The sequence below is a fragment of the Pleurodeles waltl genome, chromosome 10 (assembly GCF_031143425.1).
Source record: "Pleurodeles waltl isolate 20211129_DDA chromosome 10, aPleWal1.hap1.20221129, whole genome shotgun sequence".
NCBI classification, from domain to species: Eukaryota; Metazoa; Chordata; class Amphibia; order Caudata; family Salamandridae; genus Pleurodeles; species Pleurodeles waltl.
In genome coordinates, this window is record NC_090449.1 from 1,020,601,210 (window position 1) to 1,020,889,567 (window position 288,358).

General features: G+C 44.3%; 1 protein-coding gene across 3 annotated transcripts; it reads left to right on the forward strand.

Moving 5' to 3' along the window:
• Nucleotides 1-451: 451 nt before the first annotated feature.
• On the forward strand, nt 452-164,073 carry MTURN (maturin, neural progenitor differentiation regulator homolog). Of its 3 annotated transcripts, none has more exons than XM_069211940.1 (4): nt 452-816; nt 83,993-84,115; nt 110,319-110,404; nt 150,604-164,073. In XM_069211940.1, exons 1-3 carry the CDS (start codon nt 655-657, stop codon nt 110,367-110,369), a joined length of 336 nt encoding a protein of 111 aa, XP_069068041.1. In that variant the 5' UTR covers nt 452-654; the 3' UTR covers nt 110,370-110,404; nt 150,604-164,073. The 3 variants fall into 3 exon arrangements, with proteins under 3 accessions (XP_069068041.1, XP_069068040.1, XP_069068039.1); XM_069211939.1 differs by having other exon boundaries at nt 110,319-110,365; XM_069211938.1 differs by lacking the exon at nt 110,319-110,404 and having other exon boundaries at nt 460-816; nt 150,604-163,782.
• The last annotated feature ends 124,285 nt before the right edge of the window (nt 164,074-288,358 follow it).

Sequence of the window (288,358 nt, forward strand, 5' to 3'; positions counted from 1 at the left end):
TGCGGAATTCTGCAGAGTAGAACTACGTGAGCTCCGCCCACCCCTACTAATGAGGTTAAATCTTTGCCCAAACAGTATGGACAAGAGTAAAAATAACAAAATAATGAAGCAGTACTTTCAAAAAAATGTGCCACGTAATGCCATATAATTTGCCTTTTCTTGCCGCATAATTCCAGTGGCCCTGGTAATAATGAAGATAATACACTGTACACGTCCGCTACCTCTATATACGTGATTTACTTTTTGGGGTGGAGATGTGCTAACTGATAGCCGTATTATCACTGCAATAATTTTTGCTTCCAGAGCAGCGGAGACCCAGGCCCAAATGACCTCACTTTTCCACGATCTATTTCAATGCTGCGCACCATAGTCTTTCTTCTTCCAGAACGTGTGTATTTCTTTCACGCCCATGACCAGCCTTCTCTTGTTCTCGCCAGGGGAGTCTCCCCCGCAGTGTTGTGCGTAGTCCGTCTTCTGTGTCGGCGGCCCGCCCCGCAGTCCGCGCGTGATCCGCCGTCAGGCAGCGCGGGTGCGCGCGCACAGAGACTCCCCACCGCCGCCCCCACCCACCCGGCCCGGAATGTAAACAAGCGCCTGCGAGTAACGGTCAGCGATGCTGCGCCGCTGCTGACGGACCCTCGCCCCCGCCCGACCATGGACTTCCAGCAGCTGGCCGACGCGGCGGACGCCTGGTGCTCCGGCACCCCCTTCCAGCTCATCGCCGCCGAGGAGACGGAGCGGCGCATGGACTTCTACGCCGACCCCGGGGTCTCCTTCTACGTGCTGTGTCCGGACACCGGCGGCGGGGAAACCTTCGTGAGTGGCCGCATGGCTGACACGGGCGAGGGGAATGGGGTGTTAAGGCGCGGCGGCGCCTCTTGAAGTGAATTTTAATGGGCACGCTTTGGCCCACGGATTAAGCTAGAGGGAGACCTACGAATATTATTATATCAGTGCATATATATAATGGTTTTATAATGATTACTTGTATGTCTCTAAATGCATACCTATGAGCGGACCACTCTGCTTTGCAGTGAAAGGAAGTCGGACAAATCATTCAGCAGATGTGCCCTAGCGCACAAGGAGAGCCAGGACAGATAGGGCTGGGGCACTGACCTTGCCAGGCCTTGGCTGTTGGTCCTATGTGGTCCAGGGCCAGTCCTTAGCATGGGCGAGCTGGCACACGCCGCTGACTTTTAGAGCGAATCAGGAGCAGCATACAGCAGTCTTCCCTGAAAACTGTAGTAATCACTGTTCTGAAGACTGTTTTTCCCGTTTTTTTTTCTGTTCACCCCCTCATTTCCCCCATCTCACCAGTTTTACGAGCACGCTGGGTAAGGATAAGTGGGAAGAACGGCCAAATTCTAAGTTAAATTAGGATGCTGTCGGAACAAAGACCAGCTCTGATGAGACCTGCCCCCCTCACCCCAATTATAAGGCAGAGAACCAAAGGCCAATTACGCCAGTTATAAGAGGGAGAACAAAAGGCATCCCATCTTGCGGAGAGGACAAGCTTTTATTTAATTATTATCCCGATCGGAGACATTGTATTATTTATGAGTAAGAGGAGGCCATGGCAATTGCCATGTGGAGTGGTCATTTGCCACCAGGAGGATATGATGTTAATGCAGGGTGGTCTATTGCCATATACCCTGGTCTGATACTCTGTCATCGAAGGGTGATTGTTATTATGGATAGTCTCATTCTCGGATAGTTCCATAGGTGTTCATTTCTGGGCTTGCGACATCGGGAAGGGTGTCATAAACCGTGATGGGTTGTCGGATATAACCTCTTGGGTACTAAGGGATGGAATCGTGACACCTCTGTTCCTTAACCGTTGCTTTTCATCGTCACTAAAATCGGGGAAGGCCTGTTGAATCTGCTGCCCTCAACAAATAACGTGTGCAATGTCTGCCACCTGGGAGGAAATGTTATTGCTGGCAATGAGGTTTTAAATATTAGTACTGCCACCTAGGATGGTCAGGTATGCAATTTTTGCTACCAGGCTATCCTACCATCCGTATACCACATCAAGGATGATGTTACACAAGAACATTAAAATCATGGAGGTCCTTGTGCCACGAGAATTAGTTCTTCCTTTACTGTTAGTTGGACGGACCTTGTATTCCATCACTTGGGAACCTCGTGTCATCATTGTCATCATTGGGGTTCCCTGTTAATCATTTTATTATTTGGAAAGCCTGTTGTGATTAAATTGCTACCAGGGCAGTTTTGCATGCCACTTGTAAAGGTCCTGAGCGTCATGTTAAAGAGTGATGTTTAAGTTGCACTGTGCCATGCTTCAGAGCATCACTGTGCTTATAAGTGAATGAAATCTGGGAAGCAGGTCAGTTACTTTCATGGTGATCATTACTATGAATCCATTTTGAACATGAGGACGATGTCCTGGAGACGAGCATGATTTCCTATTGTTGGTCTTTTGCAACTGTGCCTCCTTGTATCTTGTGATTTTCCTCTTCCCTCAATGATTCAACATAACGATTGTTGGGACTGGTTAATAAGCATATTGTGGTGCTGGAGCACTTTATCATTTACCTTAGTGCAGTGGAACCAACCATCTCTTACACACGTGAGATCTTTACTAGCAGTTTTAAAGCCATCCTATTGTCATAGCCAATAATCTGTCTGATTTTGAACTTGCTGTTGTTTGTACTGTATGTTTATTTGGCACGACGGTTAGCAGTAGTCCTTTAATCAAGCCCCACTAAGACTTAATCATGGAAAAAACAACCTTTTTCTAAACCTACTGTTAGGATAAGGTTTAGGGAAGTTGGTCTCATGAATAAGTCTGAGGTTTGTACAACTGCGGGTATTGGAAGATATCTACCACTGCGCCATTAAGGAAGCACTAGTTAGATCCTACTCAAAGTTGAATTCATCAGAAGTGGTTAGTGAGTTTCTATTTTGTTGTAACTAGGCAGGCTTTCTACCCGTAGAATTAAGCTGCACATTCACATCTGCCAAATTGTTTATTAAAATGCAATAGAATCAGTACATCACCTTGCATGACCGCAAACGAATATGTTGACTTTTTAGATGACATTCATTTTACCCGATTTTAAGGTTTTATACTTTGTCAGGTTGAAATAATCCTGTTCAAACACGCTTGATCTGATCTATGACTGTAGTCAAGGGCCTCTCGTGGTGGGCTCATTTTGACTGGGCTTCTTTCTTTTAGTAAGCTTCACATTTAGCCTTCAGTCCACGCAAAATCCAGATCGCGCTATTCTTTTATCACCTTTTGACCAATTAATCATATTGAATGCTGCTTTGTGTGCGAGGCTGAGGTAAATTTTGGCAAAAGTAGGCCTGATGCTAATCTTGATTCATGGTTTTACTTATTTAGTGAAGAGCTTCAATAGCTGTGGTCGACTGCTTTAGTAGAAAGCAGCATTTGTAAGGTAGATAGTTTTGAATTCGATATTCTGTGGAAAGGTAGACAGAAATGACATTAAAGATGGGGTGATGTGACGATTACAGCCAGCTCCATAATTTTTTGTTGCTACATTGTTCAGAGTAATTTTATGTTCTGGCCTTGTTTCTGTTGGAACTCATGGTAATGGAGATGCAGTAGTCCACGGAGGATAGGTTTTAGCCCAGATTATTAGCGAAGAATAATTAAGGAGCCTTGTGATCTTTTTAAGTGGTTTGAGTTTAAAGATTGTAGACTTTATGGTTTTTGTTTATTTGAGGGTGAAGGGTGGATATTGGTTAAGTGTAATCCCTGGTCATAAACACGTAAAGATGGAAGTGGTCCAGTGGCATGAAACCAGAATAGAAAATAGTTGTGGCATGCTAGTTTATTGGAAAGTATCCATCAGCATACACATTGAATTCGTTTTCATGGTTGCTTCTGCATTTCATCCGTCTTGTGTGTATTGAAATCCATCCGTAGTTGTAAAATCCCAGTGAATGAGGTGAGTTTGTTGGGCGAGTGTTATGATAATTTATAAAAAATAACAAGTTCGTCGAGATCCATTTAAAGATAGTTTGCTCGAAGGTTTTGGTTTTAATAGTATAGAAGAACGTGCAGTGCATGTGCCTTGATGTATGTGAAATAATCGTTCTCACATTTGGTGTTCCATGTCGTATTTGAGAAATTTGCAGGATTCCTTAGTAGCACGTCTTCTAGATTAGTCTGTTAATTAGTAAAACAGGTTTCAATAATGCATGTGAATGTTGAGTGGTGATAGTGGAAAAGAGGTTATTTAACCTTAGCATTTCACTGTTCTGTTACATTGATGAGAACACTTCCTAGTAAGAAAAGAAATATAAAACTGGAGTGTACTTCATCTGTATATGATGATGGGTACGGTTGAAACTTGGAATATATTATTACAAATATATTTCAATTAAAAACAAAAACCGGAGTGCACTTTGTGCACAGCGCCCAACCATTTGTTTCGTACAACCCAGCCATTCTTGCCACTCGGCCTCACCTCTCGTCATCCCACAGCGACTACTTCTTCCGTTTGTTCACAAAACACGCATAGTCGCTTTTGGATACAAATGCAGCAGCCCTTTATTATATAAAACATATTCCTTGATTCTTCCATCCGTACACAATCGATCACAACTTTTTTGTCGTTTGATTAAACAAATCATGTATTTAGACAGTCTAGCACCGGTCTGAGGGAGAGACAGAGTAGATCTGCGGCTTAATCCTACCACCAATTTGTCCGTTCCTGGCCATGTGACCCCGGCCGCCAGCAGGTGCCCTATACGCCTTGTCAATCCCTGTTTTCTCCCAAGGGACCATGCCGTTTGGCATTCAAAGGCCCCTGGGCCTGCAGGTGCCCCTTTCTGCCCTTCTCTGGGGTGCCTTGATCCTCCTGTTCATTTTACTGCACCTCCACATTCACGTGCGACTTCGCCCTGCCTTCGCATCCCCTCGTACCAGAATTTGGTGTGGATGGGTTAGCCTTTGTGTTCGTTGCTGCCGAATGTGCGGCTGGGGCCACTTTGTTCTCCTTCCGGTTGCCATGCCCAACCTGATTGTCTTCTTCATGCGTAGCTAGGTCTGGGCCTTCGCTATTACCCAGTCATTCTTTCCACTCAGTTGCACCACACGTCCTCCCATAGCAACCACCCTCCTTGTGTTCACAAAACATGCGTAGTCGTGTTGGTGAAAATGGTTGCAGTCCTTTATTATATAACACATATTCCTTGCTGGGCCCTCTGCTCTTTTGGCCAGTTGGCTAATTCCACCTGTTTGTTTTTGTGTGTGTGTTACCATTTAGGGGAGAGGACCACCACCTCCCCCCCCCCCCCCCCCCAAAAAAACCTCCAAACTATTCTTTACCACTTCCACCCTAAAATTATTCTTTACACAATTTTTACCTTTACCCACCGTTTACTGCCACCAACAATTAAACTGTAGAAATGTTCTTAGAATTCTTAAACGCTAAAATTACCCTTACCACCTCTAAACCTTAATATTTCGTTCTTACCACCCTTTGACACTATCCTAAAATTACGTTCTTACCACCGCCCAGCCCCTAAAACTATCCTTACCACCCTTTACCACTACCCGCCCCATAACTATAAACATATAATGCATTTACTATGCGAGGTTAAGGCACAACAGCGTGCCCTTTGTGGTAAGGGTATTGTGTGGTACATGGTATTTACTCCCCCTCCCATTCCCGGACCTTAGATAATCCACTTGTCTGAGTGTCTTACTTCATCGGTGCAGTTCGAGAGAGATTTTCTTGGCATGGGGGCATTCTGTCTCACCCCTGCCGCTGTGGAGTCTCATATTTTCACTGCTGTCTTGGGATGGTTCCTACCATTGCTGGCCTTGAGGGGCAGGTTGATGCATCGACACGACGCCCGAGAGCGAGCTCCACACACCGTCGCTGCCATCGCCTCGGGGCTCAGTATTTACTGATCTCCGGAGAGTATTTTGGCGCCTGCCATCTTTAGGGTTTCGTATCTTGTCTATGTGGTCGGGAGGCATTGAGGACCTCGGACGTTGTCATTGATGTGACGGATGCTTTTTGCACACTCTCGCCATCAGACTGAGGTTGCATCCCATTATCCACTCAAAAAGCATTACTCGCTCAGCCTAGCCGATCACGAGCACCATTATCCACGGCGATATTTGCTTAGTCTCACTCGACGAAGTGCTTTCCAGGAACGTGAATTATTTATTGGCTAGCTGCAGACTGTTGTTCCTGTGAAAGGTCCAAACGCCAAGAAGCGTGTGTATAGCTGCGTCGGGTTGCATTCTTTTAACTGCATTGCCGTTTGAACTGTAAAAGTGCAGGAAGGGAGGTTCATGGAGGAAGGGTGAAAGAAAGAATGGCGGGACGGCACAGGAAACCGCGCCAGGGAGAAAACAGGATGGATGGTTTATAGACTAAAGGACCCTGAGGAGGACCGGAACTTTACCCATCCTTATGCTTTTGTATTGAACTTGAAAATGCGCGGTGACTTACTAACTCTCATGCCTGACGTGTGACTGATGGCCGACCCCTTCACCAGATGGCTTTTCATCAATCTCGTCTACGCCATTCTTTCAGAGGCCATTATATTGTGACCAAGTATACAGGCCTTTCAACGTCACTTCCCTAGCGTGTGTCTTCTAGTCTACCGATCTTTTCAACCTTTTAATGTCAGATCTGTAATGTGGCTGCTTCAGCCCCTGGGGTTAGCTGCGTTTGGGATAACCGTCCGGCTTGTGGACTTAATTTAACCCAGCCCCGTAATCTGCACTGAAGCATGGCCTTTTTGCACCAGTGACAGTATAAAACTTAGCTCCTTTTTTTGGTATGTATTTGCAAAGTAATAAATACATAAAGAAGTGACCCATATTAACAACTTTGTGTTTGGTATTTCCTGTCTGATTCCCATTAAATGCAAAAAGAACAAGTGATGGACGGAATGCTGAACAATGTCAAACATTCACCCCTAGTACAGAGATCTGGGCCTAAATCCATCGTTTTTTTTTTTTTGCTGCCCATGCCGTTCCAGTTTGGACCCAGCCATATGCAAATCAGTCTTGACCCTGTTCCCCATGGGAACAGTTTAGCCCGAACTGCCAGGCCAGGTCTTCACTGGACTGGAAACCAGCATCCTGGTACCGGTTTTGGGGTTACAAACTGGGGTGGCATGGTGAGCAAAAGAACGATGGATTAAACCCTGATCTGTGACTGGGGGTGAGTGTTTGCATTGTTCAGCACTCCGTCCATCATCCTTTTGTGTTGCTAAAGTTGCCCTAAGTGGGAAGGGTAGGCCCAGACGTGGGTCCCTTGCTCACTGTGCCACTGGATTCAAGCTAGCCTGGCTGATGAAGGGGGAAACCCTGAAACCGGTCCCAGGATGCTTGTTTCCGGTCCAGGGAGGACCTGGCTTGGCAGTTCGGGCTGTACTGTTCCCATGAGGAACAGGGTCAAGACTGATTTGCATACGGCTGGGTCCAAACTGGGGTGGCATGGTGAGCAAAAGAACAATGTATCAAACCCAGATCAGTGACTGGGGGTCACTGATAAAATCATGCTATATAAAAGCAAAAACACGTTTTTGTTTTCGAAAACACACATTGCCACCAGTCTTTGCACTGAAAGGAATAGCTTTATGTACAGCTTTATGCACCTTGTGAAAGAGCAGAATATTAGCCAGTGGCTGAGGTCAGCTGACCTATTGCCTAATCCTCTGTGCTGAAGAGCAGAATAAAACTCTTGAATGGCACAGGTACCCACTGGCTAAAGGGCTGGCCGTAATCCTCCATACAGAAGTATATTATATAATAATGAGGTTATACGAAAATCAAAAGTCCTAGAAAGTAGTTGCCACAAAGTAAGTTCTGGATGTATACAAGCCGTCTAATCAAAAAGATTGTAATAAAAGTGTGCTCCAAGCAGGGGCAAACGCAAGAAAGGTAAGGAAAGCCATCGTATAAGAAGCATAAAATGAGATTAAAATGACAGCCAAAGATAAGCAATGTACTGATCCAAGGCCCTCCTTAAGTAATGGTATTGTAAACAAAAGGTGTTTGGCAGCAACAGCTGAAAGCTATCCCTAGGCTACACCTAAAAAAACAATACTGACAGCGTAAACGAGCATTGGCATTGCAACTAGATCTGGTTTGCATTTTCACTTTTAAGACAGACCTGTTGACTTTGCCAGTGCTTGTTTACATATAGTTGGGGGTGTATTTCTCTGAATGATACAATGCCATTACGTATCCCACCATGCATGATATATCCACAGTTCCTTGCGCTCTATATTGCCAAAGATCTGCTTCTATTTACTTAGGAAACCTGTGGAATGTGTACTTCAGAAATAATCCCACGAATAAGCTAATTATACATTTTATGTGACCACACAACCTAAGCTGAAGTCAAGCAGTCCGTTTTAAAAGGACAGGCGAGTGAACGCTGTCAAAGTAGCTTTCAAAACCCCTGCTAACCTCACCAAATAAAATTCTAGATCGCTTGTTATTGGTGATTGTTTGTTTGATGCAGAACGGTTGATGCGTCCTGTTGAATTCTCTTCCCTGGATGGCTCCTGCGAAGTATTGTGCATGCTCCAGGACAAAGAGATATATTTTACGTCTTCTCTGTTGAAGTTCACGGTTAATACTTAATCATATTGCTACAAAGATGTTTTTGTTACAGCAACATTTTCAAGGAAACTAAGTTCTGAAGAATGGAACCTGGAAAACTAATCACCTCTTAATGTTTTTGTTTCGAATCTTTGGATATTCTGCTCAGGCAGCTGCTTTTCACGGTGTCTGCTTGCATTAGTGACGTCATGTATTACTGCAGGTGAATGCTGATGCCAGAATTGCAGATGGTAAAAACATTGAGTACAGGTTTTCATGAAGTGTTGAATGCTCCTTTTACGACAGCTCCCGATTGCGCTTCTGCGGCTAGAATATTGTTTTACGTTATTCTGTAGGAAAAGTTTGTTTCCATTTCTACAGGTGCTGCATTTTTCCATATAGATCTCTCTTCAAATGTAAGACGACATCTGTATTTCCGGATTATGGCCTCTCACTGCGAGTGGTTTTGATATTTCACACTCCGTCCATACAGACTCACAACCCGTAAGAGGTGTGACCTCAAGATCTCAGCCTCCCATTCGAGAATATTAAACCAGTCTCTTGTCCGTAATCTGACATTTTATCGCGACAGTACAACTAGTGGGAAGTATCGGGGCCCGTTAGTGTCGCTAACCCACTCTTGTTGTCACACTACAAATGGAGAATCTTGAGGGGGAGCGGGTACTGTCGTTCCAAAGCCATCCCCCCAATAATGCTATTTTTGATGCTGAAGTCCTTCATGGTAATGGTGACCACGGGCTCGGAGTCCTACTTCTGTTTGGGCAGCCCCTTCGATGATGGGAGTGTGGAATCCTTTCATCCTCTGGCCTGCAGATGTTGTATTTTGAGGCAGACCGTTTTTTCTTCATCTGATTTCTGATGCTTCATCACCCTCCTTAGGCCGAGCTCGTTGTCCGAAAGTAACGTGAGAATGTGTGGGTTCACTGGCGCTGTGCTGACTTCCCTACTGCACCCGTGGCACTTTCGCCCTCTGTCTGGGAGTCAGTGGCGTAGTAACTCTCCAGGAGACGGTACTTACCTTAACAGGATAAGGTCAACCCTAAAGGGCAAGCTCAGTTTGTAAGTTAGAAAAAAACAAAAAAAACAATCCTCACCCGAAATGGTCCGTGTGTTGTAACGTGGACATCCTGCATTTTACATAAAGAAAAACAACGTTTCTCAATTCAAATACTTTCTGTACGTTCTAACTAACTTGTGTTGTGTAAGGAAAGGATTGGCGTGGTGAGCCGGCCTCACTGCTGCTGCCTCAGGGCTTGATGGATTCTAAAGGCGTTTTGATTAGACAATAATCACACCTTTGTTAGTTCCCCCTGCAGGGCCCGTACTGACGCCTGGGCGCTTTGGATGCCTGGCGAGTTTGTGGCTAACACATTCCACACTGCGAATACCTACGCATGAAACGGTTCACTGGCTATGCTGAAGTCCAGTAGCCAGAGTGTCTTGAGGCGTTGAGCAAGCAATGAAATGGGACCCACAGCTTCTGCATTAATTGTCAAATACAGCAATTATCATGGTGTAATGGGCACCCGTGCCACTGCACCTGCTACACCAGTCGCAGCCGCGCCCCTGGTGGCAACATTCCTGTTTCTTTGTGTGCCTTTCCCTTCACAGTGACATTCTAACCTGTCCTTACTATTTCCATTTGTTCCCTAGCTTGTCAATCTTGTGCTCGTCTGTCCCATCCAGCATTGCTACTACCATCGCTTAAATTATCTGGCCATAATTAAATTATCTGTTCCCATTGCTTGCTTTTCAAGCGCTACTTTTTTCATTTTGTGTGAAGAACTGTGGGGTTGTTTTAAAGTGTATATATCTTTTTGTGCACAAATAACGTGTAACATTTTATACATGATACTACATATATAGACTGAATTAATATGACTGGAATTGAAACAAATTTCATATGTGGGTCATGTATGGACCTGAATATATATTTTTTCCTTAGTTAGGCCGCATGTCAGTATAAACTCCTTTTTGAACAAGATGGATGCAATCTTTGCAAGCAATAGTAAGCTGTTGACATAATGGTTTATTTCCACTGCAGTATTTAATAAGTCTCTATTATTAATTGTTTCAGCTACAAGCCTTACAATAAAAAAAAGCAGTATACATAAAACAAAGGAATAAACACATTTTTAACAAATACATCAGAGCAAATATCATTAAAATAAAGAAAAACAGATAGCGATGTAGCTCCACGCAAGGCAATTCACTATTTCATAGAGCCACACCCCTCATATGCATATACAGATACAGTACCCTTGTCCAGGCATTAAATACAGCTACCAGACCCAGCCCCCGTTTGTGCAAATATACTCAGTGAAAGGGATACACGGGAAAAAGTGCTTGTGCATATAGCAGTCAACTACAGCAAAACATAACATAAAACGCAGCTACAAGCCCCCATTTGTGCAAAAGATACTTTAGGAAGGGGATACACGGAAAAAAGTGCTAATACATATAATAGCTACAACAAGACATTAGGTTCAACTACTGTAAATGGCTTATTGCACTGCAGTAGTTGTCTTGCTGGTGTGGATCTTGCCATGGCGCGGATGTAAGATTAGAACAAGTATCTGTAGGAAAGTCTTACGAAACATTTAAACAATATTTGTTTGAACATCTCCTGATGACATTAGCAAAGACGTTGGTAAATAGATTTTTTTAAAAAAATCAGATGCTGCTTATGTGTTAGTGTAATGATGTTTTATTTTTGTTTTTCTGATTAGCTAAAGAGATGATACTTTTGCTGACCTCAATATTATTGTGCAGCTTTCCTAATTTAGTATGCAAGAATTGTGTATAAGAACCTCCTTGATTTTGGGGGTGAGCCAGAGATTTTCCTAAGTTTTCCTATGCTGCTAGGGGCAGTGTCCGATTTTGCTTCCCATTAAGACTTAGAATATTTTCTGATTTTTACATACTTTTGTATAGCTTTGCCTCTGTAAGGCTTCACAGCATTTACTCTCCCTTGTATTTTGAACTTATTGTAATAAAACCCTTTAACTTTTCATTGATCTAGAACTCAATTATTGAGTGGACCCCATTAGTTAATGAACTGTTTTTACTCTGCTAATTGATGTTTGGGGAGGTGCCTGAATGCAGTACACACTGTCTCATGAAACTGAGGTTTAACAGTCTCCAACCCAGGAGTAAGCTGTGGAAGAACAGTTCTGAGGTACATTTTGGGTGTCCAAAATTTTGAGTACGTTTTTCTCCCACAACTCTCATGAGTGTTTGTTTTTGAGTCATCTCCCTGGTTTACATCTTTGCCATTCTCCTCTCCCTGTAGCGCTTGCCTGTGTGCTTCTCCCCATTGCCTTTCCCACCCCACCTGCGCCCTCCATGTTGCTTCAGTATCTCTCCCATCCTCCCTTGTGATGCTTATCTCACCGGACTGTGTATCTGTCTCTTACCCTCCCCATGTTGCTTTCATGTGCACCAGCCCCATTCCTTACACGGACCACTGTGCTGCTTTGCTCCCCTCTCTTCCCCCACTACCACCACCATTGCGTTGAGGGTGGTATGATGGAACCATGCATGTCTTTAGAAACTCGTCCATTTTTTGTGAGTGTCAAGATGTCCTCTAGCAAGGTAGGGTTTGAGCCATGTGGCACCTTCACTGCGCCATGTTAGTTACAGACCCTTACCTAGTCTGGCTATGGTGTCTTGTGCACATCTACAAGTCCAAGTCTTGCTTGGACTATGGCCCAGAAGGCTTTGAGGGCGTGGTCCGTAAAGCTGCTTGCAGCCTGCCAGTCAACGCCATCCAGTGTGACTCCTCGGAGGTACATGGTCCCAGTCAAGGAGAATGTCATGGGACCGATCCAGGAGCCCCAAGTCCTTTTACCATTCAAGGTCCTCGGGACACTCTGGAAAGAGGCACAAGAAGAAGTAGTAATCCAAACTGACTTTGTGTTGGTGACACAATGACTTAGGGTCATCGGCCTTCCAGGCACAGGTCCCCGGAATCAATGCCAGGTCTGATTCCACGCCTCTCTCAATTTCTGGGATGCCCAATGGAGTCTCACAGATCTGATTCTGGTCATACCCAAGTGACTTTCACTGGCGCCCATCACAATACCGATGCTCCCTGTGCCAGCCCCATTCTGATTCTGGACACGCCGATGGTGCCTACAGATGCCAGATCGCTGCCTGAGCCTTATTTTCAATAGCAAGGCATGGATGAAGAGTGGGAGGGTGTCACTGGACCCTATAGAACACCAGTTAAACAGGATTATGGACTGGTATGAGGAACTAGGGGAGGCCAGTGAACTGGTCACCTCTCCAGATAGTGCTATTGGCGCTCCCCCCTCCCCACCGACCACAGCAGCTACAGAATAGGGAGCTTCCAATGAAGTGGTGGTACGTAGGGCAGTATGGAGGTCCTTGACATTCAACTACCCTCGGTGGCTATCAAGACAAACCTCTTGACTGAAGTGCTCCATCCTGGTGCTTTCACTTCTGAACACCTCTTCCCCTTTAATGAGGCACTTCCTGACATCCTTCTGGGAACTTGGTGAGAAATTGGTAGTCCAAGCCTCAACTTCCACAGCGCATTCCCTCCCACTCCCCCAGACAAGGAATCCAAAAGACTGGACCAGCTTGGGAAGATGTTTTCTTCCACCAGAGGTCTGTGAACACCTCATGGTTATTGGGCTGTTTCGCGCACACCTTGTGGGATACGGTTTAGCAAGTGCTGCCACAGGTCCCGGAGGAGGCCCAGGCCATCATCTCCTTAGTGGTGAAAGATGGGAGAGACACAACGAAGTTCACCATTTGATGTGGCCCAGCCACACAGCTGACTTGCTGGGCAAAGAGGTTTCGTCGACGGTGGCCTTATACGTCACCACGCCTAGTTGAGAACATTTGTTTTTTTGGGGGATGCCCAGGCAAACCTTATGGACATGCCCTTCGGCACTCGTTTGTTTGGCGAGAAAGCAGACTGCGCTAGAGCGCTTTATGGATTCTTATGCTGAAACCAAGTCCTGGGGCCTCTCGGCGACCCCTGGTCCACAGCCTGCTTTTCGCCCTCTTTGTAGCCACAGAAGGGGTGTACCACTGCACTAGTCCTATGCCAGCCACAATCCTGTGCAAGCTCCCCAAACGATGCAAGGAAATGGGTGTGGTGTCTTCAGACCTAGAGGTCTGGAAGCCGAAAGTTGTCCTTCACCCAGCCCTGGCAGCTGCAGCCTCAAAGCCCTCCTAGTTTGGTTCTGCAGGACCATGCTTGCCTAGTTGGCGGTAGAATTCAACATCCTCTCCTCCACTGGCAGGCCATTACATCAGATGCTTGGGTACTGCAGATAATTCGTAAGGGCTATGCCTGCCTTAACAATCCTTTCCTCCCCCAATGCTGCTAACATTCGCCTGGCTGGCGGATGATCACTTCTCTGCTCCGAGACGAAGTTAAGGCTCTTGTGGGCAAGGAAGCCATAGAAAGGCTTCTTATATCGTATTGTAATAGTATTTATATAGCGCTTACTACCCCTGATAAGGCGACAAATCGATTTTCGGCGAGTAGCACACTATCCGGAATCCAAGAGGAATTAGTGGTTGATTAGTCTAGGGAAATTTGAGTTCAGTTTTAGTATTTTTTTTATTTTTTTTTATGAGTTAATTTGAGAAGAGGATATGTGAGTTTATTAGTTGCATTGGCTAGACTAATGGAGGGATAGAGGAGGGAAGAATCCAGAAGTTTTTTAATTGAGAGTTTACAGTAATGGGATAACTAAAGGAGAGATGGAGGAGGGTAGAGTCTGTGGAAAGGGTTAGGGAGGTCATAGTAGCAGGAGGGATTTTGGATGAGTCAAGGTGAGATAAATGAGGGAGAATTTATTAGGGTTGTTTGGGAGATCATGGTAGTAAAGTGAGGTTTGGGTTAGCTAGATATGGAAGAGGAGGGAAGAGCTTTGGCAGGGTTATTTTGGAGATGAAAGTAGTAGAATGGGTTTGGGATGAGTCAGAGTGGGGATGGAGGCTAGATTGATAGACATATGACATGGTGATGGTTAGGACCAGTAAATCTTACAAGAGTACATTTATTTTGTTTATAAAAAAAATATATATATTTATACTTGTTCATTATTTTATTTTTTTACTTTAATTTACTTATTGATTTTATTGTATTTTTATTTATGCACGTGTGTGTGTGTGTATATATACATATTTAATCGTGAGTAAATATACATTTGTTAAACAGGTTTAAAGAGTGTGTAATTTGTTATGACACAGTAGAGATACATATTTCATAAAGAACTATACAAATCTAAAATATACACATTCAGATTAAAAATATTTAGCAATACAGGCATATGCAGTCCATTGCTGTTTGAATTTGGTGGTTATGAAGGAAAGAGCCAACTCTTATAGTTATCTGTGGATCTTATATTTTGGGGTAATGAATTCCATAGTTTGGCTGCTTGAACGGAGAAAGATGTACCACTGTAGGAGGCTGGCCTGGCTTGTAGTGGGTACCAGAGGTACTTACACCTTGTGCCAGGTCCAGTTATCCCTTATTAGTGTAGAAGAGGTGTTTCTAGTAGCTTAGACTGATAGAAGCTAGCTAGGGCAAAGCAGCTTAGGCTGAAATAGGAGACATGTAAAGCTCCTACTATACCACTGGTGTCATATGCACAATATCATAAGAAAACGCAATACACAAAAGTACTAAAAATAAAGGTGCTTTATTTTTATGATAATATGCCAAAAGTATCTCAGTGAGTACCCTCAGTATGAGGATAAGTTATATACACAAGATATATGTACACAAACCAAGATTATGCAGGTAATAGCAAGAAAAGTAATGCAAGCAGTGTAAAGTTACAGTAGATTGCAATAGGAGCACATAGGTATAGGGGCAACACAAACCATATACTCCAAAAGTGGAATGCGAACCACAAATGGACCCCAAACCTATGTGAGCTTGTAGAGGGTCGCTGGGACTGTAAGAAAAAAGTGAGGGTTAGAAAAATAGCCCACCCCAAGACCCTGAAAGGTAGGTGTAAAGTGCACCTACTACCCTCAGAGAGCACAGAAGTCGTGATAGGGGATTCTGCAGGAAGAACAAACACCAGCAATGCAACAACAGTGGATTTCCGGACCTGAGTACCTGTAAGACAAGGGGACCAAGTCCAAGAGTTGCGACAGTGTCGAGAGTGGGCAGGAGCCCAAGAAATGCCTGCTGAGGGTGCAAGGAAGCTGCCACCTTTTGGAAGAAGCTTGGTGTTCTACAAGGACGAAGAGGACTAGGAACTTCCCCTTTGGAGGATGGATGTCCCACGTCGTGAAGAAGCTTGCAGAGGTGTTCCCACGCAGAAAGACCGCAAACAAGCCTTGCTAGCTGCAAGGTCGCGGTTAGGGTTTTTGGATGCTGCTGTGGCCCAGGAGGGACAAGGATGTCGCCACTTGGATGAGGAGACATAGGGGGTGCCCAGCAAGTCGGGGAGCCCTCGCAGAAGCAGGCAGCACCCGCAAAAGTACCTGAACAGGCACGTAGAAGAAAAGTGAACCGGAGTCCACCTGAAGTCACAAAAGGGAGTCCCACGACGCCAGAGGACAACTCAGAAGGTTGTGCACTGCAGGTTAGAGTGTCGGGGACCCAGGATTGGCTGTGCACAAAGGGAATCCTGGAAGAGTGCACAGGAGCCGAAGCAGCTGCAAATCACGCGGTACCCAGCAATGCAGTCTAGCGTGGGGAGGCAAGGACTTACCTCCACCAAACTTGGACTGAAGAGTCACTGGGACAGAGTTGCTGAGTTCCAGTGACCACGCTCGTCGTGCTGAGAGGGGACCCAGAGGACCGGTGATGCAGTCTTTTGTTGCCTGCGGTTGCAGGGGGAAGATTCCGACGACCCACGGGAGATTTCTTCAGAGCTCCTGGTGCAGAGAGGAGGTAGGCTACCCCCAGAGCATGCACCACCTGGAAACAGTCTAGAAAGCCGTCCGGATGAAGCGATACAAGGTTGCTAGTAGTAGTCTTGCTACTTTGTGGCGGTTTTGCAGGCGTCCTGAGCAGTCAGCGGTCGATCCTTTGGCAGAAGGTGAAGCGGGAGATGCAGAGGAACTCTGGTGAGCTCTTGCATTCATTATCTGAAGAATTCCCCAAAGCAGAGACCCTAAATAGCCAGAAAAGAAGGTTTGGCTACCTAGGAAGGAGGATTGGCTACCAAGAGAGGTAAGAGCCTATCAGAAGGAGCCTCTGACGTCACCTGCTGGCACTGGCCACTCAGAGCAGTCCAGTGTGCCACAAACACCTCTACTTCCAAGATGCCAGAGGTCTGGGACACACTGGAGGAGCTCTGGGCACCTCCCCTGGGAGGTGCAGGTCAGGGGAGTGGTCACTCCCCTTTCCTTTGTCCAGTTTTGCGCCAGAGCAAGGCTGGCGGATCCCTGTACCGTTGTAGACTGGCTTATGCAGAGATGGGCACCATCTGTGCCCATCAAAGCATTTCCAGAGGCTGGGGGAGGCTACTCCTCCCCAGCCCATCACACCTATTTCCAAAGGGAGAGGGTGTAACACCCTCTCTCAGAGGAAATCCTTTGTTCTGCCTTCCTGGGCCAGGGCTGCCTGGACCCCAGGGGGGGCAGAAACCTGTCTGAGGGGTTGGCAGCAGCAGCAGCTGCAGTGCAAACCCTGAAAAGGCAGTTTGGCAGTCCCCGGGTTCTGTGCTAGAGACCCGGGGGATCATGGAATTGTCCCCCCCAAAGCCAGAATGGCATTGGGGTGATAATTCCATGATCTTAGACATATTACATGGCCATGTTCGGAGTTACCATTGTGACGCTGTACATAGGTAGTGATCTATGTACAGTGCACGCGTTTAATGGTGTCCCCCGCACTCACAAAGTCCGGTGAATTTGCCCTGAATGATGTGGGGGGTACCTTGGCTAGTGCCAGGGTGCCCACACACTAAGTAACTTTGCACCCAACCTTCACCAGGTGAAGGTTAGACATATAGGTGACTTATAAGTTACTTAAGTGCAGTGGTAAATGGCTGTGGAATAACATGGACGTTATTTCACGCAGGCTGCAGTGGCAGGCCTGTGTAAGAATTGCCAGAGCTCCCTATGGGTAAATGGCTGTGGAATAACGTGGACGTTATTTCACGCAGGCTGCAGTGGCAGGCCTGTGTAAGAATTGCCAGAGCTCCCTATGGGTGGCAAAAGAAATGCTGCAGCCCATAGGGATCTCCTGGAACCCCAATGCCCTGGGTTCCTCAGTAACATATACTAGGGAATTATATGGGTGTACCAGTATGCCAATGTGAATTGTTAAATTTAGTCACTAGCCTGTTAGTGACAAATTTGGAAGTAAAGAGAGCATAACCACTGAGGTTCTGGTTAGCAGAGCCTCAGTGAGACATTAGACTTATGAACACCTGGGTCCTGGCTAGCAGGATCCCAGTGACCCATCATAACCACACTTACAACATAGGGTTTTCACTATGAGCACTGGGCCCTGGCTAGCAGGATCCCAGTGAGACCGTGAAAACACCCTGACATATACTCACAAACTGGCCAAAAATGGGGGTAACAAGGCTAGAAAGAGGCTACTTTGTCACAACCACTGATACTCTTTTTCTTGTATGGTGGTGTTCTAAGGCGAGGTGCCAATCTTGAGCGGAGGTTTCTTTGTTGAATGAATTTGGTTATTTTTTTTCTGATTAAAAAAAACGGCCCTGTTCCATGTGCAGCTTTGTGGGTGATACAAAGCAGCTTGAAGGTGGATCTTCTGGCAACAGGTAACCAGTGTAGTGCTCTCAAGGCAGGGAAGATGTGGGCTTGTGGCTTTACATGCAATAGTGGGCTGGCAGTGGAGTTTTGAATATGTTGTAATTTTTTCATAAGAGTTGATCCATGGTAGAGGCCATTGTCATAATCCAATTTGGATAGTACGGTAGCCTGCACCTTGTGTAGAAATCCGGGGTAGGGAAAGATGTGTCGCAGAGCCTTCAAGGTGATGAAGCTTGTTCGTGCTAATTTGTCCACTTGGGCATTCATAGTTAACTTGGAGTCCATGGTAATTCCGATGTTTTTAACTTCCTTGCGGAGGGGGTCTGAGATCATCAGACCAGGCGCACAGTGGGTCATTTTTCCAATCACCACATTTGAGTATTTCCGTTTTGGAGCCATTTAGTTTGAGATGGCTCCAAGTCATCTACTGATCAACAGCTCTGAGGCACCTGAAGATTTGTGAGTTTTCCATGTCTTTGGGGCATTCCAGTTTAAGTAGTGTTTGTGTGTCATCTGCATAGCTGTAGCATGCAAGCTGAAAATCTTTGATCAGTTCTGGTAACGATATCATGTAGATGTTGAAAAGCAAAGGTGAGATGATCGATCCTTGGGGGACCCCTGCTTTTGTGAGATAGGGTTGGGATGTGATGGGGGAGAGTAGATAACATTAGTTCTGTTTTGAAGGTAGGATGTAATTCAGTCGAGAGCAGTCTCCTCTATGCCGGCTTCGTAGAGTCTTTTAATGAGGCTGTCCTGGTCAACTGTATCTAAGGCAGCTGAGAGATCCAAGAGAAGTAGTGCAGCAACTCCATTGTGGTCAACTGTGTTTTTAAGACCGCTCCAGATTGCTCCGAGGGCTGATTCAGTGCCTCTTCTTTGGCTGAATCTAGTTTGGTAGTCTGAAAGTATGAAATTGTATTCAATGAATTGTAACATTGGGGTGAATGCTGCTCTTTCTATAAGATTGCCCTGGAAAGCTCCATTTGTGATTGGTCTGAAGTTGTTGGGGTCCTGTGGGTCTAGGTTTGTTTTCTTTTATAAGTATACCTTTTTCAGGTCTTCAGGAAAAGTTCCTTTAGTTAAAGAGTTGTTGATGATTCTTCTTACAGTTGTGGCAGCAGATGTAGATAAAAGAATGTTCTTGAAGATGAGTGGTGGACAAGGGTCCGAAGGGCAACCGGAAGGCCTGCTTGCTTTGACCAAATCCATAAATTCACCTTGTGATATTTGTTTGAAGGACTGTAGAGGCTGGGTTGGTTTATCCTTAGAGGGGATTTTAGGAAAGGAGTTGGCACTGATTTTTTTTTTCTGCTTTAAATAGGGGTCCAACGTGTCTGCCTTGGTTGTGTAATGAGTTGCCAGTTTGTGAAATCTTGAGTAGTGGGATGACCTCATTCCATGCAGTTAAGTTTTTGAAATTCATTGAGAATGTTAAAAAATTCTTTGGTTGCAGATTTAGCATTTTGTATTCTGGGTAGTAGCTTTTTTGATTGATGATTTGTATATTCAGTTAAGTTTGTGTAGCTGCAGTTTGTCTTGAATGTTGTTTGTTTTGAGCCAGGTCCGCTGCAACCTTTCGATTTGTTGCTTTATCTTTTTTAGTTCTTGGTTTCTCAAATGTGTTTTTCTTTTGTCCTGTTTAGTTTTTCTAAGTGATATTAGGATATCAAAAGCTTCCTGTAGCCACTCAAAGTTTTGGAACCGAATTAATTGTATCTAGATTTGTGTTGTGCATTTCTAACTCAACAAAGTTGAGTTTGCTCCATGGTTGGTAGGTGCATGTATATAAGTAGTTGTGGGGTGTGTTGATTTGGGGTGCTTTATGTCAGAAAGTTATCAATTGGTGGTCTGACCATGTGATTGGCGTGTTGTTATGAATGGTAACCAGTTCAGGCTTAGCAAAAACTACATCTAGTATGTGTCCAGCGATGTGTGTGGGATTGTGTACAATCTGATGTTGGTTCAAAGTCGACTAGGCCAGTGGCGATAGCTTTTGGATGGGGCATATTGGGTTTGTCAAACCAAATATTTAGGTCCCCAAAAATGCATAGGTTTGAGTATAATGTAATAAGGTTTGAGACTGTGTCTAGAAAAGTATCTGGGAATGTTGACTTGTTAGGTGGCGGTCTGTAAAGGAGGAGAAAGTTACAGGAGGAAGTTGGAGTAGAGTGGCATCTGGTGAGGAGGGCTTAACAACCCTGTATGGAAATCTCTGTTTTACTGAGATTCATTGCTTGTTTGAATATTATTGCTAGTCCACCTTCTCTCTTGCTTATGTGGTTTTGTGTGATGGTTTGATAGCCCCAAGGAACGGCTTCATGCAACACTGGGGCCATACCATTTCCCAACCATGATTCTGTTATGAATAGTAAGTCAGGTTGTGTGTCTGTGTGCAGGTCGTAGAGGTGGTGCTTGTTTTTTGAGAGTGATCGAGCATTTATAAGCTGGCAGTTTAGAAAAAGTGCGTTCATGGTGGTGGTGTTTTGTTTAGGAGAAGGGTGAGCAGTATATTTTGAGCTTGTAGCCGGTGTGTTAGTTGTGATAACTGTGTGAGGGTCACAATAGTCCTGTTTTTCAGTATAGTGTTCCTCTTCCAGCATGCTCAGGAGGCATTTTGTTGGGCCTGTGTGTGTCGGTTGTGGACTTGGTGGCTGAGAGAGACACGAGGGGTGTACTTTTTTTTTTGTAGGTTAGCCTTATTATGCAATAGACAAGGGGATGCAAAGTTGTTAAGAGCGGCATGCTGTGTATATTGTTTGTTTAGTGTGGAAGGAGTATGGTTAGGGGTGGTGGAGGAGCATATGGATCATAATGTAAGGCTCTAAATTGTGCAGTGGATGAGAGGCAGGTGAATGAATGTTGCTGTGTTGGGGTGCTTGTGGTAGATGTTTGTGAAGAGTGAGAAAGTAGGGGTAAATATAGGTCAGGATTTATATTCTTTGTGTAGTTATGAGGGTGGGAGTGGGTATGATGGAAAGTATAATGAAAGTTTGTGTTATTTTAATGTGCTGATGTATGTGGTCTGTATTGTTTTTGTGGAATAGTTAGAGGGGGTATTGTAGTGGTTTTCTGTGAAGGATTTGTATGGGAGTTAGTACTAGTGAGGGGAATTAGAGTATTACAGGGAATGTTGATGTGTTTTGGTGATGAGTGCATGATGTATGTAAGAGGGAATGATGTGTGTCGGAAGTTTGTGTTAGTTGTAATGACTGGAAGAGGTAATATGTGTGGTGGAGTGGAATGTGAGGATTGTATGGTTGTGTGTAATTGGTGAAGAGAGTGGAAGGGTGTTGGTAGATGGTGTGTTGGAACCTTGAGTTTAGGTATTGTCATGATAAAAGGGGATCTTTGTGGAGCAAATGGAGGATAGTGCGGTTGGTGTGTATGAACACGGTGTGTACAAACAGTAAGTGTGTACCTGGATGGCTGAAAGTAATGTATAAAGTGGTTTTGTGTTGTGTGAGCAATGAAGGTGTTTTACTGTTGTAGTTGTGTGTGTATAGGTGTGGTATATGGGGTTTTGTGTTGGTTGATGAGACGTTGCAATCTGTATGAGGTCTGTTTGTGATGCAAGAGTTGGATGTCTTTGCTGATAATGTGTTTGCTTGTTGATAGATGTGTATGGAGTAAGGTCCCTTTTTGTAAATGGCAAATTGGGCAGCATTTCTGTCCCTAGGCCCCACCAGGCCCAAATGGGCAACTGCCCTTTTCCTCACTGCTCTTAACTCTGCGCCTGGTCTGAGACTCCCTGAGCCCTAAGCTTAAATAGCCCTACTATCCAATAGAAACCTAGACCTAACCTTAGCAATCAGATCTGTAACCCTAAATCTCACAACCAATGGGAGACCCAACCCTATTCACCAATCATACTCCTAATCCCGACATCCAATCACAAACCCAACCCTAAAAACCAAGAGCAAATAGGAATCTCAACCCTACTAGCAATCATATCATACCAATTATATCAGAAGTAGGCAGTGGCTGTACTTCCAGCTACTTTCTGGTACCCAAAAAGAACAAGGGTCTTCGTCCTATTCTAGGCCTACAGATCGTAAACCTCTTCCTCAAGGAGTAGACATTCAAGATGCTCACGTTGGCTCAGGTCTTGTCTGCCATAGACCTGGAAGACTGGTTGGTAGCTCTGTACTTGATGCATATTTTCATATTCCCTTCCTGACTGCCCAAAGGCGTTACCTGTGGTTCAAGGTAGGCCACGAGCACTTTTCAGTTCAACATGCTGCCATTTGGCCTTACCAGTGCCCCTCAGATATTTACCAAGTTGATGGCGGTGGTCGCAGCTTATCTGTGCAGGTCAGAGATGTCAGTCCCACCTCCAGACTACGGCGAACCTTCTGCATTTGCTGGGGTTCACTATAAAGGTGCCGAAGTCGCACCTGACTCCCTCTCAGATGCTATCTTTCATAGGAGCTGTTCTGGATACAGCACAGTTTCAGGCTTATCCTCCCGAGCAGTGAGTCCAGGATATGTTCGGCTTTGAGGCCAATGTTTTGGCCTCTATACGTTGGTTATGGGGAGACTGACTCTGAGGCTGCTGGTCCTCATGGCTTCCTGCATCTTCCTGGTAAATCACCACAGATGGCATATGTGGGCACTTCAGTGGGACCCATAGTTCTCTCTACAGTGCACACCTGAGCAGGCACGCACACTTTGATTTCTCTCTGCGCAGAGACCTACAAACACTGTGCACCACAGAGTATTCCTCTGCATTTGGAAAGTGTTAATTGGAGGCTTTGTAAAGCTGCCTTAGTTGAAGCTGCGCTGCTGAATGCATTTAAAAGACATGTTTTTGTATTTAAAAATGCTAATCGAGGAAGTGTTGACAACTGCAGTGAAAGCCCATCCTGAAGCAGCAGTCCCAGAGCCTTCAGTGCAGAGTCCAAAATGTGAAATACCTTGGGGAATTGTGGCAGTTCCCAGATATAAACATTCTTTGGAAGCTAGGGCAGTCATGTGTCAGCCATCAGTAGCTTCCCAGAGGCTGTAACTTTATACCTAAATAAAGCCCATCAGTTTTGGACACTGATAGTTTTAAAACTCACCAGCAGACAGGGCTGTGTATTTTCACAGCTGAAACTCTTCTTATTTAAAAAAGTGACAAAATAGTGCCGCAGGTGCAGTGGTGTCAGGGCCCAGGTCTGCACGGTACCCCCTGGTAGCTCCTAAGTGAAGGTGTGATTCAAAACTCCTCTGATTTTCATTGTTGCATATTTTCATAGTTTAAAAAAGAATCTGTAAAATTGATCTTCTCAATCCTACTACTTAAGTAATTATCTTTTCAGTGTCTTCCATCCAGCGTAAGGGCTAGTTTACACGACGAGGTACCACATTCCTATATCCTTATAGTCAGGGCAACTAGAATTATTTGGCCAGGGTGCACCAAATTATGTGGCAAGGTGGTCTGAATTATGCGGCAAGAAAGGGCAAATTGTGCTGCACAATCCTGCACATTTTGTGATAGTAGTGCTTCCTTATTTTGGCATTTTTCCACAGTTTAACAGTGTCTGGACAAACTGATCACTTGATTAGTAACAGTTTAACAGCCGGATACAGCAGTAAATAACAGAAAGGGGGGGAGGGGAGGGCAGTCAACCTTTGCAAGTCTTCCGCTGTATGACAACATGCGTTGCTGTATTTTTAGTAACATATGATCTGTTTGAACTAGACATAATTTTTTTTTTTATTTTTTTTTTTTAAATCGGCAGACTATGTAGCAAATGATGGATTATATGGCAAATGCGGCTAAACCACAAATATGTGGGAAATGCTGCAACTGAAAAATTGCCTAATTCCAGTGGCCCTGCTTATAGTCTGCAAATGCTTAGGAAAAAAGCAAGAACCAGAATCCTTTGCAGCACTCTTCATATTTTTTTTTTATTTTTTTACTGAAGTTGACAACTGTGAGAGAATCAACAGATATTTTTAATCACATTTGTAATTTTATAACTTTTTGCATGCTGATTAGCAGCTTCTGTGTACTTTGCTGGATATGGTGTAAAGCCAAAGGAAAAGACTATAGACCTGATTCGTGCAATGGGAAAAGTCATGTCGGATGCCATATATCTGATCTGTTTATTATAAAAAGTTATTACAAATGCAGTAGGGCTGGCTTGATTAGTATGAAAAGCATTTGTTAAAACCAATATGCTTATAATGGGGGATTGTTATAATATTGTCCTAAAGCCTGTAGGCAGACCTTGCATAGAATTTCATAGATTGCCTTAATAGGCAAGGGGTTTGGTGTTGGTGACTGACTCAAACTAAATTGTGGAGCTAGAAGATTTGCACTATGATGATCCTTGGTAGGGCGCCTTAGTGGGGGATTTAAATAAAAAAAAAAAAACACAATGCCAATTTTGCATAGATTTGCAATTGTATTTATGGGTGCCTTGCAGGAACATTTATGCTTAGTGTAGTTGTCCTGACTCCTATTACAGTGACGAGCCACTGGCTAAAGCTATAGACCTAATTGGTTCAATGGGAAAAATTATTTCATATGTCTGTTTCGTCTCTTATGAAAATTTCTGATACAGGCAGTAGACCTGACTTAATTATTATGAAATACAAACAAATGTGTCAAAGCCAATAGGTCCTTAAGTGTGGATTGTTATTGCACCATGTTAAAGCCTGCAGATGTATTTTGCTGTAGGCAATTTCACAGATTAGTTTTTAGGCATGGTGTTTTGTGTTGATTACCCCTTTGACCAACCTTAGGGGTACAAGATTTAGACTGTAATAAACCTTCCTAGAACCTTATCGGAAGGTCCGGCAGTCTTAGTTGTCTGCCAAGATCTAATGATAAAAAACATATATACCACTGCTATACATATCAGTGATATACCACCTCAGTCGTTGACTCTTGTCATGCAAGTGACATTAGTCTGATCACATGTGCACAGCCTCATGGGAAAAAAAGTGCACTTCAGTGACAAGGATAGAGGGCCAGTGCTTTAATTTTCTGGTTACAGGCCCTTTTTCATCCGTTTCAATCTCCTTTTTAATTTCATCATTAAAGCATGCTACAGCTCCAAAGACCGTTCTCATTGACTGCTTTCTTGTTGCTGACTTTATCTGCAGTGTACCGCAACTTCTACAGCCACTGTATCTAAACCACCTGACCATCATGGAACAATATTGTCAATAAGGTTTAATTGTTTTACCATTGCCAAATGGGCACCCCACTGGTTTCTAAATTTGGCAGTCGGGTGGAACTATAAAACGATACAGTACCATTGCAGGACAGCCACTCTCTGCTTTTAAGTTTGTTATTGCAAGCATACGTCTGACATTTTTAGGCGATAGCATGTTTTCATTTTTGTACTTTTATGTTTTTTATTGATCTTCCTGCTGAGTTTGTGCATGAATCTCTTTGCACTTGTGTAAATGGGTGAATGTAAGAGTGTGTCAGTGAGGAATGGATGCATGAGATCAGGGATGAGTAATAGAATACACCTATGATGACTTAGGGCCTGATTATGAGCCTTGCGGTGGCGATCAGGACCACTGCTGCTGTGGCGGCATCCAGCGCGGCCCTGCTGACTTCGACCTGGTTCTCCGCCAGCCTTTTTGTGGCGGTATCACCTCCATGAAAAGGGTGGTGGAGACCAGTTGCAGGGGGCCACAGAGGGGGCCCCTACACTGCCCATGCAATGCACTTGGCATGGGCAGTGCGGGGGTACCCTGCCCAGCATCCTGTGTAGGCAGTGAGCATTGCAAGGATGCTGGTGCACCCTGCGGCGGCAACCGCATTACGAGATGGTGACAATGCTACCACCACTTTCCCCCTGGGCTGACTGGTGGAAACCATGGGACAGTGGGAAAGTCGTAATGGGCCGGTGGGGAGGTAGCCAGCATGGCGGCAAACTTCCAGTCTGAAGTTCGGCAGACTGCTTATCCCGTCCACCGAACTCATAATGAGTCAGTGATCGGTATAGGCACAGAATAAGGAGGCACTTTCATTTATGAGCCAGACCTTTTAATGTTGCCAATGCTTGTTGTCAGCCTTCAAGTGGTAGCTAGTCAATTTTCTTAGTTGGCCATTTGATCACTCATCCTCACACACAAGTTAGAAAATTATGCACGCAAACATTCTGTTGCCGTACACAAGGAAGCAAAATTAGAGGAAACATTGGTGGGACCTGAAGTTTGAGTGTGCGCAGCATCAGGGAAATTTCTCTGATCTGCTTCAGATCTTGGAGGGAGCTGCTAAAGACCTGCAGTAGAGGATTTTGAACCGCGCCCAACCAGACCTTACAGTACTGACAGATGCGTTACTTCTGGGATGAGGTGGCGATCTGGGAGAGGTGGCGATCAGAGGACTCTGGTCTCGAGCAGAATCCAGACTCCACATCCACCTGTTGGAGCTCTGGGCTATCCGACTAGTATTAGAAGTATTTCTTCCCTCTGTCAAGGGGAAGTTAGTGCAGGTGTTCGCAGACAACAGCCATGCGGTACTGCAGCAAGCAGGGCGGAGTCGGGTCATAGACCTTTTAAGAGGTCCTGCGTCTCTGGACCTGGCTGGAACAGCAGAGCATAACCTTGGTGGTTCAACACTTGGCAGGTTCTTTGAATGCCAGGGTGGACATTCTCAGCTGGCGATGCGCAGCGGATCACGAGTGGTGCCTCCACTTGGACGTAGCTCAAGGACTCGTTCAGCAGTGGATAGAGCCTTAGTTGGATCTGTTAGTCCCTGAAGAGAACGTGCAATGTCAGTAGCATTGCATTGGAGTTTCTAATGTGCCAATCACTCAGCAACGCTTTTCGTTGGGAGTGAAGCTCAGGCCTGCCTCTCTCCCTGATTTTCTTCTTTTTATTTCATCTCTTGCCCAGCAGGGTTCTGTTCTTGGCACTCTTAAGGGTTATCTGTCTTCTTTATCAGTCAGCCGTAGAAAAGCTGATCAGTCCTCTTTAAGACACTTTTTGTAAATGGGTTTCTAAAAGAGCTTGCACATATGTTTTTCCTCCCTTTATACCTCAGTGGGACCTGAACCTAGTTCTCAAGTATCTTATGTGTGCTCCTTTCGAGCTGCTACACAATTGTCCCCTCTGGCTGCTCACCACCAAGATAGCCTTCCTAGTGGCAATAACCTCTGCCCGGAGTGAGCTGTAGGCCTTGTCATCTAGGCCTCCATATATCATTGTATATCCTGATAAGGAAGTGCTTTGCACCCGTGCCTCTTTCCCTCTAAAGGTGGTGACCCCATTATATTTGGGACAAACTGTTACCCTTCCCACCTTCTTTGCTCCCCCACATACCTCTGAGGAAGAGGAGCAACACCACCGACTGGACCCAGAAGGAGCATTGTGTTGTACCTTGCCTGCACAAAAGAGTTCCGGGTGCATAGTTCCTAGAGAAGTTGTTAGATTAGATACTTCTGTACCCATGCTTTCATTTTTAGCACAGTGAACAAATGTTATCTTAACTATTTTATCAACAAAGATTTCACTATTGAAAATTGAGGCAAGATGAACTGTTAGAGTACACAAATTAATTTCAGATATTGAAAATCTGTTTATACAACACAACTTTAAATCTCAAAATATTTTATCCATTATTATATTCCTGACACGCATATTCCCTTACTATGTATTTACATATCTATTTATTACTTTAGTCCTACTGTACAAGAGGGGGAAAATGAATTACTCTTGTAAGCTTTACTCTATCTTCGCATCACCCTATACCTCTGTCATTCTATCCTCCATCCCCTCTCTGACTCATCCCAAACCCATTCTAATACTATAATCTCCAAAATAACCCTGCCTAAGCTCTTCCCTCCTCTACAGCTCCTAGCTCACACCAAACCTCAGTTTACTACTATGAACAACCTTACTAAATTCTCCCTCCATTATCTCACCTTTGACTCATCCAAAACCCCTTCTACTACTATGATCTCTCTAACCCCTTTCTACAGACTCCTCCATCTCTCCTTTACTCATCCCAGCATCATCCTACTACTATAAATTCCGAGTTAACACTGCTGGATTCTTCCCTCCTCTATCCCTCCATTATTTTATTAAAACCTACTAACAAACTCACATATCCTGTGCTCAAATTAACTCATACTAACACTGTACTCCTATTTCCCAATACTATTCCACCACTAATCCTTTTGGGTTCTGGAGTAGCGTGCTGCTTGCTGAACAACTTTTCTACACCTCATCCGGGGTAGTAAGCACTATATAAATACAATTACAGTATTTCCTGACAAAGTGGAGCTTCGCACCTGTGCCTCTTTCCTCTCAAAGGTGGTGACCCCATTTCATTTGGGACATTGTCACCCTGCCCACCTTCTGTGCTCCCCTGCATCCCTCTAAGGAAGAGGAGTGACTCCGACTGAACCCCAAAAGAGCATTGTCGTTCTACCTTGACTGCACAAAAGAGTTCTGGGTGGACAACCAACTCCTATGTGGGAGCAAAGAAAGGTTGAGCAGTACAGAAATAAACCATTTCACGCTGGTTTGTTCTCTGTATAAAAACCTGCTACGCTGTGGCAAAGAAGCAGCCTCTTGAGGGCTCATGGGCCGATTCCACCAGAGGAAAAGCTACAACCACTGTGTTAGCTGTTGGAGTCCCAGTCCTGAAGGCCTGTCAGACAGCAAAGTGGGCGTCTCTGCAGGACTTCCTGGTTTGAAAATTTGTCCGCAGCCCACCACCAAGCGGCTATGGCTTGGGTATCTATTCAGAGGTAAGGAAGCTAGAAATCTCTATCAGATGAAAAAGTTACTTACCTTCGGTAATGTATTATCTAGTAAAGACTATATTAAGCTCCAGATTCCTTATGCCCACCCATGCCTCCCTACCCTGTGGACTCAAATCTTGGGCCCTGAAAAAGGAGCATCCCAAGCCTTGCAAATGACACACATTTGTCATTTTGCTTCATGGCTCTGTTCTTCTGTTGTGGAAAGTAGTGAAGAAAGTAACTGAAATCCACACGCACCACAACGTCACATCCGGTGCCATGTGGTACTGAATGGAGGCATCCAACGGCGCATGCGGGTGTATTGCTCAAGCAAGTTTCCAGATCCAGCCTGACGCCTCTGAAATTCAGAGGTAATGACTCTGCATCTAGATATAGTCTTTACCAGATAATGCATTACTGAAGGTAAATGGTCTGTGGTAACAACATATGGTAAAGATTCAGGCGTTGTAATGAATGCATGGTAATGGTATTGTTTGGTTCCAGCCGTGTTGTAAAAGATGTGTCCCGTCAGGGATGCTGTGCAGAATGGCTAAACACCATTGGCAGAGCCAATAGGTCACAATGACAAGACCTGTTGGCGTTGCCAATACTTGTTTAAGCTGCTGTTATGGAGTGTTACAGTAAGATTGTAACAGTGCAGTTGCATGTGATTTGAGAGCTTCATATCGTGATAAATTACTCTTGTCTCATTCACAAATAATACAATGCGTGGCACAACTGAAAGGGTTGTTATTTAAAAAAAAAAAAAAAAAACTTGACTAGTGAAACAGTCGGTTGGGTGAATGTTTTTTTTAAATTTTGAAACCTTATTGGAATTCTATGGCAGCCACTTCTAGGTGTCTGCTTTTTTTGTGGGATATATTTTTGATAATAATAATTTTAAAAATGTAACCATCACACCAGCTTATCAAGGTCAGATCTGTTGACATTTCGAATGCTTGATCAACATGAAGCTCTTTTATTGCCGTTATTTATAGGTAGGTATTTTTGAGTGAGCTATAATCGGTGCATGCCTTGTATGGCCTTACTGACTGAAATTTGTTATTTATAAAATAAAAAAACATTACCCAAAGATCATGGGGGTGCACTTATTTAGAAGCATTTTGCTGTCTTGTATTAGTCTGCTCTTAAACTGCAACAATAAAATGTATATTGTGTCCAAACACGCTAACTTCATTTCGCTTCCATGGGCACCCTATGTTTGTTGATTCTACACCATTTCTATATTTGTTACTTTTCCACGGCTGCGACGGTAATAGTGCAACTTTATTCTGTGACGTACGTCGACAAAGAGCCACTGTAACATTAGTCATGAGACGGAAAACAGTTCCATGTTACTCACCATTGACACGTTATTTTTAACGCTAAAATGAATAGCATGTGGGTTTCAGTAGCTACGAGATGGTCTACTAAAAAAACCCTCTCATTTCCAGGACATGATTATTTTATTCGTACAATCATTTTTCTTTATCCGTTTTGCTGCTTCACTTATGTTTAGCCAGTATGTTTTATTATTAAAATGTGGATAGGCAAAAAAAAATTGGTTCAGTAATGGAGATATTTAAAATATCCTTTCATATCTGGTTTGTTATTGTACTTTTGATTGTCAATTTATCAGCCTTTAAAATGATTCCGTCACTGTTGTCGTCTTTGAAACGAGTCATGCTCGACTTCCCAACAGTGGGGTATCAACTCGTGCTTGCACTTGATGCCCTACAGTAAAACTATTAAAAATCAAATCTGTGACTGCAATGGGTCGAGTTCAGCCCCAGCACCAAAAAACACACGTAGAAGTTGCTCTTAAATGTTATTAAAATTTGAATGCTAAATACATTTTTCTAGGGAAGAAGGTATAAGGGCCCTTAGTCACCCACAATCACTGAAACTAGTTATTGAGTTGCTAATCTTTTAATACATTTTTTATTTAACACTTGTGTGGGAGTCCCTCGCTTGAAGCCTCCCCTTCGAAACAGGAAGCAATATGACGAATTGAAGATCTGCAGACCACATTGAAGTATTGTTTTTTTTTTTTTTTTTTAAATAAACGAATGCCAAGTTAATCAAGTAAATAGAAGCCTGAGTGAAGGAGTTTATTAAAAGCTGGTAAATGCTATGTTCCTCTTTATTTCCACATCTTTGATTGCTTAGGCCCCCGCCCCTCCCCCGAAATCCAACTATTTTTAGGTTGCAGCCTACCAGGCGGCGCAGCTGTCTGTTTTTTTATTAAAGACATCTTGGAGACATTCAGAAAGCTGAACTTATTCATGTTGCAGTTCTTCTAGGTACATGGCTTATCATGGTCATTTGTTTTGGGACTGCATTACTTTGGGAAACCCTATTCTTTGTCTTGTGGTAGTCAACTGATGGTAGACCTATCACTCCACCCTTACTTTTCAGGGATTTTTGCTATTCTTCTTTCCAATTGCACCTTGATCTGACTTGGTTGGTTTTCTCTTTTGGGCAAGACTAAACAACCTTCTCAACGAGGCTTACTTTTATATACTAGGTCATTGTGTTTTTGGCCATTGGTTTGAAGTCTACTTCGCATGCAGCATTTTCTAATGTCAACTGGTGGCGACCCTACTGACTGTACCTTACTCTTATTGATTAGGTCTAGCTGAACTTCTTCACAGCAACACTACTCCTATTGACTGCGTTTTGGACTTATTAGCCTCGAAAGAGTCATGCAGGTGACAAAACGCCTGTTGGCTGTGGATGGATTTACAAATATTTGTTTGCAGAAGACTCTTACTTGTCAAACATCATTGTGACTCATCTAGAGTGCTGCAGTATCTTTTGTTGTTCTGGTAGTATATTACCTCTGTAGCAAATGGGCAGATTTTTCGATGCATACTCGGAGTGCTCTGTTTCTTCAAACAGTCCTGTAAATCTTGTTCGTATCCTGCCACGTTTGCTGTGCATTCAAAGACCGAGGTCAAATGTCAGGCGCTATCTTCCCAGGAAGCTTGTTTACTTTTCTTTCTCGGACTTCAAAGTGAGAGGACTTGTGTGACAGGACTTGTGTGACAATCTTGCTTGATTCAAGGGGTACAACATAGTTTTATTCTAGCACCCAACACAGTTTAAATGAACTGTGTATGTATTTCGGAATTTATCAGAATTAGGAACACAAAGCGCCTTCTTTTTCTGTTTCTGAGCTTTGTTGGAAACAAAACATTTTAATATGTTCAAAACAATTCATTACACTAGGGGATGCAATTTCCACACGTTGTCTGTGCACTGTATAGGTTTGTTAGTAAAATTGTATGTCTGTGCAAATGTAATGGTCATTTCAATTGAACATGTGTTGTCTGTAATGGCAATGTGCTACCACACCCCAAATACTCCACTCTGCCAATGCACTATTCGCCACTCTACACCACTGAGCTCTTCGCAGTTGCACTCCACTCCACACCACTCCAGTCTAGGCCACACCAGTCTACTCTGCCACACTGCACTCTATGCCAATACACTCTGCGGCAGTGCACTTTACTCTGTAACGCTCAACTCTGCACTTCACAACAGTCCTCTGTATGCCACTATCTACTTTGCGCCACTGCACTCTACCCCACTTTACTCTTTACCACTGCTGTCTATGCCAGTGCACTCTACACAACTGCAGTGTACGCCACTGCACTCTGCTCTGCATCACTACTCTACGCCACTGCTGTCTACTCCACTGCACTCTGACATTGCTCTGCATCATTGCACTGCGCGCCGCTCTGGGCCACTGCGCTGCGCGCCGCTCTGGGCCACTGCACTCTGCGGCGCTGCTCCACTTTATGCCTGTGCACTCTGTGGCGCTGCTCCACTTTATGCCTCGGCGCTGCTCCACTTTATGCCTCGGCGCTGCTCCACTTTATGCCTCGGCGCTGCTCCACTTTATGCCTCGGCGCTGCTCCACTTTATGCCTCGGCGCTGCTCCACTTTATGCCTCGGCGCTGCTCCACTTTATGCCTCGGCGCTGCTCCACGGAATGCCTCGGCGCTCTGCACTGCTCCACGGAATGCCTCGGCGCTCTGCACTGCTCCACTGAACGCCACGGCGCTCTGCACTGCTCCACTGAACGCCACTGCGCTCTGCACTGCTCCACTGAACGCCACTGCGCTCTGCACTGCTCCACTGAACGCCACTGCGCTCTGCACTGCTCCACTTCATGCCACTGCGCTATACTCTCCTCTGCTACTCTACACTACCCTACACCACTGATCTCTATGCCACTCCACATTGCATCCTACTATGCACCATTCTAATATATGCAACTACATTCTGCGACCCTGCTTTGTACACCGCCGGATTCAGTGCCACTTCACTCTACGCTACTATACTCTGCAACTCTCTATGCCAATGCACTCTACACCAGTTCACTCTACACCACTCCAATGTTATATATTAGGCCGAGTGATTCTAAATAAGCTGGAAAATTGGGCAACGGAGACTGTTTATCAAAAGTGCAGTATGGGTTCCGCCCCGGGTTGGGCACAGTTGAACAAACTCTTAACCTGACCCAGATAGTTCAAAAATACATGAAGGTAAAAAAGGGTTGTGTACATCTAGCCTTCATGGATCTGACCTGTGCATTTGACACAGTTGACAGAGTAAAAATGTGGACTGTTATGTTAAACATAGGGGTGGATAAAGGTATAATTGTTCTACTTAGCAGATTACATGCTTGCACCTCGGCGTGAGTTTGTTTTTTCCCAGGAGGGTGATCTAACGGATAAATTGTAATTGGAAATTTTTAGTAACTGTCCGCGTAATGCAATTTCAAAGAGCCATAGAAGCTCTTTTTAGATTTTCGTAAAAGCTGGGGCATAAACCGGTTAAAGAGATGTTGACTGTTTTAAAAAGTAAATGTTCTTCCATTGCAACATTTGGAGCAGGAGTCTGGGGCTATGCTGATTTTTTTATTTTTTTTTATTTTTTAAGTCTCCAAGTAGTTGAAAACAAGTTTTTAAGAAGGTCATTAGCAGCCCCACAATCTGCCAAGGCAATGTTTTGTCATGAAGAAATCGGTTTGAGGGTCATATCGGATTATATGAAATTTCAACCTGTATTGCTATGGCTTATAATTTGGTCAAATCCTGAGGCCCACTTGTGTAGAACAGTGATCCAGGACTGTCTTTCATTATCACGGTCGATGGACATACCCTGGCTTAGATACGTCCGTTCTACTCTTCTCCGTCTTGGGGCAGGGGAGTTTTTGCTTGCCCCGGACTCTTTAGTGGGATGGAATATTAAAATGATTAAGGAGACTTATTGGCACCTAATTCATGACCCAAAATTAAACCTGGCCACAACTAGGGACACGGAGAGGATGCCGCTATACCAACTACAGCCTATGATATACTTTGATATTCTTATCGTCACATATTTGTACTTACTAGGCTACGCTTGAATATTATACATTATTTAGTAGCATTCCCTACATGTGGCACCAGGTTTAAAAAAACTTCCACCATGTTGCTGTGATGGTAAAACATATCAAAGCACTGTGTCCTTTTTTGTACCCTTTATATTATACCTAGAAGAAGGTTTTTTACGTCCAATTTTTATATTCAAGGGTATTAGGTCTAGCCATCTTGCTTTTTCTTATTTACATAGTTTGGGAAACAGAGATAATGCAGGCTGTGTTAAATTATATTTATATTTTTATATATATATATATATATATATATATATATATATATATATACACACTGCTTTTGGTATTCAAAATTCTTTTTAATGTTATTTATTGTATGTCTGAGAAATTTGTGTGTGTGTGAGATATATATATAATGTCTTTTATGGGTTTTATTTGAAACCGAATAAAGTATTTGATGAGTACTCCAATGAATGCCACTATACCACTCAATACACCCCACACTCTGCCAGTCCACTCTACAACACTCTACTTTACTCTTCGCCATTCTCCTCTACAACACTGTCACTCCTCTATGGTACACACCTTTAGCCATGCTAAACAGCAGCTTTCCTGGTGTATAATATGACTAAACACATTGGCGAAGCCAATAGTTCCTGAATAAGTGGGACCTATTGGCTTTGCCAGCGCTTGTTTGATCTTGGTGCTGTTTGTGTTCATGAAAATAATAACCTTGTTTTGTACAAATGCTATGTAAGTATTTTTTTTTGTTGTTATATGCGCACACACACACACACATCCCCCTCCCCCCCCCCCCGCTCCCAAGTTGTGGATCATAACGATAAACAGAATTGTTGATTTACATAAGGAAAATAGCTAAAGCATGACTTAAAAAAATGGTCATCAACAAAAACTGTGCTGTGTGAAAACATGCTGGTCCGTCTTCCTATTTAACTCTGACTTGGCAGTGCAACTGTGATTGTCCTTGTGTGATGAACAGAAAAACACTTTTAGAAGTACTACTGAGAGGGGTTTAGGAAGCACCCCCTACATGTTGGTTTCCTTGTACAACATTTAATTGAGTAGAAGTTGGGTGTTCCACTGAAAAAAGTATTTGAATTGCACTATTTGCATTGTAGAAAAGCTTATGCTTATTACGGCAGGACTTGGTTAGTTATGAAGGCAAGCCATTGATGAAGGCCAGAGCTCAGATCTGTTTATTATATAAAGATACTAAGAAAATGGTAGGCCTCTCACACTCATTGTGAAATGGATATAACAAACCAGTATCCCTTAACACTGTGTTAAAGCTTGTAGGTCTGTATTTTGTTTCAGGGAATCTCTCAGGTTGCTATAGTAATAGGTTTTTTGTGTTGGTTACTTCTTGTGATAAATCCTCAGGGTAGAAGATCTGCATTTTGAGACTGCATATTATGCTTTTTTTAAACAAGGGGTTCTATAATATTTCACTTCATCTAAAGAAATTATGTGTCCATTTGTACTTTTTACGACTATAAACTAATGGTTGCTTTGTGGCAAAGATTGTGGCCCATCCAGTAGGCCGGAGATATTCATGAGGACAAACCAGTGATAAAAGTTGGAGGCCTGATTGGTTCATTGGGAAAATCATATGGTAAAGCCAACAGGCCTTTATTGGTAGATTGTTACTACTCTGTACTAAAGCCTGTAAAATGGTATTGCATTTCATGACTTTTCATAGATTACTTTAACAGGTAAGAGGTCTGGAGTTGGTTTACTCTCTGGCAAAACCCTATGGTAGGGATATGGATTTTGCTCTGTGAGAATCATTAAGCTTCTCAGAAGTGACTCTTTATTGTTTTTGCGAACTCTAATTTTGTGCATATTTCTTATTTTATTACTGTATATGTGATGGCTAACTTGCAGGAAAGTTTAGTTTATGCTCTGTATAATTGACTTCACTTTGTCATGGTGGTGAGTCTGTGATAAAAGGGCATAGGCTTGATAATTTCATTTCAAAGTTATATGGAGTACCATAGTTTGTTTGTTTTAATACGAAATAAATTAAAACAAAAGCAGTATGGCCTGCCTTATTTATTGTGAACATCATTCTGTTCAGATAAATAGGCTTTCAAGGGTGAATTGTTATAATGCAGTGTCAGTGCCTCCAGCCAGACATTTTGTTACATGGAACCTAACAGATTTACACAGTAAGCAATACTTCTTTTGATAAACTCTAGGCATAGTGGGTTTGTACAGTGACAATCCTTGATAGACTTTCCTAGGAGGACCTGGGAGGTGTAGTTGTCTACCAGGCTGTAACACACGAGAATGCCTTTGCTCCAGCCACTTACTCACGGTGTCATAGCAGGGCGGCAACCCCTTCAATTATTAGCATAGTGTTGTTTCCACCTCAAAGGAACTCCTTCGATGAACAAACGTGACAGCAATGACGTTATTTATTGACACAGAAATACCTGACGCGTTTCGGATCACCCGCTCCTTGATAACAGGTTCTAAAAACACACTCATTCTTGCCAGTATTTATTTTAACAACACAAAGGAAGGACTAACTGCTATTCTTGTACTAGTACTTAGCAATTGAAACTCAAGTCAGCCATATTGGAGTGGAGCAGACATAGTACATTCCTAGTGTCTCTACTATAATATTGTGTTGATACTAATAGATACAAGGTACCCAATTATATTATAACTAATCCAAAATCAACTTCCTACTATATCTATATACACTCAATTAAATGTAAATAAAAAAATTAACCAATGAAAAAATAACTAATAAATTAGTATAATACTCATCTCATATGTGGATTATACTGGTCAGGATATAATAGCTCCTTGCATTTCTTGCTGCTCCATCTTCTTATAATCCTTAGAAACATAACAATCACATGATAAATAATCAAATAATATATCAAAAATCACACTTAACATATACAATATATAATTCATTGACTTGTTAATCCCTCCTACAACTATACACTCAAACATATAATATCTCTACAACTAAGCCGACTTCAAATGTTCAAAAAGTTCCTCATCTTGATTAAGTATTCAACTAACACACCGGATGGATTTAATTATAAACGTAGATTCCAGTTGTCTTAATTCCAATTCCCTATTGCTTTATCTTATACCTAGAGGAATATTATCCAAATGCACAACATTTTAACATGTCTGTTTTTCCCGTGAACCTCATCAAAGTTTCTTGACATTGGATAACTTTTATCAACATTTGTGATAGCCCTCATGTGTTCACGCACTCTTTTCTTGGCCCTGTGTATTGACTGCCTATGTAATATTGCACGGGCAGCTAAGGGCATAAACACAGTAATCTGTGTTGCAATTAAGGTATTTTTTGATAATAAACGGCTTTGAATTCTTTGATAACTTAACTTTAGAACAATTGTTACTGCCTTTACAAGCTTTACATTTCCCGCATAAAAAGAAACCGTGAACATGCGTACCTTTGCTTACATTAGGTGATTGTATCAAACTCTTACATAACTGGTCTTTGAGAGACGCAAACCTTCTGAAGGTAACTTGTGGTTGTTGACCAATAAACTCAGCTACCACATCATCGCTTCTGAGAATCTCCCAATTCTTCAGTAAAATATGTTTAACTTCCCAGGCCTGAGTACTATATGTAGTAATAAACCTCATCATCTGGCTATCTGACTGATCTGTGCCCTTCTGGGATACCAAGAGTTTCTCACGGTCTAGCAATAATGCTCTCTTACAAGTGCCCTCAATCAATTTACTTGAGTAATCTCTTTCAAGGAACCTCTTAGCGATTTTTTTGCAGGAAATGCGAGTGATGACTATCTTCACTACAGTTTCTCCTAGCTCTTAGGAGTTCACCATAAGGGATACTATGAATCACATTTTTTGGATGACAACTACTAGCATGTATGACTATTTCCAGCTGTCTTCTTGCGAAATAAGGTACTGGTTAATTTTGTATTCCTGACAGTTTCAAATCCAAAAATTCAATTTCTGAGCAATGTATATGTGCAGTTAGTTTCAAATTCATATCATTGATATTAAGTTGTTTAACAAATACTTCCACCTGTTCTTGACTACCTTTCCAGATACAAAAGATATCATCAATGTACCGAACCCACAACACCACGTGTTCATCAAACATGGACATATTGTAAACCACTTGCTCCTCCCACCAGCCTAAAGAAAGGCCTGCGTAACTTGGAGCAAAGCAAGTACCCATAGCAGTCCCTTGCACTTGTCGGTACACTTGGTGATTAAAGACAAATTTGCATTATATCAAGTAGCATTTCAGTATGCTGAAAGTAAGAGAGAGATCTTGCTCTAAGAAAATGTCTACATGCCAGGATACCCAAGTCATGCGGGATACAGGTGTACAAACATTCCACATCCAATGTTAATAATAAAAATTGCTCCTCCCACAGTATCTCATGGATCCTATTCAGGAAGTCCCTCGTGTCTTTGATATAAGATGGCAGTGCTTCTACAAATGCTCTTAAGAAAAAAATCAATATATTTAGATGTATTTTCCAAAGCACTGCCCCTCGAAGAGACTATAGGTCTGCCAGGTGGGTTATTGGAATCCTTTTGTAATTTAGGCAATAGGTACAACACTGGTAATTTCGTATGAGGACACATTAAAAATAAGAATTCATCCTTAACTATAATTCTATTATTTGCCCACTCAATTAATTTCTCCTTGTACTTATCATTGGCTTCATGATATCTCTGTTTGCTAGTTTTCTCATATTTGGTACCATCTCTCAATTGTTTCAAACCTTCCTCTAGATATTTAGATGTGGGCCAAATAACACATTGCCCTCTTTATCGGAGGGCTTAATAACTACATTCAGATTTCTGCTCAGCTCCTGAATCACTTGAAGCTGATCACGATACAATATTTTCACATTTTGACGGCCCTGTTGTTTATTCTTGCTCGCATTTAATTTCTGGAAATCCCTAACAACATATTTTTCAAACACATCAATAGCTGCACATTTTACTTGGGGATAAAAGGTCGATCTAAATTTGAATCTTTTAATGCCTGCACAATCTAAGTTCGTTTGGAAACCTTCTCTCCCCAAACTAGATATTGGGTCAGAGACCCACCCACTGTCACCTGTTAGTTGTCCCATAACTTGAAGTGTCTCAATATCAGCAATTTGTAGCAGGGGTGGTGATACCTTTTCCCCTATTGGTCGTTGTCCCTCATTAACCTTAGTGGCGTACCAGTAATTTAGCTTTACCTTCCTGATAAAATAGAGTAGAATAGATCTATTCCGAGTGTAATCAAATAATGATGGTGGACAAAATGATAAACCAAGGGATAAAACCTTCTCCTGTTCTTTAGATAAACTTACATCTGATAGATTAATGACAGTTCCTTCTATGGGTTTGCAGCAGTCTGACCTCTGGTACGTATTCCCCATGTGCTTTCTGTGTCTCTTTGTCGTAATCCGCTTGGTCTTGGATCTCCTCTTCCTCCTCTTCCACGAGCTCTGGAACCTACTGTGCTTCTGCCTCGTTGGGCTTTTACTCTTCCCTGGGCCAATAGGTTGAACTCCTTTAAAATTTGGGATTTTACTCCCTCAGATTCAAAATGACTTGACACATCACTTTCACTTGCATCACTCTCAGCAGATTCTCTCAGTAAATTCTCCTGTATGTCGTTAGATTCCACTGAAGAGGCCTGTACATTCCGCGCTCCTTGTTGTACTCCTTTATTTGCCTGATTTTACCTCATATGTTCATATGTGTGCAAAGGTTAAGATTTGACCCTTTTCGTAATCACATTCATCTCTGTGGAATTTACGTTGTTTTTTAGCCATAGCTTCACACTCTACTTTATCTAATCTTACTTGCATATTTTCCATCTCAGATTTAAATTCATCCACACTGCATATCTCTTGTAATGCAAGTGTATATTTCTCTATCTCCTTTGCAGCCTTCTCCAAATAACGTCATTGCTGTTACAGCTGTTTGTTCTTTATCGAAGGAGTTCCTTTGTCTGCCAGGCTGTTGTAGTGTATATGTATGTGTGTGTGTGTGTGTGTGTGTGCGCGTGTGTGTATGTGTATGTATGTATATATATATATATATTTTTTTTTTTTAACTCCACATTCATAAACCTAAATAGTGGGTCTTTGGTTGACCCCTCTTCTTCCTGTTCAAGTCTCAATCACATTCTGATTCTCCACATGACAGTATATTGCATGGTATAATGGGTTATCCAATTTCTGCCATTTTCTGTATTAGCCTGTGAGAAACAACATTTTGACTGATTACATCTGTCAGTCATTTCATCTGCAGTGTGCTGCATCATGGGTAACCACAGTTTCTAAAATAGGTGTTCATCTTGCAATGGTATTGTTAATGGTGTCATCGTTTTTCGCTGTTCTAAGATGACCCCTATGTTTAGAAGCATTATGTTTGCCAACTTGGATCAGTACAACAGCATTCAAAGAGGATCACCCTGTGTGATTTTTACTGAGCACCATTTAAACCTGTCAGAAAATCAAGCTGACGATAAACATTTAAATAAACTTATGGGCTGGAATATCAAAAAGCCAAAACGCTCCAGCAAGGCAGTGTCTAGTTTCTGCCAACTATGCCTTGGGTGTAAAACCACTTTCGGAATCCCTGGTTTCTTGCAGGGTTTAAAAAAAAAAAAAAAAAAAAATCAATCAACCTCTTATTGAAGAAATCCTCTACACAAGAGGACAAGGCGGCTCAAGCAAATAGATCCCATCGCTGGATGCTATCAAATGATTACAAAACCCTGAAAGCATAGTGTTGTCTAGAGGCTGGATGATCTTTGTACCTATTTTTTTTTTTTTTTTTAAACAAAATTTAAAAAATGTATGCAATTTTCGTTTTGGTCATCTTCCTGCTCTTCCGCACACCTTGCCTTGGCTTCGGAACAGCAGCTCAGCCTCCTGCTGACTATGTAGGCTGACTTTGGAGGACATTGTTTATTTACTGTGTTTGCCCTAAATTCCTAAGGCAAAGGAGAGCCCTCTTCTGAGTGACTTTAATCAGTGGGGTATTTGATCTTGCATGCAAGCTGTCATCGCTTGCTTTAACTCTACAAGTACAATCTTGAACTGTTGAGTCACCAAATTTCCAATAAGAGCGGATCAAAAACTCAAGGAGTCTCCAAGGTCTTCTGTCATCTGAACAATTCCCACTTTTACTGAAAGTAATATATTAACTTTTGTACAGTACTTTTAAGCATCAGCATCTCTGTTTGTAGTCATGGAGTAGTGTGTAATGATTTTTAAGATTTTGTACCTTTACAGAGCTTGTCATATGCTACTATTTTAATGGCTTATGCTTACTGAATTATTCATACTAAGTAGCTGTATCATATTGTTTCTTCATTTCTAAATCTGACAGCTACATTGGAACTTAAAACCTCCAATACACTAAGAACAATGCTATTGCATGATGTCCGCTTGCTGCTATGTTTGATTTAATTTTTGTATTGCAAGCATTTGCCAACCAAGTGTAGGTCACAATAAGTTTCATTTTTTTCTACTTTTAATTGATCTTCTATATGCTTGTTGAGTTTTGTGACTGTTGTACTATGGAAGGGTAAATGGGTGGTTGAATTGTTGTATGACAGAAGTGAGTGTGTTGAATTATTAAGAGCTTAAACTCATCAGTGATTGATAAGGCAAAGTCATAAGCCAGATATATTGGCCTTGCCAGTGCTTTGGTCTTGGGGGTATGCTTATAATCATACAGCTAAAAGGAGTGAGTGAGGGAGTGAGAATGGGTTACAAGGAGGGTTGTCTCCGTACTAACCATAGTCAACAAAAAAGAACCGAGGAAGTCTCCTGACAATATTTAGTACCCACAACTGTAAGGAGAAATGGTCCTGATTTAGAGCGGACTCTCACCCACATATCTTTGTGGCATGCTTCGTCAAGTCCTTACCTGATACAGTTATAGGCACTGAGGTAATTGCGTCCCACTTTTGGAGGGAGTACTGTGATATTGTGGGGAAAAATCTCGATTAGGATCTTGGAAAGGGTTAAAATTTATTCTTTGGGTAATACCCTGATTGATTATTTATTGTTATGGCACCCATGGATTGAGGGGACCTTTGTGGAGTTCTAATGGTCCCTGCAAGCATGGGAGCAATTAGTACTCCACACAAGCATTTCTCCCTCTAGTTGCAGGTACTAGATACTTTCAGAAAGCTTCCTACATTCTTGTTATTTAATATACATGTAATTAGCCAGAGAGTCCATGAGAAAACCATGGGTGAGCCTAAGAAATTATATACAACTACTTTAGACTAGCCAAAACTTTGAATTCGTCGAAGGGATATTTTTGTATATTCAGATTCCCCCTCAAAAATCCTGATTGAATTTACAAAAAAGTAGAAATAAATTTGAGGTGGTGAAGGAAGACCTTGAATAGGTTTCCATCTTTAAGTGTTTTGGATGATTTATGAAATTAATCTAATCTGACTTCATCTAGGCATTGTTGATGGAGAGTTTATATTCTCCTAGACATTTGAGGTTGAAACCAAGGGCCTGGTTTGAGTTTGGTGGGTAGAATATTCATCACATTTGTGACAGAGTACCTGTCTGCCAAGCTCTAAATCAGGATCAAATTATCAGTCTAGGTCTTGTTCTCCAGCTCATTAATGTAATAAAAATGTAAAACATGTGCACAATTCCCATCACAACAAGAAGAATCAGCGAGAGGCTCTGGATTCATAAACCTCCCCTTCAGAGCTAGTTTTCATGTTGCAGCCCATCCTTGAGTTGAACTTTCCAGTTGGTAGTGAGCCTGCACAGCAAATTGAGCAAATGAAGAGCTGTCCATTGAGACTCTGTTGTTTGTAGTATCTGTCTTGAAGTTAATGAGTAGGTTCATCGGCGACACCTGTCATTGAAGTACTGGTGTCTGTCACAGAGGTGCTGCGGCCTGTCTCTGAATTGCTCAGTGCCGTTCCTGAGCAGCCTTATTTTAAAATTGCACTGTGAAGGTCAGGGGAGCTTCTGGATGGAAGGGACTGGGAGCACTATCTATTAGATAATCTGCACGATAGTCATAGTACCCTTTACCTGAGGGATGGACTATGTTGTCCTCAACAATAACTGAGGCAATGTATCCCTAATAAGATTCAAAACATTTCAAAATGCATTCATAACAAAGGCTGACTCTAAAAGGGTTAAAGGATAGTAAATTTAGAAAACAATTAAGGTTTATTAAAAATAAAGTGCAATACAGAAAGGTAAAATATAACACTCTCAAACAGTTGAAGGTCACAGGCTTTCAGCATTTAAGGTAGATGCTGCAATGAGAAGAATATGAAAAATAGACTTAAGTTCAAAATGGTCAGCAAATGGATAGGCGGTTGGGCAGGATCCCTAGTAGATACCCAAACAGACCTGGCTAACCTCCAAATTCAAGGGTTTTTGTATTAGATTTCGTTATAGAAAGCAATAGAAACTGCATAGCCAGCATGAGGTGAAAATGTAGTGATAGAACAAATCTTAATTCAACATTCTGCAAGATGGTATGACACTATTATAATAATAATACGTCTTGGTACTATTACCCCAACATGAATAATACTAAACCCCTTCTTACCTATTGTCGTCAGAGGTGTTAAGACAAATATGTTTACATAAACAATGAAAAGGCTCATGCGTGAATGTAATGCAGTGTGCAAGGAAGAAGCACCTTCAAAAGTATGAAGTATCTAAGGACGTCCTCCAGAGTTCTTCGAGGACGACATGCCATTACAAAGCAAACTGCGCATTTTGCTGCGTGAGGTGGCAGTGAAAAATATGAACACAATGAATATTATGAAACAGCAGCCTTGTTATTTTAAAATGGAGCCAATGCCTAGTTTAGCACAGTTCAGGAAATGATAGTTCCATATATCCAAGTATATTTGTTTTATTAGTAAACAATTCTTATTAATTAGTGCACATGATTCTAATGAAACAAATTATTCCACCGGACTTTTCTAGTGTCCATCTCAAGACATGGCTGTTTGAGCAGGAGCAGCACACTGCCCCCCCCCCCCCCCCCAGCGCCTTGAGACCCTCTCAGGTGAGTAGTGCGCTTTACGAATACTCTGTGTCCAAACGTGACTTCAAAAATGAACTTTCAGAGTATGCAAGTGCTGTTTGGCTCATTCTCTGATAATTTTGGATTTTTCCGATTCTGTAAATTAGGACTATGATGATTTTGAGTGGATTTTTTTTTTTTTTGGAACTACTATCAGTAGATAAGTATGCTTCTGTATTTCTGTATTGCCAGACTTTGTAAGACCGGCGATCTTAACACTTCTTCTCTCTAAACGAATTTGCTGGAATTTGAGGTGCCAAATACAGCTGGGCAGGCACATTATGCTGCTTTAAATGCTGACCTGTGGACCTTCAGGTGATTGCTAACAATTGCCCAATCTTCCAGCTCGTACTGCCGGCCTAAATATGTGCCTTCAAAAAAAAAAAGTTCCCCTTTTCTGGAACACTCCAGTGTTTTTGTTATTCATCATTCTGGCTTCCAACGAGTGCACAGGACCAAATAGGTGCTTATCTCTATGCTAAATGAAGAAAACAGAATTTATTTAGATTCCTGTATGCCACCAATTCTGATATTATTGGATCTATCCATAGTCTGTGGCATGGTCTCAGATAAAACTCTATTACATAGGTTGCATGCTGTGGGAGGTCAGGCTTCGAAGTAGATTCACTCTTTCTTCTGATAGAAGAAAAAATTTGATGATCCCTCAGCATAAATACACTCACTAAGGTCTTCATGCCGTGTCCCGATTCTGATCCCTACTCTTTCTAATCAGGTTGTAGCAACTGTGGCAGCCCCCATACAATTGTTTGTGTTGCTGTATTTTGGCTGTGCTGATGACACTCAAATAATAATTTAAGTGAAGATTCTGTTACACTGAAAGTAAGATTCAGGGAATGGATGACTAAGTATGCAGCTTTTTAACCATTAACTCGACCCAAAGTCTAGTGTTTTTTTTAAATTTATTTATTTATTTTTAGGCTTCATTATGGGATGGAAACTGGTGGCCCCCTCAGCTGAGCCCATCTCGTATACCTTTCATTACAGCTTGCAGTGTAGGTCTCATTTGGCACAAATTTGTGTTTCCAGTGACACATCTCAAAACTGGTTTCCTCCTGCATGTTCCTTCTCAAGGCCTGGAGAAACCTTTGCCTATTATACTTAGAGAGTTCAAAGACCACAATCAATGCTTCAATTGTATCCAGGTTGTTTTATTGTAACTTGATCTAGGACTCCCTCAGAACCAATTGGCTAAGCTGCAGTTAATACATGATGCAGCTGCATGTCTTCATTTTGGTTTTAAGAACGTTGAGTCAGTCAGTCAGGCAAAAGATCTTTATTTGCTACATTTCTGTAGCATAAAAAAGCAAAATACAAAACTTAACACCTTAAAAAAGAAGTTTGATTCTATGTTCCACCACCTCAGGTTTCTTTGTTGGTTGCCAGTGAATAAGAGCTATATGTTCAAAGTGCTGTGACCAGTGCTCAAAGAACTTTGTTGACATGCTTACCAGTTATGCTCCTATACACTCATTGAGATAATCCTGAAGGCTCCTTGAGTTAACGGGACTAAAGTGGGAGGGCCCACATTTAAATTTTTTGACCTGTGTATTAAAGAATACGTTCCTCTTGTTATTTAGGCCAGCTACCTCTTCACTGGCTTTAAGGAAACCTCTTGAAGTGTATTTATTTAATTGTATTGATTTGGTCAAATTAACTTTTTTTTATTTCAGCATCCCATATTATAATGTGTTGTGTAGCTTCAGCCAATGGGCCCATATTGTGAATGCTTGTCACGCGGTCCTCTGTACATATTGGACAACATGATATTTGTATGATTAAGATTTTAACAGGCTCTGAATATCTGTAGCTCTGAAGAAGTCCTCTTGAAAGGGCGAAACGCATTGGCTAGAAACATGAGTTTTAAGAATTCAAAAAAAATCTTGCGATTGATCACTATGGCTCTTGTGTCTTAATGGACTGAATGAAGAATCATTAATCTTTATGGACTGCCCTGTACTATGTGGATACAAGTTACAATAAACGTCTGTTGGTTTGTGTGATACTTTGCAGTGCTCTCTATGTTGGTTTGGCTTGTAACTTCACTGCTTTAGATTTTTTTTTTTTTTTTTTTTTTTTTTTTTTTTTTTAGTGGCTTGCAGGCCATCCACCTGGTATACTCTTGCAAACAGGCTTTTTGATAGAGTGAGTTTTCAGTGGATTCACTTTAGGCACAGATGGTACATATCTTACAGTCTGCATTTTTTTATGTGCAGTGAAGGGACTTGGTGTTAATACATTTAAGTTATTTAGCTGCTATCTCAGCTAGTTTATTTCCACACTACCAGAGCTTTTTTTTTTTTTATTATTATTATTTTTTTAATAAAGTTTCTGGTAGTTGACATCTGATGTAATGAATTGCAGAATAAATTGCCCCTCTCACCAGACCTTTTTTGGTAATTGCTTGGGACTTGAATTTGGTCTTAACTTACCTGATGGGTTTTTCTTTCCAACCATTATATTTCTGTGACCTTAAATCCCTTTTCCTGGAAATAATGTTGTTTACATTTTTTTAGTAATATCTACACAGCATAAAGTAGATGATTGCCACCGTCCATGGATACTCCAAACAAATAAGTACAAAAAGTACATGTGCTTACAGAAAAGAGAAAAAAAAATACCTCACAGCATAGCTAGATCACACACTAAATAATACACACCCTTCAAACATCATGACTTCACTCAGTAGGCTTGCTATGCCAAAGTGAAAATTGGTAGTTGATTAAGAACGTCCATCCACTGAAGTACAAAACTGGCACCCCATATCACTCTCCTCCTGGGAGTTGATGTGTAGTTCAGTGGTTCATAACCCCACACCTGTTGCATAACAACAGCGACAGACCACAAGGAATGTAGTCCAACACCAAATGGCTTTCCTAGGAATATCATCCAAGAAATTCACGGTTGAGTTCACGTGGGAGCACAAATGTCTTTCTTCCAAAATCCACACTCTCACTAACAGGAAAGCTAACACAATGGTGCCCCTCACAATAAGCTTATTTGTGGTTATTCATGAAAGCGTGATTCCTTGATACTTGTGGTTTCACACAAGGGGTGATAGTGAGCCACTTATTTCCAAGCATCTATTTCCCTTTATTAATTGCAGCTCGCAACAGATTTCTCCCTCCCACTTCTATCGCTCATCCCCTTCTTTCCACCAAAGCATGGCAGTGAAAGGGTGAGGATTTTTTTAATAGCAGTCACTCGGTTAGGAGCCGCTGATAGGGGTGGCTAGAGGAGTGTCTGAGATACCTCCGAACTCTCTTTTCGTAGAAAATTGAAAACTGTACTGTTTTCAGTATAGTTCTGCTCCTATCGCTTGGCGGTCCTTCATTAGTGCTAGGATGCCTTCTGGTAGCCATGCACTCTATAAATCCCATAAACTAAACTGTGGACATCCGGTTACAAAGATGTGGCAATCCAAAGAGTAACAGTTCTTTCGGGTGAGTAGCATATAGGGCAAGCAGCCACTACATTCAGAAACAGTGTCCCATAATGTAATGTAACTAGCTTGTTGGCACACTGAACATCAGTAGATAAGTCACAGTAGTATTGATTCTATACCTCTGTTTATTTTATGCCATTAGACTGTACAGTGCCAGCCAGCCAGCATGATTTGTTGCATAGGGTATGTTTACCTTTTGACATCATCAAGGCTAGGGATAGCGTATCAAAATCATATAATCAGTTTCATAATGCTAGAAGTAAAAAGTAGAAGGAAACAAATGTGACCCTATCACCAACACACTGGTGAATCAAATTCTGTTAACAAAGATTACTGTATTGTGATTCCCATTTAGATTGCTTATGTTTAATTGTAATCCCTGCCCTTGGCCTTTTTTCAGTAGTGGAAAAAACTAGACTTGTTCTATGCCTACAGTTGCATCATTGCCTCTTCTTTCGGTTCAGTTATTGAAACGTCTTAACGTATAAGAAAACGTTCCTCTGTATGTGCCTTATAGGGACATTGCAGTTCTGGTACACTGCTGTGCATGACCCATGTTTTTCCTTCTGATTGGAACATTACCATTGTTTTTTAGGTTTTGTCTGCACGGCACTTGCACAATCTATTGAAAAAAAAAATATATATATATATATATTAAAAAAAAAAGTGGGCTTATAGTATGTATGCCCATTAATTACCTCTACTTGCCATTGGCTGGCTCCCATGTCACTTTACTTACCGTTGGCTGGCTCCCATGCAGGTCTCGTTTCCTTGCTTCCTGTTGGTCCGTAGCTCCTCCCAGCATCCAGCTAACTCCCCTCCCTTTCGGATTCTTCATTGTGTTGTGGAGCTTGGACTAAGTACTGCTTCTGGTGGCCAGTGTCCTTTAACTGGCCAACAAGTACTTTTTTTTTTTTTTTTTTACACTTTTGCACAGGCAGCTGTTTGCTTAAGCAATATTAAAAGGGGGCTGGCCAGTCCCTTACTTCCCTGGCGCATCACTGCCATCCGTAATACCAAATAGGCCACATACAGGTCCATTTTTCAGATCCTTGATGCATAATTCGAGAAACTTGTAGTAAATTTCAGATTACGTTTTGCCCTGTTTGAGTTCAAACATAGTACTGTTTATTTTTATTTTTAAATTAAACTATTGTTTTAGGATAGTCAATACGTTTGTTTAATCTGGAAACAAAAGTTAACTTGTGATACATTTGCTCAGATGTAGATCAGTTTCTCCCCCTGTTGTAAAGAACTTATCACCACTCTGCATGAAACACTGGAGGTACTGGCCCCTTTATAAGCACAACTGACACCAAGCACTGGCAAAGACAGTAGGCTTCGCCTATGCAAAATGTATTGGCTTTGTCAATTATTTTTTTATTTTTTTTTTTTAAATGTATTTTTTGCTTTAAGCCATGTTGCACAGGAGCACAACTGCTGTGCAACATTTAATAAAACAATTGACAAAACCAATAGATTTTGTATAGGTGCAACCTGTTGGCTTTGCCAATGCTTGTTGCTTCTGGTGTGGCCTTTCACCTGGAGGACACGTACTTTCTTCTGGGCACAGGCTTCTGATTCCTGCAGTCATGAAGGGAGAAAAGACACTGATGCAGGCCTTACTACAGACTTGTAATAAAGTAATGTAATTGAGTGTGACATGATTTTTTTTTTTTTTTAAAGTTCATTCTTACTTTGGAATATGTATTTAATAAAATAATTTATTCTCCAACTATATGGCAATTATACACACTGAAATCATTCTTTTCCTCCTTTCCAACTGGATTGGAATTGGCAGGGGTGGCTAAAAAAATCTTAGCTAAAGAAGCATTTGCTTTGTCAGTGTTTTTAGCCATGTTGCGCTGCAGTGCAGCATAGCTGAAAGCTTTTTTTTTTTCCTTTCTAAAAAGCGCCATAATGCATCATGGCACTTTTTTTTTTTTTTGCTTTGTGGGAGACGTTTCAGAGTGCTGAAGGGTGTGCAGCACGGAGAGTCTAGATTTTGCCCACCATGCCATCTCGCCAACAGGAAAATGGAAAAAAGTGCTGTGACACAGTGCTAGCCACGTCTTACCACTTTTTTCTTTTTAAACTTTCAGCGTACTGCACAGCAGCCACGTTGCTCTGCAACATGGCTAAAATAGTAAAGCGAATAGGTCACTGAGGCGAGCCCCGCTACCTTTTTTCTGGTGGGACAGAAGGGTCTATGGGCAAGCAACAAAACATGGGGAGGTGAGTCTAAAGGGGCCAGCAATAACGAAGGATGGAGCAGGAGGTTGGAAGTGAGCAAGCAACAGTCCGTGATGGGGTGGGAGGGGAGAAGCAACTGGACAGAGCAGTGTGGAAGGGAACAAGTGAAAAAGGGGGGTGGCGGAAGGATGGGACTGGGCAATCAACAGGAATAAGCATTTGCAATGCAATGGGTCTCATGTTTGCTTGAGTTAGAGCTATTAGCATTGTAAATTCCTAACTGGACTTTTCTTGCGCCATAAATTGAAAATGAAAAGTAAAACAGTTGACATACGCAAGCCAATTCAAAAGCACCACTGCCGCTGTGGGCGTGAAGGAGACACACAAAAGGAAAAATACGTTTGCTCGCAGTTATCCATGTAACTGGGTCAATGGCCAAGGCAGTAACAAAACTGCCCCAAGGAGGAACAAACGTAAAGCATTTACCAATGATAACAAAGGATTTTTGAAAGGCAAGTCCATGAACAAGATATAGTGGTAGGTGTAGGGTGGGTGTGGTTAAAAGCCCACAGATAACACGTCGGAGCGCTTGCACGCTCAACCTAAAAAGTAGCACCGAAAGCACAAACAGTGGCAGATCAAGTACTTGGGCCATGCTCCGGGTGAGGGAAAAACACACAAAAAGGTAATGAAGCCAGCATGTGCTGACCACAGGAAAGTATTGATGTAGCCAAACAGTGGTAAGGAATGTACAGGTAACAAAGCTAACAAAATGTTTTGCGAGCGACTGCACATTTGCTGTCTCGGCAAGACCTAAAAAGAATGCTGCAATTTCAAAATAATTTGGAGTCTTCCATGTGTGAATATCCCTCAATGACTGAGCTCCACCCCTTTTGTTTGTAATGCCAACTGCCACTTCAGTTTCTGTGTATTTTCCACATTTCACACTTGATGCAGGGACCATGTTCTCCTTTGCTTACTTTTTTGGGGTAGCAGTCTCCTTTCTTGAAGGGTCTGGTTTCTGTGTGGATCCATGTATCTAATCAGTTTCCACACCATCTACAACGTAATGTAATGCCATCCTTGCTTGCTACAAGGGACAGTGCTGATAGCATGCCCTTTTGACCTGCATCTTTGGTGATTACATAAACCTGTTGTGTTCACAAGAGAGGTACACATGAAACATCCACTCTGCTGTTGTAGATCATTGTTATTTTTTTGGATGTTGGACAAATTATGCAGAGCTACTGTGCCTGCAGTATGTCTAAAACGCCTGAAAAATTAGTTTGGGTCGCAAATTTCGCAGATTATGTCAGAATAAAAGGTGTATGGGTAGCATCCAACAAAAGGCCTTTATTTAATTGTGGCTTGTCAACTAAAGAAGGGCAACATCCAGTTGGAGCTCCAATTGTGGGCCAGAAGTGCTGACCTAGGATCTTGTATTTCAAGGTTTTGAGTGGATATGCACTCCCAGACCTCTTTTCAGCGTGAGATGACGGGAAGTATGGGAAGAGATGTATCATTTTCATTTCTGCGTCAGATATGCCCTCTTGCTATTCATACTCCCTTTTGTCCTTTTTTTTGCACATTTAGAATTGTTTGCTAAGCTTCCAGCTTTGTTCCTCTCCCATTCACCGTAACATCAGCCCATTAATGCACAGGCGGAGAAACCTGATAAACATAGTACAAATGAAGAGGGCATTTTAGTTGTGCTCGTCTTTGTCTAGATTTACAGCTGAGCAGAAGGAAGCTACTGATACGTCTAGCTACTGTAGTGGTGCAGTGACACAGGATGACTCTTTGAAAATCGGTATTGCCTTGTGTCTTTCCATACCCACAGACTTTCTCTGGGACTTCTCCTTAGCTCTGCCAGCTGTGTCCACGGTTTCATCCGTGTTGCTGAGCGTGTAGTTTGCTTTTGCCTTTTCTTTGCCTCCACTAGTATAATTTGCTCAGAATCCTAAAATTCCACTTTTAAGCCTGGTCAGTTGCACAATCTTATCTGGCCCTGAAAGCTTGTGGTACGTCTCAGTGAACAAGCAGTGCAAAGCCTGTAGGTCTTGCATGTGTGACATCTATTGACTTTGTCAATGTTGTTAAGACGTGGCACAGCAGCACACGCTGCTGTGCAGTATTTTTTTAAAGTCAATTAAAAAAAACAAGCGCTGAGACACGGCCATTATTGACCGCGTCATAGCGCTTTTTTTTTTCGAAGCAATGTTGCACTGCTGTGTAATGTTAAAAAAAAAAAAGAAGAGGGGGGAGGGAGCAGCACTAATGGGCGGAGGGAGAAGGGTGTATGTAAGAAAAACAAAATGGGGAGATATGGAGGGAGGGAGGGAGGGAGGGAGGGAGGGAGAGAGGGAGGGAGAGAGAGAGGGAGAGAGAGAGAGAGAGAGAGAGAGAGAGAGAGAGAGAGAGAGAGAGAGAGAGAGAGAGAGAGATATATATATATATATATATATATAGATTGATAGTGATAGTGATAGTGATAGTGGCAGATGGAGTCAGAGGGGGAGAAATAATACCTCAGCCATGCCTGGAGCAGCTCCCTGGAACTAATTAGGTTGAATCAATCTGTGCTTGGTTCGTGCTCTGCAGAAAGTAACAAAAGTGATGCTTGGCCTTCAATTACTAATTAGTAGGCTGCAAAGAAGAGTGACACTGAATCTCACAAATGGTAAACGATGGACGGGCTTCCAAGCACTTTATTGTAAACAATAGTGTCTCGCAAGTGAGGGCGCATACACGGTTGCAGGCTCAGTCTAAAAATAATTAGTTGATTTCGTCAAATGTCGTCCCACACAGAATATGTAAAAGATGAAAAAAGAGCAATATTGAACCCTTTCATGCTAGCTGACACAAGTTTTACGTAGAGGGGCTCAAGTTAACATTTAACAAAAATCGAAATGTTAACGGGAGAGATCACTTTCCTATTATTTAATTGGAATGAATGAAACTTTAAAGGGGAGAAAGTTACAATAACCTAATTTTTTGCTGGAAAATCGTGAGTCCTGTGCCTAAATCCATAGTGTTTTCATACATGCCAGTTCTATGTTTCAGCTAGCAAACACTTTTTCTTGTTGCCAACATTTTGCCTGACATTCATATACTTTGGGTGCCTTGATGATGACCTCTTAGAGTTTCAGCTGATCATTTGTTAAAAATTCCCTGTTGCTTGTTACTCTTCAAGTGTTTTGACCCTCAGTGGAAACAAATGTGATTACATTGTTGAGTAAACTGGAAAGATCCATTACTTTCTCGTTAACGGTCTGCATAGACTTTGATAAAATGATAATGACCTGTTAATGTAGGCGTCTGACAGCCCAGACTTCAAAGATATTACAGGACATTTCAATGTTAGTGAATAGCCCCTTGGGTAGTTGTCACAAGGACCTCATTTTGAATCTGGAAAGATACACTTTGCTTCTGTGCTTCTTATACTCATTAGAACACATTTGTATTACGCTCACACTATCAAAAGTGGGTTATCCTGCCAACGCAATAAACCCAAACTTTAAGGTTCAAAACACACACAATTTGATGATACGAAGCATGGTATCTCCTGTGGTATACTAATAAATCATGTATGTACTTTATATTTTGTACCTTATGTGTGAAAGGTTTGGGTGTTACAATAATCAATAAAAATAAAAAAACACAAAACTAGGAGACACCATGCCTTTCTTCTCTTCTCGCCTACATTTAAGCTGAAGTGAGGTTCCATGAATTTTAGGATCTCTGAGGTGTGGGGTGTGCAGACATTACGTTTGCTGACATGTCTGCATTGCTGCCAAATTCTGCAAAGTACTGCATAGTGGCAATTGTCAGTAACTGACACCATGCCCAGAGAAGGAGACGCCGCTGCTACGGATTTGGTATAAATCACCAGTTCTCCCCTGCGGATGGAAGGTACAGCTTTGAGAAGAACAGAGCATGTAAATGGTGATCACTGGTTGGTCTCACCTTAGGAACACATGGCGACCTCAATACCATGACCAGTCTAATATACACAGCAAGAGTAACGGGTACACATTCCTTATAGTCCTGTGGAGACCATAAATATATAGGCTGAATTGTGTCAACATTTTCTACAAGGAGTCCACAACAAATCACAAAGTACTTGTGTGTATGAAGGCCTTCAGCCTAAATCCACACCATATGTGAGACAATTGGTACACTAGGCAATTGGTCTTTGAATTACAGACTATCTGAACAACGGACCTAACAAGATTTACTAAATACACGTTAGCCGTCACCTGCTAAACACTGGGACATAAAGACAGTGTGAACTGGATTTTATGTTTTATATTAGATGTTTATATAGTGGTGATCTGTGGTTGCTCAGTTAGGCTTATGTTTACATAATTTTGTTATGTGGATGGTATATATTGATTCTATATCCTAGTAGTGTTTGATTTCACCAAAATGATTACAAAGAGGAAATGTGGTAAAATAAACATGAGTCCAATAATAATCAGTATATTATTGTTGACAGAGTACTTACGCAGGGATCGATCTCCCAGGAGTCCCTGTTTGTCATTTTCAGTTTTTCCTAATCAGTAGACATTTATAGAGTCAATGATGTTATTGCCAGTCAGATGAGTGAAGGAGAATTGTATTATAACTGTGCAGGTCTTGCACTCCCTCAACCAAATGAGCTTGTGGACATAGTGGAGGACAAATGGGGATCGATTTGGGGAGATAATTCAAGATGTGCAGTGGCAGAGAATGCAAAGTATTGACAGGAGTATTTACAGGTAAGCGAACTTTAAATATATACACTAGGAATGCGTGCGTAGAGCTTATTAATTGTACCAACGTTTGCAGAAAATGAACCCCGGCGTTTGGTCTTGGGGAGGTTATATTGTAAGCTCCATTCATAAGTTACGGCAGTGCAGATGTCAGGCAGCGGGGCAGAAATTATGAGCAAATAGTTGCAGGCTGGGCCTTGACACATCCCCATAGCAGTTCATAGGGCTTGTTCCATGGACTCTGTATGGACAGAATTGGCTTACATCGCCATGCTCGCGCTTAGGGGCTAGAGATTAGGCTTTTAGGTAGATATTGTATATTCATGTTATGACAATATGTTGGGGTTGTTCACATTTACATGTCTAAATCTTCACAATCCTGATTTTGTTATTCCTCATTATTCTAATCATTGCAGCTCATGCATTTTATCATAGATTATGGTCTTTAGTGAGCCGAAAGGGTTGGACAGACAGCTGCCAACTGGTGTGGGAGTGACTCAGTTGCCTAGCAGCAGTCTCCTCGGGGAACAAGAGTCCGTATGACATGGCGCCACCAATGATGGTGTAGGTACTAATTATACGAGTCTCCTGAGTGTGTGTCTTCCTCTCCTCTCCTCCCAAATATTACATGGAGATGTCTGTGGTCTTAGGGACCATCCTCCTCGGCTATATAGGGAGCACCTACCTAGGCTGTATGTTGTTCAAACTCGAACCATGAAAGGATTCAACCTGTCTCCCCACCGATTTAAACGCCCCCACCCCCTCCCCCCATTGGTGTTCATCAGTTTCGTTAAGCCAATGGCTTAACAGAAGATGGTGGGGGATGTCACATTAATTGTGGAAGCCTGCAACACACATAGGACAGAAATATTTTAGTCCTCGGTCAACTCTCCTAAGTAGATGCAAATATACATACATTTCATGCATACAGAATAGAAAACATACCATGCATAGTACCTCTCTCGTATCAAGAACATCAAAACCTGTTCAGTGGTGCCCTTCCAACCGTAGTACTATCCGTGAGATTAGGTTCTTTAAGCAATGGTGGACCAAAGTGGCCAATACTTGGCATGTATACACCACATCCCAATGTGCACTGACATACGCACGCTTTACAGTGAGCTGGTAGCAATATACAGATGAGTAATACAATTTGTGATGCAGACTTTGAACACTCCCCTAGCAAGGGCGGCTCCAGCTGTTTATCAATTGGCTGTCCCAGGAATTCATCCACAGACGGTACACTCAATAATGGAAAAAGTGCACACAGAGCGGGAAAAGATTCCATTCTGGACCCAACAAAAAAAATCCACTGGAAGCAGTGTTTCCCCATATGGGACCCCCAGACAAACATAGAATTCCCACCATGTGCTAGCTGTTTGGCATGGTTCCCTCAATGGAAGACTGTAACACTTGGGGTTCAGTCTTTGCCTCAATCTACACTACCACGCATAGTGCCCGGCACTAGCCAATTTACAGAAAGTGTTAAAACACATTCAAAATGAACTTGGGCCATCCTGTCCCTGGATTTGGGGATGAAACTGATGTGCAATTTTGACACAGTGTCTTCAGTTTTTTTAAAGTAGTGTTAAAGGGGAAGCAGCAGCGTTGGCAGTTCACAAAGGACCCCAAGAGGGTCCTCAGCAGCAACAGAAACAGGAGCGGGAGCCTCCAAAGATAATTATCGAAACCTATGCTAGTACATGACTGCATAGTCTGGGGCCAGACCAACTAAACCACAACTACAGAGCACTACCCTTAAGGAGGGTACTAAACAAGCACAGAGGGTTCTAAAACACGCTGGGATAAACAAAAACTAAATAAATACAGAAGTCGGAGAGTAGAATCTCTGCAATCGCAGGCCTCTGAAAGAATATATAGGGCCTCATTACGAGTCTGGCAGTCCATGGGCCGCCAGACTCACAGTGGCTGGCGGACTGCCTGCCATATTATGACCGTGGTGGAGACACCACAGTGGAAACGCCCCAACAGGCAGCCAAGCGGTCTTGGCATTTGAAATCCAACAGGGCAGCGCTGCAAGCAGCGTTCCCCTTGGGATTATGAGTCTCATTCTGCCAGCCTTTTCTGGGTGGTTTACACCGCCAGGGAAAGGCTGGTGGAATGAGTGGCTCGGGCCCCTGCACTGCCCATGGCATGGTCTGAAAAGTGAGGTGAGTACATGAAGCAGAAGGACGTACAACGCTGTTCGGAAGCTTAAGTTAAAAAAGAGGACCCATCCCCTCAACAGAAACCCCAGTTCAAAAAGAGAAAGGTGGCTGCAATTTCATTAAAAAATGCCAGCCATGCTGAGAGCACTGTTGAACTGGACCTGGGCAGTGACTCTGCTAGACGGAGCGGCGGAGGTCACAATTTGTCACTAGAATCGTATAGATCATCTGGATGTGACAGCAATAATGACTTTCTTGTCATAGAGACAGCAGATAGGCGCGTCTCCCCACCCAACAGGGTTTATGAATTATATATCCAGATAGAGGGGAACATAGAGCGCACAATTGAAATAATATTTTGGAAGCATTTTAAACTGTGATATTCTAGTGGCAGAAAAAGATTGGCCACCTGAATTTAACAGTAAGCTCCCATATGGGGAAGATGTTATCTTGCCTTCTTTCTGAGTCCTGGTCCCAGATGCGGTAAAGGAAGCCTATGCGACCGATTGGGCTTTGGCACAGGCTTCCACGCTGTACTGCAATCACGTGGGGTGGGATAAATAATCCCCCTACCATGTGATACCAATTAGATCTTCACCACGGCCTCAACCTCAATATCCTATTAAACACCAGGCCAAAGCTCCATTGAGCGAGATTCTCGCACAACGCGAGTACCAGGGAGTAATTGAACCATGTGTCTCTGCAATGAATAACCTATTATTCCCCATTGTCAAACCAGATCATTAATATAGAATAGTCTTAGACTGCAGACATTTAAACGGCCACACACGCACCTATATAATACAAAATGCACAAGATATAGCACCAATTAACAACAAAGTGTGGAAAATATACAGAACAACCCTGGATATTTCCAAAGGTTTTTTTCTGCCAAAACCTCGTGACTGAAAGTCTGGATCTAATTGCTTTTAGGCTCTCCGCGTTGCTTTTGCCAATTTACCGCAGGCAGATAAGAACAGCCCTGCTTGTTTTCAGCCTGAATAACATTAGTAGTGCATGAGATTGATCATGAGGCGTTGTTTTAAGTGGATGATATCTATCTCAAAGATCACAACCTCAACATACATCTGGCCAGGGTGGATCAGATCGTGTTAGGATTCACTGGCTAGGGCTACGAATTCAATTAAAAAAAAAAAGCTAAAATTGCTTTAAATTCCCCTTTTCTGAGATAGTTCATATCAGATAAAGGCAAGAGCCTGGGTCTGCACTTTCTAGAAAAATGCGCTCGACTTCAACCCCCAAATACCATTAAGAAGCTGCAGTTGTTGCGGGGTTTCTCTAACTTTGACAGAACATACATACCTGATTATGCACAACGCATAAAACCACTTTATGATTTAATTCGTCCAGACTTTTCAAACAAATTCTGGATAGTAGAATACACACCCATTCTGAGAGAATTGCAGCAGGACACGCTAGAAGCAAAACATTCACACACATGTGACAACAAAACAAACTTGGTTATCAGAATAATTGCTGGTGCCATCGGCTTTACCTAAGTCACAAATAATGAAGGTGACACAGTACCCACAGCATACAAATCACATTTGTATTCCAGTGCAGAACAAGATTTTGCACCAACAGAGAAACCACTGACTGGTGTTTGGATGGCTTTCATCAAGGAGAGGCCACTTTCACAAGGAGAACTCATTGTTGTTATCCCGGTGTCAGGCGTCTAGGCAGTCCTAAAGGCCAGCGTTCTAAAGCATTACATCCACGCTGAATTCGATGGGCAGCCTCTCTGACTGCCATTGATGTTGATTACTTTTTTGACCCAAAAGTACAGACCCAGGAATTCCTTCAATATGAACAGGATTACCTCGCACCTACTAATATATTGCCGTTAGACTAATACTGAACTCTCATTTATACTGATAGTTCAGCACAACCAGCTGTAGGTACTAAACATATTCAGACGCCTGCGCAGTCTTAAGCAGAGTGATGAGATACTATATTCCACCCTCAGAATACGTACATGCAGACCCTAGGGAACTGCACTGTTCAGTTGGCAGAGCTTAATGCTCTTGTCCTGGCACTGGAACATATGGATCCTGACCAGCAAACACTGATTGTGTGTGATTTGTATTATTGCGTTCAGTCCTATAAAGACTACTTAAATCACTGGCGCTTGAATGGCTTCAGAGATTCCAAAGGGTACACCATCAAAACCAGAAGCTTGTGGAGGAGGGTAGCTGACCTACGGCTCAGACTACCAAACGCTCATGTAGTACATAAGTTGTGCCATCAAAGTGTAGGAGTAAACGTTGTCAAACACTATGGCTGATGAAGATGCCAAATCTGCAGTATCTATGGCTTCTGTTCCAATAACTCACTGACAGACATGGTTGGATAATGAGATGCTGGCTGCTGTGAAAGCTTTGGCTGACAGCACGCCTTTACCAAAAGCATACCTTGCAAAATATTCCTACCACCTCAGTGCCCAGAACACTGCATTTGCAACCATTCAAAGGGTAGGGGATCGTGTGATCCCTAACCAAGACCAATAGACCTGATCAAAGCAGCACATGAGGGTGTCTCTTCTGCTTACGCAGGTGTGGCGGCTACAATATCACTATTACAAAAACACTTTTGATGGCCAGGTCTTTACAAACAGACCAAACAATTTGTCTTTTGCTGTAACATTTGCCAGCAAATTAAAGGGCCCACCATCAAATGCCCATCGCAGACATCCCTCCTAGTTTCCAACAAACCACTGCAGTGCGTGTACCTGGAGAACTGTTTCCTTACAACCTGATGGTACATTCGAATACATCTTAGCTACTGTTGATTCTTGTTCTAGATTCCCGTGGGTTTGGCCACAATGGTCAGCTGACACGCTGACTGTTATTGAAGACTTGCTGGTCTTTCACTCTGACAAGGGCCCTGCTTTTGCCTCTAGGGCATTCATGGACACCATGGGAACGATGGGTTTTCAACTCCATTATTCCTCTCCCTATCACCCTGAGGGAAACAGCGTGTGGAGAGGAAGTATCTAGCCTTAAAGCAGTCCTTAACAGCGAGAGTTATAGGGTTATAGTTCCAGGCTGTAGTTGGGTTGATCATCCACATGGGGGACAGAGAACACTAAATCTGCCCAGACGGTGTGCGGGAGGGCGCACCCCCCTATGAGATTCTCTTCAGGATACCTGCGTATGTCCTGATCTTGATGTTCTGGCGTGGTGGTTCAGATACACCATTTGACATAAATGAACGTGTCGCTGTTTTACAGGAGCGACAGCAATTTTGTGATGAGAATTCATCTGCCTATGCCGCCACCTTGGGAACAAGGGATTTGTCAATAACATCTACTGCCTGGATTCCTAAAGTGGGGATCTAGTACGTGAGAAGATTGCTGTGAAAAGGAAATTTGGCCCATCCTACAGAGCACTGATTCCGGTCCTTGGGGTACACAGTACCAGAACTGCCGTCATTGCACCGCTGCCTGGTTCCAGAGAGCACAGATTTATTTCCATTGACAATGTCAACTTGTACCATGTGCCAGATTCTGCACAATAGACCTAGAGGTCCTTCGAGTAGTACCCGCTTCTCTCTCACTACCCAATAGGATATATCTCTTCAAGCAGTAAACAGTGTTTCTGTTGCCTCCTCGATTATGGGGAGGGTGGAGCATGAGCTTCTACTGATTCCTGTTAACATTGCATTGGCAACACTGTCCGAGAGGTGGAACTCTATTATTCCAACTCTACCCAGACATGACATCGTCTACTATGAACCATTACAAATGCTTCCATCCACCAGCTTTGCACTGGTTCCTGCATTTACACACAGCTTCTGGCTATTTCATTGACATGGATGACTTTTCTTCATATGTATCTGTTTCTACAACTGAGACTATTTCAAAAACACATAAGCTGTACATCTGGCTTAAGAACAATTAATTTATCAATGGTACTATCTGTGGATACTGTTGACATTGCTTGCCTTTCTGACTTGGATTGGGTTCATTATTGTTTTTCCCTTCTGATAAATAGTGTCTTCCTGAACGCTCTGCTGTTGAGCTGGTGGATGAGGTTTTGACACCTTACCTATCTTCCCATAAGGTCCAAAGAGACTTGTCCCTTGTGAACATTTCAGCTGTTCCAATTCCAGATGGGATTGTGTGGGACAAAGTACCATTTGACATAAATGGTCCTGCTGAGGTCATTCAAATTCCATATGTGTTTAAAGTTTCAATGAGTGATGTAATTAAACCTGGTATTGTTTCCAATGACTGGGATGTTACAATGGTTGATTCTATGGTGTCTGAGATGGAATGTTACACTGTATTTGAAAGCGAAGATGTGTATATAAACACAGCGAATTATGGGGAAATGTTTTGTTATCACCATCTGATAGGGAATCTTCTGCTAGAAGTCTCTATCTTAGAATATCCTGGCGTCTGCTTGGAATCTGGAATTTTTGCTGAGCAGTACCCTGCACGCACAGTCGGGTGGCTCAGTTCGGATTTGCGTGCCGCTGTTGGAGCCGTCTGTGACGGTCACCTATAAAGGCACCACCCCGACGCATGTACGCCTGTTCTTTTCCTTCCGCGCCAGTTAAGTGCAGATCTGGAATCAATCTACCCTCTGTCTTTTTTTGACAGGCCTTTTTCAAGCTTTTTGTAGAGTCTTTTTGAAGTCTGTGCAGGGTGACGTCAAGGAAGACTGGGTTCAAGCCGTGTTGCACCTGCCATTGCGCAATGTCGGTGGCGGACCCCCACCTGGTATGTCTCATGGCCCCGAAAGCTTTGAGAGAGCGGTCTCTGAAGCTCATGGCGGCCCAGTAGTTGATGTCAGTAGGCGCGACTCCTAGGTCACAGTCCTTGATCGAGGAGGAGGCTGTGGTCTGCTCCAGGATCCCCAAGTCCTCATCTTCACACTCAAAGTCCTCTGGGCACTCGGAGGAGAGGCACAAGAAGAAGTCCTCGTCCAAGGGGATTTCAACTTCGCCCTGCCAGTCGACCGATGAGGCGACTCGGGAACGTCGACGTTCCAGGCATGGTTCTGTGGAACTGATGCCAGGGCCTACTTAGAGCTCCCCCCCCACGGATTTCCCCCCCCTGTTCCAGGAGCCGGAGTGACCCCTGCTGAACTCCAGGAGTTTAACCAGGCCATGCATCTTGTATTTCAGTGGGCTACCCCTTCTGGCGCACCTTTGGGGTCGGCAGGGGCCCCCATCAGATTCCACACTGGCAGCTTCGGTGCCGATGGGGCCTCTTGAATCCGATACCAGATCCGGAACGACACTGAATACAGTCTGCCTTCTCTGGCGTCGTTCCTTAGGTCAACGCTCCCCTTGCCACAGGCACCCACCATTGGCGTGAGCCCCATTTTGATACGTGATGATCTTGAGCTGGAACATACTTGTATGCCGGTGATTCTGACTTTGGCGTCGTCAGGGGCCAGATCATTGCCTGAGTCTTACTATGATTAACTAGGCACTGGTGAAGAATGGGAGGAGTCTCAGGATCCTATAGAGTACGGTATGGAGCAAATGGACTGGCATGAGGAACTAGGAGAAGCCAGCGGACTGGATACCTCTCCAGATACTTGCATGCTCTCACCTCCTATGGTGGCTATTGAGGAGGGAGCTTCCTATGCAATAGTGGTGAGTAAGGTAGCTGACTCCTTGAACCTGGAGTTTCCTACAGTCCTGCTCAGGACTAACTTCCTGCCTGAGTTGCTTCATCTGGGGGTTTCCACATCAGAACCGATGTTACCCTTTAACGAAGCCCTCACTGATGTCCTGCTGGGGGCATGGTCCAAACCCAGTACAGGGGTTCCGGAAAATAGGACAATTGGCATCTGCCATCGCCCGGCTCCAAATGATCACCCAACACCCTACCCCGGAGAGTTTGGTTGTCCAGGCCTCCACTTCCCATGGTGCTTTCCCTTCCCCTCCCGCGGATAGGGAATCCAAGACGCTGGATCAACTTGGGAAGAAAATGTTTTCTTCCTCCAGCCTGGCAATGAGGTCTGTAAACACCTCATGGCTGTTGGGCTGTTTTTCCCATACTTTATGGGATACGGTTGCACAGGTGCTGCCACAGGACCCGGAGGGCGTGCAGGACATTCACAAGATGTCAAAGATGGAAGGGATGCAGTGAAGTTTACAATAAGGTGTGGTTCGGCCACTGTCCTTCGTCAGGTCAACATCCTGTGCGAAGACGAGGTTGTGGTACCTTCAGACCCAGAAGGTCTGGCCAGAAGTCGTCGTCCACCCAGCCCACCTCCTCCACAGCGCCCAAGTCCTAGTATGATTCTGCAAGACCACACGCACCCATTTGGAGGGAGGATTACATTTTATCTCCCTCACTGGCGATCCATAACATCGGACAAATGGGTCTTACATATCATACAGAAGGGCTGTTCACTCCCCTCCCCTTCCAGTCTTTCCCTCCCTCCATGCCTCCATTAAAAGAACGGCTGATGGAGAATCACTTACTCTTGCTTTGCGAGGAAGCTATGGCTCTCTTGGCCAGGGGGGCTGTAGAAAGGGCCCCGATCTCAGAAGTAGGCAGTGGTTGTTATTCCTGCCACTTTCTGATTCCCAAAAAGAACAAGGGTCTTTACCCTATCCTGGATTTATGGGACATCAATCTATTCCTCAAAAAGGAGAAATTCAAGATGCTCACTCTTGCTCAGGTCTTTCTGCCCTAGACCAAGGAGACTGGGATGGTAGCCCTGGACTTGCAGGATGTGTGTTTTCACATCCCCTCCTGCCTGCCCACAGGCGATACTTGCGGTTCAACTTTGTTTACCGTGCTCTCCTGCGGGTTCACCGGTGCCCCTCAGGAGTAAAAAAAAACAACAAAAAAAAAGTGATGACGGTGGTAGCAGCTGCGCAGGTTAGGGATTTCAGTCTTTCCCTTCCTCGACGACTGGCTGTTGAAGGCTCCTTCCTAGGCCCCAGGCTCTCGGCACCCACTGTCAGACTGCGGCGATACTTCTGAATCCGCTGGGGTTCACTACAAACATGCCAAAGTCACACCTGACTCCCTCTCAGAAGCTGGTCTCGACACATTTCAGTTTGGGGCTTATCCTCCCGAGCAGCAAGTCCAGGATATTCAGGTTATGATACCGATGTTTCAGCTTCATTTTGGTGAGATAGACTCTGAGGTTGTTGGGCACCATGGCCTCCTGCATCCTGTTAGTCAAGCATGCCAGATGGCATATGAGGGCTCTGCAGTGGGACCCGAAGTTCCAGGGGCACAGCGTCAGAAGAATATCACAAACACAGTTCAGATCTCGGAGGGAACTGCAAAAGACCTGCAGTGCTGGTTAGTGAACTGTGATTAGGTCAGAGGCAGACTCCTCTATCTTCCCCAGCCAGATCTCATAGTAGTGAGAGGTGTCACTTCTAGGATGGAGTGGCTTTTTGGGAGAAGTGGAGATCAGAGGTCTCTGTCGGAATCCAGACTGCATATCAGTTCACTGGAGCTCCGGGCGATCAGACTGGCATTTAAAGCATTTCTTCCTGTTGTGAAAGAGAAGATAGTGCAGGTGTTCACGGACAACACTACTGCAAAGTGGTACTGCAAAAGCAGGGCGATGTGGGGTCGTAGACCCTTTGTCAAGAGGCCATGCGTCTCCGGACATGGCTGGAACAGCAGGGCATAACCCTGGTAGTTCAACACCTTGCAGGTTCTCTGAATGCCAGGGCAGACTAACTCAGCCGTTTATGCCTTGCAGATCACAAGTGTTGCCTCCACACAGAGATAGCGCAAGGACTCTTTCAGCAGTGTGGAGAGCCTTAGTTAGATCTGTTCGCCTCTGCAGAGAACGTGCAATGTCAGCAGTATTGCGCGTTGGAGTTTCCAAGGTGGCAATCGTGTTACGGCACTTTTAGTTGCAAGTGGGGTTCAGGCCTCCTGTACACCTTTCTTCCCATACCACTTCTGCCTAGAGTTTGCAAGATGATCAAGAATGACCTGTCCCAAGTAATCCTAGTGGCTCCGGACTGGGCGTGGAGAGCCTGGTATCCTGAGCTTCTGAAAATGAGCCTCGATCCTACGATCAGGCTGCCCCTTCGGGAGGATCCTCTGTCGCACAGCAGGGCAAGTTTCTCCACCTGAACCTTTCAGCTCTGGGTTTGCATGCGTGGAGATTGAGTAGCGACAGTTGATGGCCTTTGACCTTCCTCCCGAAGTCTGTACAGTTATTTTGACAGCCAGGCGTCCCTCTACTAAACGGTATACAACACTATTGAATTGACAATTATATGGGGAACAAAAGATTGGCAAATACAGGGTAGGAAAGCTTTGTTTAGCGTATGCCTTCTTCCCTTACAAATGATATTTTTGAATGACACCATCCAGAAAAAATCCCTTTTCGGCTTAATAAAAAGAATTGAACTCAGCATTCACCTGCTAAATTTCACGATTGGCAAACATTTTTTAATATTGCTGAAGACCAACTCTTTGCTTGAGTTCAGAATGGTACCTTTAATTCCTCACTTTCAAGTGCTGGCAGGAGGTTATTGTGGCCAACGGACACAAATGAGTGCCAAGCATGTTTTGTTAAATCCTCTGCGGCTTTCAGAACAAGGGGCCAGGTCCTTACTTTGTCTCTGCTCAACGCTCCGGTACCTTTACTACAAAGAATGTGGGTAAACTCTGCCAACAATGGCTGTGTTCCTCTAATTTAAACTCTGTAAAAGAGCACCTTCGTCTCCTGTCTGAGGAAGTCAATCTACGAGATTTCCTGTTAGGACCCAGGAAGCCACACTCAAAGCGTTTGATATATGCCATATATAATTATATATGGATACCATCTCCGATGGAAGCTGCTGCACGTTTAAGGCAGATTGATTTGGAAAACATTGAAAAGGTGTTAGCTGTTGTTGATAATGGCATGAACACTCTGTCCATCAGAATTTACACCTTAAACAATATTTTGTCATCTGCAGTTGGCATAATTGAGAATGACATGTCCATTTTACAACATGGACAAAGCCAGCTGCGGTCTAGCATACCGTTATGTTGGACACCACAGGTTCTCAAAAGTGGTCGCGTGCCCTGGAAGCACATTAATGGTACTCAATTGTTTGCTACTTTTTAATTTGTCCAGGCAACAACAGATTATGGCTAAAAAAAGGGGCGGGTTTCATAATTCTTAACATTGAGAAATTAAAAAAAGTTGCCTTTCACTGTAGCAGAAACCTCCTCACCTGCATGGCTAATACATGGAGTAATATATGTGCCCATTTCCATATTTCCTTTCACAAAATGCTTAAAGCATTTTGAAGTAGGCAGGTTTGAACGGTTAGGAGACTTTCACCTACACAAGGTGTGGGAGAGGCTGCTATTTTTGATACTCAGTGACTGTTCTCTCTCGGGGAAATGGAGTGATTGTGCCTGTTCAAATTTGCACATATTGTGTCTCTTGCATCCTACATCTCGTGTGGATAAGGATCTGTTAATGCTCTTGATGAGGTTTCACTTACGGACATGTCCCTTGCGACTGCAGTTGACTTGTGAGGCATTCTATGAGCCACTGCTTGTGAATATGCTGGCTCCAACGACATCTGGCACAATAATAGTTCTACCTACTCAGTTAAATCTGCACCGGAGGCTTCTGCACATTTCTACTCTGTGGATCCTTCTGCCAATACCTTGATCAACTTGCCATCTGCTGAAGTGGAATCCTTCGTGGTGCCAGTCTCCCTTGATTACATCGGAGAGTATTTGCAGTAACATGATTATTAAATTTCGACCATTGGGCTTTTCTCATGACAGCAAATTGCCTTTTAGTTCGGCCTTTCTTTTGGCCTGCTTGGCTTGTCAACTTATTCATTTGTCTCTCATATATGTTTTAAGCTATGCTTTTAGAGGTTTTAATGCTTTTATCAGAGCATTGTTAACATTATGGCTTAGACTTTGCATTCTTGTTCCGGCAATAGGGAAGGGTGTCATGGGTCCATCTTAGTTAGTTAGTCGCTTGGACACAGTGATAGGTTAGGCTTGCAGCCTGCACCCCCTTTATTCAGTATTCATGCTCTGTATTTCTGTATTCAATTTTATTCATTTTTATTATTGCTTCTTTAGTGGCATTGTTTTAATTTCATTATCAACTGTTATTGTGCAAAAACGTAATTATCAGTGCTATGGATGACCTACTTTGCATTATGTTCTTTCCTTGGAATTACAAGAACAGAATGCAAGGCACACACAATAATATTTTGTGTTGCTGGCCTCAAGACTGCGTAAACAGTCCAGCACCTGGGTACATACTTGAGTCAAGTGTCTGTGCCTGAAAATAAACATATCCCCTGTAAAAACATCTTGTAGGGCAAAGGGCATTAGAGGGGGGTTCCAGCCAGAATTTCCATCCATGCTGCATGCAGGTTTTTGGTAGATCTTAGCCTTTGTGTCTCCATGGATCCTGATCTGGAGACTGACGGCCTGACCTTATACCAAGGTAACCGGGTTGAGGCGTGCTTCTCATGGACACTGTACGGGCAGATTTGGCTTACATCGCCATGTTCTCCCTTAGGGGCTGGAGATTAGGCTTTTAGGTAGGAATTGTATATTCATGTTATGACAATATGTTGGAGTTGTTCATATTTAAATCTCCAATTTTCAATATCCTGATTTTGTTATTCCTCATTTCTTAATCATTGCAGCTCATGCATTTTGTCATAGGTTGTGGTCTTTTAAATAAATGTATTGAAAACTGTCCTGCATCTCTTTTCTTGCCTATGTGTGTGTAAGAGACTTGTATGTGGAGAGAAAAGGATAAGACTTACTCCCACTATGATTTCCCTGAGGGGTTTTCAGAGTCCATGCAAGGCTGCCACAAATCACTTTTACCGGTTGGGTTTTGGTGAGGTGCTGCTAGTGAGCCGGAAGGGTTGGGCCAACAACTGCCAACTGGTGTGGGAGTGACTCAGTTGCGTACAATGCAGAGGTGCTGCTGCCCCCACATCCAGCAGTCTCGTCTGGGGAACCAGAGTCCGTATGACAACCTCAACAGTTGCATTTGCTTTCACAAACCTCATGCATACAGAAAATGAGACCCAGCAGTTGATCCTTCTCTTACATCACTCCTAAAGTATGGAACAACCTGACGCTCACATAAGAGCCTCCTTCTCAATTCTTGAATTCTGCAAGAAGCTGAAGACCTGGCTTTTCGAGTAGTCCATCTAGGCCCTATGTGTGATAAAACTCACACCTCCTGGGCGCCAGGATAACCTCCCAGATGAATAATGCACTGTGCAAATCTGCATAACATAATGTTTGTGAGTACAACCTGTTTCTGCTCAGGGGGGAAAAAACCTTGATCAGCTTCTTCCATTAGCTGCAGTGTTGTTCCCATATTATAGTTGCACATACAGTGAGATGATGCAGTCTTTAACAAATTGACTGAACACTGATCTGTATGGTGCTAAGAAATTAGCATTTTGAAGGAAAGAGAAAGTTTTTCTTTTCTGAACCGGTGATAGCTAGAATATCATCCGGTTATGGGAACTTCTGTTGCAGTTCCATCCTTTGTTCTCACATCCACCCAAATTAAAATAGTAGTTCACTTGGATGGGCTTACAAATGATTCTGGGCAACATCATTTGATTGAAATTTCAAAGTGACCTACTTTCTGTTTCTTATAGCGGGGGCACCACTTTTAAAAATAATTGACAAAATCATACATTTCTGAGAAGTAGCCACCTACGGGAATCTCATGTGACATGTTTTGGTGCAGAAGATGAACAGCGGTCACAATGTTCAGTCTGCAGGAGCTAATTGCGTCCATAAACAATTTTGTCCTACGTTTTTGCATAAAAAACTGTAATTTCAAACTGCACATGCCAGACTGTAGTAATCTTCACTTGATTCTCCTGTTGAAATTGTGACGGAATATTTTTACTGGCTTTTCATATACTCCTCTCCTTCCAGCCCAGCTAGTTCGGAATTGCTTACAAATGGATAGACCCATAAAAAGAATGTTTTCACTATAAGAATTTCAGATCCAGCTGTTATGCGCGTCAAGTGCTGGACCTAAGAAAGACTCCTTCGGCTGTGATTTGGTTTGCATGAAGTAAGTGTAAAATTTTCGTAAAAATAACGCATCTATTGAACAGGTAAAAGTAAGGGTTCTTTTACGTGTGGGATTTCAATTCATAGCAGTGCTTAAGATGTCCGTCGTCAAAGCTGGGCTCCCCACTGGTGGGTTGGAGTCTCATTGTTTCTGCATGGGTGCAGCCACGACAGCAACAGTGAGTGGGCTAAGTGAAGAACAGATAAACAGGATAGGTCACGAGGCGTCAGGCGAGTTCAAGGGTTACATCCAGTCTACTGGCCCCTAAGCCATATTCTTTTTTTCATGGCAGGCCCCCCCTAGTGACTGGCACAGAATTGTAGGCCACTTGTACAGTATGTACGCACAGTGGTGGGCATCGGCGCGAAAAGAATACAGAGGAATCTGGTTTCGGAACACATATGGGACATGGTTGGGCCAGCCAGGAAGGAGTTGGGCCCAGCTACACCCTACTGTTCAGAGCGCCTTGCTTTGGGAGGGGAGGTCAGATGCCGTGGTAATACATTTAGGGGGAGACTACTTAACTTGCTTGGGGAGGAAGGACCTATTGGCAGCTATGGTACCCAGGCTCACAGCTGACATCCTGTGGTCTGAAGTCATAGCAAGACTAGAGTGGAGAGGGACTAAGTATCACGGGGCGATGGAGAAATCCATGCAAAAACTGGATATTTTCCACCCTTATAAGAGAGGGGGGAGGATGTTACACCACCATACGTCCTATCAGATAAAATATCCTTAGCATTATGGTGGCAAAACTTAACAAAATGTGGCCTGTACCAGGTCAGCATACTAATAGTACAACTTGAGGAATGGCACAATTGCTATTCTCCAGAGGCATGGGAAAGGATTCTCCTTATGGAAGAGGAGGTCTCCCACACATTTGTCATGCTTCATTATCTGCGTCCTCCCCCCATCCTAGTAGGACAGTGCCACCTGGGTGACCCAACCTCCTGGTTTACCTAGAAGGAGGGAGCTCTTAGATAAAACCACTGGCCCAAACAACGGATCCAGATTGTTTAAAAAAAAAAAATAAAAAAAATACCTTCAGGACTACCGGTAATTTTTTCTTTATTCGTGGTGTCCTCAGGTATGATTAAAACAGAGTTGATGGTAAATGTTGAGAGTAATGACTCAACCTGTCTCAGATAGCTAACATGTTTCCACCCTCAGGAAAAACCTAACCAGGTCTGGGGCATTCATCCGGGCTAAGCATCCTTACCACAAACTCCATGCTACAGCCGAAAGGTAATTAACTAAAGTGTAAAAGCACTCGGGTCTTACCAGAGAGATTTTGTTGTTGTAATGACCTCATTTAAAGTATAAAAAATAGGTAGTTTAGAAAAAACTCATAGTTACTGTTGTGTTCCTGTCACACATGTGAGCATGCAAAATCATTGCGAAGCACTGTAAGCAAAGTGAGCAACTCGTGTAGAAACTGGAGACATGCATTCCTATGCCCACAAACTTGTGTTGCTGCTAACGCCATACTATATGGAAGTGTGTATACACTACCTCAACTATGTATATTGCATTTATATTAATTAACTAAATGCAGTGGTCCTTCAAGTACTGAATTATTATCGTAGAAGGCTAAAACCAAACATCCCTTACCCTAACTTTTGGGATCACTCGCTCCTGGTCTGGGAAGGAGACAGTGTCCTTTCTAGTCAGACACTGGCAGCATGTGGGTAAATAATAAATGAATTAGGTCACTATTAAGACCTAGTTGTATATGGCCCGAGACCAGTTAGGATGCTAAATTTAATATTCTACTATTGGGGAGGAGGGGGTGTTAAAGGGGAAGATGATTATTATGGTCAAATCCCACTGGGCACCCACTGGATGATAATCACACCAAACCATGGCAACTATACTGCCAATATCAGTTATGACCATCATGGAGAAGACCTATTTATAATTTAAGCAGGGTTACATCGACCAGTCATGTACTAATGTCACTGTTATGCTCCCAGAATAGGTCACTAGGGTGGTACCTAGTTTCGGCGGGTAGTGCTCCATTCAAGGAACTTACAGATAGCACGTTAACTTCCAGCATAGTGAATCACGTGTGTATGTGCGTACTGGTTAGAAGTGAGCATTGAACACACTCCCGGAGACAACAGTGTGTAGCAATTTGATTTTCTGCTCCCACACAAATGCTGCTTAATCATAACCTCTCAAAGATTATGCACAAGTTCATGCCTCTTCATCCCAAACCGTTCCATTCTAGACAGTACCAAAACCATATATTACATACAATTGAACATCCTCATCATGGATTCCAAATTACCATTGTTATTGTAAAACTCATGTATCAATGTAATAAACGCACTATCACTCCAAATCAGCTAAAATAGGTTCAACCAGGCTGTGTGTTGATTGCTGAGAAACTGGGGTGACCTATACGGAGACTCGCACACCTCAATTGTCTCCTCCGAAACGTTAAAGGCGGTACTGGAGGCTCACTCCATAACAGTGCAGCTTATCAAAAGGGCATCGTGCGCTGCACATATTCAAACCTCTTCCCAGCCGCTCGGATGGCCCAGGGAAACACTGAGTAGTTCCATGCAAACGCATGCAGGGCAAACTCCTGGATTTTCATGAGGCACGGGATCATCAACCTCAAAATACCGGGGTATTATGAGTCAGATGGAGAACACTTGACCGGGGTTAGGCATGGATATGTTTGTGTTCTTGAGAGCTCTTGAAGAAATAGGTTTCTCGTAGGTTGAACAAAGGGGTGAGCTGTATGCTGTCGAGAAACCGCAGACAATGAGGCGGAGAAGAAACACAGACAGCCATAGAGCACAATAGCCTAAACAAGAGCTGCTCACGTAGTGTCCTTGGAATGCCTCGCGGCAGGGACGTGGAGAGCAGGCAGGGGTCAGCAGATGGCGGGTATGGTGCTTGCGGCCCAGGTAAGGCCAGGGGACCGCCTTCTGAGATTTAATAGCAAGGGAAGCCTTGTAGCTGTCAAAACGCTGGCTACCTGACCAAGGGGCCGTCATTGAGAAGGTGTGCAGGAACGCTGGCAACAATCCGTATTCCTGAGCAAACCCAAGGATAGCCTGAAGGGCACAGACACTCTAGTTCATACATGGACACACACATGACCACAGATTGAGATGTGCCATGTGATGTGTAAGAAAATAAAACTGTGGCCGTTTATATCCCAGCAATGTGTCCCTGCTTGTTTACTGGGGGGAGGGTTTTTGGTGGGGGCATGTTAAGGGTATGAAACATATCCAAGTAACTGCCCGGAGGGGTTTGATCATTGCCTAAAATAGGCGCACAGAGCCAGCTTGCTCCTTCAGCGGTTCAAGTAGCTTGATAACATTGTGAATCAAACACACTTCTGAAGATGTGACCACTTAAGATGGCTCCAGTAGGTATAGATATGTTTATTGTAATGGTAAAATGGATCCCGTCCTAAGACTTAACATATATACTTTGAAACTGCTGCAGCAGGACACTTCACATCTCAGAGCCTTAGCATGTATTACCATTATAACAATTACAGTAGCAGGGAAGCAGCATTCCCTTACCCATAAATTAGTATCTATGTGGCCTTCTTTGCATGCTCTTCAAACTGAAACTCGTGCATTGTAGCCCGTGAACGTTTCAATATGGACCTATGTGTGCATTGTCATGCTGTGTGACATAATTAAGAATGAGTACATCACAAGTTTTGAAAGCCACGTTCTGCATTGGTGGTAGAGCATTCTAACATCACGTCACACTGGAAAACAGATCTTTACTTCGATTAGTGCTTTCTCGATGCATACATTTTCCAGGGCAGCCTGGAAATCCTTGTTCATTATAATTTTCGATTGCACAATTGTGGAATTTGGTACTTTTTTCTTACTTTGGAAAGTTGCATATTTGGTACGTAGCACTAATGTGATGTAAACAGGGATGGAAAAATGGCTTTTACTACATTTTATTGTAAGAGCAAGATATACACGAATAAAAGGTAATAGTTCTAGAGTAGCAACAAGGAGTGTCTTGGGGACTTACTACCTGAGGTTGTATATCCTTGCAAAACTGGAAGAAGTAGCTGCTACTAGCAATCACGTTACTAGTGGGTAATTCCTCCAGATTTAGAGGGTTGTAGAAAAAAGTTCAGTAACCCCAGTACTGTGTGTGTTTGCATGTTTCCCTTCAGCAGTTAACACCAGATTTTTGCTGGTGCTAAAGACAAACGTTTTTGTACACATGATGCAATTCTACCTCCAAATTACGAATTTAGTATTACTTTTCGGTTTTGGTGCGAGTTATTTAATTAAATAGTATTTTTAGGTGTTAACCATTGGTATAAACACTGAGATCATAAGCCTTACATTTTGTGTTTGTTTTGCAAGTTCATTTAAAAAAAAAAAAAAAAAACTGGGGTGGCCCGTAAATTTGGGTTTCTGAATCCTAAATGGACTGTGTGTCTCCTTTTTTGGGCCTCCAGCGTCCCCACCGGGATTGCAGATCCAAGAAGGCAGACCAACAACCGTTCTGCCAAGTGTCACATTTCAGGGGTTACAGTAAAACATATCAGTCAGGACCCCTGCATTACCGCACTGGCACTGCTGCAGCATGCGTTCTGTGCTCCTTGAGGTCGACACTTGCATTTACTTGAAATGCACAGCATGTGAAAAATGTAAGCAAGCCCTGTTTGGGACTATGCTAGCATTTAGCTGCTGCCGTAAACCACATATGCCTGGGTCTAAGAAATGTCATAACTTTGTGCTGGGTCGCACATGACTGTCATCAATCATGATGCTCGTTACACCCTCCTCCAACTCACTGTCGGTCATTGATGCTGATAGGACAATGTATAATGCTCGCCAGGTCTCCTGTGCGCAGGCACTTTGGGCCTGATTATGCCCTTGGCGGATGGGATACTCCGTCACAAACGTGACAGATATCCAGCCTGCTGTTTTACAAGTTCCATAGGATATAATGAAACTTGTAATAATACACCGTCATGTTTATGATGGAGTATCCGATCTGCTGAGTTGTCATTAGGCCTTTTGATTTACCTGGAGGTTTGTACGATCCACAACACTCTAGAAGGCCTCTGCTGCCTCGGGCTGCGTCACTTTTGTGTTGTAGTGCTGGGTGACACATTTATGGTACGTAGACTGTCTGCTGGGTGAGCTGGAGCAAAGCATAGAGCGCCATGAAGCAAAATCTATTTTCCAGTGAGTCCTGCGCTGCAACCCAATCATAAACCGAAACAAGTGTGTGTAAATGCGTGGACCAGCTCTAATGCTTCTTGAGGTTTGTATAACACAAAACAAATTTTGTTATCTAGGCCATAAGGCTGTGGTTTTGTTGACTGTTGTTAGTTCCCTTTTCCTTTAAAATCAGTTACCCCAAGAAAGTAAACATTTTCTTTACTGGTTGAGCCTGTATGTGTGATAGACTAATGACTCTCACGACCGGTCGTTAGCTCCGCACAGCCAGATTCCCCCCATGCTATACTCTGTGCCTACACTGCTATCTTAGCAGTGACATGTAACTATAACTTATGTCCCCGCCATGTACATGTCTATTGCCTCTCTCAGAAAATGTTATTGTACATCATTGCTGACATCACTGATCACATCACTGGTGACTTTGTCCAAGCTAATGCACCTCAAATTAATTTATACACTAACAGCGAACAAAGGTAGTAAAGTGCTAGCGACAACTGTGATTAAGTATTGTAAAAGTTATATGGAACGAATTGTAGTCACTAGTAAAGTTATAATTCCCATCACTACTCCCTTTGAAGAAGGAAGAGACTTAGCTCAACTGGTGCGAGTTGTGGTAGTTGCTTAAATCAAAGACTTGTTACTAGAAATATGAGAAAAATCAAAGCTTTTCCTGACAATACATTATTCACATGTGGATTCCTGTTGATGATAGAGTTGTCATCTAGTGCTATTGACATTTTCTATGCAACCTGGATATTTATAAAGTACATATTTGTAAAGAATGGATATTTATTCCCAAATTTTAAGCGAGAGTTCTGAGACATACGTTGTTGTAGCATGTGTAATCTATGGGTGACTTGCAAACAGAAGATTCAAGTTGCTGAATTAATGTAAATGTTGTAAAAATGGTGCTCTCCGTTCTGCTCATTCGAGGAATATGTGTATGGTACTTTTATATACTATAAATTGTCCATAGTGCTTGGTACTGAATGCCTTCATAATTTGCTTGTGTATTGAAGTGAAGCACTGCTCTTAAAATTCTATGCCAGCTGATTTATTTAGCAAGCGTATCTTGTTAAGGCAAATAATAAACATCAAACAATGATTTTGAACAATATTCAAATTTCAAAACGTTGCTCAACTCACTGTCTACAAAGCCATTACACTAGTTAGACATCTCAATACTAGTAGAAAAAGAGCATAATATCTACTTAATGTGGCTAATTTCACAAATATGCTTCATGTTCTGCTTTTTCTGCTTCTTGCGAAGATGTTTCTCCCATTGGTGCTACATATGTTGTGGAGAATTAGGTCTGCATGTGCCTTACTGATTACCTTTGAGTATGAAAAGCTAATATCAGACTGTCGTATCCTTTGATGTCATCAGTGATGCGATCAGTAATCTAATTTGAGATGCCATGAGTGATGTAATACGTGAGCTTATAAGCGGTGCACGGGAGAAATGCACATTGTTGTTAACTTAGTATACGATAACTGGTGAATGTCCGTGTTTTTTATTTTGAAACATTTGTTTTTGTTTGGTATTACATCTAACTATAGAATCACTTTAGCATTTTTTTTTTCCAGTGAATTTCTAGTGTTTTTTTTTTTCTTTTTTCTTAAGCTAAAATCGAAATATGGTACCAAACTATACTATCACTTTAACCATTGTTTTTTTCCAGTGAGTTTCTAGGTTTTTTTAAAAAATAAGCTAAATTCTTAGTACCTTACCTAACCATGTAACTTCACATTAACCTTTTTGTTTTTTTCTTTTTCAAGGGGAATTTCTAGTTTAAAAAAAAAAAAAAAAAAAACTTTTTTTTTAAAGTAAGACCTTTATACCACTCCTAACTGTAAAGTCACTTGCCTGCGAGTGCCAGCCTCTACTCCCAATCCACCTGTGCGGCCAGCCCACTACCACACACAAGCATATGAGGCATGGAGTTGGCCTCAGGGTCTGGTCTATGTCAACCTACTACAAGCAGCAAACCTCCCTGCCTTGCGTGGCACCCACTCCCCTTATAAGAAAAGAAAAAATAATACAGAGGAACTTTGAAGTTGCACTCGTGGGAGAGCATGGGCGACTGTCCTAGATCCTGCGGAAGTACTACAGGACCCACAGTGAAATTGGTTCTTTGTTTTTTTTTATTTTGACCTCCTGGGTGGTACCCTCCTCTTGCCCCAAAAAGGGCTAGGTCGTCAGGGGACTCCTAACCTGTCCCTTTGTACCTTTTTTTACTTTTTATTTATTTTTTATTTTTATTAGAACACAGGGACAGAGTCCCTGACTCCTCAGAATGGCACCTCGACATTTCTGTTGCTGTTGTGTCTTGCCAGTCAGATTTCTAAACTGCTAGATCCCGCCTAACTGTCAATAACTTTGGTACCTTTATTTCTCAAAACTCGCTGCACATAGTTACACAATATCACAAAAAACACTCTGAGTAAACAGCTAGCTTTTTCCCCAATTTGGTGTAATTCTGTTTCAAAGTTTCTTCTTGAAATTCCTATTGGAATTTGTATGGGGAAAACATGTTAGAGGGACCACCTTCTCCCCCTTTCCTTACCCTTATTCCCCCTACCCCCCCACCACACCACCAATCCCCTTGACTGATCACCTCAAAACCTTCCACAAAGGTGTTAAGGTCGATTAATTCTTAGGTAAGTTTCCAGAAATGTTGACAAACAGTGCCAGAGTTATGAGCTAAATAAGAAACTCTTCCTACGGGAACTCTGATCTATCACACAGAGACAGCCACCAGTGTATTTTTACATTACGCCACTGATCATTGGTTGCATTGGTGATATCCCCATATCATACACAGCATACAGTTACTAAGTGTACATATGTGGGTCAGTAGCATGGAAATAGCATAAGCCCTGGAGTTAAGTGTAATTGTGCATTTTGCAAGTTATATGGTGCACCACTTGCAAATCACTAAAGTTTATGGTGTAAGAAGTACTCCTTTTTTGACAAAGTAAAGCCTCTGAAGACTAGATGTGGGTTGCAGAGATGTTTGCAAGTGGATTGTGTCTCAAAGACCAAGCATATATAAAAAAAAAAAGCCACATTTTTTGTTGACAATACAGTAACCATTAGTGGATATCTAGGCAAGTGCCTTTGTTAAATAGTGTTAATATAGTGGAATAGACAATCTGTATAATCTGCTTGTTCATTTCCAAAACTTCACTATATCTTTTGAGGCATTGCAGGTTATATAAAATGATGTGGAATGCAGGGGTGTCCCACTTAGAGGTGGCTGTATGGTGATGCCCATCTCAGGAATGTGTGTAGTGTATTTTACTAAACTATGGAGAGTTGTCCATATGGCCTGACAGAAGGTGTCTTCACAGTAGCAAATATATACCGGTCAACCTGCAGGTAACCTGAAGTTAAGAGGGTAATCCCAATAAGGTGAATAGAAAATTGTCCACAGGTGCAGAATGTTTAATTATTTCAAGTCCACAAACCCTATAGGACAGCTGTTGTGCTTTGTCTACATGTAATGTTCTGTGGAATGTCAACGTCCTGACATTCGAGAGAAAGCAGTTACTGGCCTCTCTCGCTGATGGCTTGACGCTAAGTCGTGTTACCTCAATTAAATCTATATTTAAAGAACTCACCTGCGTGGACCGTGTCTTCTCACCACATTTTGGCGACGAGCGTTAGTGAAGCACGACCTAGGTCAGCCCGTGGCTCATTTTCGGATTTTGGCGTGTTGAGCTCTTATAGTCTTCGGTGCAGCGAATGACATCGGAGTTAAGCATTCTGGAGCAATGAACAGCCGTGTTTCCTGAAGCGCCAATCTCCGGTGGGAAAGCGAGGAGGAGGAGGAGTGCAGCACACCAACGGACATGCTCTTGGTGTTAAAGAGTCTGTATTACGAAGGTGTGGCGGGAGGAGCGTCGAGATGCAACGGACGTTCCCCTTCCTCTTGTGTAGTCATTCACATTGTGCCTGCCTTTCTCTCGAAGAATCAAGGGGAGGAGAAACGGAAGGATCGGCGAGGTGTAATGGACGTTCCCCTTTCTTCGTTTGTGCTCCTTGCGTCGTGCCTGGATTTGGATGCAAGACCGAAGGGAGAAGGAAGTGAAGGAGTGTTTGTGCAGAGTTATCTTATCTACGGTGATCTGCACACTGGTACCTTTTTCTCTTGTATACTTGGTAATCTGTACATTCTTTCCTGCCCACGGTGATCTGCACACCTGTAACTATTTCTGCAGAGTCATCTTATTTACAGTGATCTACACACTTGTAATTATTTGTGCAGAGTCAACTTCTGGTGCAACGCTTGCTTGCGGGATTGTTGCAGGTTTGTCAAGTTAATTCAATGGTGATCTGCACACCTTATCCTGTGTCTTATTGTGCTTGATTAAATGAAGTTTCAAACTACTGTCTCAAGGAATGTAACAGTCCTTATTTTTTTTTTTTGGAACAAGCAGCGTACATTTGTCATGGCTACTCAGAGCAATATTTTTTCACTGCCTTTGTTTCTACCTCTTCCAGGGATACCTGTTTTTCCCTGGGAAGATTGGATAGAGATGCTAGATAATTATATTATTGCTTTAGATGGTCAAACATTTTCTTCCCAAAGACAAAAAGCTATCTTGTTGAGTACTGCAGGTGGTGAAGGACAGCACATTTTTAAATACTTACCTCCTATTTTGGGTCCTAATGGTCAACCAATGGATGATGTATTCAGAGAGGCTATTAAGAGGTAGGAGAATAGGTTTGCCAAGGAGACCAATTTAGTGTTAGCTCGATATAAGTTCTATACTCAACCACAGGATCATCATGAGTCTATTGAAGACTTTGTGTCAAGATTTAGAGAATTATTAGTTAAATGTAGGTTGGGGTCTATGGCTGAAGAGTTAATACGGGATCAACTTATCGTTCAGTGTTGTGATAGGAAGATTCAGGAGAGGTTATGGGCTGCTAAAGACCCTACTTTGCTGGAGGCAATTGACATCGCAAAAGTTATTGAAGAGTCACAGCCGTGAATAAAAAAAATTAGAAAAGAAAAATAAGTCTGCGAATGTTATGATTTTAACTACTGACACCATGGGGACTCAGCAAGAAGTAGGTGCAGTATAAAAAAAAATAGTTATTTCCAAAGTAAAAGGGAAATAATGCTCTTGATTTGGTAGTGCATATCATTTAGCAGATTCTAAGAAGTGTTTTGCTATCAAAAAGAGTGTTGTAAGTGTGGCAGCAAGGGGCACTATGCTCGTATGTATAAAGAAAGTGGTAAATCCTCTAAAGATGCAAGATCAAGTATAAATGTAGTGGGAGGATGCTGTGATATTCCCTGTGATGACAGAATTTTAGTTGTGAGTGATGAACAGAGATTAGTGGAGGCTGGTAGTGGGCGAAGGCTTTCTAGGCCCACTGCTCTCTTCACTATAGGTGAATTTCAGATTAGTTTTATGATAGATTCTGGTTCATTGTATACTATAATTCCTTAGTCTTTTTAGAGAACATTGGAAGGATGAGGAGTTGTTTCCAAAGATATTTCTCCAGGAGGGTATCAAGGAGGGAAAATTCATTTGTTGGGATACTTGTTAGAGCAAATACAGTTTGAAGAGAGAAGTGTCATGTGGAAAGTTTATGTAGCCATTGAAGGTCCACCTATCTTAGGGTGGATGCATCAGTTTGATCTTAATATTGTTATTAGTCCAAGGACGTCCAATCAAATTCTTGTGGTAGAGGATATGCAATTGCATGATATTCTGTAGGGGGCCAAGGATGTTTTCAAGAAAACTTTGGGATGTTTGAAGGGCTATGTACACAAGATTATTGTGAAAGACGATGCTTTGCCAAGGCAGCACAAATTTTGCAAGATACCCTTTGTATTGAGAGAAGAGGTCAAGAAAGTGATTAATAATATGTAATCTGAAGGTACAATAGAACCTGTTGAAGTGTCTCCATGGATTTCTTCAGTGGTTAACAGGCGAAAATCTGATGGTAGGGTGAGGTTATGTGTTGATTTAAGGTCTTTAAATCAAAATATTGTGGTTGACACTTATCCTCTCCCTAATATTAGTGAATTGTTGACAGCAGTTAAAAATGGAAGGTATTTTTCAAAGCTTGATTTGAAGAATACCTATCATCAGATCAAACTTCATCCTGAGTCTAAACCTTTGACGGCGTTTGTGACCCCTGAAGGCACTTTTCAGTTTACTTGTATGCCTTTTGGTCTCGCATCTGCTGCAAGTGTATTCCAACGCATGATGACAAATATTTTTGACAACATTAAGAATGTGTTGTTCTTTCAGGATGACATCTTAGTTTTAAGAGAAACTGTTTGTGAACACAATCTCACGTTGAAGGAGGTTCTGAAGGCTATAGGAGAAGCGGGTTTAAGCTTAAATCAGGAAAAATGCACTTTTCTGGTGGAAGAAATTGATTACTTGGGGTACACTATTTCAAAAGGGAACATCAAACCTAAGAAAAGTCTGTTGGAAGCTATTAGATTGCCACCTGCACCAAGTGGTAAGGACCAGTTGAGGTCTTTCCTGGGTTTACTCGAGTACTATTTCAAATGTGTGGACATGTTTGCTGACAAAACTGAGGACATATGGAAATTGCTGATGAAGGGGAACAAGTTTACTTGGTCAACTGAACAATCACATTGTTTTAATAATATCAAAAATGAAATCTGCGATGCAGGCATACTGGCTGCTTTTGACATTAAATTGTGTTCTGTATTGACAGTGGATGCAAGTTGAACTGGTTTGGGTGCTGTGTTATCTCAAATGCATGGGAGTCAGGCGAGAACAGTCATTTGCCTCGCGGACGCTTACTCAAGCGGAGCGTAATTATTCAGTGATTGAATGTGAGGCTTTGGCTGCTGTTTGGGGTGCTGAATATTTTTGGACATAAATTTGGGGTTTGGAGTTTGTTTTGTGGAGCGATCACAAACCTTTGTTCAAGATTTTGTCATACGGTGGAGTATGGAAAGGGTCAGCGAGGTTAGCTAGGCTTGCTGATAGGTTACAAGAGTATATTTACCGTATGGAATATGTCCAAGGCTGGAAGAATGTGCAAGCGGACTGTTCGTCTAGATTGTCCCTCGATTGGGAAAAGGTTGATGCTCGGTCTGTAAAGAACAGTGACACTGGGGATGCTGTTGCGTCAGTTCTCGATGTCATTGAGTGTGGTTTGAGAACATTCTCACAAGAAGAATGGGAGAGTGAGATGAATGCGGACAATTGTCTTCAGCAGATATTTAAATTGGTCTGTAAGGGAGCTAGGAGAGAAAGTACTCTGCCGTTGTCTCTAAGGCCTTATCTGGGTGTTCTCGATGAGTTGTCAATTTGTGGAGACAGTGTATTGATGCGTGGTGGTTGCTTTATTCCACCTCAAGGCTTAAGGTTCAAATTGTTTTGTTTAGCCCATGAAGTTCATTTAGGACAAGGGTTAACGTGCAGGAGGTTAAAAGAAGTATTTTGGTGGCCGGTATTAGATGCACAGGTTAAAGACTGGGTGGAAAAGTGCAGACTGTGCAAAGAGTGAAAAAAGTTTGAAAGTAGGGGTAGGGAAGATTGGTGGACATATTGAGGATCCAAGTAAACCTTGGCATACCATTTGTCTGGACTTCATTGGTCCTATTTCAGAGCTTCCATTTCAGCTGAGATTTGCCGTGGTTGTGGTGGATGTGCATTTGAGATGGGTTGTTGTAAAATTCATTCAGCATATTACCACGAACACCGTGATAAGGGTGTTGGATGAGATTTTTCTTGAGGAAGGATTTCCTTTTGGTTCTGATTACCGACAACAGTACCCAGTTGACTTCCAATGAGATGTGTTCGTTTTTTAAACATTGTGGGTTGAGACATTCTAGGACCTCTTTGTATTATCCTCAGAGCAATGGTATTGTGGAAAGGATTATTAGGTTGGTTAAGGGCAATATACAGTTAGCTCTAACGAATCATTGCTGCGTGAGGAAGACTGTCTATGAAATGGTGTGGGCATATCAGTCCACAATTCACAATGTTACCAAAAAGTGTCCTTTTCAATTGATGAGGGTTACATGTTACATTCAGTGGATTCAAAGTTGGTTCCCTCGTGGCTTCAGGAGTGGGTTTCCTCTGGTGGGGAGAGGAGTGTGAGCTCAAAGAGTGTGATTAAACTAGATGTAGGAGACTGGGTCAAGATAAAATCTGGTAAAATCAGGACGGGCATCTCAAAATTTAGGGGGCCTCTTCGTGTTGAGAAGGTTGGAAAATTCCAAGTTGAAGTAGAAGGAGGGGAGAAGTGGAATATTAGAAACGTGGCACTGTACCAGAGGGGTGGTCCGTGTACTAGGATGTCAAAGGAAGGATGCTCAGGTGCTCTTCTCATGTGCAATGAGAGGGACAAAGAAAATGTCAGTGCTGGTACAAGTGGGAATCCCCAAGATTTGCCAAGAGGAGATGATCTTCAGGATGACCTGGAGAAAGGAGCTGACACACGGATACATCCTGTGAGGACACCTAAGTCCCCTGCATACTTAGATGATTATGTTAGAGATTGATGGTTTTTTTTTTTTTTTTTTTCCTTTTCCTTTTCCTTTTCTCAGTTGTACATTTCATGTTTTGTATTTTCATACGCCTAGTTATTAATAATGTGAAGGGAAGAGGATGTGTTGTGCTTTGTCTACATGTAATGTTCTTTGGAATGTCAACGTCCTGACATTCGAGGGAAGGCAGTTACTGGCCTTTCTCGCTGATGGCTGGATGCTAGGTCGTGTTACCGCGATTAAATCTATATTTAAAGAACTCACCTGCGTGGACCGTGTCTTCTCACCACAACAGCGTCAGTTATTGTATGATGTCATTAGTGATGTTATTCAACATGTCATGAGTACATTCATTTGTGAGTTCATAAATTGTGCATGACAGGACGCGAGATTTAATTAGCTCTGTAAAACATAACTTGTGAATTTCTGAGCTTTTTTGTTTTTTTAGTCATTCGTTTTTACCATATTTCAAAACCTAACTATAACATCATTTTTTTATATATATATATATATATATATATATATATATATATACTGTTCTCCGCTTCCAAAAACAGACCTTCCTCTTCATAAGTTTCTAGAATGACCAATGCGTTTTGGCCAAAGCTTTGCTCACAGTAGATATAGATACATGTAGATGGATAGAGAAGAACAAGATAACGAGCTTGATAGAGATGGAAAGATGGAGATAGAGGGGTATATATATATATATATATATTTTTTATTTTATTTTGTCCCTGCAAGTTTATTTGCTATTTTTGTCATTCATTAGATGGTACTCTTTTTCTCACCTTGTACATCTGCGTTGGCTGTAGGCGCAATTAAATATTGAAATACAGTGGGTCACAGAGTTTGTTTAAAACAAGTTGTGGCGGGTAGTTTGCAGAGCACTTTTTGACCTTTTGAGAAAGAACCCAAAAAGTATAAATGTTCTGTTGTACGTTTTGTACTTTGAAGCACTAAGAGCTGAAAATATTTGCTATTTTTATAGATTTTATTTCACATCAAAATGCATGTTTGTCCAGTATTCTTTTTTAGGTTTTGTGTGTCCTGTTTGTAATAACTTGTCCTAATTTCAACTTAAGTATCTTCCTGTATCATGAGTGTACTCTGCTACATCACAGTGCTTCACTCACGTGGAATTGTCTTGCTGTTGACATTCTAGCACGTTTGGAGTGAAAGTGAGGACTGTTTGCCATTTCTGCAGCTCGCACAAGACTACATCTCTTCCTGTGGCAAAAAGACACTACATGAAATACTGGAAAAGGTCTTCAAGTCGTTCAGGCCGGTAAGCCACATTTTGTCTTATGTTCTTCACTGTGGTGTTGATGGTTCAGTTAGGTAATTGTGTTTCTTTTGTCTATGTGCCATAACTTCTATATTCATGCGCCACATAAATGTGCTAAAAGCCAGGGCATCTGTTTGGGGGGGGGGGGAGGGATTCCAAGTTACAGTTTTTATTGCCCAACTGAATGTGGGTGGTTAGAACTAGCAGCCTCCTTGTTTCATGTACAGGGGTGTGGAATTTATTAAAATATCTACTTGTCCAGGGGACAGGTTGCTTCTCAAATCTACTTGTCCTGTAAAAAGATCTACTTGTCCCTTTGGTGCCATGTAGTGTGGCGACAAATTATGGCCGCAATTAATAGCCTCTCTGATTATGCCAGGGCTACTACCATAGTAGGGCTTGAATACTTGCAGTTTCAATCCCTACTGTAGCAATTTCCTTATTTTGCCACCTTTCTGCAGATCTGCATACTGGGGCTGGAGGAAGCAGTAAGCAATAGTTCCAGGGCTGGAATGCCTTTGAGTCTGCAAACCTACTAACCTGCATGTTTTAAAGATTTTTACCAGCTTCTCTCTAATATTTTCCCATAATAAGAAAGGTTGGACATTTACTCCTGACAATGGCAGAATTAGAACTTCTTCCAGGGTTGGGAAGAAAGTGGCTGGAGGGAAAATGAACTTGCAAATGCTCAATAGATTGAGCAAATCTACACATCGTATTTACCCATGCTAAAATACAGTTCACAAATATTTTACAGGGGTACGACATATACCATGGGTGCACTTTTGTGACTTTCTTTAAGAATTTGGGGCCACATGTAGGTAGGTTCAGATTTGTGACCTGCAAATTGCGAGTCGCAAATCTGAATGTAGGATGGTGTCCTTGACACCATCTGTGATTCGCAAGGGCTTCACAAATGCCCATCTCATGAATAATCATGAGGTGGGTCGCAATTTGCGACCCCTTCGCGAATGGTGGCCTGCTGGAGACAGCAGACCACCATGTCTGTGACTGCTTTTCAATAAAGCAGTTTTTTTTTTTTGTAATGCAGCCCGTTTTCCTTAAAGGAAAACGAGATGCATAACAAAAACGAAAAATGAAACGTTTTCATTTAACTTTTTCAGAGCAGGCAGTGGTCCACAGGACCACTGCCTGCTCTGAGAAAATGTTTGCAGTGACATTCACAATGGGGAAGGGGTCCCATGGGGATCCCTTCCCTTTTGCGAAACTGTTAGCACCCATTTGAAATGGGTGCAAACTGCGATTGGTTTGCGCCCACTTTCGCGGTCACAAAACAATCCTACATTGCACTGCGAGTCGCAATTAGGAAGGGAACACCCCTTACTAATTGCGAGTCGCAAACCCGTTTAGTGATTCGGTAACCAGGTTACTGAATCGCAAAACTGGGCTTGTGCATCGCAATGTGCTTTTTGCATGTCGCAAACAGCGAAAGTCGCTGTTTGCGACATGCAAAAAGCTACCTACATGTGGGTCTTGGTCCCTAATTAGGTCTGGTGTTAACAAAGACATTTTGTTTTTATTAAACTTCTATTTCTCTCTCTTTCGGCTGGCTTTACTGTGAGTGATCGCATTCTGCTCTTCCACAAGGAGCATATTGCCACACAAAGTAGTTTTGTTCAGTGTCGGGAACTACAGTGGCAATCAGTGACGTAACGAAAGTGGAGGGTGCCCCTTTGCAAAGAACATGGAGGAGCCCCCTCTCCAGACTCACTCAGGGCAGATGCTGTGCTGAAGGGGCCCCCTGGAGGGCGGCTGTGGGGCCTTTGTTATGCCGCTGGTGGCAACTTGTGCTTTTAGCGTTCAAAAACATTTTAGGGGGTTTTGCCAGTGTTTGTTACAATGTTGAGGGCCTGGTAGCTCCCACAACAATAAAGTATTACAAAAGCCATGTCAAAACAAGACACGGATTGATGAAACTAAAAGACTTATAAAAATATGTCAGATCAGTTGGCTTTGTCAGTGTTTGTTTATTTTCATGCTTCCCATAATCGTGTTGAAAATGGTTACACTGATTTTCCATTAGAAATATTTTTGGGAAATACTAGCATGCATCAACACATTTTACTAAATGACACTTCATTTGCATATAACCAGAGAGCATTCTGGGAGCATTATACTTAGCCTCTTAGTCTAAACCTTTCAAACATGTGTGTACACGTTTTTTTTTTTTTTGTACTGGAACCAACGTCAGTAGTGAAGTGTGACCTTAAAACATTTATTTACAGCACTCACCCTAATAATGAAGGCTTTCAAATAATGAACCATAAATACAAGTTGAACAGCATTATCTTTTGGAAACACATTACCTCAACTACAGAGAGTTCTACTCTCTGTAAACAGGCAGCCAAAGGGTTTGTGCTGCAGGGGGTTGGGCCTACTTGTCCCAAGGACAAAGTAAACATAAAAACTTGTTGCCCTTGACCCCAAACCAGATGTCCCGGGCGTCGGGCGATAGGAATTCCACATCCCTGTAAGTGTCAATAGGTTTGGTGCTGTTGGAAAAGAAAGGGTACTGGGGAGGAAAGTGTCTGATCAGGCTTACACAGAATCAGGCAGGTAGGATCATGCAACAAAAGAATTACAACATGAAGACTTGATTGACCATTCACATTGGTTTGTCTCCAATTCGGATGCTATCTCCTTGAATGGTGGTGGTTCTTCTGCTGCAAATGTTACTCAGTATGAGGAACAGTATTTTCTCAATAGTTCGGATGCACATACAAACATGCAACCTGTTTTTACTGATGAGCTTTTAGAGGTTCCTTTGTATCAGTGACAAGCTACTGATGGAAAAAATGCAGAATGACATGAACACTTAAAACAGAACGGCACACAATGTCTCAATGCCTGCAACATACAAAGGCTATATCCTTCATTAGGTTTCTGCACATAATTGTTCCCTCTGTTATAAGAGGGAAGAAGAGGTCTTGTAAATGTTTACTTTCAGTTGTAAGCCTCGTGCTTGTGCGCCCGCACAAGCATATCATGGGATCATTGTTTAAGGTTTGGGGCGTTGTTGCTGTCTCGCCTTGTGGATTCCAAATGAAACTGCGAGTCAGTTCGTGACTGTAAACCAAGGGACAAGGAGGCACACTGTGCTCCTGCTCCTATACAATAAACGTAATGAGAAGGAATTCGCCTTTTGCTGCTTATTAAATGGCATCTTTACAGTGGATTCATGTGAAGGTACTTCGCAACTGGCTAAAAAAAATCCATAAAGTTAAGAAAACGGGTGATTCGTCAGCTGACAGGCCAAGATCAAAACCTCCTACTTAATTAAAAAAGGTACCTTTTAGTTCTTATTCTAGCTTCGTTGTCAATGCCATCAATGATTCTCTCAAATGTCAAGGTATGTCTTCTTACAAATTGTTGCTTATTTTGTCGTGGAGATTGTTTACATTAAAAAGAACTGTCTGACTGACAGTCGTGCTGGGAACAAGGAATGTGTAAGCAAAGGCTGGTGGTTGTGAGTTTTTTTGTCCAACATTTAAATACCTTGTAAGTGAACTGTGCAGATATCTAAAAATATATCGGCGTTTAGAAAAGCACAATTTTTGTGAGTTTCAAGTGTGATGGAAATAAAGAGTTTAATAGGTTCAAAAGAAATCGGAACCATTTACCTGTTGATGTGCAAATTATAAATATTTGCTGAAACCAGATTTCCAAAGATTCAGTTGTAAGCAATATAGTTTTACTAGTACTACATTTCAGTGTGAAAGGACCACAGACTTTCATTGGAATATGCGCTGTCTGTAAATGGCAGTGCTCTACCACATCATACATTAGTAATGTTTGGCACAAACCAGGTGGTGATTCTTGGATTTTTATGTAAACCCTGTGACTACATTAATGACAGGATCCCAACTCTGAAATTGTTTCAGCACCACTGGCTTTGATTGGCTGATTGCTGCATGGCCTCGGACTGCAGAGCTCGAGTTGACATCAGCCAATCACATGGGAGCTCACATTTGTATTTTCAGTGATATGTGCTTCTCAGTGACTAATTAGAAGGTAGTATATACAGCCCAAGATGTACTCAGTGCCTTAGTGTTCTGTCAAGGATTGAGTAGCAGCATCGCAATGCACTTGGAAGGTGGTCCGTCTTGATAAGTGCTTCTTAAGTAGTGGAAGCTGGCTGAGTCACAACGCTGTTACTGGCATAGCGTGACATGCCTAAAGGCCCTCTGTGTGAGGCTTCGTGTTGAATCCAGGTTCATTCATGTGTATTCATTTAAAATGTGAAAGCATTTCACCTATGAAAGATTATATTACTTCACTGAGAGGTATTAAAAAGGAGTTTTTAAACATTCACTTAGAAATATTCCGCCCAACCAAATATTTGGGCGCTTGAGGAATGTTGCCAACCATGCTATTAAAGGGCACTGCAGTGTTTCCTTGTGCATCTGTTTTACGTGTGGTGGCCCAGGAAGATGATGCCATCCACTAGAGGGTGGACCGGCCCTGGAACTTAGGTTGTGCCAGTACCCAGGCAAGCCTTCCAAAGGCTGGGGCACACAGACACCAGCTGGAAGTCCAGAGCTGGTGACAAGTTTTGGGGTCGAGGGGAAAGGAGTGTGGGAGGAGGAAGCTCCAGCTGTGATGAGTATTGTATTAACCATAAGTTCGAAGCCTTAAACTGACGCTGTGCCGTGATCTGGTCTGCAAGAGAGATGGGTAATCCCAGAGTGCAAGTTTACAAGGGCAGAACAGATTTAGCGTCAAGCCGAGGCCAGGTAGAGAAAAGAAAATGTAGGTCATTTACAGCACTGAAATAACAAGACTGGTATGTCCTGGCTAAGTGTGGAGATGAGTGGAGACCTGGCAGTGTATTCTTGCAAACAAAGTCCTAAACAATCTACCTCACTGTGGTCACTACAAGGAGATTATTTTCATCTCTAAACGTAGTTACAGCACTGAGCACATGTACAAGACGGATACAACAGTAAGATTGTGCACCAGACAAAATAGCTAAGGGACATCAGCCCAAGCTAAAGAACTTAGTTGCAGACTTTAGAAGAGCGTGCAATCGTCGGGTTACAAGTTTGAATATTTAGCCTGCTCAGCCTCTCATACTTCTAAAGTGGGTAAAGTGAATGCCTCTGCTTTGGGTAAGATGAAGATTTACAATGAAACAATGCTGCACGGCTGTTTTATTGCCTTAAGCACTTGATGTAGTCATGATTGATTCCCCATTAGTTTATATAACCCGTTTTTTCATCCCATTCGCCCCGAACCCTCATCCCTAGTGCTGGTGTTCTACTGCATCTTACCAACCTGCTCTGCAGAAGTGTAGACTCAACAAAGTAACAGGCAGAGATGCTGAATTCACTAATTTTAACAAGCTCTTTTATGTCATAATGAATAAAAAAAGGGGTCGATGTGAAATAGGAAAATATTTTATGTTGACACAATTTGAGATGGGTCAAGACCATTGCCATTCGCTCAAACAGATTATTCAGGTCACTGGACCTGCGGCTCTGGTAACGCTTTTATGATTCTTCGTGGCCTACTTTCCAAAGCCACTGTTGACAACGCCCGTGTTACCTCCTTTCACAACGACATCATAGATGGCCATGGGAACGACCACAAGAGAATCAACGATCCCATCTTATTTACTGTCGATGAAGACTCTCAAGACTTCTATAATAACTGAGAAAAGTCATTCTGGTACTGTTGTTACTTGAGCATGTCACCAAGTAAGGTGTGACATCTGCCACCAAGTCAGCTGCTAGATGCGGAGGACGACATGAGGCCCTTTAGTCCTGCTTTTCTCAACAGAGCTTAATGTTAAATACCACTATGATGGCAAAGAAGACACTATGGAAGGTGAGCAATTAATGCAATTAAGCAGATAATGCATCACAAGACCTGGGCTCTGAATGGGATAATCTGTTTCTCCATAGTCTGCTCCACAGCCAGCAGACTGGGCACTGGATGTTATCCGAGACGTTGTTGCTCTGCTGGAAATTACATCTTAAAGGTTTGATTTAACAGTTTCAATCAAAAGAACAGACTTTCAAGAGCCTGCTCGTAAATTGGTGACAACCATCCTGACAGTAGGTTTCACTTGGAGTGAGAGCTTAAAGGTCATGAAGAACACACGCTGGAATGGTAGCAACATCCTTTATCTGGATAAAAAAATAATAATCGAATGATCACCTAAAAGGTGATCGTAGGAATCCCTGCTAACCGCATAATTACTGGCAAGTGCTCAGGGTGGCATTGCAACCCTTCTTTTGGAAGCATTGTCTGTAGTAATATACATATGACAGTCCATTGTCAAGAGTGGCGAAGTTCCCAAAAAACGATGGGTTGTAATGCTACCCCGAGCGATTGCCAGTGGTTCTTTTCTTTGCAAGCATGCCTCCCATCGTCTTTGGTGTGATTGGTATAATGCCATAATTGACCAAGGGTATACCCATATATGAGTCAATTGCTGTCTGAGCAATAACGATCCGAGCTACAGCTCAGTGATGAGGCCTAGCCAGGCCAAAACCAATCTGTGGTTGTTTGTGTTCCTTTCTGGGGGGGGGGGGGGGGGAGGGGGGCCTTGTCTGTCCACTTAGGCCGGACTATTCAAATGAAGAACAGGGTCAGTACTAAATTGCATAAGGCAGGCCTTTGTCTAGAGTGGCACAGTGGCCGAAAAGCATTGGGTTGCCCCAAATGATTGCTAGTGGCTATACTTTTTGCAAGCATTGTGTGATCAAATAATACAAGGAACTGGACAACTCACGTGCCTATCTAATCTGCCATCTGCGGGTTGACTTTGTAGTGATGCAGGTCTTTCAAAGATGATCCCGGAGCTCTACTACTTCATTTTCTATCCCATCGGACAGGGAAAGGAAATGATTGGACAATATAGGAAAAAGGTTCTTTGACATGGCAGCAACTGTAGTGAGAGCAGCCAATTGGTGATCTTAGTTCGTTAGGACAGGCAAATGGGGGTCAGACCTAAGTACCTATTATGACTTTCTGCTGGAGAACAGTAAAGTGAAGGGACAAACATCCTTCTTATGAGAAAAAAGTCTTATTCTCAAATAATGTACTGCACTGTGGACATTCCATCCCTGGTTTCAGGGAGCTTAAAGGCTCTGTAGATCTTTTGAGGCAGGGCTGACTGACGGCATTTTTCAGCCAGTAGTCCGTGATCTTGGACATGCCCTATGATGAAGCACTCTTTTGTAAACAAGTAGATGATACGTTTCAGTCAATTCAGACTGATACGGCAAGATAACTTAATTTCCTCCAGCAAAGATAAAACTAACCCTTTAGTAAAGCCAGAGGTCAAACTCGATTTTCATTCATAGGAGGATATCAGCCGTACAGGTGTCAGCCCCATTAGTAAACTCACTAGTTCTACCAGCAGCACTTTACTAAACAATAATATAGAGCTTCACCATTAGCTACTTAAATGAAGTAACCTCCTCAGTGAAAGGTAGGAGCCCAATCAAAGGACTCTCCCTGATGACAGTGATGAACTAAGGGTGCTGATCAGATATGTTTTGTCTCCATGTCTGGCGTGCAGATCTCAAGTTATTACAGAGATGGGAAAAGTGTGCCCCCAGATTGTTGGATTATGGACCTGGTAACCTATGATCAGACTTCATGTTTAGTTCAGAAACCTCCATGTCCTCTACCTGAAGAGGTCCCATCTTCACCTGTTTCAAAGGGAAATTTGTTACATAATAATCAAGGGAGCTCTAGAGAAAGTACCCTACGGCTAATGAAATACTGGTTACATAAACAATTATGAGAACGGAGACTGATTTCAGATCTTTGGAAGTTAAATAAATATGTCAAAGAACAGTCCTTTTGTTTGGTCACACCTACAACATCCTCAGCTTCTGAATTACAAAGACTGCAAGACATCATTAGATCTCCAAGATGCATGTTTCCATATTCTCATCCATCCAAACAGTTGCCATTATTTTAGATTCAAAGTAGCCATCAGCCTTTATCAGTGTAAAGTCTTCCGCTTTTTACCTTACCTCTGCTCCTCATATTTTTACAAAATGAGTGGCTGCGTACTTGAGAAGGGAAGGACACCAGGTTTTTCCTCTACCCCGACAATTGGCTGGTGAAAGCCCCTTCTTGTCGAGCAGCCTGAAAATCAACTAAGGCTTGTCTGCAGCTTTTTGAAAGTTTTTAGGTCTTACCTTCAACAGGGATCAAACTTCCTCCATCCATGCAGAATAATCTCAGAGAGGCAGTCTAGATAATATGGAAAAACAAAGCTTATCCTAAGCTGACAAAACTAATGAAGATGATCGACCTCTCTAACATGGTGTTAAAAAGGCAGTTTCAGTTCTCCTTTTCAAGTCACTGTTAGTAACTATTATCCTGCATCCCTCGGATGCCATTTTGTGCCTTTGAACGAGTCCTTTGCAAGAAGAGTCGGCTAAGCTATGGAGTCTAACCTACGTCTTGGTCCTGATAGATAGCTCACCTCGGATGAAAATGGTTTTGCCAAGGTTGTGATCACCAGGGACATTTCCCTTCAAGGGTGGGACGCGTGTTGCAAGTTCTGGAACTAAGCAAACAATTGTCACCACAAGTATGTTTGCATATCTATGTCCTTAAAAGTGTGGCATTAGGTTCACAGTCTTTTTTATTTTTATTTATTTTCTTCAAGGGTCAGAGGTTCTTCTGTATTTTTGCACACAAACAATATGATAACAGTATAATACATTAAAACACAAGAAAGCACGAAGTCAGGACTCATGGGTTTCTTGCAGAGAACTGGTAATGGTGAGTGACATCAGATCTCACTGTCAGCGGGGCATGTGCCTGGCCCCAACAACCATTGGACAAGCACTCTGAGTAGGACAACGAAGGACTGCCGCTAGTGGGATCGGACTCAGCAACTGTTCAACATCATCTTCGGTCACTGGGGCAAATCAAAATTTCATCTGTTTGCAACTAGCCTGAACCGGAAATGCCAATTTCACACTAGCTGGCACCGACAACAGGGATGACAGGGGAATGCAATTTTAAAAGTATGGTCAGGAATCTTTGCTTCTGCTTTCCCCAAACGCCCATAGTTCCCTTGGTGCTAAACAAGACAAAGAATAAACCATGTCACATGATAGTGATAGCCCTGAAACGGCCCAGACAATATTGGTTCACAGAGATGCTCCTATCAGAGCAATATCATATTTTGCCGAGACTAGTACCCAGTTTCTTGTCTTTCTACAAGGGACAAGCACTTTATCTCCACCTGAAGTCTTTAAACCTATTGGTTTGGCCCCGAGCACAATTAATCTTTAACTTTAGATATTCCAGAGGATTGTAAGGAGATGGTAGCTAAAGTCAGAGTTGAGGCAACAAACAACACTTGCAAATCAAAGTTGAAAAGGTATTGTTTATTGTGTTCGGATAGTAGTGTTCACCCTATATCTTCTCAACCAGGGAAGGTGTTTATTTGTTGCACCAATCATGAAAGGCCTTTCTCATGGATCACAAGAAGTCCATGTAGAGGTTTTTTTGTTTTTAACGTTTCAAATCAGGAAACTTCAAGGAAAACATCCCTCTACAGCAGAATTGTGAAAGAATTCTTAAAAATACTTTTTTGGCTTGTCCTCTATTGAAGCATCCACGAACTCTCTGGCAGTTAAATACAGTTCAACTGCAGTTGATAAAGTCCCTTCAAAGCCGTTCTTAAAATAGAACAGAAATATCTCTGACAATTGACAGTGTTGGTGGAATTGATATGTGCAAGAAGAGTGAGTGAAATACAAGCCATTTCCTTTAAGGAACCATATATGCAGTTTCTGATGGATACAACTACCTGTGGATTCCTCACCTAATGAATACTCCCATGGCGCCAGCATTCGACGGAAATCTTCTTACTAGTCTCTGCACGTCGACGTCACTCTTGCCCACGCGACGCCGTCTGACGTCATACAGGCAATAAGAGGTCCTCGCCGACGTGCCGATGACAGTTCCCTTTTTTCCGTGCATTCGAAACGGTTATCTTCGGGGGAGCTACTGTTACCTTCGTGGTTACAGTGTATTGTCTGCTGCGTAGTCTTCTCTGCGGTAATAATGTCTCAGAGGAAGTCGGGTTTCAAGCCCTGTCGAGAGTGTGGGGGCAAGATGTCAGTTACAGATCCTCACTCCGACTGTCTATGGTGTTTGAGCTCCGACCACGACGTCTCGACTTGCGATTCATGTCAACACATGAATCCGAAGGCCCTCAAAGAGCGTGAGGCCAAGTTATTCATGGCAAAGTCAAAGAAGAAGGAGAAACATCATAAGAAGTCTTCTTCGCCAAGGTCTCACCGGCGTCTTCGAGACTCCCGGCGCCGTAGAGACTCACGACGTCATTCCAGCAAGGAGTCTCGTTCGAGGTCACCTTCGGCTCGGCGTTGGAAGACTTGGGAGGTCAGCCCCACGGTCACGCCGCATCCTTCGACGCCGTTGCCCTCTCCGGCGTCACCGACTTCGCCTGGTCAGGCGTCGGTGTTTGAGGTGGTGCAGCCTCTTGTGTTTTCTCCGGCGTCGGGGTCGCCCTCGATCCAGGCACCCCAGTATCCGGCTTTTCCCACTCCTGGAGCCGATAGTACCGCGTTTCTTAATGCGATGTATACCATCTTTCAGCAGATGGCTCCAGGAGCTGCTCCGGCTGGTCCTTCGGGGCCCTTGGCCTTTTCGTTGGGTGATCCTGCGCCTCTTCGGCCGGCACCCTTTATGCCCTTTCTCCCTTTTGGGAATGTGGGCTCGGCGCCGGTGCCGGCTTCGGTGGCCGCTCCGGTGGCTTCGGATGTTTCGGCCCCGGAGGTTGCCCTTCCGTCGAAGTCAGGATTTTGCCCTGTGACTCCGGTTGGTCCATCGGCTCCAAGACCTCGTCCTCCGGCTCCTGCCTCTGCGCCGAAGCTGCCTTTGGCGCCGGACGCGGCGTCAGATGCTTCTGGAGATCGGCGCCGTTCTTCGACGTCGGCGGAGGCCATGTCGACTCCGCGTATCGAGGAGAGACTTCATTCGAGGAGGCGTGCTCTCCGTCTTTTAGAAGAGCAGGAGTACCAGCGAGTCCTAGAGGAGGGAGAGATTGAGGACTCTGGAGACGGACTGCATGGTCTGGATACAGCCAGTGGGCTGGACACTTCCCCTGAGTGGGACCTTTCATCTCCAGGGGAATATACGGAGGAGGCTGCTTCCTTTCATGCTGTGGTGAGGAAGGCAGCAAGCTTTTTGGACCTGCCTTTGCCGGTGGCAGAGGCGAAGCAGAATTTGCTGACGGAGGTATTGCATCCGGCCTCTGCTGCAGCTGAGCCTCTCTTGCCATTTAATGAGGCTTTGCTGGATCCGGTGTTGGAGGTGTGGAAGAAGCCGGGGTCTTCCTCGGCCGCTCATAGGGCTGTGGCCAGGAGGTATCGAGCTCCACCATCTGACCCTGGCTTTCTCTCTAGACACCCTACGCCGGAGAGCTTGGTGGTGCAAGCCTCCTGTTCCTCAAAGTCAGCGCCTGGTTCCTTCCCGACGGTGCCTGGAGACAGAGACTCCAAGAAACTGGATGCGCAGTCCAAGAAAATCTTTTCGTCATGCAGTTTGGCGTTGAAGGCCACCAACGCAACGTGCATTCTGGGGAGGTACATCCATGCTCTGATGGATGATATTTCGTCTTCATTTACGGAGCTCCCCCAGGGTCTCTTGGATGTGGTCTCGGACGCCCAGGCTGCCGCGACCCAGATTATCCAGTCTGGGCTGGACACGACCGACTCGGTGGCCAGGGCGATGGGCACGGCTGTGGTGGCAAGAAGACAGGCCTGGCTCCGAAACTCAGGGTTCTCTGCGGATGTGCAGTCGACCCTGCTGGACCTCCCGTTTGATGGGGACAGACTGTTTGGAGCCAAGGCAGATTCGGCCTTGGAACGATTTAAGGAGAGCAGAGCCACAGCCAAATCGTTAGGACTGCAAGCTCCTTCTTCCTCTGCTTCTTCTAGATTTTTCAGGAGGTTTCGGGGATTTGGGCGTGGCTCTTATTCCTCTTCCTTTCGGGGGAGGTTCCAGCAACCCGCCTCTCCCCTCCCCTATAGGTCATTTAGAGGGAGGGGGAGGGGTGGGGTCCGTACCAGAGGAGCCTCTCAACAGCACTCTGCCCCTTCCTCGTCCTCTGGAGGGGTGCAGCAGGGGAAGCAGCCTTAGGCTTCCGCCGTTTCCCACTCACTCCTCTCCTGTAGGGGGAACATTACAGCATTTTCTCCACAAGTGGAAGTCTATCACAACGGACACTTGGGTTCTCGGCATTGTGGGAAAAGGCTACGCCCTTCCCTTTCGGGAGTTCCCGCCCCTCATCCCGCCCCGCCCATCTTATTGTTCAGAAGAACACCTCCTGTTGCTAGAACAGGAGGTTCAAGTCCTCCTTTCAAAGGGCGCAGTAGAGTTGGTCCCAGAGCAGGAAAAGAGTCGAGGTTGTTACTCAAGATACTTCCTGATTCCCAAAAAGGATGGTCAGTTGAGACCAATCCTGGATCTGAGGATCTTGAATTGGTTCCTCAAACAGGAAAAGTTCAAGATGCTGACCCTAGCACAGGTGCTTTTGGCGTTGAACAAGGAAGATTGGATGGTGTCTGTCGACTTGCAGGATGCTTACTTTCATATCCCGATACTCAAGTCGCACAGGAAGTATCTCCGGTTTGTGGTAGGGTCGCAGCACTATCATTTTGCGGTCCTCCCGTTTGGTCTTACTTCAGCACCTCGAGTCTTCACAAAGTTGATGTCAGTGGTTGCGGCAGAGCTCAGAAGGAAGGGGATAGCAGTATTCCCTTACTTGGACGACTGGTTGATCAAAGCCAAGTCCCTGGAGCTTGTGTCGCATCATCTGCAGTCAACAACCCAGTTGTTGTTCGACCTGGGCTTTTCGGTGAACGTGCCCAAATCTCACCTGGAGCCCTCTCAGCGCCTCCTGTTCATAGGGGCAGTACTGGATACAACATTGAGTCGAGCCTTTCCTCCGCCTCAGCGGATTCAAAATATTCAGGAATTGGTTCCAATGTTTCGAAATGGAGCGGTAGTTCCAGTCCTCAAGGTCCTTCGTCTGCTCGGTCTGTTCGCCTCCTGCATTCTGTTGGTCACGCATGCTCGCTGGCACATGAGGGCTCTTCAGTGGTGCCTCCGAAGGCAGTGGTCTCAACACAAGGGAGATTTAGAAGGTACTGTCAAGATCTCCAGAGATGCTGCTGTGGAATTGAAGTGGTGGATTGCGGGCAACAATCTTTCACAGGGAAAGCCGTTCGCGCAGTCGCCACCAGTGGCCACGGTAATAACGGATGCTTCCACCCTAGGATGGGGAGCTCATCTGGGGGATCTGGAGATCAAAGGGCTTTGGTCTCCAGAGGAACAGGTGTTTCATATCAATCTGTTGGAGTTACGGGCTGTACGTCTGGCTCTCAAGGCCTTCCTCCCATCCCTTCGTGGTCAGTCGGTACAGGTCCTGACGGACAATACTACCACGATGTGGTACATAAACAAACAGGGAGGAGTAGGGTCGTACCTTCTCTGCAGAGAAGCTCTTCGGCTATGGTCCTGGGCAAAGGACCATCAGATTTGCTTGGTGGCAAATCATCTGGCCGGGGTCTTGAATGTACGTGCGGACAGTCTCAGTCGCCAATTCTCGGCAGACCACGAGTGGCGTCTCCATCCAGATCAAGTCTGTTTAATCTTCCAGATGTGGGGGTTTCCTCGGATAGATCTGTTTGCCACTCAGGAGAACGCGCATTGCCCGTTATTCTGCAGCCTCCAGTATCCGATGCAGGGAGCGTTGGGGGACGCGTTTCAGATAACCTGGTGCGACCAGTTGCTTTACGCGTTTCCTCCCATACCCTTGATTCCTCGAGTGTTGAGGAAAATTCGCCAAGACCGGGCCCAAGTCATCTTAATAGCTCCGGATTGGCCAAGGAGGGTATGGTACTCCGACCTTCTCCAACTCTCACTGTGCCCTCCGCTCCGTCTCCCTCTCAGGGCAGACCTCCTCTCGCAGTCGCAGGGGCAGGTTTTACACCCCAACCTCCAGAGTCTGCACCTACATGCTTGGAGATTGAACGGGGCAACCTGAGTTCCTTCTCTCTCCCGCCTGATGTAGTGGATGTTATCTTAGCGGCCAGGCGACACTCCACTAAATCTATCTACGCTAATAGGTGGTCTAAATTTGTTATGTGGTGTGGAGAGAGACAGATTGATCCCTTACATGCTCATCTGTCACATGTTTTGTCTTTTGCACTGTCTCTAGCGCAGAAAGGTTGTGCAGTGGCTACCATTAAGGGTTATTTGTCGGCCTTGTCAGCCTTCATTTGTCTTCCAGACCAACCCTCGTTATTTAAATCCCCTATTGTTCTCAGATTCTTGAAAGGTCTTCTGAATCAATATCCTCCAAAACCATTCGTTATGCCTCAATGGGATTTGTCCTTGGTCCTGACTTTCCTTATGGGGTCCCCTTTTGAGCCTATGCATTCTTGCCCTTTAAGGTATTTGGTTATTAAAACAGTATTCCTGGTAGCTATAACATCTGCAAGGAGAGTGAGTGAGTTGCAGGCCTTATCGGTTAAACCCCCTTATATAACGTTTTATGGGGATAAGGTGGTGTTGAGGACCAAGGCTGCTTTCCTTCCGAAGGTTGTTTCACCCTTCCATTTGGCTCAGACAATCACTTTGTCCACGTTTTATCCTCCGCCTCATCCTTCAAAGGAGGAAGAAAGACTACATCGCCTGGACCCAAAAAGGGCGTTGAGCTTCTATATCGACAGAATGAAGGATATCAGGCTGGAGGATCAGCTGTTTGTCGGATACGTGGGCAAGAGGAGAGGAAAGGCAGTCCACAAGAGAACACTCTCCAGGTGGGTTGTTCTTTGCATTAAAATCTGTTACTCTTTGGCAAAGAAGGATCCGCCTGAGGGCATTAGAGCTCATTCCACCAGAGCTAAGTCGGCCTCTTCGGCCTTGGCCAGGGGTGTTCCTGTGGTCGACATCTGCAAGGCCGCAACTTGGTCGTCCCTTCACACTTTTGTGAAACATTACTGTTTGGACTCTGAGGTCAGAAGGGACGGTCATTTTGCATGGTCAGTGCTGCAGGATTTCTTGGTTTGACCATTTAGGCACCCACCGCCGGGCGTGGTACTGCTTTGGGACTCTATTCATTAGGTGAGGAATCCACAGGTAGTTGTATCCATCAGAAGAACGAGTTACTTACCTTCGGTAACGACTTTTCTGGTGGATACATTAGCTACCTGTGGATTCCTCACGGTCCCACCCGCCTCCCCGTTGCCTTTTTGGTCTCTCCAAGCAATCCTTGAGTGTGCTCCTTTTGGTTTTCAAAGTTGCAATACATTTTGCATATATGATATTTGTATATATGTGTATATTTATATATAAATCTATATATATTGTGTATATACATGATTCGTATGTATATATATATTTATTTGTTTAAAAAAAAAAAAAAAAGAAAAAAAAAAAAAAGGTTATATTAAATCTACAGCTATTTTATTGCAATGTTGTGTGATTTACAATATTAAGAGATGTTGCTTTGCTCTTTCATTACATTGGGTTATTATTATTATTCTCATGCACGTAAAAAATGTTGGTACTGTCATCGGCATGTCGGCGAGGACCTCTTATTGCCTGTATGACGTCAGACGGCGTCGCGTGGGCAAGAGTGACGTCCTCGTCGACGTGCAGAGACTAGTAAGAAGATTTCCGTCGAATGCTGGCGCCATGGGAGTATTCATTAGGTGAGGAATCCACAGGTAGCTAATGTATCCACCAGAAAAGTCGTTACCGAAGGTAAGTAACTCGTTCTTTAAGATGATAGTGGTATATTAAGAATAAACACTGTTCATTCCATATGTACCATCAGAATTTCACTTTGAGCCTGTGGTTCTAATGACCTTCTTTCAAAATCCAAAGCATGTAGCTGAAAGAGCACTTCATACTCCATGTTAGAAGATGCTTGAAATTTTATATTGACGGTACTATAAGGAGTTCAGAAAAAAGATTGCTGGTAGCCTAAGGTACTTCTGGTTAACACTATGTCCTTTCAAAACTGAGCATAGACTTTTGGATCTCTGCACCTACAGTGTATTGTCACCGCAAATTAGGAAGTCCTCTAGGAAGGAAAGTAAAAAGCATGCTCTACGAGTCTCTACACTTCCACCAGCCTGTTTGCTAATGTGTCAATACACCGCATTTGTAGAACAGCAACATGGAAAATACACACGTTTCCCCAACATTACTATTTGGATTCAGTAGTACAAAAGGATGCAGCAGAGGGACAGATGCTGTTGTGTTACTCCAGTATTGGAACTTTCATAGATTTAAATGCTTGAATCATTCCCTGTTGTCAAGATGGGAGTCCCCGGTACCTTTTATAAAGTAGTATTGAGATAGGCTTAAACCTAAAGGCCCTAGGCTGCTCAGTTTAGCGTTCAGTCAGTTATTTTGAGAAAAAAAGGACCAAACTTAAGAATCCACCATTCATGCAACACCACCCTTTATAACCCTCCTGAGAGAAGCTCCAGTCCATCAGATTTTCTACCGCACGTTGTGCTAGGGAGTCTCCACAGAGCTCTGCTCTACATTTGGGATAGCCAAAGGAATTTAACTCTTCTCATCTGACTTCCTTTCTTTCTTTGTCAGACATGGTGACAGCCTTTGTAAGTAGAAGTAGGTTTTTTCAGATCCTGTGAAACCAGTGGTAAGAAAAGGTTGCATTCTGAAGACCCACACCAGAATTGTATCTACTGCCTTTATCAGGACCATTCTGCAAATGATTGTAAGGTATGTCATACCTTTTCCTCCAAAACCTTAAAGGACAGGGAAGGCAGGTTATCGATATGGCTGTAAAAACTTAAGAGATCATCTAGTTTCTGACTCTGACAGTGAGGACTCTTCTACCTCTTCTAAAAGATCTCAGAAAAGAGAGAGGTCACCTCAGTCAAGGTCCTCCTCAGTGCAGCCAAGAAAAGCCTACAAAAAGACCGCTTCCGGGTCTTACAAGGGCCACCGCCCTTCTTCATCTCCTCATAAACTCTGTGCTAAAGATAAGAGGACATACTTGCAGTTCAGAAAGGAAAGGGCTAGAAAAGAATCATTTGAGCCTCCTACACCTTCTATTAAAGTGTCTCATACTTTTAAGAAGCCCTCCTCTGATCCTCCAGTCGATAGACCATCTATCAGATCCCCTCTGTGGATGACAACCTCATTGACGACAGTAACATTCAGGTCGGCAAGGGCATCTTCAACAGTGACATCGTCCCCAAAGGTAACCATGGCTTTTGCTTCATTGCCGTCAGCTCCAACGACAACATCGTCGACAGTGGCCTCATCCACAAAGCTGGCGACAGGAAAAATATCGTCTAAATCGTTGTCGACTAAAACCTCACCAACAAGTGCACCTGTTACACCGTTGAAGCCATCTTCAACACTGTCGACGATCCCGTCGAGCGAAAAATTGCAAAAAAGGCAGGAAAGTCCAAGAATTACACCTTAGCATACTTCTCCAAGTAAAGTAACCCCTTTGATACCAGCCCATCTGCTGGAGAGGGATGATAAATCTGATGTTGAGGGCCCATTTGGAACAGCTTGATGTCCCTCACAATTGAATGTAAAATATCAAGAGGATGACGACGAATACTGTGAGGAATATGATGCACAGTATTATTCAGCACAGCAACAACCACACCAGGAGGGATCCTAAATGCCAAGTACCTTAATAAGACCTGCAGGCCATGTTGGTGGACTACAGAAAGCGGTTTCCACCCACAGATGATGCACTGCTTCAGATTGTAACTTCAGTAAAGTCACCAACTCCTCAGGTAGCCACCCCGCTTCAGAGGCCCATGACTCTACCATTGGCTAACTTTCTCACACTCGCACCTAATATCACCCTTTTAAAGGATACAGACATCTCTGAAGGAGAACAGTAGGAAGGTGAGCGCCTTGACAACCAATGGGAATGGGATGAATATATAATTCCAGCTCCGTCATCGCTTTCACCTTCGGAGGTAGACTCCTCTCCAGAGGACATTGGAGGATTCCATAATCTTATGGAAAGAGCTGCCAAACGATTTGCACTTCCCATGCCCTCCAAGCAAATGGAATGCTTTTTCTGACTTAAAGGCGCCATTTCAAAAGTCATTACGCTTCATGCCAATGGTCAGGTACATATGGGAAGAGGGTTTAAAGGCCATGCAAAACCCAGCGACGGTCACAGCAGTGCTTCCACGTCTGGATAAGAAATATAAAGTACCTGAAGATGCCCCAGCATGCTTAACTTGTCACCCTCGTCCAAACTCTGATAGCACAAGCAACCCAGCGGAGTTCCGAAAATCCCTTCACCCCAATATCTGCGTCTCCAGATAAGGAGGGAAGATGGTTAGACAATATTGGGTAAAGATTCTCTTCAATGTCAAGTCTAACGGTAAGAGCTGCAAGCTCTCTAGCGGTTCTAGCAACGTACAACAGGCAATTATAGGCTGACATCACCCCATATATTAAACAGCTGCCAGAGGATGCTAAGCTAGAGGCTAAGAAAATATTACAAGAAGGGGAACGCACGTCTGCAGAAGTTGACAGTGCAATGGACATACCCACCACTGCATTCCGTTAACTGGCAGGGGCTGCGGTCCTTAGGCGACAAGGTTGGCTGAAGGCCATGCTGTTTCGCCCAGAGGTACAAAATAAACTGGACAAGCTCTCTTTGGACAGCATATTGATGAAACTCTTCAGTCAGTAAAATCACAGAGACTGCTAAATCCCTACGTACTCTATAGTTTCGAAAGTCTTCCTTTTGTGGTACGAGAGGACGTGGAATGCCTTCGTATGGGGGAGGCTGTCAACAGTACAGATATCCATTGTACTCATCCACCTCTCACCAATTTCGTCAACAGTATTCCCAGAGACAACCTTCACAGGTAGCCTACAATAGAGCTATGTCTAGAGGACAGCCAGCTCATCAAGCAAAAGACTCAACTCACTGACTATGATCCATCCAAGGCTCTGTCTACCCCCAAACATGTGCCATTCAAAATAGGGGGTAAAATCTACTTATTTCTCCAGCATTGGCAATCCATAACATCAGACCAGTGGGTCTTACAGCTGGTGCAATTAGGACACATGCTGGAATTTGTCCAAATTCCTTGTCCAGATTCCTCCTCGCAAGCCTTCTCCCAAGAATGTACACCAACTCAAACTGGAGGTCAACAAGATGCTTCTCGTTGTCGCAATGGGGGGAAGGATTTTACTCAAGGTTCTTCCTCATTCGCAAGAAATGGAAAGATGTGACCGATCCTCAATCTCAGAGATTTAAACCCCTATCGGAAAAAAACAATCATTCCGCATGATAACTCTCCAGGACGTTCTCGTCCGGTGGAACCACAGAAACTATCTGTCCGCCCTAGGTCTGAAAGAAGCATATTTCCACATCCCAATTCATCCTTCCCACAGACAGTACCTAAAATTCATGGTAGCCGGCAGCCATTCCCAATTTGGAGTCCTTTTGTTCGGCCTAAAATTAGCCCCCAGGATATTCACAAAGTGCCTAGCACCTATATCAGTTTTCCTGAGGAGACAAAGGCACCAAGTAGTCCCATACTGATGATTGGCTGATAAAAGCAAACACCTTCTCAGCAGCATGCAAGTCAACAAAAAATTGCATTGCCTTACTCAACAGCTTAGATCTAGCCATAAACTGGGAGAAGTCCAATCATCACGTATGATCACTTTCTTAGGGCAAACCTGAACACCAAACCCAGCATAGCCTGCCCCACTATGGAAAGACAGAAAAGGCTAATAACTGGCAAAGTCAGTTCAAAAAAGAAAATTCATTTCAGTATGCCTTTTAAAGTCGTTATTGTGGATGTCTTCATGCATCCCACTCGTACCTTTTTGCAGACTGAAAATGTACCCCCTCCAGGAGCAACTCAGCCTGCAATGGATTCAAGCCACAGGAAGCTTCGACCACGTCAAGGTCACTCCGGCCATGATCAAAGCTCTGGTCTGGTGGTCTCAAAAGCATCATCTATCCATCAGCCTCTCTTTCCAAAATCGGCCATCTCCTTGGGTTATCACCACAGACTCCTCATTAAAAGGTTGTGGAGCGTTTTTGCATGACCTGCAAATCATTGGCAAATGGCCACCACCTCTTCAAAAACTGCACATCATCTACTAGAACTAAAGGCAGTTCATCTAGACTTGCAGGCGCTCCTTCAAAGAATAGCGTTTTTGGAGGTACTAATAAGAATAGACAGTACCACTACAATGCATTACCTCAACAAACAAGGAGGTACAAAATCCCTTTTCCTCTCTAAAGAGGCACAAGAGATTTGGGACTGGGCCATACAACATGGAGTGCTACTACGAGCAGAACATCTCCCAGGATATCTGAATAAGATAGCAGGCTCTCTCAGCAGACTAAAATCAGTCTGCCACAAATGGATTGGATCAGCGCACGGTCAACTACGTGTTCTCCCAGTGGACACCCAACCTCAACCATTTTGCCAGCCAGTCAGACACCAAATGCATTACTACGCAAGTTGGCATCACCAGTGCATTTTCTATGGTGTGGTGCAGAATCTTTGCCTACACTTTTCCTCCCATTCCACTGATTCCGATGGTTCTAATCAAAATTAAGAGGGAAGCCTGTACACTAATACTGATAGCTCCAAACTGGCCTCAGCAGCATTGGTCACAGAGCTTCTCCTGTTCTCAGTGAAACCTCATCCCTCTGAAAATATCTCCGCATCTGCTGACAATAAACAAAGGACAGGTCTTGCACCCGAATCACTGCACTTACCAGCATGGCTCCCTAGCACAATAATTTTGAATATCTAGCGATCTCGCCAGAGTGCAGGGATATACTATCCAGGGCTAGAGCAGTTAGCACTATTAAATCTTACTCATGTAAGTGGAAGAGGTTTTGTCTATGGTGCCAACAGCAACTGATACATCCCGTATCGTCGTCACCTGAACAAATATTGCCTTATTTGTTGCATCTAGCACACTCAGCCCTTGCTAACTCCTCCATTAGTGTTCTCCTGGCGGCTGTTTCGTCTTTTAGTCGGTCAAGAAGTTCACCTTCTTTGTGGTCTTTCAGAATAATTAAGCGATTTATAAAGGGCCTATTCAGAGCTTTTCCGCCTTTCAGACCTCCACCTTCCAGGAATCTCAACATTGTCCTTGCACAACCCACAAAGCAACCATTTGAGCCAATCCATAGAGCTTCTATGAAGTTTCTTTCATGGCATGTAACCCTTCAAATTGCTCTTATGTCAGCCAGGCGAGTCAGTGAGATCCAAGCACGGTCTTTTCAAGGACATTTTTTACAGATTAAGCAGTATAAAGTAATCCTACACACAAACCCACGATTCATACCAAAAAAAACCTCAGACTTTCATATGAACGAGCTGCTGGTCATGAAAACATTCTTCCTAAATCCAGCAACTGCAGCGGAAAGGGCTCCACACTCATTGGATATAAAAAAAAAAATGCATACAAATCTATCTAGACCGGACCAAATCCTTTTGCAAAACTAGCCAACTGTTCATGGCTTGCAGTGCGCCTAGAAAAGGTCAACCTCTGCCCAAACAGAGCATCGCAAAAAATGTCTTCAGCAATCTGGTTTTGCCATCAAGCAAGCTGCTACAAGCTTTTGTTCATGCTTACTGTACACGGGCAGTATCATTGCGGCACTGTTTGTAGGAGTGCCGCTCCATGACCTTTGTAGGGCAGCAACTTGGAAAAGCTGTTAGACATTAACCAGACATTACTGCCTAGATGCAGTGTCTAAAGAAGAAGCAGCTGTGGGCCAGGCGGTCCTAAGACATCTTTTCCAATAAAGGTGAGCTATCTCTCTCATCCCCTCATCCCAAGGTCAGATCTGCACATTGTTTATTTTAAATCTGTCCTATATAAAAGACTGATATACCATATGGTTTCAAGTAACAAATTTAAATGTCTAAGATTTGGAGCTTTAATATGTACATGTGTTTTCTTTGACAATTTATTCTTATGGGTTGGAAATTGTTATAATTATTCTACAATGTGCATCACTACTGCATACTACTCAGATTCAAGCATGTGAATCTATGAAAGTTCCAATACTGGAAAATTAGTTGCTTGCCTTTAACTATGGTTCTACAGTATTGGAATCTTTAATAGATTCACATGTGGCCCACCCACCTCCCCGGAGAAGCTCACCATTACCTCTCTTATTCACTGTTATTATCACTACACACTTGTGCTAAGAAAATCTGAGTGACTGGAGCTTCTCTCAGGAGGGTTCTAAAGGGTGGTGTCGCCTGATTGGTGGATTCTTGAGTTTGGTCCTTTTCTCTCTCAAAATGAATCTGATTTAATGCTAAACTGAGAGGCCTAGGGCCTTCAGGCTTAAACCTATATCAAGACTACTTCATAAAAGGTGCCGGGGACTCCCACCCTAATGACGTTGGGTGATTCAAGCATGTGAATTTATGAAAGGTTTCAATACTGGAGAACTATAGTAACAGGTAGGCAACTCATTTTCTTATATGTTCTTATAATGTGAAGCATTGCTTATTGATTCTCACCATCTGCAACAATATTTATTTATGTATTGTTTAACTCCTTGATATTCTGATTCCTCCCATTCTGATTCAAGTATGTGAATTTATGAAAGATTCAATACTGAAGAAGGAAAATGTTCTTTAACCCCCCTTAGCTGCTGGCCCCCCCAGGCCAGTGCAGACCCCTTTTTTGGATATTTGGGGTAGTTTGCGCTTAGGCCTTCGTAACTTTTTGTCTACATACGTTATCCATGCCAAATTTGCAGCTTTTGTTTTTCCAACATCCTAGGGATTCTAAAGGTACCCAGAGTTTGTGGGTTTCCCTGGAGAAGACCAAGAAATTAGCCAAAATACAGCGGATTTTTTTTTTTTTTTTAAACCAAATTTTGCAACACAATTTTGGCATTTTACTGAGACATACCCCATTTTTACTAATTTTTTTGTGCTTTCAGCCTCCTTCCACTTAGTGACAGAAATGGGTGTGACACCAATGCTGGATCCCGGAAAGCGAAACCTTTCTGAAAAGTAGACAAAATTCTGAATTCAGCAAGGGGTCATTTGTGTAGATCCTACAAGGTTTTCCTACAGAAAATAACAGCTGAAATAAAAAAAAAAATTGAAATTGAGGTGAAAAAAATCAACAATTTTTCTCCATGTTTTACTCTCTAACTTTTTCCTGCAATGTCAGATTTATGAAAGCAATATACTGTTGCGTCTCCTGGACTCTTCTGGTTTTGGGGATATATAGTGCTTGTAGGCTCATCAAGAACCCTAGGTACCCAGAGCCAATAAATGAGCTACACCTTGCAATGGGTTTTCATTGTATACCGGGTATACAGCAGTTAATTTGCTGAAATATAAAGAGTGGAAAATAGTATCAACAAAACCTTTGTTTCCAAAATGGGCACAAGATAAGGTTTTTAGAAGCAGTGGTTATTTGCACATCTCTGAATTCTGGGCTACCCGTACTAGCATGTGAATTACAAGGCATTTCTCAAATAGACGTCTTTTTTACACACTGTCTTACATGTAGAAGGAAAAAAATGGAGAGAAAGTCAAGGGGCAATAACAGTTATTCTGCTATTCTCTGTTCCCCCAAGTCTCCCGATAAAAATGGTACCTCACTAATGCCCGCAATAGGATACGCAACATGGACACATCACCTTTTTACATTGAAAACTGATGTGTTTTTTGGAAAGTGCCTAGCTGTGGATTTTGATCTGTAGCTCAGCCAGCACCTAGGAAAACCTACCAAACCTGTGCATTGTTGAAAACTAGGCACCTAGGGAAATCCAAGATGGGGTGACTTGTGGGGCTCTCACCAGGTTCTGTTACCCAGAATCCTTTGCAAACCTCAATTCGGCCCAAAAACACTTTTTCCACACATTTTGGTGACAGAAAGTTCTGGATTCTGAGAGGAGCCACAAATTTCCTTCCACCCAGCGCTCCCCCAAGTCTCCCGATAAAAATGGTACCTCACTTGTGTGGGTAGGCCTAGTGCCCGCGGAAGGAAATGTCTCAAAACACAACGTGGACACATCACATTTTCCCAAAGAAAAAAGAGCTGTTTTTTGCAAAGTGCCTGGCTTTGGACTTTGGCCTCTAGCTCAGCCGGCACCTAAGGAAACATAGCAAACATATACATTTTTGAAAACTAGACATCTAGGGGAGTTCAGAATGGAGTGACCTGTGGGGCTGTGATCAAGTTCTTTTTTGCAAACCTCAATATTTGGCTAAAATGTCACATTTCAGTGATAGAAAGTTCTGGAATCTGAGAGGAGCCACAAATTTCCTTCCACCCAACATTCCCCCCAAGTCTCCCCATTAAAAATGGTACCTCACTTGTGTGGGTAGGCCTAGTGCCCGTGTCAGGAATCGATCACACAACGGTCAATGTTGGTCCTTACATGAGGGCAACTGTTGACCCTGGGGTGATCATTCTGACACCGGCACCAGGTACAGGCACTCAAGTGGGGTAGCGTTTTTATCAGGACAGGTGGGGAAACACTGGGTGGTAGGAATTTTGTGGATCCCAGCATATTCCTGTAGTTTGTGTGACAAAAAGGCAAGAAAAATAGTTTTTATTCAACATTTCAGATTTGCAGGGTATACTGGGTAACAAAACTTTGGGGAATCCACACACGTCAGACCTCTGTGGAATCCCCCGGTTGTCTAGCTTCCAGAAATGTCTGGGTTTGGTAGGTTTCCCTATATGGCTGGCAAGCCTAGGACCAAAAATGCAGGTGCCTGCCTTACAAAACCAGGTTGTTTTGTGATGGATAATTTTGATGTCTCCACAACATGATTTGGGTGGTGGAGTTTGGTGATGAACTAAATTGGGGAGCTCCCAAAAGAGAACTCTTTTTTTGCTTGCCACCGCATTCACCTGTTCTCTGGGTTGGGCTAACCCGCTATTGTCCCGCTGCACAGACTGTGCTTGCGAAGGGACAGCAGGACTGTCCTCATCACCTCCCTCATAATCACTGGAAGAGTAGTTATCGAATGGGACTCCTCCAATTGAAAAATCACTCCCAGAGTCTGCGCCATTGCTCCATCCCTCAGATGCTGTCTCAGTGTCTGCTGTCTCAGTCTTTGACCCTATGTCAGAGCTGTCCTCCATAAGCCGAGTTAGGGCTTGAGCAGCAGTCCTCCAACGAGATGCCATCTCTGCTACTAGCGAACTGTTGCTCTAAAACACTAGCCTATGTTGACAGTCACAAAATTGCTGGTTTGTGTGTGTGTGATTCCTGCAACAGTAGAGGTCACCTTACCTTCGCTTCTTCCCTCTTGTTCTCTCAAGACACTCAAAAAAACAAAAAAAGACACACTATTACATCACCTTGTCACATACCAATCGTCAGTCTTTAGCGCCTCTTGCCCCCAGTCCAACAATCATTATTGGTTCTCCCACTCCCATTACCTCCTCCTCCGATTCCCTCACTACCACCCAGAAAAAGTGCATTTCATCTCTCCATAGCCCCCCTCACACATTTGTATTATAGCGCAGGTAATGGCTGGCTTTACTTATCCACTCAGCTATTCACATATAATAAAGTTTTGATCCTTTCAGTAGGCATATAAACCTTCTGCGCTAATTTATGGCATCAAAACTGCCACTAGACAAAAGTCAGATCCTTTTCTAGCAGAAACATAATCACAAGAGTTACTCAACTTTTTTTATTGCTGCCTAAAAGCTACAGTTGAAACGAGTCAGTTGAAGTATGTGGATTGATTTGAAGACACAAGCTGCAACTGCAAGAGAACTGGTGGCACATATATAAAGAGATCAATCACTTTTATATTTGGATGTGGTTTTCCTGGGGGCCGGCCGGTGGAGACACTGAAGATCTTCTGTGTCCCCAGGAGGATTTGTTAACCCCATCCCTGGTGTTGGCCACTGGTCGTGACCCTCACCAGGGAGGCAGTGTGGGGGTTATCTGTAACTGTAGTTCCTCCAGTATTGGTATCTTTCAGAGGTTCACATACAGCCCACCTTCCTCCTCCATTGAGCTTGCCTATCCCACAGTCAACTGTTCTTTCCACTTGTACTAGAACTAGGGTTTGGTTATTTTTAAATGATGTAAATGGGCTAATAAAGTGAATGTTTTTCAGCCATTGTAAGCTTTGTTTGTTATAATGCTTTCTAGATTTGCTGTGATGCTTCTAGCTCAACGACAAAGAATTATTCTTGCACGTGAGTCTATGAAAGAGTACTGGGGAACTACAGTTAAAGGCAAGTTATTTTTATCCTTTTTGTAACTGACTGATGTCCTAGATATGCAATACTGGAATGCAGTATATTTCCACTGCATTTGTTGCCCAATTCACCTCCCCCCTCAGCAGCCCCCCCCAAGTGGGTCTCTACCCTTCGGGCCTATTCTGTCTGCTCCCACTATGCCTTCCCTGCTTCCCTGTGATGGAGCGGATACCTTTTCAATATTTCTCTCAGTGTTGCACGAAATACCCTGGGGCTGACCTCGACCAGGCCTGTGAGCTTTGCCTCTCACCTGAGCATAACAGGGCCTCTTATGGTCAAAAAAGACTCTGAGACCGCCTGGCCTGTCAACTTGAGATGTCGCTCCAGAGTGGAGAAGATACCCCAGACCTCTTAGACTCCCAGGACCTCGAGGGCAAACATCATCTGCTTCCATGAGCAGCCCACCAAGAGGTCTTCTTGCCCGACCAGAGTGGTGTCTCTGACTTCTAGATGGAAGACCTCCCACTGGCTCAAGAGGTTGTGAGTACAACTCCTGCTCCCTCTCGTTCCCGCTCTGACCTTCAACCCCACAAGGGGTGTTCAGCCACTCAGGACTCAGAGACATACTTCTGGGCCACTGCTGCTTGGCGCCAGAGAAAATGCTGAAGCTGACCCACTCAGTGGCACCTGTTCCAGGCTTGGCCCTGACCGGATCTTCAGGTCCAAAACTTTGAAACCCAAAGCTGCACTGGTGCTGAAGCATTGAGTACTGGCGGGAAAATCAGCCACCCAGGCCAGTCAAACCAATCCTCCATAAACTGCAGGATGAATTCAATGCTCGAAGGAGGCAGATTGTCATTCTCTCCCAGACAAGCTGAATGCTCACACAACCTCTGGCATCAGGCACTCGAACTTCTAAAAGGCTGCTCCACTTTGAGGAAGCTTTATAGCTACCTCCACCATCGAAACAAAGGAAGAAGCATGACAAGACTACCAGTCCTTTTCCTGAGCCTCCACTGCCTGTCTCCTCCATGTCACAGCCCAGGCCTCCAGCATCACCATCCCCTCCTCCTACTCTGACTGACACTCTCGTACACAGCACAGGGGTCACCACCTTCTCACCTGGGCTAGCTTGGTGGAGGTTACAGGGTTAAGGAGGACATACAATATGCCCCTCACAAGGGGACCCATGGGATTCTTATGATGTAGATCCCCAAAGTGACATGGACCCTGACCTTTACCCTCCTGCCCCTCCCAAACAACACTACCTCCTACCATGAATTATGGGTAGGGCTGCAGTATATCATACAGTGAAAATGCACAGCCTGTCAAATAGGATTCCTCTTTGGAACTCTGTTCTCTGCCCACCGTTTTATGCAGTGTCTACCCATGTACAAGAGGATGCTGAAACCCACCCCAGACATTTTCAAGGAGCTGGTTAAGGCTCAAGTTGTCCCTAAATTCCCACCCCCGCACAGGTGCTAAAAATACAGGGCTTCCCCTTCAGATACGATCTGTTTTGGGGGCTGCTACGAAATCCGACTGCCCAGGATAAGAGGAATCTCAATCACAGGGGCCTTCACATCAATTATCTTGAGCTCATAGCTGTTCCTCTAGCCGCCCTACTCCACATAGTGGGCAAGTTGGTCTTGGTCCTATTCCAGACAATATGATAGTCATGTATTACAATAAGAAACAGGGAGGCACCCTCTCGCCCCAGCTATCTCAGTCCATCTGCCTCTGGTCTCTCCCCCACAGGATCCATCTGCTGCGTACCTCCTGGTAGAGTATGACAACTTTGCCAACCTCCTCAGCAAGATGCGGCAACAAGTCAATGTGTGGGAACTCAACCCCACAGTCCTTCAGTACTTTCAGCACTGGGGGTTTCCAGAGATTGATTTCTGTGCCACAGCAGAAAATGCGAAATGCCCAAACTTTGCCTCCAGATTCCCACAGTCCATGGCTAATGCACTATGGATGAACTGGCCATGGATATGTGCTTACACTTTTCCCACTTCTGCTGCTCCTTCCGTTCGTGGTTCGGAGGCTTTGGCAAACCTCCTTCACCCTCATCCTAGTGGCTTCCACTTGGGCCAGTCAGCCTTAGTTCACCCCTCTTCGAGCTTTCAGTGATTCTACACTAGAAGCTCCCTAACAGGCCAGACATTCTTACACAGAACACAGAACCATGGAGAAATCAGCACTTTGACTCCAGGAGTCCCACCCTTGTGATCTGGCTCCAGAAGTCTTAGAACTTGGTATACCCTTTGAAAGCATGAATATACTTACGGAAGCACATAGACCCACTACACGTGCCTCTTAGGCAGCCAGTTGGAAAAGATTTGTTTGCTGCTGCCTTTCAAACCAACTGTAGTCCTTGGCAGCTAGCATTCAGAACACAGTTTGTTACCTACTACATGTGCAAAGGTGTTCTAGCCTGTACCTCTATGCGACTGCACTTGGAGTCTGTGGCTGGTAGTGTCCAAAATAGGCAGCATCTCTCACTCTTTAGGATTCCATTTATTAAAGCATTTATGTTGACACTCGAGAGTCATTTCTCCTCAGGTACCTCTGGCCCCGGTGTGAATCTTAATATTGTCCTCACAAGATTCATGGGTCCACCTTTTGTGTCCCTTCAATCATGTCCTCTTCAAATTCTCTCTTGGGAAGTTGCTTTCCTGGTGGCTATCACCTCCCTCAGATGCTTCAGTGAGCTCCAGGTTTTAACTTTGAAAGAACCTTTCTTTCAGGTTCCTAAGGGTAGGATGGTCTTTTGCACTAACCTAAAGGTCTTCCTAAGGTAGTCTCTCCATTCCATCTTAGGCATTCTACAGAACTCCCAGTTGTCTTCCCACAGCGTGACTCAGTTGAAGAAAGCAAAAAAAGAACAAGTGTTGTACGGAATGCTGAACAATGCCAAACATTTACCCCAAGTACAGAGATCTGGGCCTAAAGCCATTGTTGTTTTGCTAACCATGCCATTCCATTTTGGACCCAGCCAAATACAACCTTCATCAGCCAGGCTAGCTTAACTGCTCACTTTGGCACTGGATTCAAGCTAGCCTGGCTGATTAAGGGTGATGCCCTGAAACAGGTCCCAGGATGCTTGTTTCCGGTCCAGGGAGGACATGGCCTGGCATTATGGGCTGACTGTTAACCTGGGGACCAGGGTCAAGACTGATTTGCATGGGGTTTGGGAGGGGGTCACTGGACCGTTTAAACACTAGTTAGAAAGATCTTTGGACTGGTATGAGGAACTAGGAGAGGACAGTGGACGAACACTTTTCCAGATACTGGCTTGCTCTCTTCTCCCACTGTGGCTACAGATGAGGGAGCTTCTTTTGCAATTGTGGTTCGTAGGCCATCTGAGGTCCTTGACCTTGAACTGCCCTCAGTGAGGATTCCACTTCCCACCCCCTTCTACCCTTTAATGAGGCACTTATGGACGTTGCTGGGAACTTGGTACAAGCCCAGCACAGGGGCTCCTGTAAATAGGATGCACCAAAGTTCACGATTCGGTGTGGCTTTGAATGCAACGGACTTGCTGGGCATAGTGGTTGTGTCAACTGTGGCCTTACGGCGCCATGCCTGTCTGAGAACGTCTGGTTTTTGGGGGATGTCCAGGCAAACCTGATGGACATGACCTTCGATAAGACTCACTTGTTTGGCGAGAAAGCAGACTCGGCTGGAGCACTTCAAGGAGACTCAGGCTATGACCACGTCCTTGGGCCTTTTGGTGACCCCTTGCCTCCCCCCCCCCCCCCCCCCCCCTCCCTCCTCTTTTCATGGCTATGGACAGGGCGTGGCACCGTGCCAGCCACCATCCTATGCAACCACCCCAGGCTCTGCGAGGACGCAGGTGCAGTGCCTTCAAACCTAAAGGGTCTTTAAGCAAGAAGTCGTCATCCACCCAGCCCCCCGGCAGCTGCAGCTTCAAAGCCCTCCTAGTTTGGCTTTGCAGGACCATGCTTGCCCCCTTGGAGGAAGAATTCACCATCATCTCCTCTACTGGCAGTCCATCACATGGGATGCATGGGTACTGCAGATCATTCGGAAGGGCTGAGCCCTGCCTTTCCAATCTTTTCCTTGCCCAATACTGCCAACGTTCGAACGGCTGGCGGAGGATCATTTGTCTCTGTTCCCGAAGGAAGTTAAGGCTCCCTTGGCCAAGGGAGCCGTAGGAATGGTTTCGATATCAGAAGTGGCAGTGGTTGTTCATGCTGCCTTCTGATACTCAAAAAGAACAAGGGACTTTGCCCTTTTCTAGACCTACAGACCGTAAATCTCTTCCTCAAGAAGGAGAAGTTCAAGATGCTCACGTTGGCTCAGGTCTGGTCTGTCCTTGACCTATAAGACTGGTTGGTAGCGCTGGATTTACAGGATGCGTATTTTCATGTTCAGTGGCATGAGACGCTGCAGATTCACATGCTGTGCATTATCCTGCCATCTAGTGTTGGGCTCGGAGTGTTACAAGTTGTTTTTCTTCGAAGAAGTCTTTTCGAGTCACGAGACCGAGTGACTCCTCCCTTTCTGCTCCATTGCGCATGGGCGTCGACTCCATCTTAGATTGTTTTCTTTCCCCCATCGGGTTCGGCCGCGTTCCTCTTTGCTCCGTATTTCGAATCCGGAAAGTTAGCTAAATTATCGAAAATTCTACGTTATTGTTATAGTTCGGTACCGGGTTAGTGTTAGTGTATCGGCACCGACATCAAGAGTGCTCCGGCGGCCCTTCGGGGCTTCCGTTCTTTACCGAGGCCTGATCGGCCCGACCACACCCGTCGTCCCAGAGTAATGGACCGGACCCCCTTCCGCTTCTGTCCGAAGTGCCATTCAAAGTATCCTTATACAGACCAGCACCGGGTCTGTAATCTGTGTTTATCACCTGAACACAGGGAGGATACTTGCGAGGCTTGTCGAGCATTTCGATCGAAAAAGACCCTAAGAGATCGACGAGCAAGAAGACTGCAAATGGCGTCGACACCAAAAGAGCAACTCGACGTCAGAGAGGAGGAAAGCATTTCCATCCAGGGGACGGACTCTGACGAATCCGAAAGTGACCGGACCTCGACGGTGCAGCAAACAGTGAGTAAACCTGCCCCGTCCAAAACACACACGAAGATATTTAAGGCCATGGGGACGCCACCGCCAACAGGCCATGGCTTAACCCACCGAAAGGAAGGTGACCAAACATCGTCACAGAAAAAGGCCAGGGATTTGCCGAAGACTTCCGACTCCGGTCGAGATTCCGGCATCGAACGATCTCGACACCGAGAGTTCGACTCACCCAAAGTGAGAAAAATATCTTCGGAACCGAAAAAGACTATATCTGAAACCTCGATACCGAAAAAAGCGGCTTCGAAGCCGAAAAGAGGCTCTTATACAGAAGAGCAAGGACTTTACAGCCAAATGAAGGAAAGACATAGATTTGAGCAGGAATTAAGTATGGAAGAACCGGACCATACACAAAGGACGTTACATATCCAGAAAGAGACTGGAAAAATACAAACTTTACCTCCAATCAAATCTAAAAGGAAACTTGCATTTCAGGAGACAGAAATGCAGCCTAAGGCAAAGGTGGTTAGCGACAGATCCCCACCACCAAGGGTATCACCACAACTGTCACCCGTGGGAACACCTCCAATGCAGTCACCCACACATACAGGGATGACACAAGATGATGATGATGCATGGGACTTATATGATGCACTAGTATCGGATAACAGTCCGGATTGTTATCCAACAAAGCAGTCACCTCCAGATGACAGTACTGCATATACGCAGGTACTATCCAGGGCAGCTATGTTCCACAACGTAGCAATGCACTCAGAGCCAATAGAGGATGATTTCCTGTTTAACACCTTGGCATCCACCCATGCTTCCTATCAGAGTCTGCCAATGCTCCCGGGTATGCTCAAACACGCAAAACAAGTCTTCCAGGAGCCAGTCAAGGGAAGGGCTATCACGCCTAGGGTTGAGAAGAAGTACAAACCTCCCCCAACAGATCCTGTGTTCATAACACAACAACTTACACCGGACTCAGTGATTGTAGGAGCAGCAAGAAAGAGCAAACTCTCAATTGTCAGGAGACGCTCCACCGCCTGACAAAGAGAGCAGAAAGTTTGACGCAGCGGGCAAACGAGTGGCAGCACAAGCAGCCAATCAATGGCGGATTGCTAATTCGCAAGCCCTACTTGCTGGCTACTACAGGGCACACTGGGACGAGATGCAACACATCATATAGCACTTGCCCAAGGAACATCAGAAACGCGCTCAACAGGTTGTGGAAGAAGGACAGGCCATATCTAACAACCAGATAAGGTCCGCACTGGACTCAGCAGACACGGCAGCACGAACGGTCAACACGGCGGTACCCATTCGCAGGCATGCATGGTTAAGAAGTTCTGGCTTCAAGCCAGAGATCCAACAAGTGGTGTTGAACATGCCATTTAATCAGGAACAGTTGTTTGGGCCAGAAGTTGACACAACAATTGAAAAGTAAAAAAAAAAAAAAGACCCGGCCAAAGCCATGGGCGCTCTCTATTCCCCACAAGTCAGAGGCACCTTTAGGAAACCACAATTTAGAGGAGGTTTTCAACAGCAAACATCAGAGCCTTCCACCTCTCAAACCAGACCCACCTATCAGGCACAATATCAAAGGGGAGGGTTTCGTGGTTCCTATAGAGGACAATTCCCAAGAGGAAGGGGAAAGTTCCAGGCAACCAAACCAAGCCAGACCAAACAGTGACTTCAATGTCACAAAACCCCAGCACTTATCACCAGTGGGGGGAAGGCTAACCGCATATTATCAAAACTGGACACATTACCACAGACGCATGGGTCCTATCAATTATCCGACTTGGTTATTGCATAGAATTCACAACATTCCCGCCAGATGGGCCACCAAGAACACACAATCTGTCCAAACAACACTTAAACTTATTACAAATAGAGGTCCAAGCACTATTACAAAAACAAGCAATAGAGTTAGTTCCCAATCATCAGAAAGGTACAGGCGTCTACTAACCATATTTCCTAATTCCAAAAAAGGACAAAACGTTAAGACCTATCTTAGATCTCGGAACACTGAATCTCTTCATCAAATCAGACCACTTCCACATGATAACACTTTAAGACGTGGTTCCCTTACTAAAAAAGGAGGAATACATGTCAACATTGGATCTCAAGGATGCGTATTTCCACATACCCATCCATCCTTCTCACAGAAAATACTTCAGGTTTGTAATGCACGGCGTACACTACCCATTCAAAGTGCTACCGTTCAAGATAACAACGGCCCCAAGGGTATTCACAAAATGCCTAGCAGTAGTAGCCACTCACATAAGGAGACAGCACATGCACGTATTCCCATATTTAGACGACTGGCTAATAAAAACCAACACTCAACAACAGTGTCTTCTTCACACGCAATAGGTCATAGAAACTCTACACAAAGTAGGGTTCTCTATAAATTACCAGAAATCAAATCTGCAACCATCCCAAATACAATACTTGGGAGCAACACTCAACACACAAAGAGCAATTGCCACTCCAAGTCCACAAAGGGTCCAAGCGTTCCAAAATGTAACATCAAGCATACAGTCAAACCAACACTACCCAGTAAGGTTTGTAATGAAACTTCTAGGCATGATGTCTTCATGCATAGCCATTGTCCCAAATGCAAGATTACACATGAGGCCCTTACAACAGTGCCTAGCGAAACAATGGACACAAGCACAGGGTCAACTTCAAGATCTAGTGTTGATAGACAGCCAAACACACTTCTCGCTTCAATGGTGGAAACCTATAAATTTAAACAGACGGCGGCCATTCCAAGATCCAGTGCCTCAAGCTGTTATCACAACAGATGCTTCCATGATGGGGTGGGGAGCACACCTCAACAAGCACAGCATGGAGGGTCAATGGGACAATCAGCAAAAACAACTTCACATAAATCATTTGGAACTGCTAGCAGTGTTTCTAGCATTAAAAGCACTTCAACCACTGGTAGCCCACAAACACATCCTTGTCAAAACCGACAACATGACAATGTATTATCTCAGCAAACAAGGGGACACACACACTCGTCACAACTGTGTGTCTTAGCACAAAAGATTTGGCATTGGGCAATTCACAATCACATTCACCTGATAGCACAATACATACCAGGCATTCAGAATCCGTTAGCTGACAGTCTCTGTCGAGATCACCAGCAAACTCATGAAAGGGAAATTCATCCCCAGATCCTACAGGATCACTTCCTCCGCTGGGGAACACCAAACATAGACCTATTCGCAACATAAGAAAACGCAAAATGCCAAAACTTGTACCCACACCCTCAATCCAAGGGCAATGCACTATGGATCAGTTGGTCAGGGATATTTGCTTATGCTTTTGCCCCTCTCCCACTCATTCCTTATCTGGTCAACAAACTAAGTCAAAACAAACTCAAACAAATACTCATAGCACCAACCTGGGCTTGCCAACCGTGGTACACAACACTGTTGGACTTATCAGTAGTACCCCACATCAAATTACCAAACATACCAGATCTGTTAACACAACACAAACAACAGATCAGACACCCGAATCCAGCATTGCTCAATCTAGCAATCTGGCTCCTGAAGTCTTAGAATTCGGACATTACAATCTTACACAAGAATGTATGGAGGTCATTAAACAAGCAAGAAAACCAACAAGACATTGTTACGCAAACAAATGGAAAAGATTTGTTTGCTACTGCCACACTAATCAGATTCAACCACCACATGCCTCCACAAAGGACATCGTAAGCTATTTATTACACTTACAAAAGTCTAATCTATCATTCTCTTCCTTTAAAATACATCTCACTGGAATATCTGTCTATCTGCAGATTACACATACAACATCGATTTTTAGAATCCCAGTCATTAAAGCATTTATGGAGGGAGTACAAAGAATCATACCACCAAGGACACCACCAGTACCTTTGTGGAACCTTAATATTGTATTAACACGACTCATGGGCCCACCATTCGAACCCATGAATTCTTGTGAAATGCAATATCTGACTTGGAAAGTAGCCTTTCTAATAGCTATCTCATCACTTAGAAGAGTAAGTGAGATACAAGCATTTACTATTCAAGAACCTTTATACAAATACACAAACATAAAGTGGTTCTCCGAACAAATCCGAAATTCTTACCAAAGGTCATATCGCCATTCCACTTAAACCAAACTGTGGAACTCCCAGTCTTCTTTCCGCAACCAGCCTCAGTAGCCGAAAGAGCCTTACATACATTGGACATAAAAAGAGCACTAATGTATTATATTGAAAGAGCAAAACGATTTCGTAAAACTAAACAGTTGTTTGTAGCTTTCCAAAAACCTCATGCAGGTAATCCTATATCCAAACAAGGCATCGCCAGATGGATAGTTAAATGTATTCAAACTTGCAATATTAAAGCAAAAAGAGAATTACCTATTACACCAAGAGCACATTCCACTAGGAAAAAAGGCGCCACAATGGCTTTTCTTGGGAATATACCTATGACAGAAATTTGTAAGGCAGCCACCTGGTCTACGCCTCATACATTCACCAAGCATTACTGTGTAGATGTGTTAGCAATGCAACAAGCCACAGTAGGACAGGCTGTATTAAGAACATTATTTCAGACAACTTCAACTCCTACAGGCTAAACCACCGCTTTTTGGGGAGATTACTGCTTGGTAGTCTATGCACAGCATGTGTATCTGTAGCTACACATGCCACCGAACGGAAAATGTCACTTACCCAGTGTACATCTGTTTGTGGCATGTGACGCTGCAGATTCACATGCGCCCTCCCACCTCCCCGGTAGCCTGTAGCCGTTCTTAGTTGAATGAAAATTGTAAATTTGTAAATAAATATTCTTTTGATACACATCAAGTACATACAAACCTACTCCATTGCATGGGCACCTCTAGTATACTCACAACTCCTACCTCACCCTCTGCGGGGAAAACAGTCTAAGATGGAGTCGACTCCCATGTGCAATGGAGCCGAAAGGGAGGAGTCACTCGGTCTCATGACTCTAAAAGACTTCTTCGAAGAAAAACAACTTGTAAACCTCCGAGCCCAACACTAGATGGCAGGATAATGCACAGCATGTGAATCTGCAGCGTCTCATGCCACGAACAGATGTACACTGGGTAAGTGAAATTTTCCATTCCCATCTTACGAGCCCACAGGCATTACCTGTGGTTCAGGGTAGGCTACAAACGCTTTCAGTTCACCACGCTGCCATTTGGCCTTATTAGTGCCCCTCTGGTGTTAACCAAGGTGATGGCGGTGGTTGCAGTTCATCTGTGCTGTTCAGGGGTTTCAATCTTCCCCCCTGCTTTTGAAGGCAACCTCGCCCCAGGCACATGTCTCCTACCTCAAGAATACGGCCAACGTTCTTCATTCGCTTGGGTTCACTATAAACCTATCGAAGTCACAGCTGATTCCCTCTTGGACACTTTCATAGGAGCTATTGTGGACATTGTGCAGTTTTGGGCTTATCCTCCCGAGAAGCGAGTCCAGGATATTCAGGCTATGATATAGATGTTTCGCCCTCTATCCTGGGTTTTGGTGAGACTGAGTCTAAGGCTGTAGGGCCTCATGGCCTCCTGCATCCTGCTGGTAAATCATGCTAGGTGGCATATACAGGTTCTACAGTGGGACCTGAAGTTCCAGTGGGTGCAGCATCAGGGAAATCTCTCCGACATGGTCCAGATATCAGAGGAAACTACAAAAGACCTGAACCACAATTGGGTCAGAGGCAAACTCCTCAACCTTCCCCCAACCAGACCTTACAGTAGTGACAGATGCGTCTCTTCTGGGATGGGTTGGGTATCTGGAAGAGGTGGAGATCAGAGGACTCTGGTCTCTGATGGAATCCAGATTCCACATCAACATGTTGGAGCTCTGGACTATCCGACTAGCATTGAAGGCATTTCTTCCCTCTGTCAAGGGGAAGTTAGTGCGGGTGTTCAAGGACAACACCACTGCAATGTGTTACTGCAACAAGAAGGGCGGGGTAGGGTCGTGGATCCTTTATCAAGAGGCCCTGTGTCTCTGGACATGGCTGGAACGGTAGGGCATAATCTTGGTGGTTCAACACCTGGCAGGTTTTCTGAACGCCAGGGCGGACACACTCAGCCATGATTGCCTAGTGGATCACAAGTGCCATCTCCATCCAGAGGTGGTACAAGGTCTCTTTTAGCAGTAGGGAGAGCCTTGGTTAGAGCTATTCGTCTTCGAAGATACTGCGCAATGTCAGCAGTATTGTGTGTTGGAGTTTCCAAGGTGGCAGTCTCTCGGCGACACTTTTCTTCGCGAGTGGAGCTCAGGCCTCCTGTACGCTTTTCTGCCAATACCGCTCCTGCCCAGAGTTCTCAAGAAGATCAAGAAAGACTGGGCCAAGTAAACCTTGTCTGGGCACGGAGAGTCTGGTATCCTGAATGTCTGAAGTTGAGCATCAATCCTCTGATCAGACTGCCCCTTCAAGAGGATCTTTTGTCGCAGCATAAGGGGGAGTTCTCCACCTGAACCTTTCAACTCTAGGTCTTCATGCATGGAGATTGAGCGGCGACAGTTGACAGCCTTTGACCTTCCTCCCGAAGTATGTAATGTTATTTTAGCAGCCAGACGTTCCGCCACAAAAACTTTATACTCCTGCCGTTGGCAAAGATTTGTAAAATATTGGAGAGAAGTCTTTAGATCCTTTTTCTGCTTCTCTCTATGATCTTTTCATTCTGTCTCTTGCTCAGCAGGGCTCTGCTCTGGGCACGCTTAAGGGCTATCTGTCTGCTTTTCTGTGGCTGCCTCACCAGCCCTCTTTATTTAAGTCTCCTATTGTAAATAGGTTTATAAATGGGCTGGTACTTGTGTTTTTCCCCTATAATCTGTCATGCCTCAGTGGGATCTCAATTTAGTTCTCACATACCTCATATTTGCTCCCTTTGAGCCTGAGCCACTGCACAATTGTACCCTCCAGCTGCTTGCCATCAAGACAACCTTCTTAGTGGCAATAACATCTGCCCAGAGGGTGAGTGAGATGCAGGCCTTGTCATCCAAGCCTCCATATCTCACAGATTTCTTTTAAGGTAGTATATTGCACCTTAGCCTCTTTCTTCCTAAAAGTAGGTGACCCCATGTCATTTGGGACAAACTGTCACCCTGCCCACCTACTTTGCTCCCCTGCATCCCTTTAAGGAAGAGGAGCGACTCTACTGACTGGACCCAAATAGAGCGTTGTCATTCTACCTTGACCGCACAAAAGAGTTCTAGGTGGACGACCAACTCTTTGTGGGATATGTGGGAGCAAAGAAAGGTCAGACAGTACATAAACAAACCATTTCATGCTGGGTCGTTCTCTGTATAATGATCTGCAAAGTCCTGGTTTAGAAGCAGCCTCCTGAGGGCTTACGAGCCCATTCCATCAGGGGAAAAGCTGCGACCACAACGTTAGCTCATGGAGTCCCAGTCTTGGACATCTGTCAGGCAGCAACGTGGACATCCCTGCACACATTTGCCAAACGCCGCCACGTGGAGCCTCCTGACGGTACGCACAGGGGTATTGCTCGAGCAAAAGTTTCCAGATATAGGCTGACGCTTGGGGAAATCCAAAGGTAAGGAATCTGCAGCTAGATAGTCTCTACCATTATGTGTTAAAGAAGACACACTAACACTCACACACTCACACACACACTAACACTAACACACACACACACACACATTACTTCCTGCCCTAACACACATTACTTTCTGCCCTAACACACACACACACACACACACACACACACACACACACAGTTTGTATTTGTAGGGTGGGAGACTAATGGAAAATTGACTGAATCACAAAAAGGTATGTCTTTGTGGTTGTTCCTAGAAGTTTGAGTCATCGTCTTATTAAAATGCAAAAACTTGCCATGCGGGTCGACTTTTCCACTTGAGTAGGTGGATGTACCCTCAAAGTAAAACATGTTCAGTCACCTACATTTATAATCGAGCATCTTGGGAGCTGAGGAGATGTTTTCAAGGTAATAATGTGAAGATCTTGTGGTATTGTATCGTAGGTCCTTGCTGTACCATTGTTTCTGATGATAGTTACCACCCCTAATATTATGCTAGTTAATTCTGCAAAGGTTTTTCTATTCTGCAGATGGTAGAGCTAGTCCTACTTCATTTTGCCACAATTGACTTGGTATTATTTGTCAGCAAGGCAATTTAAATATGAATATTAGCTGCTTAGTCTTGAGAATGCTGAGCTAACTGAAAAGGCTTTGGCAGCTCTATCTTCTGTCTGTCATTGATTGGCTTTTTCTGCCAACAATTTATGAAATACACTACAGTTGAAATCAAAGCAGACTCAGTGATAGGATTTTTAAGACCCACCAGCTGGAGCTGGGAGGACACACTCAGTTACACAGGGGTTTAAATGGCATAATTGTCAAACTTTACTATAATAAGGGCAAACACGTTGAGGTATATGGTCATTTGTCAAACACCGATCCTTAAGAGGCCTGGAAATTCGTAAAGGCCAAAGCGCACCAACCTGTTTGTTCAGTGAAGGAGCTCATGAAGATGAACTGTTTTGCTATGCATGGTGATAAGGCCTGAAATTTGCTGCATGACTTTTTTTGTATACGGATCCTTCCTCTACTACCTCCATATGGATTTTGGATGTTTTTGAAAACTTCATATAGCACCAACTGTTGGTTTCAAATTTGCACTTTGGACAGATAGGAAATGACCATAAAATATATGTATTTAACTTGTGCCTACTTGTTTTTTGTCAACTTTTGTAATATTTTTATGAAGTTTGTGTCAATGTACTCCTGAATGCATAACGATGAATATACTCATACAAGGTTTTAGTGCAAAGATACATGGTGTTTCATATTGAACAGTTGGAGTCTAGGATTAGTGTCAAGATACAAACAAATGAGGTTTGTCTTTCATATGGAATTGTTCTGTACTAATGGATACTTGCGCTCCCGATTCTTTTTGCTGTTTATTAGCCCAGAAGCATCAAGTTAAGGGCACCCCCTTTCTTTGTTGTCAGGTATATCTAAGTCAGTAATTTTAACAGCTTGCAAAGTGCACAGACTAATTACAAATATGGTAGCTGCTACCAGTGCGGCCCCACTTCCCCATTGTCTTTATTTTCGGCCCTTGGGGTGGGCGCCCTGGGGCCTTTAGAGCCCCACGGAGGGGGACCCTGGGTAGCCACCCTCTCCACAAAAATTGTCCACCCTGCGATGGGCTCCCCAGAGCCTCTAATGTCTCAGGGAGGGGGCTGTGCAGGCCCCCTCCCCTTTCTGAACACAGCCCTGGGGTTATAGTAAATAAATGCGGCTCGGCTGCCTTTCTCCTTCTTACGATCCCACAAGAATCTTGCAGCATTTTTTGTCTTTTTTCTTTCTTTGCCAGGTGGGTCTGTGAGTACCCTCCCACCCCACATGGGGCCTAGGGAGTCAGGTATAACAGCTTTACCCCCTTATACAATTTTCTTTCTTACTTCAGGACAGGTGACTGTCCCTGAGCCATGTAATGGTTGCCAGCAACATTTTTCTCATGTGCCTGGGGCACTGTTAAAAAAAAAAAAAGTATGCCAGGACTGCCACCTCCCCGGGACTAAATTAAACTTTGGAGTGGGTCCGCATGGCCCCCCCCTCGTGGAGCCATACATGGCCTTTGGGACGGCCTCCCCCTAAGGCCGGCTTTTGCTATGTCCCGTGGTGCTTTTGATTGGTGGGAACTTTGACAGCTCCCTATTGAATATAGACCAGGCCCTGGGGGATAGGGTTCCTGGGGCTGAAATGATGCTGAGGGATATGAGGACCTCTCCACAAAACAAAGAAGCACTTAACTGGTATGATGGAGATTTATGTCTTTGTAGTCTTGTTGGCGCCTCTGTAGGAGGATTCATGGTATCACATATTTCTAGATAGACACACCAGGAACAGTCATATTGCTAAAATACCCACAAGGTCACTGGTGACATTTCCTTGTGCTCCATTATGTAGCTTTAGTGTAGAATAAGTGCTGGACATTTACCCAGGAAGTCAGAAAGAACTCCACTTGTGTAGATATTTTGTGCAAAATTGTAGGATAAAGGGGCAGGTGAGGTTCCTTTGTGGCAGAGTCACTCACACAGCTACTGACACACAGACACTCACACACAGACGCACTCAGACACTCATGCACCCACCCACTGGGACCCACTCAGATATTCGGGCACCTGCTCACAGACCCTCTCGGACATTCGTGCACTCACTCACAGACTCCGTCAGAAACTCATGCGCACTCACTCGTACTCACTCACAGACCTACTTAGATGCACACTCATAGACCCACTCAGACCCTCACACACCCATTCATGGACCCACTCAGAGACCCTTGCACTCACTGACAGACCTGAGGTACTCATGTACACACTCACAGACCCACTCAGACTTATACATGCGTGGTTTGATTGTTTTAGGGGGTTGGCTGCAGGACCAGGCCCTGGGGCCAACTCCTTCCACACACGGCCGAAGGGCATATATGGCACGGCATTGGATAGTTATAGCTGGTTTAGCCGCAAGTCAGGCCCTGCGGCCAACCCAGTGGTTGGTTTAATGTATGGTAATTAAAATTACTTTAAAAAAAAAAAAAAAACATAGAAATTCACTGAAAAAAACAAAGGTTACAGGGACGTTATAGTTCGGAAATAGAATTTAAAAAAAATAGAAATTCACTTAAATCAAAGATTACAAGGACATAATAGTTAGGATCTGAATTTACTCTCACAAAACCCTCAAAATTCAGCAGTTACAGTTATGGTTAGCGCAAGTAACTATAACTCATGCCCTAAGGTAACTATAACTTGCCATACACTAATTACCCCACATATTACTCACTCATGACATCTTTGATAACATCATTGATACTCAATGTAACTTTTGCAGTCAAATTATTAAGAAGAAACCGTGCATGGCGGGGGTGAGAGTTATAGTTACATTAGGGCACGAACTATAGTTACTTGAGCTAATCATGACAATAACAGCTGAATTTCGATGGTTTTGTGCAGGTAAATTCATATCCTAACTAGAAATGCCCCTGTTGTAAAGAACCGTCTTTCTGGCGTGGTTACCCTCACCTTTTTGCCTCTTGTCAGTATGTTTTGACTGTGCACTGGGATCCTGATAACCGGGACCCCACTGACTATGCTCTCTCCATTTAACTTTGGTTGCTTGGACGTCACCCCACATTTGGCATACTGTTGCCCCCTTGTAAGTCCCTAGTATATGGTACTCAGGGGATTGGGGCACCAGGGGCCCCAATAGGCTACAACATGTATTATGCCACCCATGGGATGCCCATGCAAAGTGTATCTGCAGGCCTGCCATTGCAGCCTGCGTGAAATGGTGCATGCACCCTTTCCATTACAGGTAAGTCACCCCTATGGTAGGCCCTCCTAGCCCAGAGGGCAAGGTGCAAGTACCTGTGTTTGAGGGCACCCCTGCATGAGCAGAGGTGCCCCCACCAACTCCAGCTCAATTTCCATGGACTTCATAAGTGCAGGGACTCAATTTTATGTGTGTACTGGACATAGGTCACTACCTATGTCCAGCTACACAATGGAAACTCTGAACCTAGGCATGTTTGGTATCAAACATGTCGGAGTCATACCCTAATACTGTTGCCAGTATTGGAAGTATGATTCCATGAACTCTGAAGCACCTTTGAGGACCACCAGCATTGCTCCTACCAGCTTTCTGTGGTTTTCCAGGCAGCCCAAGCTGCTGCCACCCCTCAGACAGGTTTCTGACCTCCTGTTGCTTGATGAGCTCAAGCCAAGGAAGGCAGAACAAAGGATTTCCTTTGGGAGAGAGGGGTAACACCCTCTCCCTTTGGAAATGGGTGTTACATGGCTTGGGAGGGGTAGCCTCCCCAAGCCACTGGTATGCTTTGAAGGACCTCTAGTCCCTGCTCTGGTTCGAAACTGGACAATGGAAAGGGGAGTGACCACTCCCCTTTCCATCACCATCCTAGGAGTGGTGCCAAGAGCTCCTTCTGAGGGTCCCTTGATTCTGCCATCTTGAATCCAAGGTGGGCAGAGGCCTCTGGGAGCATCTGAGTGGCCAGGTCAGGCAGGTGACGTCGGAGCCCCCTCCGGATAGGTCAATCCCACTTCTAGGGCTATTTAGGGTCTCCCTTTTGGGTGGGGTCCTCAGATGTGGCTTACAAGGTTCCAGCAGGACTCCTGCAAGCTCTACTTCGACTTCTGGCCACTAGAACTGCGACTGAACACTCCAGGAACCGAGAATCTGCATCCATGACGAAGACTGTGCTTGCAACATTGTTTCCACGGCTCCTTCCAACTTCTGCAACATTTCCCTGTCTGAAGACGGCAAGTCTTCAGTCTGCATGAGAAGGAAGAAGGAATCTCCCTTGGAGTGAAGGAGTCACTCCCCTGCACCTGCATGCACCAACTGCAACGACAACCGGTTGCGTGGATCTCCTCTCATCCTGAGCTGTGTGGATCCTGCATCACTGGTGGTGGTCTGGAGTGGTCCCCTTGGTCCTTTCTGCCAGCTGTCCAACTTAGGTGAAGATAAGCCCCTGCCTTCCCACGAAGGACCGTACCCCTGTGCACTGCATCTCTTGCAGCTACCAAGGCTTGTTGGCATCTCCTCCAAGGGATCTTCAGGCTCCATGTAGCCCCATCCCCTAGCACTCTTCACTGTGATGCACAGCCCTCTGCGTGCTTCTCGTGCGGCGTGGGGCCCTTCTTCAGTTGTGCTGTGTGGGCTCCTCTGCAACACCTGGGTACTTGTCCAGTGGGTCTCCTACGGGGGTTGCCTTTTCTTCTGTGAACTCTCTGCTTTGCTGAGGGTCCCCTGAGACCCCTTGTGGATTGAGTCCTCCTGGGCCTTGCTTGTCTCCAGCAGCTCCACTTTTCTTCTACTGTGACTCTTGCCTTTGCCAAGTCTTGTTGGTGGCTTTTCCACACCACAGACAGAATGCAAACTTCCATTCGGTGTAGGACATGGACTGTATCCTCTAGGATACAGCAACTCCAGGGCTGCATTGCTGACAGTCTTCGTCCTACCGTTGACCAACTCCTTCAACCACAGACGGGTGGGTAGTGACTCCTGCTCCACCGGACCCTTCTGCGACTTCTGTACTCGGTCCCCTTCTTTTCCAGGTCATCCTCTTCAGGAATCCACCGCTGATTTCTTGCTGTTTTGTCAGGGTGTTGCATGATCCATATTGTTAAACATTTTGGTAGTTTGTGGAAAATACAGTAACACGCGCCCCTCTACAGATTCCACTTACCTGGGTGGGGGTCCTGCATTCTCATTCCATTTTTTTAGTGTATTGTTTGGGCTCGCCCTAGGTTTACTATTGTCTATTTGCTATTGCACTGTTTTCTATTGCTATCTATGCCTATTTCTGAAGACTAGTGTGCATATTTAGTGTGTTTACGTACCTCCTATTGGAGAGTTGCCTATCTAGTATTTTTGGTATCTGTCACTAAAATAAAGTACCTTTATTTTTGTAACACTGGGTGTTTTCTTTCATGCGTCTAAGTGCTGTTTGACTACAGTGGTTTTGCATGAGCTTTGCATGTTTTCTAGATAACAGTGGCTGCTCACTGACAGCTGCCTCTAGAGAGCCTGGCTTCTAGACACTGCCTACATTTCAATAATAGGGGAACCCTGGTCCTGGTATAAGGTATCCACCACACGCCAGGCCTGTGTCATACAGCCCCAAAACTGGCTTCAAATCTAATGCATTTTTGATAAACATTGCATTTTGAATAGTGCAAAAACCATCAGCTGCGTTTTCATGACATTTGGCAGTATTACTTATTAGGGGCACATATGATATGTTGAGGGTACTGCAGGTAAGTAGGGTAGGTAAATGTTAAGTTATAAGGTTTTTCAACTTAGTGATATCTTGTAGCACAATACAACTAAAAGTAGAATGGAAGCCCAAAAAAGAAACTACACTGCATATGTGAAGTTTCAGATCTATTACATGAACAGTTGAAAGACCCACTTACGGTCACATGCTAATGGAAACCTATAAACAAATAGAATACATCTTAATCTATGTAAGTTTTATTTGCGTGCTCTCTGGCTCACAAAATAAGTGTGCCAAACAAAAAACATCTTCCTTCTGTAGTCCTGTGCAACAAAATGGAAAAGTGTCCTAGTTTTGAGCTACACAGATTGTTATATGGAGGACATGATAATTGGCCCTTAGGAAAAAAAAATCCTCATCTTAATTCTTATAACAGTGATTGGCTTTCATTCACTTTGAGCTTTATATGTAGCACAATCCTACTAAAACTAGCAAGGAACCCCAAAAATAAACTAGACTGCATATGTAAAGTTTCAGAATTACTACATGAACAACTAAAAGACACATTTATGGGCACATGATCATGTAAACAATTAATTAAAAAAATACAATAGATAAAAAGAAATCACATTAACCCCTTCGCTGCCAGGTCTTTTATCCCTCAGAGGCCAGGCCTTTTTTTGGCTATTTGGGGCAGTTCGCGCTTAGTCCCTCATAACCTTTTGTCCACATAAGCAACCCACGCCAAATTTGCGTCCTTTTTTCCCCAATATCCTGTTGGCTGCAGAAGGAGGCTTGTGTTTTTTTTTTTTTTTTTTCTGAAAATGGCATCAACAAAGGGTTTGCGGTGCTAAAATCACCATCTTCCCAGCTTGTAGGAACAGGCAGACTTGAATCAGAAAACCATATTTTTCAACACAATTTTGGCATTTTACTGGACAGATCCTATTTTAACGATTTTTTGTGCTTTCAGCCTCCTTCCAGTTAGTGACAGTAATGGGTGTGAAACCAATGTTGTACTCTGATACTCCACTCTGCCGCTCTACTTCACCCTACTCCACTCTTAAACACTCTACTCCTTTCTGACAGTCTAAAACACCCATCTCTACTGTTAAACATGCCATTCCACTGTACATCTCACAGCTCCAGTCTTAGATACTTTACTCCACTGTATAAGATAAACCACTACACTATATAACCCTTTACTTAACTGTACGATACTCTATTACATTCTACTTGTTTCCAATCTACAGTACTCCAGTCAGACTATAGATTTTACAACACTCTCCTCCACTGTAGTGTATGACACTACATAACAACTCTCCACTTGTGACACTGGATTCTAGGATCTAAAGTACATTTTTATGAATTTATTTTTAAAAAACATAGAAATTCAATCAAAAAACAAAGTTTAACGCTTGGTTGTAGTTAGGAAAACCTATTTTCCCAACACAAACTTAAAAAATTCTAAAGTTATAGTTATGACCCAAACGTGTGGGAGGGGGACTGCGGGCCTCTCTACCACTTCATTTGTAAGGCCGGGCCCCTGCAGATGGGTCTCTACATCCAAACCCCCTCACCCCCACACTTTACATGAATTAATTTTTCCACCACTTGACCCCCCCCCCGTGCCACATAATTGACAAGCGTGGCAGCCTGTAACTGTTTTTTTGTTAATTTTAACATCGTTTCGAGGATCATCCGCAAATTACATTTAAACAATTAAAAAAAAGAAAAAGGGAAGAAGAAGAAAAAAAAGATTTTCAGCCCTCCACTATGCCTGGGATTGAGGACTGGGGGGGTGGGGTCAGGGTATTTCTACCCTGTCTTTAATATATCCAAAAATACTTTCTGCCAAATTTAGTGCTGTTCCTTCGGTCGTGTGTGTGTGTGTGTGTGTGTGTGTGTGTGTGTATATATATGTATATATGTGTATATATATTGATTATTTTGACATGTGTAGCTGAAGATAAATATGCTGTGCATATATTGCCATCTAGTGTTGGGCTCGGAGTGTTACAAGTTGTTTTTCTTCGAAGAAGCCTTTTTTTCGAGTCACGGGATTGAGTGACTCCTCCTCTCAGTGATAGTGCACATGGGCATCAACTCCTTTGTTACATTGTTTTCTTTATGGCGTCTGGTTCGGACGTTTTCCCTCTCGCTTTGGGATTTTCGGTTCGGAAATTCTCTGAACTTACTACCTTTTCTCATACCGTGGGTATTGTTTCAAACGCGGTTTTCCTTCTGCACTCGATCCGATACCGTTGTGATCAAATAAATGCCCTTTCGGGCACCCGCGCCCTCCTCGGGCCTCTACTGCATCATAGGCTCATGGATCGGACTCCATTCCGATTCTGTTCTCTGTGCCACGCCAAGTTTCCATACACTGACCAGCACTTGGTGTGTAATCTCTGCCTTTCCCCGGAACATGGAGAAGAAAGCTGTGAGGGGTGCTGGTCTTTTCGATCTAAGAAAACGTTGCATGATCGAAGGGCAAGAAGATTGGAGATGGCGTCGAAACTCGCAGAGCCCACCACCGACGTCCTTGGCGAAGAGCAGGCACAAACAGCAGTTTTGATTCCAGACTCCGAGCAGGATTCAGAGGAGGGCAGCCAGGCAGTATCAGCGGCGCAGTATGTGAGTACATCTGCCCCAACACCAACCACTAAAAAAATCAGGCAAGGCCTTGGGTGCATCACTGCTTTTTAGCCATGGTTCCACCTGAAAGCAGGTACTCGTCGACCAACCCTTTGGTTCTGTGCTGAAAAAAGCCAGGGCACTCCCTCAACAGGCTACCATGCCTGTTTCGGTGTGTGGGTCGAGCTGCAAAATGCAAGCCTCCACCTTCCGAACCGAGTCGACGTCCCACAGCATCAGATCCAAAACAAAGCCAAAACCTCGGATAATTGCTTCAGAGCCAAAACCCCTTGGTCCAACTTCTGAGGCAGAAAAATCTTCCTACACAGAAGAAACCGGGCTTTCGACTCAAATGAAGCACATGCCCAAGAAACTTACCAAACATTCCTCTAAAAGCACAAAACTTTAGAACATCAAATAGAGGAATCGGACATTCAACCCATTCTGGAGGTTATGGACAGCAAACAAAGGAGAATTCAAATCCAGAAAGACTAGAAAAATTATGACTTTTCCATTTCCACATACTAAAAGGAAGTTAGCATTCCAGGAAACTCTTGTTACTGACCCACACCGGCAAAAATCTATAGGCAAAAGGAGAAGCCAAAACCTGTTGAGCTTTCTCCACCACATTCACCACAACTTTCTTTTTCACCACAGCCTCTTACTCCACCACCACCTTCACCTACACACTCACACTTCCTCACAAGACGAAGAAAAGGGTGATACTAGCTACACCATAGATCCATGGGATATGTACGATTCAGATCCACTCCCATCTAACAATCCGGATTTGTACCCCAACAAACCATCTCCACCTGAAGATAGTACAGCATACAACCAGGTTATCTCCAGAGCAGCTGCATAACATGGAGTGCAAGTGCATGCAGAACTTTTAGAGGAAGATTTCCTTTTCAACACCCTATCCTCAACTCATAAGCAATACCAGTGTCTACCAATGCTTACTGGTATGCTTAAACATGCAGACAATATTCTCAAAGAGCCAGTCACCAACAGACCCCATATACATTTCGCAGCAGTTACCGCCAGGCTCTATTGTAGTCCGTGCGGCCAGAAAGCATTCCAATAGTCAATCCTCTGGGGATTTCCCCACCCCCATCTGACAAGGAAAGCTGTAAATTTGAAGCGGCAGGGAAAAGGGCAGCAACACAAGCAGCTAATCAATGGTGTATTGTGAATTCCCAGGCGCTGTTAGCCAGATACAACAGGGCACATTGGGATGAGATGCGAGAATTCTTGCAATATCTCCCCAAAGAACACCAAAAAGGGTGCGGCAAATCGTAGAGGAAGGTCAGGCCATCACAATCAATCAAATTAGGTCTGCTTCAGATGCAGTTGATACTGCAGCTAGAGGAATCAATACCAGCATTTCCATTAGGCAACAAGCTTGGTTGACGTCCTCAGGTTTCAAACCTGAGATACAGCAGGCAGTCCTTAATATGCCATTTAACAAACAGCTTTTTGGACCAGAGGTGGACACAACTATAGAGAAACTTCTTCAAAAAGATTCAGACACAGCGAAAGCCAGGGGAGCCCTTTGTACTACACCATTTCGGGGTTCCTTTCGAAAACCACAATTTAGAGGAGGATTTAAAAACTACAGAGGCTTCCACCTCCCATTCAAAACAAGAAAGGCAGTATTACACAAAGGGGTCATTCAGGGCTCTTACTGAGGACAAACTTTCAGGTCCAGAGGTAAATTCCCTGCCTCAAAGGGTGCTTCTACATCCACAAAACAATGACTCCCCACACATTCCACAGCAACATACATCTCCTGTGGGAGGAGAACTGCAACAATTCCATTCTCATTGGCAACAAATTACTACAGATCAATGTGTACTCTCAATAATCCGTAAAGGTTATTGCCTAGAGCTCATCTCTACTCCACCAAACATTCCACCCTGTTCTCACAGGCTCGCTCTCTATAACACACAACTTTGCTCAAACAAGAGGTACAATCTCTACTACTAAAGGAGGCAATAGAAATAGTTCCCATCGCTCAGCAAGGAACAGGGCTATATTCTCTGTACTTCCTTGTACCAAATAAAGATGGTACTCAGACCCATTCTCGATCTCGGGCCTCTAAATATATATATCCTGTTAGAGCATTTTCACATGGTCACTCTGCAGGATGTCATTCCCTTGCTACAAAAACAAGATTACATGACCGCGTTAGACCTAAGGGACACTTACTTCCAAATTCCTATACATCCAGATCACCACAAGTACTTAAGGTTTGTGATAGCAGGCAAACACTATCAATTCAAAGTACTACCCTTTGGAGTAACAGCACCAAGAGTGTTCACAAAATGTCTCGCTGTAGTTGCAGCATACCTCAGGAGGTAGCACATACACGTCTTCCCTTATCTAGACTGGTTAATAAAAGCCAGCACTATTCAAAACTGTCAACAGCACACACAATACAAAATAAATACCCTACACAAATTAGGGGTCACAAGCGATTTCCAGAAATCTCACCTTCAGCCAGCACAAATTCAACTTTATCTAGGAGCAATTCTGAATACTCAGTCAGCATTAGCCTACTCAAATCCACAACAAACACAAGCATTTCACACTCGCATATCCCAATTGCAAGCCAATCAAACTTACACAGTAAGGTTTGTCATAGGGCTATTGGGCATGATGGCATCATGCATAGAAATAGTGTCCAATGCACCTCTAAACACGAGGCCACTGCAACAGTGTCTCTCAAACCAAGGGTCTCGGGCACAGGGTCAACTACAGGCTCTAGTGTTCTTGGACTGCCAGACTTACAAATCACTGCAATGGTGTAACCACACCAACTTATCAAAAGAGCGGCCATTTCAGACCCTGTGCCACAGACCATAATCACGACAGATGTATCACTAACAGGTTGGGGAGCCCATCTCAACAATCTTACAATACAAGGGAAATGGAACTCAATCCAGCAAACCTACACATAAACCACTTGGAATTACTGGCAGTGTTCTTAGCCATCAAAGCATTCCAGCCACTGATCAAACACAAAACAGTTTTAATAAGGACAGAGAACATGACAACTATGTATTATCTGAAAAACAGGGGGGGCACACTCATCCCCGTTGTCCCTTCTAGCACAAACAATATGAAAATGGTCAGTTCACAATCACATTCAGCTACTAGTTGAATACATCTCAGAGATACACAGCCAGCTAGCGGACATCTTAAGCAGGACACAGCAACAAATACACAAATGGGAAATTCACACGGAAGCAATTCAATATTACTTCCAAATGTGGGGAACACCAAACAGACCTTTTTGCAGCAAGCGAAAATGCAAAATGCCAAAACTTTGCATCCAGATACCCACACCCTCAATCCTAGGGCAGTGCTCTAGGGATCAATTGGTCAGGGATATTTGCTTACGCTTTTCCCCCTCTCCCGTTAATTCCGTTTCTACTCAAGAAAATGCGTCCCACTTCCCTCACTATGATACTCATAGCTCCCACGTGGGCACGTCAACACTGGTACCAACACTGTTGCATCTCTCAGTAGTACCACATCACAAGCTTCCAAACAGGCCAGACCTGTTGACTCAAAACAAAGGTTAAATCAGGCATCCCTATACCAGTATACTCAACCTGACGATTTGGCTCCTGAGGTCATAGAATTTGGATACTACAGCTTCCTTCAGAATGTATGGACATTCTAAAACAAGGACGTAAACATACAACCATGCAGTGCTACGCAAATAAATGGAAACGCTTTGTATATTACTGCCAGCCTAAAACCTTTGATCCACTTACAGCATCAGTGCAGGATATTGTGTGTTATTTGCTTCATTTACAAAAAGCAAATCTTGCATATTCGTCTATTAAAATTCATTTAACAGCAATATTAGCCTACCTCCAAAACAGACAACATACCTCTTGGTTTAGAATCCCTGTCATAAAAGCATTTATGTAAGGGCTTAAACTAGTTATTCCACCTAGAGTACTACCAGCTCCTGCATGGAATCTTAACATTGTGCTCACAAGACTTATGGGTCCACCATTTGAACCCATGCACTCTTGCGCTATTCAGTTTCTCGTGGAAGGTTGCTTTCTTGGTAGCAATTACTTCCTTAAGAACGGTAAGTGATTCAAGCATTTACATTAGAAGAACCCTTCTTCCAAGTACACAAACACAAAGTAGTACTTTGGACAAATCCACATTTTTTTTTTTTTTAACCTAAAGTGGTTTCACTCTTTCACATTAATCAGTCAGTCGAATTGCCAGTCGTCTTTCCGCAGCCAGATTCTGTTGCTGAAAGAGCTCTCCACACTCTTGAGCTCTAATGTATTCTATAGACACAATAGACTTTAGAAATACTAAACAACTTTTTGTTGCTTCCCAACAACCTCATAAAGGTAATCCTATTTCCAAACAAGGATTAGCTAGATGGATTGTAAAGTGTATTCAAACTTGCTAGCTGAAAGCTAAAAGGCATCTATTAGTAAACCCAAAATCACATTCCACTAGAAGAAAAGGTGCTGCAATGGCATATGACAGTGGTTCCCAACCTGGGGGTCCGCGAAGCATCCTCAGGGGGTCCGCGACTGCTTAAAAAATGTATTAATATTAGGTTCCAGCTATCAGTAATGACTCAGTGGGGGTCCCCGTGTTCCAATAATGATTCAGTGGGGGTCCCCGAGCTCCAGTATTGATAAAATGGGGGTCCACAGAAGTCAGAAGGTTGGGAACCACTGGCATAGGAAATATACCAATGACAGACATATGGAAAGCAGCCAAATGGTCCGCACCACACACATTTACTAAACACTACTGTGTGGATGTGTTATCTCACCAACAAGCAAATGTTGGTCAAGCAGTGCTTAAAACACTATTTCAAACAACTTCAACTCCTATGGGCTAACTACCGCTTTCTCTGGAGGAGAACTGCACAGCATGTGTATCTGCAGCTTCACATGCCATCGAGTGGCAAATGTCACTTACCCAGTTTACATCTGTTCGTGGCATGTAGTGCTACAGATTCACATGTGTCCTCCCTGGAAGCCTTTAGTCTGAGAGGAGTCACTCGATCCCGTGACTTGAAAAAAAGTCTTCTTTGAAGAAAAACACTTTGTAACACTCCGAGCCCCACACTACATGGCACCATATGCACAGCATGTGAATCTGCAGCACTACATGCCACAAACAGATGTACAATGGGTAAATTACATTTTCCTTTATTTTAATATATTTTTATTGGATGGATGAGAAAAAATTAATTGCAGACATGGTACAACAACAATACAATATATTCAGAATAAAGTGCTTTGTTCCTTAATACATGTATAAAACGAAGCAAATGCATATTATTTCACCAGTTCGTGTCTAATCCATACTTACATTGAGTAAAGCAGGGCAGGAAAGTACTACCAAGACCTGACCCTATCCCCAAAGAGCCCACATATTGCCTTCCCCTTGTGTCTAGTCTTTCTCCCCTTACGTTGATAAAGTGCAGTCTCCAGATGGTATATAGAAAGGAGTCACCCCAGACATTGCTGAAATGATGGAAGTTGTGGGGATGGCCATGCAGATGCAACACACATTCGATATACAGCCATTAACTTAAAGATAAAAAATTGTTTAGTCCTGCCATTCCTACAACCTCTGATACTCTGAAGACCATAACATCGGGTGTAAGCTCCACATTGTTTTTTACAACCTCCTTTAAGATTGTTTGATCTCCCCTTTTATTGGTTCCAATCTTATGCAGATAGGAAACATATGTGTAAGATCTGTCCCAGTTTCCTGACATCTCGGACAGTGAGTCCCCACCGTCTTCCCCCACTTGGCTAATTTAGATGGAGTAAAATGTAGATAATATACTGACTTATAATGCTGTGCCTGCAGTGCTGGTGAAATTAAAGTAGTACAACCAAGTTCAAAGGATTAATTCAATTTAATGCCGCCGCTATTTAAGCTAGCGTCCCACTTCTTACTATATTTCTCGAGATCATCTGGTTTCTCTGATATGAGTATTGAAAACAAAGAGCTTATTGACAGCCGGGCTCCGCATGCTATTGTCTCCATAAGTGTTTTTTTTTCTGTGAACCCCGCCAGCCCCCCAGTTTTCTTACATAAAAAATCTCTTATTTGCAAGTATTTAACAAATTGTCCTTTGCTCCAGGCCATACCTTTCTTGGAGGTTCTATTCAATAAATACCCAGAAACCTCTCCAAAATCATTTGCCACCTTCTCAATTTCCCTCAGTGCTTTGTCTGGGTTGGCTGTTACAACAGCTATATCATCTGCATAGGCTAATATCTTGGTGTCCCATCCATACATAGTGATAGGTAAGATGGCTGGGTTCTTTTCTAGCTGCCTGAGCAAGGGATCAATGTATAGTGCAAACAACAATGGAGAGCATGGACACCCCTGTCTGGTGCCCCGCCCAAATCGTATGTCAGATTGCCCTCCCATCAGTTGTATCTGAGCATTCGGATGCCCATAAATAGCTTTTATTGCCATCACAAAATTATCTCCCAATCCATACATCCCCAAAACTCTCCACAAATAGTCCCAGTTCACCCTATCGAAGGCCTTTTTCGCATCTAATAGTGCCACAGCCATAGGTGTTTCAGCCACGCTGATTGCATCAAACAGTGCAATGACTCTTCTAATGTGGTCAGTGGTATCCCTCCCGGGAACAAACCTGTGTGGATTTGTGTGACTAATTTCTTAATAACAGTAGATAAGCGTGTTGCAAAAAATGTAGAATACATCTTACTATCACTGTTTATTAATGTGATGGGCCTATACGAGCTAGGATTTTGCAGTGTTTCCCCTTTTTCAGAAATACTGCTATATTAGCAGATGTCCAGGAGGGGGGGAGCTTTGCTACCTTGTTGCACCCGGGTAAACAGTTCTAGCATTACAGGCAGCAAAAGAGTCTTGAAATATTTATAAAACTCTACAGGGATTGCATCCGTTCCTATGGCTTTTCCAGTTGGAAGTCCCCGAATAGTCTCCTCGAGTTTCTCCATCGAGATCCTATACCCCAATGCCTCCTGTTCCCCCTCTGTGATTCTGCCTACCTCAATAGTACTTAAGAACCTATTCATTGCTTGCACATCTACTGGAAGGGTAGCCTTATAGAGTGCTACATAATACATACGGAAAGCTTCCCTAATATCTTCAGGATTGGAGACCAGCCTTCCCTGTGGGTCTTCAATTTCTCTGATAATACCATTGGATGCCTTTTGGCGAGCTTGTACCGCCAGTAGGCGACCTACCTTCTTGCTATATTTGTGACAATCAGTGCACCTTGAGAGGTATTTTTTTGCGACCCTTTTTACTGAGATTTTATTAATTGCTGCTTTGGAAATAGCAGCCCTTCTGTAAGGCATCATTCACCTCCATGCCCATCTCAGTGGCTAGCGTGAGTTGATTTTCTGCCTCTTTGAGCTTTGACTATGCTTCCTTAATCAACCTTTGGGTGTGCTGCTGCCTTCTAAAATTGAAAGTCAGTTTCTCCACGTATCCCTGCATTTAGGGTATCCCATACAATCTCCACTGGAGCGGTCCCCCTATTACATATTAGCAGGTTATGGCCCGATATGAACAGTGAGTATAATTCCATGCGTGCCCCTGTTAACAATTCGGGGGAGGTAAAGAAGTAATATAATAAGGCCAATTTCATATGTGAAGCTGAGTAATAAATGCATTGAGGGTCTGGTGCACACAGTTTTGGCCAAACATCCACCAGTCCTATTTCTTTTTGCAAACTATAGAGAGCTTTATATACTCTAGGTTTACATCCCTTATATCTGTTGCAGTTGGTACACATTAGATCTTTTAAACCATCCCAAGAGCCGTTCAAGTTCAGATCTCCACATATTATGTATGGGGCCGGCCACTTCGCTAATTCCACCGATATGAAATCTAACACCGATGGGTCATCCATTACTGAGCCATAAAGGGAGCATAAAGTAGAACATCCTTTGCTATAATGGCACTCTACCATGAGCCATCTTCCATATTTATCTGCTATTCGTCGTGTAAACTCACATTTCCAGCTGCAACCTGGAATAGCTACCCCTTTGGTCTTAACATTCTGTGTGGTACATATCACTACCTTCATCCCAAGGGAATCCAAGATAGATCTATTGCAATACTCAACATGTGTTTCCTGTAGGCAGTATATGTCCGCCCTTAATGTTTTCATATCCTCAGCGATTTTCCACCTTTTCTGGGGATTATTTAGCCCACATATATTTAGAGATGCAATTCACATTTTAGCCATTTGCTTATTGTCTCTCAAATATTACACTTGGGCTCATACAGTTGTGGATAGTAGTATACATTTCACCATTTCTATCTACCAACTTCTTACACCATATATCGCACTTCAACATTCTTTGTATCTTTTTATTTCCCTTTTTCCTTTTACAATATCGTCCTGCCTTTTCATCCTCTGCATTAGCCAATTCCCAAACTTCCTTTTTGGTAGAAGCCTGCCCTCCCCAATCCACCCTCCCCAATCCACCCCTCCCGAATCCACCCCTCCCGCCTCCCCTCACCCCACCCAAGCATTGGAGCAAACCGACCCCCACCGGTCTGAATGATGATTTCCTGAATTCTGCCAAAGGACCAATATGGCTCTTAGATTTTTGGATTCTGGGCTCTGTTCTCTCACTTGCCTGATTGGTGGGAATATATGGACCCTTTGTATTTCGGCCTTCCAGTCCAATTTCGTGAGTTCTGGGAAGGCTCTGTGTAGGAGATTGATCATAAATGTCCTAATATCATTGCCCTCCACCCCTTCTTCTATGCCTATAAATCGCAGGTGATTTCTCCTCTGTCGATTTTCGTAGTCTTTCAATTTCCACATGATATCAGTTAGTTGCCCTCCTTGTGTTTCTGCCTGCCCTTTCAAATCCTCGACCTCTGCCTTCATTATAGTCTCTGTTCTCCATTGTGTTTAATTTTTCTTCTATTTCCCCACAAGTCTTAGCTACCTTCCGCACCATGACCTGCAGCTGTTTGATAGCCTTCCGGGCCCTCCGACTTTGCTTTCGCATTTCAGTTTGAAGCTCCTTTATCGTGCCATGTATCAATTGTAGCATTGTTTTATCTGTGCTGCCTGTATTACTTATTGGATCATCCATGCTGTTCCCTCCTATGACATCATTGGGAGATGGGAATAGTCTCAGGGCCTTTCTCCTTGCTAGAGAGTCTAATTCCTGTGTAGTCCCATTTAAGGGTCGCGGCACACCGTCCTGAGATATCCGCCCTGGTTGTTGAGCGTCTGTGCTGTCGCTGCTGCTGTTTTATTGTAGGGCCTATAGGCCATGATAGGCTCCCAGAACCTGACGATTTTTTACATCTTCACTTTGATTGCAACCACTATAAATGGCCTCTAAATCTTCGGTTAACAAGTAGAACTTATCTCCTTCGTCCTCAGACCAGTCCATAATCTTTCCACCCCATTCAGTCTTTCTTGTCTCAACACCTAGGCCTTCTGAGGCCTGGCCGCCTTCTAGCCTTAGTTCCTTACTGTTTCTGGCACAAGTTCCATTGCTGTGAGATTCTCGGGCTTGTCAGCAGTGTCATGAATCATGAATGTCTTTTTTTTTTTTTTTTTTTTTTTTTTTTTTAATACATTTCCTTTTGTGGCTGAATGCTTGCATTGGTGGTTGCCGCGGTCGCTGCTCTGGTCTGCTCTGTGGAGCTCCTGAGCTAGTCTAGCTGACTCTCCTCCCGAGTCTATGGCATGTCAGAGTCCAAGCTGCCCCCTGAATACACTGTATTAGCCTGTGGCGGCTCCCATATAGAGTTTATCAGATCCGAATTCACCTTCCTGCATATTAGTGTGTCTTCAGACGAAGGTGAAAGCTCTGTTACAGTTCTCTTGGCATCCACTTGTAAAGAAGTTAGTAATAGTGGGCTGCGGCCTGTATTTTGCTCTGTGGTCCATCTGAGCCGCCATCCCCATGCTAAAAGCGTCTTTAAAAGACCCACCACCCGTTTTACTGAAGGATTTAATTGGTCCTGTTACAGACCACCTACCTGCCGGGTAACCACTGCTGCCATTCTTCGTTGCTTGCGTTTGACGAGTCCCACTCGTCAAGCGTCCCTCGGTGATAATGTCTCCTTTCTCCACCTTTTCTTCAGTGGTCCATATGCACTTAGGTGCCATATCCACTTTGCAGGAGCTAGACAGCACCCCTGGCCAGTTTCCTATTAATGCAACAAACCTCCTTGTTACTGTGTTCAAACGCTTTGCCTCTTACTATGAGACAATATACGCCTCACCGGTGAGACCATAGAGTGATGCCTGTGGGGGGAGGGGGACCTTTGCCCCCTCTGGCCCGACGACCTGGCCGCAGGGTGCCAGTCACTTTTGTTCCCTTAAGTGCTGGCTCCAGGAGGAGGTTCTCGCAGAAACATTGAGCTGCCTGGAGCCTTCTCTCTTATTTTTCGGGCTGCAACGGCGCCACACTACCTCAATACTGCAGAACCGTGTCCTCTGCAATGAGCTTCCATTTGCACGATGCCAGGGGTGGGGCCTGCAGTCAGCGGCACTACATGTTCACCATCTTGCTCCCTGAAGTTTTCCATATATACCTATATTAGTTTCTATAGAAAATGCTGTTTTTTGCTTGCCTATATCTTTGGCGCTACTTGACAAATCTTCAAGAAAATTTCCAAAACAAATTGATGGTCATGTGAGCTGCTGTCTAGAAAGTTTCAGGGTGATCTGTGAAGCAGGGGCCGAGATAAGGGGGATGGGGTGAAATGTAGAGCATTTCTAATGTTAATTCCCATGGGAAAAATTTAACGGCAATAGTGCCAAAAACACTGTATGGAATCACACCAAATTTGGCAGAAAGGCAGCTAGTAGTCCAAAAAAAGCCCTTTTTGTTATTTGATGTAAATCCATTGTCGTTTTTGAGAAATTAAGGATTTGTATATATAGGGAGGCGAAGGATCCACTACCCCTTCAACCAGGCAGTGTTGGCAGCCATCTTGGGACACAGCTTCAGCCGAGTCCCAGGTAAAAAAAAAAAAGAAAAGAAAATAGAAACGGGGCCAGGGTAGGGACAGCTTGACCTAGGGTTAAAAAGCATTTTCTTTTTAAATTTAGGACAGGAGTCGCGGTGGATTTGAGGATCAGCCATAAAAAAAAATTTTTTAAAGCATTGGCTCCCACTCCTCGTCTCTCTTAAGTCCCTGGGTGAGCCAAATTCCAGGGGCATTTATATTATAATGCTCCTGTCTGCTTTCCTGGGGACCACCACCTCCCTGGGGCGTTACACAAATATTAAAATATGTGGGGGCCACGTGGCCCTGCTGCTGTTCGGGGGACCACCACCTCCCCAGGGCATTGAATACATTGGGTGCGGGGGGAGTGCAGTCCCCCTGCCTCCCTGAGGACCACTTCCTACCGGGGCTATCACATTGGAGGGGGGACCGCGCGGCCTCCCTCGAAGAGCCACTGATGCCCCCAAAGACCACCTCCTGCTGTGTTCTGGGGTGCCAATTCCAGGGGCTAAGCTGTTGGCTGCAGCTGTCAAAGCTGCAGCCAAGCCACAGCAAAGTCACAGCAAACACTTCGTTTTCTGACAGAGTTTTCATCTCTGTTCTCTGCACACAGATATGCTTGCAGGGAAAGGTTTAAAGCTTTGCTCCTGCAACCAGGGAGCTGATACTTAATGCAGCTCTTTGGTTGATGGAGCAAATGCCAGCTCACTCAGGAGGCGGGAGACGGATGGGACCGCGGGGGAAGCCTTGAGGGTCCCCTGTGGTCCCAGGTGGCCCATAAAGGGCTTAATGTATTAAAATAAATGAACAGCTCAAGTGTGAAGGTCGCAGACCTTCACACTGAGCATTGAGGATTCGAGTCCAGGTGTATACGGAGTTGTTTCCCTCCTTTAACATTTTTTCATATGCAAATGTTTAAGGCTCATGGAGAAAGGTTTTCTTACTATTTTTAAATGGAAAGTACATTTTCCTTTTCAAATTGTGCAAAAATATCTCATTCTAAGTATATCATACATCAAAGCCTAAGAACTCTCTCTCCCCCTCTCACTCGCTTTCAATCTTTCTCCCACTCATAGACCCACTCACACTCATGCACCCGCTCAAAGACCCACTCACAGAAACCCTCATGCACCCACTTGCCAATACGCACACATACTGACGCACCCAACTAAAACACTGATTACGCACTCTCACATCCAGACACACTCTCACCCCCAGATACACCCTCTGACACCCAGAGAGGCCGCGGCCAAGTGCCGTTGTACACAGCCAAAGGGTCATGCACAGCATGGGGTTGGGTGGCTAGGGGGTTGGCTTCAGGGTCTGGCCACAGACCAGGTCTAGCGGGCAACATCTGCTGCACATGGGCGATGGCCATGTACGCTGCAAGGTTTTGGTGCTTATAAGGGGTTGGCCTTGTGGCCAGCTGCCACCGCACATTACTATACGTTAAATAAACCATAGCAATTCACTGAAAAAAAGCAAACAAAAACAAACCAAAGGTTACAGGGACTTTCTAGTTAGGCACACATTTTAAACATACAAAACCATAGAAATTCATCAGTTATAGTTCTCTCAATTAACTATAACTCGCGCCCTCGCCAGGCACTGCTAATTACCCCACAAATTAAGGCACTCATGACACCTTTAATAACATCTTTATAATGTCAATGTAATATTTGTAGTAAAAGTTTTGTTGAAAAAACTGCAGGGCAGGGGCGCAAGTTATAGTTACTTTAGGGCTCGAGTTATAGTTACACAACTAGCACAGCACAAGGACTAAGAGGCTCATAAATCTCCCGTTTTTTATCTGTCATAAGACCTTTTTATTTTACTAATATGTTACCATATACTTATTCATAGCAGCTTTCAGCCAGCCATCTTCATCAGTTTGTCTTTGGCAGGTACACTGTTATTCTACCCTCTACATCTACAGCATGAAACACTTGGTCAGCCCACATCATCCATTGGCTAAATTCACTGTGAGTGACAAAGTTCTGGGCTTTCACAAGGAATACATCTGCACACTAAGTAGTTCCCTTAAGCCATTGGCTACTATGGAAATGGGTGCCTTTTCAGACCAAAACTTAATTTTGTTTTTATGCATTTTCTTTCTTATACTACCTGGGGCTCAGTGGCTCCCCGATAAAAGAGGTTTAGTGAAAGCAATGACAAAGCATAGCCAGCTAGCAGTCCGTGCCAAACCTATTGGCTTTGCTTATTTATTTTTTGTCTGCTGTTTTTAGGATGGAATCTTTACAACAAGCATCGTTTTTACAAGTCCACTACACTGTATGAAGAGTCCAGGGGCACTTATCTCTACCTTTTAGCTAAAAGTGTTTTACTTGTCATCTCCAGAGACATCGAGTATATTTAAACCATTTTTTTGTTTTGTTTTTTATAGAAATTATTTTCCTATCAAAATGCTTTGTCCATGTAGTGCCTTTCTTATGATAAAAAGAAGGGCCGGTCGGACCCTAACAGAGTCTGTACTCATTGTCTTCCGGAAGACCATCTTTTGGAAACCTGCAGCCACTGTCGGAAGTGCTCCAAAAAACATGACCGGGAGAAGTTCCGGCTGCATTGGTTCTAGGAAAGAAAAGACTATCAGTCTTTGTGTCATCTAAAGTACTTGGGGGAGGTACTCCTAGCACCATAGTGCCCTCCCCCTGATTCAAGGACTTCCCAAGAGGTAGATACAGGGAGTAGCACTATCAAAGGAAAAAGTGATTCTCCCGATCAACCTAGAGAAGTAGGACATTGAAGTTCGGTAACTTGCCCACTTGCTCGATGTTGAATGATATGCTGACAAACATGGTGTTGACACACTACTCTGTGTTGAGAGAAGCACAACAGGTGTTGTTGAAACACTCTTCGCCATCGAAGACATTCCTTGACATAGCGGCTGTTGTGCAACAGGAAGAGTTTCTTGGAAATTACCAAAATAAATTGTATAAGAGATATCATAGAGGAAGAGATACTCTGAGTCAGGGGTCTCCAACCTTTTCTGTAGCGAGAGCTACTTCTGATCAGTAAAAATCATTGTGAGCTACTGAAGGCTAAACAACTTACACATTATTACCGGATGACACCCCTCCAATGCCCAGACTCCTTGGCTTTAAGCCTAATGCCCATATAGCCAGATTCTATGTTTGGAACCAAATACTTTGACTAAGGGCACTATGACAGGGCTGCCATGTGTGTCACTGAGAGCGTGGTCTTTGGGAATGTATGAACATGTGTGGATATGAATGAGCATTATGTGTACAGGTAACTGGAAGCCTGTGTCATGTATTGTGGCACGGGACATACCTTTTGCCAAATGTGGCACTGTTACATGTATAATCCAAACCATTTTTTAAATGGAGAAATTTAAAGTGCAAAAATGGTCTTAATGTGGAACAGTTTTCTGCAATTTAAATTTCTCCCATTTAAAAAATGACTATTTTTTTCAATTTTAAATGTGGCACGGTGTTTTACTGAGAGCAAGTGGCCTGTAAATGCTACACTTTGAAAAACAAAGTAAAAAAAATAAATTTAAAAGTTAACTATTTATGCTATAATGGTGGCCATATGACCCTTTGTTGATGAAACTTAGTTTTAGCAAACAAGACAACATCACTTCTTCATGACAAGTGATAGGATTGCGCCCTTTTTTGTGTGGTGATGTAGTCGATGATTTCAACAATAGGAGAAAGGCTTTGAGAGCTAGATGGACAGCGCTGAGTTCAAGTTTATTTGGTGTAAGCTTTCCCTTTGTGGCCATTGCCCTTGATCTGTTAGATCCAGGGTATGAACTACTCATCTGGCAAGATAGGTATCTGTTACTATGCTTTCAAATGAAAGTTCTTGTAATGGTACTCCTTTATGCAAATTGTCTTCTACACCAATGCCAGTGATTGTTTTGCTGCTGTGGTCAGAATCAGGTTGTCTTCCCAGTCAGTTGTGCTGTGAAACCACTAGTCCTCTAAATGTTGCTGGAGAGGTCTTATGTGTACTTTGCATTTGGGGCAATGTATGTGCATGAAGCTGTAGAGCCTAGCAGTGAGCCAGTTTGTCTTGTCGTCATGTACAAGCCTGTTTTGAGGATGTGACATTTGCCCAAGATAGCTGAAAACTCTCCTCCAAAGAAAACATGTTTGCTTTTATAGTTTCCAGCCTTGCTCCTAGATTGGATAGTCTTTGAATCAGTGTTGAAATTAATTTTTGGTCTTTGATCGAACGACCAGTAGCTTTACTGTTGGGAAATCCCATTGTACTTTCTCTTGGCTGTGAGCCTTCAGCAGATAGTCGTCCAGGTTGGGATACATGAAAAATCCCTTCCTTGTTGAGTGAGTTGCTATCATAGCCATGCATTTCGAACAAATGTGTGGGGCACATTTGTGACCAAAAATAGCACTGTGTACTGAAAGTGATTGTTTCCTAGTACAAAATGGAGGAATTTCCTGTAGGGTTATGCTACTTCAAAGTGGAAATATGCAAATATGCTTCTTCAAAATCTATTGCTCACATCCTTTCTTTTTGTTGTAGATGTGGATGTACTTGATGTAGTACTAACATTCAAAAAATCTTTTCTTGATAGATTTGTCAACCACAGATCTAATATTGGTCTAATTCTTCTTTTAGACCTTTCTTCTGAACTAAAATGTATCTGAAGTAAACTCCTAGGCCTTCCTGATCTGATGGAATGGTTTTGACGTCCCCTTTATTATTATTATTTTTTACAAGGATTGATTCTTTTTTTTCATGCGGCTGGGTAATTGGTGCTTTGTTGTTGGTCTTAGTGTGACTATCGGTTTAGTGGACTTGAAATGCAGAAAGTATTTGCGATTTACATTACTTAGCCACTGAAGTGGGGGGCAGCAGTATCAGTGAATCCAGCTAATGTAGGGAGTATTAAACTGTCACTGTCTTGTGACAGAAGAGTTTGCCTCTGGAGAAAGGAAAACATAACTGTGGTTGCTTTTGATTTTAAAGCTTACCTGTGGTAAGGATACATTTGACTCTGAGAGTACTGCTATTGTTGATGTTAATGAAAGGATTCCGAAAAGGGAAGATTCATAATTTTTCATTGGACCTTGGGTTTCAAGATTCAGTCTGAGCAATAATGATATTCTATTGTTGAACATTTCTTTATTTACATTTTCAGTTTTACAGGCAGTACCTTCCAGTGTCCCGCAATCTGTATAGTCATACAGTGAAGAAAACACAGCACTAGTTATCTTGTTAGCTACCAGAGAGTTCTTCTGCAGCAGCTTGGTGATATCTTGCATTCATTCTCTGTGAAGCATGAGTGGAAGCATCTCTTCACCTTACCAAGGTCACTATTACAGAGTGCAGTTTAGGCTCTGACTTCAAGAAGTCAGGGTCACATTGCTGTGCCTTGTATTTATCAAGTGGTTTTGATGTTGCTGCTTTGACTGTTGCAGGGTAAGAAATGAATCTTCCGCTACATTAAGCGGGCAGTGACCAAAGGCAGATGAGCTGTAGGAGCCGCTCGTTTGTAAAGATTCCAGTATCACTGATACAGTTGGCTGCAGAGAAGAATGTTTAACTTAGTAAAACCCCTTGCCAAAACCTAATCTACTGGAGAGGTATGAGATGTCAATGCAGCCAGTGATGGTAGAGTGTAGGATGTAGTACCATCTGAGACTTTTGAAAGTGATCTGGATCTTGATGGAGATCTGAACATCTTATTTATCTTTATTCTTGAGACATAGAAGTAGGTCTCAACACTAGTCTTGGAGATATTTGTAATGGCTGCAAGAACTCCAATAGTGGCTTCTCAAATTATATAATTAGGTTTAATGGTCAATGCATCAGTGGATGGTGATTTGGTGTTGTTGGTTGATATATAGAAGGAGGGGTTTTAGATAAGCGTTTCTTTGGAGTAGTGGTTAAAAAATGTAGAAAATGTTGGTGTATCTACCCCTTGTTGTTCCAGTGATGTAAATTACAGAGAATGTAAAGCTGGTGATGATTTGAAAGAGCTAATTAAGGAAAATGCCTTGGCTTATGGTTGAAGAAGTTGGTGAAAGGCTCCATCTCTTCAACAGAGATGGAGTATGCTGCCTATGATGTTCTTTGATTCAACGTCGAATGAATTGACTTCAAGCGATGTTCAGTCTTTGACTTTGCATATCGACAATGGTAGGATTTTACCATTGATGTTATCAGAATCTTTTTATGATGTGAAGTGGTGACCAGGTGCTTCTCAATGGCAATCTCTTTACATGTTTGTAATGCAGTTTGACAGGTGTCTAGCCTTTGTACGATGTTGAGCAAGTAGGAGTGGAAGCTATTGACCGTCGAAACCTGTGACGTCGAACTGGAGTAATGTCAGGAGTGATGTTGAGGTTTTCCAGACTATTTCCCATATCTAGACCTTCCTTGGTGGGAATCTCATGAGTGAGCTGTTTCTCGAAGGCGGAATGGGAAAATTATCTTGTCTTCTTTCCCCTCTGTTCTTCCTCAGCACTCGTATTTTGCATGTGATCCCTCAGCTTGGTTATTTCTAGGTATCTTTTGGGGATCATTTAAAGATATCACAGTTCTTTGCCAAGTGGGTCTGATGAACACACCACGGAGGCCTTGTGGGTGTCTGAAACAGCTTTTTTGCTTCCACTTGATGAGAACAACTGAAAGGGAGAAGGGTTTTTTTGTGAAGAAATTCTGTGAAGAATCAGCGAAAAAATTTCATTCAACAGAAAAGTTTTAAAGACATTGAGTGAAGTTGTAAAAGCTAGGATTTTGCTTAAGATTTTAGTCACCTTAAATGTGTGACTCCCCATACTTGTTCTGTAGAACAGTTTCTCTGAGTTAACTGCTGATTGTGCTATGGTTAGGGCAACCTCTTTGACTCTTAAGAGACAGGGCACTATTTCTCTTATGAAGCTGCATTTTATTTTTCCTTACTCAATACAATTTCACCTTCCTGCATATTAAGTTCTGAAATGCCATCTTGAAAGCCTTCTCCAGATTAATCAGATTCTCCTAGAAAATTAAGTTGAGCCTTTGATAGGCTGTCGCAAGATGTGGTTCATCACGAAGCCATATGTGAGAATTTAAAGCGAATAATACATCTGTAAGAAGGGCTCTGGGCTCCACGTAGGCATATAGCCTTTACGGAATATGTTGCTGCAGAAGCAGGAAAGTTTGAGAAAATCATGTAACTATCCAACTGCATGTCTTTTACATGTACAATAATACCTACCTAGGACAATCATTTGAACCACATTTACAAATGGCTGTTTACAGGGTTAATACCATGACAGCAGCTGTTAGTATTTTGTATGGGCGTAATCGTAAACTTATGATAACATTTGGGCTTGTTTTTTTTAATGTTCTTTTAGAACAGTTGAAACAAGGAGGAGAGTTGAATACAATGAAATAAAGACACATCATTGTCACAAATTCATTATAGGAAAGTATGGCTAAATCTGAATCTCCAGTTTCTCACTATGAGCTGAAACGAAGGGTATGATTTCACTACGTACATTCTGAGCGTCTTGTTTAAAAAATAAAGATTAAAGAATTAAAGTTGCTGGTAATAAGTAATTAAAAATAATGAATCTGCATAAATCAAACTAAACAGAGCTCCTTCGGCTGAAGTCAAAAAAGCTAAATAACTTGTCAAATAGTTGTAAGTCATACTACTTTGTTGCTGATTGGTCTTTTTTTTTTCTTTTTCTTTTTTACCCCCACCTCTCCCCAACCCATCCCCCAGTTGCTGGGTCTTCCAGATGTAGACGATGATGCACTTGAAGACTATAATGCTGATGTTGAAGAAGATGAACCAGAAGCAGACCATCAACGAATGGGCGTGAGCCAGCAGTAAAAACCAGTGGATCAGCAAATATTATTAAAAAGTACATAATATCTTCTTGATGAGCTTTGCTTTGAAGTGACTTGAATTTCACTCCAAGCCTCTGAAGTTTAATTGGACCTCTGCTGGTGGCATTCCATCGTATACTAGAGCGAGAGAGACTGCACTTCTTTTATGAAATAAAAAAAAATCACACTAGTGTTTCCTTCCAAAATGTGTGGAATGATATTTTCCCTGGAAGTTATAAACAAATTGCATCAACATCTACAAACACTGCCTTCCCAGGTTCCCAAGCAACGGAATTCTGTTGCATATTGATATATTCAGTGTATTTCTCAACAGCTTTTTAGTAACGGCTGCAGAAAATATGGTATCAGCAGAGGAATTTCTTGTGTTGTGATGTATAGTATTCAAACTGCCATTGAATTTAAGCAAAATGAGTTAAACAGTATTTAATGGAAAAAGTGTGAGCATGAGTTGAAGTTTGCTTTGCAGTTCATTTGCACTGGGGCACCAATGTTGACTAACATGGAGATGGCACCACATACAATTTTGGTATGTATCAAGTACGTGTGTGTGTGTGACAGTAGTGGGAGACTGCTAGGAAATGAATACAGTCAAGCACTCGCATGTGGCTACATTGAGAGAAGAAAATATGGAGAGAAAATGTCTTCTGTAGTGTCCCTGTTTCAAAAACGTTTTATTTGAGCCACTTTCTGAACTTTTGGACCAGGCTTAAACACAGTGATCCAAGACGGTCTTGGAATCGTAACAGTGTCTTTCCATCAATTAAGGAGATTGTATTACCAAAAATGTACCCCTTCGCTCAAGAAACATCCCTTACAATGCAAAAACAAGAGTTAAGGTGATTCTCATGGTCACCATTCTTAAGGCTTTATGCATGAACATTAAAACTAGGGTTATAGCCAAACTTGGGAATTAGAAGTAAAACAAATATTTTACTTGCAACTGAATTTTTTTTTTAAAACATTGCCCTGCTCAGTAATGGGAGCAGATTAATACTTTGGCGGCCATAGATTCCTTTAAAGATGTATCTGTATTTTCATGTCTGATGTTTGCACATAGTTATGTCCTGAAGGCATAGCTTGAAAGGAAGGCTGGTCTGTTGAATACTAGAAACCATTGCCCTTTATTTCATCTTTTTTAAGACATACAACATGCCAAGGAATTTATAATGTGTTCTTTCCATAGTTGTCTGGAGGCTGTACATAGCTACAACCTTGTGATAAAACATAAAAAGGTCTTTGGTGAAGTAGACGCACAGAACCTTTGACCTAGAGAAGCTTTTTATAAATTCTTTTAACAAGTAACTTCTCCCAATGATAGCAGCTCATTTCTGACTGTGAAGTTTGTCATCTACCAATTGGATCATTTAGATTGAGTAAAGTGAACCGAAACATAATTTGTATTAATTTTAATCGAAATCCAACTTTGTGTTATTCTGCCAGTTTTTTTATTACCCTGTTTTACTTTTGGCTTAGCTCGTTGTAACACCGATCTGCATTCCATAATGCACACCAGTGATTTCACCATTGAATAAATCAAAAACGTAAACAGAGCGCTCTGAAGCCATACACACTTTTTGGTGTAACTTCAACAATCTAGCCTAGCTAGCTCATAAAGTGGATGCAAAAAGTAAGCCATTTTAAATTAAAAAAATTGCGGAGCACATTACTTTGTTTTAAACATTTTGTTTAGGTGCCCGGAATCAAAAGTTTCATGTGTTTTTATTTTTTATTTTTATTTTATTTTATTTTTTGGGACCACACCATATAATATGAGCTAACTTAATCTGAGGCTTAAACCTATGTCCTTTGAGTTTTTGATGCAACTAATTTTATGTGTAGTCCTTATTTTAGGTCAGTGCTAGTCATCTCATCTCACTCATTGAACTTGATTTACCTGCTGCAACTTTTTCAAATTCCATATTTTCATTTGTTCATTGTCAATCACTTTTTCTCGTCTTCTTCCAAGATTGTTTTTTCCATGGTTCTTCCTTGAAAAAAGATGGTTACGAGTAGACAAGACAAATGCACACTTTGCTGCAGAAGTGGCATATGACCTGTTATTTAAAGAACAAGTGTCCATTATGAAAGTTGTAAAATTTAAAAATGCTGAGAAGAAAATGTTTGGCTGAAAAGGATTCATAAGCCTAAACTACTGGAGTATCTATGGTTCCTTCCTTCCCTATAAGATTTGTCTCAGTCTTCCTTCCACATTTGATATCCCGAGACATCAAATGTGTCCCAAAATGAAGGGAGGACAAATTGCTGGGGATTAGACAAGGGAATTGAGGTTAATGGAGATAGGAAACTTCCAAGTAGGTAAAGCTAGTTCTTCCTTAGGCTGAACTGTCTTTCAAAGAAGAATCTTCCTGCTGGACAACTCAGTCTTCCTGCTCCCACAGCCAGGTCAATGGGTCAATTAAACCTGCTTCAATCTCGGCCGTGTGATTTTTGACAAAGGTGACTCTGAATTATTTTTTTTAAACTGGCCTCTGCTTTGAAGCCTTTGGCTCTGCCTTGCTTCACTCTCTTCTCTGCCTCCCAATAGCTTCATTAAAGACAGGACATATTAGAGAAGCAGAAGTGTTTTAGCTCTGCAAGATACCTCACACTGATTTTGACATGGGCAAAAAATACACAATGTCAGAGCGTCACTGGAGGAATCAAATTTTGGAAGTGCAGGTTTGATAACCTGATGTAGATCAATCTTTTGCTTTTACCCCTTCTTTACTATTGCTTGGGGGTGACCAAGTTCAGACTATTCATGGTATTGTTGAACCTCTTAGATGATGCAGCTTTGGTATTTAGAACTGCTTCACCCCTCTCCTATCTTCCACACCGTTTACCCAAGAGACACAATTTGCTGTTCTAGACAACTTCATCCTTAACAGACCAATGCTGCTGAAATTGGCAGGTGTAGAAAAATGACTGGGTGTGGTCCTAAAGTGCCTAAGCGAAACAAACAGCATGCATTAAAGCCCCCCCACTCCCCCAGCTGGCTTTTGATGAATAATCTTTTAAAGAAACACAAAACAGTACATCAGTACCATGAATGAATTAATATTATAGTTCATTTACTAATGTGTTTACATCACTTACAAGGTTCTTTATAAAACCTCCTCATTCTAAAACGCAAAGAAGTACCAACATATATTGGGCCATATGTACGAACACATTTTCCCATAAGGACAGAATGGGTAAAACCCTTTGCTACATCTGACTCATTATTCCTTATTTATCTGTGCAAAAAAACGACACATCTCCCTTATCTTTACCAAACAACAAGGTATTATTCACAACAATGACATATATCCCTAAATTAAAAAAAGGAACTTTTTTATGTCCATATTTAACATTAGAAAAAACTTCTATACTTATGGATGAATCCATCCATGCACCAGTTTTTGTATTAGTTGCTATCGCCTATGCCCATCAATACAAGAGGAGTATAATTCCAAACGTATGTTCCCTTCTTCAAGTTTCAAATGGTTTCTCTTCAGTACATAAAAAATGTGTTTAGTGCCGATCAGGGCAATCCTTAGTCGTCCCTCTTGCCTTTGGTTGGCAAGACATTTCGAACTCTATATGTACTGGGCAAATGCATTCAAGTGAGGTCATTGTCAGGGCTTATTAGTTTATCTCCATGATACATACTCTACTGTTTCATTACTCAAGGGCTGATCTGGGGTGCGTGTGTGCGCACTTGTTCTGGTTTCTTGTCCGTTCTTCTCACTTCAGGCTAGTTTGGCACCACGTCTTCGTGTCGGCGTTACTCCTTAATAGTACTGTTTTGTGTTTCTTAAAAAAATTATTAATCAATAGTCGGCGGGTGTCTTTGCATTAAATTGGCAGGAAGGATTTTGATGACTTAAAGTACACGTCCTAATCTTCCACCAGAATGTAGTTGTAAAGGAAGCCATGGGTTCATCTTCCAGGACATGTATCTCTTAATCAGGAGATTGTTATGCATACAATGCATTTCTAAAGGTCAAAATGCTGTTTTGTTACAGTTGGTTTACTGTAAAGTATGCAATTCAGGGTATCAATACCCTTTTTTTTTTGGTGTACTGTCTGTGATTAAAAATAGCTATTTCAGCACAACGTAATTAAAACAGTATGCCTCTTGTAGACATGCCTGTTGCCGTGTTGGTCAAAGTATATCCAAATCATTGAGACAAGCAGCTGAATTCTCTGGTACGCTGATTGCCTCCATTGAAAGAGTAAAATAACTGCATTTTTGCAGGGCCGATGCTCAAAGCTTCTGTGTGAACAGTTGTCTTAATAATGCAATGTACTCCTGAGTTGGACACAGCTTCTTAAAGGAAAAGGGGGCCGGTTCCTGAGATAATCTTTTTCTTATTAAAATATCCTTTTCATACCGTATGCGGGCTCTCTTTAGAAACTGTTTTATAAATGTAATGCTTCAATTGATCAATACATCCTGGAAAAACTAGATCCGGTAAAGGCACAGTACCATTTTTACATGAGATTTTCACAGCTTTACATTCTGTTCCGAGTATATATAGTTCTACAAATGGAAAGGAAAAACTACTTGTAACAAGGTTTTGGTAGCTGGTTAAAACTTAACACACTGTCCTTCCACATTTCTAATTAGGTTCCAGTCTTTTTTTCTTGCTCCAAGAGGAAACTTGAATGGTATGGAGTGTTGAGTTTTTTCAAGATCATAGATCCTTTGAAGAAAATTATGAAGTCCTGAGCTAAAAAAAAGTGCCCAATAGATTTTGACTTTCCGCCTCACAGCAGGAGATATTTTAAGCACTTGACTTTTTGGAATATATTGATATTCAAGGCGTACTGTTACAGGTTAGTAATTATATTAGTTATCAACACTGCCTAGTTTTTATTTTTGCTTGAAGGAAAAAATTTGATGTTTATATTCTGCTTTACGTTATAGGTGAAGAACTTTGAGTGTGTTCGTTATCAGGTGACTTGTCCCATTTGATCACTTTTTGGTAGACTGATGATACAGAATTCAGCAGAAAAATATATATGCTATTAATCAGGTGCATGTCCACCATTCCCTTCATTCCTTTTATTTGGTAGGTCCCACTGGCCGAATTTAAAGCCTCCTGTGAGAAGGCAATCCAATGGATTTAGTTGAGATTGTTATTGCCTTCCAAAGTTATTATCCCAGTCGCAAGAAACCTCTCCAGCTTTCAGATGCCACTAATCATCCAAGGAACAAAGTTACATGCTGCTGCTAGTGGCTTGTCCCTTCATATTTTTTTCCTAAAATTTTAAGAAATAGTTTTTTTCATCTTTGTAGCCAGACATATGCATTTCCTTTAATTAAAAGGCCCAGCATCTTTCTCTGCATGTTCTGACAAAAATTGGAACAGCAGACTTCAACACATTATCTCTTCCTAATACACGTGTGTGAGTGAGGCTGTATTTGCAGCCTGAACATGGATTCTTTTTGACGGAGGCTAAGTTTTGTATACAGAAAAACAGATCTTCTATGTAGTCAGCAGGATCAAAGATAACCTGATTATAGGTATTTGTGAAACATCAGAGCCAATCTTGTGGTTCGACTTTTACTAGCTAAAATAAGGGCCTACAGCTTTTGTATCTGTTTGGATACGATCAGGGTGGCTGGAAATTCTTTGACCACTAGGAGAGTATGAGTGAGAAATGTGGAAGAGATTCTTCAATTAATGAAAGAGTATCTGTTGATCCAATGTTGCCTAGGGTTTTATTGTGCATTACTGTTTTGTTCTGGTCAGCTTGGGTCTAGGTTGCTGTGTTCCTGACATTTCCTTAAATGTTACTCTTTGGCTATGGATGTTATAAAATATTGTTTGAAGCTGGTTTCCTTCCTAATAATGGCCACGTACCCACTGAAGGTTTAAATCTGGCTTTGGTAGTCCTTCTGAATTAAGAGTGCATATACAAATATCTTTTGAAACAGCTTACTTTCAATAATCTGACTTGAAATTTACAATGGAAAATATAGTTTAATAGATAAATAACACCAGAAATATCTCGTCTGTCTGTTTTCCTGCCTGCTCTTCCGCATTAACATCACATTACAGTTAATTGAGTTTGAAAGTGCATGTAGCATCAAGGCTTTCTCCGCTGATTGCCCTCTGTGGGATAAGCGATAGGATTTATATTGATTTCTTGCCTAAAATGTTACCATGCTTCTACCTCAGCCAATTCGTGACTTAGTGTTTTTCCATAGACCTCATTTGTAGCTCTGATACTGCTTATGTTTTATGCTGGAAATAGTTTTTAATTCCGCCCCCCCCCCCCCCCTCTCCACACACACACACACACACACACACACACACCAGCAACTTTGTGACTTACCAAGAATTTGATTTAGAATGAAGTTTCAAATGTTAATTTCCTAGCTAAGAATTTGCTGCATGTTTGTTGGTAGGAATTGGCTATGCATTCAGGTTGGTCTACAGCCGCTTCTGTTGCTTTCATCATAGTGGTTCCACTTGTGCACATCAAATAACAGATTACTTCTGATGGATAGATCTACCTGTGGATTCCTCACCTTTTGAATATCTCAATTCACCAGCATTGTACAGAAACGTTTCTTTTCAGCTCTCCCACGTCGACGAGGATGTCATAATGCCACTGCTCCGCACGGGGCTCCACGTGAGTTCATCAGAGCCAGAAAAAGCCCTCGTCCACTTGTAGATGTCTGTTGCCTTTCTTCCGCACCTTAGATGCAGAATGGTTTTCTTATTCTCTCCATAGAGTTGCCTTTTGTTGATGATATTATTTCAGGCAAGAATTGTGCTGCGCTTCTCTAGTATACAATGTCTCTGCCTAGGAAATCTGGTTTCAGGCCCTACAGAGTGTGTGAGGGTCCGATGACGATCACTGATCCCCACGAGGATTGTCTTTGGTGTCCGCTCGGACCACGGTGTCAACGTCTGTTCTTCCTGCCAGAAGATGAATCCGAAAGCTTTTAAGGAAAGGGAGGTGAAGCTCTTCATGGCCAAGGAAGGAAAGGAGAAGTGAGGTTGTCGAAAATCTCAACATTGTTCGCAGTCCCAGTCTCCCCACGCCGCAGTCATTCAAGAGGAAGCATAAGAAGAAGCTGCACCATAGTTGCCGGCGCTGATCTTTGAGAAGTGGGTGTCCAATGTCGGTGTCTTCACATCTGAGGTCTCAGGCTCCATCGCCAGTATCCAAACCAGCGTCTCCTTTGAGTCCAGCAGTACTTCTGACTTTACCGGGCGTCCCGTTCCGGAGACAGAGGTGGTTGCTCCTCCTCCTCCTCCTCCTGCTATTCCTCCACCCCTTAACAGGAGCAGGATTGGCCTTCTTTGCCTGCACCTGGGACTGATCCTTCCATTTTAAATGCAATGTACAGCATTTTCAGCAGGGCAGTAACTCCTTCTGGTGTGTCTTAGGACCCATGGGTTGTATTCACTGGGAAGCTTTTTTTGTACAGTATGAGCAGGTGCCGTTCCTCCCGACCACCCAGGTATCCTGCCCTCCTCTGGTGCCGAGGAAGGTGGCTACTTTGCCAGTTGAGACTCTGCAGGAATCACCGGCGCCAGTTGCCCCCTCTCTGACCTCAGATGACTTGGCACCAGCATCACATAATGCACCTTCAGTTCCAGTGGGTTCTTCTGCACCAGTGTCTGCACCAGTCCTGTTATAGACTCTGCCGGTACAAGATTTTTTAAATACAATTACTGAAGTTGAGCCACAGATCACATAGAGAAGCGCAGAAGCATCTGGAGGAGAAGCAATATTTTTTTTGCGGATCAAGAGTCTGACCTCTAGAAAGGGGAAATTGTGTCTCTAGATTCAAAGTTTGAGGGCCTGTAAGTGGCGAGTGGCTTGAACACTTCTCCTCGAATGGGAGTTGTCACCAAAAGGCATTCCTCCACATGAGGTCCCATCTTACCATGCGGTGATGAGAAAGGCGGCAGATATGCTGGAGTTACCTCTTCCTTCAACTGAACTTAAGTCCAATCTTCTTATGGAAGTATTGCATTCTGCTTCCTCCACTTTGGAGCCTTTATTGCCTTTTTAATGAGCCTTTGTGTGAGCCTGTTCTGGAGCCTGGCAAAAGCCTATGTCAGCTCCTGCAATATCTAGATCCATGGCAAAGGATGTACAAGTTGTCTCCAGGGGATCCATTGTTCTTATCCACTCATCCTTCCCCTAAGAGTTTGGTGATACCTGCTTCTTGTTCCTTTGTCGATTCCTGGGTCTTTTCCCACTTCCCCTGCGAACAAGGAGTCAAAGATCTAGCAGTCCACAAAAAAGATATTTTGTTCTGGAAATATGGCTCTGAAGTCAACGAACGTAACAGGTTTGTTGGGAAGATATATGGATGCTTTGATGGAGTCTGCCAAAACAGTGATCCCAAAGCTGCGAGATGATATCCAGGAGCACTTTGCAGAGCTGCTGAACGATAAGCTGCTGCACAACAGGTCATTCAGTCAGGCCTGGATACAGCTGATTCCATGGCTAGAGCAATGGGGGGGACTTCAGACGATGCAGGGACGCACATATGGCTGACGGGTTCTTGGTTCTCTCCAGACATGCAAGCAACCCATTTGGATTTGCAGTTTGATGGGTCAAGGCTGTTTGGTGCCAAACCTGACTCTGCCTTGGAGAGATTCAAGGATAGTAAGATGACGGCATGGTCTCTAGGCCTACAACCACAGCATAGACAATACAGGCAGTTTCGAGTGTTTGGCTGGAACTACTCCTTTCGAGGCAGACAGTACCAACAGCAGCAACAGCCATCCAATCTGCTCTAACAGTTATAGCAGTGGTGTCAAGGTTAGACAACGAGGAGCCCATCCGCTAGTCATCCTCCTCCTCCCCTGCCAACATCGTAGGAAAGCAGCCTTAGTTCCGCCATCTTGGAGCACGGTTGGCCTATTTTATGCTGCAATGGAGATCTGTTACAACAGATCTTTGGGTTTTGGATATTGTGGAAAATGGGTACGCCCTACCCTCATGGGGGTTTCCTCCACCTTTTCCTCCCCAACAAGATGCTGACCCTTGCACAGGTGCTTCTTGCACTGGAGAAAGAAGACTGGATGGTCTCGATCAATTTGTAGGATGTATATTTTCACATCCTCATTCTGTAATCGCACAAAGTATCTCCAAATGGAAGGACTGATAATGCTGAGACCCCACCCTGAAGTGGTCTTACTTCCGCTCCTCAGGTTTTCACGAGGGTGATGGCTGTGGTTGCAGCGCATCTCAGAATGTGGGGAATACCAGTATTCTCTTACCTCAATGATTGGCTGATTAAAGCCAAGGCTCCAGAGTTGGTGTTACACCACTTGCAGTTCACAGTGCAGTTGTTGTCCAGCCTGAGCTTTTCAACATGCCTAAATCTCACGTAGTGCCCTCTGAGTGCAACCTGTTCATAGGGCACCACTGAACACTACGGTGAATTGAGCCTACCCTCCTCAGAATTCTGGACAGTCAGCCTATGATTCCTATGTTTCGCAATGGAGCTATGGTTACAGTCCTGAAGGTCTTGCTAGTTCTGATGGCTTACTACATTCTGTTGGTCACCCATGCACGATGGCATATGAGGGCCTTCCAGTGGTGCCTCCACAGGTGGTGGTTTCAAGACAGTGGGGATTTCAGAGTCGGCCAGGATCTCCAGAGACTACGGCGGATCTTCTATGGTGGGGTGGGTCAGGCACTCTCTCACTGGAAGCTTTTTTGTCCACCTCCAGTGGCTTCAGTGATAACAGATGCCTCCACTCCAGGGTGGGGAACTCATCTGTGGGATATGGAGATCAAAGGACTTTGGTCTCCGGAGGAAAAATTGCTTCATATCAGTCTACTGGAATACTCCAGGCCTTCCTCCTTTCTATTTGCGGCCAGTCGGTGCAGGTCTTAACAGACAAACCTACTGCGACGTGGTACATAAACAGGGAGGAGTAGGGTTGTATCTTCTCTGCAGAGAAGCTCTACGACTCTGGACCATCGGATTTGCATCGTGGGAAATCACTTGGCTGGAGTTCTGAAGGTGCTTGCGGACGGTCTCGGTCGGCATTTTTCAGCTGATCATGAGTGGCGGAAGCGGTACTTCACATTTTTTGGTTATGGGGGACCCTCCCATACACTTTTTTTCCACTTACAAGAACATGCACTGTTCGTCACTCTGCAGCCTCCAGTGTCAAATGCAGTGAGCACTGGGGGATGCATTTCATTTGGACTGCCCCCCCCCCCCCCCCCCCAATACCACGATTCCTTGAGTTCTGAGGAAGATTCACCAAGACTGGGCCAGAGTCCTATGAATAGCCCCGGATTGGTCGCGAAGAGAGTGATACACATCCCACCTTCTCTCAGTGTGCCCTCTGCTCTTTCTCCCTCACAGGGCAGACTTCCTCTTGCAGGGGCAAGTTCTACACCCCCACCTCCAGAGCCTGCAGCCACATGCTGGGAGATTGAACGGGGCAAACCAAGTTCTTTTTCTTCTCCCCGTGATGAAGTGTCATTTTATCAGCCAGAAGACACTCCACCAGGTCCGTTTATGCTAGCAGATGGGCTAAGTTTATAAAGTGGTGGAAGAATATTAAATGGACCCTTTAACAACTCATTTGTCTTTCCCCAGTGCAATAAGGCTGTGCAGTTGCAACAATTAAAGGATATTTTTGTGCCCTACTGGCATTCTTTTGTTTACCCGATCAACCTTCTCTGTTAAAGTCCCCGTAGTGTTAAGGTTTATTAAGTGACTTACTAACAAATAGCCTCCCACTCCATTGATGATGCCTCAGTGAGATCTTAATTTGATACTAACTTATCTTATGGGTGGTCCATTTGAGCTCTTTCATAGCTGTTCTTTGAGACTAGACGTGTTAGTGAATTGCGGCGTTAAGTGTGATACCCCCCTTCACAACCTTCTCTGCAGATAAATTGGTATTGAGAAACTAGGGCTGCTTCCCTTGGAAAGGTGGTTACTCTATTCTACTTGGGCCAGTCTATTACCCTTCCGACTTTCTAACCCCCTCCGAATCCATTTAATGCAAAGGCGTCATTGTTTGGACCCTAGAAGAGCTGTTAGCTTTTATGTGGACAGAACTCATGATCTACGGCTGGATGATCAACTGTTTATTGGCTATGTGGGCAAGATTAAAGGAAAAGCAATGTATCAGAAGACATTTTCTTGATGGATTATCTTGTGCATAAGATCTGCTATTTCATGGCTAACAAAAACCACCTATGAAGGTATTGGAGCTCAGTCTTCTACTTCTGCTTTTGCTAGGGGTGTCCCTGTAGTTGACATTTGTAAAGTGGCAACTTGGGCCTGCCTCCACACTCTTGCAAAGCTCTATTACTTGGAGTCCAAAGTGAGAAGCAGCGGTCACTTTGCCCGTTGTGTTTTGCAAGATTTCTTGGTATAAGCAGACGGGCAACTACCTCCCAGTGGGGGAATGCTTGGGCATTCTGTTCAAAATGTGAGAAATCCACAGGTAGATGTATCCATCAGAAGAACAAGTTACTTAACTTCAGTAACGCCTTTTCTGCTGGATACAGTTTCTACCTATAGATTCCTCACTGACCCTGACCCACCCTCCTCCCCGTTGCTTGTCTGCATATGCCAAAAACAAAATCGCTCGGTTGATGTCACGTGTAGAGCTGGGGTATTATAACTTCCTAGGTAACGTAGGAGAGCTGAAAAGAAAAGTTTCTGTGGAATGCTGATGCATCGGGATATTCATAAGGTCAGGAATCCACAGGCATATACTGTATTCACTGAAGGTAAGTAACTTGTTCTTCTGTATAATGTAGCACTTCCATGGTCCAGCTGCACTCGCCCCTTCATCCTCCACCGCCTGGCACACTTCCACTGATCTAATTTATTAATCACTTGGCAAGATGTGGGTCTGTAGCAACTATGGGACTGGCAATGGGGGATAAGGTTCCGTCATGAACTTTTCCAAACCACCTTCCCCACACACACAGTTTGAGCTGCTCATGATCTGTCTAAACAGCATAGCTCATGGACCTAGCATTATAGGTAAGTTTAAATTTTTTTTTTTTTTTTTTTAACTCTGTGAAACATTTTTCCTAATGCGCCCTTTATGAGGCAAACTATATATTGAGAGTTAAAAAGACCCTGTCTTGCTCACGATATTCAGGAACTTTGAATGCCGTTAAAGCAAACAATATAAGCTACAGATGAAAACAGTCCTAGTCTTTTGGGTGCCCCACATTGGTTGCTTCGGGTTCTCACATGGTTCAGGATAGGATGTGAAAGTGAAAAATGAGGCTTTGTGGTGAGTGAGTTTGCAGCCTTTGTGAGTTGAGATTTCTGTAATGTATTGGTTATTGTAAAGATGGAGTGCGCCTCAAGAAAGTATTTCAGTAGCTATATATTAATTGAGAAGTGGGTTACATAATTTAAACATATGTCTGCTTAAGTGGCCTCTGCAAACACATCCCTTAGACTGGACTCTCACGGGGATTTCTGTTACAGAAGAGTACAAGTTCTTGCTGATACAATTTTGTGAAGCTGCTGACTTGAGTACTCGGACTCCCGATTAAGCCTAAAAACAGACTTTGCACAAATGAGTCTCTGTACTTTATAATCAGACCAGAAATAGGTTATGCGAACAGTTGGGCAAATATGTAAATCAAATGTTAGTTATTGCAATGAAATAATGTCTGTTGCATTGTTGCGGTCTGGTAATTTACATATTGGGTTTGCATTATGTGATAACTGTATTAGCCTTTCTGCTGTGTGCTTCTAGTAAGAGCATTTACAGATCATTTGCAGTTTTTCTCCTACCTGAGTTGTATAAAAACTGAGCATGCTTCTGCGGGTAGACTTTTGTAACAAGAACATCTATACAAACATGCAGAATATCAGTTGCACAAAATATTTTACCCAGCTCGCCTCAGTCTTAAAAGGGTGCGGCAGGTTCATGCAAAATGTTTTATTTGAACTTTTACGTCAATACATTTTATGTCTGCATTTCTGAGTGTTGCTTTTCACGTAGACAAATCTGTGGTAGACGTTGCATGTGGAAGATGTCCGTTAACCTTGTTGGACAAGAAAAATAAATATCTTTAAATCCAAGCTAGACTACGCTAGTTGTCGGAATTCATTTCACCTGAATGAGATCCAATCCTTTTGGAGCCTTAATCAGATATTTCTGTGTTTTATGTTGGGATTTGGATTGTTATGAAATGTTTGTGATTAACAGTGTGGATTGGGAATTCAAAAGTGCTTTGCCATTGCTGGATGCAAAGAAATTGTATCCTTTCAATGCAGCTTTGTCCATTTATACATTTATGTACCAGAATCCTAGAGGTATTAAATCAACATGTATTCCATTCATACGCTTGACAATAAAATGCATCCCAAATATTTATGTATGATTATTTTTCTCATTATGGATTGACACTGATGTATAATATTTTATTATGTTGAGGTAATGCATTCTGGCATTTAAAGTTGCCATCACTCTACTTCCTCTCTGCTGAGGCTAGACTTGCCTTCGGTAGTTAGTCGGTCAGATGACAATCAAAATAAGACATTCTGTTCTTGCAATGAGCATTTGGGAAGGTTTCACACGTTTGCCTGCTCCTTCATAGAATTCTAAGGTTTCACAATGTAACTGGAGCTTTCAGTCTTCCCTAGCAGCACTTCAGTTTGTACAGAATCATAAGTTAGGAAAACATGAGTATTTCAGAAGAATTTTGAAATTGATATAGATATGAATTTCTGAAGGGCTGGTTTGCCAAAACCAGTCTTGCTTTCACAGTCCTCAATACTTTGATAAGCAGTGAAGAGAAGCCTTTTCGGCAGTGGACATATTTCTACTAGTGAATGTGTAGTGAGGTATGAGGACACTTAGCATTCGTTCTTCTTCTTGATGTACTAGTGGTATAACGAGCAGTCCATCTAAATTTCTGATTTTTGGTGACTTCTCTTTATTCTTTAGCCAAAACCTGTGAAACCGTTCGTTCCTGTACCTCTAATATTTACATTTTAGGAAATGTAAAACGTTAGAGACTTCCCTCTGTTGTAGAAGTAGAGCATTTACAAAAAGTTAAGGTACTCGACTGGCTTAGGTGGAAGTATCAAACAACATGTGCATTAAGAAGGATTGTTCTGAAGAACAATTTGTCCTGTTGTGAAGAGTATCCGTGGTAAAAAATAAAAAAAATAAAAAACATTTGTGTGCGTGCGTCTGAATTGTTACTATATAGACATCTGAATATGCAACCTGACTAAATCAACATTCACAAAGAAGGTAAAATAGCTTGTACTTTCCTACACATTTAGGTGTAAGGATTTGCATGTATTGTGGGATCGGGTTATCTACCAATGACAAGTCCAGAAGAGACCGGGCTCCTTTAGAGGATCTCCATTAATAATTATAAGCACTGAATAGTCGAACCCACATGTGGGGCCCTGGAGCACTTTTCCAAAGATCACATATTTCACTTTTCATTAGAAAACACAAATCGTTTTATATGAAGGAAGGCTACATTTGACTGTTAAGTTTACTTATTTAAAAAACTTAAACCCTTTTACCAGTACATAAATCTTACCAGAGTAACTCAGTGAGAAGGAAAAAAACACTTTCACAATCCATTTTGAAGGAGATGACGGGGAAAAATAGGACTATGTAGCCACATTGGCTACAGCTAGGTAAAGATGAAAAGCTGACACTGCAGCTTCAAGGTCTCCCAGAGCTTCACTATCTTGTCATGCTTTCTCAGTGGCAGGTGCTCCAGTTCTTGTTTTCCAGCACTTTCTGACAAGATCCTGTAATTTGCCTTTTTCATTTTGTTTACTGTGGAATCCTCAAAACCTTCTTTAAAACTTCTTAACCTAACTTCCCTTGGGATTTAGTCTTTATTTCTAGCAGAAAATATTTTCATTTCTTCACAAAATGCTATTGCTTCTTGTGGAAAGTCCTATGGAAAAAATGCAAAATCAGATCGTCGGGATCTGGTAGATTTTGCTTCCCAGAATCTCACATTCTGATGAGTGCAAGCATTGTGGGACCTTTTCCAGGGGCACTACGAAGGACAGGAAATACATTTGTCTTCATGGTCTTAAGGAATAGCATAAATGCTAGGAGTTCCTCTCAGAATACACTGGAAAGTCTAAGGAGAAAGGAAAACCTCTTCCAGTGCTCCAGTTTGCATCTCGGAAAGACTCCTCCAGTGGTAGATCCAACAGAAGTCATTGTTCTGAAAAACTGAGCCATTCCCGGTCGACATTGTGGTCCATAATGTCCTTGTAAGATGCTGTTGCTACTTGTTCACCATTCAAGATCTGTTCACTTTCAAAGAAACGCCACCTGAACATCAAAGTTCATGGATTCTTAAACCTCTCTTCAAAGATCTTCAAACTGGCTACAAACGCTCAAGTTGCAGAGGCTGCCCTCACCTCCGAATCCGTGTACTCGTGTGCTTGCTCTCCTACCAGACTTACTCAGTTGGTTAAAGTACTGGATTCTTCTCCATCACCTCCTTCGCCTCCACCTCAGCCTATTGAAACCTTGGAGTTCTCTTCTCTTAGACCTCCAGCCATTTCGTCTCACATGCTGGAGTTCAGTTATTGCCCCCTCCCCCCCCCTTTCCAAGGTCATACTTGATGCAGAACACTGCTATGCCAAGGAGAAAGGAAATCTAGAACACCAAAAACATGGTAACATTCGTGAGATCAGCTTCACATCATCATTTCCACTTTTTCAGGCAATATAGATCTCCATTCCACTAGACATCCCTCAAGCCACTTTTGAAGACATACATCCAAATCATGTTGCTCATCTTTATTGACTTCCTCAAGATCAAGGACCAGAAAATATTCACCAACCAGCCAGGAATTCTCCATTTGATGTTATAAATACTTTCAAGAAATTCTGCTCCTGCTGTAGGTTCTAGACATTCTAGAATCAGCAATGAAACATTTTCTATCTTCTGCTTCTCTTAAAGCTCCACCTTCTTGGTTACAGAAAAAGTATACATTCCCTTGTTCCTCAGAGCCGACCCTCCACCTGTTCTGTTGTCTGTGGCAAGAAAGCTTCATTCTAGTTTTTCTTTTTATACTGTGCAACCTGACATGTACACTAAGCATTTGAATTACATGTGTCGACTAATCTGTCTTTGGCACCTCAGTAACTATTATGATGACTGCCAGTGATACTGCTTTCTTAGGTAGGTATGACAGCTCCATTTGGGATTCCTTAAAGTGGTTTTCCATCAACTTGCCTCGAGAGCCCCATGAAGACTTCATCAAAATCCTGAAGGCTTAATGGTCTTTAATTAGATCATTATTGCTGCTTCCGACAGTTTGAATCTGGCAGTACATCACTATTGCCATGGCCTAGCATTAAGACGATCATCCTGGCTACATGTTTTACAGGTCTCGAACCTGCAATAAGAATCCTCAACCTGCCTTTCTCTGATAACTTGTTTGGCTCGTACCCAGATGCTGAGATGGCCCTCATGAAATTGAAAATGGAGACCTCGAGGGCTGTAAGTGTAGAGAAGAGAAAAGAACATAAAATGTATGCCTCCATACCCTCGGATCCCCTTTACCACTATAGCGTTTAAGCCCCTCAGTGGCGCCAACAGCAACTAAAAGACAGCCTTATGACCAACAAAGGCTGAGAACAAGCATTTGCAAGCAATGGCTCTTACATTTGCTTGAGGTAGAGCTATTGGCATTGTAAATTCATAACTGCACTTTTCTTGCTACATAAATTGGTCAACCCTGCCTCATAATTTCGTTTTTCCCCGCCATATAATTCCAGTGGCCCTGCATGTAACTAAAGCAATTCCATTTACTTTCTTCCTCTATCTGCAGCATAAAATGAAAATATTGCCATTTATCATCCTAATTTAAATCTGCCATGCTAATTTCAATAGAATACCACTTTCACCACCCCACCATCAGAGTTGCTGGCTGCCTAGCACAATTCCTCAAAAAAAGACAAAAGACAGCCAGGATATTAAGTTGGCCTGCAGTATGGTCATAGTTGTAACAAGGATAGATTATTAAAACATATACAATTATCATATAAACCTTTATCAGAAATGAACTTTTGGCATTAGTCTGTAATGCTCAAAACAGCCCCTAGAAGGCACATAACAAAAATATCATTCGAAGAAACCTGGTCATGTAACCATATTGTTAGCCCCTAGAGGGCATAACCCCATGGGGGAAAAAAACGAAAGGAAGTAATTCAGTATAACAATATACTTCGTCTCTAGAGGGCATTTTAAAGGCTAGTAGGCCTACTGCAATGAAATGACAAACAAGGCCTTTAAAATGGAAATACTCACCGCTGTAAAACAAACGTTCTAGCCATGAGAAAGCTTATAAGACAATTAATTGTGGGAGGGCTTATTATTTTGGGGTCCACACTAACCTACTGTGGGGACCTAGAGATGATGTATACAAGGTGTTTTGAAGGTGGTCCCATTGTCCTTGGATCACCTCAGGCCGAATTATGAGCAAAAATGTTTTATAAAAGTAATGCCCTACAAAGCATTATGATGCATGGTCATGTAACATAAGAGAACATAACCACATGAAAAAAGAATGAGAAAGTAATGTAGTATAACCATGTATTTACCCCCTAGAGGGCATAGTGCATTACACATTTTCAAGGCTAGCAGACCTATTACAATGATATTACAAACAAGGCCTGTATACTATAACTTCTCCCAGCTGTAAAACAAAAGTTCCAGCCATGAGAGAGCTAAAAACGATAATGGTGGTAGGGGTTATTACTTTGAAGTCCCCACTAACATAGTGTGGGGACCTAGAGATGATGTAGACTAAAAGAGCACATTGTGGTCAGTTTTTTGAAGGTGGTCCTGTTGTCTTAGGAACACCACAGGCTGAGTTATAAGCAAACATGTTTTGTAAAAGTAATGCCTTGCAAAGCATTATGGGACAAGTTTCCGTGCCACAAATATTTTAGTATGTTGGTATGACTGTAATGCTTAGAACAGCCTCTAGAGGATACCACAATGAAAACGGCATTTGTAAGAAACATGGTCCTGTAACTATATTTCTGATGGATACAACTACCTGTGGATTCCTCACTCATTGAAGGAATTTTCCCCCTGCGCCAGCTTTCGACGGAAATTTTCTTCCTAGCTTCTGCACGTCGAGGACGTCACAATTGCCCATGCGACGCCGTCTGACGTCATACAGGAAATAAGAGGTCCTCGCCGACGTCCGTTACCTTTTTTCCATGCCTTCAAACTACGGTTATTTTTCGAGGGAGCTACTGTTTCTACTATGCGTAGTTACAGTTACTGTTTCTTTCTTCGAGATGTCTCAACGAAAGTCGGGATTTAAGTCCTGCAGGGAGTGCAGAGGCAAGATGTCGGTGACAGACCCACATGTAGACTGCTTGTGGTGTCTCAGCTCCAACCACAACGTGGAGAAATGTGACTCCTGTCAACGTATGAACCCAAAGGCGTTGAGCGCGAGGTGAAGCTCTTTTTGGCAAAATCCCAAAAGAAGGAGAAGCGGCATCGGCGCAGATCATCATCGTCTAAGTCCCACCGGCGTCACCCTGACTCCCGGCGCCGTCGTGAATCTTGGCACTGGTCGAGTAGGGATCGGTCACGCTCGAGGTCGCCTTCGGTTCGGCGCCGAAAGACATGGGAGGTTAGTCCCACCATCACTCCTCAGCCGCAGACGCCTCCCGCATCACCGACTTCGCCTACGACTCCACCATCTGTTTTCGAAGTTCCTCAACATCAGAAGTTCTCACCTGCTTCTCAGACGCCGGGGCCGGCGCCGTTGTCACCTCGAGCTCAGGCTCCGCAGTATCCGGCTTTCTCGGCTCCAGGGGCTGACAGTTCCGCATTTCTAAATGCGATGTTTGCCATTTTCCAACAAATGGCTCCAGGTGGTGGACCGGCTGGTCCTTCGGGGCCATTGGCCTTTAATATGGGTGCTCCAGCTCCTTTACGACCGGTACCTTTCATGCCCTTCCTTCCTTTGTGAGGTGCTGGTTCGGCGCCGGTTCCTTTGGCGTCGACTTCACAGCCTGCGACGCCGAGTAGATCTGCTGTTCCGGCGCCGGAGAGTTCTTCTCCTGTTCATCCTTTGCCTCGGTCGGCGCCGAAGAAGACCACGGCGCCGATAGATCCGGCGTCAGATGGATCGGAGGATCGGTGTCAGGCATCGACGTCGGCTGACGCCCTGTCGATGCCGAGGTTTGAAGCTAGACTTCATTCAAGGAGGCTAGCTCTTCAACTCCTCGAGGAGCAAGAGTATCGGAAGCAGACCCTGGAGGAGGGGGGAGATTGAAGAACCTCTGGGAGATCTCCAGGGTTTGGATACGGCAAGTGGTTTGGACACCTCTCCAGAGTGGGACTTAACATCTCCTGGAGAATATACAGAGGAGGCTGCTTCTTTCCACTCTGTTATAAGAAAAGCAGCTGACTTTTTGGACCTTCCTTTGCCGGTGTCTGAATCAAAACCCAATATATTGACGGAGGTGTTACATCCTGCTTCGACAGTTGCAGAGCCACTTCTGCCATTTAATGAGGCTCTTCTGGACCCAATTTTAGAGATCTGGAAAAAGCCGGTGTCATCTTCGGCTGTTAACAGATCAGTGGCACGTAGGTATCGTGTGGCTCCTGCGGATCCAGGCTTTTTGTCGAGGCACCCAACTCCAGAGAGCCTGGTTGTACAGGCTTCATGTTCATCTCGCACTGCCCCAGGCTCTTTTCCAGGTGTGCCTTCGGACAGGGACTCTAAAAGGATGGACCAGTCTTCCAAGAAAGCGTTTTCATCTTGCAGTATGGCTCTCAAGTCTACCAATGCCACATGCATTTTGGGCAGGTACATCTACGCCCTTATGGAAGAGATAGTCGTCCCATTCGGAGGTGACTCAGGAGGTGTTGAGCCTTGTTTCTGATGCTCAGGCTGCGGCGACCCAAGTAATTCAGTCAGGGCTGGACACGACTGATTCTGTGGCCAGAGCTATGGGCACTGCTGTTGCTACAAGGAGACAGGCCTGGCTTCGTTCTTCTGGATTTTCATCTGATGTTCAGTCAGCCCTGCTGGATCTTCCCTTTGATGGGGATAAACTTTTTGGATCCAAGGCGGACTCAGCCCATGAAAGATTTAAGGAGAGTAGAGCCACAGCGAAATCGTTAGGCTTGCAAGCCTCCTCTTCTGCTTCTTCTAGGCTGTTCAGAAGATTTAGGGGGTTTGGTCGTGGCTCCTCCTCCTTTCGGGGCAGATTTCAGCAGCAGGCCGCCACTGCCCTCCCCTATAGGTCATACAGGGGGAGGGGTAGGGTCCGAACCAGAGGAGCCTCCCAGCAGCACTCTGCCTCTTCCTCTGGAGGGGTGCAGCATGGGAAGCAGCCTTAGTCATCCACCAATTCCTTTACATACCACTCCTGTAGGGGGGAGGTTAATGAACTTTCTCCACATGTCGGAGGCAATAACATCGGACTCCTGGGTCACCAGTATTGTGGGGAAAGGCTATGCCCTTCCCTTTCGGGAGTTTCCACCCCCTATCCCGCCCATCCTACTGTTCAGAAGAGCATCTCCTGTTACTAGAACAGGAGGTTCTAGTCCTCCTTTCAAAGGGTGCAGTGGAGTTGGTTCCAGAGCAGGAGAGGGGTCAGGGTTGTTATTCAAGATACTTCCTGATCCCCAAGAAGGATGCTCGGTTGAGACCAATCCTGGACCTGAGGATTTTGAATTGGTTCCTCAAACAGGAAAAGTTCAAGATGCTGACCCTAGCTCAGGTGCTTTTGGCGTTGAACGAAGGAGATTTGATGGTGTCTGTCGACTTGCAGGATGCTTACTTTCATATCCTGATACTCAAGTCGCACAGGAAGTATCTCCGGTTTGTGGTGGGATCGTAGCACTATCAGTTTGCGGTCCTTCCGTTTGGTCTTACTTCAGCACCTCGAGTCTTCACAAAGGTGATGGTGGTGGTTGCAGCAGAGCTCAGAAGGAAGGGGATAGCAGTATTTCCTTACCTAGACGATTGGTTGATCAAAGCCAAGTCTCCGGAGCGCTTGCTGCGTCACCTGCAGTCGACAACCCAGTTGTTGTTCGATCTGGGTTTTTCGGTGAACGTGCCCAAATCTCACCTGGAGCCCTCTCAGCGCCTCCTGTTCATAGGGGCAGTACTGGACACAACATTGAATCGTGCCTTTCCTCCGCCTCAGCGGATTCAGGACATTCAGACGTTGGTTCCAATGTTTCAAAGTGGAGCGGTCATTCCAGTCCTCAAGGTCCTTCGTCTGCTCGGTCTGTTCGCTTCTTGCATTCTGTTGGTCACTCATGCTCGCTGGCACATGAGGGCTCTTCAGTGGTGCCTCCGAAAGCAGTGGTCTCAGCACAAAGGAGATCTCGAGGGATCGGTAAAGATCTCCAGAGACGCTGCAGTGGATCTAAGATGGTGGGTTGCGGACAGCAATCTTTCCCAAGGAAGGCCGTTCTTGTTGCCTCCCCCAGTGACCACAGTGATAACGGATGCTTCCACTCTAGGGTGGGGAGCTCATCTGGAGGACCTGGAGGTCAAAGCTCATTGGTCTCCAGTAGAACAGATGTTTCACATAAATCTGTTGGAATTGCGGGCGATACGTCTGGCTCTCACGGCCTTCCTCCCTTCCCTTCGCGGTCAGTCGGTTCAGGTCCTGACAGACAACACTACCGCGATGTGGTATATAAACAAGCAGGGAGGAGTAGGGTCGTACCTTCTCTGCAGAGAAGCTCTGCGGCTTTGGTCCTGGGCAAGGGACTATCGGATTTGCTCGGTAGTGAACCATCTGGCCGGAGTCTTGAACGTGCGTGCGGACAGTCTGTCGGCACTTCTCGACCGATTACGAGTGGCGTCTTCATCCAGATCTAGTCCGGCAAATCTTCCAGATGTGGGGAATCCCGCGGGTAGATCTTTTTGCCACTCAGGAGAATACGCACTGCCTGTTGTTCTGCAGCCTCCAGTATCCGGTGCAAGGAACGTTGGGGGACGCGTTTCAGATATCCTGGTGCGACCAGTTGCTTTACGCGTTTCCCCCCCATACCTTTGATTCCTCGGGTTCTGAGGAAAATTCGCCAAGACCGTCCTTAAGTCATCTTAATAGCTCCGGATTGGCCAAGGAGGGTATGGTATTCGGATCTTCTCCAACTCTCTCTGTGACCCCCGCTCCGTCTCCCTCACAGGGCAGACCTCCTCTCGCAATCGCAGGGGCAGGTTTTACACCCCCACCTCCAGAGCCTGCACCTTCGTGCCTGGAGATTGAACGGGGCAACCTGAGTTCCTTTTCTCTCCCACCCGAGGTAGTGGATGTTATTTTATCGGCCAAGTGACACTCCACTAAATCTATCTATGCTAGCAGGTGGGCTAAATTTGTGAACTGGTGTGGAGAGAAGCAAATTGATCCCTTACGTGCCCACTTATCGGATATCTTGTCTTTTGCCTTGTCCCTGGCACAGAAGGGTTGTACAGTTGCTACAGTTAAGGGCTATTTGTCGGCTCTGTCAGCCTTTCTGTGTCTGCCAGACCAGCCTTCTTTATTTAAATCTCCTTTAGTATTCAGGTTTTTAAAAGGCCTCACTAATAGATATCCTCCCACTCCTTTCATTATGCCTCAGTGGGATTTGAACCTAGTCTTAACGTTTCTTATGGGCTCACCGTTTGAGCCGATGCATTCTTGCCCCATAAGGTTATTGGTTTTAAAGACTGTTTTCCTTGTTGCGATTACTTCTGCTAGAAGAGTGAGTGAGCTGCAGGCTCTTTCTGTTAAGCCCCCGTATACATCCTTCTATGGGGATATGGTGTTGTTGAGGACCAAGGCTGCTTTCTTGCCGAAGGTTGTTTCACCCTTCCATATAGGTCAGTCTATTACTCTCTCCTCTTTTTATCCTCCACCTCATCCTTCGAAATAGGAAGAAAGACTGCATTGTTTGGACCCGAGAAGAGCGCTGAGCTTCTTCGTAGACAGAACGAAGGAGTTTAGATTGGAGGATCAACTCTTAATCGGGTATGTGGGAAAGAGGAGAGGAAGGGCAGTCCACACGAGAACTCTCCAGGTGGGTCATTCTTTGCATTAAGCTGTTATATTCTCTGGCAAAGAAAGAACCCCCTGATGGAATAAGAGCTCATTCCACCAGAGCTAAGTCGGCCTCTTCGGCCTTGGCTAGGGGTGTTCCTGTGGTTGACATCTGCAAGGCCGCAACTTGGTCATCCCTCTACACTTTTGCAAAACATTATTGCTTGGATTCGGAGGTTAGAAGGGATGGCCATTTTGCACGGTCGGTGCTGCAGGATTTCTTGGTTTGACAATTCAGGCACCCTCCACTGAGTGCGGTACTGCTTTGGGACTCTATTCAATGAGTGAGGAATCCACAGGTAGTTGTATCCATCAGAAGAACGAGTTACTTACCTTCGGTAACGCCTTTTCTGGTGGATACACTAGCTACCTGTGGATTCCTCACGGTCCCACCCGCCTCCCCGTTGCCTGTCTGGTCTTACCAAGTTATCCTTGGGTGAGCGCCTGTTGGTAGTTTATTATTTTCATATGTATATGTGTATATATTTATGTATAAATGTACATGTATTTAATAAAAATAAAAATTTGTGAAGATGCTATACATAGTATATATGTATATATTTTTGCGTATTTACATATTTGAGCTTATGTTTTATCTATTTGATTTAAATAAATATTGTTGTATTAGTACTTGTTTCAATTGTATATATATTTTGCTGGTATTTGCCTGTTCGTCTCAGAGGCAAGTAAAAAATGTTGGTACTGACGTCGGCACGTCGGCGAGGACCTCTTATTGCCTGTATGACGTCAGACGGCGTCGCGTGGGCAATTGTGACGTCCTCGTCGACGTGCAGAAGCTAGGAAGAAAATTTCCGTCGAAAGCTGGCGCAGGGGGGAAATTCCTTCAATGAGTGAGGAATCCACAGGTAGCTAGTGTATCCACCAGAAAAGGCATTACCGAACGTAAGTAACTCGTTCAGCTAGCCCCTATCCACACACAAAAAATGGCAATGTTATTACAAACAAGGCCCTTCTCCCAGCTGTAAAACAAAAGTTCCAGCCGTGAGAGCGCTTATAAAGACACAATGTTGGGAGGGGTTATTATTTTGGGGTCCCTACTAACCTAGTGTGGAGACCCAGAGAAAACCTAGACAGAGCACATCATGGTGAATGTTTTGTAAGTGGTCCTATTGTCCTAGGACCACCACAGGCTAAGTGATGAGCAAAAATGTTTTCTAAAAGTAACACCCTGCAAAACATTATGGGGCGAATTTCCCCGACTGCAGTGAATATTGTAGTATCAGCTCTCCTGCTGTGTCAGGAGAGACGCTTTTGCTTTGAGGATTTCTATTTTACGTAAAGCATTTACCAATTTCAATTGTTTTAAGGGGAGAGCCACAAGAAATGACTCTGATTAGGTAACTGTCAACAGTGTGCCTAGTGCTCCGATACGGGCGATTGATTTCACGCTGTTGTGCCTGTTCGTGCTGAGCGCGTCATGGCCGCTATGCAGCACAAAGGGGAGAGACAAAATAGTTTTCCCATGCTGAAGTATATCGGCAATCGTGCAATAATCCATGTAACGGGCAGTCCGCCAGATGTGGCAAAACCAGCCTCAAGGCGAGGCAAACTTAAAGCATTTACCAATTACATCAAGTGATTTTTTTGAAAGGCAAGCCACAAATGAGTGAAAGTGATGGACATGGTTAAAAGCCCACATTACTTACAACAGGTCAAAGTGCTTTCTCGCTTGATTTGAAAAGGAAAACAACAACTGTGATAAGCAGCAGCAATACCACCTTCAGGAGGTAAAGAGAATTTTCACTTTTCACTCTTCTGTTGCCCATTCCAGTGGAGGGGAAGCATTTCAAACTTTCTGGAAGAGTAGAAGAATATCACAAACAACAAATGCGTTCTGAATATTGTGCAAAATGGGTTTTGACTATTGGGCAAAATGCCTTTTATGTCAGATTTAGGTCACTCCTAGTGCCAATACCTCCAAAAATTACATTCTGACATCATCTGTAGCAGGTCAGCATCCTTCTGCCAAAGCAGGCTGTAGAGAGATCTTCCACCCCTGAAAGAAGTGGGAAACTCTTTCCTCTTTTCTGTTGAAAAGCAGTCCCAAAAACTAGTTCAGATCTCAAACTAGCAAAGAAATTGATAAGTGAAGTTCAGGCTGCTAGAACTCCACTAAACCTACCCTCGGCCATGTCAAGAGAATTGGCTATGCTCCATGGATGATCGGGATGTTTATTTTCATGTCCCAAAAGTTAAAAAACATAAAATTAGAGAGAATTGGGCCATTATTAGTGCAGGGTTCTCCCATTTAGCTTAAATAATAACTTTTCTGAAGTGTATGGGTGTAGTAGCTGCACATCGCTTGAGGCAAAGGTTATCTGTTTCTGTCTAGATGAATGGCAGATCAAAGCTTCAACATCCTAACAGGCTCATGAGCATTTACTGCAAGTAGTTCCTATCCTGGGGTTACTTGTCAATTACGTAAATTTAGCATCCCTGTACAGTCCATGCACTACATATGAGCAGTATTGGCGACCAGAGGGCAAAAGTATATCCTTCAGAGGAGAGATTATCATCTATCTGTCTAAAGGTGTGCAAGCTTCTGAAAACTACTCAACACAGACACAGTTTCATCCCCTCGGGACTAAATGACGTTCAGCATTTCCCTAGCTCCTTTATATGAGGCCATTATAACAATGTCTAGAAGACCAGTAGTGTAAATACTCCGAGAGAAGAGGACAGACTCACTCTCTTATCATGCAGCTCAGTCTTGTCTATGGTACTGCCATCCACAGAATGTGTTGTGGAATGGACCTTAATCAACACAAATTCAGACAATGTGATTGATTGGCCAGATAGGTTGGGATGGTTATATAAATCTGCAGATTCAAGAGGCATGGCCTTCCATGAGATGTCTTTTCACATACAGCTTCCTGAACACCTAGCTCTGAAGGTGTTAGTTCCTGCTTTCAAGAAGGACTTGATGCTTGGTCAAACAGACAATACAACTATCATGGTTTAGTTGGACAAGCAGGAATGAATGAGGAACAGGGTCTTGGAAACCTCAATCCAGCTGGAAGAGGTTGATATCCAGCAACCTGGGGATCATTGCAGTTTTCCTTCCCGGTATCCAAAATACTCCCTAAGCAGGAAACTTAAGAAAACCACAAGTGGGTTCTAAATGAATCTGTCATCTGAAACCTCAGTCACAGAAGATTTAATAATCAATTGTCAGGCAGCAAATAAATGGGCAGATTTCGCATCTAGGTTCCTCAAACCAGAGATGAAGGAGAATGCCCTATGGATAGACTGGTCTGGAAAATGTATTTCTGCTTTTTCATCAATTCCCCCAATTCCAACTGTTAGCATCAAGCTGACATACTAAATGGCCAGGATGATTCTAATAGTGGCAGAGGGTCCCTAACAGTGGCTTACAGACCGCTCCCCATCCACACTGCAGGTTGCCTTGCATGCCAAATCGCCTTCAAGAGTTCAGGGCCCCGATTCTCAATCCCAGCTACCCATCTTTGAATTTGGCAACCTGCGTCCTGAACTCATGCAGAATAGACCCTTGAATCTCCCACAAGTTTGTACGTATATTTTAGAAGAAGCCAAACAACCATCCATATGCCTTCAAATGGAAGACTTTACATCTGCATAGGCAAAATAACTTTAAGCTTACTGTCAAGAAGAAACACTATAACCAACTTTCTTTCAGAATTTTACTAACACAGATGAAAGATCTCTCCATACATTAGATGTGAGGAGAGTGCTTGGGACGGTCAGTTTCTTGGAGCCCTAGGGTCGGGGGTTCAGGGTTACTGGGCTCAAGTTTCATTAACTCAAGACCCCAAACTGGGTAATCCAGATCTCTCCAGGACTTGACACTCTCAGGATAGGGAGAGTGAGCAGTGCATGGTTACTCAAGAAGGTGAGATGGGTTAGCTACTCATAATGTAGTTTACACAGGAATACCAGCTAATAAGCTCAATGTCCCATCAGTGCATTATTTTATAAATGAAAGGTGCTTTTTATGATTCAACTTAAATATCCAGACTCAAGACTGTATCTGTAAAGCTATGTAATAGCTCTCCGACGCCAGTAGGTAGTGTTGGCTCTTTCAATGTCCAACATGGAGCCATTTAGTAACGGGACTAGAACCATAACATCAGTTCCTTTTCTTTATGCAATTTTTGGCATGATCTGGGGCTTCATTAACCTTGTAGGAGATCCTCTCTCAATTCAAAACTATTTCTTTTTCAGTATAGTAGGGACATTGCCACCACCTAAGCTCTCGGGCTTTAAAATGTGTCCATGTCCTGCTGGACAGATGCCCATCATAGACCGCCACAGCCACTATCTATTGTGCCTCTGTTTGAAACATGACCCACTTTTTTATTTTTATTTATTTTGTATTTTTTATTTTCTGTTGGCCTCAAAAACTCCTAAATCAGCCCCATAGCTGCTCATTGCACCCTCTCAAGAATGATGCTGATCATGCCGAGGATCCCCCATTCCCTCTCCTGTAGACGTCCAGCGGTAGATTAGGTAATCATACCAACCAATCTAGCGAGGTAGGGGGGGGAGGAAAATAATCATTGGACATTGATCTGCGAACACCTAATCTTAAATCCTTTCTGTTCTATTATCGCCTCTTAACCTCTTTCCCAGTTAATCAAAGGGGCCCACATTTCCTCTTTCCTCTTATTTAAACCTCCCACCTCCAAATCCAGTCTTGCAACATAGAAGAGAGCCTGAAGCCAATCCATAAGAAGAGGGTGGGCATTCACCGTCCATTTTCGACATATTTCCCATCTGGCCACCAAAATGGAATAGAAAATCAAAGTCTGATGACCTTTATGTCCATTATGTCCTTTCCCACCCCCCCCCCCCCTCCTCGCGAGTCTTGCTCCTGTAAATGCCCGAAAATAATCAGAGGAAGAGTTACCCGAATTTCTCGTCCCAACATACTAGACGGGGAATTGCACAGTTCTTTCCAAAAGAGCGCCACCCCTGGGCAATCGTAAAACATATGTATATCGGTAGCGTCCTGTAAATCACATTTAGGACAGTTTATTACCTTGCTATTTCCTATTTTAGAGAGTCTTCCTGGGGATAAATAGGCTCTATATATAGTGAACAGATGGTTCTTTCGTAGAGATGCCGGCTTTACTATCTTGAACAAAGATAGCATAGATGATTCCTACCATTGTGATACCTTCTCTTGCGGCATATCCTTCCCCCAAAGAGGAGCGGGCAATATAAATTCACCATCCAACCCTTCTAAAATCTCCCAATACCAGCTTGAAACCTGCTTAAGTCTGGGGGACTCTGCTAGCACATACTCCTCCAAAAAGTCTGCAGCCCCAAAAGTTACTTGAGACTTCATTAAACAACATTTTAATTGAGCATATTTCAAGCTAGAAAGAGCTCCCCCAGCTTGTCCTCAAGTTCTTCCAGGTAGATTAAAGCCTCTTCCCTAATTAGATCACCCCAGATCGCTATACCAGTCTTCCTAATAGGCAGCGCTAAAACATCCTTTAGGCATTTAGGAGTACCTGGTGAATCCCAAATCGGGGCATGAGGACTATAATAGCTAACTCCCGCCGCAGACCACAAATGATACCAACTTGCCGCAAGGTCGCGTAGAGTTTTAAATTTTATTTTTTTGAAAAAATTTGGGTCTCCAAATTTATAAAGGAATCCCTTAGAGGCTCCGTTGATAGTAGCAACCATAGCTTTAAACATCTCTCCAATGGCCGAAGAGTCAGGAGCAGAGAATAGCATTTTTGTGGTGTTCAATTGGAATGCCCAAGCAGAATATTTTAAATCCGGAAGTGCTCACCCCCCCTTTGCTCTTCTTCTCAGTTTTTTCCATGAAATCCTGGGGCATTTTGATGCCCAAATGAGAGGTAATAGCCTGATGAAGCTTCCCCAAATAATGTTTATGCATTAAAAGAAGTATAGAACTATACAAAAAATTAACTTTGGGCAAGATCATCATCTTTACCAAGTTAGCTCTGCCCACTATTGTCAGGGGGAGATACATCCATCTTTGTAAAGACCTGCACCCTTCCTCTGCCACCGGCTTTAAATTCCTTATTACAAGATGGTCAATTGCTTGTGTAAACAAAATCCCTAGATATCTAATTTCCCTCTTCAGTTGTACTTGTCAATCCAATTTATGATTCCAATCCATAACCTCTGTTTTCTCAGGATTCACACGGTACCCGGACACTACCAAAATCTTCTGCTAGGGTCAACAGCGTAAACACAGCTGATGGTAAATCAGGCGTATATACTAAGAGATCATCAGCACACAGGGCACCTTTTTCACCCATCAACACCCCGTTACAATTAAACGGTAGAATGGCCGAATTCCCCCTTATTTTCCTTGCAAATGGCTCTATATAAAAATCTAACAATAAAGGGGAAAGAGGGGAGCCCTGCCTGGTGCCCCTCGTTATCCTCAAGGGCTCTGTAAGGTTACCATTTACTAAAACTCTTGCAATGGGGTCTTTATATATAAGACCTATTGTTCTACACAGATTCGCTCCTAAACCGAATAATCTCAAAATGTGAGCTAAATATTTTCCTTTCACTCTATCAAAGGCCTTCATTGCATCAAGAGTAATTACGGCCAAAGGTATTTCATGGGATGTAGCCATATCTATGGCCCCTACCAGATTATACATCAATTCATGTAAAAATCTACCTTTGATTAAACCCTTTCTGGTCTGGATGAATTAACCAACCCACCACTCTGCTGAGTCTGTCTGCAAGTATTTTAGCAAATATTTAATGATCACAATTCAGCAAAGAGATAGGCCTATACGATTTACACTTGATCGGGCTCTTACCTGGTTTCAAAATTACCGCTGTTGTGGCCTCATTCCACGAACTCGGAATAGGGGTCCTGTCTTCAAAAATCTCCACAAATAGTTCTACCAAAACTGGAATTATTAGCTCACCCAACGCCTTATAAAGTTCCATCAGAATACCGTCTGGCACGGGTGCCTTACCACCCTTACTACCATTCAACTCCTTCCTAATTTCCCCAGCAGAGATTGAGCTATTTAAAAGAATCTGCTCCTCTTGTGAGATAGATGGGAGTATATCATCCGCCAACCATTTTCCTATATCCTCAACCCTTACCTCAATCTCCTCTTTATATAAGTCAGGAAAGAAAGTTTGAAAAGCGGCCTCCATTGCCTTATTACTCAATAATCTCTCACCTAACTGACTTATCTCAGCTTCCTTGATATGACTCCTCACTAGATCTCGCTTGCACTTCCAGGCTAATAACTTTCCTGCATTCTCGCTGTATTCAAAGTGTGCTAGGTTATTAACCTTTACTCTTTTAATAACCCTGGCTTGTAACACCTCCTCAAGCTGAGATCTCAGCCCCCTCAACTTATTCTCCAAAGCCTCAGCCTCCTCCTTCTTGGTAATCACAGATAGATGACTCCTTACTTTAAGCATTTCCTGTTCTAACTGCAAAATAGCAGACCTGTACTGCTTATTCTTATAGCTGGCTTTGCTCATAATTTTACCCCTCATAACCGCGTTAAAAGTGTCCCATACCACTGCTAGCGGAGCCGATCCCAAGTTGACTTAAAAAAAAAAAATCCATCTCTGTTCGTAACTGATCCAAAACCTCCATATCTTGTAATAGCTTGCAGTCAAGTGTCCACCTACTACCACTCGACCCACCCCGCCAACATTAAATCTAGTGTCACCGCTGCATGATCTGATAAGTGGGTGGGCAGGTAAGTAATATTGTCTACCAGGCCCTCCAACCTCATATCAATAAGAAAATAATCTATACGAGAGGCATGCTTATATCTTTTGTTATAAAAGGAGAAATCCCTTAGTTCCCACTTTCTCTGCCACCATAGATTCCTTAACCCCCACTCTTTCATCATTCCTGTCAAGAAACGTTGAGATTTTGGAGTCCCTAGCGATTTTCACTGCTCAGACCTGTCTAGCTTATTATCTAACACACCATTGAAGTCCCCCGCCATTATAACAGGATCAGGAAAATCAACTAGCTGTGAAAAAAAACTTTTCCAAAGGGCCTGTATCATCGCAGTTCGGGCCATAAAACCCAGCCAATGTGAGTCTTCTGTAATAAATTCGTACTTTAACTATAATCCATCTGCCCACTGAGTCAGACCGTACCTCCAATATTCCTGCCTTAATCCCATGCTTGATTAGAATAGCCACTCCTCTGGTATTAAAATTGTGCTCAGTACAGGCATAAGAATGAAGCCATTTTTTCTTTTTAAACAACTCACTCACCTCTCTGCAAAATTAAAGCTGGGAATCTTTTAAATATTGTAAAATCTTCTCTCTTCTACCCTTTGTTCTTAGACCATTAACATTCCAGGAAAGTATCTGAAAGGAGCTGCCCCTGGGGTCCCGGCATTTACTAAGCTCACTAACCATTACCAACTAGGTGCCACATTAGTTGAGGTGAAAAGAGGAACCTTTTTTTTCCCCCCCACATGCTCCCCACCCAGTGTCCCTCCTTATGTACTCCTAATTCGTCTTTTATAGCTCCCACCGTATCTTCCAGAGCCTGAGTTCTTAATGACAGGAGATCAAGGCCTCTTATTTCTCCCTGATTTTTTTCAGATATTGAGAAACCTTTCCCAATATCCTTAGAGAGGGAAAGAAACATTGTTTCTACCAAATGGTTACCACCAGAATCACTACGAGGGGGATCCAAATGACCAACCAGATCTTGAATAAAAGCCCTATCTTCTGAGGTCCTTTGTTATAAACTACCAGCAGGAAGACCCACATCACTAACTACCTGTAAGGAGGGGGCCCCTTCGTCCACCTGGGATGGCTCCTCACCAACCCTTTAAGGAATCACTGTTGCTTGGAGGGAGCCCCTTAATCCAGGGACCCTTATATCACCTTGCTCGTCCATATCTACAATGCCTTGAGTACACCTTTCCTGTGGTATTTCCAGCTCCTTGGATGGGGAAACTACCATCCCAGGTTTCATTTTAAAGTAAATTCTCACAGAGGGGGTCATTTTGTGAGTATTTTTACTATTTATTTTTACTACCTGAATACAGTCTGTTTTTTAGATGCGTGACCCAGTAAACAAGAAGAAATAGCTTCACCTCTGGGGCCCCGAAAACCTTCACACTCGCTTGAAACGACGGGGTTAACAATATTGCAAGCTGTTTCCAAACAGAAAGGGTCAATGACCCTCCTACCTTGAGTTTGAACCCCACTCCACATGTTCAACGGCAGGGGTCCCCCTTCTTGACTTCCTGAGGGGTTTCTGGGTCTCTCCAGTACTTCGCTCCCTCTCCAGGCCGACTTGCCCCTCCTTACCGATGCCTTGAGCAGGTCAGAGCTCATCCAGCCTTTGCTTGTGCTGGCTCTGCCTCTACCGTCATCACCACAGAGGGGGGCCTGCACCACAGCCCTCTGTGAGCGTCGGAGCTCCAGGGCAGCTCTGTTCCAACACAGAGCCCCAAGAGTGGTGCCTCTGTCGTTCGAGCAGCTCCAAGGCTCCCCGACCTCCAAACCTCCTGCAATCACATTGGCGCGGGCAGGAATCACCGCTCCGCCCTAGCCGGGCAAAACGCGGCGCTCAGTACGCAGCAGTGACGCTGCAGCCTGCCAGGTTCTCCCGTCGTCAAAAAAAAGAAAATAGACAATTTTCGACACATGACCCACTTTGTATGTCCTCTGTGGATGGATGCACCCTAAGGCCACCGAAGAGCGTCCTGCAAAACTCTTTATAGCTCACTCTGAAGAAGGTAGTAGATGCTGTTGATGAATAAGGTTGAGAGCAAGGTCCAGGTTGTCTGCGAGAGCATCTGCCTCAACCAATTCTTAATTGAGAAAAAAATGTACATTACAAGAAGTTCATGTCTTCCCCTCACCGGTCTAAAAATAAAGTTACGCTGGCGTTGGTGGCGATATCTCTGGCATTGTCCTCTGAAGTGCTGGATTTGGTGCCGTCTCCTTGACCTCTAGCACCTCCTCCTTTGCCTCAACCAGCATCTCCTCTGACTAGCCAGCACTGAGAGCATATTTGGCTCCACGCAGTGAACCTTTTCATGAGGGTCACTGTCCCTTCTGATGTGCTAGCTGGCCCCATAAGACAGGTCGGTGGGCCTTTTGATCTTCACTCTAGGCCTTTGGCACCATACAGGTTTTTCCCAGAGCCACTCCAAATTGGGACTCCCATTGGTCCGATACCATCAACTCTGATGTATCAGCTATATCCATTTATACATTGGCCACTGCTTGCCCTGACATCTCCTTCTGCAATACAATTGACTCCAACTGATTCTTCACTTCAAGTCCATTGAGACCTAACACAGTTATTTGCACCAACTTGGTTACAACAGCTATTTGGAATCTTTGCTGGGGACAAACAAAATAGCTGCAGAAGGGAATCCTTTTGTCTCCTAGAAGAGTGAGCACAGCCCTGCCAACAACTCCATGCGTGACTATATCTACAAAGAGATGATGCTGACTATCCGCCTTCTGATATTTTAGCCCTTCAGAGTAAGCCAGTGGTCTGGATACCTCCCACAACATTGACATAGATCTTGCTCCACCAGAGATTCTTTTCCATTCTGTGTTGAGAAAGCCTGCAGAAGATCTTGAACTGTTCATGCCTACAGAGAATTACCATCCTAAAATGTTGTACCAATGGCACCCACCACTAGTGAGCCTCTGCTTCTGCTTAATGAAGCACTATTGGAGATAATCATGGAGCCCTGAATTAAGTCTTCCTCTTCTGCAGCAGTCCTCAGAACCCTCACTTGCTGATACAGAATTGCTCCAGGGGACAGAGCTTCCGCCATGGCTCACCCATTTCCAACATGTTTGGTGGTACAAAGTTCTTTCACTTCAAGATTTTATCCTGGTGGTTTCCCTACACAACCCCCGGAGTAGAGTATCCAAAAAACATAAAGGCTATGGGGACAAAATATTTTTTGGCGGGACGCTTCACTCTCAGATCTCTAAAAGTATCCCATTTTGTAAGTTGTTACTCACATGCCCTTTGGGACATGGCAGATTTAGTTGCACCCATGTCCCAAATACTACCTCAAATACCATTTTATGTAAGTGGTGAAAGATGGACAGGATGCCTCCAGGCACATCCTAAAAGCCAGCCTTGACACTGCTGACTGTGTTGCCAGGGCCATGGGTTTATCTATCAACCTACGAAGGCATGTTTGGCTCTGATGTATGAGATTCTCAATAGACCTTCAGTACCCCATGATGAAGCATTTTTAGGAAGGCATGGGCACCACTAGATCACTGGCCTGCAATCTTCTACTGGCTCTTTTTGTTCCTTTGGAAAACCATGTCGCTTTGCCAGAGGTTTTAAAAAACCACAGCAAGTGCCTGCTCAGCAGCAGCAAAACCCATTTGTTCACTACCACAGTGGACCAGGAGAAGGACGTCCCAAGTAGCTTCTATCTACCTCCTCTACTTCCGCTGGCACCATCTGGAATGCCGCAGTAGCACAACTGTGAAGGTGCAGTTTCTGCCGGTGGGGAGAAGTGTGCCTTTTTCTACAGGCCTGGAAGACCATTACTTCAGACTGCTGGGTATGTCAGATTGTAGAAAGAAGTATACTCCTATGCTTCTGCCAACACCACCATCATTTTCTACTCCTTCTGTGATCCAAAAGAACATCAACAGATCTTGCAGGTGGAACTGGCAGTTTTGCTGCAGAAAATGACAGTACCAGAGGAGTAAACCGTGCTGGGGTGCTGTACTTCCAGCTCCCAAGGAAGACTGGCTTTTCTCTGATCCTTGACCTCGGGTTCCAGGATTGGTTCCTACAGAAGGACAAGATCCATATGCTAACTGTGGCTCAGGTTTTACCGGCATTGGACTTGGTGCATTGAATGGTTTGCAGGGACCATACTTCCGCCTTCCAGTCCTGCAGGCCCACAGGAAGTACTTGCAGTTTATAGTAGGTTTTACCCATTTACAGTACTTCCTTCTGGGTTAATGCTCTGTACCTAAAGCCTTCAGAAGGGATTGTGGTGGTAGAGGCCCATCTGAGACAAGTTGGGATTGGAGAATTCCGATATCTGGACAACTACCTTTATCAAAGCCAGTTTGCCCAAGTTAGTGGCTCATCACCTTCTCTGGACAGCTTTGGTGTTAGATGACTTGGGTTTTTCAATCGGTCCTCCCAGAACACACCTAGAGCTCACTCAGTGCCTCCTTTCCATTTGACCAGTTCTGGATATCATCATGCTTCAAGTCTTCCCTCCTCCACAGATGACCTAAGATATTAAAGACCTCTTTCAATATTTTGGGCAGGATCTCAAGTACAGGGATACTGCAGTGGAGTTGAGCTGCTGGCCAAAAGAGGATAACCTACTTGGAGGGACACCCTCCGGTCCCCCTCCAGTAGTGACCGCAGTAGTGAACAATACTGCCTCTTTTAGGTGAGGTGCACACCTGGAGATCAGGGGCCTTTGGCCTCCAGAAGAGCAGATATTATACAGCAGCCTACGGGAATTGAGGGTTGACAGGTTGGTGCTGAAGACATTTCTCCCTTCCCTTTAAACTCAGTTGGTCCAGATCTTGACCAACAGCATAACCACAATGTTGTACCTGAACAAACGGTAAGGGGTTGGCTCTTAGAATTTCTGATGAAAGGCTTGCAGGCTCCAGAAGAGTAGATATTATACAGCAGTCTACTGGAATTGAGGGTTGACAGGTTGGTGCTTAAGACATTTCTCCCTTCCCTTTGAGCTCAGTTGGTCCAGATCCTGACCAACAGCATAACCACAATGTTGTACCTGAACAAACGGTAAGGGGTTGGGTCTTAGAATTTCTGATGAAAGGCTTGCAGGCTCCAGGGTCTTCCTATACGGTCTGTGGCTGGTGGCACGTCACTTAGTAGATTCTTTGAATACCATCGCCAAACACCTGAGTTGATGGCATCTTGCAACCATGAGTAGTGCCTTCACCTGGCTATAGTCGAAGATCTCTTTAGCCTTTTGGGGTGTACCTCAGTTGGACCAATTCACTACTCAAGGCAATATTTGCCCTCCTGTACTTGTTGCGGTGAGCATTGTGAGATGCGTTTCATTTAATACGTAAGTTTCCACTACATTATGCGTTTCCTTCCACACTTTTTGATTCCTTGAGTTATCAACAACATTCACCAAGACTGAGCTTGTACAAGTCTCATCACCCTAGGCTGGCCGAGAAGGATGTAGTAAACGGACCTAGCACATCTTGCTTTAGCATCTTCTCACTTTCAGAGGATCTATAGTCCCAAACAGAAGGGCAGATTATGCACCCACTTCTTCATGGTCAACGGGTATTTTTGAGTCTTGAAATGTTTTCTACCAAACCAGCCCTCTGGGTTCAAATCTTTGGTGGTTCTAAGATTTTTCAAAGAGTTTATAAATATGTGGGACCTTAAACTGGTTCTAACTTTTCTTATGAGGATTCTGTTTGAGTCCCTACACAGTTGTCAGTTGAGGGTATTAACCTACAAGACAATTTTCTTGGTAGCCTTCACTTTGGCTTTCCAAGTTCATGAGCTGCTAGTCTGTTCTGTTCGCCCCCATTTCACATTCTTCTTCTTTAGCAAGTTGGTGCTGCGAGCCAAGCCTGCTTTCCATCTGAAAGTGGTATCCCCTTTCCATCAACAACAATCCCATTACGTTATCGGCATACTACCAGCCTCCATTTCTTTCTCATTTTTACATTAACCGCACTAAGGACTAAGATCGAATGACCAGCTCCTCATTGATTTGTCTCGTTCTTAAAAATGTTCCAAAAAGGGCAAAGTGGATCAGAAATGTACAATCTCTATATGGATTATTCTGTGTACTGTATAAAAGTCGGCTATGCTATGTTTGAAAAAGATCCACCTGAAGGAATAAGGGCTGATTTCACCAGTGCCAAATCTTCCACAGCAGAAGTAACCAGATGTGTGCCTGAGGCAGCCATATGCAAAGTGGCTGATTGATCTTCTCTCTACATCATTGCCAAACATTGTTTGCTTTCCAAAGTGATCAAGACCTAACTTTGCCTGTTCTGTGCTTCAAGATCTTTTAGTCTAATTTTTCTTCAGACCCACCTCCCTCAAAGTATTTCGTATTCAAAGGTAAGGAGTCTGTAGGTAGAGGTATCCATTAGAAGGAAATGTTAATTACCTTCTGCAACAATTTTTCAGGGGGATACCCTTATCTATCAGCAGATGTCTCATTTAATCTCCTTCGTTACACACTGCACTGATACACAAGTTTTGCTGTTTTCAGACACACCTTGAAAGTCACTGCATAACAATTAGTAGAACTGACGTTATGGTGCCAGTCGTGGCTTTGGTGGTGTCATTAGTGCTCCATGACAAAAGGAAGTCAACGTCACCTATAGGCACTGGAGAGCGGCGCTTATGATATTCAAAGGTGAGTAATGGGCAAGTAGTGTCCACCAGAAAGATTGTTACCTAAGGTAAGTATGTTTTTCAGGAAATGCAAGAAAAATATACTACACATAAACCTAAGATACACAGTGAAAAACAGATTTTTTTTATTTATTTTTGTGGCTGTTCCGGCGGCTTTCTGTCCCACACAGTATTATAAGCACATAGATGCTAAACACTATAAAAACTGTTAACATTGGATTATACAGACCATGTTGCACAGGATTACTCTTCAAATCTAGAGCACTTTACCAATACTTCTCCTACAGTAATTTCACTTTAGCAGTTTATATGAAGTCCTATTTTCCTCATCTGCCCACTATCACACCACAGAAAGGAACAAAAGTGCCCACACTTCTTTAAAGAGAACATTGCTCTTGTGGTGTCTAGGGTGCCTGGTGTCTAGACACATTTACTGGAGTCCTATTGCGCCAGTAACCTTTAGGCTAGCTGTTGCCTAGTAGTGGCTGTGCAAGGTGCTAGTACACCCTTATGCCCTTGGATGGCACCTCACAGGGTGTTGGCCTGTAAACCAGAGCCAATTGGTCAGTCTAGAGTTTCTAATAGCAGGGCACCCACAGGGACGGTGCTGCTGCAGCAGGGCAAATCTTAAGGATATGAAAGTCCTGGGACAGGGACCAAGGGTTAAACAGTAAGTGCTTCAACATGGAAATAGCTGACAGCTACTGTTTGTAATCGGAATCACCCACAGGCTCCTACAGCACAGGTAAGAGGTCAAGGATGAAGCAGTCTCCCTGTAATAACAGTAAGGAGCTTCCCCTGTTTCCCTCATTGATATGCACCAGGTTTCATTATCTTGAGCTGCTTCCTGGAATCCCGTGTGCTGTACACCGGCTGCCCTGCCACAGCAGCAGCCCTCATTTCTCACAGCTGTGTCTTGGGATATCGCAAAGTCTGGCAAGCATAAGCCTAGCTACTTCATTTGACTGGCAACTTTCTGTCACAGAAACGTCTTCTTAGACTGTATTCCTGTATCTTAGACGGGGGGAATGACAGTCCAACTCCTGAATTCCATTTTCTCCAGTATTGGATCTTTCATAGATTCACATGCTTGAATCATCCCCGTCGTCGAGGTGGGAGCCTCACGGTAACTTTAAATACACAAAGCAGTAAGTTTTGAAACCAGTAGGCCTCAGTAGGCCCCATAGGATATGTTATAGCCTATCCACCTTGTTTTGTGAAAAAACCCAAACTTTAGTGCCAACCAATCAGGCTTCAGCACCCTCTCAAACACTCCCAACAGAGGCTGATTTCCCTCAGATTTTCTACCACACTTCGGGTGAAGGGAGTCTCCCTGAGCTCTGCTCAGTTTACCTTTTTCTGACAGAATTTTTTTTCTCTCAGGAACCCAGCTTTCCAGCTTTATCATGTCTGAAAAGACAAAGATGGGTCTGTTCAGAGACTGTGGACGTTGTGGGAAGAAGAGACTACATGTTGATGACCCCCACAAAAAGTGCATCTACTGCCTCCATCCAGACCACAAGGTGAGAGACTGCAAGATCTGTTGCACCTTCAGTCAAAAAAACCTCAAAGACCGTGAGGGTAGGCTTCTCTTGTGGCTGCAGAAACAGAAAGCCATGGAGCATCCTTCCTCAGACGAAAGCGAAGCGTCATCGCATGCTTCTCACTCCTAAAAAAGAACATTTGAGAGAGGAAGATTGCCTGATGTGCCACCGAGGAAGATGGCCAAAAAGATGAAGCAGGTCTCTACTGAGGCAAAAAAGGGTGTTTCCCATTCGGAGACCCACACAACTTTGCCAAAAAAGGTTCGTTCAGAGCCTACTTCGCCTCTACACAGGAAGAGTACCGCGAAAAGGGCATCCCTGTCTCTGTCACCCTAGAAAGATCCGGTAAAATTCTCTTCAGAAAAAAGGCATCCATCGACGACCACCCCGTCGACGACAGTGACATCAACGACAGTGTCGTCGACGTTTACAACGGCGGTCTCGCCGATGATCATGACGTCATCACCATTATCGTCGATGACGATAATTACAGCTAAAATATTTTTAAAAGCTTCGTCGACTAATACGTCGCCGACAGCGGAGGCTTCGTGGGTCCACCAATCGACCAAGGCACTTCCGGCAGTGAAGCACCTCTCAATGAGGTTTAAGAAGGGCACACCGGCGACGACAGCACAGTCTGCGATACAGGTGCCAACAGGGGAACCGTTGACGAAGGAGCCGTCGATGAGGGAACCGTCGACAGCAGTGACCATGTATAAACCATCGACCCTCCTGGGTACTCCACCGGACCAATCGTCAACAATGATGGCTTACTCTCAAGAGGATTCAACAAGATTCTTGCCTCTTTCACTCATCACCATGGGGGACAAATCTTCTGATATTCTTCCAATGCATACCTCCCCGAGCAAAGTATTGCCATATCCCCCACATCATCTCTTGGATGATGATGATGACGCATACTCCCAAGATGAGGGAATGTTTGGTGCAGCGAGTAGCCCATCTCAGCTGCATGTAAAATGCCAGGACTTTGATGAGGAAGATGAAGGGCAGTACCAGCCCAACTATGCTTCAACGTCATACCCCCGGCAGAACAACAATTATCCCTCTCCATGCCAAGCACATTGGTGGCAGACCTTCAATCTATGCTCAACGACTACTACAGAAGGTTTCCACCATCAACACCTACCACACCACCCAGGCCTGAAACCCACCAGACGCCTCGTCAAACCCCGAGGACCAGTCTCCTGGAGACGCCGCACACTGGCATACCATTGAGTAGCCAAACGCAAGAAGCTCATCCCTCGTCGGACGACGATAGGGAAGAGGGTGAGTTAAGAGATTCCGTGACCAGTGAATGGGATGATTACCTCGTCCCCACACCATCTCCACCTCCAGCAGGTCCAGTGGATTCACTTCCAGAGGACATAGGAGGTTTTCATAAATTGATCGAGAGAGCGGCGAAGCGATTTGGCCTCTCTATTATTTCTCATGAAACAGAGTGCTTCCTTTACGACTTCAAGGAGCCATCAAAGAGATCGGTAAGGGCGATACCGATAGTAGACTTCTTATGGCAGGAAGGGTTGAAGGCGATGAAGAATCCGGCGACAGTGCCTTCACAAATGCCAAGGCTAGAAAAGAAATATAAGGCCCCCGATGATTCTCCGGCCTGTTTAGTGTCGCAACTGAAACCGGATTCGGTGATATCGCAGGCAGTGCAACGACGTTCTAGAAACCCTTCCACACCTATAGCATCTCCCCCAGACAAAGAAGGGAGGAGATTGGATAATATTGGTAAAAAATTCTCCTCTGTAGCGGCGGTCACAGTCAAGGCAGCGAATTCCCTGGCCATCCTAGGGAGATATGATCGCCAGATGTGGGCAGACATGACGGCTTTCTTGGATCTCTTGCCAGAGGACGTCAAGGTGGAAGCGAAGAAGGTGTTGCAGGAAGGAGAACGGATTGCGGCAGAGATTCTAGACAGCGCAATAGACATTTCTTTAACTGGTTTCAGACAATTGGCTGGTGCAGCAGTCTTACGTAGGCAAGGATGGCTAAAGGCTACATCATTTCAACCGGAGGTCCAGAGCCGGGTTCTCGACATGCCTTTTGATGGTGAAAGTCTGTTTGGGAAGCATGTCGACGACATGTTACAAGCCATCAAAACGGATACGGACACGGCTAACTCATTAGGTACCTTACAGTATAAAAAGCAACCTTTTCGTGGAGCAAGGGGAAGAGGAGGTTACTCCTTTCGAGGGGGCTACCATCAGTACAGACCCCAGTATCAGTCTTCCTCCACAGGATCCCGACAACAGTACCACTAGCAACAGCAGCATTACCGGTTGCCACCGGCCGCGGCCTATAAACATCCAGCGAGAGGAAGAGTGGCTGCCCGAGGAAGGGATACGGGCAGGAAACAATGACCTACCAGCCATACCAGCATTCTCCCCCTCACCAGTCTCGAGGGTTGGAGGTCGCATCACTTCTTATTTCCTTCAATGGGCGGCAATAACATCAGACAAGTGGGTGTTCGATATTGTGGCCAAAGGCCATACTCTGGAATTCACACACACACCACCAGCTGTTCCCCCATCAGGCCCTCCACCCCCGAGGGTGAATCAACTCCTCAAGGAAGTACAGGTGATGCTGGGCAAAGAAGCAATAGAACTGGTCCCTTTTTCTCAGAGGAACAGGGGATTCTATTCCCACTTCTTTCTCGTAAAGAAACCCTCCGGGGACTGGCGCCCCATTCTGGACTCAAGAGCACTAAACAAGTTCCTAAAGAAACAATCGTTCAGGATGGTGACACTACAGGATGTCTTGCGCCTTTTAAATACTGGCGATCTGATGGCATCCCTAGACCTCCAGGATGCTTACTTTCATATTCCAATACACCGCAACCACCGCAAATTCCTCAGGTTCAAAGTGGCTGGTATGCACCTCCAATTTAGAGTTCTTCCATTCGGTCTGAAATCAGCCCCCAGAATTTTCACGAAAATGTTGGCTTCTGTAGCAGCACATCTCCGCCAGTCGGGCATGCAGATTTTTCCCTACCTAGACCACTGGCTCATAAAGGCACCTCCAAAGCCTCAGGTGGTACGTCATATTTCGGTTTGCCTCCAATTGTTAAACAGCCTAGGGTTTGTTGTCAATTATCAAAAATCTCAGCTTCACCCCACACAGGTATTACATTTCTTAGGAGCAATACTGGACACGGTCCACAGCAAGGCGTATCCGTCTCACGAAAGGAAACAAAAACTAACCTCCTTAGCACGCAGACTCTCTACAAAAAAGTTCGTTTCAGTCCGCACCTACAAATCATTGCTAGGGATGATCTCTTCATGCATTCCGCTATTCCCAGATTGCAGGCTCCATATGCGACCCCTGCAAGAACAATTGGATGTACAGGGGACTCAGGTGCGCGGTTCGTTCGAAGACAGAATTCGCATAACACCTCTAATGCAAACCACCATGAAGTGGTGGGCAACGCTGACCAATTTGTCCAACGGACTCACATTCCTCCATCAAGTACCCAGTTACATAGTAACAACGGATGCTTCTCTTGAGGGATGGGGTGCACACTGCCAGGATCTGCAAATCAGCGGATCCTGGAATGCAAAAGAGGTTCGGCTCCACATAAATCACCTGGAGCTCAAAGCGATAGACCTAGCTCTCAAAGCTTTTTTGCCAAAACTTCAAAACTCAAGCGTTTTAATCAGAACGGACAATACAACCAGCATGTTTTATCTAAACAAGCAGGGGGGCACAAGATCTCTACATCTCTCGCAACTGGCTCAGGATATCTGGAAATGGGCCATCAAGCACAACATTTCGCTCAAAGCGGAGCATATGTGCCAGGATAAAACTAACGTTCTGGCAGACACCCTGAGCAGGACAGTGATACCATACCACAAGTGGGAGCTAGACCAGGAACTTCTCGATCGACTCTTCCTTTTATGGGGCAAACCAAATCTCGACCTGGTTGCCACATTCGAGAACAAGAAATGCCAGTATTATGCAAGTTGACTTCCCCAGAAAGGATTGTTGGGGAACGCGTTTTCAATGAGATGGTCCGGGGTCTATGCCTACGCTTTTCCTCCCATCCCGCTCATACCGAGAGTCATCAACAAAATGAAGACTAAGGGGTGTCGCCTTCTGTTGATAGCTCCCAGGTGGCCCAGACAGGTCTGGTACACGTAGCTCCTAATGCTCTCCGAACAGCCACATGTGCAACTCAAACAGAGTCCAACCCTCTTGACAATGCACCAGGGACAAGTCAGGCATCCAGATCCGTCATCTCTTCACTTGTCGGCTTGGCTCCTGAATTCAATGAGTATGTAAATCTGAACATTTCCTCGGAGTGTAGAGAAATCTTAGCCAAAGCTAGAGCTGACACTACCAATAAAACTTACAAACTTAAATGGAAACGTTTTTGTATATGGTGTGCAGCGAAAGGTATACATCCTATTTCCTCTCCTCCAGAGCAGATTCTACCATATCTGTTGCTTTTGGCAAAGTCAGGACTTTCATACTCCTCCATTCGAGTGCATCTGGCAGCAATCTCGAGATACCGTAGATCACAAGACATGGTCTCATTATACTCCACCAGGATTGTGAAACAATTCATGAAGGGCCTGTTCCGTGTGTTCCCACCAGTCCGGAAGCCTCCGCCGTTATGGTCCCTGAATATTGTATTAATGCAACTCATGAAAGCTCCCTTTGAGCTGATCCACAGAGCTGATCTCAAATTCATCTCATGGAAGACCGCATTACTACTAGCTCTTACTTCAGCCAAAAGAGTCAGCGACATTCAGGCCTTCACTACTAAAGAGCCTTTCCTCCAATTTACAAATTCCGGTGTAATCCTGAGAACAAATCCTAAGTGTATCTCAAAAGTTCCTTCAACTTTTCACTTGAATGAACCAGTCATCTTAAAAACCTTTTTTCCAAATCCACAAACGGTAGCGGAAAAGACATTACATTCCCTGGATATAAAAAGGTGTCTAAAATTTTACCTACAGAAAACATACGTCAGTCTGACCAGTTATTTGTTGCATTTGGTGGAACAAAAAAGGGCCACACAGTGTCCAAACAGACTATAGCCAGGTGGATTGGCCTGGCAATCCAATTCTGTCATGCTAAGGCTGGTAAACCGCTCCACAACAAGGTGAGAGCCCATTCTACAAGATCGGTAGCCACTTCGGCTGCACTCTTCGCTGGGGTGCCACTGCATAGCATCTGCAGAGCGGCCACATGGTCAAGCCAGCATACGTTTACAAAACACTATTGTCTCGAAGAAACAAGTAACATTGATGCAGCGGTGGGGCTGGCAGTGCTGAGGCATCTGTTTCGTTAAGGTGAGCCTCTTACAACATCCCACCACCACACTCAAGGTATGTTCGATATTGTTCTTCAGTTTTCTTTAACATCTAATTTTATATTACAGTGCTGATTACTCTAATATTTTGATACTAGTCGTAATACCAACGCTTCTTGATAATGTGTTAAAATGTTGTAGACTTCAAAACAACAGCGGCACATTTTGTAGCATAATATTCAGACATACAGTTTTTTCTATTACTGTTATATTTATTAACGTTATTGATATCAGTTTGAGAATTATGATAAAACAACATGCAGATAAATTCACTAATTCTTCAACATTACTGCTCGTTACTCTGATTCAAGCATGTGAATCTATGAAAGATCCAATACTGGAGAAGAAAATTAGTTACTTACCTGTAACTGCAGTTCTCCAGTATTGGTATCTTTCATAGATTCACCTGCGACCCACCCTCCACCCCTCAGAGGCTCCCCTAATATACAGATATTGAACTTCACACTTGTACTAGAAAATCTGAGGGAAATCAGCCTCTGTTGGGAGTGTTTGGGAGGGTGCTGAAGCCTGATTGGTTGGCACTAAAGTTTGGGTCTTTTCACAAAACAAGGTGGATAGGCTATGACATATCCTATGGGGCCTACTGAGGCCTACTGGTTTCCAAACTTAGTGCTTTGTGTATTTAAAGTTACTGTGAGGCTCCCACCTCGACGACTGCGATGATTCAAGCATGTGAATCTATGAAAGATACCAATACTGGAGAACTGCAGTTACAGGTAAGTAACTAATTTTCTTCTTATGACTGCTTACTCAGCCCCTCTAGTGTGTGGCTTGTCTAAAAACTCGAACAGTGTTGAACAATCTACTGGCCAAATGGGGCCAACCTTTCCTGAATGATCTCTGCATGAGGAGAGCCTGCTGTCTCCTTCCCTGCCTTAGTGTGCAATCCAGCAGAGAGGAATCGTAATTAACTTCAGGCAGTCTATGCAAACATCTACATACATTATCACAACTATTTTACTAAACTCAGCAATAGCGACATTTTCAATGAAACACCACACCAGAACCAGAGGTCCTTGGGCAGAAGAGCCACTGATATAAGGAGTGACTCAGGTTGGTTACTCTTGAGCACATGACACCCGTCAGGGTTAATAAACATTCCCCCCCCCCCCCCAAAAAAAAAAATCTCTCTCTCTCTCTCTCTCTCCCCCTCTCCCCCTCTCCCCCTCCAATACTACAAGACCCTTAATGATCCATAGACCTAAATGATGCTCATTTCCATACACTGATTCATTTGGCTTCCGCACAAGCTGCTAAGATTTGTAAGTGGAAATTATTACCAGTTCTGCCTTAAGGCATGAAATCTGCCCTGCGTCTTTGCCAAAAGCCTTTCTGTTGCACCTGCAAACCTAAATTTCTAGTGTGTTCATATGCAGGTGAAGGGGAGTTCAATGCAGAAACGGTAAACACAGAAGCAATTACCAATCTATCCTCCTCAGAGTCGAAACTTTCTCATTGTGGTCTTAAATCCAGTGATGATGAAAGCCCATCTAATGACAGTGAATTTTGTTTTGTCAAAAATGGATTCCTCTTTACTAGGTGTCGCCTTCTCAAACGGTGAGAAAAGTGATCACGTTTAGGGCCATGGTGGTCGCCTGCATCTCCTTGTTGCCCAGTGCTAGGTTACAGATGAGTCCACTTCAGGTATTCTTAAGGAGTTAATGGTCACAAGTGCTGCCATCTTTGTATGTTATGTTGTGCAATAACTTATCCCCAAAAGGATGTCCTGGCACTAGGGCTGGTTTAAATATCCATGCAAGCTTATGGCACGTAGAAGTAACTGGAGAGCTTTGTAGAAAATCATCCCCTCAGCAGGGAGCCAAGGAAGAGACCATCTATAAGAAGTGATGTGTTGTTCCCCTAAGACAAAAAAAATCAATCTGCTTGCCAAGTCCTGGTGTGGCTGTAACTTGGCAATAAGCTGTTTAGAGCACCCAAGAAAGAGGCTATTACAATATTCTAGCCTCAGAATATTAGCATGAGCAACCAATTTACAGCTATCAGTAAATAAGCAGGAAAAGAGTTTTATCAAAACCTTAACCTCGAAGAAACAATGTAGAAATTGTCTTGATAACCCGAGTTGAAAATGAAAGCTGGTCTTTGAAATGAAAACCCATATTTTTTTACAACCTTTGATGGTGAAGGAGAGCTACCCATATTCGAAGGCTACCAGCTTTACAACCAGACCGAATTAGAAGGCCCTAAAACTAACACTTCAGTTTTAACAGAGTTCATTTTTAGGACATTAGAGTAAATTCTGGTGACAACTGTCACAGCTGTGAGGCATTGTTTGAAAGGTATCAAGCCATGATCCTTAGGATTATCAAAAGCTGGTGACAAACAGAGTGTCATCTACATACATCATAAAAAAATATCCCAAAGATCGGTTAAGTTATCCAAGAGGGACATATAAATGTTGGAGAGAGTGGATCTTAATGACGAGCCCTGCCAAACCACATGGGGCACTGGGAATGATTTTGAGAAAAAAAAGTATTAATTTTGACCGCTTGAATGCAGACGCGAAGGTAGGAGGAGAGTCATTTCAAAGCATGCCTTCCCATCCCAATCCCACCAAGCTGCTCTGAGAGAACCTCCTGGGAAATGGTGTTGAAGATGGCAGAGAGATAGAAAAGAATCAAGACTGCTCAACCACAGCCCCTCACACCCTTACCTGGTCAAGAGTCAACCGTACCTCATCAGTTAGTGTGACAAGTACTGACTCAGTACCATGCAGGCATGTACAACCAGACTGAGAAGTATCTAATATTGATTAATGTGATATATTTGGCGACACAATATTATTAACATGCTGTCCAGAATTTTGATCAAGGCAAGCAGCAGTGAGATTGGGCAATAGTTACAAAGAATGGAAGGGTTGGCAGAGGGCATTTTCAAAACTGGCCAGACTATACTGAGTTTCCAGCTAGATAGAACTTTAGCAGTCAGAAGAGAAGGATTGTATGTAATGGAAAAAAGGAACCATGCAACCAAGGACAAAGTGATGTATGCAGGCAGAGCATGGGTCACGAGTTGATGCTGATGTAGGGGAAAGTTTGGCTCCTTGATGTGGCAGCTCCTTTCAAAACCAAAAATGAATAGCAGGCTCAGGTGAAAAGACACAATCTCTTTAAATAGAGGTGCCATCTCAGAAGGTGGTGCCCTCGAGCATGTTCCAGAACTTACACCTGCTGCCCATGGGAGACAACAATGAAGTCATCAGATTCAGCACCAACAGATGAGTCGGCAGGTGATTTGAGTATGTTCCACACATACACCTGCTGCTAAAGGGAAACATTAATGAAGTCCCAAGAGTCTGCACAAGCAAATGAGTCCTTCAGGTCAGCAGGTAATTTGAGCATGTTCTAGAACTGAAACCTGCTGCCAAAGTGAAACAACGAATGAGTCATCAAAGTCAGCAACAACAAATGAGTCATATAGTGAAATACCCTTATTGACATGAGTGTCAACGCAAACAAAACAATAAAGACATTATAGTAATACAACTTTTGTTGTTTAAGCATTCAAACATTATTGGTGCAAACAAGGTGATGAGATTTAATAGTTGCGGCAAGATGTTTGTGACATTGCTCTCCCAAAAGCCCATCAATAAAAGGGATACCTAGACTCTCACTGGCAGCGGTGAGCATGGAAGTGACGCACAGGAGAAGAGCATGAATGACAGTTGCGGGTTCCCAGGAATCTTCCTCTGGACTGTACCCTTTCTAGGCAACAAGATAGCGTGGATGACCACAGCGCATTTTCATGTCCTTGATAGCACTAACTTTGATCTCCCAGTGTTTATTTACCAAAACTGGGGGATGTTGGGCGTGAGCTTTGCAACACAGCTGGTTTAAACAAGGAAGTAGGAAAAAGAGGATAAAGCTTCATAGACCGGAGCAGTCTAAGCTTAAAGGTAACTGGATTAATCAGAACCTTCAAATGGATGAAGGAACTGTGGGTGAAAACTCTGATGGTGTTGGAAGGTTACATTTTTTGTAGAGAACCACACTTCGTCTTCAGGCAAGTGAGTAGGACTAGGCTGTCAACGACAGTCAGCGACCTGTTTAGACTGTGTCTGGGACTTCATGACATTCGACGCATTGTCTGTACTAGATGAACCGTGTGTTTGAGGCACAGGGTGAGGCTAGCAATGGAACTGTGACATTAAGGCTGAAATAAAGGTAAATATCTAGGGTGAAATCTGTAGTTTTTGTAGAATGGTGACATGCAGAGGGCTGCATGATACGAGTTATAAGTGAAATAGACTTCCCACGATAACTCTATCCATGAGGAATTAGACCTGAGGGTGAAGCACCAAAGGTACTTCTTCAACTCTTTGATAACCCGCTCAGTTTGGCCATCTGTTAATGGATGGAAACTCGTGAAATTGGATTTTCAAGACAATACTTTTTCCAGAAACTGCAAGTAAATTGAGGGTCTTGGTCTGATGTTATAGTCTTGGGTAGCCCATGAAGACAGGCCACATGATTTAGTACCTGGTCACTGTGTCACTAGCAGAAGGAAGACTTTTGCAGGCCATAAGGCGGGCTATCTTGAAGATAATGTCGACTACTACCAAAATGTTAGTTTTACCATGATACCCAGGGAGACTGATAATGATATCCAAGGAAATGTCCTCCCAGATCTGGTTAGGAATGGGTAAGGGTTGTAAAAGTCTTGTCTTTTTTGAATGGTCTGTTTTGGCTTGACTACAGATGTCACATTGCTGAATGTAGGCTAAATCCTCTTGTCTCCAGCCTGGCCACCAAAAATTGTGGTTTACTAATTCCAAGTTTCTGGTACGACCTGTGTGCCCAGCTAATGGATGGTCATGACACCATCCAGGTACTTTTGATTGCAAGGTCTTAAGTGGTAGATAAAGTTTATTCTCCTGAAAGGGTAACTTGTTTCAAATCTCACAAGCTGAATCCTGAAAATTTGATATGACCAAGGAAATTCTCTGTGTTAGTTACTCCAATAATCTGATCTTGGGCAATCAAGGGTGATGGCTGATTGATAGATTCTGTCTCTTCAAGGCAATAACGCAACAAGGTGTCTGCTTTTCGACTATCACTTCTAGCGCAAAAGATAAGAATGAATTCGAACTCTGCAAAGTACAAGGTCCATCTTAATTGTATGTGACAGTGCTCAGACACACCTGAAAAAATGAAGGTTACAGTCGTCAGTAAACTGTAACTGGAAATGTGGTCCCAAGCAAATGATGTCTCCATTCCTTGAAAGCCTGTTGAATAGCCAGCTATTCTTTTTCACCTTTTGCGTTGTTTCTTTCAGCTGGTAACACATTTTTTGGACAGACAAGTGACAAGATGTAATTGGCCATTCTCAGAATCCCGCGGAGAAAGAATTGCTTCAATAGGTTCATCAGCGGCCCCTGCCTCAACCATAAATATTTTAGACAAGTCTGGATGAGTCAGAATTAGGGTACTAGTGAAGACTTTCAAGTCCTCAAAAGTCTGTTCTTGCTCTCTTATCCAAGCAAATCGTGCCCTCTTCTTAATCAGTTTAGTAATGGAGGTGACTTTAGAAAATAATGCTCAATGAACCTCCTATACAAATTTGCAACCCCCAAAAACCATTGGACGTCTTTAATATTTTGAGGTGTGGCCAATCTGTAATGTCCTTAATCTTAGGTTCAACCATGGAGATGCCTTGAGGAGTTAGGATGAATCCTAGGAATTCTACCTTGAGGATGTGAAACTCCCATTAACCATGAAGACACAAACCAAGCAAGTGAAATTCATATTAAAAGACACAGGAGGACAAAAACCTCATAACCGGGTCCACCATATGCTCCTGCCATTCTATTAGTTGTCAAATTTGCCATGCTTCACTTTCAAGGTAAAGCCTGGCCCCTTTCAGGTATGTGATTTGCGACCTGTTTTAAAGTATAAGACAGTGTAAGTGCTAGTAATGATGTTACTGTTCAATTTCTTGGTGCCCAAGGGCATACACAGGCGACAGTACAAGTACCTGAATCGCTCTGGTACCGTTCTTTATGTAAACAAAAGTAGGCTAAAACTAGTCAACTTAAAGGCCCATCTCGTACAGCAGCATTAGTATATAACAGAATTGTACAACATACACTAAAAAATGAAAATGTGTCCAATTTTAAAATCTGTGCACTCCTATTGCTTTCCCTGCCACCTTATTAGTACAGATTGTCCTTGCCCACCTTAAAAACCTGGCAACAGCGAATACAGTGTGTTCTTTTGTATCATATTTAAAAATTCTACCCGCTATCCCTGGTTGGGTTATTCCCACTGATTTACAAGCTGGGATGATCTACCTCCTACGTGGTCTATCATAAGTTGGGCAGAAGAACAGGAAATTATCTGTTTGAGCAGTGCCCAAATAAGACGAGCAATCTGAGGTCGTAGCACCTTACTTAACCCAATTTCTTGATAAAGAGTTCAATGGCAAGGTTCCAAATCCAAGATTCATGTACAGTGTTCTCGCTATGGGGGGGAAGGGGGCTTATCCTGTATATTTCAAATCCATAGTACCATTTATGTGAAAAAATGTTTTCACTTAGTTTGCACCCTTCTAGCTCATGGCATATTAAAACATCTTATGGTCCCAATATGCTTGTTTCAGTTTAGTGAGGGTACTTTTTTTTTTTTTTTTTTTAGTTCAGCTGGTGATTCTCATACTTCTGGCATCCCAACTCCTCACTGAAAAGTTTGATTTATTTCAGCCAAGGGGTCCAGAAATATTTGTCATTCCAAATTAACTGTCAGGGTTTCCCTGTTGGGGCCCAATTCATCTGTAGTCCCCAGACTCACCCAGTAAGTCAACAATTTTAAGTGAATAACATAATCAATTCTTTGTAAGGAGAAGTCTGTACGTAAACGGAAGAGGGGTGTACTCCAGGGGTGGCTAACCAGTGACTTTAAGAATGTATCTTCAGTGGGAAACAAGACATAGGAATCTGACCAACCCCACAGTTCAGCCCTGTAACAGGCACCAGCTATGGCTGTCACCCTGTACACCTCAAGAGCAGGTGAAATGGCTCCCGTGGAGGTGGCCTTGTGTTTCCTTACTATTACGAAGGATCATTTGTGACGAGCCAGTCTGCTCTTCTCAACTTCGGCAGTCCAAGATAAGTTGGCAACAAGTCTAATGCCCGGATAGTCAAAGCATCTGGCTTGTTCCAGCGGCGTTCCATCCAAACACATCCTACCTCCTAAAGATTTGGAGGATTCAGGGTCATGAACTTAGACTTTCAGGGATTCAACTCAAGGCCTCTGGCGGAACAAAATTTTGTAACACTGTCCAACGGTGCTTGAAGGCATGATGGAGTCAGAGATGTGAGGATCTTGTCGTCTGCGAACGTAAGTATTGGCAGACTCTTACCCACAACTCTCAGAGCATCGTGTCTGCATTGGGCTCAGTGGCGTAGCGTGGGTTGTCAGCACCCGGGGCAAGGCAAGTAATTTGCGCCCCCTAACCTGTGGATTTTAGCACTCGAGTCTCTTCCACTAGATTAGTTAAAGAAACCCTTACCCCTAAGCACATGTATTGTTTGTTATGAAAATACTGATGTAATTAAAGTAAAATGCATCTAAATACAAGTTTATTTTCAAACACTTTATTGAGTGCGAACATGCATTACACATTCTCCACATTTTCAGCAGGTCTATGAATACAAATCTACAAATGTAGTAACCTAGCATGGGCCATGCTATTATATGTCGTCTCACAACCATCGTAAACGACAAAAAATATCAAGAACAAAAACTAAACATCAAAATGGAACCATACCCTGGAGATGATCCAAGACTGGGCTAGATGGAGCCAACTTCCTCAATCCTGTACCTCTAATTGTAATTCTTTAATAGAAGTGCAAGATATCAATCTGTATATACAGATTAATTTAAATTCGCCTGCTTTTAATTAGCGCAAATTTTTCAACAACGGAATTGAAATCTACATTAAAGTCTCTCTCAATGGACAGTATTGCTAGATTACTCAATCTTTCTTGGCTCATTGTAGATCTCGGATATGTTTTAATTAGTTTAAGTTTTGAGAAACTTCTTTCACAACTCGCTGTAGAAACAGTGATAGTAAGAAAGATTCTTAATGTGACAACAAAGTTAGTTAAACTTTCTTGCAGCTTCCACTTATACACCCAGCGAAGCAAATCTAAAGCTGACCAGTTTGCAACCTGCTCATCAGGATTGACCTCCTTATACAAGATAATGTGGTGCCGAAGTCGAGTTATTTCGGTGAGCATAGATGGAGCATTCAATTCTGTGTACTGAGCACACGTGTGCTGAATTTGTTTCTTAATAAAATCATCTTTTCCAGTATCCAACAATGTTTGGATTTGCAAAAAAGCTAATCGCTGGTGAAGCGTATTCATCTGCGTAGTACGTTTTTTAATTTCTGCCTGAAGCTGATCAATTGCTTCCAGTTGTTCTCTGCTTGTTTCCTGTATTAGGGTCAAGCCAGCATCGCAACTGTTCTCACCATCCATCTTCTTGCGTCTTCCAACTCTTCTCTCTGTAGGTATGCAATAGGTTTTGCATACCTGCAGAGCTTTCTCAGTTGCCTTTGACACTAGACTATCACGTTTTTCATGACAAAATAAAGCCAATGCTTTTAACTTTTGCACGCATTGATCAAGCGCAAGTCCTTCTTGCTGCAGGTAGATCTGAGTATCATTTACTTCGGTTAGTACTGGGTTCCAAAAATGCAAGAAAGAGAAAAAAACATATGTCATTATGCAAACTGAAAGACTTCCTGCATCACCCCTGGTTTCAGAGGTTTCTTCCGGCCCATCTCTCAACGCTTCCAAAGCGTCTATTATTTTCTCAGTGTGTTCAGCAAGTACGCATACAGCTTCATGCTTTGAACTCCATCTTGTGTTACACGATCGCTTTACACGAATTGGTACATGTTTCTTAAGGATATCCCACCTGTGGGTGGAGCTTGAGAAAAATGCATACACCTTTTCCACAGTGCCAAAGAAAGTAACAGACTTTGTCCCAACACCAACTGCATGCATCCCAGCAAGATTGAGCGAGTGATTGTTACATGGCACAAACATTGCTTTGGGATTCATATCCAAAATACCTTTTTGTACACCACTAATGTGTCCAGCCATAGTCGCAGCATTGTCGTATCCCTGGCCGTAGCAATGCTCTAGTTTAAGGCAATCAGCTTGCAACTTGTCACAAATTTGTTTTGTAATGACATCAGCTGATTTCCCATATAACTGAATAAAGTCAATGAAAGACTCTGTCACATGGACTCCTGAATCTTCAATATGCACATATCGAATCACTTGGGACATTTGGTCAGTGTGTGAAATATCAGGAGTGCTATCAAACATTATAGCAAAATACTTGGCCTTTATGATATTTTGAAAGATGACTGTTCGAATGTGATCGCCGAGCAGGCTAATAAACTCATTCTGGCTCTGTGGAGAGAGATAGGACACAATGTAACCATCTGTGCGTTGTACTCTGTGAAGATGTTGTTTGGCAACTGGGTCATATTTGACGAGTAACTTGAAAGTTTCTAAGAAATTTCCACAGTTACCATCTGTATTTAAATCTTCAGAGTGACCACGTAAGGGTAAGGTTTGCCTGGCTAGATACAGAACACAATCAAGTATTCTGACTAAGATTGCCTTCCATTTTTCAAATGACCTCTGTTGTGCAAGCTGGGCAGCAGCATCAATAGTCTCCTGTTTATGCAGCCGCATTTCTAATTCTTTCCACATTGTAAATGCACTCAAGTGATATGAACTGCGCTCATGCTCTAGTAATCTAGGGCTTAACTTTCTCCATGCATTAAATCCACTTGACTTTCCAAATGAACTTTTCCCTTTAGCCTTCTGAAAAAGCATGCAAGGAAAGCAATATGCAGCATTGTTTACAGGAGAAAACACCAACCATGTCCTTAACATAGTCTCACCATTCTCCAAATGTATGTAGAACCAATCCTTGGAAAATGACCTGCCATTACTGTCTCTTGGAAACCATGCATCCTTATTCTGCAGTTCCTCTGTCCCTCGCCTGACAAGTTCAGTTTTCAAGGTTTCATCCATGGTTTCAGGCCAATAGCCAATATCAGTATAAACTTTTTGGTCAATATTTTCTGGCAGATTTGGCTGAGTATAAACATCCTTAGATGAAACTGTCTCTGCTTCTAATGCAGGAACAGGAATGTCCACCGACACAGGATCAGGATTATGAGTATCCTGTGGTGCTGCTGAGGGTCCTGCTGTAATTTCAGCAGAACTCACCAAAAACCGGTGAAGGCTTCCAGCTAACTTAGCTTGTTGCTCTGTCTCTATCTTTCTCCTTTTCCTGCCTTGTGCACCAGATTCTTTTTAGTATTCTGCTAAAAAATTCTAAAAAAAGAAAAAAAAGAAAATCACTTTTTTGCCTTGCTGCACTTTTAGCACCCCTTCATTGTATAACCATTTCTTTACTCTTAACATAATGTTTATTCACCTTCATGCCTATTGCCTTACTCTTTCAGCAAAAAATAAAAATAAATTAAAGGTTGCTAGACCCACTGGCTTACATCAACTTATGTTGAGCTGGAGCAGCTACATATGGATCGAAATCTGTCTCGTCACTGTTGAACCAACCAAACTTCAATCCATCTGGTCAGCTCACTGCCCCCTTTCATTGCAGAATGACCAGTGTGCCCCCTTTCAATGCAGAGAGACCAACGTGCCCCCTTTCAATGCAGAGAGACTTACCTGCAGCGGCGGCGGCTTCTACTCAGTTCCCCGCGTCTCCTCGAGTCCTCCAACCTCTTGCTCGGCAGCTCAGCCAATTGCATGCATTCGCCTTTCGGCCAATGAGGAAGTGGATCCCACTTCCTGATTGGCTTGGAGGAGGATCCGTGTGACAATAGCGAAATTTTTGCGAAATCTGTGACAGCGCCAGACTGCTGACTCTGCTCACTCGCTGTTAAACTGACTGAGCGAACTGTTAAGTCAGAGTCAGACAGAGTGCATAGGCGTGCGCAGCCTATGGCATTAGGGTGTGCACCTCAAACACATGTGCGTGTGCATATATATATATATATATATATATATATGAATATATGAATATATACACACACACTTTTTAAAAATAAATGTAAACAAACATTTAAGCAGTATTAAAACATTTTTAATTAAATAAACAATTATCAATGTATACCATAGATCCCATTTAGAGCAGGGTCCCTGTAGATCCCCCTTTAGAGCAGGCCGATCCCCCTTTACAGCAGGGTCCCCCATAGATCCCCCTATAGAGCAGGCCAGGGTCCCCATAGATCCCCCTTAGAGCAGGCCAGGGCAGGTCCCCCATATAGATCTCCCCCCTTACAGCAGGCCAGGTTCCCATAAAATAGATCCCCTCTCTGAGGATCCTCTATGAGTAGCGCTACATAATCATATGGCTCCATTTAAATACATTCTTCTGTGCCTTTTATGTCCACTGTCCACATATAGTTGCATACTATTCAGTGTTCTTCTTCTCACACACTCAGTCAGTCAGTCTAGTCACTACTACTAGCACTACACAGCCAGCCCACTGAGCCCAGTACTACTCCAGTCAGTCCTGACTCCTGTCACTCGTGACTCCTACCTTTTTTTTTCACCGGCTGTCCCGGACCCGATCACAGCAGTCAGCAGGCTAGGTTTTCTCCTCCAGGTCCTCCTAGGTTTTCCTCCTGCAGCGTCTGTCACCACTGGCTCTCTCCTCTCTGGCCTGTGTCACCTGCCGCCGCTGCCAGCTTCTTCTTGCTGCTGCCTGGGCTGGTCTGGTGTGGTTCTCTCCCGCGCTAAGCACTGCGCTGGGCGGCCGCTGCACTGTCCCCTCCCCCAGATAGTCCCTCGCTCTCTCTCCGCACCGCACGCCTGGCACCCCCCCCCCCTCCACAGTGGGCGGCGACCCGGCGGCTCGGATCGGATTCGCACAGCCAGCACTGCAGTGAGAGAGAGTGAGTGAGCCAGGCAGGGGCAGAGAGCTGCGAGTGCGAACGCGCCCCCCCCCCCCCAGATGTTGCGCCCGGTGCGGCCGGCCCCCCCTGCATCCCCCACGCTACGCCACTGATTGGGCTAACCAGTCCACTGTTCCATGTATGTACAAGCTAAAGGGTGTGGGAGCTAATAAGAAGCCTTCTCAAACACCCCCAGTTAATTGGAATCCTGGGGGTTGGGTCCTCCCCCATTATTCCACCTTACCTGCATATAGGTATTGCAATGTAAAACCCGGAGAATTCGTAAAAGAACTGCAGGAATGCCATCGTAGTCCAGGACCTGCCATAAACTTTCCCTTGTAATCTTACCAGGATCTGTTTACAGACTTTTTTTGACTATTATCTAGCAAGCTGATTGGTCTGTAATCAGAAGATGCATCCATTCTTCATTTTCTGTAAATCTGGAGTATTATAGCTCCCTTGCAAGAAGGGGGGAGGATCCCCTCTCTAATTACAGTGTGGTTTCCCAAGGCGTTCAGGTAGGGGGTCCAAATCTCAGGTTTTGAGAGAAACATGTCACCTGGGATGCCATCTGGACCCGAGGCCTTCTCTGCTTTCATTTGTTTTATGGCCAAAGCAGTTTCCTCTTTGCTAAAGGCACGCAAAGTACCTCCATTAACACCTTTCTGGTTATTTAGCTTGGGTCTGGAACACTCATTCTCTATCCTACCTGAGTGTTTCCTTTGGGGGTGATCTGTCTCTATCCATTCTTGAAAATTAGGGTCCCCGGTCATTAGTCAAATTAAGGGATATAAAGAAGCCTGCATTAGTACTATGTTTATCGTTGTTCTAAACCTTGTAACAGTCCCCCAAACTTCTGACAATACAACAGATTCCAAGTGGTTGTCTATACTACGAGAACCCTCTGCTATAAGCTTCTGAATCCCTTGGTGTTCTGAACCTCTAGACCAACTGTCAGTTCCTCCCATTGTGCCTTCTTCCATGCTTGTTTTGCTAGCTCCAGAATTTTCCTGTATTCCTTCCTAGCTACACAAAGGCCTCGGATTCTTTCCTTCTGATTGTTTCCAAAAGTTTAGTCTTAGCTCTCCTGCACCCACTTGTACCACCCCAGGGCTTTTTGATTATAGCTTCCCCTTGGCCTACATTTGTAAAAGAGGTTGAAGGGAGTCCATCAGGGCGCAGTGAATATCTAAAAAATGTATTTTGGCGGTGTGAAGGCCTACATACGAGACTAGGTTATCTGCAAATGTATTATATAATTTGAATTTGAGTATTAATGTCTGATGCTAAACTTTGCCATTTTATGGACTGTCTTTTGTTGGTGCCTTCAGTTTGACTTTGGCGGCTGCCAGGTTTAAGACCACAAATGGTGCTCTTTAAAAGAGAGCACTTACGACATTGTGATCACTGTCTGACCTTGGTATCACCCTACTATCCATCAGTGATGTCCATTGGGATCCATCTAAAAAACTATAATTGATATTACTGGTGCACTTCCCTCTCTTAAAGGTTGGATGTGGTGGATAATCAGAGACTGTGTGCCCATTCACTACTTGGAAATTGTGTGTTACTAGCAGGTCTATTATTTGAGCAGAGGCCTTGGACACCAGTGGCACTAGCAATTGGAACACATGCTGAACTCCTTGGGACAATCAATAGGTCCTCCTGAGCCCAGAGACTAGAGGCCAGGGGGATGTGAGTGTTACAATCTCCTGCAATAATTTTGTAGTGATAAGTATCTAACTTCTAGCAGGATTGACAAACACGCTAATGTTTTCAAGGGTACCCAAGAGCTGTTGATCTTACAAAGATGTTAAAAATAGCAATAGAGGTTACCCTGTCTTGCGGCCAGTATCTATCAATATACTCAATATGTCTCTGTTTCTATCTGGGAGTAGCTTGGCTCTACTAAAAAGGTCCATCCTTAACCATATGAGCAATCCCCAAGAGGCCCTACCAGAGCTTGAGGGTTGCGCGTTAGAGTGGAAGGTAATATACCCTGATCTAAATACCGGTTCCATGATCCCATCTCTTGTAGTAATATAATGTGATGCTGGTCAACGTATATACCCCTCTCGGGTCCCCCAGTTTGGCCCTAACCCCCGCAATATTCCAGGATGGGAATTTAAAGCTACAGATTTGTCTAGGGGGTATGCACATTCCTTGTGCAGTTGGAGTCTCTGCTTCTGACACTTAGGTTGCCTTCCTGGGGAGACGCATGGCTTATTAATTTTCCAGTATCTGCATGGCTTGGAACTTTTGTTGCTCGGCCCTTTGGCGAAACACATTTACTCCAGGCCTGAAGCAATCAATCAATATCAGATAAGTTAGCTACATGGAAGTAGAGGAGGGCAATAAGCCTTGGAAGTTAAGTGGGTTACCTTAATACATTTAATACGTGATAATTTTCAATTGAGAGCTAATTCGGATCTTGAGTTTGGTGTCCACATTTTTTTAATTTAAAACTGCCTTTAATGCTGAAGTTGGCTTTTAACTCTATTCTCAAAATGCCCCTTTAAATAGTTGACATGTTTTTGTCCCAACCATTTGATGCCTGTATTCTAGGTCACATGACTAGGTTCAGCTGGTAGGTGGTCTGTGTATTGCTCTCTGACGGTGAGATAAATGGTGATAGGTGCTGGCAGGATGGGCCATCTATGACTTGATAAGGGGGAGGAGATATCGCCTACCACACTCGCAGGCCTGAGTACAATCACAAAGGGTTTGACACTAGTTTTTTGTGCTCCCAGACGAGCTGGTGCAAAGACAGGGAGGTAGGAAGTGAAGCATCTCCTAGAAGCACCACATCAACCTGCCACTATGCAATGTATCCCTGATGTCATGGTTCCCTTGAAGTATTGTCTATTGTTCACCACATAGACCTGCTTCTTGTCTCCTGGTTCTGCACTAACCCCTATTAATCCTGATCTTACTTGTTTGTGTCATCCTTTTCCTAGTAATCTGACTTGGCCGTTCTGGTTCCGCTTGTCCTGGTATGCCAAGTCTTGATTGTCCTGGGCCTCTGTGGCTTGACTTTCTGGTCCCATTGGTTGTGTTCCCCTTAGTTTTCCTTGCTGAGGTCCTCTAAACACTTTTGCTTCTGGCTCCTTGAGTGTCTGCTCCTGATTTTCCAGGTACTGTTCTCCTAGTCTTCTTCACTCTGGTTGTCATCTCCTTAGCCCTTGTCTTCCTATTCCAGGCCCTCAGTTCTTGTTCGCTCCTGGTTTTGTGCCACTGTCCGTGATCCCCTTGCTCCTGGTCGTTCTTGTTTGTGTCTTTGTATGCCTAGTCTTCTTGGTCCTGGTTCTCCTTGCCGTACTGGTTTTTAAAGCCCCCTTCTAAGACTTTGTTGTTCTCTTGACCCTCATTCCTTTGGTCAGATCCTGCTGATTACCCTCACCCAATTATTCTGATTCCTGGTACCACAGCTCCTGGTCCTGCTTATCAATTTGGTTCACCTGGCCTCTCGTATTCTGCCCTCTTATGCCCATCTAAACTTGGTCCATTTGGGCCTTGTCCTCCTAGCCATCTGGGTACAGTTCCCTTGATTTTCATGGCTCTGGAAGTCCTGGCCCTGCTGATCTTCCTGACCCTGTCCTGCTACTCCAGCTCCTGATCTTTCTACTTGGTAGTCTGAAGCCTAGTCATGCAGCCGTGGTCCTCTGGCTTTCCTAGACTTGTTCCCCATCCTCTTGATTTTAATCCTGCTAATTAGTCTTGCTTTGATCCTCCTCTTCTTGTCCCTTATCATCTTAGTATCCTCAATGTTGCCCCTTATTGTATTTCCTTGTTCTGGACCCCTGGTCCTAATAGCCATAGTCCTCCTGCTCCTTTTCTTCCTAGTGCTCCTGCCCCTGGTCCTGAATCGTCTTGGACTTGGCCCTTCTGCTACTTGTCCTTCTGGTCTGCCACATGGCACTTCTAGTCCTCTTGGACCCGACTATATGTTTCTCATCCTCCTGACCATCCTATTCTTATCCCTATTGCCTGGTCCTCCTCGTCCTGATTGCCCTTGACCCTTGTCCTGATTCTCCTTATCCTTCTCATGGTTGTCGTCCTGGTGCTAAAATACCAGGTCCTTGTCCACTTTGCCCTAATCTCCCCTGTGCCCTCAGTCCTGGTCTTCGTGGTCCTCTGTTTCCTGTTCTTCTCATAGTTTTTACTTTGGCTCTGGTTCCCTGAGTCACTGCTCTCTTTCTCTGGTCCTCCAATTCTTGGTTTTCATAGTCATTGTCCTTCTTTTGATTCTGTGCTCCTTGGACTTTGTTCTCTTGGACCTGGTCCTTATAGTTTGAGGTCTCCTGGGCCTGGATCTCCTTACCATCCAGGTCCTGGTCCTTCTTGTCCTATCATTCTGGTGCTCTTAACTTTTTCAGTGCTAAAGATGTGCTGGATCCTTCCTCAGAACCAGTGCTCGGGTGCTGAGGATGACTACAGCACTCCCTGGCACCATAGACAGATGTAAGCACCAGAGGTATTTCCTTTTTGTAATTTTAGTCTGAGCTGCTGGAGAAGAGCTTTCCCAGCAACCAAGGCTGTTTTTTTCCTGTGCAATGACGATAAGTGCACATGGTATATGGACATCATTACATAGAAAGTGAAAGTAAAATGAGCCAATGGGCTCATTTTACTTTCACTTACATTGATGCATATCTCAGCCCCCTGAGTACCGATTTGGATGGGGGAGGGGTAATTGGAAAGAAGAGAATCTCCCTTTTCCAATGCTGCCCTTCCCTAGCAGATCCCCAAGCAGGCACCCACACCTAAACATCAGGGGCTATTTTTGAGGGAGGAGCAACCCTCCAGCAATAAGCTAATGCTCCCCTCCCTCAAGTCTTGAAAGTCATTATCCCTCCCCCAACCGGAGGCAGATTAGAGACGATTACCTCCTATCTACTCCCAAGGGGAGGGCTGAAAGCCCAATAGACACCAAGGTGTGTGTTTTTTTTTTATTATTATAAAATAGGTGGGGACAGACTGCCCAGGGATCATTACCCCATATCAACCCCAGCAGTCTTTTTGGCTCTCAACAGGGGCAGATAGAAGGTGTTTTCCTCCAATCTGCCCCCAGCCGGGCAGAAAGTCCAACAAACCTCTGAGGAGCATATTTGTAGGAAGAGCACCCCTGTGGCAATGGCTACTGCTCCACCAGGCCCAAAATCCTTTCTGCCGTCCCCCTGGTGGCAGATTAGAGGCATTTACCCCCAATCTCCCCTCTGAGGCACCACAGTGTTTTTATTTTCATTGGAAAAGGGGTGGGACGGCCTGCCCAGCCATCAGGCCTAGCTCCCACCCACCCCACATTGCACCCAGCAGTCTTTCTACTCCCCGTCGGGGCAGGTAGGTGATTTCCTCCAATCTGCCACCGACAAATAGGGCAACAGTCTTTTTGCCCCCGGAGGACATATGAGATGGCTTTACCTCCAATCTGCCCCCTGGTTGGGCGGAAGCATACTAGACACCATGGAGACATTTTTCCATTACTGTCAGTGTTATGAGGTGGGAGAAGGTTCCTGCCCAAACATAGGGCTGAGCCTCCACCCCCAAAATGACCCTGACAGTCTTTGTGCTCCCCCAGGGACAAACAGGAGGTCTTTACCTCCAATCTGGCCCTCCTGGGGGTGAGGGCAGAAAGACCACTAGACACCAGGGATTTTTTTTTCAATAATGAAAAGGGATGTGGTGTGGTGGCCCACTCGGGCATTTGGCCAAACACCCACCCCAACAAATATGCTCATGGTCTTTCTGGCTCCTTGGGGGTGGCAGATAGGAGGTTTTTACCTCTAATTTGCTTTCCGGAGGGGGGCAGAAAACCCATTAGACACTAGGGGAGAATTGTTTTATCGCTGTTGGGGGTGGGTCGCCGAGACATTGTGCTGAGCTCCTGCCCCTAAAATAGCTCTGATAGTGTTCTGCCCCGCTGGTTGGCAGATATGAGGTCTTTAGTTCCAATATGCCCACCAGCGGGGAGAAAAAACATTCAACACCAGGAAGTTTTTTTTTCTGTGCCTTATGTGAAAAGGGAGTGGTGGGTGTTTACCTACAATCTGCCCAAAGGGTCAGAGAAACTGTTGTGCCTATTCTGGACTACTGGCAAGGGGCGATGCATGGGTGAGCCGCCGCCACCAGTCTAGTGGTCTTTCTGTTCCCTGGGGGAAGATTTTGGGTAAATGCCCTCCATCTACACCCAGGGGAGCAGAAAGACTGATACCCATATTCTGGGGTGGGAGCATGGTGTGATGCCTTTGTGAGCTGCTTCCACACCCTTCTTTTTGGAACAATTTTTCCCTGGTGTATAGTGGCCTTTCTGTCCCCTGGGGGCATATTTTGGATAAACACCTTCAATCCAAGCCTGTGGGGGGAGTGGGGGGGTGGGGGGGGTTGAAACACTGAACCTATTTTGGGATGGGAGCATGTCATGATGCCTGGAGAATAGTAGAACATGTGTTATTAACAATTGTATTACCCTCTGTTTGTACCATCCAAATGTAAGCCAGTGTGTAAGAAAGAAGACAGTTTGAGATATGTTAGTTTCTGTGGGAAACCCTTGAGGTATGTCCACAAATGACCACTTGCTGAATTTGGAATCTTTTTTTCTTTTCAGAAATATATAGCTGTCCAAGATCACCAATGGGCTTCACAGTGGTTTTCACTGGAAGTAAGTTGAAAGCACAAAAAGTAGGAATAATGAGCTACCTCTTTGAAAAATGCCAAAAATGTGGTAACAAAACAGGTTTCTGATTAAGCTCTGCATGTACCTGAAATCTGGGAAGATGGTGACTTTAGCTAAGCAAACCTTTCCTTTATGCCATTTTTAGGGAAAAAACGGACACTATTTTGCCAATCACTTTCTCATATTTCTCCCTCAAAAAATCCCTAAATTGATCTATATTTTTGTTATTTTCTCTTTCCTGTCCAGGGGAATCCACAAGCCCTGGGTACCTTTATAATCCTCAGGATTTTGTAAAAAAAAGAAAAAAAAGAAAAAGGACTCAAGTTTGGCATGGATACCTTGTGTGAAAAAAAAGTTATGGAAGCCTAAGCGCAAACTACCCCAAATAGCCAAAAAAGAGCTTAGCATTCTAGGGAGAAAGACCTAGCAGCAGAATGGTTATGCCTTGTATTGTGGTCATCCTTGCAGTTCCCAGTTCCTCCTGAGCCCTAGGTACAACTGCCTCTTAAAACCTCTTTCTCCTCTGTCACAGGCTCTTGGCCATGTTCATTCTTCTAACTCTAATGATGGTCTCTTGCACCTCCTAGTCCTGCTCCCCTGATTTATCTAGTCTACTGGTTTGCCTGTTCCTAATACTTTTGCGGCTGGTTCCCTTAGTCCTTGTAGCCATGATCAGTAGCCTGATGCTTCTTTGGTCCTTATTGATCTTGCCTTCAAGTGGACTTACATGTCTTGGTTTCCCTCCTGCACCATCTTACTAGTCCTCCAGGTCTCCTATTTTGCCTGTTCTATCCTGTTCTTGTCAATCTGCCCATGGTCCTGTTGATCATGGTCCTTTTAATAGTGGTTCCCCTGGGTCTGGTTTTCCTTGTACTTGAAGCCCTGGTCCCATGCTCCTAGTTCCTGTGTTGCAAGTTACCATGGTTCATGTAGTCCTTGTCATCCTGGTTTAGGGTTGTTCTGAGTCTAACTCTCATGGACCTATGATCCTGGTCCCACTGGCCTGGGCTTCTTGGTCCTTCCTATTCCTCCTGGTCTTGTTGAACTAGGGTGTCTTGGTCTTGCAAGCCATGAACTTTCCAGTTCAGGCTCTTCTATATTTGTTAATTCTGCTTCTGGCTCCCTCTATTCCTCATACCTGTGGTCCTCTGTTCCTTTTTGCTCTAGTCCACTGGATTCAGTCCTCCTGTTCCACATCCTCCAGATACTTCTCATCCGTGTCCCGGTACCCATAGTCCATTTTCTTCTGTTCCTGTTCTTCCCCATATATTTGTTCCTGGTCCCCTCTGGCCTTGGTCCTCATGAATTAGGTCTACCCGACCTTTGTTCTTCTTGTCCTGGTCCTCATGGCTGTGGTTGCCCTTGCCCTCCTAGTGGTCCAACATAGTCCTTATCCTCTTACTGGTCATCATCATCATCCTCTTACCTTCTCCTTCCTTCCCTAGGTTCCCTTCACAATGACTTTAGTGGGTACTCTCTAAGTGTTTTTTTTTTCTATTTTTGGTTCCAGATTTACGTTTCTGAGGCAACACTGTCAATGACAGAATGGAGGACTCTTTAGCGGCAGGACCCATCCCACTTAAAACACTGCTTATCAAGTTAAAAAGTGAAGCTGCAGTTTCCAAGATACATTGGGCTGCAGACTGGTGTGGCTGAAGAGGACCACTTTTGAAATGCGACTAATAAGCATCTTTGCCTGAAACCCACTCTGCCTGGTGAATGGTGTGAAAAGTGTGTTTATTCAGCTAGCAGCTAAGTGAGTAGAAATTTCAGTTGTGAATTATCCATATTTTTTTGTTTACCTTTCTCCTGCTTTCGCAGAAGCCCATCTACTGTCTCGTACTAACCTTACCGGCTACAAGTGCCCCAGAGCACTGTGCCCCTATCACTAAATGCCTTATGTAACTGCCCCTCCATTTGTGGTCCAATACTACCTGTACTGCCTGTTTGCTGCTGCTTTTCGGCTGTTGATTTGTTGACAGATCTGAAATATTAAGCAAGGTCAATCCCACAAACCCCCCTTTAAAAGCAGCCCATACTAGCACAAGGTCTTCAAAAAAAGCCCAACATGAGCACAGCCCTCAAAAATCATCAAAAGAATTAACATGAACTGTAAAATAAAACAAAATGCATGCTCATGAGTGAAGAAAATGTTTATGAAACATACATTAAAACACATTTGTTGTTCTTTGCATACAGCATAATACTCCCAGACAGCAGAAGAAAATGTGGGCACCATATTCTGAACTTCTGAAACAGAAGTTTGATCCTTATGTTCCTTATTTCAATAATACATTAAAATGAGTGTATTTATTCAAAACGGATTCTACTGTTTTCACCTATAAACAGCTTAATTCATCCACTTACCTTTATACATACGTTTGTACGTTTTGTGGGTCCCTTTGTTCTTCATGTCTGGTTAAATAAAGACCTTCACGCTATTTATTTGGATGCTTGTTAAATAGTACATTGTGTCTACTATTTAGCCAGCAGCTGGGTAAATAGCAGAAGTTAAGTACTATTTGGACGGCGGACAGATAAATAGCCACTTTAAAAAAAATCACAAATTAATTATCTATATTGTCTTCTTAAACTGAAGATTTATATTCTCAAATGATGATGAAACCGTTTCAGTTGTTGCCTTTCACTGTGCTTCATACAATTATTAGTATCATTGCGACAAAAAAGTTGAATTTTCCATGTTCAAAGAAGTCTTTTTATCTTTCAAATTCCAGAGCCAAAATTGCTAGCTAGTGTGGAAAGGGGTTATTAAACCTGATGCAAGTCTTTAATTAAGTTCAACAAACCAACGCACAGCTAACGCCTTACTTCTGCTGTGCGCTTCTTCCAAAACGATACCATTAACTAAAATAGCTTTTCTCTTTCTTTTGTTTCCACATGTGTGAAGCTCCAGATGGCCATCCCCACATAGGGCCTGATTCACAAAGTTAACTTACGCTTTTGAGTAAGTTTACACATTTTTGTATTCACAAACTGCACTTTTGCAGTAACTTATACTTTTGTAGTAACTTACAGTTTTGTAGTAAGTCCAGTCATAGACATGGCCAACCACTGGTACTACAACACCCTTCATAGAAAATAATGTAAGTGGGAATTTGTTCACACAAACGTAAACTTCTACAAAACTCAAAAGTGTAAGTTACTACAAAAGTGCAGTTTGCAAATCAGTCTCTAACGTGCTAAATCAGGGAAACGTGTATGGGCCAAATGTGAAAACATCTAGAATTGCAATTCCCGAATTGCGATTCTTATTGAATTGCAATTAGGAAATCACAATTCCTGATGTAAGAAAACTTACATCTTTGAAATAGCGATTCCTAGTGGGTCGCAAATCGACTTACCACATGAATATTAATGAGGTACGTCGCAGTTTGCACCCCATTAGAAATCACACGGAGGAAACACTCTCTTGTTTATTTTCTCCCACTTTCCTTTTCTAAAATGTTGGCATGTATGATACAGAAAAGCATTTTTTGTGGTTGGTAAAGGCCCAACTGCAAAAATGGTTTGTACATGTATATGATCCTAAGTCCTTACTGAAAACGGAAGGTTCTTAAGGAACTGAAAGTGAAAAAATAAATTCATCTGGAATCTCTTCAGGGATCGCTTTAACCCTTTTGCTGTGCCCTGCGTGCATGGATGTCATTTAGGGGTTGCATCTTCAACCCCTGCCTTGCCCCTTGCAAAAACTGGCATCGCCTTTGCAACCTCTGGTGTCAGAGGTGGTTTAATCAGTGCAAGGAGCAAAGGAGCAGCGCCTCCTTGGAGCTCCACTTTCTTTGTATTCTGTCAGTGTGTTATTAATTTACTATTAGTGCAATAAAGAATGGAGTGCAATTAGCTTGCAGCTGAGGTAGGCAAAACATATTTTCAAATGAATGGTGTGTGCATGCTTGTGGGCAAGAGTATGTTTATGTGAGAGTGTGTATGTTTAAAAGTGTGTGTATGTGTAAGCATGTATGAGTAAAAGTAAAGGTCAAATGGCGAGTGATGTCACTTTCCGCTACCCCTGGCATTTTGGCGAATCGACGTTCACGCCTGCATAAATGTGTGATTGACATAGATGCTGGGTGGCACTCTACATGGACCTCCTAATGGAGTGAGGAGCAAGAGGCCGGGGATGAAATTTAAGGGGATGGGGCCAAATGCGCTTGCCAAGCTTCTGTCTGCTTTTAAGGGTCGAGCGGCAAGCACTCTGGCCTGCTGTCATCTCTCTGTGGACTTTTAACCACGCCCACTACTGCTATTCATTCTTTGTTGTGATTGTCATAAATGCTTCATTTTTTTGGTGCATTTTGTGAAATGTCCCTCCTTTGTGAGCCGAGTTCCCTCCCATGCGATTTCACCAAGTGAACATTTTTGTTGGCCATCACACTGTCATGCTTCCTCTTGTTACAGCGTGTGATGATCCCCTCTTCTGGTTTCGGTTTGTCTTTCATCCCAACTGCGGTCCTTTTTTAGACAATCACTCAGGGAGCCAATAACTCTCACGCTTATGGCTGCCGTGGTGCCTTGAATTGACTCGCTTATCTCAACTGTTTTACTTTTCAGTTTCAGTTTATGTGGCAATAAAAGTCCAGATAGGAATTTACAACGCTAATAGCTCTAACTCGAGCAAACGCGAGACCCATTGCAAATGCTTGTTACTTCTACATTCGAAAAAGCAAATTGTGAAGTGTTAATGTTTATTGCCATTCCTTGAGATTGTTTGTGATTTTTTTTTTTTTTTTTTGCATCTAATCTCTGCTGCGGCACTAACGAAATTAAAATTAGCATCACAGAAAGGAAATGAAACTCGTGTCTCCATTTGTGGCCTTTTTCAGTCAGTGTTACTTATATGAAGGTATATATCCCAACAATTGCTTTCTCATGCAGGACGCAAGTTTATAGGTAGCCTTTAGAGGGCAGCATTACCTAAGGTAAAAAGATCGTTTCACTTTCAGATTACAGCTCAGCTTTTCAGTCACCTCAGCACACCCAGTTGCCATTGAGGTGTTTTTTTTAGCACATCTATGCACCGTGCACAGAGCCAGCTCGCCGAGTGGGGCGGTGGATAGTGCTTTAATAAACTGTCGGGATTGCTGTGCTTAAATAGCACAAAAGCCGTAAACCATGCTCAGCAGCATAAAAATAGGTATTTTGCTTGCTCCCTGCCACAAATCTTACTAACTGGAAAAGTCTTCAAAAGTTTTAAATGTAATTATGAGCGCGTGCACGCACAAACAGGCGCAGACACACAACCAAGACTTTGGGAGAACTGATAGTTGGTACTTTTAATTTTAGATGGAGGAGAGAGAGTCTGGCGGACACATTTCTGACACGGAAGCCACAAATGCCTCTGCTCTTCGGGACTTTTCCAAAAAAGTGCGCGATTCTGTGGCAAAAAGTTTTTTTTTTTTTTTTTTTATAGCCACAAGCTGTAAATATAACGACTGTGTGCTGCAGTTCTTACACGTTCTCGCCCACATGCTAGTTTTCACACCTCACACCCCTTGCAACAGCAGTGCAGAGCACCACATCGGTGTAAAATGTCTTGCTAACATAATTATAACTGTAAATGTATTTATATAGTGCTTACCACCCCCTGCAGAAGCATTTTTTTTTTTTAGCGAGTAGCGCTACTCTGGCACCCAAGATTGGTGTGTAGTCTCCTGCTGGACAGGTTCTAGTGTTTCCATCAGCCACTCTGCTGAGGGCTGGCTTTCACATTTACCCCACACCCAGCAATCACAGGCTTCACTAGTCAGGTGACCCCGCTAATAAAAAGGGTTCGGGCACAGGTGCCCGAGGCCAGTTACATGAGCCCACACTATGAGTCCGTGTTGCCTCATTAACAGTATGAGGGCCTAGGACCCCAAAAACACAATGGCGACGAGTGGGTCTGATCACACGTGGGCACCAGCACCAACTTTAACATTGTTTGTATGGGCAGAGTAGCCTTTGAATTAGGCACCCTTTTACCCCCTGCCAGCAAGACACCGGCGCAGGGCGACTAGACGGCCTCCCAGCGTGGAAACCGGCATCCCTGGTGAGGCCTCTGCATCCCGCCTGCCACGGGCCTGATCACAGACAGGTTACAATAAAAGTAAGTACAGTGAAATTGGAGTGAAGCGCTGCAGCATACGTAAGGCGTCCGCACTGTCTGATGTGCACCACAGCAGCTCCTGCGAGTCGAAGCTTGCGTTGTGCAGCTGGGGGCCGAAGGCCTACCTATCTCCCCCCCCCAAGGAGGACATTAATAAGAGAGGACATATATCCCGACGTCCGCGGACCACAGCCACCACCTGCCGGCATGACTGAGGCGAAGCTGCATGACAGGACGAGGAAATTAGGAGGTGAAAGACAGAGACTCCAACTGCTTCACCAGAGAGACCTGCAGTGGCCCTGCCACCCACCGGGCTGAACACGGTGCAGAGGCCCGCCCGCAAAGGGCAGTGTGAAAAAGAGCCATCCCTGCCAGTAATGTAATGCAAGAAAAGGAAGAGCGTGCAGGATACAACTGGGTGCCTCGCAGCGCTAACAAGACTGTTGCGGCCGCGAGGAGGGAGAGGCAACGGTCCTGCCATGCACAAGCGACAGGACTGGAGATCGGCCAGCAAGACTGCTGATATCCCCCCCTCCCCAACGCCAGCACATAGTGCAGGTCTCTTTCCTACACACTGCGAGGCTGTTTGACTGTAATCCCCGGCATCTGCACCAACGAGGCCCGCAGCCGGTCGAAAGACTGCTGTGGTCTGCAAACAGCACCACATTGCCATCTAGTGCCAAAAACAGGTACTGCACCTGTTCAGCAGAGATGCTGAGTGCTGGGTTGATAAAGTGGCCTGCAGCACCACAGAGATTTGCAGGTAGCAGCAGCACCCCCAGACATTGAGTGCCGTGGGGAGAGATGCGTGCAACCCCTGCACAATGAACTGATACTGATGCTGCCCAAAGCTGCCCCAGCCACGCAGCAAAGCCTAAGGAGGCTTCGTGCCGCACATGGTGCACAAGGAGGACGAGCGTGGCATGTTCAACCCTAGCTGCCATCTGCTGCCGCCATCATCACCAACGGGAAGACAGCGCCACATGCCTCCAGCGGTGAAGGCGAGTCAGGAGTGGACATGCCCAGTGCCAGCCAATGACGCCACCGGCAGAAGTAACAGCAGGTATCTAAAGCATCAGCAAAAGGGTGCCCCTAAAGGAAAGAGACAATGTCAGAGGTGTGCAGAGGGCCGTGCAAGCGAACCTGACAACACGGGTAGAAGCCAAGGCACAGACAGAGCCCTCTGAGAGTGTGACGCAACACCAGGGAGAAGAGGCCCTGCCAGCTCGCCACACCACAGCACAAGATGGCCACCGATGGCCCATCGTTCAGCAGGTCAGGAGAAGTGAACAACACTGCCAAGCAGACGGAGGCAGGAGCGAGCGCTGCACCCTCGAGTGAAGACATGAAGAGGTTGGTGACCCACCAGTCACGGAGCGGACCAACAAGAAGATTCCGGATCGGACCACGCATTTGAGAGGTCTGAGGGGTGAAAGGATCAAGTCCTACTAACAGGACTCAGCCTCTGAGAGGCTGCAAAGGAACACGATACACCGGCTGAGGTGCAGCAGAACATTTGACCTGTGGCACAACGCCACATTGGGAAAAGAGGAGAGGAGAGAAGAACGTGGCCCAACGCCATGACGTGAAGAACCAGAGAAGAAGGGTGTGACAGACCGGTCACACAGAAGATCAACACCACCACAGGTGCATAAGCCAAAGGGGAAAGAGCGACAGGACTGAGGACTTGTGGCAGCAGACAAGAGGGCATGCATCACCACAAGCCAGCCACCAGGGTGAACAGACATCACTGGAGCCAGCTCCACGGGTGGACCAACTGTAAGCTGCAAGCATGTGCGAACTGCGTCCTGGCCCAGGCTTCCCAGCTCAACCGTCCTGCCACTTGTCACCAGCTGCTTGACCACGATGGCATCTCTGTTGCCAACTGCACACGCCATGCAAGAACTGCAAGTGGCCACGAAGTCCCTCAAGTCATCCTTTCCCTATGCAAGACTCTGCCACCTGCTGATCTTCTGCAAGATATAGTAAGATTGTCATCTATAGGAGGTGCATCACCCAAACACCCGAGGAGCACAGCACCACCTGAGAGGAGCCATTGTGAGCAACAAGACCTGAAGTTGACAAGGCATCCCTAGCACTGTGGAAGGCTGACCAGCAGAGCACATCCCATGAGGCCCTGTGAACTGGACACCTGCCGGAGAGAGCATACACAACCATTTGGACCATCCACCCTTGGGGATGCACTAAGCTTGGACGTGCCCCTGTTGTGAGTTCCACAGCGACCCCCATGGTGCAACCTACCAATGGCCCGCACAGCCCACATGGTCCCGTAGCAATCCAGGGGCAAGGACTTCAAAGGAATTCCGGTGAGAGAGGAATCCAGCCACAAAGGTGTGTCTGAGGTAGCTCCATGACAGGCCCCGGGAGGCATGGAGGTCACAGACAGAGACTGGTCACCCAAAGACTATTACACTAAGGCCAGAGCACCTGAGTCCTGAAGGCCTGAGCACGCCAACCCTGTGACAACCACCCTTGTTGCTCCATCCACGACTGGGATGTGTTCCTGTGGGCAGTTCCTCAGTGACTCCTTTGCTTGGCCTGCGATAGGTCCGGCACGGTCCACATGGTCTTGTGGCAGCCTGCCAAAGGGCCTTGAGGAGACTCCTGTCCGATGAAATTCTGGCACGAGAGGTAAGCTTGACGCTGCTCCACCAATGGATGTTGAGATGCACCAAGGCCTTCAAGGACGATGCTCCTTCATCCAGGTCATCCGCAGTCTTCGGAGGTGTGCCATCCCTGGAGCTGGAATGCTTCCTGAGCTCCTTAAAGTGGACTCTCCACTGCTCCTGATGCACCAGCATCAAACTTTGTAAATAGACTCCAACTCTGCGAGCCCAGGCGGGACTGGACCGACAGTCCCCAAGTGAACTGTGATGTCGTGGACAGGCGACTGAAGTATCCGGACATCATCAACACTGCCATTTGTGTCCAGAGCAGTCTGGTTAAACAACGGAGGTGTGCCATTTTGCCAAGTGTCCAGCTGTACCTGTCCCATGGGATTGTATGATGGAACCACACATGCATGAGCAACAAATGCCTTAACAACATAGTTGGAACCGCGACCGCATTGTTTCCACGCATGCCTTTACAACGAATGTTGTTGTAAAAACATGCCTAGTAAAGGCATGTGTGGAAACAGCATGTGAACCAATATGTGTGGTTCTATCATGCAACTCTGCCCTCAGGCCCAAAACAACCCCCATCACTAATACCTAAACTACTCTGACCCCCTCCACCTGCCCTGAGCCCTAAAGAAAAATACTATCCTAACTGCTAGCCTCTTCCTTAAAAACTAAAGTACCCCAACCCACCACCCACCCTGAACACTAATAAAAAACTTACCCTGACCCCCCAACCCCTGCCCCATGAAACAAAACTATCCGACACCCGCCCTGAGCCCTAAAACCTTCCCCGTAAGTAAACTACCCAACCCCCCACCCACCCTAAGCCCTAAATTCACTCCACCCCTAAAAACTACCCCCCACCCCTGCCCCAACCCCACCGCATCCTCTCCCAATTTTCCTCCTCTTCTCCCGTCCTTCCTCAAGCCTTCCCCCACCCCTTTAAAAATAAACTACCCCACCCCCACCCTAAGCCCTACATAAAAATAACCAAACCTCCCCACCCCGCTCCTAAAAAATAAAATAGCCTGACCCCCCCACCCTAAGCCATAAAAAATAAAATACCCAAACCCCCTCACCACCCCCCAAAAAAAAGCCCAAGCGCCCCCCACGCACTTCAATCCCTTAATCCACCCCACCCCTAAAATGTACCCCCTTCCCCAGCCCAACTTACCTCCCCATGTCCTCTCCTGATCTACTCTGCCATTTTTTCTGCCTTAACCACGCATATGCGTAGTTTGGCATATGCGTGGTTAAGGCACAGAAAAAGGCAGTCATTGTTCAGGCAAGCATGGTTACGCTTGTGTGAGAAACGTCTGCGTTGTTTACAAAGCGTACAAATATGTTTCCCGTCCCATGCAGCATGTCCGACGGACCGCCTGAAGAGACTGAGGGGGTCATTCTGACCCTGGCGGTCATGGACCGCCAGGGCCAACAACCGCTGGAGCACCGCCAACAGGCTGGCGGTGCTCCCATGGGCATTCTGACCGCGGCAGTACAGCCGCGGTCAGAAACGGGAAACCGGCGGTGTCCCGCCGGTTTCCCGCTGCCCAAGGGAATCCTCCATGGCGGCGCTGCAGGCAGCGCCGCCATGGGGATTCCGACCCCCTTACCGCCAGCCTGGCTCTGGCGGTTTTGACCGCCAGAACCTGGCTGGCGGTAACGGGTGTCGTGGGGCCCCTGGGGGCCCCTGCAGTGCCCATGCCAATGGCATGTGCACTGCAGGGGCCCCCTAACAGGGCCCCATCAAGATTTTCAGTGTCTGCCAAGCAGACACTGAAAATCGCGACGGGTGCAACTGCACCCGTCGCACCCCTTCCACTCCGCCGGCTCCATTCGGAGCCGGCATCCTCATGGAAGGGGGTTTCCCGCTGGGCTGGCGGGCGGCCTTCTGGCGGTCGCCCGCCAGCCCAGCGGGAAACTCAGAATGACCGCCGGTCTTCTGGCGGTTCCCGCCAGGCGGGTGGCTTCTGCCGCCCGCGGAGGTCAGAATGACCCCCTGAGTGATTGTTTTATTGTTTGTTTTCTCTCCCACAGGCTGGACTTAGTTGTTTGCTTTTTCAATAAAGTTTGGGAGGGATCTAGTGTCCTGCTGGACACGTTCTAGTGTTTCCACCAGCCACTCTGCTGAGGGTTGGCTTCCACACTCAGCCATCACAGGCGTCACCAGTCAGGTCACCCTGCAAATAAAAAAGGCCGGACGCACGTGCCCGAGGCCAGTTACATGAACTCACACTATGAGTCCGTGTTGCCTCATTAATAGCATGAGGGTATTGGGCCCAAAGACCACATCGTGGTTAGTAATTTTTTTCCTTATACAATAATTGTGCTGGGTTTGTGCTCTTGGTTGCAGGTGTGTTTAGTAGAGTTTGGAGTAGGGACAGAATGGTAGGTTGAAATAAACCTCTTTGTAAAGTTCCCTTAATGGCTGACAAATGCAAGGAACTGACTTTGTTTCTTGAAAGGTAAAATCTTATATAACGCGTTGGACACACTGGTTTCCTTCACTCTGCTCACAAAAAGTATGATTCTGGGCACCATTTTGATCAAGTAGAGACTCTTTCAAGGAAACCATTGCTTACCTCAGCCTTCTTACTACCAGTCGCCCCCATTATAGGTATCACTGGCCCAGTCGTCTACGCCTGTAGTGGGACAGCCTTTAGGGTTGGATGGGTCTTTCGTTCCACTGGGCATTTCCCTGAAGGGCTGGAGCCATTGGAGCTGAGGGCCTGGTTTCTCTGCTGTTTCCTTAGCTCTCCGCGGTTAACTGCAGCAGGCGGGCGGATTCAAGAAAGAAAGAAAGAATAAAAAACAAGAGTGAGAGGACGTAAAGAGAGAGCAATCAGAGAGCTCGAGGAGAGAAGGAGAGAATGAATGAATGAATTAATTAATGCGAATAAATGGAAGGATGGAAAGAGAGCGATAGCGCAAGGAGACAAACGAGCCAGGCTGGTTTGAGCATTTTTTCCAGGGCTGCCTTTAGTGCACCAGTCCGGCCATGCCAGCCTTATCAATTATCAACAGCTCCATCTCTAAGGGACAGCTCCAGTGCTTAATTTGTAAAGAAATTAAAGCAGGGACCTAAAATGTTTCTCAGGGGGCCGCCTCTAGTGCTGCTGAATGATCAGGTTTGCTAAATACTGTGCCCGCTTAGACTTGGGCTCACCTCATGTGTTTTTCTTCCACTAGCCCAGACTTCCTGTCTCTTTATCTCACTGTTGCAGACCCATGACACCCCCAGACACTTGACTCTGTCCCAAAATAGCTGAACAATTTAAAATCTATGACCGGTCTCCAGTTTCTGTCACATAAATGAAAGCTGAGGATCATTTCCAGAGTCTGGTTTGAGACAGGGTTGTTGCACAGAGAACATCAGTCTTGAAATCAGTGATTACTCACCTATTGGTTTTACTTGATCTTTTGTTGGCTTTTGATACTGTTGAGCACCACATCTTGTAGGCATCACTGGCCAAGTGATGAGATTCTTAGACTCGTACCTGAGGAGTCACTTTCAAAATGGGAGGTTATATCTCTATCCAGACATGTTATCCTTTCAGTGTCCCCAAGGCTCCACGCTATCTCCTACCCTCTTCAATCTCTGCATGGAGTCCCCAGATGATGTGAGAGAGGGATTGACTCTGTCTATGCACCAATATGGAGAATCACTTCTGTAGACCACATTACTGTCCAGGCCCCAGATCTACAAAAGTTTCAGGACAGAATGCACAGCACAACTTTAAAAAGAATACTGATAGGAGCAATTTCTTTCTTCTTGGCATCTTGTCCCCAGAAACAACTGTCTGGATTCTCTCACTTCTTAAGATATTTTCTCTATGACCTTAAAAAACCCACAAAACTACTTTTTTTCCTACTGGATGGCAAATTACACCTGGAATTGCACAATAACGATATAGTGTTAGGGCCTGAACTCCCAAGCCTACCCAAAACATGAAATATCTCATCCTTGAGTCTGTTTTAAGTCAGCGGTTCAGGTATAGATAATGTCAAGATCAGAATGTGTGAATTCTCTATACAGTGGACCCTGACTGCCCATTAAAGCTGTACTACATGCAGCAGCAAAAATGGTCTATGCCCACTGCTGATATGACATAACTCCTATACTGCTGTTAATAAACTGGCTGTTGGGTGAGGGAAGATGTGTACTCAAGGCTGCACACCTGGGCCATAAAGCTGCCCTTCCAGATACACCCAAGTAGACCAGAGGTTGAGATCTCAGGTGGAGAACACTCCCTGCACATCACAAATGTACTTTGGCTCGAGACACCTTGCGTAAAGAAGCAAAGATTCATCTGTCAAAGAAATCTGCACCTCTGGTTTGGGTTGAGTCTGAGAGCATTTATTGACAAATAAAAACAAATTATTAGTCCATCTACCAGGGTTTCTCTGAAAATAACAGTTAAGAGAAACTTCTGAAGTACAAGCGAGGCAAAATGTATAATCTGCTGCAAGTGCCTTGCTAAACTCATGGGAATTAGGGCAATGGCCTTCAAGAGTTACAAACATTTAAAGAGTTTTTCACCTGAGAACAATGTTCACAGTTTCTCTTCTCTAAGACGAATGCACAAAGACACCAGTCTAAGAGAAAGTAATGTTAGCATGACTAGAAACGCGCAGATGATGTAGGTTGTTACATTAAACAGGCAAACGTATTAACGTTTCCCATCTCCCCTGCTCAGTCTAGTGCCCAGAATCCGTGCCAAGGCTACTTCAATTGAAGTTTGTTTTTTACTGTTTATTAGGTGTTTCTCATGTACATCCTACTTCTTCCTGTTTTGACTGTACATCTAGTGAATTTAGTAGTTTTGTCAAGCTCCTGAACTCCAAGACTTTCCTTAAAATGTTAATCTTATCATTGTATTCCAGCCTGCTGGATTACTTTGAAACCAAGATGCTGTATGTTTGTGATAATGTTTGTCTTCCTGAACGTTACATTTTCTCTTCGGCACGAATGCTATGGTAGACTTGTCCAAAGGGCTCTGATACTCTTCCTGGGTCTGTCTAGATCTATAGTAAAACGTATAAGTAAAAAAAAAAAAAAGACCAAAACAAGAATGTAAAAGATTAGTTGAGAGAATGGGTAAGCAGGTGTGCCATGACTGTCCTAATGTAGGGATATGTGGCCTGCAGAGGGCTTTTATTCATTGATTGTTGCCCCGTGACCAGTGCTTAATTTGTGCTTGTTTCCGGTGCTGAGCACCGGCACTTATTTTTCAGGGCCGGTGCTTATTCTTCTGCCTCAAACATTTGCTGCGAGTAAAAGACACATATGGGAAAGGCGGAGGAAGAGAAAAACGAAAAAGCATCACAATGGGAGAAAGCAGAAAGCTGTCAGAGTGAGCTGAAGGGGCAGGGAGTGGCTTTAAAAAATTAAAGGAGAAGAGATGGCTGCCTCAGTATTCCGTGCTCGCACATTTAAATGCAGCAGCCGCGTGTTTAAGAGTAGAGCTCTGGGCACCGGCACGTTTTTATTTACAAATTAAGCACTGCCGTGACAATTGGCATATAGATGTCTTTAGGCATTTGAAACTACCATGGTCTAATAATCACCAATTAAAAACATAAATGCATGAAAACCAATGCTCCATAAAGCGCTGTACTGGCCTTGCAGGTTACATGAGCAGGGCCACTTGTGCGAGGTCCAAACGTAAGACAATCTCTTTCCCCTCGGACTGTGACTATTTTATTTCGCATTTCAGTATAAAAAAAATAGGAAGTTGTAATGCCTCAGACAACTGGGTTTTATGCAAACTGGATTGCAAAATGGTGCTCAGGACTGAGGGCAGTGTTCAAATACTGGTTGATCTGTCCAAAAAGATGTCCGCAAAGATGGTGGCCTAAGAAAGAATTGTAACAGGAAGTGAATGATCCCCTGCAAGAGTGGAAGCGCACCCTAGATGTCCTTTGACCAGATGCTAGAGTGGCTTGTGCGCCTGGTGAGACTACTTTGGAAACCTGCTCTATTGCCTCTCGCAAACTTTTTAGTGTAGTTCATTGTTGATGTTCCTTGGTGTTTCTTCTTGTCTACCTGACTGTAGGTCTGATTTAGAGGTGGTGGACAGGGCGCTGTCTCACAAATGTAACGGAGAGCCCTAGCCACTAAACCAGTGGTTACCAACCTTTTGACTTCTGTGGACCCCCACTTTCTCATTACTGGAACCCAGGGACCCCCAATGAATCATTATTGTAATGCAGGGAGCCCCCTTACCAAGTCATTACTGAAAGCTGGGGAAGTAATCTATTGATAGTTTTTAATATTCTAAGCTGTGGTGGACCCCCAGGAGTCCATGGACCACAGGTTGGGAACCACTGCACTAAACCATTGGTCTGCTCATTCACTTATGCGTAAAGCAGACAGTCGGTTTTGCAAGTGAGGCGTCCCCACTGGCTCTGCTCTCGGACAATGTAGCCTGATGGAGAATGGACCACTGGAGTAAGGAAATCATACCTCCCACCCTATTTAGCATGGATGGTATAATGTGTCTGTGACTACCAGGTACTGGGAGTTTGTTTCTGTAAGAGATATTTCATATCTCTTCTCTAATCTTCCAAATACAAAGTTTGTACTCATACTTACTGCTTGGTATGCTCCAGACAAATATTTTTTGGGCTTGCATTTTTATTCCAAGCTAGAACCTCTGCTCTCTTTTAGGGTTCCTTGTGCCTTCTGGTCTCTTGTGGGCATTCTGTTCTTGTTCCCTCTTGGATTTGGAGCTTGTCATTATTAGCCATATGTTTCATGGTGCTGCCATCCTGCCCCTCTGATTGGGTTCATTCTGCTTTCTCACTGTTGGGGTGATTGATGTAATATTGCCTCCCAGTGTGTCTTGTAAAAGAAAAACACAGCACTTGGGATAGCCTATACAATCTAACTTGCTTTTGATGCAAAAATACCCAATCTGCAAGCAAAATAATGCAAGGCAATTGCTGCTTCAATGGACCAAAGCTTCCTCCCTAAATCAATTGGAGTCACATTCAGTGATTATTTTTACACTGTGTTTTTTCTCAGTACAAGTGAATGGAGGCAAGAACGCATGATCGAGACTGCCGCTAACAAATGGGCAGGTGCCAGGCTCTTCTAATGAGAAAGTGTCCTGCCCTGCCACTCACCTGCAAACTCAAGAACCTTGGCAGGAGCGAGGACAGTCCACCCTATCCCTTCATGCACAACTCTCACTGCGAGTACCATTCTCGGGCTCTGGCAGTGGTCACAGAAGAAGGACAGAGATTTGGGAAAAGAAAGAGAGAAAGGGGGCTTCTGAATTCCTTCTCTGGTGGTTACGTGTTCTTGGATTGTGAGTTCTGGACTTCTAGACTTCTAGTCGCTTAACTGGGTTGGGTCAAAGGCTATAAGCAAAGGAGAGCAAAATTGGTGTTACGCTATGAATCTCACGGGCTGCATTGTAGCATTTAGCCTTTTGCTGAAAGAAAGCTGAGCATCATCCTTGAGGCAGAAGCGTGGTATTTATACTCTTCCAGGCCAAGAGGGCCGCTGATCATGTGACACAGTCTCGCGGAATCTTCATGATCGTGGTCCAGGGAAGAGCACGGGAGGGCCTGCAAGAGGATAACCGATAAATATTCCAGAAGTGGCACATAGGAGAAAAGTGCAAAAAGGAAATGGAGGCCTTTCAATCGGAGGCAGCATGACTGAGGGGGTCAATATTTTTTAATAATGCTGAGTGGCGAAGGGCATAGATGGCACTGGTGGTACAGGTGGTAACTCAAAGGTTGTGAGAAGACCAAGAACAACTTCCACTGCAAATTAAAAAATTAGTGGCGCACTCAATGTGTGTATTACTCTACTGTATTCTTAGTTCAATACCTTTTATGTCCATAAATTACACTCATTATATTGGGATTGTCCAGATTAAGAAAATGTCACTATACAAATTAGCTCCAGACATTCAGGTATATGTTACTTTTTCTTTTACTGCAACCAGATTTCAGAGACATTTACATCATGTTCTTATGATTAATATAGTCTGTATAACCATTTCCAGTGCCATTATTTGAGGACATTATTACAAACATATTTTTATCACTGCATTAGTATAAATACAACTATTATAATGGAAATTTGTGGATGTGTTGGTGTTGATTTCTCAGAGATAATCCCAGCCTAATTTCTCACAGATGATCCCAGCCGGCACGTGTTTTGTCCTATTTAAGGACTTTCTCAAGGCTGATTAAAAATACATCAAATAAAACTACATTAAAAACATACTCTTTAATTCTCCCTTCTTGGAAAAATGAATAGTCCAATACAATAGTGATTTAAAAGACCATCCAGGCACACCCCATAGAACTTGCGTGTCCTTTTCTCTAAACCGATGTTTTCATTATTTACAAAATATGCATTTGTTAGGTCTTAAGCACAAACCTGAATGAATGAAGATAGTAAGTAATATAATTCCTTCACCAACACCCAAGCATCCATTTTGGAGTGAAAAAAAAGAATAGAAGACTAACCCTGAACATTGAAAACTAATCCCAAAATTGATGAATTTTTTTAGCCATTTTGCTTTGACATTACTGCTCGCAGCACGAGACAAAAATTGCTGAATAATTCGACCAACAAGAAACTAGCACACAATCACAAGGAGAGAGAGAGAGAGAGAGAGAGAGAGAGAGAGAGAGAGAGAGAGAGAGAGAGAGAGAGAGAGAGAGAGAGAGAGAGAGAGAGAGAGAGAGAGAGAGAGAGAGAGAGAGAGAGAGAGAGAGAGAGAGAGAGAGAGAGAGAGAGTGTGTGTGTGTGTGTGTGTGTGTGTGTGTGTGTGTGTGTGTGTGTGTGTGTGTGTGTGTGTGTGTGTGTGTGTGTGTGTGTGTGTGTGTGTGTGTGTGTGTCCCCCATCCCGAATGTGCACTTGCTACAAAGCCCTCACTACTTCTGCCAATAAGTATGACGGTGCACTTCGCCTAGGATACGAGGTGTGTCTCTCTCCAAGCTTTCGCTCACCTGCATTTTGTCAGCCTGTTAAATGGCCTGACTCGGCGTTCGGAGTCTGTGTTAGCGAGTTAGACACACCTCCGTCCGCAACTATTTAAATGGAACGTAAGACAAAGCTCCCTGGAAATAAAAAGGAAAATGCTGAAGCAACTGAGTATCTTAGGGCCAGATGTAGCAACAAAGCAAATTGCGACTTGCAATTTGCGAGTCCGTGCGACTCGCAAATTGCAAGTCGCAATGTGCTATGCAGAAAAGTGCCTCAGACACCTTCAGCAACTCGCAATGGGGTCGCAAAGACCCACCTCATTAATATTAATGAGGTGGGTCGCAGTTTGCGACCCCATTGCGAGTCTGGGCACTCACTGGGATGGTGGCCTGCTGGAGTCAGCAGACCACCATGTCCGTGACTGCTTTTTAATAAAGCAGTTTTTTTTTTTCCATCTGCAGTCCGTTTTCCTTAAAGGAAAACGAGCTGCACTTGGAAAAAAAAAACTAAACCTTTAGGTTCGGTTTTTTTCAGGGCAGGCAGTGGTCCATTGGACCACTGCCTGCTCTGAAAAAATATTTTTTTTTCCAGTCACAAAGGGGAAGGGGTCCCATGGGGACCCCTTCCCGTTTGCGACTGGGTTACCATCCACTTCAAGTGGATGGTAACTGCGATTTCATTTGCGACCGCTTCCTATTTGCGAGCCGGAAATGCATTTTGCGAGTCGGATCAGACTCGCAAAATGCATTTCTGCATAGCAGAGGGGCTTTTGCGCCTCGACTCGCAAACCCTTTGCTACATCTGGCCCTTAATGTTTAAATTGTAAGGGATGTGCAACTGAGAAGTTACTGTTGCCATTTTTTGTTTGAATTACTTATAATAAGAGCACAAACAGCCACTGACTCCATTATCTTCTAAACTTCTCGCTTCGTGGTGCCAATCCTCAGAATGAGGCTACACCATGCAGAAAATGTGCAATTGTGCAATACCAAATAAAATGGCTGCAGTACCTTAGAAATATGTGTAATTTAGCAAAAATATACTAGGACTTTAATGGTCGACAGAATGGTATAAAAATGACATAGCAATTCAGTAATAAAAACTATTGATACATGTTAAGTATTACTGGAGCATTTACCATTTTCATTCTACGCCTTTCTGAACTCCGTTGGACTGCTCTGTCCATAGTCTCAGGCCCCACTAAGTTAAGCCATGGGGAATCCCTCTCCTCACCGACAGACCCCATCTGTGCTGCATCTAACCTTACTTTTCTCACAGATATATCCTAGTAAGCATACCGTACCAACAAAGTGGTGGGGCCCCTTTCACCTTGTGGGTCTGACTTCTGCCCCCAACCCAAGGGCAATTCTGTGCACAAGAACAGCAACCCGAAGTGGCCACTGACAGCCAGGCTTCAGCCCTTTCAGGGCTCTCTAACCTCTGTAGTTTCTCAGAGTGGGGGCGGCATCCCCAGGTGACTGGCACCCTTTGTCCACTCTCCCTCCCACCAGGGGTGGTATCCTGTACCTGGCCCTCCACTCCAGGTTCGTAGGTGGACCAGAGTTGACGGCTCTACTTCAAAACCATATTGGATTTTTCAAGCCTGATGTTTTCCCCGATGAGGCCCTACCTTTAATATTTAGAGGGTTTCTGATTTCCCTATTATGGGTTCCTAATTGCTTAAAGGATTAGGTACGTGCTAAGGTCCTGACGAATCGCATAAGATCATTTATTGACTAAAAACAGCGAGAAACATGTTGACCTATTATATAGAGTAACACAGGGGATCCTGTGTTTACTTTTACCTTTACTATTCTCTATTGTGAGATTTAGTGACTGTATAAAATTTTTGTCATTTGGGGAGCGTAGACATTATTTTACCATATCCCAATTTGTCGTTTTTAATCATGTCAGAGGTATCAGTATCAGAATAAATAGCATTTTTTACCTCTAGCCACTTTTAACTACCCTTATACCAATCCTTAAATTACTTTTTGACCAGTTGTGCATTATTCTCAAAAGATCTCTGGTAAAGAGCCCCCTCGTGGGGCCCGTCAGGCATTGCAGCGCCGGCCTGATGAGGAGCATAGCCCTATGATAAAGCATGTCACCGGAAGGCTCTTGCTTTGAATATATTGATTTCCACTCAATGCAGAACCATTAGTCTGAAAGAAACCCTCTTGTGTTTTGGAACTGTGTGTATATCATTTTGATTTGGTGAGTCAGTTATCCCCATGCCCCCCTTCTCCAGGCTCTGTACCTTCCTTTTGAGAATGGTACCCCCAGAATCCAGAACTGTCAGGGTGCTTGTGGCAGCCGTGCTGCACAATTCTTCCACCAGTTCTGGAGTGCTATCCTGCAACTGGTTCCCCAACCCATGGTCTGTACACTTATGCTGATCGTGTGCCTGGCAAGCCAGGACTTCCAGAGGAGTACAACCATCGCTCTCAAGGGAAACACATTTTGCATGTGTTTTGTGAGAGTCTGCCTGGCGCAGGCCCACCGACCTCTGTCCATCTGACAGAGCATCAAGCCCTCCCAGGCCAAAAGTGGCATCATCAGGGTCATTCCTGGGGTGCTCTGGCCTCAGAGCTGGCAACCCCTGACCCACTGGTCCTTTCAGTGGGGACTGTCTCCCACTCTGACCCCTCCATCTGAACTTCTGCACACTCCTTTCTGGAGTGGTGCAGCCAGACACCAGAACTGGTGGGACATTTGTGACAGCCATCTCCCTCAAAGTTCTCCTGACACTATGGGACTCCCCTCAGTAGATGGTCTCCTGGAATACACCAGGCCCTCCTACCTGTGCCCTCTTTGAGAGCAATCCAAACACTGGGGTGAAGATAGGGCACCCTGGGCCTCTGCCCACTCCCACCCCTCCTCCTACTCCTGGAAAGGACTTGAGATCCTTCTCCCTCCCCACTCATTACACTTGGACTTGTCTGGGTCACTGCAACCCCCTGACTCTGATGGGGAAAATCTGAACCGTCCTCCTTGGGATCACTCCCCAGTGCCATCCCAGACATTCTGGCACTCACCTAGAGGTCTGCCTCTAGTGCACTCAGAATTCACAGTACACCAGGTGTGTTGGCATAGCTCTGGAAAACCGTGACTGAACATATGCTCTCCGGCAGTCAAATTGTACAGCCTCTCATGTGTTCACTGTACTACCCTTCACCCAACCATCCAGTGCCTTGAGAAAGTACCCCGCATCATCCACCATCTGGTTAGATGGTGTCTGACTGTCCCTGAAACTCAACCTACCTTCACGTGATGTGACTCCATACTCCCTCGCACCAATAGGAATATGACTCCCAATGCCAGTTCCCCAATCCACCTCCGGGACTCTGCACGCCTCTGAAGCTACCTCATATGCCTGAGACCACTGGTGTATGTCACCCCTTCCCTAGAAACCAAGTCTCTGGGTACGTGGACCTTTTCTTCAGCACTGGACATGGTACTTTTGCTGCCACCATCTAAGCTGAACGCAGCCCTCCTAGCTTTCACATCCAGCTCCCTCAACTTCAGCTCGTGAGCTAAAATCATTTCCTTTTCCTGGGCTAATGCTTGCTGTGCCTCAGCCCTCCTCTCATCCGCTAGGGCTCTGCCAGCCTCATCTCCTCTGTCCTATGCATCTGATTGATCCACCTGCAGGTCTCTCCCCGCCACCCTGTCCTTGAACTCCTCAGGTGACAGGGTGTGGGAGGAGACACTGCTCCCAGCAGTTCATCCAGCTGGGGACTCCCTCTCTGAGGGCTCCCCTCTGTCCTCTGGAGCCTCTGCAAAATCATTTTCCCTTCCTCTGCTTTTTCCTCAGGGCCACTGCTCTCTTGAAATTCTGGTTTGGGATCCTCCAGGTGGTTCCACAGCCTTACATCCTTTACACTTCCAGAGGGGACTTCCCCCTCAGGGTCCTCCCCAGAGGCATCTGATAATGTTGCTACCCAGCATGTTTCCGCATAACAATACAGGGCTGTCTCAAGATCCCACCTTGTAGAGCTCCTCTTCACAGCCAGCCCCATCTTGCAGAAAACTATCAGCTCCTTCATAGTATAGATGTTTAGGTGCCAGAAGTTAATTTCAATTCTGTCAAGGCTTCACAGATGCAACAACCACACAGAGTTCCAACTTGATCAAGATGAAGCAGGAGTAACTTTAGAAAAATGACCAATTGAGAGAAAAAGGAGAAACAGCATAGTGGTATGTAATGGTCTGCAATATAGAAGTAATGTACACCAATCACTGTATGTGAAGAACAAATACGAGTCCTATCCTCACCGCTGGCCACCAATGTTAGAAATTGGGTCCCTACTTGGGCAGGAGACAAACCACTGCCAACTAGAAACACCATTTCTAACAACAGTTTAAGAACAACTGGCGATTGCCTTTTTTAACAAAGGCGCTGTCATGGCAGCCAGATACCCTTTCTTGCCCCAATACAAAATCGTGGCTAGATTTTAGCCTGCTTTCCATTGCTCCCCCTTTCTTTTGTGCGCAAACAGTGAAGAGCTCACTGCCGCAGCCGGGCTCGCCACAATCGTGTGATCACACACCTGAAATAATCACAGCAATGGCCAGGCTTCGTTAAAAAGGCAGGCGACATGCATGTCTGCGGCCACCTTCATATTCCTGCTCCCGACCGAGTCTCCATGCACCGCTAGTGTATCGGGAGAGGCTGGGCGTGGGTGTGGGAGCCACCAGGCTGCAATACCTTGCAAAAGGAGCCACGTGAGTTAAAGAGAATCCCAGGCACCTCCTGCTGCTGTAGAGCAGGCTTGCTAGCAAAGGCGCATTTGAATAAAGCCAAGCCACTGGTAAGTGCTTAAGCAATCAGACTGCTACATTAGGAAAAATGGTACAATTTGAGTCACCAGTGACTCGTATTCACACTTTTGCCTTATTAACACATAACCAAAGTAAGAGCAAAAACATAATTTCCTCCATTGTTCTTTTGTTAATAACTTGGAACCTAATTCTCTTAAGTCTACGTCTGCATTCGGTTTGGAACCAGTCTGTAGAGAGTTCCTGTCTTCTTTTGGCCTAGAGCTGTATTCTTGTAGTACTTTATTAATCCTGGTAGCTACCGACTTGTCAGACAACACTGCAAGTTTCTCTGGATTTCATTACAAGACTGGAGGCTATCATTATGCATAAACCTTTATTTCTGCTCCCACATGCAGACCTTTAAAAAACGTAAACACACCACAATGTGAAAAGTTCCATTCTGGAATCCCAATGCAGTATGAATGGCCATGACACACAGCTATCGTCCTCTTTTGTTATCTGTTCCCTCAACAGATAAGTACATTACTTTATTATTTGTTTAATGTATCTTTTATTAGATCATATTCAATACGTGTCTTTGTATATGCTGCTTGTATATATAGGCTATTAGATTCCAATTGAGTTATTCGAATATTTGAACTAACTCTTAGGTTTTTCAAGTCTTGCCCTTGTTTAACTGTTCCTTTATACCCAAAGTGATTACATGTTACATACGTGAAAAGGTGGGCACTGGAAAAAAGACTGTCAGGTGAAAGACCATGTACCAGTTGCACCCATTATGGAGAGTGTGCTCGCTATGTGTGAGGGGATGTGAGGTGGCCCTGTGACACTCAACTTCAGAAAGGAACACAAATGCCCTAAAGCTTTGGAGGTCGTTTTTGGTGGATCACTAGCTGATTACTAGGTGAGATGATGGCAGGTTGACTCTCAGGAAAAAAGCTTACATCCACTACCTCACCTGGGCCAAGGAGTTTGTTAAACTGTATGAATCAGCATGGTAATTTTATTTGCTGAACTGAAAATGAGCTGTCATCTGCATACATATAATGGCATCCTCATGGCAGCTGGAGTAAGCTGGGGATTGGTTATATTGATATTTTAAGTAGTAGAGGAGGCAATAATATATCATGTAGGACCCCACTGCTAACTTCCTCCAAGCAGGAGTTGAAGAAGGGCTGTGAGACAGTTTGGTCTCAGTCTCTAACTAATGGTTCTATCCAGGATAAGGCAACACAAGGTAGCGGCTGGTGACTAGGAAAAGTGGCGAGCGGGGGAATTAAAAGAAAATAAATACATAAATAATAAAAGAAAAAACTTACCTGAACCTCGCCACCGCCACTCCACCACATTCCAGGCTCCCAGCCTGCCCTGCTGCCAATTATGACTCTGCTCAAAGCAGCATTATAATTGCCTGGAGATCCGTGGCTGGGTGCTTCAACAAAGACTGGGAGCCTGGGCTTGCTCTCTCCAACCCGGCAACATACTGCCGGGTTGGAGAGAGGCCTTGTGCGAATGTGTGTTTGGCTGGCCCGAGACAGCTGGCCAAACATACAGGCACGCACTGAGGGGAGTGCTCTGTGCGCTCCCCTCACTGCTTGACATCCCATGGCCCCGCCCCTTTAAAAATAAAGCAATAATAAACTTTGTTTATTATAGTTTTATTTTTACAGGATTTGCAGCTCCTGCTGCTTGCGGGGGGAGGGGGGGACTCTCATCCTCCATAGTGGAGTAGCCGCCCCTGGCATCACCTGAAATTCCAGTGTCTTTGGGTTTAGTTAGATACATAGGTCTCCAACCTTTTCTGTAATGAGAACTACTTATGTTAAGTAAAATGTATGGAAAAGTACCAATATTATTACTATTCTATCAGTGTTCACATCAGACAATATTACATTAGTGGCCACCACATGCAAGGTTACTACCAGCGATCACCTCAGTGCATCAGGCATGGTTTCCAGTGGTAATGTAAAAAACGCTTTGTCCACATGGAATGCCTCTCCATGGGTAATACATAACAGCCATATCTGCAATGCCTCTGGCACCAAAGCATTAACATTTGTAAAATGTCTCCTCAGCGCCATATGATTTATCACTCAAATATCAGCTCTAAATATATGTTGGAAAGTCAGCTGTTTTTCTTAAAAAATCAGCATGAGTTCTGAAAATAAACACATTTGCATCTCAAATACACACTCTCAATTTTGGTATACGTATATCCTTTCAACCAAGCAAGTGCTTCTAATTTAGTAGGCTTGGCTGCACACAGGAGAGCTACTCACAGGTAGCTGGAGAGCTCCCAGTAGCTCACGGGCTACTCGTTGGAATAGGCTGCGTGTGGTCAACAGTGTCAAAGGTCTCTGTAAAGTCTAATATAACCCACTATACTCAATTCCCCTGTTCCCTAAAATCGATCTGAGGTTGTCAGGGACAGACATACCCACTAGCTCCCTGCAACAACCCAGATGGAAATGTGCTAGGTTTGGATTTAAGTGCACTTTGTGTTTAATGAGAGTCACTGACTGTGTGAAAACTAGTTTTTCAAGTACTTTACTTGTCCGGTTGTAGTGAAGTGTGGTAAACGTTACTAAGATCGCTGGCTGGTAAAAAAATATTTTTTCAGCAGTGATCTCATTATGGCAGCTTTTTAAACACAGGGAGAACTGATCTGTTTCCAGAGCGCTGTTAAATAGTTGAATGACCTGGTGTTTCATTACTATAGCTGGGCACAGAGCAACAGGTCAACTGGAAGGTGGGATATTAAAGAGCAGGGTACCAATTTATTCTTCTATACTTGAACCTAATTGCATAAGCTGGCATTGCTTTGTCTTCTTGTTGTTGACATGTTATTAAGGGAGCAGATGGAAAATATTATTTTTAGTGATATGTGTTCTGGATTTTTGTATTTTGTTTATGAAAACATTATCCAGGTTGCTACACAGGTCATCTGTAGGAGGGGGTTCAGTGCTAGATGCTGCTGAGATTTGTAGTTTTGAAATGACTTTATATTCCATGAATTAACCCATCCTCTCCTATTGAGGGAGAATACATCTCATCTGGTGCTATTGGTCTGTCGCCTAGAGCTCTACCTGTCGTCTAGAGCTCTACGTCTTCTCTTTTTTAGGCCTACGGCCATTCAACAAATTGACCATCTGATGACACTCAGAGGTGCTCTCTTGGCCCATGGTTAGCCCTTTAAATGCCTCTTATTTGCATTGAAGTGTTAGCGTAAAGGCCCTGGTGTGGTATCTACAGAAAGAAGAGAGATCTCTAACAGACCTCTTTCTTTTCTTTTCATACCACCGTGTTCATGCCATCCCAGACCAGGGTACCAAGATCAGCGTCTTGGGGGCTTTTACCTCTGTCTACTTCTAATTGATTTTTATGGCAGTGAAGAAGCCTTGATGTCATTTACTAACATAACATAGCATGTATTTGTAATTTAAGTATGTTTTTTAATGTGTGCTGCTACTTAAAAGGTTCCTGGCTCTGGGAGATCACTAGCAGAAGACGAGTTATGAGCGAGCTCTAACCTAAAGAGTATAGATCCAGGTTTCAGTCCTGTTCTGACACACCAGAGTTGGTTGCAAAGGTGCAAATGTGCAAAGCAGGCAGCTGCTCCCAAAGAACTGCAGCCCTGCCAGAGAATGCACGACTACCGATTCTAGAGCAATAAAATCGGGGCACTGCCAGGTGGCTTGTTAGAAGATGATTTAAGCCTACACATGTGAACATATTTGGGGAATTTCTGCTGCGAACACTGAGTATGTGTAAAGTGCACTTTCTCCCATGGCTGTCTTGGCACTGAATGAGTGATGCTTATTGTTCCCCAGCTCAATGGTGCTCTTTTTATCTACCTCAGAGGATATGTGGCTGACTGTTTATGCCAGGATTTAAACTTCTGACCATGGAGTCAAATACAAATCCCTGCAGTAGAAGCATTAGCCCGTGGAGCCACCGGACCCAGTCTATTTGGTGGTCATATTGGTTGGGAAAAGTCTGTATGTTCAAGTCCACGGTGCCTTTGTGTATGTTTGAGAGCAGCCTTCTAGCCCACCTCAGTCCTCGTGGATGTGGCTGTTCGGGTGGTTTTATGTAGCATAACATTTTCAATGATTGTCTGTAAATAGCAATGCCCTCATTTTAACAGCTGGGTTTGTTGACCCACCTGTAGAGTCAGGCTTCTACCACCTGTGATCACCTTTGACTAAACCTGTGACGACACAGCCAAATGGAGGTGGGAGACGGGCTAAGAGGAGTCCCGGGCAGAAAGGAAAAGCCTCAGCACAGCAGTCATGCGAGCAAGGTGCTGGCCGGAGTCCGTCCTCAATTGAGGTATTGAATCTTTCACTGTGTCGCCTCCTTCCTTTTGGGAACGGACAATAACCAGGTGATTTTAGAGGAAAAGGCCACTTTACTGGACAGGTGTGCAGAATCCTCTTATGTTACAAACATCATTGGTAATCCCGGCCTCACTAATACAAAATTCCTAACAACCCCAACCAAAACCGTACCCTAAAGTCAAGCACACACTCATTCCGTTTTTCTTGTCCTCCCTTTGTTGCGTTCTTTAATGAATTCCCCCTGCCCCAAATTTACTTTGCACAGCTAAGGCAGACTGTCACTCAATAGTCACCCTAGCCAAGAAACGTTGTTGAATTGTTGTACTGACTGTTGCCGATCAGTCTTTGTGGCTGCAACTTATTCTAAATTCATTCAAGTTATGAGGATAGGATTGTGGATGAGGCTGTCGCCAAACAGCCTTAGTGCCAGCCTGATCTTTGCAGCAAGCTAGGCAATTTGTCTTCCATCTCAAGGATGTAAAGATTATCACTTATAAAGGCGAGATGAACACCATCCTGCCTAAAGAATTCAAAGTCATCCTTTCAATATCTCTGTGTTCCAACCACCCTATTCCCCTAGCTCTGCAAAATCTGTGCATATCTCTGTTTACCTTTCTCTTTGCTCTTTCTACCGCTGCAAACTTAACAGGTCCTCTCCACACTCTCCTTGGTACAAAAGCAGTCCAAGTTATGTGTGTCCCTGCCCATGACCCGCTTATGGTATTGAAAACCCTTTTCATAGCTTGTAACATTCCCAACCAAGATTCTTTCACCAAATATCCCCGCCCCAAATGCAGAATTAAAAAATCAGGACAAGATCTATTATTAATCAGATTAGATAAACATGACCGTAATTGCCCCCACTTCATTCTTCCCCACAACCCCACCAATGCAATTGTACATCTTCAAAACAAAAACCCAAATTCTTCCCCCGTGGTCTTTTCTCAGCGTGTTTCGCTGCCCATTGGCAAATGAGTACCCTATCATCCAGACAGAAAAGGTTGCCAAAACTGGTCCTGCCACACAACCTAAAAGGAGAAAAGGAATTCAGCACCCACTTCATAAACCATCTAAACTTCTGACATAGCGTAAATAGCAGTTAGAAGCCCATCTGCTCATTGTTTGCACCAAATGCACAGAAAAACCCAACCTTGCAGCTTCTGATGCAGCACCAATACGAAATGAATGTGTACCAAAATCCCCCGGAGTTTCCCCCCGTGATGCTAAGAATTTCCTCATAACCACTAACACCTGATCTGCTGTCAATCTAGATCCATCCAGATGCCTAAAAACAAATTCTCCTTGGGTCCCGCCTACTTCTTTGAACTGTTGCCATGCCTCCACTGGGCATAAAAAGCCCCTGATCCTGTAAAACAAAATATTGCTGCCCTTACGTGTCTGATCTGTCTTAAAATGGGTTAAAAATATCCTGATAGACTTACCTGCCACTTTGACGTGTTCCACCACCAATCCTCAATGCCTCCTCCCCCCAGTAATTATAATATCCTGAAAGCCCCAAATAATAACAAGATCATACAAACCCTGAACAGTTTACATTCATAATCCGAGAAGCAGAATTGCTGCAAACCTTGAATGAGCTTAAGTGACTTACCCATGGCAATCGGTTGTCTCACCATAGTCCTCTTTTGAAATTCTCTTGCCCATCTTGATAGAATTGTTTTCCCCAAATAACCTGCAGACAGTTCATATCCCCAAAAAAGTTTTCCATAAAAACTAATGCCCGTTAATTTCCCCGCTATTGTGGTGGCTGATACTTTTTTTTGTTGATGTTATCCATGATAAATCTTACACCGCCATTAATCCTCCCCTGTGCAGGATTCTCAGAGTCAGGCCTAAAAAGAGCTCCACTTCTCAAAAACTTAGCCCATGCTCTCCTATATTCTTCCCAGGTACTTGAAGCAATAGATTTTTCCACTAGGTCCAGTATCCTCATTGTGCCAGGCCCCAAACTTCTTGAGGTATCATTGTCATCTGCAGATCCGCTCCGGGCGCCAAACCACGGAATCCCTGCCACTGCAAACAAGATAAAGCATCCACCATGTTGTTATCCTTGCCTGGCACATGGTGAGCGTCAAAAACAATGTTATGCATTAAGCATCCCAACATAAAGCACTGCAAAAGCTTGAGGAGTTTCTTGTCTTTCAGTCTTTGCCCATTTACTAGATCAACCGGTGTCCTATTGTCCACTCAAAACAGTACAGATTTGTTTGCTAATCTTTCTCCTCATACTACTAGCCTACCAATAAAGGGAAGAATTAAAAAAAGCAATGCTCCTGCCTTGTTCTTTCCATCGTAGAGGCCACTGTTCTGTGCTCCAGCTTCCGTCCCAAAAGATCCCAAAGCCTTCGGAACCTGCAGCATCTGAACCTGCCATTGGAAATTCTCTTCATCTGCCCATATTGAAACACCATTGAAACCTTGTAAGATCATAAGCCACACCTCAGAGTTTGCCTTCAATGCTGCAGAAATTCATATCCTGTAGTGAGGGAAGGATACACCTGCCATATCAAAACCCAGTCTGCGACAGAAAGCTCTCCCCGTTCTACCACTCGGCACACAAATGTGAGATGGCCCAACAAATGTTGCAACTGAGTGGCATCTTTTCTGTCCTTAAAGCCTGTTGTAACAAACTGACTGATTCTTGTACCTTGGTAGTCAGCAAGCTTGCTTCCATCTTAACTTTGTCCAGTAGAATTCCCAAGAAAACTAGCTGTGTATGAGGGCCTTCTGTTTTTTAGGGGCCAGTGGGACCTCTAATTCTTTTGCCATTGCCTAAAAATCTCTCACTGCAGCGTTGCAAACTCTGGAACTACCCTCTCCAACAAACGGAAAATTATCTAGGTAATGAATAACTCTGTCCTGTCCTGTATGTGCAGTAAAACACCACTGCAGGAAATAACTAAACAACTCAAACAGCCTGCGAGAAACAGCACAACCCATTGGAAGACCTTAGTCAAGAAAAAACTGTTGCTGGAAATGAATACTCACCAGCAGGAAATCAGCAGGTTGAACTGGTAACAAGTCGAAATGCAGATTTGATGTCACACTTTGCTAATTCAGCTCCTACTCCCGTTGTTATAATTAAGGCCATGGCTGTGTCCAAAGATGCAAACTGAACGGCTGAATTTTCCTTCGCAATGAACTCAATAACAGATGCCCCATCGGGCCAGGACAAATGATGGATCAGCCTGAACTCACCTACCGTCTTCTTAGGCACCACCCCCAGCGGTGAAGCCATAAGATCAGGCACAGGCCAAGAACTGAAGGGGCCTGACATCCATCCTTCAAAAACGTCTATCTCTAGTTTAGCCTTCACTACCATTGGATGCTGCATAGCAGATAGTAAGTTATTTGCAAAGCGTCTGCGCCTGGGGCCTTGGTAACCTAAACGGAAACCCAATTCAAAACCCCACAGTACTGTAAAACTTCAATTTTAACCGGAGTAAAAGCCCTTGTTTCCAGATCCCATTAAGTCCTCCTCACCCCTAACTTGGCCTGCTGTTCCTGACTGATCAGGAAATTGTTCGCAGTAAACGCTGGTGAAAATGAAAAATGCTGACATCCACGTGTCAATATTGGTTGGAACCCTTGGGTGCCTAGCTAATTTCCAAGCTTCCTCCCTGGAACTTTCTTTTGCTTGTAATTCCCTATGTAGCAATTTATAGACATCAATGAACTCACCTTTCCATATCTTGTCCTTCATCGCACTGGAAAGATGGGCCCCTAATGGCATGGAAACACCCATGTAAGGAAGCCTACGAAAAACTGATGTTTTGTCAACCTCCCCTTTTGTTTGTTCTGATTTATTTTCACCTTTTGCAGACTTTTTCTTGTGCTGCTTTTTCCCTTTTTTCCCCTCTCCTGAACCTTTCTCCCACGACCCATTATCCCCCTTTTGAAAGGTGCTCCTTTATCCCCTGTTTTATGACTGCCCCCTTCTTGCTCCACTCCCTCGGTCTCTGTACCTACCCCTTTGTCCACTCCAGATGACCACACTCCAGTGTCTACTCTTGACACCTGTAATTTGTGTCCAAAAACCTCACCCTTTCCACCATTGTGACTCAACTGGCTGCAATATTTGCCCTGGTCTAGACTCCTCCACCCGCTCTCGCCCTCTTCGCCCCGATCCCAGTGTTCTACTTCGGTTTCTGTGTCCTTGTTGATCCCTTCCTAGATAGAAATAGTAGAACAAAAAACTTTAATTTTCCCCTGCCCACTCGACCTCCGCACTGGATCCATTACTTTATCCTTCCAATGCGGAATTTCCCCTTCCTCTAATTTCTCTTCTTCTTCATCCTCATAGTGTTGTTCACGTTCCATATCTTGCACATCCGCCATAGCACTCACTCCAGGCCTTGCACCATCCCCAACACCCCCATTATACACCCTCCAATCAATATCAAGTCCATCAGTTGATGTTTTGTGCGCAACTCCTTCCCTTGCTGTCAGGTCGGTCGCTGCTGACCTCTCCTTCGCTTTGTACCGGATTCCAGGGCTCCGCCCCACCTCTCCGGCTGTCTGTCATCACAGCTCAGTGAACTCTGTGACATCGTCCCTGCATTGCCCTGCAGGTCACTCCAACATGTCGGATGGGTAGTCGTGGGTCTTATCTGATTGGCTAAAAGTTGTGTAGTTTATCCTGACCCACTTCATCCTCTACCCAGACCCATCTACCTTTTGTGGTAAGTCCTTGCCCTTAAGGACAAACCTCCTTCCTTTGTCCCTACCACCCCCACCCCCTTATGTCTTTTTCATGCCCCCCCGACAACCTAAAATCAACGTGCCTGTCCTGCTGCAGAAACCCTGATGTGATAAGGCGCTCTTGACCAGGGCCATACTTCCCCCACTCTCCATGCGGTGTCTGCCGCTGCACCGCAAACATGCTCCCTTGGGAAGCTTGTTCCTGCTCGGCTTTGTAATTATCTAGGCCCGAGCGCCGCTGCAAGCGAAGAGGCTCGAGTCCTACCTCACTGTCAGAACTGTGATGTCACTAGCGCTCGCGTCTTAACGAAGCTCGAGCACCGTGCTGCCGCCTGGCCTCTGCACTACGCGCAGGCGGAGCCCAAGCTGCTCGAGCCAGCCGCCTGAAGTTACTTGAAGCAAGCGGCCACCTCTTTAAGCTAGAGCAGAGGTCTCCAAAGTTTTTAATGCCGCGCCCCCCCTGTTGAAAAATAAAAATCATTGGGCCCCCCCTCAGAATTTTTCACAATTACTTTATAAAGATGCCAAGGTTTAAATATGTCTAGACCTATTTAAACATTGCAGTTAAGTAATGTTACCTTTTTAAAAATGCAATAACATGCTTCTGCTTAAAGCAAAGGCCTGTTATCTGTATAATGCTGCTTTTGGCCAGAGTCTGGGGCCTCCCCTGGGATCACTTGAGGCCCCCCTAGGGGGGCCCGCCCCCCAGTTTGAAGACCTCTGAGCTAGAGGAACGTTTCCCCACTGGCCGTGAACTTGAGCCCTGCCTCGCCCGCCCGCAATCTCCTGCTCCGATACGGTGAGAGCCTGTTTGCCTTCATCTACAGAGGTCATAACTACCTCTTGGGGCTATTCTTCCCTCGTTAGTTTTACCCTAATCTTTAGTTGTGGTGGGGAACATGGCAAAACTGTGGCCGCAACCCGGCTCGCAGCAGAGCGTTCTGGGCGTGTTATGCCTACCCATGCTTGGGATAACACCTCAGGCCACAACAAATCTTCCCTCCCCGCCTCATACAGCACCCTCAATGCTTCCCTCACTGCCTGATTTTAATCCGCCATATCATGCTTCAAAACTATTGATACTGACTAACCGGTTTTATGAGAAGCAGAAAATTAGGGCTAAAACTGGGACCCAAATTCTACGGCTCCTACCTCAGGACCACCTGCCTTCAGAAAGAGGATGATGAACAGGCGTCAGTGACATAACTGTTGCCTTGATTCCGCCCTCGAACATAATCTATCCAATGGCCACCCACAAATCCCCTGGCCTGTACATCTGCCCGAATATCCCCGGGGGAAGACATCCGTGGGATGCACCCCCAGGACCCCATTCATCCGGACACAACAGGGGATGAGGGGTGCGCCCACCCACGCAGCAGTCAACCAGCCCTGACGGCTCACCTGCAAGCACACCCGTCAGCTCCCCGCAAGCATGTGTTTCACGCCTACACCCCCGGCATGCGTCCTGCATGGGGCCCTTGTAGCCGAACCTCCTGACATCCTCCTGCCTGGTGTCTCTGCAGCTGCCTGAGCTCCATCACCTCCCTGCAGTGGTCCCTGGAACGCAAACACAGTTTTCAATAAAGTAAAGGCTACTCTCGCCAAGGCCACTGTCCTGGCCTATTTTGACCCCAAACTGTCCACAGAAGTGACTGCCGATGCCACACCAGTGACTCTCGGAGCCATCTTGTCAAAACCCTCTGGAACACTGGAGGCTCAGCGTCAAATTGTTGCTTATGCCAACAGAAGCCTCTCTGACACTGAAAAAACCTACTCTCAACTTGAAAAGGAGACCCTCGCAGTAGTGTGGGCCTGAGATCCTCTTTAGGAACCCCAATGCTAAAATGCCTCCCAGGATTCAACAGTGGGGAATGCACCTCCAGGAGTTATTACTACACCATCGTTCACAAGCCAGGAAAGGAACACAATCCAGCTGACTAGTTTCCCAGAGAGCCATTGCACCTGGTGAAGTTGCTCTCACCCATTGCTGAGGAATACTTTCAATTCATAGTCAGCACAAACATGCCCCTTGCACTCTTGATTCCTCAAATAGCTGATGCCACGAAAGAAGACAGCAGTCCAGCCCTAGCCATGTGCCACATTGATCAGCACAAGTGGAAACACAGCCAAGAGTGGAGTGGTGACTGTCAGGAGATCAAAGCCTTCCACAATGTCAAGGACGCATTGGCACGACTCACCCTCAAAGGATCACACATCATGATCCCCAAGAAGCACTGCAAACGAGCCATCAACCTTGCACACGAGGAACACTGAGGTATAGTTGCCACTTAAGGTGCACTCCGAGACAGACTATGGTTCCCCGATTTAGATGCCATGGTAGAGACAGAACTGCAAAAGTGTCACCCGTGCATCTGTTTGTCACAGGCACACGACAACTACGTCTGGAAATATCGGAAATACCGGAGGATGTGTGGGAGAGGATAGCCCAATCAAGTCTGGCAAGTATCTTCAAGTGGTAGTAGAGAAATGCTCCCATTTCCCACTAGTCAAAATGGTCTCATCAGCTGGAGTGACCAAGGTAATCAGAACAGTGGATGACATCTTTGCGATGTGGAGATTCCCCAAAATCCTGAAGTCTGACAACGGAACACGATTCACCAGTGGTGACTTCAGAGTTCCTGAACCACTTGGTTATTGAGCATCATTGGATAACCCCACTCTGGCCCCAAGCCAACGGAATAGCAGAACAATTCATAGGCACCCTCAAGCAGAATGTAGAGAGCAACCAAAGAAGGGCTTGCACTTGATGAAGCTTTCTGTCAAGTTCTATGGCTTATCAAACCACCCCTCACTCAACGACTGGGGAGAGTCCTGCCACACTCATGTTTGGCGGTCTATTCATATCAAATTGCTGCAATGGTTGCAAGAATGGCAGATGAACCTGGACACAGTCCAGGCCTTTGACCGAGAAAAGAAGAGGAAGATGAAAGCGCATGCAGACACTCCGCGGCAAGCGCAGGAAACTCTCCCTGAAGCTGGCTAGTGGGTAGTGGTTAAGTAGAGACAGCAGAGGAAAATGGACACCCCATCGACACCAAGACACTCCAGGTAACAACAGTGAAAGGGAACATGGTGACGGCGTCTCGCCCCGGAAAGTCCATCCTCTGGAATGATTAGGGTGGTGCAAGTGGTGCGGCAGCACTGGGAGCTGACCTGGGGTGGGTGGCACTGACCTCAGGGGGGTGCTTTGTTTAGGAAGAATTTACGAATCTTGCGATTTAAAAGCACCTACAGAAAATGTCCTTATGCGCCCAGCCTTTAGGGAGCAATTAAAATGTCAAGATACCTCTTGTGATTAATGTTCCTGCTAGGGAGAGAGATGGGAATTTTGTCCAGGGGCACCTTTGACTCACCATAAAGTAGTGTAGAGGGTTAATATGCCTGCTGCAAAGAACAGGTCTGAATTCTATGTGGACAGCTGAGTTGGCTTGTAAAGCCAGCATTTACGAGCACTTTACAAGAAATGTATGTGAGAGGGACTATGGAGACATGAGGGGCACGTTTTCTGGGTGGTAATGAGTGAATCTGAGGAGGTGGTCATTGGGGGGGCGAAAACAAATCTCACACAAGGCGCCACCAGCGCTAAAGCAGGCCCTGTTCACAGTTGAAGGTCACAAACCTCCTTCAGAACAATGACACCCCCTTAGCACAACACCGAGCTCTGAGATACCAGCGGGTGGCTTGTGTGGCCTGATGGTTAATGAACCTAGGGCCATATTTATACTTTTTTTGCGCCGCATTTGCGTCACTATTTGACGCAAAAGCGGCGCAAACGTACAAAATATAATTGTATTTTGTAAGTTTGCGCTGCTTTTGCGTCAAAAAGTGATGCAAATGCGGGGCAAAAAAGTATAAATATGGGCCTTATTGCCCGGTCAGCCCGAGCTGTGACCAGGTCGCGTCTACTCACTGAAGACATCCGAACTCAGTAAGAACAATGAGGTTCGTGCTTAACCGGGGGTGGTGTAGAGTTGGGCTTTTAGGACCCTGTGATTGCCCCCGACTGAAGCTGTGATGAGACAGCCAGACGGAAGTGGGAGACGGGATAGGAGGAGTTCCGCGCAGAAAGGAAAAGCGTTAGCACGCAAGGGTGCGAGCATCTGACCTCCAAAGAATGTGCTCAAAAAAAAGTTTTGAATCCTTCACTTAGAACCAAATAGTAACATTAAGGATGACAACATATATGCAAATTTCCACTGAAATTATGTTTATATAAATGCTCCTCATAAATAATCATTGCGGACATCCTGCTATTTTGTTATTTGACAAGCTCAGCCCTCCTTGCCCAAGGGTGATTGAGTTTTTTAGCCGTATTCCAATAGATATATTTCCTCCACGCTGATTCTAACCCCAGGACTTTTCAGAAGCTATAGATTGCATTTTCATAAATATATATTGGTAATTATGCTTCTTTCATTTAGGACTGCAGCAGCCTGAAGCCAAAGAGCAAAATACAAAGATTCTGTGTAAACTCGCTTGATCATTCACCATCTGTGCCAAATCATGGGGTGCTGCCTGTTAATCGACACACCTACGTTCATAAAATAATAAAATATTTAACGTATAGAAACTTAAAAAGGCAAAGTTCTAAAGTGAAAAGCTGTTGAACAAAAACAAAGACCTAAAGTTTTATTTATTTATTTTTAGGCAACAGATCTCCGGCCCTAATTCCTAGGTACTCAGAATCCCTGATGTGGGCGGAAATAGGAGTTCCCGCCCTGGATGGGAATTCTGAGTATTAGTAACTTACCTGCAGTATTCTCACATGTCAATTTACGTCAAGGTTTTCAGGGGACACAGTCACCTGTGGAAAATGTATCCCTGGGAAATTGGGAATTACTTGTGGGAAGGGGTGCACTAACACTGATGGCCCAGACGATTCCCCATTTAATCGAAGATGTCTCAAAAAACAAAGGTAATTTCACATCCCGAAAGTGTAGATACTCACGGTCCGGGTGCAAAATGACCGCATCGGAATTTCGCCTTGTGGTTACAATGAGGTGCCAAGCATGCTGGCACTTTGGTCAGGGTGAACTGGCACTGGAGAGGATTGTCCTCAAGTTAGGTTGTACATTTTATGGTGCATTAAAGTTTGTCTGTGACACAGCTGTCAAGTCTCTGCAACAACTACACAAGGCTATCTTGAGGGCGTCCACCTACCCCTCAACCTGACCCAAAAATAAGACTCACTGTGTGTAGACTGGTAGGAAGGAACGCGAAGAGTCCTGCACTCTGCAGTGCAGTAAAGCAGTCTCATTACACAGACTGATGCCACCCTTGATCGCATTTCCATACCAATCACAATTACATTGCTGCTTCTACAATGGGCAAAAGGAATCTGGAAAAGTGGGAAGTTTCCTGACTTTTCTGTAGGTGCATTCTTCTTTCAAAAGCGCAAGCTAATTTCCTGTAGCTGCATATTCAGTTCATATGCTGCAGGGAAGTGTATTTCCAGACTGTGAGTGAGTATTAAAGGGGAAACACATCAGGGACGTCTCCTCTGCAATGGCGAAGGAGTGTCGCCCCACTGGCTCAGAGCCAGCAGCTGAAAAATAAAACAATATTTAATTATCGTTTTATTTTTCAGCTTCTGGCTGAGCCAGCATGTGCAGGGAGGGGTGGGGCTGAGCCATGGGAGGGGAGGAGGAGTGGAGAGTGCACTTAAAAGTGCGCATGTCAGTTTGGTCAGCCGTCTTAGGCCAGCCAAACTGAAATACGCACCTAGGTTTCTCCAACCCGGTTGTGTTGCACAGCGGGAATGGAGAAACAGCACAGACTCCAGTGCACAGTCTGAGCACAGCCGGGTTGGAGAAATAGCACACACTCCAGTGCACTGTCTGAGCGGCAGACTAAGCAGCTCAAACCAATCCTGATGCTGCTCTCATGCTAGGTATGGCATGAGAGCAGTGCCAGGATTGCATGTGGAGCCTATGCTGGTGTCCCAGGGACTGCTGGGACACCAGCACCATCTTGAGAGGAGCGAGGTGGCCGGCGGTGGTGGACAGGTAAGGTTTAAAAAAATATATATTTTATTTTATTATCCCCCCACCTCCGTATGCACAGTCCCTCCCCCCTTTGAGATTTGCAACAGCTGCCACAGAACACAATACCCGCCCAGCCCTGCCATCTCTTTAACGCATTTGAAGGTGAGGGACACAGCACTTCATTCAGGGCAAATATATTCCATAGTTGTGTTGTCTAAGATAGGACCCAGATTTACTAAAGTTTTGCACCTGAGGAAAGTGATGAAAAACAGTGCTCGGTATTTACTGTCAAGCACAAAAGGGGAAGGGCGCCCTTTTCTCAGCACAAAAAGTGTTTTATACTGTTTTGCATCGCTTTGTATCAAGTGGGCGTTACTATGTCTGATAATTAATTGTGATTCTCATAATGAGACCCCTGATATTTGGAGTTCTATTTATCTGTCTATCTAAAAATAAATATGGGGGTTTTTGGAATAATGTGGATGTTGGTGCTTACCATCTCGAAATCCACTTGTTCAGGTTAATACCAGCAATTGTCATGATAATTACAGATAGGTTTCATCTGCCGATATTTACCTTAACACTTATAATTGCGATATGTACCTGGTTCCAGGATTTATTTAACCAAGTCGCTTGTAATGACGGCCTAATGTAGATCACCATATGTTTTGATGCAATGGCTGAGCTACTATGCTAGGCAGATCAGGAGTTGCATCCTACTTGAAGGATGCGTAAAAGGGGGAAATGTATTAATTTCTCAAAAAAACCTCTGCATTGCCTCTGTGCTCCAGTTCAAGGAAGACATCCTGGGTGCGGGATCCTTTTGTCTTTGTCTAGGTATAGGAACGTGTACTAACGGTGTATTCATCCAGTACAAATCCTATGCCAGACCCTGCACAAGCACCTGTGTGCAGTGATGGGAGGCTGCATGTTGCCGAGGCAGCCTTGTCACAGAGTCACTTTAGGGGATGACAGTGTCAGCAGGCAAATGTTTGTGGCTATGGCTGTGACCTGTGTTTTGTTCCTCTGGAACACAGAACAGCTAGTTTGGTTACTACGCTGCATTGTGTGAAAAATTACTGAATCTGGGCCAAAAAGTGCTGCATTCAAGGCTGTGACTCAGAAATGGAAGGTGACGTGGCGGATGGTTGAGGTTGTACTTCTGACATGCTGCTGTGAGTTGGGTGGTTAAACAGATTTACCCAGAGCATATAGTGCACATTGTAATATCCCAGTGCTTAATTTGTAAATAAAAACGTACGAGTGTCCAAAGCTCTCTTTTGAAACACGTGGCTGCTGCATTTGAATGTCCGAGCCGTCTCGTGACTCTTTAATCCATTTACAGTCACTTCCTGCCCCTTCAGTTCACACTTGCAGCTTTTGTTTTCTCCCTTTTTGACGCCTTTTCGTTTTTTTCTTCCTCCGTCTTTCCCATATGTGTCTCGCAATAAATGCCTGATGCAGAAAACTAAGTGCCGGACCTAAAAAATAAGTGCCGGTGTCCCGCACCAGAAACCACCGGCTCAAATTAAGCCCTGTAATATCCTCATATCCTCACCAGGTGTGGAACTAATCTTTTCAGAGAACACAATTTAGTGAATAACCTAGATACTAAGTGCCCCATAATTAAAACTCTCCTCTTCCTTATACAGGATTTTACAATACATTTATATTTTGTTTTACCTGGGCCAGCAATCTCAGAAACCTGTTTCTGTACTGGAAAGTTGTTATCCTTTTATTTCTCTTTAAGCCTCCAGGAGAGCATCTTTCCAAAGCCTTCAAACTAGGTGTTTCAAAGCAGTGCAAATGTGTCCCATTAGCCAGAATGTAGTCCATTTCCTACCACATTTAATGATGCTGCATAGTTACTAGTTGCTGATACTATTTAAAATACTCCATGCATCACCATTTTGTTTGTCTCAGTTGCATCCCCTTCATGCCATCATGAGGATGCCCAGATGTGGGTCCCTTGGCTCACTGCGCCACAGGACTCAAGATACACCTCACTGATGAGGCCCAACAAATCCAGCAGAGATCTGCAGTTGCTTGTTTTAGCAAATAAATACGCCCTCATCCTCCTAGACCTCTCGGCCGCCTTCGACATAGTTTGCCTCCACATCCTACGCACACGCCTCCACAATGCAGGGATCTGCCACAAAGCCCTGGACCTGATTGCATCCTTCCTCACCGGCAGAACCCAGAGAGTCCACCTCCCTCCCTTCTGATCTGAAGCCACCGAAACCATCTACGGCGTTCCCCAGGGATTCTCCCTCAGCCCGACCCTCTTCAACATATACATGGCACCGCTCGCCAACATCGTCCGATCACACAACCTCACCATCGTCTCTTACGCCGACGACACCCAGCTGATCCTCTCACTCACCAAGGACCCCGCTGCCGCCAAAATTAACCTCCACAACGGAATGAAGGCCATCGCCGACTGGATGAAGAGCAGTCGCCTGAAGCTGAACTCGGACAAGATGGAGATCCTCATCCTCCCCTCCACCCCTTCTGCCTGGGACGACTCCGGGGGGCCAGCTACCCTACGAACCGCACTGACGCCCACCAACCACGCACGCAACCTGGGATTCATCCTGGATTCATCGCTCACCATGACCCAGCAAGTCAACTCCGTCTAATCATCCTGCTACAACACCCTACGCATGCTCCGCAAGATCTTCAGGTGGATCCCCACCAAAACCAGAAAGACGGTCACCCAGACCCTTGTCAGCAACAGACTGGACCACAGCAACACTCTCTATGCGGGAACCACGGGCAAGCTCCAAAAAAGACTGCAACATATACAGAACACCTCCGCACGCCTCATTCTCGACATCTCACGCGGCAACCATATCTCAGCCCACCTGAGAGACCTACACTGACTCCCCGTCAACAAGAGGATCACCTTCAAGCTCCTCACCAATGCCCACCAAGCACTCCACAATGCTGGCCAGCCTACCTCAACGAACGACTCACCTTTTACACCCCAACCGTCAACTCCTCTCCGCCAACCTCGCCCTCACCACCGTTCCTCGCATCCACTGGACTACAGCCAGCAGCAGATCGTTCTCCCACCTCACCGCCAAGACCTGGACCTCTCTCCCCATCCACCTACGACAGACATGGGACCTGCTGACCTTCAGGAATTGCCTCAAGACCTGGCTGTTCCAGCAGTAGCATCTCCCCTCCCCCCTGCTCCTTGAGACCCTTGCGGGTGAGTCACGCGCTCTACAAATGAATGATTGATTGATTGATGCAACCTAGCAGATCAGCCTGGACTGTTCCTATTGGAGAAGAAAAAAAGGCTCACTTACAGATATGGCTGGCCGGGGTCTATAATGGCACAGTGAGCAAAATAGGAGGAACTGGAACGCGGCCCAGAGTAATTACCAGTGACTAAAATTAATATAAGCATTTCACTCATTGCTTTTTTGCTTTACTCAGCACAGAGGTAGACCTTTAATGCACACTTCAGGTTCCAAATATTCTTGGAGAGTGTTACATTAATTTTCATCTCTTAAAGGGCGACTAAAATAACCTTTGAGCAGTACAGTCATGAAAAACGAAAAAGCTGTATATCGACCACTAGGGAAAACCTCTAGATCTTTAAAAGCCATCTAGACCAGCGCAGTGGAAATTCAATTTACATTGCTGTTGGAAACAGTCCAGGAAATGAGCATGTGTCTGGAATCTCCAAGTGCTCCCAAGAACAATAATTACCACATTTACTGTGCAGGACTGGACAGTGCATTCAGCTTCACCAGCATTTTCCCTGTAGGCTGCAGGTTAGGGACTTCTTTCAGCCTTGGATGGGCTGCCATGAGCCAACCATGAAAGGATGGACATTTTCTTATTTTGGCTTCCTGCAGTGGAGGAACTGGTTTGAACTTTTGGATTTCAGTCCAGTCATGTTGCTGTGTTTGCTGCATCAGGGCACGACCTGCACTTAGATAGAGGTATTATGTGTATATGTTCCCCAGTATTCGGATCAAGATGACAATTAAAATGTCTTTTAATTAAACAATTAGACAAGTGTTGTGTGCAAAAGCCAGATCACACTAGAAAAAAAATCAGAAACGGTCAGATTTAAGAAAGAGTCACGCATGATACCCCAAGTCCTGACCACGGATTCTGGCTGGGGGCAGTGTCTATCTACAATGTTAGGCCACAGAGTGGGCCCAGCCCATCAGGACTTTGCCCACCAGCATAACGTCTGCTTGGACCCCCTGAGTGTGATATAATCTGCTGTCATCCAGGTTTGAACATCTGAGATGGATCTGAATAACTGCGACTTACTGTGCCCCTAAAATCTTACACCTGAACACGCCCAGCGATTGGGTGGATTGAGGGCAGTGTTAATCTCAAATTCATGAGGCAGTGTGTCCCAGGATTAGTTACAAATCAGCATATCAAAAACACAGTCATATAAGAAAAGACTGACTCAATAAGTGACTTGTAAGGTGCAATTTCAAATTTTATGAAGATAAATTACAAAAATATAAAAAGTACAATACAGAAATAGTAAAGTGCAGATGCAGAAAATCTCATTTAAATGCATAAATTCATTGCCATTAAGCCTCTCAGTAATTGGACAATACAGCATAATAGCAAAAAATTCAAAATAATGCAAGTCCCAAATATGCAGTAAAATCAGTAAGAAATCGGACAGCATCCCTAGTAGCATAGGAAAGGTCTCTGCCTCATCCCCAAAATCTAGGATTTATATAGAAATGTTCCCCATAGAAGAGCATGAACAGTGCAGAATCATTGCGGTGTGAGCAAATAAATATATTTTCAACAAATCAGAATATAGATAATAAAATCATCAAACAGCCCTATCACCTAACCACTAACCCAGTACATGAATATTAAATAAGACCAGGGCCACTGCGGCTATATCTTTTTCACATAATTATGGATTTGATGCATTTGCCACATAATCTATCATCTGCTGCATAATCTGCAGATTTTATCAAAACAAATGTTGCTTGTAGCTCAAACGGATCAAATGTTACTAAAAACTAGGTAACATGTTTGCGTGCAGTGGAAGGCCTTTCTCAGAGTTTAACTGGTCATTTTTCAGTTGCTTATTTCTCTATTTGGTTGTTAAAACTGGTAGAGATGAGGTGAAATCTTTGCCCAGAAAGTATCTCTATGGGTAAAAATCTCAAAATAATGAAGTAATACCAGTGCTTAATTTGTGCTTGGTGTTTCCGGTGCTGAGCACCGGCACTTATTTTTCAGGGCCAGCACTTATTCTTCTGCCCCAAGCATTCCCTGCGAACAAAAGACACATATGGGAAAGACGGAGGAAGAGAAAAACGAAAAAGCGTCACAATGGGAGAAAGCAGAATGCTGCAAGAGTGAGCTGAAGGGGCAGGGATTGGCTTTAAATGGATTGAAGAGGCCCGAAATGGCTTCAGGATTACGCTGCTTCATTATTCCGTGTTCCCACATTTAATTGCAGCAGCTGCTTGTTTACACAGAGGGCTTTGAGCACCGGCACGTTTTTATTTACAAATTAAGCACTGGTGTGTACTGATGCACATGAGCGCGGGTACTCCGGTGTTGCATTGATACCCGACTGTCAAAGAGCTTGCCCTGTCCCCGTCAGTTGCTCCTCGCTCTTGGTCGCTCTTCCCCTCGCCCCTCCACAATCTCTCATCCTCACCCATAAAAGCTTATTTTCCTCCTCATCAGAGACAGTGATGTGGGCAGAGCAATGCTTAATTTGTGCTTGTTGTTTCTGGTGCTGAGCACCGGCACTTATTTTTGAGGGCCGGGGCTTGGTCTTCTGCCTCAAGGATTTGCTGCGAGCAAAAAACACATATGGGAAAGACTGATGAAGGGAAAAACGAAAAAGCGTCACAAAGGAAGAAAGCAGAAAGCTGCAAGAGTGAGCTGAAGGGGCAGGTAGTGACGTTATATGGATTCAAGAGGCCCGAGATGGCTTCAGGATTACGCTGCCTCAGTATTCCGTGTTAGCACAGTTAATTGCAGCAGCCGCGTGTTTAAGAGGAGGGCTTTGGGCACCGGCACCCCTTTATTTACAAATTAAGCACTGAGTAATACTACAAAATAATGTGCTACATAATTTAATCAACCATGATGCATAATTTGGTGCTCCCCTGCCACATAATTTCAATGGCCCTGAATAAGACCGCTAACCTCATGTCTTCCGGAGGTGTGAGAACAAGCTAGTTACACATACAAGAGTGAATGAAAATTAATGTATTACTACATGCAAAGGGAAGATCCTTGGAAAAATACTACATTAGTGAAACCATGCAAGAGGGTCTTCTTCGAGAACAGTGTTTTTCAGAAATAAACAAACATGACCTGCTTGACTGCATGCAGCAGAAAAGATAAACAGTGAATGTCACATTGATTTTGAACAAGATGGTGTTGAGGCCTAATTGAGGCCTAGTTAGCATAAGCCAGGAAAACACATTTTAATATGTTATATCAAAACTGTTTAAACGACAATAGTATAATTTTAATGCATACATGTGACATCAAGTGTAAATTAATAATCTGCATATTGTTAATAATGCACATTCTTGCTTGATGCACAAAAGCTTCCTGAATATTATCTGAATTTATTAAAAACCAATAGTTTTTTTAAATGTAGCAGGCCTACCAGAAGTGTCAAGTACAGATTAAAAACTAAAGGGGAAGAAAAAGACCCTGGTGACTCACCCAGTCTCACAGGCATAGTTTGGAAGAGTAATTTGAACCCTGTACTGTTTCCTACCTAATAAATAGGAGGTGGCATAGCTAAGGGTTTTTCCTCAGATTTAAAAGATAGCTCACCCTCTGTATGGCTCCCAAAGAAAGTCATCAGCCTGATCCTCCAGCATTTTGCTATGAAAAGAAATCTTTTGTAAAAATCCCACAACTTTTACGAAAGCCGCTGCAAAAACTAAAAGAAATCTTGGTTCCATCCTCCTTTTTATTACAATGCTGCTGGGCCAATAAGAGGTGGTTATGCAGGAGACAGATGTTTTCCTTCACTCTTTTCTTTGCATTGCCATCAATGTCACTGAGAGCTTCCTGTAGTTGGACCCTACCTCTGGGAAGCTTAGAACATGCCTCCAACACAGCCAGGACCTTTCCTGTTAGTTGTTTTCTGTCCCATCACATGTTTTTCACCCCTGTGTTAATCAACTTCCATCCTGTGGTACCTCAGCAGCAATCCTTTACCTGCCCGGATCTTCTGTGACACCTTCTTGCCCACTAAATTCCTTCCTCTGGTTCCAAGCCTCTCTCATCATCAGCATTATGAAGTACATGGTGCTGAAGGAAACTGTTATTTTAGCATCCTCATCCTCCTGCCACCGTAATTTAAGATGGGTGAAACAGTTCCCTCCAGTACATACATTTCACGCTTGAAAGCAATATGTTTGGGTGATACAGGAGACAGTGCGTGAGAAAACTGGGCTGATTACAGAAGCCCTCTCACTTTTTGCCACCATTTGTAACTGACACTGGTGTTTTCTGACTTTAATTGTGCCCTGGGCACTGCTAACCAGACCAAGGGGCAGGGCTCTGTGTAAAATGGTACATGCATATTAGGCATAATTATAATTGGCTCTGATAACCTACCTATAAGTCCCTGGTATATGGTAGGGCACTTTGGTTTAGACCCCCCAGTGTGTTTAGGGCACCCCTGGGTGTCCTGCTGTGGTCTCTGGTCTCATTGCAAATGCAGGCCCGCCTTGCAGGCTGCTTTTAAATTAAAGTTAACTCCAAATTCAACTTTGGAATTAAAAGTCCCTGCAAGGTCCTAAACCACCTTACTTATACATATGTCATCCCTAAGGTCTGCCCTAGGTGCCCTAAGGGTTGGGTGCAGTGTAAATATAAGCAGGGACCTTTTAAATGACGTTTTATGAGCTCTGGTGAGGCAAAAACAGCCAAATTCGTGTTTCCCCATTGTGGTGCATTATCTCCATAGGCTAACATTGGGATGCTTTATTTAAAAGTAATGAAGTCTAATTTCCACTAGAAAAGAGCTAAAACGGTCACATTGGCTATCAAATTAAAAGTTAGAATAATTCCCACAACTTGCCAAAGTTTGATTTATTATAACTAGTACAGAGAAAGAGTTTTAGAACTATATCTGAAAGTTACCAAAATCAGCCCTGCATTGCCCTTTCCTGATTGGTCAGTCTCTGGCCGCCTGTGCCAAGCTGCCTTAATGAGATATGAAGTCGCCTGAGCTGAAACAAAGAAAGCATCTGATGGTAGGAGAACTGCAGCAGCAGATGGCAGAGCAAGATGGGGAGAGAGTGGGCAAACTGGTTTTCAACTGAGGGAAAGCTACCTGGGACAGAAACTGGACCTCTCCCATTTCCTGTTCCCCCAGCCTAATAGGATCCCCGATAATTTTATTAGTAGAAGGGATGGAAAGGGTGTCTTAGGGATACTTAGCCACACCAGTTGGTGGGCTCAGCAAGATGGAACCTTTAAGGACAAATGTTCTCCATATTGGATATTTAAAGAATGCTGCTTTCTGGGATAGATTTTTGCCACACTTCACAGGAAGGGGTCACCCCAGAAGGTGGCACTTTGGGTTCCCATTGGTCAGGGGTTTCCACCTCCTTACCAACCCAGGAGCAATGATAAATATAGCAGAGCTCCCCAACAATTCAGAACCCTACTAGAAGAAGATACTGGAGAAGAAGGACTGCCCTGCTGAACCTCTGGTCTGCACCAAGAAGGACTGCACTCACAAGGAGTGCACTTGCTGCACACTTTGGGCTTCACAAAAGTGGACTTTGCCTGGCTTCTAAAGATTTCAGGAGTGGACTCCCTGTAAGCGACAGGTATAGAGGAGCTTCCAAGAGTCTCCTTCATCAGCTCCTGCCAGAAGAACCCAGCTGGACAATGTTCGGTGGACTTTTAAGGATTTGCCTAGGTGCACTGTGGGAATTGTAGTCCCAATGTCCAAAGGAGCAACTCAGAGATTCTGGAACTTGGGATTGATGCTGTGTACCACTTTTCTGCATCAAGAAACACTTCTGAAAATAAGAGTAAAAGTGTTACATTGTGGGTGGCTTGAACTCTTGACTGTGTCCCAGTCCAGTACGACCTTTTCGTAAACCCTTTGAGCGCTATTTGCTTATAAGCACTAGTTTTACTTTTAATCTTTAAAAAATCATATCTCTGGTGCCCTACATTGAATTTTTGTAGTTTCGGGGTCATTTTAAAGATCAAAATATTTTCTATATTTATAAATTGGTGTCAGATTTGTATTGTGTGTTCTGTTTTACTTGTTTACTGTTTTGTTGATATTAAATGCTTTACCCACCTGCCTCCTAAGTTAAGCCTAACTGCTCTTGGGCCAAGCTACCAAGGTTTGAGCAAGGATTAATTTATTGAGACCTTGACTTGACTAATGGGGGGTGGTGTATTGCTAAGTGTAGTTACCTACCTATCTTTAACAATAATCCACTTTCCAACACAGTGCTCCTTTGAAATGTAAATCTTCACTCTCTCTGGCACCAGACATCTCTCTTCCCAGCTCACTCCTGTTACGAGGTGCAGGTTTGATATCTCTATGTCTGGGAGACATTATTATTTTTGAGAGGTGTGTTTTGTACCTGTTGCAAAAATACTGTAATTTTGCTTTTTTTTGCCACACGTGTTTTGTTTTGAGACAGCAAAATTTGGCAAACCAGACCACTATAATCAGGGGAAAAATAAAATAATGTTAGGGATGCAAAATGAACTAAAATGTGAAATATAAAGTGTGGAATTTGATGTGCTTAAGGATGTTTGAGGTCCTTGTTGCAAAATAAATCAGTGTCTGCCTGTAAAGTTAAGGATATAAATTTAGGGCCCAATGGAGACCCGTACTAAATTTGTTTTTTAATTACTGCAGGGACTGAGAGACGTCAGGATCCAGTCTCAGGACTCCTGAGAATAACAGCAGAGAGCTGTACAGGGACCTTGCATGCATGCATGCAAGCTGCTTTGCATAGTGTAGCCCGGGTACTCCTCCCTGCTCCACTCCAATGCAGACCTGGTGTGGGACTGGTTTTGATGTAGCGCCACGAGTGGGAGCTGCGCAGCGCAAACAGGCTGCAGACTGTCCACGGAAAACCCCTGTGCCTGCTGGATCGGTGTGGTCCCATCACGTCTTGAGTTAGACTTTCTGTTCCCTATCTTCACATCGAGTCTCTGGGACTTTGGCCGAGTGGGCAAGGAGGCACCTTATTAGGACCGGCAGTGGGGGTGGGAGATGGGATCGGGTACAGTCCCTGAAGTTTGTGCATTAACGTTTGTTATCGAGGAATGTGACCATGTGTGTCATTCCCCGATAGCTCTCAATAAGTGAAAGAAATAACACAGAATGACCTAATGGACAATAAATATATTGATGCTCACACCACAGAATAAACTGTTCACTACAGTGTATTTCACATGGTCATGAATGTGCTTCACTGGACACTGCAGACTAAGTTTATACATCTGAGGAGATGTTTTAATGAGGCCACCTTCCATAACACAAGTGACTCACTGTCCGATCCCAGTCCATTTCAGAGAAGAACACTCATCGTGATCTTGCCTCCCAGCATGCATTGAACTTGTGACCACCAGCTCGACCCTCAGTCCCAACCCCTGCGACTCCCTAGCCAATCTAGATGCTGCTTCCTTGCTGTAAATAGCATGAGAGCAGTGTAAGGATTGGCTCGGTCAAGGGCTGCCAACGCTCCTTGTGGGACTTGGGGTCTATGAATGTAATTCCCCAGGCTTTTAGCACTGCAGGTAGGCGAGGGTTCAAGTGTGCATGTTGGGCTGGACAGAGCAACGCGCCCGTCCAACCTGACATGCGCACTTCACACTAAAGAGGCCCGGCAGCCGACCTGCTAATAATGCAAGCTCCCAAATTCCCCACTCTTCTACCCCCTCCCACCCACGTTGGACCTCCCTCAGGCACTCAGTCATAAAAAAGTCATGTTTTGCCCAGGCTATGACACGCACTGCGGCTAAAAAAAAATAAAAAAAGGAATCAAGACTGATTTACAGTAAACATTTAATATGAGGTCTGTCTGTGGGCAGCAGAATAAACAGTGGGGCAATGCCCCCACACTCCAATGAAGAAACCTCAGCTGCCAATTTGATGTTTAATAACAATAAAGTGGTTGTCACAACAAGGCTCTTGGAGGCTATTTATTTCAAAGTCAACAATAAACTCTTGAAAACCCTAGATCTATAATTTTACAGGTCAGGTTAGCCATGTTCCAATTAATGAGTGATGTAATATTGACATCTCATTGTTTTTCTGTCTCTCAGTTTGGTTGTTAGCAGTGGCGGATTTTGCATTAGGGCGTTGGGGCCAAGCCCATGGCATTTTGTGGCTTCATTCACTTAATCAAAGTGAGATTAGAATGAGCACATGTTCATTACGCCTGACCGTTGATCCGAGCGAGTTTGACAGCTTTTCAAACTGCGCATGTCTGAACGTAGTGCTCCGGCACTGAGAGGGCTCGTCCATGCACAGCCCTTGTATTTCTAGTGCGCGTGGTGACGTCCCATGTCAGTCTCCTCCTCCCTCCGCCATCTCCAATAATAGAAAGCATTGGGCGTTTTACTTTCGAGCCCGTGTTAGAGAAATCTACATGTTGCGCCCTTTTTATCACCGACCTTTACCATCTTTCAGAGGATGGGGTGGGAATGCAAGATTATTTAACCAAACCCGTTTTTCTAATAAAGTAGGAAAGCTGGCGTTGAGGTCACCGTTATATTCTCTTTTGTGCATGCAACAGCTGAGAAGAAACTCATTCAGAGTTTCAATTAATACACTGTGCAGTGCACAGTCTGAAAATCACAAGTAAGTTGGAATTTTTCAGTGTCCGCGTGTAGAGAAACAAAACTCTAAATCTGTTCTCTCCCATTTCCATAACTAATTCATATTCTCGCTCCATCTACGATGTGGTGAGTGTAAATTGCTTAATAGTTATGTCTCCTGGTGCTTGTTTCCCCCCGCATATTATAGCTCTTCAATGTGAGGGTGCGGCATCTACTTTTTTCACGTTCACATTAAGGAAATACAGTCTTGAAGGGAAATAAAACCAGCATTAGCAAAACCACTACATGTAGTTTTTTTGTTTTTATGGGAATGGGCGAGTCACTCCATCTGCCAAGCACTCTACCAATGCCAGTAGGCAGTGCTTAATTTGTGCTTGTTGTTTCCGGTGCTGAGCACCGGCAATTTTTTTTTTAGGGCAGGGGCTTATTCTTTGGCCTCAAGCATTTGCTGCGAGCAAAAGACACATATGGGAAAAACGGATGAAGGGAAAAACGAAAATGCGTCACAATGGGAGAAAGTAGAAAGCTGCAAGACTGAGCAGCAGGGGCAGGGAGTGTCTTTAAATGGGTTGAAGAGGCCCGAGATGGCTTCAGTATTACGCTGCCTCAGTATTCCATGTTCACACATTTAATTGCAAGAGCCGCGTGTTGAAGAGGAGGGCTTTGAGCACAGGCACCTTTTTATTTACAGATTAAGCACTGCCAGTAGGGCAGGTGTTAAAGGACCAGTATGTAGTCCTCCCAAGTGTTCACATACTTCAGTGTCAGAGTACCTGACAGCTCTGCCCAAAAGTGCTGTTTGGAGAGGGCTCCTAAGTTGGTGGATAACTGTGGGTGACTGGTTATTTGATGTGGGTGAGATACAGTGGGAAGCATAAGGTAGTTGTGTGAATGTGAGTCGTTAAGTGAAGGAAGAAACAGGGTGAGAGAACTGTTGAGTGTGGGTGAGTGAGTGTGCATCAATAATGTGTATAGGTGAAAGTAATTGGACTGGTGGGCCAAAGCCTGGTAATGTTGGTCAATGTGTGAAGGAACTCTAGCAGGCACGCCATTTGCTTCTAGCCAGGTCTGAAAGATAGGCTGGTGCAGTAGTTCTAATTGTATTACGCTTGGGAGGATGAAAGGCAAAGTTCACCTGCTGTGCTTCCAATTTGTGACTAATGGGGCAAAAGCAGCTGGCTCTGAAAGGTTTGGTCCCACTTACTAAGCTTGCTTGAAGAGTGCAATAGTATGTGTGGGCTTATGCCCCCCCACTTGTTGCAGTCACCGACCGCCACTGGTTGTTCGGCTGCAGGAGGCATCAGCCTCAATCACTGGTAGTTTATCTCTTGTTCTTATTTTGTCGATCTGATTGTAATCAACCAGAGACAGAAGAGATCTGAAGGAATGGTCATCTTAACCCCATACACAAGCAGGCATGTTAGGTAGATAAAGATGTACAGGGTGTTTAGAAACAGCAAGAGAGACAGGAAGTCCTGCCTTGGATACATTACCCTAGTCTGGATACTGGAAGATGTGGATGCAGAGATTCCGAATTCTGAATTAGGAAACAACATTGCTGTTCCAATGAATAGGTAAGAAATCAATAGAGATTGGCTTCTGGGCCAAACTTAGGTCTTCTATGAGTGAGGCAAGACATTGTCTGGTGTATGTCCTCCAGTTGATGGCTTGGTTCCAAAGTGAGTATTGGGATTTATGTTTCTCCAGCTGCAAAGGAGGAACTGGATACATACTTGTGCTTGCTCAGTGCTGTCCATGCCTGAATGTTCCCCCATTATAGCCGGTATGCAAGATCTGATAGGAGTGTGGACATGATTACCGTAAAACACCTGGCTGCGCAGAACTGTTTTCCTTGTAGGAAGACCCACATTATCTGGATTGACTCCCTGTGGAACTAAGGGTCTTGAGGATTTGTAAGGGAGCAACTTTCAGTTACTTTCAGACTGACCCTCTGTGATTGAGTTTGTCTGAGGCCTGGTGGCAATATATAAATCCTCATGAAGATGAATTAAAATTTAGATCTATACAGAAGGGAAAATATTGTTAGTCAAATCATGGGGAATCAGCAGATAAAAGTCAAAATGAAATAATGCAAGAGAATTAACATAAGGTCTATATCTGAAGCAAGTAACAATCAGAACCAAAGTATAGGTAAACAAGAGGACCCCCCCCCCACTGAAAACCCAAGAAGTCTAAGTATACATCGAATGACAGACAGACAAAGAGTCTGCACAGTTAGAAAAACAAGACTAGTCTAAGTATAAAGTAAATAAACAGACTAGCATACCAACTGCTTCCTAAGAAATAAGGCAAAACACTAATTATAAATCAAATGATAGACTAGTGGAGAGTCTCCACAAAAAATAGTCTGGCACATATCACAGAAACATATTTTTTATAGGGATTTAGACATGAAAACCACACACTTATGAGCTACTAGAACTGGATTAACAGATACTAAAACAAATTACTTTTCAAAAGCACAAGATAAATCAAATAAGCTACACCTAGAAAACACCTATGGTGACGATGGTGCATACAAAACAATAACACATTGAGGGCCAGATGTAGGAAACTCCCAAATTGCGACTTGCAATTTGCGAGTCCCTGCGACTCGCAAATTGCACCTCGCAATTTGGGATGCAGAAAGGTGTCTCAGACACCTTCTGCGAGTCGCTATGGGGTCGCAAAGACCCACCTCATTAATATTAATGAGGTGGGTCGCAATTTGTGACCCCATAGCGACTCGGGGCACTCACGGGGATGGAGGCCTGCTGGGAACAGCAGACCTCCATGTCCGTGACTGCTTTTAAATAAAGCAGTTTTTTTTTTTTTCAAAGTGCAACCCGTTTTCCTTAAAGGAAAACGAGCTGCACTTTGAAAAATAAACCGAAACCTTTTGTTTCGGTATTTTTCAGGGCAGGTAGTGGTCCATTGGACCACTGCCTGCTCTGAAAAATTATTATTAGGTCCAGTCACAAAGGGGAAGGGGTTCCATGGGGACCCCTTCCCGTTTGCGAGTGGGTTACCATCCAGTGGATGGTAACTACGAGTCCATTTGCGACTGCTTTCGCGGTAGCAAATGGAATTGCATACCACTGCGACTCGCAAATAGGAAGGGAACACCCCTTCCTATTTGCGACTCGGAAATGCATCGGTTCCGACTCGCACAATGCATTTCTACATACCAGATGGGCTTTAGCGACTCGCAAACGGCGTTTTTCGCAGTTTGCCAGTCGCTAAACCTTTCCTACATCTGGCCCCTATTTATACTTTTTTTTGCGCCGCATTTTGACACAAAAACGGCGCAAACTTGCAAAATACAATTGTATTTTGCAAGTTTGCGCCGCTTTTGCGTCAAAGAATGACGCAAATGCGGCGCTAAAAAGGGTGAATGAAAGGCATTTTGGTTCGAGCCTAGGAAAAGACCTTGAAAATTACAACATACTGGAACATCCTGGACATTACTTCCTCGGCAGAACACAAAACAATACATGTTATTAATAGAGAGACCACAGTCTGAGCTTCTGTTTCTCTGACTTTCTGAAATGGAAAAACATACTTAACACATGAACGTGGAGCTCGTTCACTTAAAATAAAACTGCACGTTTCTTTCTGAAAACAGGAACAGATGTCAAGGCAAGCTGTTTGTGGCCTAGACAGGCTAACTAAACACTTCTAAATGAAGCTCTATTTGTAATTAAAGATGCTTTCCCACTATACACAGGGGTGCAAATGCATTGCTCATCAGCTGTCCTCAAGTTCCACTGCAATCTCACATTGCAAATGAAGGTGCACATCATGTATATTACAAACATCACCTCAACCGAGTGTTTGGTAGACATAGAGGGAGATGTTAGTTCATAAACACGTATTTCCTGGTGATTCAGACAGGAGCTCAGAATACACGTTTTAATATGACTTCATTTAGCTGTAGCGCTCACTGATTCTGAAGGTAAAACACTTTTATTTAATAAATAGTTTACTTCTGCACAAGTAGGAACAGCTGAGTTACTTCGTGAGTATTTTGTCTGAAGTCGGGGTTCTGTACTGTGCTTCCACAGATTGGATGGAAAGGTGCTCGCAGAGGTAAGGGGTGGGGGTCAAAGGGACGATAGGTGAGAGATTACAGCAAAGCTCCCCTGCTACCTGGGGCAGCACGCAAATGTCTACTCCTAGTTGCTCTTAACTCTCAGCCAGCAAAGATCGTGGTGCTTAGAGGTAGCGCCTACAATGCTTGTAAGCAACACTTCTGCAAATGTTCATGCTTTTACTTAAAAAAAAATGCGCAATTCAGTCCACAATGGGTACCTATTATCTGGATTAAATGCCCTATGGCTAGCACCGGCCCAGATGGCTCAATTACACAGAAGCACAAGCAGGGTTGGGGGTTAATGGATGGTAGTAAAATCTCTAGGCGCTAGAGTAACTAGGTAGAACAGATGCATAGTTTTTTTTTCTGCGGTCACTTTTACTTTTAATGTATTTCATCTTTTTTTGCTCGGGTGTATTTTAGGTCGGTTGACTGTGGCCTGGTGCTGCTGCCTCCCGGGACACTTTGTACCCATAATTAAAACTGATTCCAATTACCCTGAGAGCAGGGCGCTGCCAATGGATCAAACATGCAAAAAGAAAATGTCCATCCTCACAGCATCCATCAGCCCTTGTCGGAGAGCCTGGTGTTTCCTCGGCTGTGTGCTTAGTGACCACACTGACCCCAATAACACACAAAATGCAGCTTCGCGGGCAATTTCGGACGAAGGCAGGCGTGATTTTCTTGCGGAATGAAACGTATGTCACTCCGGCATGTTTTTGATGTCAAACCAACTTGATGGGTAAAAGGAAAAGCTGTCAGCTGTTTCCTCGCTGCCGCATCAGCGCCGGGGTAGCAGCTTGCTGGCATCTGGAGCACTGAACGTGCAGAGATAGCACCCGCTTCCTCCCCCATCACGTCACTTGCTCGCAGAAAAACAGCCCAAAATATGTTATTGCTCAGACTCATGTCACTAATTGCATTAGTTAAAAAATACATTGAACTTCTCTCCTGGATTCCACGTGCTGTTGATGTACACCTGTCACCGATTCTCAAATCCTGGCCTCGTTTCACCCCTGCTCTTACTGTGGCTGCAGGGGCGTGGCTACCATTGGTGCAGCAGGTGCAGTGGTACCGGCGCCGAGAGCCCCCGAGGGTTGCATTGAGCCAGATAAAAGCCGTATGTTAACTACCCCAGCAGCAGCCAGAGGGGCCTTTTCCTTACTGGCGCAGAGCTCAGGGCATCCTCGCTACGCCAATGTGTAGCTAGGAACAATTCTAGTATCAAAAATGTACTTTTATTTATGGCGGGAAAGGGCCTAACTGAATGCATTAGACGGTGTAATTTGTACTCTCTAGGCTAACCGTCGCCACAGCCCTTTCTAGCGAGGCACTTTCCACCCTTAACCTCAGAACCCTACAGTGGGATGGAGTAAGATGCATAACAACAATATTTTAGATAAATGAAAAGTTCCTTGTTATTTGAGAGTCTTAAGAATATGTTATACACTTTAGTTGGTCATGTTGGCCCTTCCAACCCTTCTGATACACTCAAGTATATTGTCTGTACTCCCTACCCAACAATGTTTCTTTATTTTTAAGGATGCAAAGGTTTTCACTAGAACTAGAGAAAAACCTTTCTCATCTCCTGCCAAGCATCCTTCTAGTTTGTTTCAAATGTTCTAATTATTCTGCCTAGCTTGCTTGCCACTTGGACTACTGATGCGTTCCCTGTTAAAATCTAAATTTACTTTAAATTGCAACTTCAAAAGTAACTCTTCTAATGGTCCTGATATTGTGGAGAGGACAAACCCTTTCCAGTCATTGCCAGGGCGCACATTCCCATGGGTTCTCTCAAGCGATCCCCTTTCCTCTTGCTCCAGCTCTCTTTTTTCACCATGAACAAGATAAACATAAGCAATCTGGTTGTCCATCCATCCAATATTGCATCTGCTGAAAATAATGTCCCATCTGAGGCATTGCAACTCTAATGTCTTTAATAGTTAATTCACCCACCTCTTCTAGCTGTTATCCTGGTAATCACTGCTTTTAGTGCCACGTTGTCAACCACAACAGTCAACCTCTTATTGTTCAGATCACTAAAATTTACTGAAAAAGAAAAGGTTAAAGTCATGTTATAGCTAGGTGTTGAAATAAAAAAAAATTGACATTCGCTATAGTTTAATGAACTAATGCTATTGACTTTGCCAATGCTTTTACAATGGGATGGCATTGGCAAAAACAATATTGTGACTTAATATTCTGAAAGTATCGAAGAAGGTCTTCTATACTTTCAAGTTCGACCCCATGTTGCATGAAGCAATACCACTACAGATCATGGCAACTGTCTGAAATGTATAGAAAACCTTGATTTCCTTACTTTGAAGATGGCCACCACATTGCATGAGGTAACACAGAGATGCATGACACAAAATGGTGGCCATCTTCAAAGTATTCTTTATGCTGGTCACAGCAAGCGTTGCCAAAGCCAATAGCTCGGCCATTTAAAGCATAGACCTTTTGACTTGCCAATACTTTTTAACATTTTTAGTTCACAAAAGGGTTACAACTTTTGCAAAAAAAGGAAGCAAAAGCTTGAAGATTTTCTTATGTTGCACTGTGTTGAGGAGTCTCAAAAGTATTCTTATACTTGGAATGGATGTTATTTTCCCCTCTAAAGCTCCTATGATTCTTTTCTCCCACTGTTGGTGGCCAACAGGATTAGTGAAACTCGCTCTGGGTAATCTGCCTTTTGTTTTGTTTTCAGATGTTTTTAGCCAATATTTGGCATCTTTGTATTTTTTGAAAGGGAATCATCTTTAAACGTTTTGGGTTAACATTTTATGACTTCTCTCCAAAATCAGTAGCACCTGCTATTTACAGTATGTAGAAATAGGTGATGGTCTAGTATATAACAAGCATTGGCAAGGCCAAAAGTCTGGCTTTGACAAACTGAGGAGATGGTTATTTTATTTATTATTGCTCCCTCAACGTGATGGTCACATGCTTCCAATAAAAAGTTTTAATTTAAAAAATGAAACCACAACATACACCTTTAACAGAAGGATCTGTGTTTTCTAGCAGGCTGGTGTACACAAAACATGCGTAGAAATTATTTTCAGTTGTGATGCACATCACAGAATAATCGAGTCATAAAAAAGGCACTATTGGCTTTGAAGTACTGTCACTTGAAGATATAGTTTAAACACACAAGGACCTTCTACTCTCCCTTTTGGATAAGACCCCAGCACAAGAAACAAGTTCAGAGTCTGCAAGACTGAAATCGCACACTGGATGAAAGACAAATGTCTCAAGCTGAATACCAACAAGAAAGTTATGGCCTTTGACAAGAACATTTCACCACAAGACTCCAACTGGTGCCGTTCAGACCCACACCTAGCACCCATGCCGGAAACCTCAGAATAATCATCAACAGCAAACTGGACATGACAGCACAAGTCAATAGAGTCACTGCGGCCAGACCGTGTAGATGATACAGAACATCTTCAGATGGCTCCCATGCAACCCTACAAAAACTGTCACTCACACCGAGTCACCAGCATGTTGGACTCCGGAAACACCCCCTACTCTGGGATCACCAAGAAACTCACTAGAATACTATAAACCATCCAGAACCTGGCAGCCAGACTCATCCTCAACCTCCCACACAGAACTCACATCACATCTCAGGGAGCTCCACTGGCTCTTGATACACAAATGGTGTCGCCTTTCAATGGTGTTACCTGATCCTTTGGATTTGCCAATGTTTTTTGCAGATGCTGTACTGCATCCGCAAAAAAAAGTTCTTGATGCCTATGTGAAAGTGCATTGCAAGAATAAGAAACAGTAAATGTAAAAGAAAATTCAAAAGCTCATCAATAATAGGCCCAATAGTAATTTGCATCTCAGCCATCCATTTTTTGTAAATGATTATGATATAGAATGGTGGACAGCAAGCAACAGGAGAGTGGGGTGGGACTGCAAGTCAGCACTGTGGTAGAAGCAACAGGGAGCAGGGTGGGTTGGGGATCAAAGGAGGCGCTGTGAAGGGGTGTTTAAAAAAAAGAACAATTGGACAAAGCAACAGATGAGATGGAGAGGGACAGGGGAAACAACATGGAGAGCACGGGGACATGGATACATGGGAAAAGTAGCACACTGTGGAAAGAGCAAAAAAAACATGGACTCTCTTTGAGTGCTGAAAACAAATGATGCGCCACAGCGGGATATAAGTCATCCAGTGAAAAGCATGGTAAAGAAGCTATGCTCCAAGGGAGAGACAAACACAAAAAGAAGTAGGAAAGTGATTCAATAGAATGCAACCACATGAGATTGGTAAGAAAGCCTGCCAATGTTAAGCAATGGGCTGATCCAGAGCCCGCTGTAAGTATTGGCACTGCCCACAAGAGCTCATCAAGCTGTCTGTGAGACCTAAAGAAGGAGACCGCTCAGGATTCCTCGAAGTGTCTTGTGTAGGATATCACTAAACATCTACCAAGGTATTCTCCTCCTCAGGATATCGGACGTAATTGTAGTGTACATGTAGCTCATTCCATCCAAAACGTTTTGTTTCTCCTTTCACCTAGGAGTATATACATGGTTTGTGGGAGGAGTGGCTAGAGTATACTTTCATCTCTTAGGCCCAGATTTGTAAAGCCTTTGCAGCAATGCAAATCAATGCAATTTGGTGCACAGCCTTTAGGGCCTGATGTAAATAGCAAACTTTAGCGATTCGCTATTAGGAGATCGCAAACTGCGATGTACAACAGTGTGTTTGACACTGTTAGCGATTCCCAGTGGGTCGCAAATGGACCCTCCTCATCAATATCCACGAGGGAGGTTGCAATTTGAAACCCATTGTGCATGGCTACAATCACAGGGATGGTGGCCTGCTGAGCTGAGAGACCACCAGGTCTGTGATTGCTTTTTTTTAAAATAAAGCAATCTTTTTTTTTTTTAACTCAGCCTGTTTTCTTTAAAGGAAAATGGAATGTGTATAAAAAGATAAAATGAAACTTTGCAGTTTCATTATTTAGGAGTAGGCAGTGGTCCGTGGGACACTGCCTGCTCTTAGAAAATGTTTCCACCACCATTCACAGAGGGAAAGGGTGAATGTGTTAATTCCTCAAGTGAAAATACACATTGCTGCAGTGCCCACATCCAATGTGTAAAATTCTTCTGAGTTTTTCTAGACAGGGGCGTAGCTTGGTCAGCAAGATTGTGGGGGGTTAGGGGGGCTAACCTTCAGATTTCACAATCACACTCATATAATGTAAAAATACATTATACGGGGCCAGGGTGCATGAGAGGGGCTTATGGGGAGTAGAAAGGGAGAGGAATTCAGATTGGTGGGGTTGCTAAAAGAGGAAAAACACAATATTTTGTTAATTTACCAACATTTTTGAAGACTTTCAAAATAGAGAAAGGGAGAGAGGGTGTACGCTTTTGTCTGTGTGTATGTAAAAATTCCTGGTGAGATCCGACAGACACCTCACCATACCTGACTGAGGGCCCCAGTACCCAACCATTTACCACAAGATGCATTTATTTGGTCGGTGTAAGACCCAAAACATCCCCCCTGAAACTATGCCCTTACCTCTAGGCATAGGAATTTGTACTGAAAGTCCTGTGCTAAAGACACACCCTGCACCATGGTGAGATGCTGCACGCTGAGCATGGCAGTTTTGTTTCTGCACCAGTGTAGGGGGATGACAGCAGCACTAGGCGAATTTTAGTAGATATGGGTTTGCGCCCTGATCAACCCCTTGTTCACTGGAGCACAGCAAATGTGGCTGTTCTGCTGCATTGCAAATGAGTAATTCTGGGCCTGTAGTTTTTTTTATAGGGTTTTGAATCAGCCTGTTTCTACAGGAACTCAAAAAGACAGCACAGTGCTAGATATATAGGGGCATATTTACAAGAAAGTGGTGCATCATAGATTAGGGCGCCACTTTTCTTGCGCTCTCCTACCGGCACCTAACGACACCATGGTTGCGCCATATTTACATATTTACAATATGGTGCACCATAGTGGTCGTTAGCACAATAGCTGGCATCATTTTAACGCCTGCTCTGAACGGACAGAAAAAATGACAGAAAAAATGGCGCAGTGAAATCATGTAAATTTCACAGCGCCAATTTTTTGGGGCCTCCCTATGCCATAATGTGTCGCAAGGGGTCACAAAGTGGTGCAATGGAAGCATTGTGCCACTTTATAAATATGGCGTGGCTGAAAAGCCACCTTAGCATCAACAAAATTAAGCTATGGTGGCACTAAGGTGGCACAAGGGGCTTGTAAATATGCCCCATAATTTTTTTTTAATAAAAGTACACAGAGATCCAGAGAGGAACCCTAGAAGGGAAGGCTGAGTTGATAAACTACTATATGCTACCACCTAACGTGAGCACACTGACCCTTGGCTATGCCGTCTGGCTTCTAGGCCCACAAGATTGCAAAAAATGTCATCAAAAGGCATCCTCCTTGGGTAAAATAAGTGCCCAAGCAGCAAACTGTAATTTTGCCAGGTGCTCGAAAATTCTCGGACCCAAGAGCGGCATATATCCCTACACACCCCAAGGTGCGAGGGGGGCCTTTCTGAACCCCTCCCACGCTGCACCTCTTTTTCATCAGCCTAAGGCCGTGTTGTGCAGTGCTGGATCCCTCACCACAGGATACATGAAAAAAGGGGATACTTCTCAGCTTTGAAAGTGCTTGTTGCAAGTTTGTTTGTGGCACCTGTGTAGGCCTAACTGTGAAACTGGAGATCCAGGAGGCCATTGGGCTTCATGGAAAGAGGCATCAGGACATTAAATGATGTTAAAAGCCTCATAACAAATTCGAATGGAAATTATGCCACAAACGAGAAAACAAGCCTTGGCAGGGTTCCACATCCTCGGTGATGAATGTTTTCCTAAATTACCCCCTGAATTTCATGAATAATTGCACCTCTAGTGATGCACGAAATGGGCTGTTTAATGGTTGTTTATTTCTGCTGAACGCTTTGAGTGGTCATTAGTGCAATAAAGCGTCAAGCCTCATGTTCAGCAAGGAAGTGCCGCCCACTCAACGGGATGAACCAACCTGCAGCAGATGGAGGAGCGCCCTCCCGCAGGGCTACCCGATGACGAAGCCTGGGCACAGCGTGGCAGCATGGGAGCGGGGCGGCAGATCTGAAAGGGAGGGCATTCAGTAAATAAGCCCAAAAGTCTATTGGAAGGATATTTGGAGCCCCAGGAAAAATTATATTTTGTTGTTTTAGTGCTCCCTTTCCTCCAGCAACAAAGCTTGCATTGCGAGCAGTTGTTGATATTATCTGGCGCCCTCAGGTGGCCATTTATGGTGGCACCCAAAACAGCCTCTTTCAGCGGCCTCAATCTAGTTTTATCCCTTGTATGATGAGTCAATAATGATGATAATAGGGCTTAATTTGGCAATAACATTGTACACTTATGTTCAGCTGTTACTCGTCTGCTGCTCCTCCTTTTATTCAAAGACTTTCGTCGACCAATCTCGGTTTCAACTGCATTTGTACATTGTTAACCTTTTAATACCTATATTCTGTTCTTGAAGGGAGTAGCCCGAAAATTAAAGTCTCCCCACTTTGAATTAAAGCTCTGATCGCACCAAGCAAGCGAATCAAAACCCTCCCTAGGAAATCTCCATTGTCTACTCCATCCAAGCATCTATCCGTTCATTCTTTCACCCTTCCATCAACTATTTTACCCTTACTGTCTGTCATCCATTAATTCATGCATCCATCATTCAAACTTCCACCATTCCATCCACTCATTCTTCCACCCTTTGATCCATCCCCCCAGACTGCCAGCCATCAATCCGTCCATTCACCCTTTCATCCAGCCAGCCATCAATCCGTCCAATCACCCTTTCATCCATCATCCATCCATTCTGCCATCAATTTACTCGTCCCTCCATTCAATCATCCTTTCACCCACTCATTCATCTCTCTACTGCGATATCTTTTCACCTGTACATCCACGTATTCACCCCGTTACTCTGCTATTCTTTCACCTGTCCACCCACCTATCTATCCATCCCTGTACAGTGCTATCCTTTCACCCGCCCGCCCACCCATCTGTCCATTCATTTACTCACCCATCCATCCATCCCTTCACTCTGCCATTTCACCTGTCCATGAACCCATCCACCTATGTACTCTGTCATCCTTTTGCCTGTTCCACCCACCAGTCCATACACTCACCCATTCATCCATGCATCCATTCTTTCAATCAATCAATCAATCAATAATATTTATAAAGCGCGCTACTCACCTGTGAGGGTCTCAAGGCACTAGGGAAGGGGGTTACTGCTGCTCGAAGAGCCAGGTCTTGAGCTGCCTCCGGAATGCGAGGTGGTCCTGGGTGGGGAGGGAGTTCCAAGTCTTGGCCGCTAGGTAGGAGAAGGATTTCCCACCTGCCGTTGTGCGGCGGATGCGAGGGACGGCGGCGAGTGCGAGGTTGGCGGAGCGAAGTTGACGGGTGGGCGTGAAGAAACTGAGGCGACGGTTGAGGTATTCGGGTCCCTTGTTGTGGAGGGCTTTGTGTGCGTGGGTGAGGAGCCTGAAGGTGATCCTTTTGTTGACGGGTAGCCAGTGCAGGTGTCTCAGGTGGGCGGAGATGTGGCTGTTGCGGGGTATGTCGAGGATGAGGCGAGCGGAGGCGTTTTGTATTTGCTGAAGACGTTTCTGGAGTTTTGTTTTGGTTCCTGCGTATATGGTGTTTCCGTAGTCCAGGCGGCTTGTGACGAGGGCGTGGGTCACAGTTTTTCTGGTGTCGGCGGGGATCCAGCGGAAGATGTTTCGGAGCATGCGGAGAGTGAGGAAGCAGGAAGACGATACGGCGTTGACTTGTTTGGTCATGGTGAGAAGTGGGTCTAGGATGAATCCGAGGTTGCGTGCGTGGTCTGAGGGGGTAGGTGTGGTGCCCAGGGCCGTGGGCCACCAAGAGTTGTCCCAGGCGGACGGGGTGTTTCCGAGGATGAGGACTTCCGTTTTGTCTGAGTTCAGTTTCAGAAGGCTGAGTTTCATCCATTCTGCGACGTCTTTCATTCCGTCCTGCAGGTTGGTTTTGGCGATGGTAGGGTCCTTGGTGAGGGAAAGTATCAGCTGGGTGTCGTCGGCGTAGGAGATGATGTTGATGTTGAGTTTGCGTGCGATGTCGGCTAGGGGGCTCATGTAGACATTGAAGAGAGTCGGGCTGAGCGAGGATCCCTGTGGGACGCCGCAGATGATCTCGGTGGGGTCCGAGCGGAACAGCAGGAGGTAGACTCTTTGGGAGCAGTTAGAGAGGAAAGAGGTGATCCAGTCCAGGGCCTGTCCTTGGATACCGGTGGAGCGGAGGCGGAATATTAGGGTTCAGTGGCAGACGGTGTTGAAGGCGGCTGAGAGGTCGAGGAGGATGAGGACGGCTGTTTCTCCGTTGTCCATCAGAGTTCTGAGGTCATCGGTGACTGCGATGAGGGCGGTTTCAGTGCTGTGGTCATCCTTCGTTCCCTGCAGTGTTCCATCCATCTTTCTGCTGTCTGTTTACCCATCTCTAGTTCCTCCGTGCTCCTGCATGCGCTATTATAATTGCGCTATATTCCTTAATATCGGTAATTATCAGCTTTTGTCAGCCAGGTAGCAGACAGAAGAGGCCTATAAAGAATACCCCCTCCCGCTGTAGCAGCTAAAGAGGGGGTCATGAAGCCCTGCTGGGATTGGTCACAACCGCCACTGCACAGAACCAAACCAGTGCTGTAACAATAGTCCCTGCAGCCCCAGCGGTGTGGGGGAGGGCCCGAGGTCCAGGCAGGGCTTAATTTGTGCCATTGGTTTCCGGGGCTGGGCACGAGCACTTATTTTTTAGGACCGGCACTTATTCTTCTGCCTCAAACATTTCCTGCGACCAAAACACACATATGAAAAAGACGGAGGAAGAAAAAAAATGAAAAAGCGCCATAAAAGGAGAAAACAGAAAGCTGCAAGAGTGAGTTGAAGGGGCAGGAAGTGGCTGTAAATTAATTAAAGATGCCCGAGATAGCTTCAGGATTACGCTGCCTCAGTATACTGTGCTCGCACATTTAATTGCAGCAGCTTTTAGTTTCAGAGAAGGGCTGTAGGCACCAGCATGTTTTTATTTCCAAATTAAGCACTGGGTCCAGGCACTGTGCACAGGCGGTGGGCCCCGGCCTGACCCGAGAGCTCCTGACTTGGTCTGGAGCATTGGGGGGTCCTTCCATGTATTTTGCTTGAGGACCTGCTCAAGTTTCGTTACCAACAGGGTCAAGTCCGTAGTTTTACACCCTGTTGTGCACATTGAAAACTGTAGGCCAAGTTGAGTACTTATGTGATTCTCAGGGATTTTGATGTAACCGAGAAGGGACTACAAAATGTCATGACATTTTTCACTATGACTCTACAGGAACTGGAGCTTTCACAGGAAACCATAGCCCTCTCACCTTGTCACTTTATTAATCCACCTTGTTTGCATCGCTCATATCAGTGACAACATTAACGTTTTGAACTAAAAAAACACAGAAATTCATGAGCTTGCTATAACTTGCAACCCGCTATGCACTGCTTATGACCTCACATATTACATCACTCATGAAATGTTTTATGACATCATTTTTGCCATTACTGATGACATCACAAATGACATTATTGACGCCACTCTCCCGTCAAATAATATATCCGGCCCCTGGGGATAGGGTCTCCGGAGCTCATAATGGGAACTAGGAGGAGGGCCCTACTCATGCCCCCTACTTATTTATTTAAAAAAGGGCAGTAGGCATTTTTTTTTGTTTTTGCTGAAATCCTGCTGGAATTCTACAGGATTGGGGCAAAAAAATGTTTTTTTTTAATTTTGGCCCGGGGGTGGAGGGGTGATCTCTCTATGTCCATCCTGCAAGGTCTAAGGGGGCAGGGTATGCATACCCTGCCCCTTATACATTTTTGTTTACCTTAGTCCCTGAGTCCTGTAATGGATGCCAGCAACATTTTCTCATTTTGATGGCAGCCCATCAGAGTGCTTGCTCGTGCAGGCGTCTGAGCCCCACAGGAGAAAACAAGGATAAAAAGGTCCCTAGGCCAACCAGATAGCTCTATTTAAAAAAAAAAATATTTTGAGAATCCCTCAAACCCAACAGTCTAGATATACAAATATATTTAAATCTTAATAACTCAAAAACTACTGAACAATTTTACACCAAATCACAAAGAGCACACTTTCTGAACCAAGATCTAGGTTCCTACCAAATGTGGAGTAATGCCATTCAGCAGTTTTTACTGTAAAGGTGTCTAAAAAAGTCTGTTCTTAATAATAACATTACACAGTGGCAGTTTTCACTCTGTTGTTATACGTGGGTTAATTTCCATTGGAAGACCGTTTTTTGTTTTGCTAATAATTTTGGCGAAGTTTGACAAATCTTCACTACAAAAAGCTCAATTACCTTGGGTCCTTCATGGAAAGTTTTGCACTGATCGGTCAAGCGGGCCAAGAAAGAGGAGATGGGACTCTCAAAACGTTGACTTTCCATGTTAATTCCCACCACACCAAATTTGGCAGAAAGCTAGAATTATTCTCAGACAGCTTGATTTTTGTGATTTGGTGTAAATCCTTTCAGCCGTTTTCAAGAAATTAGTATTTAAAGAAGGTTCAGGTTGGTCTGAAGGGATTAAAATGTTAGGTGTATCTGGAAGGTTGATTCTGCAGGAATCCTGAAATTTTTAAAAAAAGTGCCTTCTGAACCCTGGTCAACCATTTCAGTACTGCAGGACCAGTCCTGTTCCCGCTGGATTGAGCTAACTGATTGGCTGACCACAAGTCAGAAGAAAATGTTGCGACTGCTACTGCAGGCCAAATTCCAGCATTACATTCTGCCTCACTTTCCCAGATATTCCACCACCTATTTGGTCAAAATTCCCTTTACCAAAAATCTAGAATGGGTGTCTATGCCGTTTCTTTCACAGCAGCAAAAATCTGGAACAATCATCTTGCATTTCTTAAAAATACTTCTGAACTTACCATTTCAGGAGGAAACTTAAAACATGGCTTTTCAGTTGAATTGCAGCTCCTTCTAACTGGTGCTTTATCACTTCTCCCTCCAGTGCCAGGGCACCCTCAGCCAAACAACTAAGATATTTGCTCTCTTTAATAATAATAATAATGGTAATAATATCTGCAAATAGGTATATCGAGCAGAAAGATTGCTCAGCGACATACTCCAGTTTGTAGAAGGCAAATGAGTTGATGAGAGGCTGTGGCATTTGTGACCTGGTTACTAAATGAAGTATCAAGCCTGCCTTTTAGTTGTTCCAGAGAAATTTAACGATCATAAATTAAAGGACATTTATATGTGGACAACGTTATACCCAAGTTGTCTCATGGCTTCAAGATCTTTAGCACCTGTTTAGAATAGGTGATATAGTCCAAAGTTTGGTTGAGGCAAGTTTTGTCCTACCATGACCATTTCTACTTTGTAGGGAGAGCAGAGGAGGGTGAATGCGAGAGATGTTGGAATGATCTGAGGAACTCAAAAAAGACTATGAATGCTGCTAGTAGCTTCAGAAAAAACAGAAGGTCAAGCAATAATTCTGATTTATTTCAGGACTGATTTGGGATCCATAGAAATATAATCCAGACTGGACAAGACTGAAGGAGATGGTTCAAGAGGTGAAGAGTAAAATGAGATGTTAATTGGCACAACATCTACTATGGCATCTGAACTTTGGAAGGAGAGAGGAGTCAACTGGTTGGGCATTGTTCAGACAAATATCAATTTCCAAGAAGGGGGCAACTAAACCGTATTCCAGAATCTGGATCCTGAAGTGAGCTGAGCAAGACATGGGGCTATGTCAGACATTTTTGATTCGTACAATGACGTGCCAAAGTAGCTACCAGATGACCCAGTGACAAGAGGGTGACAGGATAAAGTAGTAACTAAAATAGGTAAGAAGTGGCCTGAAACAAGGGCAAGAGATTAATATGTCCAGCTTCAAGAACTAGCAGAGCCTACGGCTAAGCCACCCTTCGATCTGCGTTTGGAAGAAGACACAGCAACCATCTGGAAAAAATGTGTAGTTTCCAAAATAATTTGACCAGTTGGCTATGTCTCTTGGGGGAGAATAACCTTAAATGGTAAAAGAAAAATATATATATGAGAGGCAAGGGAGGTAACAGGGTTTTGCAAGTTGAATAGTCTGACTTGGATGAAAGCTTACAAGCAACTCTTTTCAGGTAACTCAGACCACCACTTGTTGCTATTCCACAAATACACCTGATTAAATTGATGAAGACAATAAAACAAAGCACCAGAAGCAAAAGTGGTTTAGAAGGAGGGTAGAAAGAACACCACCCGGGCAGGGGTTTTTCTGTCACCAGGAGAGTAAAAGTGTGCTGGGAATAGCAGGTTGCGTTAATTTTTGGAAAAGGCATGGAACTACTACAGGTAATATTGGAGGTAAGCAGCCCTGATCCAAATGTGGGCAAGTTAATTTGGGGACTGTAGGAAGTTGGCTCTGTATGTACTATTTCAAAGTAAGAAATAGCATGCACAGAGTCCAAGGGTTCCCCTTAGAGGTAAGATAGTGGCAAAAAGAGATAATTCTAATGCTCTATTTGTGGTAGTGTGGTCAAGCAGTAGGCTTATCAGAGGGTAGTGTTAAGCATTTGTTGTACACACACAGGCAATAAATGAGGAACACACACTCAAAGACAATTCCAGGCCAATAGGTTTTTGTATAGAAAAATATATTTTCTTAGTTTATTTTAAGAACCATAGGTTCAAGATTTACAAGTAATACTTCAAATGAAAGGTATTTCACTTAGGTACTTTAGGAACTTTGAATCAGCAAAATAGCATGTACAGTTTTCACAAAAATGGCAATAAGCTATTTTAAAACTAGACAGTGCAATTTTCAACAGTTCCTGGGGGAGGTAAGTGTTTGTTAGTTTTGCAGGTAAGTAAACCACCTACAGGGTTCAAAGTTGGGTCCAAGGTAGCCCACCGTTGGGGGTTCAGAGCAACTCCAGAGTTACCACACCAGCAGCTCAGGGCCAGTCAGGTGCAGAGGTCAAAGTGGTGCCCAAAACGCATAGGCTTCAATGGAGAAAGGGGTGCCCCGGTTCCAGTCTGCCAGCAGGTAAGTACCCGCGACTTCGGAGGGCAGACCAGGGGGGTTTTGTAGGGCACCGGGGGGGACACAAGTCAGCACAGAAAGTACACCCTCAGCGACACGGGGGCGGCCGGGTGCAGTGTGCAAACAGGCGTCGGGTTCGCAATTGGTTTCAATGGGAGACCCAGGGGTCTCTTCAGCGAAGCAGGCAGGCAAGGGGGGGGGGGGGCTCCTCGAGGTAGCCACCACCAGGGCAAGGGAGAGGGCCACCTAGAGGTCGCTTCTGCACTGGAGGTCGGATCTTTCAGGTCCTGGGGGCTGCGGGTGCAGTGTCTTTACCAGGCGTTGGGTTCTTAGAAGCAGGCAGTCGCGGTCAGGGGGAGCCTCTGGATTCCCTCTGCATGCGTCGCTGTGGGGGCTCAACTCTGGCTACTCACGGGCTCGCAGTCGCCGGGGAGTCCTCCCTGTAGTGTTGGTTCTCCACAAGTCGAGCCGGGGGCATCGGGTGCAGAGTGCAAAGTCTCACGCTTCCGGCGGGAAATGTGTGTTCTTTCAAAGTTGCTTCTTTGTTGCAAAGATGTTTCTTCTTTGAAGCAGAGCCGCTGTCCTCGGGAGTTCTTGGTCCTTTTAGATGCAGGGTAGTCCTCTGAGGCTTCAGAGGTCGCTGGACCCTGTGGAACGCGTCGCTGTTGCAGGTTTTCTTGAAGTGGAGAGACAGGCCGGTAGAGCTGGGGCCAAAGCAGTTGGTGTCTCCGGCTTCTCTGCAGGATTTTCAGCTCAGCAGTCCTTCTTTGTCTTAGGTTGCATGAATCTAGTTTCCTAGGTTCTGGGGAGCCCCTAAATACTGAATTTAGGGGTGTGTTTAGGTCTGGGAGGGCAGTAGCCAATGGCTACTGTCCTTGAGGGTGGCTACACCCTCTTTGTGCCTCCTCTCTGAGGGGAGGGGGGCACATCCCTATTCCTATTGGGGGAATCCTCCAAAATCAAGATGGAGGATTTCTAAAGGCAGGGGTCACCTCAGCTCAGGACACCTTAGGGGCTGTCCTGACTGGTGGGTGACTCCTCCTTGTTTTTCTCATTATCTCCCCTGGACTTGACACCAAAAGTGGGAGCTGTGTCCAGGGGGTGGGCATCTCCACTAGCTGGAGTGCCCTGGGGCATTGTAACACAAAGCCTGAGCCTTTGAGGCTCACTGCTAGGTGTTACAGTTCCTACAGGCCCTCACCTGTGGTATAGTGCACCCTGCCTTAGGGCTGTAAGGCCTGCTAGAGGGGTGACTTACCTATGCCACAGGCAGTGTGAGGTTGGCATGGCACCCTGAGGGGAGAGCCATGTCGACTTAGTCATTTTCTCCCCACCAGCACACACAAGCTGGCAAGCAGTGTGTCTGTGCTGAGTGAGGGGTCCCTAGGGCGGCATAAGACATGCTGCAGCCCTTAGAGACCTTCCCTTGCATCAAGGCCCTTGGTACCAGGGGTACCAGTTACAAGGGACTTACCTGGGTGCCAGGATTGTGCCAATTGTGGAGACAATGGTACATTTTAGGTGAAAGAACACTGGCGCTGGGGCTTGGTTAGCAGGGTCCCAGCACACTTCTCAGTAAAGTCAGCATCAGTATCAGGCAAAAAGTGGGGGGTAATTGCAACAGGGAGCCATTTCCTTACACAAGCCCCCCCCAGCCCACCGGCCAGGAGACTCAGCCAAAGCTGGGAGAGTCTTCCTAGTCTGTCAGGCGAGGAAGTTAGAGGAAACAGGCTGGTTTGTTGCAGGGCCTACTCTGCCTTACATCCTCCTGTTCAGGTCATTTCCTCTGGGGAACTGACCCACTTCCACAGTGATAGGACCTAGTCTGAATTGCCTCTTGTCTGTGCTTTTAATGTCTTCACCCATTCTCTCTATTTTGGGGTTAGAGGTTTCCACCTCTGCTAATCTTATTTTAGCCAGGGTCACCCCTAGCTTACCCAAAGAGGTTACCCAGAGCTGGAGTAACCCCACCATGACCAACAGGGTCAGGGGGCCTAACTTGCTATTTGGCATGGGGTCAGACCACCATGCCAAGGATAGTGCAGCCATAAAGGCTAACACCCAGCAGAGGCCACTGACAGCTGTCAGTGCCCAGAACCACACCTTTAGCTCTTCACCTACAAGGGAAGGGGCTAAGTTACAGGCTTCTTTGGGTTCAGGGTGCCTTTCTGCTGTATTAGAGTGGGGGGTTACTACATCTTGTAGTAACCACCCTTCTTCCACTCTTTCTTCTGTTAGCTGAGGAGCCACCCACCCAGGCTTAACAGTTGCCTGACTAGCCAGGCCTTCTTGTGGGTCAGGTTGGACTTTACCAGTGCCATTTTTGGAGTTCTCCCCTACTGGAGCAGAATCTCCTTGGCTTGCTGGAACCTTGGCTAAAGGTTGTCCACCCTTCCTACACTGTTTTCTTTTCTTTTTCTTCTGGGGCCTACTTGCAGATACTGCAGGGGCAGGACCTCCAGAATCCTTGGGAAAGGACTGACACTGGACCAGTTTCTCTCTTGGGCTCTGACTAACCTCTGGGTAGTCATTTCCAAGGAGACAATCAAGGGGGAGGTCTATACTGACTACCACCCTTCTCCAGCTAAAAGTCCCACCCACTTCTATGGGCACAAAAGCCACAGGCCTATTAGTGACCCTGTCTGGGCTAACTCTTACTCTTGTAGTGTGGTTAGTTTTACGTATCCTTTGCGCGTTAGCTTCAGGCTTTAGGCCTTTGTGCACTTTGCCCTGGATGTATTTTATTCATTTGTTTGCAGCTTAGAGCCTCTGTGCACTTTGCTCTGAATGCTTTTTCTTAGGCTTCGTACTGTTATTTTTCAAATAGCCAGTTCTACGGTTTTGTTATTTATTCATATCACACTGTTTAGCCTACTTCAGCACTGGAGTTCTCACTCTGTGCTTCAGTCAAGGATACAGTCTGGTACATTGCCGATAGATGTGGTAGGAGTTTAGACTTGGCATTCCTGCGTAGGGACATTTTGTGATCACGCTGACATGTTAGTTATAAAATCACTTCCTTGTCCCATACATGCAAGAGGGAGATTCCGACCAGGGAACCACAACTAGACGCTGACTGCCTCGTTGCAGATGCTGAACCAGATCACAGGCCTTTGCTCAGGTATGAGGGCTGATGTCTCCCCAGTGATTCAGAAAGGCAAGCTAGAAGCTTAACATGCTGTGCTCTAAATAGAACAAGCAGAGGGAGAGTAGAAACTGTTAGGCACTATGATAGCTTTGTTCTTATGTTTTACTCTCCTGGTGACTATTTCAATCCTACTGTGTTGTATTGTTCTGGTTATTGCGGCTCACGCCTTATTATCTAAAATACAGTCGTTTTATTAAAACATTATATAAAACTTATACTGTCTTTGTCATTTGTATATGAGATCATATTGTAAATGAGAGAGTTGGTTTGGATCTGAGTGACCACGACTTCCCTGAGAAGTTCCAAAGATGTCATGCGCTCGGCTGCCCAATCATCTCTTCCCCGTGGGAGGAATGAGGCACTGCTAGTTAGCCGGAGCAAACACCGGATCTAGGGTGGCAGAGTTCCTTACACGTGGGTCAGACTCAGTCCCCCACACCGTTATCGATCCTGCTGCCTAGAAATCCAGTAGTCTCATTTAGGATAATGAGAGCCCACGCGACATGGCGCTGCCAACGATTGGTCTGGCTCTAATTTTTGGGTCCGACTAACTCTCTCGGTCTCATATATATATTGACTCCTTGGTCCGGTATACGGAGACGTCCGTGGCACTGAGGACTTTCGCCACTGCAATATAGGTAGATCCTATTAATTGCGGTTGGTTGTTCAAGCTTGAACTTTAAAAGGAAAACCCCGATATTGGTGTGCCTTCTCTGACCTAGTGCTATTTTTTACAAATGGCAAATCCTAATGTAGTGAATATAGCAATCAATATGCAACAACCGCTCACGGGACATCTGGTGGCACATGGCCTGACGGTCCAGTGGGGTCCGGTCACTTTTGTGGTGGACGCCCATGCAGCCTATAGAACAGAACTTTTTATTCTTGGGTCATATTTCCAGCAGTTGATGGGGGTACAAACACTTTTCACGAATACACTGTTGCGAATGTCCCTGGACAATACAGGGCTTATGCATATTTAGAGATACCTTTATCTTATCAAGAACACCATAATTGGCTTGATGGCGCCCTTCCACACACAATAGCACAAGTTAGGTTAGGTCCACTAAGTAATGATGGTCCTACCTGGCCTTTATTGGCTACATATACACCTCATCCTGCGGCTGCTCAGTTGACAGTGGTTGAAGTTTGTCGTTTATATACAGACTTAACGGCTACATATAGACGATTAGTTCAGTTTGTAATGCAGACCTTAAATACTAATGCAGCGCGTGCAGCTCCAGCGCACCCACAAGCAGTGGTTCCGGGTATTAATCCAGCCACTGTGCACTCAGTTATGGGTAAAGTACTGGCTAAACGTGAGGAGACTCCATTTTGGCTGGTGCAGAAAATTAATACGCTGGAAGCAGTATTTCCCCATACGGGACCTCAGGATAAACATAGAATATTGACGATGTGTTTGCTGTATGTGATGGTTCCTCCGGTGGACCTTTGTAATACCTGGGGCACGGTGTTTGCCGCACTCTACACTACGGCACACGGTACACCGACATTAGCAAATTTACCGGAAGTGCTTAAACAAATTCAAGATGAATATGGGGCTGCCCCTGCCTTAGATTTGGGCATACAGTTAATTGGCAATTTTGCCGCAGTTTCTTCTATTATTTTGAGTAATCTCAAGGGAGAGGCAGTAGCACTAGCAGTGCGAATGCGTCTTCGGGAAGTTCCACAGATTAATCAAGAGCGGGAACTCCCGAGAATAATAGCGGAAACATATTCCAGTATTGGTCGCGATTGCCTAGGGGAAGACCACAAAAACCCCAATTGCAGGGTAAAAATAATAAAGATAATGCTAAACAACAGCAACCTCAGGGTACTAAAAAGCGCTGGGAAAAGAAACAGCAAACACCTAAGAAAGATGGGGGACAGTCTCCGCAACCGGAGACCCCGCAGAATAGGTATAATCTCAGGAATAGGGATAATTTGAAGACGCCTGAAAGATATCAATATACTGATACACGCCAATCTCGTTCCTTTCAGGACTCCTCGGAGAAGAGAAGTGAGAGAGGTGGGCGATCAGAGCGGAGAACTGAGTATGTGAAACCGAGACAGGAATCACAACGCTCAACTGAGGTTTCTGTTAAACAGGAAGAGAAACCGCTCTAACAAAAGCAACAATTTAAAAAGAAGAAAGTGGCAGCAGTCTCAGTTAGACATGCCGCTCAAGAAGAGAGTTCTCTTGATGAACAAGACATGGGCGTTGGCACTGTTAGACAGCGCGGCAGAGGTCACAATAGTTCGCCGGAGTCTTCTAGAGCATCTGGAGGTGAAAGCAACTGATGACTTCATACAAGTCGAAACGGCGGACATGCGAGTCTCTGATCCTGATAGAGTATATCAGGTGACCCTGCAATTAGAAGGGGACATTGACCGCATAGTACACGCCGTCTTTTGGGACCATGTGGTAAGATCATATGATGTTCTGCTGGCAGAACAGGATTGGCCACCTGACTTTGTTTGCGATTGTCCAGTGGGGGAGGAGGTTATTGCACCTTCCTTCTCACCACTTGTTCCGAGAGAACTTGTGGAGTCCTATAGTAAATTATGGGCTCTTACACAGGCCCCCGTTCTATATAGAAATAATGTGGGGTGGGATAAACAATCACCTTATCATGTAATTCCAATAAAGGGCGAACCTCAGCCGCAGCCGCAGTATCCTATCAAATTTGAAGCAAGGGCATCAGTTAGGAAAATTCTTACGCAATTGGAGTACCAGGGTGTAGTTGAGCCATGTGTCTCGCCGATGAATAATCCCTTGTTTCCGGTTGCCAAACCGGACCATTCCTATAGGATAGTGGTGGATTACAGACATTTGAATAGTCATACACGCACATATGCAATACAGAATTCACATAGCGCAGCGCTTATGAATAATATAGTACGTAAAAAATACAAAACAACGTTGGCTATCTCGAATGGATTTTTCTGCCAAAATATAGCGCCCGAAAGTCGGGACTATACCAGTTTTAGTGCGTTTGGCTCTCAGAAAAAGTTTTGTCGTTTGCCTCAGGGGTATAAGAATAGTCCAGGACTGTTTTTGGCTTGTGTAACTGAAATTCTGCACGAGTTGGACCCTGAAGCGTTGTCATACGTTGATGATATATATCTGACAGACGATGAGATACTGCAACATCTAAGGCGTGTATCGCGCATTGTTGTGGGGTTTGCTGAAATTGGCTATAAGTTTAATTTTAAGAAATCGAAGATTGCCTTCCTCAGCGTCATTTTTCTGGGATATGAATTGTCGAGTGAGGGCAAAAGCTTAGCGCCAAATTTTTTGGAGAAATGTGCTTTATTGCAGCCTCCTAATACGGTTCGGAAGCTCCAGTCATTGTTGGGGTTTCTGAATTTTGGCAGAACTTACATTCCTGATTATGCTACGCGTATAAAACCCTTATACGAATTGATTCGCCCGAATTTTTTGAGTAGATTTTGGACGATTGAGCATACACACATACTACGAGAGTTACAGACTGATCTCTTAGCAGTTAAACACTTACACACACGGGACAATAAGACACATTTAGTCATCAGGGTGATACCTGGGGCTGTTGGGTTTACGTATGTCACCTTTAATGAGGGTGAGACAGTCCCGATTGCATACAAGTCCAACTTGTATTCTGCTGCAGAACAACGATTTGCACAGACTGAGAAAATACTCACTGCAGTACAGATGGCTGTGATTAAAGAAAGACCGCTTGCCCAGGGCCAACGCATCATTGTCATTTCCCCGATTCCGGCCTTAGAGGCTGTTATAAAAGCGAGTGTTCCTAATTCGAAAGCTTTACACCCGCAATGGATACAATGGGCTACGTGTTTGACAGCCACTGATGTAGATTACATATTTGACCCTAAACTGCAGACTCAAGAATTTCTTCAATATGAAATGGAGTACTCAGTTCCTGCTGGTACGTTGCCTATTGACCAATATCAGGT

Bases quoted from the DNA above. Each gene is read 5' to 3' on its own strand.
- MTURN (XM_069211938.1), top strand. From the start codon at position 655: ATGGACTTCCAGCAGCTGGCCGACGCGGCGGACGCCTGGTGCTCCGGC. The intron at 817-83,992 runs GTGAGTGGCCGC...TTGACATTCTAG, and splicing joins CCGGCGGCGGGGAAACCTTC to CACGTTTGGAGTGAAAGTGA. The intron at 84,116-150,603 runs GTAAGCCACATT...CCCATCCCCCAG, and splicing joins TCTTCAAGTCGTTCAGGCCG to TTGCTGGGTCTTCCAGATGT.